We start from the raw sequence: 288,358 nt of genomic DNA on the forward strand, positions 1-288,358 counted from the left end.
AAAATGCTAAACCACTCCTAGTTTATACCACAGAAAGCAAACTTCAGAAGAAACATTTGCAGTACAGGTTCATGGATGCTTTTAAGAACTAATACTGTCCTTATCCATGAAAAAAAAAAATCAATTTTAAATTTACAGCCTTCACCTGACAATAAGTGTCCTGAATATGCTGTGCTTTTTAAAATGCACTGAATGCTCAGACTTCAGTAAAAAAAATTTATTTTCAATATAAAAGTGCCAAAATATTCACCAACATTGTAATCTATTCAGCAACCAGCTTACTCTAGTAATCAAAATTGCAAGCATCTTTATTCACATTTTTAAATCAAATTCCTTTCACACGTTTCCACAATAACCCGAGTCCCTCGAAAGAGGGAAATTTGCATTTCGATTGGCTGCTGTAGTCCATATGTCCAAGTTCATGTAGGCACGGAAAGGGTTAAACCTCGGATAGTATTCCTGCTTACACATAACTGCCTGGTTCTCCACATGGGTTGAATGTTGAGTCGTGGCACTGACGGGGCAGCAGCTTTCATAAACATCACTCTGAGGTGCCCAGATGGAACCAAAAAGTCCAGACATTGGAGACAAGCTTCGGGTGCTTGAGAGGTAGGGCTGTAGAGCAAGATAAAACAATCATGGGAAACTGCACAATGGACCATTTGCCAAAGAAAACTTGAAAACGTAGTACTAAATGGGAGGAAGCAGCACTTTTGCAGAAAATTTGAGAAACACTAGTAGAAAATTGCACAGGAGTTTACAAAGAAATATGGCTGCCGAAATTACAGCAGCATTGCGCGCCAGTGTGTGTTAAGGACCTTCACTGAATCAAGCCACATGAGCTCATCCCTGTAAGGCATAGGTATTACTGTAACAAGAATATACTGTAACAAGAATATACTGTAACAAGAATATACTGTAACAAGAATATACTGTAACAAGAATATACTGTAACAAGAATATACTGTAACCAGTATTCATTTCCGGTCAAGATGCTAAGGAAAATAAGGGAGAAATGGAAGGCACGTGAAGAACACCATCTGTCTTTTGAGAGTTAAAATTAAAACAGAAGGATGCCTAGAAATGACAAGAAAAAGGTTCAAGTATATGTCAGTACAGAAAGACTATGCATACTGGGAGCAGAAAGGGATATTCAGTATGAAAGAGAGACTATAATTGGGAGCTAGGGAATTTAGTTAGAAAATTTTGAAAGCTTATAAAGAACCTCCTGGAGGGTAAGATGTGTTAGTCTGCAAGGAAGTCTCTCAGTGAAGGTCATGGAAGTCTTGGGACTTTTAAAACTGAATGAAACACTGAAATGTATTGTGGAGAAAAGCTCACCAGGGAAATGAACTGAATTATCTAATGTATTTTCCAATCTCTACCTTCTGTGTTTCCTGGCATTCCTGAATAAAATATGAAATAAAGCCATGTTTGTTTTAGGCAAAAGTCTTCTACTAGTTTTCAACTTTTTAACACAGAAGAATTTTCACTTTTACAGTTAAAAATATTTCTTGCTTTATTTGGTTAGTTTTATTCAAAATAAACCTACTGTAAACGAAAAAAACCATCGAAATTCTGAAACAGAGGATCTTGAAATCTGAAGAGAGGAGAAGGTGATTACAATTAAAGACCACCTTGAACTGAAGTCACTACACTGCACTATGGGATGACACAAACATGGCTAGTATGGAATAAAACAGGTCAAAGTCAGCATTCAGAAAGGTGCACAAATCCAGCTTAAATCACTTGGATTTCCTAGCAAAGAAACACCTGTCAAAGTCACTGAGAGCAGCTGTCCATTCAGCTCTACAATTTCCAAATCTTTTGGGTTTTGCTGTCAGCCATTTCTGTGTTTTACCCTCAACTGGAAAAACTGATTTCGATAGGAAAAAGTTTCAGTAGACTACATAAGTCCAAAATGTTTTTCCACATGTAAGATGCTTTTAGTCAATTTTCAGGAAAAAGGATCTGTCTTAAAATTTCAGACAAGGTCACAGTAACATCCCTGACGAACAGCTGGGAAAAAGCCAGGCTACCAATGCCAATACATATGCCAATACCAAATACATATATCAGGCTACTTAAAAGATTAATGAAGAATGTGCAAGCAACAGAGAGGGAGAAGACAGAAATGCACTACGAAGGCTTTGAAGAAGCACGTGAGGGCAGTGCCTCACAGTGACAACACTCACTGTGGAGTTGACATAACTGGTGGGCTCCCAGGCAGGTGGCAAGTTGGGATGAGCATTCCAGGTTGAGGGACAGTTCTGGTCAATGAAGGCTGTATTCTGCACTGCTGCAGTACCTGGGAAGCCACTGGGATAGTTCATGTTTTCTGCAGTTTATAAAAACAGGAAGACAAAGTAAGGCTTTTGCAATATAAACACTACAAACATTTCTGTGGAGGAATGTTGAATCCTGTCAAGAGTGAGCCAGGCTGGAACTGACCTAATCCTTCAGTGACTTCAGGCAGCTTCAGGGTAGCACAGCAGCAAAGCCTAGCAATTTCTGTCAACAGGACAACCACTCTGTATTAGGGAGCCACTAACAAATTGTTATCAGGAGGATGGGATAAAGAGTTGGCAACTCCTCTACTGGAGAACAGTCTTTATTAGCCACAGAACACGCATGACAGAGCCTACCCAGGCCTCATTGCCAACATGTCTCAGCTCTAAGCACCCAAGGGAACACCGTCCTGCCTGTGATACTCTAGTCTGACCTTTAATTATTGCTTAGGTAGGTAAAGCTAAAGAATTCTAGATTGCTGCCAGTGTGCTCCCCAAGCCAAGAAACTCTAGCCTGGGAAGGTAATTGGTCACAAGAGGCCTTGTATTTCACACACTGGAAGGCAGGAGTCTGCCAGAGGGGAAACAAAGAAAATTGTACAAAAGGATTTCTGTAATACTGTAGTCACAAGCATTTCTCTCTATTCCCTCTGAGAGTCCTGCATACTGCCTTTTCAGGCTTAATAACTCCATACGAAGGCCAGTCTTCTCATCCACCACATGCTCACATTGTTTATTTCTACAGAGCACTCAGTCAGCTGGAAAACGTAAAGTCCACTTAAGCAACGAATGCCCAGATGCGTACAGACAAGCTCAGCCTTTTGTTTTATAAAAGGTGAGAGGAAAATAACCATGCTCTGTGATGATTCATAAGCTTACCTTCTGGGAAAGCACCATATTCATTCATCTCTAGTGGACAATACATGTTGGAAAACTGGCTGTCACAAGCTGCATTCCAGTCGATGAAGCTGTCCCAAGAAAAAAAATATGCTGTCAGAAACAATTTGCAGAACTTCTGAAAATTATTTAGAAATATTTATTTAATGTAAAGCTGTTGGATGCAAAATGCCTGTAACGATCATGAGGCTTTTCCCATTCCATTTGTCAATTTTGCCAGTATCTACTCTGTGCCACTACATAATCACAAAGATTCTCTCACTGAATTCTTTTTCATCTGGGAGAATGAACAACTTGTAATGACAGCTACCAGAGTCCTGCTATGCCCGAGTTCAACTTCTTCCTCCATAAAAATAAAGTTGTACTTCTTTCCCACAATCATCGATAATGCGATTTGAGGTAGAAGAAAACACATTCTCAAGCATTTGAATGCTTGAGAATAGCAATTAAAATCGAGATTTCTATTTTCCTCACAACATGTGCTAAAGTCCTGTTAAACAATATGTTTTCTAAACTACACATTAATTTGTAGGGATTATACTTCTTTTAGTTAAATTAATTTCAAAATTTCAAGAAGATTGTTCAAAAGCAATTCCTGAAGACATGTCAGTAGTGAAACAAGCCCTGCTATGCCAAAAGGTTGAAGTAGTCCAAGTCTGGATCCAGTCTGGACAAGGTAGACATATAAAAGGATTTCATGTGAAGCTGCACTAATTCAGTTTTACTATTCTGCCAAGAAGCTATCATAAGCTATCATTACTAAATATCAATAAATAATTACGTGCAAGTAGCATAATACGGAATCTGCCAGCAATCCCCATATATTTCATCTGACTTAAGAGTCTGACAGACCACTGGCCATTGCACCCATTCAACAGGACTGCAGTCTGTTGATATGACAGAATTGAGGTTAGCAGTCTGGTTGGGATCCCAAACCATCACTCAGAGATTTCTGCATTACCACTCTACCATGGAATCAGTCAAGTGACCACAGTGGAGTCATCTGGTCCAACCTCCCTAAGCACATCGCACGGAATTGCATCCAGACAGTTTCTGAATATCCCCAGTAAGGGAGACTCCATAAGCTCTGTGCAATCTGTTCCAGTGCATGGTCACTTGCACAGTAAAGAAATTCTTCCTCATGTTCCTTCACGTTTCTGCCCATTGCCTCCTGTTCTATCGGTTGGCACCACCAAGAAGAGCCTGGCTCCATCCTCTTGACACCCTACCTTCAGATACTTATAGACATTGATGAGGTTCCCTCTCAGTTGCCTCCTCTTGAGGCAGAACAGGCCCAGCTCCCTCAGCCTTTTGTCATAAGAGAGATGCTCCACTCCCTCGACCAACTTAGTAGGTCTCTGCTAGACCTGCTCAAGGAGTTCCATGTCTCTCTTGCACAGCACTCCACATGTGTGGCCTCACCAGGGCAGAGTAGAGGGGTGGGATAACCTCCCTCGACCTGCTGGCAATGCTCTTCCTACTGCATCCCAGGATACCAGTGGCCTTCTTGGCCAGGAGGGCACATTGCTGGCTCATGGACAGCCCGCTGTCCAGCAGGACCCCCAGGTCCTTCTCCTGTCATTTCAGATGACAGCATACGACTTGAAGAACTGGCCGTATTTCACTGCTATGCGGTGGCAGAACATTTCTGCATTTCTCTAGTTTGTGGTGCATCTTTCATTAGTAAAATTTGACATGTGAGTAATGTAAAACACAAGAATTAATCAAGTTCATTACTAGAGGAAGATCAACCCAAAGACACACAGAGCCTGAAATATACCAACTCATATGCCTAAACCACCTTCAAACTGGAATATTTGTCTTTTTATAATGATGTCTGCTCATGCCATTTAACACAAGTACACACTACATAACACATCCTGTGATATACAGAAGCTATGTATTTAGCAAGAGGATAACAAATTTAAAAGCCAGGCCCTCTGCCTGACAATGCAAAAGATGTGAAAGGAATTAATAGCTTTCCAAAATGTAACTAATTAAACTTGAAAGAAGTTATTCTAGAATATCTACATATGAATAGAAACAGCAGTGAATTTGTCTTAGTAAAATTAATCGTTGTGTATTAATGGAAGAGCATTAACAGCTAGAGCTAAGATTGAAGAGGCAGCAAGAATTTAACTACCATCTGCCTTACAAGTCAACTACAATAAGTCAACTACAATCCTCTGCATCACAGAAACCTGAACAAAGCATTAGCCATACTTTTTACATAAAATGTTAACTTGCCTGTTGTGAACAGAGGGGGTTTCCTGGATCATGCACGGTATATTATTCTCAAGGTTGTAGTTTAAACTGTTTGTCATGCAGACTGGCTGGGCAGGCCACAAGTCTCCTGTTGGGTAAAGACCTAAAAAAGGAAAGGGGAATGAAACGCAGAGCAACAGGAAGGAGACTCTGCAAACTCTGTCACAATGACACTTTATTCTCAGATCCACAATAAGGAATGTATGCTAGAGAAAAAATCCAGAGTTACTAACCTATTTTTTTTTTTGTGATAAATGTCCACCTTCAAATCTCAAAATTTCTATTTTTTATAAAAGATATATATAAAGGTTCAACTTGAGAAACAGGAATTCAACAAAACGGTAAGAAATTCCTACAGAGGAAGGTGGCACCCTTCCGCACAGCAGGACAGAAAGTAGGGATGTGATCCCCACTGGCCTCCTTACCCCTACACATCAGTCAGTAAGCACCTCTGAAGTCCAACTACACAAAAACAGTGGCAACAGAGTCAAATTTTTAAGAGACTGGAGCCATTTATAACCGAACAATTTGTGAACTCGTATTTAGCCCCTAGGGCAGATATTCATTGTGCTGCTCTTTATGGACTGAATGCCCTGACTACCCACAGATACCTGGTTCCCATCAACTCTGTGAAAACTGGCAGATGGAGAAAGGAAAAAATCCAAATCAGCAATTTCCATGAGAAAATGGTTGCAAAGTTAGCTGTACTGCATTATTTCATGTGACACATGTTAATACTATTACCATGGAAAAAGTTTAATCAGCATTTGTATCCTATCAGACACACGTTAAACCTACATGAGAAGGGATAGTGATGGGTAGGCAGTGCTGTTGTTTAAAGAACTAAGTGTCCTAACTAGCTTTCAAACTCCACCATGTAGCATGATGCTTTTATGAATCCCACTCAAAAAAAGCTAATATTAATTCCCTTTGAGACACAAGCAACGAAAACTCAAGAGTTTTAACAGCTCAACCCAAACTCACTCATTGCTTTCAAAGAAAGCAAGTCCCAGCTGTGGAAATTTAGAGAGAAAAATGGTCATGTTTGTTTTGAGTCATGTTTGAGCTTCACTTTAACACAGCAACTAATGCTCTTGATCTCCCAACTGCATTGCTTTTGGACATAAATCTGTGCAAAGCAAGAGGATAAAGAAAATAAAGAATTCCTAGAACATGAGTTGAAAGCTAAATGGAGTCTTCACACAGAGCAGATGCAGCAAAAATCGTCAAGGTTATAAGTAAAAATTATCAAGATTATAAGCCTTCATTTGCTAACTTTGGATCTAAGTCATTTAGAAGTTCTAGTAACAACATATCTATTGAGTTGGCGTACACAAATGTTATTAGCAACATCACTGAAACTGCTTGACAAAATGTGCAAAAATCAGCTTCAGGTTTTAATACTGACCTTTATTTTTGTCAGGATCTGCAGGTATGTCAGTGAAATTGGGACATAAGGTTTCAGGATACTGGGGGATGCTGTTCATGTCTCTGCTGAATGAAAATAAAATTTAATTTTTTAAGTCTAGACACTGTTATGTTTCATAACCCAAAGTATTTCAAAGGAAATATACAGAGATGTAAAAAATATTCTAATGAACATCATGATTGTTACTGCTTTCCCACTGTCCTGATCATTCTTATTTTTGAATTACCACTGTGCAATTTTTAAGGTTTTTTTTCCAATTAAAAGCCAGCTACTTATCACACATGCAGTATTAATAAAATTAATATGCCTTAATTATCCCACTTTTATTATCCAATATCAACCTATTGGAAATTAATTCAACAGCTTATCTCTAAAATTGAAAAACAGGCTATAGTTCATGAAGATCAGTAGGACCTCTCATAATGTTTCAACAAATCCCAGGTAAGTTTACTTTTATGTCCATGAAGACACACAAACACACACACTAGCATCAATTTGATATTCATCAAAACCCAACAAAGAAACTAGTAAAAATGAATGGAAAGGAAACATTTTCAAGCACCAGAATCCCAAAGGAAAAGGATTAAATTATTTCTCCTCATGAAAACACAAAGTGAAGAATGAGAAGTGAAATGAGGACTCACACTAATTGTAGATTCTATCTCTAATACAGTAAAGAGGTAGAAAAGAATGTGGGGGAGGGAGGAATCAATTTTCATGCTGTATATCCTAGGAGAACATTATTCCCATTAAAAGAATAGCATCAACTTGAAAGTCTCACTCCCACCTTTTTTCAAAAAACATTACTACTTTAATATAACTAAGTGGAAATATAGTAAGTTGCTTTTCATATACTGAAGATGATCTTCTTCCAACTAGTAAGTACAATCAGATGATCATAAAAAATGACAACAGGTAGGTATAATTTACCAAACTGAGACACAATTTCAAGTTGGTGGTGTTTCTTTAATGTCTTACAGGTGTAGATTCAAATTTTTTACCTGGTATTGCAGATGTTATGAGACAGATTTAAAGTGATAGGAGTTTCAGATGGAAAATCATTTTGTGAAATATTCTCTCCTAAAGAAAAGAATGACTGTGAAAATCAAAGGTCCTACAAAAAAGAAGTATGCATAGAATATACATACACACAAATAGATTCATCAATGGTGTTAATTAAGTTTTCTCTCAGACTGGATTATCACTAACTGCATTAATTTCAAAGCATGCTACCTAAGTCCATGTGGTTTAAAATGCATTTTATGACTCGGATGTGATTACCATACTCTTAATGGAGAGGTTCCCTGTTACTATCAAATCGATTTTGAATTTGTATTTACTTATTTTCCTTTTTTTTTAAGGGGCATTATAATTTGAACAAACAGAAAAGTCATATACACACAATTTGTTATCTTTTAGATCTCAAGTTCAGATACATCATGTCCTATCATTTAGTAATGCAAAGTTTTATACATACACAAATACACGTGTAAGTTCCTGAATATTTTTAAATCATTCAAATCATATTTTTTCATGTACTCAAAGCTGGGTTTGCTTGTGTCACTTCAACATTTTAAAATTATGGCAGTGACAGGGTCTACGCTTTCAACTATTTAATGACATTCAGGCATTCAAAAACTGCAGTAATGAATCACAGCTCCCATTTCTCATAATAGTCAACTGGCACAGGTCTCCTGTCTACTTATGCCTTGAATACGTCTATCTGAACCCCACATCCTCAGATCTGAACTGCTTTCACACATTCTTCATTTGTGCATTTCTTAAATAGCTATAACATTTTAAAAAGAATAATATGATGAAACATAAATTCAAAGGCAGAAATTGCTCTCAGTTCTCCCATCTTTCCATGAAAGCTAATTCAGATTCCACCAGCAAGGAGCCTGATGCTTTCTCTGGAGCCTGACAGGTCACCTTCATTTCCACAAAACTTATGGTATTTCTTGTCAAGTACAAAGTTATTTAAATCTCGCCCTCTGTTTCTGAGAGGTGCCCTATAAAAGGTAAGTTATGTGCCCCATGCTGTGGTAGCCCTTTCCATTCAGAAGGAAGGCAAAAACTTTGCCTGCCACTGTGAAGAGGGACTATTTGCAAAACTTACTGGATGGAAGAAAATGCCTGGCAGTAATCATTGGCTTTTTATCTCCGTCTGAACTGCTGGTACTGCTCCAGCTACCCCAGCTCCCACGACTGGCACGAACACTTCCTGATGAACTTCCACAATCAGAGCTTGAATCAGAACAAAACTTCTCCAAAGACTTCTTTTTGGACCGCTGATAAAAGCTTTCTAAAGAAGTTGGGAAAAAAAACCAACCAAAAAACCAACACAACATTTAAGAAAGCTTTGTCAGTGAAAAGTCATCTGAAACACAAATTTACACATATTCTCTGTATTTACTGACAGTAAGAGAGAAAATATTTACTGATAGCCTCTGTAAATACACCAGCCCCTACCACAAGGAGCTTATGTCCTACACAACATCCCAGTAAAATAAATGCAAGTCAGGATAAAGTGCAGCTACAGGCAATAGGTTGAAAGAGGAAGACATACTGTCCTTTGAAATATACAGTCAGCACTTTAAACGTGGAACATATCCTGGCTGTAGGATCATGCATACTAAGAGCAATGACAAAATGTTGCAAGTAATGAATTCATAAGTGATAGATTCTCCTTTCTTATTATCTCATCAGAGAGGCAAACGACTATTCTATAGACATTGATATCTTTCATCAGATCTCATCTTCCCAAAAGTCAGGGAAAACAGATGATTAAAATCCTGACAGAAAGGCAGGAAGTAGGTACCCAAGCTAGTGGGGTTTTTAAAAAATGACCTGCCTATTCTAAAACTGGTCTTTGCAATACAGTTGCTTCAGTTAACACCAGCTTTCATTTGAACACACAAGACTGTCAGTTCTACACCAAGAACAGATGGATTATGGCTTCAGACTGATTCGTTTTCTGATTTGCATCACCATCCAATCCCCTGGAGAAAGCATGCAGAGCCCATCAGAAATGAGTACGTATTATTTCAGGCACTGTCATCTTAGCATCAGGGTTCAAAAGTGAGAAAAGCACAGGTGTCTCAAGAAAGGAATACAGCTCTAATACCACAGAATCCATATTGTGTTTCTTTCCCCATTTAAGGCAATTAAGATTGCGTACCTGTTTCTCCCTGTATAGACAAGCTTCCAGCTTTTTGGTCTGCTTTACAATTTTCCCCGTTACTCTGAGGACACCAGGCTCTTATTCCAATATTCGCTCTCAGATCTGGCCTTTCAAATTCACCGCACATATGCTTCAACTCACTCTGCTCAGGGACCCTAATACAATCACACCCGAAGAAATATGTTTGCATTTTATATTTGCATTTTTCCTTTTCAGGTATTAAACACTTTAACTACAGAGCTATTGAGGCAGGATGCAGGGGAAGGAAAAGTTTTGGTAGTCTTATTCCCCATCTTTACAGAAACCTAAAAAACCTTTCTCAAAATACAATATCTCACTACACAGATGACTACTTTTCAGAGGGAGAGGTAAAACAACATGTGTATACTTAATGCCATTCTCTAATGCACTTGCAATCAGATGTTAGAGGAATAAGCACTAATGTGTAATAAGCACAGTCCGGTGCTGTACGAATATCCACATACATGGAAAAATGTGCCCTGTGTTCATTTCACTGGCATAATTATAACTAGAATAAAATCATAATCTGAAGCGATCCTAAGTTTTTGCTAGTAAAACTGAAGTATTTCCATCCAGTATTGTAATCATAGAGTATTAAGGAAAATGAATAAAAGCCAGCTGTCAAATTTCTATAGAAAGGGAATGGTTCCATCTTAACTCAGAAAGTAGCAAAGGCTGAACTGGTCCAAGGAACAGACACTGAACTTCAGTATTTCACTTCTGGTATTTTATCCACCCTACTTATAAAGGTGTGCATCCAGCAAAGATTTACACATGTGCTGACTTCCCACACAATGAATAGTAATTTGTGCATAATGAGTTATAACAGCCCCTTCAAATTTACAATCTCCTTGTTAAGTCCACTGACCTCAATAGGACCGCTTGCAATAAAAATTAAGTCTGTGAAGGCTTTGTAGGATTGTGACCTTAATTCAAAGTGCTGGGGGAGGGGAAGGAGGATGATTTTCTCCTCAGAAGTGTTTCTATTCTAGCAGCAGTTTGTAAATAGTATTTTTTAACAATCCAAAATAACTTAAATTTAAAATACATTAAAACAATATTTAAAAGTGATTTACAACTGACTTTAAAATGCATTTAAACAATCCTCATGGGGGAAAAAAGTAACTTTCCACTGTGCTCTCCATATTCTTTAGTCTAGTGCTGCTCTAGTCTTTTTAATCATTATGGCAAAAATGCAAGCCATCGTCTCCTCTCTACATATTTCTCTTCCAAAATTACTAGAAGACAACATTCCCCAGTTACTCAATATAGCAGATGATTCTCCTGAAGATGGAATCATTTCAACAATTTTATTTTCCTTTTTTCACTGAAGGGAATACACAACTGGAATTTCTCCACATAATACACAATGGAAAGGAAGCTAACCATCAAACTTCAGAGACAGCACATTCCAGACTATAACAGAGAGCTACCACTGTTATGCAGAATGGAGTGCATCTATATAAATACAGATTTGCAAGTGGAAATTTTATTTTTTTTTGCTGGTGATACTTAGTACTGCACATTCTTAAAAATAAAGCCTCAGGCAAGGATTGAAGTGTGTTTATTTAAATAGATAAAACAATCCTGCCTAATGTACTATTCAAAACCTGTGGAAACATGACAGTAACTCTGGATTTCTTCATGATTTGGTGAGGCAATACATACCTTGTAGATATATTAACATTCTTCTTCTTATTTTTTCTAGATGTTCTATTTCTATTCCAATTCATATTTGGTACATTTCCTTCCTTTTTCTCCTGAGGTTTCTTCTTCCTATATGCATCTTCTTGCTAAAGGTAAAAATATGAGCTGAGACAATACGTACATTATAAAATGATTTTAACTCAGTCAATGAACTTCACTGCATTTTTCTAGCTAAATTTCTTTGGACAAAATGACCCGACCCAAATGCATAGTTACTTCATGATTTAGTGCCTTTCCACAGCACATCTTCTTTCCAGCACTATGAATCTGATCAGCCTTTCCAAGACTCTGTCCATCAAGACAGCAAGAGATGACGAGAAAAATTTCTGAATTCCCAAACTTAGCATTTTCCCCTTCACAGCATTTAGCTCTGACTTCCAGGGAAATAAAAAAATGGAGGGAGAAAAAGTAAAGCAGTCAATAAAATTCCCAATGTGCTAAAAACAAAAAACATCTGCCAGATTTATGATCAGTTTGTGTACAAGTTCAGCAGCAATAAATCCTCCCTCTCCTCAGCAGCTGGGGGGGCAGGGGAAAGCCTTCATTTGAATTACAACTGAGAAAATTATGGAGTAAGTTACCAACAAATAATAGTAATTTTAAAAAAATGCAAGAAACAAACTGAGCACCATCAGCCACACATGGAAAGAAGTTTGTAACAACAGATCCCAAAATAAGACTAGACCTTTTCTGACATATTCCCCAAGCATGGTTAGCGATTCCTCCTTACACTTTTTTTGCCATGGTATTCCTATCCAGTAGACAGGATATATCCAAATTATTTGGTTTAATAAAGTTCTTTTAGTGTTTTAGGCTGCCTGCAACAAAGGTACAGTCTGATGTGTCTATCATACTCAGGAACTAGAGGTGAAATGATCCTTCTCAGCAACTCTGCAATCTCTTAAGGGGCTTCTGCCCGCTGTATTCTCAAATGCAAATTTCTGATGCAAAGCCCTGTATTTGGAGATCACCTCTGCAACTGAAGCCCAATATGCCCACCTCCCCTCCAGAGAATGTTCCCACATCATTAATGTGGCTGTTAGCTGGCACTAGATTCCAGTACACACGTGCTGCTCTGACAGTAACAATCTCTGGCTCTGATATGGCCAATATCACAATATAAGAGCTGTTTTAATTTTTACACAAACTGTTCATCATTCTATACAGCAGCATTAATACGCAATGGATGCGGGACAGCACATCTGCTTACTTCCTCAGTCATCTGATTTACAGTGTTTCAGATCTGTGACTGTATGTAATAGTCCCTACATACACATACATACCTATATGTGTATACATATATAAACAATAAAAAGATAATTTTAAATTTGAAAAGCAGAAAGATCACAATACAAACCTCAGAACAAGTGGTCTCCTCTTTTGCACAGCATGGAGGCTCTTCCTTAGGTCCCTTATTAATCTTTTTCTCTGTGGAAGGCTTTAGGTTGATCTGCCTTTTTAAATTCTCGCAGCTTTCTGCTTCATTCCTGAGAGGCACTTGCTGGCTATTCCCTACAATCAAACAGTAAAAACAGTTGGCTTGGCATCAGAATGGGTTCCTAATCATAACCACTACTTTTCTTTACAAACAGACTTGTGTTGCTTTCCAAAACATTAGGATACTAAGCTCTAGTCTGATGACACTGAAAATTTCAAAATCAAAAGCTAATGCAGTGTAAAAATTCTTAGAGCGGTTGCAAAAAGTAGCTTTGTGGTTGGTGTGGTGCTGGTTGGTTCATGCTCATGAGCACACCACTCCTAGCACATGCATAAATTACACAAGTCCCGCTCATCTTATCTGAATTTGAGCTATTTGGGTCTCAGCCATCAATCTGTAAGGTAGAATCTGAAGCTAGAGCATACTGGGCTAAAAAAAACAAAAAGAAAAAACCTGCAAGCTGAGTAGGGAGAAGACTTTTTAAGAATGGGTAAATCAAACTAAGGACAGTCTTTACTTGGTGCTTTACGCCTCTGAAGTGCCCTCTGTGTTCACTATGAAGACAAAGGGAAATCATCCTTTTTTAGGATGGGTTCCACATTACAAGTTCCTTTTCTTGAGAAACTTGTGAGGGAGAATTATTATTTTGGTGTAACAAAGTCCAAAAGGTGAAAGACTCAAGAGGAAGCCTGCCTCAAAAACTAGCTGAGTTGTCCAGTTGAGTCACAGTCCTTGCCTGGGCCCTGCCAATGCTGGACAGGACAGCATTAACTTCACCTCTAATCAGTTCCAGGTATCTCAGATATCTACAATACATATACAGTGATGTGCTACAAGACTCTTGACTGCTTTGCATGAGAAATGTCATCACTTATTGAACTGAACTGGTCTCAAATGGGAAAGGCACACCCAAACACTTTTGCCGTTTCCTACCAACCAACTACAACGAGTCAGACACTCTCTCCCCTCTGGAGCAGGCAGCCATGGTGACTGCAAAAGGAGTGCTTGTGAATGAAACATCAGGCAAGGGAGGCTGACAGAACTCTAAAGAACTCTCTGATGACCTCCAGCATACAAACCTGCAAGTACCCAAGGTCTTGAAGACTCCCTGTTTGCACAAAACCACATCTGTAACTATAATCAAGATACAAACACCGCAACATGGAACTTTTTAGACTTATTTATCCCATGAAACATCTTGAAACAATTTGAAATACTCACATCCCTGACAGCGCAGAAAACCACAACTGCTAATAGACAACAAGGGAGCTTACCTTTAGAGCTTTACCACTGAATACAAGTGACTGGTAACTGTGTCAGGACTCCTGAAACCCTCTCTCAAGGTGGAAGTTTTGTCAATGAAAGTAGGTCTATTATCTCCCAACTGGTTTATGTATAATCATGATTTCCACAGCCTATACTCAAAGCTACTTTCCTGTGCACACAAATACAGTTAAGACATAATTACTGACTCCCACATCCTCCCTCTCTCTCCCCCCATCTGATTTCCTAATTCAAAACAAACAATAAACAACACTGCAGTTTAGGAGCACAGGGTCAAAGTACTTTGTACGTATGAGTGAAACTATCCTGCCTCTACCTGAGACTGCACACTTGTACCTGCTGTATCTCACAGATGACAACACAACGAGAAGCAACGAGCCCGTGGTAACAACTACATGTGACAGCAGGGCCTGAAATCCTTCTGTGATCGCTCACTCACTCAACTCTGCCACAGCTACAGCAAATGCCAGTTTTCAGCATTCAGCTACTTTGCCGAGTGCCTCAGTAAAGCCAAGCTTCCAGAGGATACATTCTCCTACCCTGCTTTTGACTTCTCCCAGGTGTTCTTTTGCTGCTCTTAAAATTTTGAACTGTGAAGCTAAGAGAAAAGACTTCCCAGGCAGCTTATTTTCACACTTTTAAAAACAGAAAAACAAGATAAAAAATATAGTTATGCAATTACTAAGAGAAACACCGATCTGCAGATTCCTATAAAATGTAAGTTCATAGCATTCTGATGTCAGTTTTTTGTTATTTTAGGTAGTTTCATCAAAGGAGTTCTGCATATCCAGTTCTGAACATTCTTGTTGGTGACTATTAAGCATCATATCGTCCGTGGACTCGAAAATTGCAAACTGGGATGCTTCTAAATATCTGACAAGGGCAATTTGTGTCTTATAAGCAGATCTATGATATCAATTATTTTAACTGTTAAAATGCTACAGCACAAGATTGAAATCTGCAAATGAAGCAAATTTATAACTTATGAAACAACTTTCAATGCAAGCTACTTCCTTAGGAGTGTAAACAGATAAATCACAGCGAATGCATCAGAAGTATCACATCTCCTTGTCTGTCCCATACAAAAGACAAAATCCTGATCACAGTGAACTCCTCAGAAGATTTCACCTAGTAATTTAGAGTAATAGAATTTGAAAAAAATTACCACTAATTTTCCTAGAAATTTCCTGCAGTTCCGGTTGTTGTTGAGGTGAATTTCTGCACAAGTGACTTTCAGGTAGCTTCTTGGACATCTTCACAGGACAGAACTCCTGTTCTTTGAGCTCAGCTAGATTTTCTGAAGTTTTAAGGTTAGTTTCCTTAGGAAACATACATGTTTGAAGATCTTCCTTCAGATCACACTCTGAAGAAGTATTTTTAATGAGAACTGTATTTTTCAGTGTACTTTCTTCTTTACCCAGAAAGTCTTCTGGAAGAGTTAAATTCTTGTTAACGTTTATGCCATTTGTATACTTCAGAGTTACCCAGTTCTCACTGACAACATCAGTGCAAATGTCCTCTTTTGGTGCTGAGATTTGGGTCTCTGCAATCTGATTCTGTTTCTCATCAGTAGCTGCAATGGCACTGCCAGCTGCTGTGTTTGGTTTCTGCTTACTGTAGTAAACTGAACATTTGTGTTTCTTTTGAGAGTGGCTGTAGGTCGCAGGACTTCTCTTTGCTGCACTCTGACTTCGGCTGGAAGAAGCACCTACAGACAGGAAGCCCTTCCCTTTACCTTTATCTGAGGAACTATAGGAATCCATAAAGGTCTTGCAACTTCCCCTGGAGAAGAAATAAGTTATTTGGAGTTATTTTTCTTTATAAAGCTAACATGAATGGCATTATGAGATATTTTTGTAAGAAAAGAAAGGGGGGCATATTCTCAAGCCATGAAATTGCATTAAGTCTTCACTTTATCATACATCGAAGCACATTCTGATTCAGTGGGAGTTGAGCAAGACTAAGTATGTGCTTAGACTTCAAACACACTTATATGCTTCAGTGTAACTGACCACTCAAGAGGGTCAGATTTGTGAATCATCAGTGTATTTTCCATTCTTTCCATGGTTGCCACACATGGTGTATCCTTTACTTTCATCACATAATTTTTCCTTATGTACTATTGGCAATATACAAGATTAATAAACCCTTGAGTTCTTCAATTTCTTTTGTGTGGAGATAAATATACACCACAACACTGAAAGTTCTCTGAAAAGAGTTTGCTTAGAACACCATCTCCTCTAAACCAGCCCACAGCAATATCACAATACAAACAGACAAAAAGCATCACAGAAAGGTACAAAAGAAGAAAAAAAGTATTTTTACTTGTAGGAATCGGAGCTGATTACGTCAACAGAGTTGCTGTTCTGCTGTGGTGAAGAGTTAGGATTTGGCCTCTGTCTTGATTTCATGAACTCTGCTAGAATATACTGGGCTTGCTGGAAGGCTATCAGAATCACTCCAAGCAGGGACAAACTGCCAAAGAGAACAATAGATACTGATGTCTACAACTTCCAGAAATATTCAGTGAAAGAGTTAAAAAGCTTCTAACAAGATGCACTTTTGAAATATTTTGCTAGTAAATTCTAAGTAAAAAGACAGACAAGAAAACTCAACATAGTTTTGAAAAATAATACTTGCAATAGCCTTCCTTTTTTTCCTTATAGCCCTTACTAGTTATTAGGTCTATAAAATAACTCAGTCATGAGTTTTAAAAAAAACTAACAAAGAAAAAGTGCCTTCTAAAAAAGCTAGTCATTGATTTAGAGATAATTTAGAAGTCTTTCTACAAGTTAATGACTGTATATCGTAGAATGATACCTATCAGTCTTCTGAGTGCCTTCTATTCATTCATGATAGTCGTGTCATTATTTTGATATTTATTTAATACTGTCTCTTTCTTCTCCTAGAGAAAATGCTGGCATAAAATGAGCCACAAATGCTACCATATTTCTGAACTAAAAATGAAGCTGCAAAATATCCTCTTTACACATGGTGTATTAATTGCACCAAAAATAAATGGATCAGAACAAAAATCTTTATAATTCATCAAACCACCTTTCTCAGTTAGCAGGAAAACAGAATGAGAAATTCCCGATTTTTCAGATCCCTACAGTCCTTTTTTGTTGCATCTAGAACCACACAATGTGGTCACTGCTATTTCTTCATTTGTGCTCTGTTTTCCCTGTCAAAACAACGCAAGCAGCACCACAGTGTGCATCAAGATCTCGGGTATGCATCAGCACATGTATGTTACCATCGTGACATTCACAGTCACTGCTTCTTGCAGGAATTCAGGGTTGGTGTGATAAAAGCACTGAACATCACCTGTGCCCAACACAGCATTCACTTCACACTACTCAGTGTGAAAAGTCAGTAAAGGAAAACAAAAAAAGCAGTATGTGCAGAAGCAGAACCCTTCATTGTTTTACAAAGGTAGTCTTCTTCAAAGCAGTTTAGCATGTGCCAGCAAAGAGTCAGCTAACACAAGCCCCACCATCTTTCTGGGGTAGCCTGTTTTGCAGTGTGCCTAGCAAAAACTAACCATAAACACAAATAATTTTTGACATGAGAAAGGAGAAAAGAAGCAGAAGAAGCAAGTCCTCAAGTAGTTGTCTGAAACTATAAATAAAATTCACGTTAATTTTCCAGGAATACTTAAAAGAGAATCTTCAAGCCCACTCAACTCTATTTATAATGTTCAGATACTAACATGTTACATGTGTGTCTCTACTGTGGTGGGAGCAAGTCTTCTCGTATGCTGAGAATTCCCATGGGGATATCCGAACCCTTTTTCATTGCAGCCTTAACATGGAAGTTTATCAGGAGGAGCAGCAAGAAATGCTTGCCAACTCCATCACCAGCTACTGTTACCACACCTATGCTGTCACAGTCAGCTGGCAGGACTCTTGGGAGACAGATGCAGTAGAGATTTAAGATCCTATCATCACAAAAAATCTAACAGAAGGCAAAAGTGCTTCCTGATCTTTCTCTGGCAGGTCCCTTTCAAACTGTTGCAAGGGCCCTTAAAGCATTACCTTACAAAGAGGACAGTGAGCCTCCAGAAAGACTCTTCCCAGCTGGGGCCTGGCACCACATCTGCACATAGTGGTAATAGATGGTGAGGAAGAGTCACATTGAGTGTGAAGTGGAACTCCAAATCAGCAGCAGTCACCAGTGTAAGCTCACGAATTACCCAGGAAGATGTAAAGTCAGGAGTGAATCTATTAGGAAAAACAGACAGAACTAGTGTTACTTTTCCATTTTTGGGTTGAATTTAATTTTCTGAAGTCACATTGATACAAAAAATACAAAATAATTCCTGATTTAATAATATGGAAAAAAAAAAGGTAATTAAATAAATGTCCACTGTCTGCTTAAACTGTGCATGTGGCATTAGCACCTAACAGCAGTTAAGACTTCTAGGTCATCTTCAGTTGGTAATATACGTGGTTTTCTTGTGACTCTTCACAATACTCTCGTTACTGTGACTCGTTTTCCTTTTTTCAAGGAGGTGCACGTGAACAACTCAGGTTTTACAAAACTCTTTAACAAAAGCACAGTTGTCAAGAGTACAGGCAGCATAATTTCAGAATGGGCCAGGTACTAGGGTACAAAGCTGGAAAGATAAGGAAAGCAGAAGAAAACAACAGATTTATGTCTTCCTCCACTTCCCTGACCCACCTCATTACTCTATTTGACTGCCATGGGTACTGCTAGAAGGTATCACTTGCCTTTTTAATCAGTAGAGATGATACTTGTTGTATAGGAAACCGCAGTTACTTTAATATAGTAATATCAACTCTACTTATGCTTAAGTCACAGTATCTTTCACTCAAAAGGATTTTAAAAAGAATCAGTTTTAGACTATGTTCAGTGTTTGGAAAACATGACTAGATTACAGTCAGGCTACTCTGAACACGCTAGAGAATAACAATCAAATTAAAAATTGTGGCAACTCTTTTGTTTTAATTTATTACTTCATAATGTACTGATAAAAGTATGTATGCTGCTTTTTAGAAATTATGAGTCCTGTAAAGAGACACTATTATATTATCCATTTGTTACTATTACCCCTAAGGAAAGGTTTATGACATTTACATTCGCAAGTTTGAGTGTGGGTATGTTACTGCAGTATCATACCCACAAATTTCCACTAAAGTTATTTTGTCAGCAAATTTGTCAGCGCTTACACAATGCTGATCTCTCGTGATGAGTTCTGGGCCAGGAAAAATTCCTGACAGTCTAACACTTCAAATCCATATCCTTGGCAACTGTAACCATTGATTTTCATCGATGAAATTGTTATAGGAAGAGGCCCAATATTCTCTACTTTGAAGTTCTTCGTTATGGATAGAATTTGCTTGCTGTCTTTCAGTTCTTAAAGGAAAAAAAGAGAGCAATCATTTAACAGTGCATAAAAATTACTTTCTTACATTTACAAGTAAATAGCTATTTTATTTACAATCTAATAAAACATTTAATATAAACTGTTATGCAGTAGTGTAGTTCTAGAACTTTTAACCATTCTCAGTGAGTGTTTTGTAAAACAGAATCTACACCCTCATGACCAAGCTGTTCACCTTTTAACATTCTGTTTACTTAACATTAATGTACCATATCAGTATCACTACAGAGTAATGCAGCCAGCTACAAAACTTGAGACCTGTGTCTTCTTACTCACGTCGTCTGCAGTCCATTAGCGTAGCTTCTGGCACCTTAAATCGAAGAGATCCTCCTGCACCAGGTAGTCTTCCCCCTACTTTAAGCAATTCTTTGGCTCCAAAGCCTTCTACATTGACCACATCCAGAACAGTTAAGTTGTTTCTGCCATAATGTAAAAATCAAGCAATCAGTCACTAAAACACAAATTAAGTTTGCAAAATCACGGTTTTGCTCTCTAAGTGCCAAACCAACAACAGTGTTTCAGTAACAGAGTCAGTGGCCAAAACTGGTCAGGTTTTCCCTAAATAGAGATGGGATCACTCCAGAACCAGTCACTAGTGAATTTCACATAGTGAAGGAACAAGTTTTGTAACCACTGCCACCAGATAATTGTGCCACCTAGTAAAAATAGTTTCTTCTTCCATAAACTCTTTTCCTACAAAGATAACCAATGTTTGGCTGCACATAGACTCACTGGATCCATAAATCCTATCATTATGGAGTCAAGTTGAAAATAGCAAAGCCATGCAATGTGTTTCTCTCTTAACTCAAAATTACCTCAGTATATTCATATACATTTTATAACCCAATGACCACATATCAAGAAAATAAGACTGTATTTTTTAATGACTGAGACATAAGGCACAACACACTTTAAGCACTTTCTATAAAATCGGAGGTATTCTGGCTTTCAAATTCTGAGCATTTGCCCATGCTCCGCGATTTTGCAAATTCATTTTTACATGGAGTTGTTTGATTCTGACTTAAAACTGAAACGTGGCTTACCTGATTAAAATAAGGGAAGTTACTCTTTTGTAGTCAAGCGGTGTAAAAATTACACCAACTTTTCTGGTTTCCAGTGGCTGTAAACTTAACAAAAGCAGCTCAGAACTGCATTTCTTGCTGATGAAATCCTCTTGATGTGCATTCTGTTAAACAAAACGCACTTCTTATTCACAGAAAACATGTGTGTTAAAGATCTCAATAAAGAAAGCACCGTATCGTTACTTAGCACTACATAAGATATTTTGGCAAGGTGCAGAAACTGCTAACTTGTTATACAAAAGTCTTTCATTTTGACAGCATAAAACATCAGATAAGGTTGTTTATTTGAGCAAAAGTTCATATTACTGCACTTATTATGAGGAATGTATTACTTCATTTTTTTCAAAACAGTTTTTATTTGCTCAGATGGAAAAGAAATTATATAGTGTCTTTCATACTCAAAGAATCCTGAAACACTTCACAGCAAGAAACTGACAGTGTACTGATTGCATAGGGAAATGTGGCAACCATTATACCCTCAGCATATGACTTACAACTTGATTTAAGTGAGAAAGGGACTGTTGGCAAATATGCTGATCATTTGAGTCACTGGAAAGAAGCCAAAGTGAATTCCCTACTGTATTATTGAAAACCAGAACTACCAGAAGTTCACTTAGTCTGGAAATAATGTAAATTTTTGGTTTGTTTGGTTTTGATACCATTGCTTATTCTTTCTGCCACTATAGAAATGAAAATAGCCCTAAAACTTGCTCTTCCAGAACTGGGGTCTTTTCTTAGAAAGGGGTGATCAGATACCTATAGCAGTCAAAGCAACCACAAACATTCCAAAACAGGCTCTTGCTTGATTGTTTTTCATTTATGGTTGATTTATTAACAGCTTTTCTGATCTTTTTCAGTTCAAAATATTTTTATTCTTAGTCTATTTTATGAAAAATAACATAAAAAACCTTTCAGAACCTGCATTTAACAGGCAGTATTTATTAAAAGCAAGCCACATAGGACATTTGCAAACTTCACCATGTCACTCCCTAAAAAGAAATGCATGCACTCAAATGTGAACCTAACAATTCATTACACATAAAGTGACTAGGGAATTATAACAAATTGAAAAATTTGAATATTAAGAACTAGTGATTGTTTAACAAGCCAAGTACATCTCGTATGTGCTGAATACCTATCTAACCATAGATGTTCCCCATAGCTCTTCAAATCTAAAGAAAAAACATGTGTTGCACACACTAATGCAAAGACGTACCACTATTTTTCCATTTGGTCAAGAGTATGGTGCATGGGACTGTCGAAACTCAGTCCTACCCACATACTACCTTCTCTTTCTCAGAGTGTGCCTACAGGCAAGGGTTTATGAACTGCTGTCTCCTCTCTTTACAACAACTCTTACTCTGCTGCCAAAAACGAAAGGTCAGCTTTGATTAGTGCAGCAAACATACTCTTTTCTTTTTATAAGAAATTTCATTAAGGTCTTAAAGCATAATGTGCAGAAACATGTATCTACACAGGACATTAAAGATGAGTCTGGGAGGATGCCCAAACAGCAAGGAAAATACATGAATTCTGGGCTTTTTGCACAAACCATAAGTCTAAGAAGAAATTATCTGTGTACTCTGGATGGTACTCTGGTCACCAAAATATGCCAACATCCTGATACAGCATCTTCTCTGTTTCTGTCACCCACGACACATCATCTCAGGGTTTAACCACAGCTCAGCACTGGTGTGACATAGTCAAGTGTTATCACACATATGTAAAAATAGGCAATGGGAACCAGCAGAACCATGACATTCCAAACCTGAATCTGGGAGTTGCAATGACACAAAGCTGAAATGTAGAAATCCAGCCTTCTCCTTCACTGAACTACCGGACAGTATTTCCCTCTACCGAAAAGATAATCAGCTAGTTCCTGACATCACGACTCAAAAGCCTAACACTTCATGTTCAACCTGGAGCTAAAGTCTCAATGGAGGAATGCAAACAGTGGTCTCCTCAACACATACACACAGTGTCCAGGCACACATGCACTCCCTTCCTATAGCTTTTGAGTCTGTTTTCAAAACAGACTAAAACTCTGAAAAATAATTAACTGCAAAGATACACACCTAACAATCAAAAAAACACTATGCTTTAATAGCACTTCGGAATGACTGAAAAGTAGCATAGCTAGGAAAAGCTTTCTCTAGTGTGCCAGACCACTTCTTCTACCAAAAGTAGCCATCTTACCCTGTGAGAACATTCATCCATTAGCCTGAATTCGGTGGTTGTGAAATTAATAGCTTGCACATTTATGCCGAACCTAAATAAACCAAAAGAAAAAGTTAAGCACTTGAAACCCAGCCTGTCAGAACTGAACTGACTTATTTTTTACATGCTGGCATCCGTTCTAAAATAAAGATTATTTTTACAACTTCATTTTGGCAGATGTGAAATACGGGTCTGCATTTTAACAGAATACACTACAAATCAGTTTTTACATGAATTCCACACATTTGGAACACAGACAAATGGCTGGGCATTTTAGATATGTCAGTGTACAATACTGTAAATGCTCACAGTCAAGAAATAAAATTTTTAATGCCACACAAATACAAACACCCCAACGCTTTTTCTGCCCACATAACTGTTAAGAATAATAATCATTAAATCTCATTAATTTACTCAAATATCTCCCTTTCTACTCATGATTTGTTTGGGACAAATTTCTGTTTTCCATCACATAACTTGCAAATCAAATTCACGTAAGTAGTTGATTATTTACCTGAGCACAAATTATAACCATTTGACATGAAGGTATTAAAAACTGACGTAAGAGAACCAACAGGTAAAATTTAGGTTATAGAGGACTAATGGACCTCGAGCCACTAAACTGAAAACTCACTTGTCACAACTGTCAATGACATTAGCTTAAAAAGAATCAGTTAATGGATGTGATTTCTTGTAAACCTAGAAGACCTCCAGAAATTAAAATGTGAAAATATAGAGAAAATGTAATTTCAAACCACTAGAAAGAGTCTCTGTGGAAATCACATTTAGTATGCAAAGAGATGAGTTATTAATGTGCATATATATACATACACATATATATATGCACATACACATACCTATGTAAAGAAATGAGGTTAAGGAAGCAATTACACAGGAATCTGGACCCCCAAATATGCAAGTAACACTTCGGCACATGAGTAAAATCCCACTGTCTCGAACCAAGCAGTCCTACCAACTACATCATTTCTCAAAGTGTGACAGCCAGGGTTATTTTGGTGAACTTCAGCTCACCTCACTGCGCCCCTTTATTGCTCATCTAACTCTAATCTAGATTTCTCATTAGATCATCTCAGTTATAAAACAGGAAGTCCAAAACAATGCAGAAACATTTACTTAGCTGGCCCTAAACATTTATGGTGGGGTTCCTAACTCTGGACCTGAATTTTTCTTCCTGATTCCTGTGTCCTCTGTAACTTGGATTATTATCTAAGAAAAGGTTAAGAAGAAAATTTTTCCTCGTGGGACGGTTCAGATACCTTCTTCTCAGTGATCAGTCTACAGACCCTGTATAGATACCAACCAGCATTGTGGGGACATGCACATCCCCAATTCTGTAAGTTGTTCACCTCACCTGGGCAGCTTGCACTAAGCCTCATATCCTAAAAGATGACTAACTACAGTTTAGGTCTGGCAGAGAGAAACTTGCTTAAAACATATTCAATTTGTAATTCATCAATGATGAGGTACATTACAAAGTCAAGCACCATACTGGAAGCTGTTCTGAACATTATTATATCTTCTAAAACGAGTCAGAACATTGTCCCCACCTAAGTGACACTTTGAAAAATTAAAAAACTACAATAAGCAACAATCATAAGGCACAGCAAATAGATCTTTTAAAGGGAAAACAGTATCCTGAGATAGTTTTTACCATTTGTTCAGCAGACTCAGTGAAGCTTGGGGATCAGGGTAGTAAGAAAGAGGCAGAAGCTGCAACGTAACTGGGAAGGATGAAGGGTTTCTTAGTACGAAATATTTTACCTAAATAGTTTGGAGGGGAAAAGAAAAGTTAAAAACTACATATTTGAGAACTGGATGGTAAAACAGTTCAGCACTGGTAATATGATCTGCATTTTTAAGGGACTTCAATCTGGCTTCTGTCTTAATGCAGTATAATCATACATGCACAAGACTGCATGGAACAGCAGGACATGTCACCACAATGTCATAATTTGGAAAATCAGCTAAGAGCGCCCAAAGAACTGTGTGTATAAAAATACAGACTGCCCCCGCTCCCCCAACAATCCTTTCATTTGGAGTTTGATTTATGCAGGTAGACATGAACAAAGCTCTTGCACAGAAGAAAGTGCAGTTAGTGAAGTGCCACCCCTTCTCACAGAAGTCTGAGTGCTAGCAGGTTATTATACACATTACTGTAATGACTAACGATTAAATTGGACACATGGAATATTAAGGTAATTCACATTGTGCATATGAAAACTATTTCCATATGACTGGTTCTGGCATGGGGTAGGTTAGTGGAGACCTAAATCTGACAAACGAGAAAGACATAATTGTCAGTGTGGCTGGAAGAGTGCTCTGCAAGTGGTGTATCTCTCATAAATGTTTTACACACTTCTGTTACACAAGGCAGTGGCATGAGGAAGACTTTACTGTAACCACATGCATCATTAATAACAGTACACCCTATCCCTAGTCCTTTGCTCAATTATTTTACCACAAGCATGTAACTTATACAACGTGCAAGGAAAACTCTGACGACCACAAACAACTGTTGGATAAGACCTACGTTGCTTTACTCCTCTCCTTGTATTAAAACATTACAACTAGGTAGCTAGAAAACTACCAAAGAGCCAAAGGGATATAAATCTAGTATCTTAAATTGGATCAAAACACTGATTTACCAGCAGTATGAAAATGCTAAGCAACACCAAACACAAACTTTGTTATTTAAACAAGCTAAACATACACCACTCAGAAAACCGTAATAACAACCATCCTCACCATACTACTTTTAACGGCTGTGGCACTGAAGTTGAGAGTAAGGCTGGGCTCGGTAGTCAGTCGCGGCAAGAAAAAGGCAAAGGATTCCTCTTCAGACTTCTTCTGCTGAATAAAGTGAGGTGATCCTAAAATACTTCTCCTGCTTTATTGGAAAAACCAGAAAACTTTGTTAGTTGTTTTTTTTTTTATTTTCAGAAAAAGAAAAAAGATGATTTGCCAGGATTTATAATTACATCAACTTATCTTTCCTTGAAAATGCTCTTTACAAAATAAAGCCCATAAAGCTGTACCCTAGTAGCAGAGAGCCAGTGTAACTTATGTGTATGTACACCAGGGACTAAGTACCCTGGAAGCCATTCAAAGACCCTAATCCTGAAAGGACTGCTATGCAACCTGCAGATGAAGGAGTCATGCAACTCCATAAATGATCTGGTAAAACATGCTTTGACTGCTTTCATGCTAGGTAGCCATGGTGAGGTAACTACAGTCAGATCATTATCTACATTCTAAAGTTCAAGCATCTGAAAAGCTTACTTATGGCTGGTAGTGTCGGTTGACCTGAAAGTGGGTGTGTTTCTGGAGTGCTCTGAAACTCCAGGTGCTTCAAGACAACTAACTTAAGTGTAGGAAGGTCCAAAATATTTTCTTCTAATTAAGAATACTTCAGAACAGAAATATTCTTTCTTACAACACTGTACTGGCTTGAATCAAGAACTTCAACAGATTCTGTACAGACCTGCAGGCTTCCCCACGTCTTATTTTTTGCCATCTTCCATAAAGGTCACTTGCAAGCTCAGAATCCAGGTCCCAGGCAGAACGGTCCAGGAGAGACTCTTCTGCCAAAGCAGATTTGCTAAAACGATAACAGATTTTGCTCTTTCCATCAATCTACTTCTGAACATGAGTAATCAGTATCTGCAAAGGGTCCAGACCCAAAATAAAAACGGCAACCCACTTTTCCCCTTCAAAGTAAGCATATGTGAGGGTATATAAATTACTTTACACATCAGATTTGCTTAAGGAAATACATCTGCAAAATCACAGTAATTGTACATCCAAACAAGAGTATGTGTATTGCACAGGCTTATATGCTCTAGTAAGTCCTTTTTACTGCCACCATTTCTAATGGATGACATTGAAAAGTCATCATGTTATCATATTCTCATTACAAATCCTGCTACATAAAATAAATTTTCTACAATAAAACTACTGACAGATGCCAAAAGAAGCCTGAGATGAGCCTACCTGAATCAGACTTTCCCAAGTAGCACTGAATATCACAGTGGGCAATTGCTTCAAAATTAAGATCTCCCTGCTGGAAAACCAAAACAAAAACGATTGACCATATGACAAATAAGAAAACAAATTTCAGTTTCTCAGTGCATAATTTTAATGACTAAAAAAAAAAAAAGATTAAAAACAGAGAACCATAATTCCATCACTGCTCAACTTTGGGGACTTCTCAAGCTACAGAACTGTTTCAGAGTGGTCTGGTACTTAGCTTTTCTTTCAGGACTAAGGAACAGATTTCTGGCCTGAGAGAGGCACTGCTGTGGTTTGCAAGGCCTAATAATAAATCAACACAACTGAATACAATACCTTGGACACAGTCGCATATATCTGCAGAGGTATTTCAAATATGACTCCCACATTTGTGGCCAAACAAATACTAGAGAGCACATTCGTTACAGTGTCTTTCACACTGAGCTTCAAAGAAAATACATTCCAGCAGCCTGGAGGTAGAGTCAAAGGTTCATCAAGTTCAGAATCTAGAAAGAATCAAACAAAACTGAATTACAATTCATACACCATTTCTGGTGCAAGAGATATCTTGAAAAATGTAAAATTTCTCTTCCTTCATGTTTTTGCTGTTACATGCACATATGAGCCTATAACTGACCCACACAGTGCACATATGCAAATCTCCTATCAAAATACAAAAAGAGACATTTAGATGTATTCATAAACCAGATTTGCCTGCTTTGAATCAAGCAATTGCACGAGTAAATTATTGGCTTCGCCTTCTAAACTTCAAAGCTCATCTATGCACTAAAGACTTCTATTATGGCCTATGAAGAAATGCTGAATCCTGAAGAGCACAAACACACATGTAACAATTCTGAGAACAGAGCAAGAGTCTATAATTTGATGCATCTGTAGCTGTAACTCAATAAAAGAACAGTTGTTAATAAAACAATACAAAAGCAAGCTGGACAGTGAATAATACCTCCCGAGACAGTAAGATCTTCAGGACCTAACAGTTACAGATACCTTTATTTTTAACCGATTCCAACCAGCTCTGACAACACAAAGTTCTTCAGAGAGTCTATTTTCTATGTCAAAGGTCCATATCCTTAAATCAGAGACAAAACACTGTATGAAGAAGAAATAAAGCTTACCTTTACTATGTTCTTTGTTTCTCTGGCTATGAAGACTTCATTCAATTCAATGCTGAAGTAAAAATTATTTGTAAACCATATGGACCAAAATCCTGAAGTATTATGATGTGGTTCTATATGAAACAATGCTGCAGAAGGATCTACATCAAAATACCTGTAAGTAAATCCAGAAAACAAAATACATCTGCAATAGTCCTTGAGCACACATAAGTGGTCCATACAAGACAAGATACTCAGTATTCTTGCATAAAGAAGCTCTTTTAAGTTTTTACAGAGAAGAACAAAATTATGTCCTTTTTAATAATTACATAAGAGAGTAAAAATTTACAAAAACCATGTAAAAGAGATAGGCAAAACCTCTACCTTCTGGTTATGCTACAGTACAACATTGCTTACTGGTTTGTGAAACAGCAGGTTGGATGAAACTGGCAAAAGATGACTGAAGAAAGAAAAGACTTCATATTTTTTCTAAAACTACCCAGCTTCTGCATTACATTAACCAGGTTGCTGGAAATGTTGTCATAGACTAAGCAACATTTATATGATATGATTTGCTAAGGTGTATCCTTTTCTTCTTGGGATAAAATATGTAACTATTGCTTGACATGTCACAGGTCTGTATTGCCAAATGACACAGTAATAACAGGAAGAAGCCTCTTCACTGACCCTGGAATCATTCAGTGACAAAGCAAGTTAACTTCCTCTCTTAAAAGTACATTACAATTTTTATTATAATACCAGTGAACGTTAACAAACATACAAAAATCCACTGTCAACCTACCCTTCCATTACAGGACAGGAAAGACAGGCTTTTAGTGTTGTAGTGCCTTCCAATACATTGTTCTTCTTATTGTCAGAATGAAGACTTTCACTGTCACAGGATGCAGCTGGGCAAAGAGCAGACACACAGAATAGATCAGCCAGGACAAAGCATATCCACAATGATTTTCATGTGAAGATTTGCAAGAACACCATAAAGAGGAACATTTGCTGGTCCAACCCTCACAGAGATGAGCAAAGCATTTAATTGCTCGAGTCCTAATTTTCAGAGGTTTCAAGCCTTGCTTCAAGAAGAATTTACGAATGCTAAACACCTTCAAAAACACATACAACAAGGCTGCAAAGAGTAACCTGACCAATTTTAACCACATGTCACTGACACAGCATTCTTATGTAACAGTGCACACTGCCTCCTTTTAGTAAGTGAAAAACTGCTCTGAAAAAGAATCATTTAACATAATAGTCTCTTCTTTATTCTCATTTGCCCTTTTATTGCTAGGAAAAACATGTCTCAATGTCACTATGAAAGCAGCTTGTTTCATAAAAGTTTAAAAGTCTGTACACTGCAGTCTAGTGGTCAGAATGGAAAACAGGTTGGAGTCAGGAACACTGAAATGTCAACCTCTGCCACAAACACGTCTGGTCTCAGGCAAACCTCTTCAATGATCCTGCCAAGAAATGTCATAGAAAATGACCACCCAAACACAATAGCCTTTTAGCAAACGTATGTGACACAGAAAAAAATGCATATTATAAAAGGATGTTGAGAAAGCATATTCAATAATTATGCTAACATTTTAGCAAATGTTTTCTTCCCCTTCCTTAGAGCCTTTGATCAGCATAAGAGGAAGTATATATATACAAAAATGGTGGAAACAATTAGCAGAAAGAATTCATGCTCCTTCTCAATAAAGTCCAGACAAATTGATTTTGAGATCTTTGAGGGTCTCTGGTGAAAAAAGCTACCCTTTCATAATCAAATCCTGTTTAATCATATTATCTCTAAATATATGTATCCTGTACCTTTACAAGAAATAGAAGCAACTTTTGTAAAGTTAGTAGACGATGAAGATAGCAGTACTGGCTCAAACTCCACAGGTGGTGTGTCTTTTTGTGACAACTGCCGTATTTCCTGCAAGAGGACAAGACATGATCATCTTTGTAGCAGTACTACCATTAGTATAGCATCTCCTGTATTAGTCTATCTTCTTGTCAAATTTGCAACCTACCATTTGCCATTTTCTCATATCTTCTAAATCAACACATGAATTTTTATTCAGGTTAACAGCTCTTATGTCATTAAAAAAAAATCCATTACTGAATTACAACTCATCGTCTCAAGGATTTATTAGACATTTGGACATTTTAAAAATTTAGAAGTATGACATTTGCTATCAGCAAAATCAATCTGCTATTAGAGAAAGCCAGCGAGTTAATTCCCCAATCAAATTCAACACCCTAAATTATGACTTCCTGAAGACCACAATTACCTGTATATGCACAAGGTGTTGTTCCAGAATGCATGATATGCACATCTACTGATGAATGACCTGTCCAAAAGAACAAACATCAAGGTAAGTTCATCAAGGATGGAAGCAATCACTCATATGGAGAAGCAATCCTAATTTAAATTTAAAATCTTTGTGTGACAAGAGAAAGAAAGAAGGATGGTTGATGCTGAAGTAACTTTCTAAGGGCCAGATTATGAACAGCAGGAGAGAGATAAGTAAAAACTGTTCTGCATCGCACCAGCTACACGAGATCCTGGCTCGCTGCTTTAAATAGAAAGCATTCTAAAGAGACAATGTGAACCCAGATTCAGTGCTTTGGGATCAAACAGGAATGGTCCTATCACCTGGTAGGGTAGCAAACTATTGCCTAAAGTAAAAGACAAAAGATGTTCATTTTTAACAAGTATGTTAAAAAATATTATTTTAATCTGGATTCTTAAGCAGTTCCTTCTTCTCCAATCAGTAAATAAAACCGGCAGTCTAATACAAAGCTATTCTAACAGAGTGCAAAGTTCTATGATAATTTAAAATCCCCTGGATTTAGAGGATTTGCAGCATAAAGAAACTGCAAGGAGTTGATTGTTTTGCCTGTGGAATTCTAGTTTACAAGAAGAAATGACACGGACATCTGTATTACTTCATTAGCCTACTTTCCAAAACGGCCAATATTCCCAGTATTGTAAAAACCATTCTGCATCCACAGTCCCATTATGGTCAATTTAATTAATGGGAAATCAGAAATGCAGTTGTAGAAATCAAAGGACCATGTCATCTTTCCATACTACTTAAGCAGATGCATAAGCGTGGAGGATTGAAGAATGAAAATAGTATAAAAGATGAAACAGATAAAAGAAAAAAAATGATAAAAAACAGATACAAGAATGATAAAGATGAAACAGATAAAGGAATGAAACATATAGTTTACAACTTTGCAACTGTTACCTTCATGAAGAGAACTGTGTTTAAGGTAACTACACAATTCTCTGACAAGCTGTGTTTAACTGAACTGATTTGGTTTCCCTCACTCATGAAATTAAGCTGTAACTGAATTTTATTCAATTTAGCACATTTACAATTTAAGTATAAAACCAAGCTGTATTACAATTTAGAGACATATTTAGGACTTACCTGAGGTCTTTGTTTTTTCCATTGCTACATAAACAACAAAAAGATTCTCCAGTAAGTATTGTCTGTGCTCCATAAAATCTTGCTGGGCATTTTCCACTCTTACTGTTAAGCTCATTTCTAGCAGCATTGGATCATCAGACATAAAACAGCAACTCTGAAGTGAGACAAGAGATATGGGGGGTGTGTGATGGGGGATAGAACAGAAAAAGTTCATTACAGTAAGGTATCTTGAGAAATTAATCAAAGGTATTATCTAATATACAAGGTTTCCAGCACCAAAACGCTGGCAAAACAGGAGTAATTAGGCTCTCTGCTAAAATCTCAGAAGAACCAAACACAGTGCAAGTACAGACAGCACAGCAAAAACAAAGACAAAAACAACTAAAAAGGACACCGAACCTTGAGAGAATGCAAATTCATAAACTGCCTTAGTCAGTCTCACCTCAGGGACTGCAAAACAGTTTCCTTTGTTAAATCCTCTGCCTTCAATAAAATGTGCCATAAACAGACTGATGCATGTGTCTTAATGGTAGGAAGACAGTTCATGTTCACTGGTCTGTTTATAGTTAATTTTTCCAAATCCTGTTTATTGTCTCCATTTCTCACTGAAGTAATTTTAAAAAAACAAACATACATGTACATTTCTTAATAGAAAACACTGTCGTCTGGCTAGAATACTTCAGATAAATACAAGCAGGATCTTACTTCTATCTGTAAGAGTGGTTGCTGTTAACACAGTTGAGTCCTAGCAACTACAAAGACACAGACACCATTTCACACAAAAAATTAAAGCCAACAAAGCAAAACAAAACTAGACAATCAACAATGAATAACATAAATTGGTTCTGCATCACACCACAAAGGTTGCTAAACCCTAGTTCCAACGCCCTACCAAAAGGACTAATTTGCTCAGGACATGGAGGAGTAGAGAACTGGCACATGAAGTGCTCTCAGAAGTGCAGCAAAACACCTTCAGCTAATCTGAAGTGCAGCAAGGAAGTACAGCAGGAGCCAGGAAGTGCCTGGGAATGGGATGCCAGCTCACCGCTCACACAGCATCAAAGAAAACCTTAGCTCTTGAAATGGTTGCCAGGAGCAGGAGAGGAGGCTGCCATGGAGACTGGAGCACAGGCATGGTGTTGGGAATCTCAGATCAAAGAGCAGGCAGCTGCACTCCATGCAACCTCAAATGTTCAGGTGTACCTATGCACTATGCAATGCAAGAACCAAACATGAAGATGAACAGCATAGAACAGCTGCCACGTGCAATGTACAGAAATACAGCTACGGAGTCTGGGCCTCAGTGCTTTTGGAGGGGGCGTCTCTGCTAACATACTCGTCCCTCCTCATGGCCCAGGTCCATGGCCTCCTCCAGAGACCCCCAAGAACATGGACCAGCCAGCCCAGGCTTCAGCCCCTCAGTTCAGTGATCACTTCTCACTGTGAACCAGACATTCGTGAGACATTTCTGGAGAAAAGAAATTACAGGGATCTAATCAGTTTTGTGCCCCATGTAAGTAGTACAATACTCACACATTAGAACACTTAGCCTGTTGGATTGGTACTGGTTTGGTCTCTGGACGTTTATGGAGTGCTGGGTATCTTTTTTCATCTCCCTCTCTCCTAAAGATTTTAGTGTGACATGTGTCACATTTATTTGGTATCCCAGGATACAGTTTATAAAAGCACAATTCCCCTTTGAGACACTGAAAACTGCATTGTTGCTAAAACTTCTAGAGCTCTAGAAAGCATCCCTCTAAGCTTGGCTTAAAATAAGAAGACCTAAATAGATAAAATAATAATAAAACATACCTTAACTAACTGATATGTGTCATTAGGTAAACTGCATTCAAGGTGAACCCGTAAGAGAGTGGCATTCATAGTTTCTGCCTGTAAGAAAGAAAAGTGAAGAAAACATCAAGCACATTGCTTCAAATGATATCACATAAATCTGATTCATATACCATAAACTATAAAGATAACAGACTGCTTCCATGCATACATAACAAAGCAATGTAAGGAATTTTTAAAATGAATGTGACTACTCTATACAGTAGGCCATCAATCAGTCTCCAAATTTCAGGACTCTATCAGTATCTATTTACTTATCGAAGTATTATTACACATGATCATTCAATATTTATAGAGCATCTGCATGAGAATTCTAATAAACTTTCATATGTCAAAAAACTGTATTCAACAGACCCTTTTGTATAATACAAAAGCTCATTTCCTTGTTTTCTGTGTATTTTCTTTGTTGACTGGATACTGAAACACAGCTGCTAGGCCAAGAACATAATAATTCTTGGACATGGTCTGATACATAGGCTTCATGCCAAAATGGACAGATAGAAAATACTTGTTTCGCCTTTTTATTGATTGTGTTGCCTTTTATTGACTGGAATGGGAAAACAAAATAAAATAAAAGATGACATTGACTTTGCTACCTTGTAAAGCACTCATAAATCTAATGGGGCAACAGCACCAACAAAGCCAAGTATAGTTCATGAAAGCTATCTGGAAAATCTGCAGTGTCAAATTATTTGCAAAACTGCTCAGCCAGTATGTCTTGATTCTAAATCAAATAAAAAATTACAAAAACAAACAAACAAAAACCAGAATCAGAATGACAGATCTATCAGTGCCTTAATTACAGCAAAATTTCCATCTAATTTTGAAACCGATATGGAACCCCCGCCCTCTGTTTCTCTTGTGATACTGAACTAAATATCTCAATAGGTATCTGCAGGTTAAAATTTTTGGAGGTGTTGATGAAACTGATTTCTAAAGAATTTTAACAATTTGATGCTGAAAAGGAAAACCAAAGAAACTTTTGAAAGTTTCTAGTATCCTATTTCATAGTTCCCTAGGACAGGAAGAAGGGGGCAGACAGGGGGCACCTGAGCAGCAAAATTTACCACAAGTGTGGCATTTCACGGGGTCCAGTTTTATAAAAGCACTGGAAAAATGAAGCCCATACCTGCATTGCCTATTTAATAGGATTTCATACTAAAATGACTGAAGTTTCACACAAGAGGGCGATGTAACCCCTGCAAAGGTGGTCAGCAGCGACTCAAACCCTGTCCCCAGCAACTTGAACCCCTGCAACCTCCTTTCTTTTTTACAGATGCTTTTGTCTTCATCAAATTCTGAGAGCAGAAAAAACCCCCATTTGATTCCAAAACATGCACCACTTCCTAACCTCTCACAGTCACGGTTGCTAGTGGAGTTTTAACGAGGCAATAAGGTTACAACTTTGAGGGTCACCTCAGATAAACCTTTAAGCTCAGACTTCCATTATGAGTGCTTCTTGAGAGAATACTACTGCTTCCATTGTCCTAAATAACGATTTGTTAGTCCTTATTCAATGCCACTGTAGTTTAAAGTAGTTTAAGACCCCCATATCACCATCAAAAAAAAAAAAAATCAAGTACATTATATTTTTCCAGCCTTTGTTTTTCTTGACCTGGTATAGATCTAACATAGAAAGCTGCTAATGTAAAACGTACAGAGGGGAAAAAATGCTATTGGGGTATATTGATGCTGATCTGTTTTCTATGAGAAATTTTTACTTATTTGTGAAGTTATCTTCAGAAAAGGAAATGGGTTTGCATTTCTCTAAGGCAGACAATAGACATGTAACTGTCATGCCCACTATCTTACAACACCAACAGGATGGCTCTGAGTTAACCCTAAAGAGAAGATAAAGCATCTGAGAAGAAAACACTGTCAGAAGCAGAGTTTCCAAGAAGATAAACCCAGGACCACATCCACATCTCCCAGCAGTGCAAGCACTCTGTTTACACTGTAAATATCACTGCTAATGCATCAGAGCAGAGAGCTGAGTTATGCAGCGAATGCTTGTACCAGATGCAAATTGAAAAGGAGTGTCACAGCACGGAAAAGTTAAAGCGTTGCAAATCAGTACAACCTCTTCCACTTCATTACCTGGTGCCTCTATTATGTATCAGGTACGCAGGCACATACACTTGTATGTGCTCACAACTCAGCACCCACAAATACTATATGAACTGAACAGAGACAACTGATAGAAGCCACACAAATTAAATTCTTGCCAGTTTTGGTAAGTTCTCACGCTTAAATTTTAAAGAAACAGAGGCCTCTGTCAATAAAACCCTAAAAATCTGAACCATCCATCTGATTTACAAGGAGCCCTACTTCTGACAAAGGTCTAGGATTCTTGCTGGGGGAGAGTACAGCAGGCAGTTACTTAGGAAATAATTCATCCATCAAGGAGATGTCAATCAGATATGGCTCTATAAAAGATTTCTGGATATATTCCTGCATCATTATCAGGACTGTAAAGTTCAAGCCACTTCCTAGAGTTTGGCTACAGTATCGTTAAAAAACAACAAACACTGAACAAGCCTGTTCTTCCTCCTGTAGGTCAATCCTTCAAAGTTTCTGTGCTGGACAGTCACAGACCCTAAACTGGTATTTCCACTCTGAATGGTGTTAATAAATTGTCCCTGCAAAAATGATTCAGCAGAGTTTCATCAGTGTTTTGCAGGCAGTTATCAGGATGGCACACCAAGAAAACTCTACTGTCCAACTACATTCTTTCTCCACACCCAAGCACCACACTTCCACATGTTTGCTTCTCTGAGCCTCTGCGCACCAGCCCAAAACACAGCTTAACAAGTGTTCCATTCCTGGCCAGTACTTGCAGTATTTCCCAAGTTCATCAGTTCACAAACTTCGAACTCCTCTGGGAAGTCAGCAAAGAGACGCCTGTTGCCTCCTATGATAAGGCCCTCTACCCTGCATGTCACTCCTCCATTGACATTTACACCATTTGAACATACTGAGGCAGTGAGGTAGCTGCTGTTAGTGCCACCCAACTACTAAACAATGGCCAAAACCCAGGCAATTAGAGCAAAGACTACACCTCAGAAGCTGGAATAAACAAAGATGACCTATATGGGCTCCACCAATCTGTTAATGGCTTAGTGCTAACTAGCCCCTGCTGAATGGCCACGTGGACATACTAAAACATTCAGTGTTGACACAACTCTTCTTTCCTCCAACAAGTGAGCCAGGAGACCAGAAACCCTGGGATCAGGACCACAGCCAGAGCCTCAAGCAAGAGTAATTCCTCAATTACAGCACAGCACAGCAAAATTACACCCAGAGAACTGAGTCAATGCTTTCTCACAATCATGTCCTGCAACAAGACTAGTGCCAGGTGGTATCATGCTGCAAAACACGACCTCAAGCTTGTACTCCCCACAAAATAAAGCATGGGATAATGCTTGTACTCTACAGTAAGGAAAATGTCAAATGTTCCCCAGAACTTCACTACTCAGGGATTCAGACTGAACTGTAAAACAGCATGCCTACAACTTTCAGATACTACCTGACAAAAACCCATTGAGCTAGTTTTGTCAGCACAACTGAGAGAACAGCCCAGCACAGGAGCATGAACAAGAACAAGTGCAAATAGTTTAAATGTCAAAGACTGTCTCATAAAAGCAGCTGATCACAGAAACCAATTCTCTCTTGCAGCCACTGGTACTCAGATTTTTTTATTAATGTTCCTTGCATCCAACAACCTGGGGGTCAAAAATCTCCTATGGTTAAGCAGATTTAGGTTCCATCTCCACTCAAAATGTATACTGTACCAGTGTGTGTGATGCCTGGATGTTTTGAATGTGTGGAAGCAGTAAGTAGGCATTTGCTAGCTGCACTTTAGGTTCTTCTGGAGAAGACATCAGAGTTCCTGTTCCAAAAAACCTGGTGTTAAAAAAAAGTTCATTACATCAACATCTAGTATTTCACTTATAGCAGCAACTTACAAAATAATTTTGCTAATAATAACAATCTTCCCAAGAAACAGATCAGCTTTTCACATTAGGTTCTTTCAAAAGACTATTTATTGACATTAAAGTTCCAATGTAGAAAGTAACCATACACATAAATAGCACTTTAGAATCTTCACTCATTCAGGCACTATTACAAAGACACACACCAGCAGAGTATCAGGTTATCCCAAAAAGAAAGTTACCTAAATTCTCCTGTATTCTTCAGGCAATTACAATACAATATATCGCCATCTACCTTAAAAACTGAGTAAAATAATTTCTGATCATTTTGGTTTTCAAAGTCTGCAATTTTCAGAACATTGAAGTTGTATGGTTTTACTGCATTTATATTTTGCTCCACCAAGATTAGTTTATGAGAATGAGACGCACGATAACTGGGGGGGGTGCGTGTGGAGCCAGGAGACATTGAGGAGGGGGGCATCATCAGAGGTTAAGAAAAATTACTTGTGGTTTTCCACATGTATGCAAAGATTTATTATTTTTTAATAGAAAATCCACATCTTTTTAATTAAGAGGATAATAAAATGCATTCTGTGTTCACTGAAGATCTCTGACTACAGATAGAAAATACCAGATGAGAGGGAATATGGCTTTTTTTTAATGGAGGTATTTACAAAGTACATTTTACTATAATGGTAACTCATCTCCATGTGGATGATTCTTCTGTACATACTCTTGTATAAATGCTCTAGAGACATCAAACATTTCAAGACTTTGGGGCTCTCAAAAGCACTGTGCATCAAACACTTGAGTTTGCCTGATTTTGAAACTCTTAAACCTAATGCAAGTTGAAATCAACGCAGCTACTTCCTCTGTTTCAGGTCACTGGTGAAAATGTCCATGAAAACCAGTCTGCTACTGATTTTTGCCTCAGCCTAATAGGAAACAAACTGATTTTTTTAGGTGGCACTGACAACTGCTTCCCTACAACTTGTTGAAAAGGCCCTGGCTGAGCTGACTCGGGCAATAAATGCTCAGGAGTGAGCACAAGGAGAGGAGGGATGTCAAAAAGAAAAGGTCAATCACTTTATAATGCACTTTTTCCTCATCCTTAATGAAATGTTCCTGTCAAATGTGGCATTTCCTCTAATAAATACTAGACAAATGTAAAGTTTGTATTACAAAACATGTATTTCAGTTGAACTTACCTAAGCTTCAATTAAGGAGCTTTGTTTTCCAGCACAGTATCAAAGTATGAAGATGAAATAGCTAAATGATTGATTAAAGCTCATCTTGTTTTATAAATCACTGAATTTAGAGTTAAAATTTTTCTTTAACAAATTTTAAAAGTCAAGAATTTGGAGTATATAATGTCCCTCATAAAATTTTTAAAAAGCCAAAGATCTGCTGGAGTTCACTAGTTAATTAGAAAATAGACAGCTTTAATGCACAACCATTACTTCTACTTCATGTTTCAAGGGCCTAAATTTCTCACCCTGCACCACATCTCTAATGTGTTTACATAAAATCCTGTAGAGTAGCTGAAAAGCACCTAAAATATTTTCTAATGGGCTTTTCATAACAAATGCATTCCAGCACAGTGGCAGTCTAGACTGCAGTAGTATATGAAACCAACTAGACAATGATCTTGTAGGTATGCACATACACTTCTTTTTACAACCACAAGTAGCCCCACTAACAGTAGTAATTTTAACCATATACATGTATGTGATCAGGAGACTAGCGTGATCCGGTAAAAGAGACGTATAGTTGATATTACCCCACCTGATTTGTATCAGGAATTCAACAAATTTTGATAGTCTCCTAAAAATATGAAACTCACTTTATAAAACACAAGTAAATCCAAAACTCAAGCTAAAACAAGACTGGTTACCTGACATGAAAGTACTCCATGAGATGAGGTATTTATAAATATGAGCTTTCAATACTGCCTTCTTCTGTTGGCAGGAAGAGTACTCTGAAAGACACCTTTCCCATCGCTGGAATCACCTGCAGAGATCACAAAGAAGCTTGCTTGCTTGGTGCCAGTGATCACACACCCACCACTCAGCCCAGTGGCTATTTTCACACATACATCCCTATCTGTAGATCTCACTAAGCAGAACTTCAGTGTTGAGAAGTTTCACCTGTCCACAACTCTCAACTCTCACTACAGAGAAGAACTGACACCATGCAGTAGCTTGCCAAATAATGGCTGGAGTTTCTCAGCTAGCTCAGGCCTCATTGGTCAAGGCTTCTTTTTGTTGTTAACCATGCATCACCAACAGCCTCTGCATGCACAAAAACACTTCCCCACATATAGATGGCTATTACAAAGTGAATCAATCCCCCTGTGATACACAGTCAAGTGAGTTAAAGTTGAACTTAGGCAACACCATTAGTAACCAGATAGTCTTAACTGAAAGAACAATGACATTTATGTCTGCACAGTAATAACCACTCAGCCATAGTAAAAGCACAAATCAAATGAAAACCTAATAAAACCCCTTTGTGCATCAGCAGAGGATAAAATCTGGGCTTCATCAAATCGAGATCACAGCAATTCATTTTAAACATGCATTATATTGTTATACGTTGTTTAAAAAAATCAGTTGAAATAATGGTCTTAGATTATAAAGGCAATTATGGTCATAACTACAATATGAAATGCATAAAACATTTCACTGTAGGTTTTTCAGAAGAATATGCAAGACCATTCAAAAGACTGAAAATTCAAGGCTGTAGAACACCCACATGCCTGTGGATCACTGTATAATGCTGCTCAGAACAGAACGAGATTTAAACAGCCTCTCTAACACTGAAAAATTCTTCTCTTCTTCTGTTACTGTCAAACACATTTCCTACTGTAGGTTTTGGATGTCTCCTCCCATACCAGTCTAAGTAGAAGTGAGCAAAAAAAAAACCACTAGCAAACAGAGAAAGAGCTGGAGGTCCTACAAAAAAGCACGAAGAGGAAAACACAGAATGAAGAGCTTGTGCCAAGGAAGCACGAAGGCTTGGCACTTGGCCACTACATAGTTTCCAAAAGTACATCAACCACTCACCCGGCTATGAGCAGGAGACACATGAAACTGTCTAGTAGCTGTAAACACTGAATTGACTACAACATCTCTATCTCTACTAGGATTGTAGGCATGTAGCATTTTAGCTCTGGGTAACCCCAATAACCTAAAGTAGGGGGGGAAAAAAGATAAATAATTATTCACATTATAAGCACAGGCAATGTATGAAAAAAAGCAACAAATACAAACCACTCTAAAAGGTGTTCATCTGCAACAATTACCTAGCTGTAACTTATCTCTGGAAACATGCTGAACAAATTTTGCCTTTAGTGTACAAAGGCAAATATGTAACACTGGGACATGAGAGGTGCACTTAGATAAACTCATTGGAGTCACTGGGAGGTTTAAGAAAAATAACCCTTACGAAGCACAAAGTTTTGAATAAAAAGGTTTATATAACTAAGCCTTATTTTGTCAGCTAAAGCAATGATTCTCTTAAGGTTTTAGCTTAAGCTAGTACATCCTAAACCCAACATCTCAGACATTCCTCCAGTGCATCCTCTGAAACATTCCTTCAACTCACAGGGGACTGCGTTTCTTTTTGATTACCAACAGACCAAAAGCTGATTATCATTTAAGATAATTTTTTTAGTTTTCTTAAAAGAGACCTAAGAAAAAAATCTCATGTATTCCACCATTATGGTTTGCCCAGGACTTTCTGAATTTCATTTTTAGAAGTTAAAGGAAACAAGCTCTCTCTCCACTAGGAAGGCAATCTTTCAAAAATTAACAACCAGCATGAACTAATGATTTCACATCCATGCAGATTCCCCTGAAATATACCCAGAACACATTACAGTTCCCTACTACCTTTTCCTCCTTCTTAGAACTATGTTGATTTAACTTACAAAGCAGTGCGAAGCAAGAAAAGCAGTTCCAACTCCATGGCATACTTACTACTTCTCTTTTTTCAGAGGATGCATGATCTCAGCTAATGCTCTTTGTCCAAATGGAGCTCAGTATAGCTGTTCCTCCAACTTCATATTAACTAAAATAACAATAATATAAGATACTCACTGCATTCCAAAATGCAGAACTGATGGGTGAAATGTAAGGCCTTCCCACTTGGAGGCATCTTTGCTGGGAAGCTGAAAAGAAGGGAAAAGAAGCACAATTAATATTTAGTGAGTATGATGCTACACTTGCAGGGAAAGGAATATACAGTACAGACTCTTAACTCTTTATGTTCTGAACACAGTATTCCAAAACTTTTCATCCATTCCTCTCACTGTTGAAGACTGACCTTTTAATAAGGAAAGTGCATGCTAATCAAAAGTGCAGTTTGAGAAGTATCTCATTATAGAGGTAGCGATGGCTTGGACAACCTCCCTTCCTTGCACATACCTCCCTAGTCACAGTGATACACCTGTTTATGGGGCTGTGCAGTAAACTATGGAGGGAAACAACTAAAAAGAGCCCTGGGGAATGAAAACTACATCAGCATGGAGCAGATCCCCAGTCTGCTAATTCAACATCCGCGCAAGCACTATGGGCGCACACCTGAGAGACGCAGAGGTAGAGGAGTAAATACCAGCTTAGGCAAAGGCTGACATCAAAGAAATGCTGTGTAGCTGTGGTTTTAATGCAAAAGCCAACTCATTTCTTCTATGTAAAAAAGAGTAAGAAATACCATGAAACACATACACCATCAACCATCATCTTTCCTTTGCCCTAGGAAAATTCACAATAAAGTTTCCATCAGTTCTACCACATTTTAGCTTATTTCAACATCAGTTGACACCCTATAATACAGAAATCCCAGGACATCTTCACCATTTCATCAATTAAAACTTGTCCTCCGCAAGTCCCAACAACCACAGTGGTAAAAAAAGCCCTGCACTTGTTCATTACATCTACAGACCCAGTGCTACAGTGTTAAAAACTTCCCAGAAGCAGTCGGCACATTGCCTAGGCAGAGCCAGTTTCATCTTTACTGGATGATGCTAAATAAGCATTCTAGTAAGGATGAGTCTGGGAGGGAGAGGTGGACTATGGTCTCACTAGTCATCCTGTTGCTTTGCGTAATGTGTGGTAGTACAGTTAATTGGTTCCAAATTTTAAATGTCATTCTGTAACATTACACCTATAATATATATTAGTGCGTACACAATTCTGCTGCTATATTCCAAAGCAAAAGAGAAATCATAATTTATTACCAGTCAGGAAAATCATAATTTATTATTATGAAAGCCGACAGTTTCTATGAAATACAGACTCATACAAGGGAGAAAATTCCCTTGCTGCTGTAGCAGGAGGAATGCAATATCCAGGTAGCATTCCTGAGGAGCTGCTACTGAGAGTCTCCTTCCAACCACCTTGTCTCTGCTGCAGTCAGCTCTTGTTCCGTTCCTAGAAACACCGCAGCAATCAGCAACTCCTTCCCCTTCCAAAAATCAGCCTCAAGGACATACCCAGAAGGAAAGTCTGAGTACCGTTGTAAACACACACAAATTAAAATTACTACTATAGTAAAAGCCACAGACATTTGGGGAAGGCACATTTCTTAAAGGTCCTCAGAGAATTTTCATATATACACACACATATACAGCAGAATAAAAGTTAAGCCACCAATTTATGCACTACAGTACAATCTTGAACCCCACCACCACTTAATTTTCTAGCACCTTACAGGTTCTGCTAAAATACCTTTTCCCACCAGAAAAATCCTTGCTGAGAACAGCAAGAACCTGAGTGCCTCTCTTTGTCAATTCATGTAATTGGCAGAGGCTCTCCAAGACTTGCTAACCTTCCCTCTGGAGAGCTCTAGCAGCATCAACTCTTTTCCTCTCAACCCTCGCTCTCTGCAATAGGTACCAAATGGACCAACTGGGTGCAAAATCCAGCTGTGGGTGTAGGAAACTGCATTTCATTTGGTTTGGGTGAACACGGCCACGCTGTAGCACTAGGTCTCAAAAATGCACTGTATTACTGTTCAGTCAACCCCATACTAGTCAGAAAATGGCAAAAGCCTGTGAGAGCAGCAGAAGGAAGATCCCAAGGCTGCCATCCACGCCTGGACTTGGAATGGCTGAAGCTAAGCCTCAGCTAACAAATTCTGCAGGTTCTGAGCTGGCTCCTGAGCATGGAGATAACTTTGGAGCATCCCAGCACACTGCTTGCCCAGGAATAGTCCTGTGGTTGTAAGACATCCAGTTTCTGCTCTGCACCCCACAAAAGCTGCTAAATTGCTTCAAGCCCCAGCCTGGTCCCAAAAGCAGAACAGCCACATTCCTATGGCAGTGTGCCCATCACCCAGCCGCTGTCCAGCTCCAGGGCATATGCACTGCTTATCAGTGGCCCCAAAGCACTGCCAAAACATAACTCGAGAGCTGAGTTTCTTCAACAGCAGGACTAGTGGAAAGAGATCTACCACCGTTTTGGATTGGGGGTTTTTCCCTCAAGGGAGAAGATGACAGGTTGGAATGGTGGGAACGGGCAGGGGAACATTCTGCTCATCACACTTGAACAACTAGGATGCATTTTGAAAGCCATCACTATAGAAAAGGCAGGCCCATCTACATCAGAAGTGCACTTCTCCAGTGTGTTACTGCAAGTCTCTTTAAGGCAGATGGAAGCTGGCAGAACACCATTCCACATCCCTGCGCTCCAAACACAATTCAGCACATTAAGTTCTCTGTGGGGGATCTGACATAGAAATAAACTAAGGTAACTTATTAAGACATTTAAATTTTGAAGTCAGTTTTTAACAAAAAAATTATTTTTTTTTAAGGACCTCATTTCACCAACAGATTCATCTCAAGTTATGCCAAAAATTACTCTTTTGGCTACAGATGACATGTCCAAAAAAGTACACGGATTGTTTCATGAGAATGTTACAGGCCTGGGAATGACACAAATATCTGTTTAAGAATGGAAGTCTTGAACAACAAATGTGGAGAAACAGACCTCTTCCTAACAGAAAAAAACTGGTTTCCAACGATTCTTTCATTGCTATTAAAATCAGTTAACATTCCATTAAGCATGCCACTTCACAAAGCTGGACCTCCATATTCCATGGCTCTCTTTTTTTGGCAGACCAGTTGAACAACATCTTCTGAATGACAGATTTTGATAGAGCACTTCAATTCCAACCTTTCAGAGAACATTTTTAAGCACAAGTGAACTAGAGGGAAACAGGAGAAAGAAACAGAAGAGGGGAAGGAAATTTTTGGCAATTACTTTGATAACTCAGTGCTAATAGCTTTTGTATCAAAAACCTCATTTAACTGGTGCTGTTATCACTTGCCAGTCCAACAATTCAATGCCTTTCCTCCTCTCCATCCACATAACATATTTAAAAATCTGACCCATCCATTTCCAGGGAAAAAAAAAAGAGTAAGAACAACTGAAACACTGAGCTGTGAGAGAGGCACCACACGGTCACCTAGAGCACGAGGAAGATTTGGGGAAGGTTCTGGTAGGGAAGAGAGGATAAGCCATGAAACCTGCAGCTCCAGCTCATCACTCCAATTCACAGAAAACACCCAGCAGGGAGGGACAAATCTTGAGTGTGCACACAACCCAGCACCAGGAACACCTGCTGGGGAGAAAAGTGGATGTGGAGCAGAAAAAAGGGCTGGAGAGGAAGGTGAGATGAGGAAGAGGGGTGACACCAGGGGAGAAAAGCAGGATGGAGGAATGCAAGCACCCTCAACCACCTGTGGAAGCAGAGAAACATATAACTCCAGGGCAGCAATTTCAGAGGGTTTTGTTCTTGTTTTCTAAAAGGTACATGCGCCGTAAAATGTGAAGCCATCACGTTCCCTCCACTGAGAAGCTCAGAGGTGCTTATCTGTAGGGAAAAGGGCAGCTGAGAACATGGAGAGGTTCCAGCCTTTTACAATGTTTCCTGCTCCAGGAAAGAACATTTTGGTGTCCTGTTGATGCGGGACTAACAAAAGGGGATGCTAATACAGGGATGCTGAGAGCACTGTGAAATATACCACTGAAATTGTTTGCCCTTGCTTCTTTCAGATCCTTCAACGTGTTAAGTAAAAACAGGTAAACAACCAGGTCAGTATGATTTTATGTATTCATTTACAATCCGAAACTCTAAAATTTTTATGCAATGTATATTACAAACATTTGTTTGAAGTAAGCAAAATCCTTTTATTTCCCCAAAGTTCAACAAAAATAGGTCATCCTTCGTAGTAGATTTATTCATATTTTACTGGTCAAAATCACAAGACAAATATTTTTCCTAAAAATAAAAACAAAGACCAAATCTATTCTGAATAAATTGCTAGGGTTTGCATTGGCATATTTTTGTTTTGTTTTTTTTTTTAATGAAACTTTAAAACTGAGTTAATTAATCTAATTATATACATAAAACACTCAATCTGCAGAATAAACTGCATTTGACCAGGAGTGAAGGACATTTCCTCGAAGCAAGTTGATCCAAATATTCTTTTTTCTTCTATTAGCTCCTTTAAGTCTTCCTTCTATCTTTATTTCTTCACTTTAATTGATTACTTTATATTATCTTAGCATGCATATTATCCGATGATTCATATAGCAGCGTCCATAGTTGAGAATAATCATAATTGCTCCTTGGTGCTCTCTCTTCTTCCTTCCTTTCTGCACCCTTGTTCACAGCAGACGATGAAATAGCAAGCTGGGGGAAGGCATTTTATTGTCGAGTTTTTTGCTTTATGGCTGCAGGGTTTTCTTGGAAGCAGCAGGCAAAAAGGACTGAATTCTTAAACACACAAGAAGTCCTTTTTGAGCGAATCTGTTTAGGCAGTACTGTTTTATTTTTCAGTATATTGATAAAAGTAAAATGTGACTTATGCCGAGCATTTTGGCACTTCATACCACCAGTGTAGCAATGTTAATGAACCCACAAGATGAGGTTTTGAGATACAAAAGTGTGCACGTATTGTACAGGAAAGCACAATTCTTTTATGTAAACCGAAACAGAATAGGAAATTTAACCCCCCTAGTTTAAAGACTAATTTTAGATTCATTCCTCTAGACTACACCTGATTAAAAACCAAAGCAGAACGGAACATGTACAGAAACAACCAAATCCAAATACTTTTAATCATTCTGATTACAGCTGATGAAAAGAAATTATTTTGACAAATGAAAACATGCAATTAGAGGAAATTGACATAAAACAGAAAAAGCAGCTGAACCAAAGTCTTCTGCAGAACCGATGTAAAGTTTGTTTATCCCATGCCTAGTCCCTCTTCTCTCAACCTTCCCGTGACCAAAGGCAGTAAAAGACCCAAGCAGTATTACGAAGGTTAAACTGCAGCTCCTAAAGACATACAGTAGCTTTGAAAGAGATTATGAAATTGTTTGGAAATACAAAATTAAAACTTCAGTTTACCATCAAGGCAACTCTGCCAAAACCAGAAAAGGACTAGTTTCAAATTGTGATTTTTTTTGTAACCAAATTTATCTTCCTTCCTAGAGGCAGAAAGAGTTCTCAGAAACCAGAAACTAGTTCAGCTTGCAACAACCCTACAGACCTCATGGGCAAGCTATACATGGTGTGTCCCTGTAGGGCTCTGGCACTTGGGAGAAGTGCAGTCATGCTTGCCACCTCAGCTCGAGAGACCTGCAGGACTTCTCCTGCTGCCCCATACCGACCTGCGACAACACATGAACCACTCGGTCCTTCTAGATTTTTTTTATTTTTTAAAGAAAAAGAATGACCAGCAGGCAAAGAACACAAACATGAATTTCAAACACTGAAAAACTAGAAAGAAAAACCATCCTTATTTTTAGCACTGCATTGTTTAGGGAAGAGGGGGAGGACTGACTCACTGCTTCTGAATGCTTGGGATTCACAACCCATTGTGAGGAATTCTCTTACATGCTTTACCAGAGAGCTGTGCTGCTTCTGGAAGAAATTCTTTACTGTGAGGGTGGTGAGGCACTGGAACAGGTTGCCCACAGAAGTCGTGGATGCCCCACCCCTGGAAGTGCTCATGGCCAAGCTGGTTGGAGGCTCTGAGCAATCTGATCTAGTGGAAGCTGTCCGTGTCCATGGCAGGGGAGCTGGAACTGGACTGAGGTCCCTTCCAACCCAAACCACTCTATGATTCTGGAAGAAGGTTGGTCATCTTTATTTCCTCTGATCTACTACTACTATGTACATCAGGGACTGAATCCTAGACTCTGGAAAGCAGGAAAGGTCAAAACAGTGTTACCCATCAACGATCATGTTTTGGCTACAGGAAATAGGAAAGGAGAGCTAAATAAAAAAAAAAAAAAAACTAAAACAAAACAAAAAAACCCAAAACTAAAACAAAACAAAAAAACCCCAAAACCCAAACAAACAACCCCAACAGTGAAATGGATATGACAGCCTCTCTAAAAGTAATCCCGTGATTTCTGGCCAAAGTCACAATTTAAAGAGGAAGACAGTCTAACAATGTTATCATTTTCTTTCTTTTTTTAAACTATTATTTTTTAAACTTCTGAAGCAGCATATAGCCAAGACCTGCTCACAGGAGTTTCAATGAGCTTACTTAGTTTATTTCCCAGATAGTGAAATAAAGAGGTAGGTACGCCTAGCTCAATGTGTAAAGCACAAATCATTCTCCGTTACTTCAACCTGGCCCCTTGTGCATTGCTCTCCTCCAGCAACTCGAGTAGCCCCCTCTGCTCCATTACTCTAGCCCTGGTGTTTCCACTGCCATAAGTTGTCTTCCCGGGTAACCCTCTCTCCTCTCGCTGCCTGTGCTCCCTTTGCCTAATAAATTCTGCAATAACATTTACACAAACCATTGGCAGAATTCACAGAACCTAAGCCAGCAGTGCGTCAGTTTTATTTATTACAAAATGACAACAAAATGGCAATCATCAACCTTACAGTATCTCACAGTACAGCCCTTAAATCTCACATTTCTCAATGGGATGTAAATGGAAAGACACAGATTAAAAAACCTGATTTTTCTCCCTATCCTCACACCCAGTCTCCTTGAAAAATGTCCAAAGAAGTTAAATGCAGACCACAATAAAAATGAGATTAAGGCTTGTGAAGAAACCTAGTAGAGAAGATGAGCAGTGAGGCACAAAGTTCTACAGCAAGCATCTTGGTGAAAAGAAAAGGTTTTCTTGTCCAGCTGCACCTGTGGTTTGTATTTTAGTAGCACAAGCAGCACAGTAAAGCATGTTTAACAGCAGAACAGAATTATTCCCTCCCATAAATAAGTCCTCAACTTCTGAAATAACTGCAATCTGTAGTAAATTAAGACATTAATTCACAATGACTTGAGTTCATTTGGAATTCTTTTCTGAAACCTCTTATTTTGAAATTCTTTAGCCTCCCAAATTTCAAGCAATAACCAACACTCTCTAGAGATGGTCCAGGGGGAACATGTATATTGTGGGCATCTTGGGCAGACAGTACCTAAGTTATTTGTTTTGGATGAGTGTACAGGGCCTGCTAGATCAAAATGCACACCAAACATATTTTCCTCTGAAGCACCTCTACCACTGCCAGCAAATCCTGGCAAGAAGAACATCTACCTTCATTTTACTTTTGGCTTCATATAATTCAACAATTACCTTTTCATTCTGCAATATTCCATAGGTGAACTATAAGTACTTAGAGTAAAACCTTTAACTCACATTTCTCTTTTCAAGTTTCTTTACAACTTATTTTTTTAAGAAGTCAGCAATCTTCCGTTAAATTTGAAATTTCAGAAACAATACAGTTTACACTTTTCTTTTAAGTTCTTCCCAAGACAAATTAAAAGAGCCACTTGCCTAATAGAAACACACAGTTTTGGTTCCATCAGCAGTCTTGGTATTCTTGACATTTTATATTTAATTACCAGGTCCTGGACCTATGGGGTTGTGAGAAAATACTGCATTTCATGTCTTTTTAAAGAATGCTTCTAGCCCATGACTATGCAAATAAAACCCAAACCCCGAAGGCAGCTCATGCTGTTTCTTTTCCTTTCTAAACCTCAAAACTTTATAGCCAAATTCACTTTTTTAAGTAATTTACTTATCCTGTAGTTGCCAAACCCTCCAAAAAAAACCCCAAGAACATTTAAATTGCCTGCAAAACACAAGTTTGTTCTTCAAAAGCTGCCAGTAAGATCAGGAATAATTGCTGCAATGTTAATTTTTACCTATCTTACTCAATTCATTAGCATTAAGAAAGGCACTCAAACCTGAAGCACCCTGGCCTATTTAATACATGCAAATAAACGGCTGCTTTCTGAAGAACACTGCTCAACTTCCACAACTCAAAATCCCTTCAAGAGAAGCTATGAGACTCCATATCTCTGAAAGATCACACTGTCTAGCCCAACTCTGGCCCACAGTCTCTAAACCGAAACAAAACATTTTCTAGTGAGATGTGCTGCTCACAACCTTTTTCAGACACTTTGAAACATGAACCCTAGAGAAAGAGGACAAGGAGAAGGACCTAGAGAAAAGGTTTCCATGGTGTCAACATGCTGCCTTCTCCAGCTAAAAACAAAGCACTAACTGGAAGACTTATGCTGAAATACCATGAAATTTAAATCACCATTCCCTACCCACAGTTTTCAAAGCCTTTTATTGAACGCAGTTCAAAATTCATAGCATGGCCTCATGAAAGAGGCAGGATAAAAGAACCTTAAAAAAGTCAGAAGATAGGCCACAAAACCACCTGCCTTCTACCTAACAAGAACACAAGTATGTTTACTTACTAGGTAGCTAAGTCCGTATTTCTGTCCTTGCAATGGCAAAATGACAACAGAAAATTTTAGTGGCAAGGGCAGTTTTTAAGCATAGCCCTGTACTAACATAACTAGGTACTGAACAAAGGAAGAGGTAGATATTTCAGAAGAAACAAATACCAATTCTATCACACCTGCCTCAACTAAATTAATTCCCATAAAAGTAACAATGAACATGTTTGCTGTTCCTGCAGCATGTCTACAGGACAATTACCAGTATAAAAGGAAGACATCCAAGTGAAAACAGACTTCACCTTTTTAAAGCAGCAACTGCAATTCTATTTTCACCAATTAAAGTAAAAATTTATTTCATCAAGTACACCCAATTTTACTCAAAAACTGTCCCCATGACGAAGAGCAAAGGGTCAACTTCTGTCAAGTCAGCAGCAACCCTCCTTCAAGTGTTTCACATGTCAGAGAAACTAGTTCTTCTCTGGCTGGGGAAATCTGGCTCCTGCCTTGAGAAAAGAGGGAGGCACTGACAGGAAGCACTGTGGGGCTGCAAAGCTCATGGCAATAGGAAGTTACATTCTTGTCAAATATCATTGCACCCAACCATTTCCTTTTTCTCCTACCAGCCACAGTCAAAACTTCTATCTTGACAGAAACCATTTTAAGTTAGGGCAGTTCAGCAAAATGCATGAAACAGCTCTGTGGTCATTGATAAGCTTGACCTGCTTAATAATTAAGAGTGATCTTTCTACAGCAATGAAGAGTAATAATCTTCCCATGGGAGCTGCCTTTTTCTGTTTCTACATTAATCCAAGCCTTTCAGTTTCTTTTTATAATGAAAGAGTGAAGGCACGTATTTTCTTCATAGTTCTTAACAGCCCATAGGAAACCTTTACACTGAATCCATTAAGTACTAAAAAACCCCACTATCCTTCCTCGTGCCTCCCCACCACCACTACCATCCAGGAAAACTAAGAAGAACACTAACTAAAAAGAAGCTAAGCAAATATAAGAAACTCAGACCTAGAACTTTAAAAAGTAATAACTTCTGCTTTTAATTCATTCCTTAGGTGTGGACAGTCTGGACAGTGCACCTGATACCAGCTACAAAAAGTACATCTGACACAACACTGGAAAACATCAGTCTGGACTCTGCATTTTTTTCTGGTTTGTGAATTTCAGTCCAAATTTTTAAAACAAGTATAATCTTTGAGCATCAACCTTTATGAATAGTAATTTACCCATGAGGATCCAATACTATGCCTTGTTTAAGCCAGTCTATGAAAACAAGCAACCAATATAAGATCAGTATGGAAAACTGAACAAATTATTTCCACAGCACTTAACAGACAGCCTCAAATGTTACAAATGCAAAAAAGCAAACACTACAATATATAGTTTCAATGCATTGGGCAGTAATTTATTCTACAAAATGATAAGATGCTAGCAAAGTATGTCTCAAAAACTTAGAACCATGCACCACTTACAAATCCTTTTACCAAACATTTGCTTGAGTAACACACCAAGATCAGCTTTCTCACTGCTATGTTTCAGTTTATAAGGAGAAAAATTAGTGTCAAATTTATTGAAAACTTAATTATCTCCTCTAGCAAATGAAACTCATACAAGACTTTGTGATGCATGTCCAAACTACAACAAATAGATTTCTAAAAATACCTGATTTTTCATGTCATTGAAAAGCATTTTCATAAGCCATACCATATGAATGTGAAATTATGATGCCAATAAAAATATAAGGAGAAGAAGCAACGCTACACTTTTCTTAAAGGTACTTTAAGCATGGTGCTGCAAGGTGAAGCTATAGTTACACAGCTGTCCTGCATATAGCAGGGAAATAGAAGTTGCTCCCCCGTACCCCACGGGTCACTACCAAATCTTAAGGATGAAAAGTTAAAGATAAGTCACTAGCCAAATAGCAACACTGAAAAAGTAGCTTTGACCCCAAATCAACACCCCCATCTTACAGGAGCATCACTCTTGTTCTTGTTTTCCACCTCTCTCAGTTGGGATGTATTATAACCTCTTTAGTCCCCCTCAAATGTTTGGTGTCACTTGACAAAGCTTTTTGTTCTGGTGCTGTAACCTACTGGATCGATGTCATTTTACATATGTGATGAGTGGTATATTTTTTTAGACAGGACATAAAATACAGAAACTTTTTCTTATGAAGAACCTCTTAAAAACAGCAATAAAAAAATTGCAGACTACTTTTATTGTTCACTCACATTTTATTAACTGACAGCACTGTTCATTTCCAGCCTCATCTATATGCTTCAACAATCATATAAACCTACTCTCAAACTAAGAGCTTTTTTTCCCAGCTCCCCATACAAACTCCAGTTATACTTCAAAGTAGATCCCCTCCTGCAGGAAGAAAAAGAAAGGGAGAATCCTTCTCCACAGCATCAGATCATTTCCACATTTTCTCCTAGAGCCAGTAAACCCCCATGTGACAGGGCACCATGCAGACAGCCTTCAAATTCCCCCAGCTGCCCCTTTGAAAAGAACAGCTTGCTGAGCTCGCCTGTCTTGTGTCACTTGGTGCTCTGGGTTCTGGTGTGCAAAATGGAAAGACAGCTCCATGACTTAGTGCTATTAATAAAAGCAAGCACACTCAAAGTGTATATTTCTGACCTACTCCTAAGTACTACTGTATATTTATAATTTGCTAGATTATGTTGTTAAAGGAAACAGATATGAAAAAATTTATACCAGAAAATTCAAACTGGTAAAAATACAAAAAATTTAGCATTAGCAGGATTAGAAGTTACAACGCTTATCACAGAAATTACCGGGTCCTTACAAAACATCTGGGATCTGTTGAAGGCAATGCACAGCATATGCTCTAGCCAGTTTCTTCTGACATACAAAATGCTGCAATATTCTGCTATTATACAGTGCAGAACCATATGAAACACACCCTGTTTCACAGGTTTATTAACAAAATGTCTACCACCAAAGAAACCTCAGGTGTGTTATGGCTCTGAATTCCAGCAAGGAGAACCTAGAGCCCACAAGTTAATGTTTGCTTCCTTCAGCAGGATAGCTGGTGGGAAATGGAAGAGCAGGAAAATTAGCTGAAAAGAACAGCAGGAAGTCAGCTTTTGATTATTTTATATGAGTTTTAAAAAGTACTTGCAATCAAGTACAATTTTAAGAATCTAGCTCCCCTAGATTCTTGCATTTCCTCCTTTATTTCAAAGCTAACGTAATCAGAGTTCACCAACTTGAAATTTTCACCTGTGAAACCAAAGGTAAAGAATCAGTAATGCTATTTTTAGTTTCTTGACAAGCCTCAAACCAGACATCTGTTTCCACTGCAAGAAGGGGTGCACCCTGTTTCTGCATGCTCCACTTGGGGTTTCTCAAGCTGCCTACGAAAGGAAAAGCTCCTTCAGACAGGCCAAAGCTCTCTCCACAGCCCAAAACTGTACTTAACTGATCCTGGCCATACATCTCTCAACTTTTCTTCCTCTGCAAGATAAGCAAAGTAATGTCACTGTCCTGCATGGGAACCTGCACAAAGTCCCACTGAAGCCAGTGGGCCTCCTCATGGGCAGAGGGGCAGCTGGGGTGGGCCAAGGAGCAAGACCAACACAAACCACTTTGCCCCTTCTTAAGGGCACAGTTGGATATACGGACAGACAAGCGCATCTGACCTAAGAGCATGACAGAAAGCTTGGCGAGTGCATCCAGCCTCTGAACAGGCTGTCACTCCACAGCAATATTTTACACTAAAAAAGGAGCAATGAGGCTTTGTAAGGCAGATCTTCAATCATGTCAATATGGAAGATGTGGCTTTTGGAAGGAGTATGGCAAAAAGAGGGAATAAAGAAGCTTGAGAGGCTGCCCCAAACCACATCCAGCAGTAAGTAACACATGGATTTGCAGCTACCACAAGGTCACATTTTTGACACCTCATCATACCTTTCTACAGTTTGCAAGATTTCAGTGGGTAGAGGGAAAATACAAAAGGTGTGAGTGTTCCAACCAAGTGTCACTGTCCCCAACCTAGTACATGCACCCAAACAACCTAACCTCCAAACCAGGCCTCACAACAAAATCACAGAAGACATGGGGCAACTCGCAGTTCTCCAAGTCCCAAACAAACTCCCTCAATTTGGGAACAAAAGCAAAGGTTCCTATCTTAAAATTTGGAAGTGTACACTCTATATAGCTGGGCACTGTCCTGCCCTCCCTGCACAGCAAATGTTTCAGTAATTGTTCCAGGAACAAACCGTTGACCAAAACACAGCCCACCACTTCAACGATCAGAAAGCATGAATAATTGTTTTTATTTACAAGGAGAGAAAAAAAAATCCAAGCAAGACTGAAAGCATGAGGACCAGGACAGAAGTGCGTGTTTGTTTTAGAGCGACTACCCGCATCTGCGGGATCAGCCACATTATCCCAGCAACACTGAGAATGCTCACAATGGTCAGAAATGTCCCCTTTTCAAAAGGGCAGTTTAAACGCTGCAGAAACTGGGTCAGCAACAGGCCACAGAAATACCTAAGCAGGCACCAGGCACCTCGCAAGTTGTAGGCAGCAGGCTTGCAGCAAAGACCTCGAATAAAAGACAGAACACACCAAGACAGAAATCAGACAATAGCTATTGAAGAAAGGCAGTTAATAGCAACAAAGCACGTAAAGCACGGGTCAAGGAGTCGGTCAAGTACAGGCCCTTCAACTCCCTACCCTTCTCCAGTTGCCAGGAATCAAGATTTAGACACAAAGCAGAGACGCACATGGCACACAGCACCAGCAGGCAGGCACAAAAACTAAGCAGACATGTTACATCCACAAAACAGTAAGGGACTGCAAAACTTATTCTACAATATTACATTCTTCCCAAGGGCAGCACAGTGCTTCTTATTCTTCCAGTCTTATTAAAAAGAAGTTAAAACATGAATTACACAATGTATGCTTCTATATGGTTAGCATATTCATCATCTCTGTGTTCAAGTCTTTACTGTTTGTATGTTTATCGATGTGCGGACACCTTAATTTTAAAATGCCAACCCACAACTGCAATCAATAAGACAATGTAATTCCACCAAAATATATTATGTAGGCAAAATCTAAGAGGTGACCTACAACGTCACTAGTGAGGTCTGACTTGCTGACTGCTCAGTAGCCTGCATAATAGCTGACACCAAATGAGTGTGCAGCACATGTCTGACAGCCACAGTGGGGAGACTTGATTCTCTTGATTCTGTTTTGCATGGACCCTTAAAACCATTTGACATGAACGGAGGTGGTGGTTACCCAAGGCGCAAGCAGTTATGAATCAGTCACTCCCTCCTTTCTCTCATTTCACTTCCCTTTTGCTATTTTGTATCTTTCATGGTTAGACTGAAATCTGCTGTTGTCCCTTATCAGTTTGGTCAACCACTTGAAAGGAGCAAGCTCTCATTTGCTCCCTAGCTGCCAGTACCTTTGTTCCCTTTGTAGTTTTATTAGGAATCCTCATTTTTTGCTTTTTTTTAATCTCTTCACAACCTTTAATTTTTTCACTTGTTACCATACACTTTGACCACCCTCGCCTCTCTTGCAACTACACCCCATCCTTCCCCTGCTGACAAATTCTAGCCCAGACAGGTTCAGCATCTCATCCGAGCAGTTTCCTGCACCACATTAGGCAAGATGTCTCACCAGCATGATATGCAACTCACCGGCTGCCAGCCAGGCAACCATGCGTGCATGGCAGCGTCCCCTTTCAGTTGGGTTTTGCCTTATCCAACATGCTGCTCTGAGCTGTAGTAAGAGGCATGAGACTAAAGAGAAGAGCCCTGTGCACCAAAGCAGACACAATCTGTTAAGCAGCAGTTCCTGGAGAAAGGTCTGGTGGTTGCAGAGTACCCTTTGCTTCTGCAGCAGAAAGTCCTGAGGTATCAAAGATGCAGCCACAGCTTTTGCCCCAGAATAATACAAACTGAGGCTGGGTGTCTCAAGTCTCTGAACTTACGTGAAAACCTGAACAAAGAGGGCAAGGGGAGGCCAGGTACATCAGAAATGCTGGGGATTTGAAAAGGCTGCCACAGGTTCACGTGTCACCTTGCCCCCTTGCCCCCTGCAGCAAGGGGAAGGTGCACACACCACAGGAAGCAGTGGAGGCAGGAGAGCTTGGGGGGATATGAGCACTCCCTCACCCTGGACTCTGAAATTAGAAACCTATCATTCCCCTTTCCTGTGAAGGACTAGGAAAAACAGGCTGCTCAGGAGGGCAATTCAAAGCAACTAAATTAAACTCCTTGACCATTCTCTGATGAAACCTCTTTCTCACTGCACAAGGAGTGAAAGATGACCAGTCTTGCTTCCAGCATCTAAAGCACTGTCCTGAAATTGCTCCTCTTCCACCACCCAGTTGCCCCCATAGAAGAGATCAGATACTGGCAGTGGGAATGGATCCTGCCTATCATCATGGGCCAGCTCCAGGTCACGGTGCAGGTGAACCTTGCCTGGCTGCTGTAGTTACAGCTCTTCTGTTGCTTTGAAACACATTTTTTATCGTGACCGGTGCAATATGACCACTGCCATACCCTCCACATTCACCTGATTTCAGGCAAGTGATGGGCAACGCACAAATGCCATGATGGCATTGTAAGCATATGGGATACTTACAATACTGTAAAATAGTCTTTATAGCCTCAGTAACATTATTGGTTTCTCCACGTAGCCACTACCTTGCTCTCTCCTCAGATGCACAGCCACTCAGGGTGTGGCTGGGACAAAGGTTCAATGAGCCCAGAGGGGATGAAAAGGGGAACAAACAGCACTCAGCGCAACCTTGCAGTGTAGTTTGTTGTGAGACAAACACTGCTGAGCACCCAGCCAGACAGTGGGCACTTTATGAGGGGAAAGAAAACCACCTCTCCTCCTGCCACATCCCGCGGTAAAACCCCACTGCCCCTCCATCCAGAGATTTAATATCAAGGCACCAGTGTAACCACTGCACTGGGCAGCACTCGTTTATAGTGACAGCATCGCTACTCCAAAATGTCCAGGATTTGCAGCTACTGTGTGGTGCAGGAGCCGACCTGCTATGGCATTACTTCAGCCAGGATCTGGTGCCTGATGCCCAGACAGCACCAACACTGGAAGTGTCCAGCTCCGTGCATGATGACAGTCACTTGCCAATAACTTTGGTAGAGTCCAAAGGTGAAGAGACAAACGTTTTAAATTTTAGTTTTGAACACTTCTAATAATCCTTCATAGACTGTCCCTACTTTTCAAGTAGAGAGTAAACAACTTCACACAGTAACTTCTGCATTAACTACTGCAAAGGCAATCAAATCTTTCAGAATGACATCTAGTATCTACAACTCTAAAATTTCATGCAATGTACATCTTCATACTCTAAGCAGTGCCTCACTAGCAGCAGTCAAGAGTGTAATTACTTTAAACTTTACCTTTACCATTAGTTTTTATTTTTTACCAAATGTAACCAACCTTTTTATTAAAGAACCATTGCAATTTATTCTCCAAGAAAATAAAACTACTGTATTGTCAGATAATTCAGTAGAATTCAACTACTGAATTCTGCTGTTATCCTACAACCATCCCAGGATTCAGTTCTGTTGTGCAATGACAACAGCTAACACTACAGTGTATGTGAAGATGACGGGTTTTAAATGGGGGGAATGTCCCCATAGACCACACCTGTTTATGAAACAGCCAGCCTGTAACAGAGGAGTAATTGACAGCTTTTACATATTCTTACCCAGAAAAGCCTTGAGAACACCGTGCACTTTGGCACTCCAATAGAAGCAGTGAGGAAGTCTGAGAGCCTAAAAAATCCGGCACACGTGCGTTTTCAACTGCTTGTGGAAACTGTACCTCTCATCCAAGTGCACTACAGCCATGGAGATAAAAGGCAGTACAATACGCAGGAACGTCACGACCTTGGAAACCCTACAAAGGATCCTCCTCGCAAATAATACAAAAATAAGCATGCATCTGTTTTTTCTCTCTCCGGTGCTAAACACATCATACTGTCAACTCTGAAAGAAGTGTGCAGGAGGCAATAACAGCACTTGCAGTGCCTCAAAGCCAAGCCCTGGAGCTTCTAGAAATCTGAGAGTCTGTATGAAAATTTCCTTTTGGATCCTCTCCTGGGATCCACAAAAGCTTTTCAAGCATATACCCACCACACATGATTAGGAGAAGCCCTCCAGTTAATTCAGGAGGGAAAACAGGGCTGTAAGAACATGGTAGCATTCACAGGTCACAAAGTACAACAAAGAACAGTAAACAGAGAGATTATTAACTTTCCATTAGATCAGGTATCAGCATTCACACAATTAAAAAAGCTGGGAAATTTCCCCCAGGAGATAAATAGAAATGTGTTACCAACAAGGGAGACAGTAGCAGAAACCAAGATAAACAGATTAAAAACTGTTTCTTTACCTCTATTTACTTTGTAAAGCTGAGACTGCCTATTTAATTTGAAGTTAACTTTTTTTTTTGAGAGGTGGAGAGATATATAACAATGGAACTATGCTTCAGTCTCTCAAAGAAAACAACCAGGACCCAGAGAGAAACATTAAAATAAGGAATTGCAGTTTTAAAAACTGAAAAGCAATATGCAATGATCTATATATGCAAAAGAGTCAGCAAATATCTATGTCAGAACAATTTTGGCTTAAGGTCAGTTTCTTCTTTCATATATATATACACATATATATATGTGTGTATATATAAATTATCATCCTATTGATACAAGCATCTCCAAAGGTCAGACCAGTTTCAAATCTTAGTACTGCAAAGGAACTGAGTTCTTCCATAACGCAAGCTCAGTTACATGACTGCATTTGGCACCATCACATTGGCTGAAAGAAGTTTTAGGCTTAAAAAATATTGTTCTCTGCATTTCTCATGTCTCCTTACGGAGCATGCTATTCCAAGCAAACATTTTAACAGAACTTTTTCTTTCTCATAAAACCCAATTTCTATCTGAAACACAACAAAACCATAAACCAGAGTCAGCACGAACCATGTTTTCAACAGCACTGAACATGATACACCATCCTGACTTTCTCATTTTTACTTCCAAGTCCTTACAGCTTCTTCACGTGTCTTCACAAAGTTTTGAAGTAGAAGCTGGTTTTATCAGGCAGTAACTAAAAGCATTATTTTGCACTTCAATTTTCTTGATTTCACCATCAAGAATGTTCTGGTATGCAGGTGGGTGAGATGGTAAACCACTAACTACAGCTCACTGGGTACCGCAACAGTATCTTGAAACAGACATAATCTGAAGCAGCATCTCATCAGAACATGAGAACTTCAGCAAAAACAAGAAGAGAGGGCTACTTCTCACCCTCCTCTCGGAAAATATTTTTCCTTCTAACTTCTTTTCCTCATAATTCTGAGCAAAAAAGCTTCTTCACAGTGATTGCTTTTGACTGAGAAATTTCCGTGTTTAAAATTTATATAAAGTCCAATTGTTCTACAGAAAGCAAGGTCTGTTTCATACACACAAAATATCCTACGTTATCCTCATCTAATTATATTTCCATTGTTATTTCTAAAAGTTATTAAGACACACACATGCACACATACAAAAAACCCTCAGCTTTATTCGTACACCACTTTGGGGCCAGGTAGGGGAGAGGAAGATAAGGTGACTATCAACACCACCAGCTTTGCCCTCTATCTTCCTTATCTCAGTTGGCAGCCTGGACATAACAGAATGGTGGACCCCTGAGAGGACTAGCAGACACCTAAATTATTCATACTGCCCATGTGTTTCTCCCAGGTGATTAGCTTATTCGATGAAAGCAAACTCTTCTACAAATATAAAGCAAATATTTGCAGTGAGAATTCAGAACTCTGCAAAAGAGCTAATACACACTGTCCTCAAGTGCAAGTATAATATTTGATATATACTGTTCCCCTCCCTGAAATGGACAGGACCATTTTGTCCTGATGAAGACGGGAGTTGGTCATTTTGCAATAATCACCAAAATAAAAAAAATCTCTTCCCAAAGACAGTGGATACAGAATGGTATTTAAGACAATGTAACTAAGATGTTTTTTAAAACTCAGGCTTGAATTTATAACCAATATGGTACTGATGAGCTATTTGCTTTGTCTCCCTGTCCATGTTTTTACTTGTGTTACTATGGCAAACACCAAAACTACTGAAAAGGCTCCTTCACCTACTTGCCCACAAGTCATGCACTCAGAGCCACTGCAAGGGCATGAGCACAGCTTTCTCAGAGCACATTTCCTGGTCAAATAAAAATACAAAAGGCATTAAATGCTACATTTGTGTTACCTTTGAGCCTCTAGAAAGATAAGAGGCAGGTAACTGCATTGCCTATCAGTATTATTCTGCATGAGATAGCTTTCAGGTACATTTTACGCTGTGCTTATAATAATCAAACCAGAGTGCTGGGGTTGATCATTTGGAAGTGGACTCTATGCAAATTCCTAGAAGTGAGCAAACTGTCGTTTTGGTTTTTTTCTATTTTGTCACAATTCGCCAATCTGCAACACTGGAAAAACTATGAAGCTAAATTCTTACAGGGTGTCAATTTTCAGACTGTTGACATTGGATGTCTACCCTTTAACTGCATAATGGTAAAATTAAAATCGCTGCAAATTAAGTTCTCTTAAGGGCAACTAAGAAACAGTTATTATGGTGGTAAAAATAATTTATTAATAATAAATGTATAGACATAAAGCTAAATCTTTTGTGGTCCACTGCCCACAAATCAGAAGGAGATTAACAGACATCCGAAATCCATTATTAATGTATTAAAATGAAAAAGTATAAGAAGAAAGCTCCTATTCTGAACTTCTTATATTACAGAAGTAGCAAGTACAGGCTAAGGGTTTACAAATGGACATGGACAAACATGCCACAGCAGTTTACTTTTGTTTTACTTTCTTTTTTTTTTTTCCTCTTCTCTAAGCATACAAATGTGTCCCAAACACAATGCAGTTAAGTTTAACAAGAAAAATGCCATGTTCCAGAGCAGACTTGCACAGCCCTCACAGCATGCGACTGCCTGGCATTAAGAGCTCACCTTCCCCGTGTGTTTGCTGCATGACTATACCAACAGGTTGTGCCACCAGATCTGCCTCTGCTCCTGCACAGCTCTTTAAACAGGACTGAAACAAACACAGAATGGGAAGACATCATATGCCCCATCTCACTTGCTCAGATCAGGATTGTCCTGACTCTCAAGGCCATGCATTCTGGGTGGGCTCTGTCCCAAAGTACAGCCTATGGGGAATTTACCAAGAGCCTCCAAAAAATAAAATCATGCACAACAAATGATATATGTGTGCACGCACTGGCTTTCAATTTTCCACAGAGTGGCAGGTTGTGTGATTCACCATACCATCCACCCAAACCCCACCAACTGCCTCCACAGCTATCCATCACACCAGTGTAAATGCCTTACGCTCCTCCTACCCAACAGCCACCGACAAAGGCGTTACTCCTAACGTACAACAAGATGCTCTTCCTCTCAGTCCCACACTTTTGAGGGCTAACTTGCTCTTCTATCTCACCAACAGTGAGTAGAGCAGCAGATTTGGCTGGGCTCCTCCATAGCTCCTCCTGCACTGCAGTAGATAAGGGGGCAGAGTCAGACCCGGCACAAGTACCACCACGCAACCACCTCTCCAAAAGCAGGTGAAAAAAGGCAGGGACAGGAAGAGAGGGGACTGAGACACTGAGGAAAGAGCAAAAAGATGCCATGAGGTCTGGACAAGGTTGGGCCTCCCTGGGAGCAATTTGGGACAAGCAGAACAGAGATGACATCCTGCAGGTGACACAGGGCTCTGGTGTCTGGTCCAGCATCCATCCCACACAGTGGGACGTAGATACCCAAGGGAGCACTTCCATGTACATTTTCAGCTGATAACGCCACAGTTGCCAAAGAGGAAACTAATCAGAGAGAGATCACAGGTAAATGTTAACCTGGGGGGGAAAAAAAAAAAAAAAAAGAGGTGATTCTAATCCAGAGAACTGGTAGGGCTGCACAAGTCAGGGGACAGCACCAGACAACAGAGAAGGCAAGAGAGCCTCTTCCTCTTGCAATACAGAAACTACAACTATTCCAGGCATGGCCTGGGCAGAACTTAAAGTAGAGATGCCATAAAAAAGTACACAAGACATCTGCAGAAGATAGAGAGAACAGAGCGAAGAAATTATTAACAGAAGAAAAGAAAGATAGATACAGGACACCAGAATGTGAAGCAGAGTTTACTTGTCTATTTAAAACAAGTCACTACATGTGAGAAAGTTTTTTCCTGTAGTGCATATCCACAAACACAATTCACAAACACTAATCCTGGTGCAAACAATGACCTCACAGCCCCAGCTGGGAGGAGACAGCCACTGCCTGCTATTTTTACCAGTATAGGAATTGGTGTTTCCATAGAAGCCTGTGTGGCTTTTCAAGGCACCATGAGCCATATGAAAGCAAAGGCATCAATCTGCAACTACCACACCAAGATTGTCTTCATTTCTCAAAGTCAAATTGTCATCCTTAGATGGGAAAGTCCATTTTAGGTAGCATGAGTCCACAGACAAAGAGTCTCTGGTCCAACCATGAGCATCTTCCAGCCCCAGAGAGCTCACAACAGTGAGGAAAATAGATTCCAGCAGGGTTTGTTCAATACAAACAGACAAGATTGTGATGATGGGAAATCCAACAGTTACTAAATGTGGCCATGCATCACCTTTAAAACATTTCAGTCAAGGTCATGTAGGACCTATGCTGAGGACAGAAGTTTGACAGCTCTTTGCAAAACACTGCAGGACTGTCTCATTTGCCATTAACTCCTGATCACAGAAAGCCACAGCATCAGATCCTCAGTTTGGTGTGAAACACAGCACAGCTGACCTAGGCCACTGTTCTCATTTATTAAATGTCTGAAAGCAATTTAAAAATAAATAAACAATAGCTGAAACCTTTGTTAGCACACAGCACTGCCATGCAATGTCTCAGGGAAAAAAAAACAAAACGTTTTTTACCCCCTGTACCAGCAGGCAAGCAACATAATTTTGTAAAAGGACCAGTATTTTGGAAGAAGCACTGCACACAAAGGCACAGCTGTCCCTAACAACATTTAATACGAAGTTCAGCAAGGCAAAGTTCATCAGTGAATCAATTGCCACACACAAAACAGAGATAAACAATTAAAGCAGCAGGAGTTCAGCCTGGCACTCTGCCTGTGCCCGGCAGAAGTGTAAAAAAGGAGAGGAAGAGTGACACTGATAGCTCCTTCCAAAACAGTCGCTTTCTTCATCTACAAGAGAACCTCCAACTTTGCTGACCTCTTTGCAGTTCTCTTCAGCAAGCTTTTTTTACTGCGTTCCCTACAGGTGTTTCTTTAGGGATTTTTCACCCAAGCATAACAGGTAGGTATGTGCAACTCGTTTCCACTCACTTCTAAGATTATGTAAAGTAAATTTAATTTCTTTAGGCATCCAGGAAAAATTAAAATTAGTAGTCCCTTGGTGATCTAGTGAAATTGCAACTGGGACACAACAGCCATGATGTATCAACTAAAAACATAAGGTAACCAATATTGAAGAAGCTTTTGGTACAAACCACTAAAAACACATATTCTGTGCATACTGTAGAAATGTGTTACCTTATGCAAGTAAATGAATGGGGATTGAAAAGCTTTTTCCCAAGAAAAGCAGCTTTTTGTTTTCTTTTTTAATACACGTGGATTTCTGCTTTTTTCGTAAAACACAAAAAAATTAAAAACTATTAAAACCTTAATAAAAACAGCTTTCATTATTACAAGTTAGGATCAAGCATATATCCTTGGAAAAGTCCTCATGTAATTTTTAAAATGCTTTTGGGAATAAGCTTAATGACAATCTAAATGATCAACAGTACTCCATAAAAGCTTAGGCTGAAAATATTGTTTTAAGATGGTTCCTTTCAGACAGTTCAAGCACTCACTGACACTCACAAAACTACTTTTCAGCTTTTCATTTTGAAACACTTTGTCAATGAATACTCAGCTTGATTTTAAAAAAAGATTTTTTAAAAATAAACGCAACATAAAGCCATGATTTTTTAATATTCAGACATTTCTTCTTGCACAAAATCAATTTTTCTTTTTCTCAGTAAGAAAAAGCAGAAGGAAAAAGAAAATCTGACTGATCCTAACATATTTTTCAATCTTTCTTTTCCTGGTTTAGCCACCACCCAAGCTAGTTATCTAGTACATAGGCATACCACCAGTCCCATGCCATTACTTTCCAAGAATTGGACTGTCAAAAGTTATGGCACTAAGACCACAGGCTTTTTGGAAGGATGAGTCAGTTCTGAAGTGTCTTAATAGTCCATCCATGGTGCCAGGCCTCATTTGTGCCTCTTGACTGGAGATGAAGTTGTGGCCAGGGAGTAAATGCAATGTATGACCTCATAACACGAAGCAGGCTCATTCTCCCCCTGCCACACTGGATTTTTCCTGAAGCAAACATTATAACTACATCTCTTAAGTATCCAACTACATCTCGTAAGTACACACTAAACCCCTAGTAATTTTGCAGTCTGTGCACCTTAACTGCTTTGCTGTCTCTCAGGCAACTAGTAAGCTACTCCCTCGGCTACCTTTACCTTCAATTTCTCTTCCATGTCTGGAGCACTATTTCACAGACACAGTAAAAAAGACAGGATTAGGAGTAATTCCATCAGGCAATCAGAAGAGGTCAAAGTGCCAGGCATCAGTTGTCACTCCCAGGCTGCACTGACACCCCAGCAGGAACCCACTGGGAGCCGATACCATCTACTGCCCCAAGCAGCTCCAGTCCAGAGGGTCAAACGCTCTCCGGTGATCAAAGGCAAAGGCTCAACAGAAATGCTTGGCTGAGCTAACTGCATCACACTCATAATTTTCCTAGGAGTTGATACCTATCTTCTCAAAGCAAAACATGCCCTGTCACAGGCAAAGGCTGGAAAATGTTCTCTTACTGGCTAATTACATACCATACTCCTAGTATTCTATGGCTTTCCTTTCTCATAGACAACTACTGCGCATCACACAGTAAGAATATGTGCTCCCCACCTTGAGCACAGCAGTTTATTCTGATGCAAATGTTGTTTAATGTGTCAGCTGGGAAACTGGATCCTCAAAGGCCTTTCCCCAGAAGTCCTCAAAACCCAAATATTAACTATGTCATATATGTGAAATTATTTTTTTTTTAGTCCAGTGACTACTTCCTTGAAGAAGAAAGCTAAAAATTTTGATAGAATCATTTGTGCACATCACCTAACAGTAGAGTCTCTTCATTTGTGTCAGACTTCATTTGACTCATTATGGTGCTTTAGGAAGCATCCAAATCTTCAAAATTTGCTACTGCCAGTTGTGGCAAGCAAAGTCACCAGGATGAAGGGGGGAAAAAAAACCCAAAACAACAAAATTACAAACACAGCAACAAAACCTCTTCTTGTCAACACCTGTCATTGACAAAGCTGTTCTGGAAGGCATCTCTTTACTGTTGACTTTCAAATGTAACAAAAAGTTTTTTATGAAACTTGAAGCTTTTTAATAGGCTAGTCTAAATACACGTTCTGTCAAAGTCTGTGGCCTGAAACAGTATATCTACCAACTCAAGTATCTACTGTGCTGCATTTCTTATTTCAAAGTCTGATCCAGAGTGACACAAAACACAAGAAAGCAACATGTGGTAGCTTCCAAGCAATCAGAAAGGCAGGAGTCATAGGCTGGAAATTAAGGAGTTAATAATGATCTTTCTCTCACTCAGAAGTTGCAAACCCATGGACCTCCAAATCAATAATTTCTCATTCACCTCTCAAATAGCTCTTCACAGAAGTTGATATTTTGATAATGTCTTTTACCTCCATGCAAATTTCTCTATTTGTTAAAGCTAAACCTAAGGCAGAAATAATGAGACTATATCCATCTTCCCCGTGCACTTGCCACAAGGACAAGAGCAAACCAAGAAGCCCACCCCAAAAGGAAGATCTTGTGATGCCCATGCACAGGAAGTCAGTTAAAAGACTGTTGATACCTTACTGGTTTTGGGTTTTTTTCTTGAAGTAGGTTAGCAAGCTCCCAAGAGAGCCCACTAACCTAGAATTAAAAACTGAATAAAACAATGCTTTGGGAAGAGACTTTCTCTTTTATGCCTCAAGATTATGAACTCTCCATACTTCCTTCAGCTCTGGGGAAATTTCTGATTGCTCTATTGCCTTTAATTTCTGCTCATATCCTTACTTTAAGGTGCTTTGCTTCCAGGGACTTCAAATCAAATTACAGTAGCTTTAGCTGATTTCCCCATGGCATGCTGTCAGACAATGAGATGAAGATGCTGCAAGCTTCAGGTTTTGCTGCTACAGGAAAAGGAAATTCCCATGATTTCACCATGCAGTAATATAAGCCAAGGGAATGAAAGTTAATCTGGAAATAAACTAATAAATTCTACTTCTTCTAATGTACCTTTGTTGGGTCTTCTTCATGAAGTCTACACTCTAACATTCCTTCAGTATACAGAGCACACTCAGGTCGGTGTTTACATACAGCAGCAAACCAAAGCAGTTAAAAAGATGCACCCAAGCCAGTGTCTGTTTAGGCAAGTTTCCTGAAGCATTTCGGTATGACAATAGAAGGATGTTTCCATCCATGCAAGTGAACCTTATAAACGTTACCTTCAGAAAGAAAGTTCATTATTGAAAATGAATAATTACTGGAAAAATCTTTAAGCACCTGAATGACCAAAAAAAAAAAAAGAACAAAACAGTTAACCACTTTTTCCTATCTAACTCTCAAGAACTAATTATCTTTCAACAATATTTTTATTATTGCCATAGTAGCCAGTTACTCCATCCACCTCCAGAGAAAAACAGGCAAGTGGAGATTTTTTTTTCCCACCTAAATTACATCTCTCTGCCTACTAACAAAAATCTCAGAAACCACCTTAAGCACAACTTTAGAGACTGCTGCCTTCTGACTTCCTCTCAATAAAGAAAGCTTGCAGGTAATAAAGAAAGGTACAGAGTGAAAAATTTATGCCAAAATCATAGCAGTTTCCAGCTGAAAAAATTAGAAAGTTCTGCATTTGTGCAGGGAAATGCCAGCTTTCAATGGTTTACCCCTCTTTTCACAAGAGGAGGCAGAAAAAAACCCTATGCAGGTGGGAACTGGGAGACATAGGCAAGCACAAGTAATCAGCACCAGCTGTCAGAGACCACAGTAATTCTCACATCCTGTTTCTATACCATCCTTGCAATTCCCACGGAGATGAGGCACAGGAGCCTTAATGTGATGCAGGGTTCAGATGATAAGGCTCTCAATGGGGCAAAAAGGGGAAAAGCCACGCAAAGAAGCACTGCAATGCAGGACAGACCCATCATAACTAGCCCGTTCCCGCCCCCCAGGTTTACTCCTTCTGCCAGCTCTCAGCAAACCTTGTGTTTTATCAGATCTATTTGCTCTCAAACCTAAGCTAAGAGCAAAGACTGGAGATAAATGAGAAAAGCATTTCTGGCTAACTGCAGTCATCAGAGAACAGTGCTGTTACATGTGTTTATTTTAAGTCTTGTGATCTTTCTGGCTGGCATGGCACTGAAAGCTGTACCCACATTAACACATACCAAAGGAAGGAAGTGTTTCACTGGTAGATGTCCAAGCATTTTAACCTGGACGCTCAATGGCAACAAAATGTGTATTTAAAAAATAATCTGTGATGCTATTTACCAAACCCTTCAAAACAGAGAAGGCCTGACATTAACAGAAACAGCAGAGTTGAGGCTACAGTTCTTAAGAGCTTTATTATTTATCCGATTTCAAGACATAAGGTAGGATATTTATTGTTCCACAGCAACACATTAATAAGCCTTTGGCTTTAAGTCTCCTTTACCTCTTTCCCCGCCTCGGTACAAATTAACACTCCAAGACTATATACATTCACAAATTTTGTAATGGAAAACTGTCCCCTGCTTTAAAGAAATCAATTACAAAATATACAATAAAGCAGAATTAAACATATTTTTTTTAAGTGAAAGCAATGAGAAGCAAATTCATCTTAGGGACAGAATTAAGAGAAAGAGATGAAAGAGGGTATTTCGGTCTTGCATACACTGAGCACTATTTTTTGGTTTTGCTAACAAATCAATATTTACATTAAGTTGAGAAAATCAAAGGCCACAAGAAAAAAAAAATCTACTTAACATGCAGGAGAAAAAGTAATTTTTAGTAGTCTGCCCAATTACGCTTTGGTAATTCCTAAATCCAAAATCAAAATGAGCTTCAATACTCTTGTTTTCACTTGAGTTTTGCTTACCTTTGCTCTTGCGGATGCTCTTCCACATCCTCCTCCGAATCAGCCTGACAAACAGAGAAAATACTATGTAAGAATCTCAGAATTGTGGCATGCTACATTATCACTTTTAACTCCTTCAGAGAATGATTCTCATATGACTCACTTGCAAAACAAATTCAGAACGTAAAATTCCTACAGCGATTCTTTTATGATTCAAGTAGGGTGGTTGCTGGACATCCCATTTGAAGTTTCAGCTCATTTTGCCAAGATAAAAGGTGCCCCTAACATGGCTGTTCTGCTGGTTTTTTCCCAAATGCTGACTGAACAGACTCATTTTCCACTTATGCAAATGCATCTATACAAAATCTGCTCACATACACAATTTCAATCTAAAACCAACAAGTGTCCTCAAACTACAAGAAGCCTAGTTCCTCCACTTTCTAATTATCTGTCCCCATCAGTAAATTTCATTAGCCAGTATCTGAGGAAATAGGATGCAGAATGCCTTGAAACGCAGATCACCTGTTAATGCCAAAAGCAAAGGCAAAGTACCACATTCCAATGGGCACAGCAAGGTCCCAAAGCTAGATCTTATCACTGATTAGTAGCAACTGATAAGCAGCATATACAGAAATCATAAGAGAGCACAAGCTTTGAACACATCATCTTAGCTCAGTTGCTGGACTCAGGTAATTTTCAAGACATGCAGCTGAACTGTGCCAGCTTGCAGTTTACCATGAACCACTTTGAGCTGTCTACAGAAATGAACTCAAGTGTTGGTTCAATGAGCTCCCTGCAGGAAATCCATTTAAAACAAGGAGGTAGCTGCTCTGAACTGGCCAAGATCTCCAGGAAAGCTTTAGGTACAACTTGAAGTGTGTTACAGCAACTGAACCCCCACTGATGAAACCAGGGATAACTTTAAGGGAGATTAACATTTTTCAGGAAGAGGTCACAGTCATCCTGCCAGGAGCAGCTGGTGAGTTTTCCCAGCTTCTTCAGGTGATGGTTCCGCAAGACACAAGCTGCAGACCTCAGCAATTGAAAGGTAGGGGGAAAAAAAACCCTTTTAAAATTAAAAGAGTGTACTTTCCACCACCCTTCCTACATGTTTCCCACCAAAGCATTTCATGGAACAAGCCCCAAGTCACCAGCTTTGACTCCACCTCCTATTTTCACTACATACTGGAAAAAAAAATAACCTGTAAACAGTAAACATCTTTCTACAATCTTCAGAAAGCAGATCAGGTAGCCCTCCCTGTCTACTAAAAGGGACAGCCAGCAGGATTTCTGAAGACCAGAACTGCATGAGGGGGAGAAAAATTACAACCACACTAAGGCAGTAAATATGGTTAATATTAATATTAAAATTAACATTACTGTGGCTAAAAAAATGATCTTATGGCTAATATTAACACAGATCTTGCCAAAGGCTACCAAATGCATCTGTACTTCCATCTTTTGTCACAAGCAGCTCATAGAAGAGAAGCAGCACAGCCTCCACCATACCATAACCAAATCTGGAACAAGACTGACAGGGAAGTACAAGTTAATTTGAGGACTTGACAATCTCTCTGTATGCCTGCCCAGAGGTTGGAGACACCACATTAATTGTCCACGATCTGCAGCACATCACAACACTTCAGCACACACCTATCTAGAGGTCCTAGCACCTGGCCCTCGTGAAGACCTGGCCATCTCATCTGAAGACCTTGCTAAGCCTTGCTGTTAGACTCTACCAGTATGGCACAATACAAACCCAGCATGTCTTCCAGCTTCTCCAAGATCCTTTTGTACTTCTAGGATCTCAGTACAATACCAAGCAGAACTAGAGGACTCTCACCCACCTCTTCCAGAAACAGCTTCTCTGCCACAGCGGGCTGGCAAGCTATCCTCATTTTAAATGGCTTTACTCCTCCTTTAAATGGCTTACAATCTGCCAGGCATCAGAAACTTGGATCTGTGTCATTACACAGTGCTCACTCTTAACACTAGCCACCTTACCATTTCTCCTCTTTGCTTTTTCCCAAGCAACAATGAGGTAAACCTTCCTAATCTACAGTGTAGCCATGGAACAAAATCTCAATTGTGCCAGAAGAAAAAAATTTTTTAAATCACCCTCGACTCTGAGCACATAGAGACCTATGTCCAGCTTTCTCCTATCTTCACTCCTCTACATGCCACAGGCTATATGTATGTTCACACTGAGGATTAAAAAAAAAAAAACCAACAAAAAAAAACCCTAAAAAAAAGCAAGCTTTCTCAGACTACAGGGGGATACGAGGAAGGGACTACCTCCTGAAGACAGACTGCTGAGACCTACATTTTATCTATGACAGGAAAAAAATCCCCTTCCTCCAAGCCCCATCCTGAATACGGGCAGGTGCTTATCTTGTGCTAGAAAGCCCCTGCAAGCGCCCCTCTTGTGTCACACAAGTCACAAGTGCCTGGGCTGACAGCTTCTGCGTAATCTGCGTGGCCAACCAGCCCCAGGTCCTATCAGCACCATCCAGAAGCTCAGCTGGAAATCTGGAGGAGCCTTTTAACAGCCCAAAGAGGAACACAATTCCCACCCCAAGTTTGTCTCAGGCTTACACACAAATTGTGTGCCTTCAGACAAACCCCACTTTGAAGTAGGTGACTCTGTACATTTAATTTGTGCATAGCTGATGGGATGCACCTCCGTTAATGACATACTGCAGTGCCGCGTATCTCAGATGCACATGTAAGATCAAGGTCTTCATCAGCTTTCGAAACCAGTACAACAATTAACCTTATTAGCCCCTGAGCTGCACTGAAGAACAGGAACGGAAGACAAGTCGCTATGACTCGGAAGAAGGAAAAAAATAATAAAACAATCTTTCAGAATCAAGTAGAATCTTGAAAGTGAAAACCCAGGCAGCAGCTTGGTATTTGCCCAGTATCTATAACAAGTATGATACAGTAAATATTGCAGTATCTTTCTCCAAAATTCAAACACCTGAAACACTGTCACAGTAAACTGAAACAGTCATTGTAATCTCCTTAGTATCTGCAAGCAAACTGAAACATTCACAAGGTGTTCCTCTAATGAAAGATCTCTCTCATCTCCTACATGCAACAATGCAGGAGCAATACAAAACCCATCACATCAGTCAGACATGGCACTGACACCAAAATATATGTTGCTTTTGATGATGTTGCTTTTGATGACTTACTGTCATTTTCAATCTCGATAACGAGAACTACAACTTAACCTTCATTACCTCATTTTAAAGTAGTTCCTCCCTCGAAACTGAAGGGGCTGAAAGCACTGAATGTCCTGCTCTGCAGGTACTCAAACTGCCTGCCCCTGCCTTCAGATGCTCACAGTAACCACCTACATGGTTTCTGACAGACAGAAACACTCAACTATGACTCTCCAATACCTCTTTCAAGTGGTGTCCATCATGAACAACAAGTGGTATTTGTGCTTCTCCTGTCATACACTCATGGAGATGACAGGTCATCTCTTACCGTGCTTTTCCTTGTTCTCTTTCCTCTCCTTTTTGGAAAAAAATAAAATATAACTAACTGCCTTTCAGCTTTGCAGTGAAGTGCTACAACCTTAAATAGTGAAGGGCTTGGGTGTCAAGTCTCACATGAAGGAGCTTTTCTCCCAAACATTTAAGTAAGCACTAAAAAGTTACAAACAAACATGCAAAACCACAAAATTACAAGGAGTCTGAATAAAAACCACAACTGCTCTAATCAAGCCTCTCGCACTTGAGATTTTCCATGTCAAAATCCCACTCGTTTTCCATGCATCTCCCAACCATCAGAGCAGGCAAGTCTTTATATTTTTCCACACTAAAGACAAATGACAGGGGGAAAAGAAAAAAAAAAAAAAGAAAAATCCAGCTGCCCATCTCAGGGATGTTTGCTGTAAAAAGGAGGTTAAGGCGAAGGAGGAGAAGAGCAAGGTGAGTGGGTGCTCTGTGGTTACCCCATACTTCACACCACCTTCAACAAGAAAGAAGAACTGGGCACAAGGGAATACAGACAGCACATCTGACTGGGAAAACCAGCTGGTCTCAGAGCTAAAAAGGGAACCCAGGAAAAAACATTAAAATGCTGGAGGAAGCTGCAGACCAGTGGAAGACTGTCAGCAGGCTAGATACAGCCAGCTCCCCCTCAGCTCCAGCACACAAGCCCACGCACACCCTCACCAACTGCAATGCTCCAGGCACCCTTCGGGCTCGGCTGCGGAGCAAGAGCAGTAGGTGAGCCATCCCCAAACAGCTCTGCAGGCTTCAGAGGAAGCTGAAATCAAATGATCACAAGCCTGAGAGGGAAAAAAAAGAAAAAGCACAAATACACGTTAAGAGGGAAGCTGGGAGGGGGCATACGAGAAGCAGAAACAATGAAAGGGAAGCAAGAGGAAACAGAAGGTAGAACGACCAACCAGGGTGGAGGCGCGGGGGCCCTGGGCGGCTGCGCTCCAGCATGCAAATTCATGCAGCTCACGTAGACAAAGCGATGCTGTGAAAGGCCTAGAAAGCAACTACAAATATTAAAACGCTTTGTTTCCCTCCCTCGCCCCTTAACACGATGTCTTTATTCACTACATGCTCTTGGAACAAAAGCATGTGCAGGCAACCGGATGGCTGAACGGGTTACCAATCCATCCAACTTTCATCCCCAAATTCTGCAGGCAGCAAGGAATGCTCAAAAATGCTCTGTCACAGGCAGGCAGCTGATGATGCATGGAAAATAAGATAATAGTGTAAAGCCATGAGAGAAAGAGAAAAACATCCATCAGACAGCATTGGTAACCTGCCAGAAACAGGCAAAACGGCTGGCAGACAGGGCAACCTAATCCATATTCCTGCTGAGAGTGGTGGGAGGGAGGTGCTTTAGGAGGGGAATATGCATGGTTCCTTCGCTGAATTTTTCGCTTCTGCAGGCAAAATCCTCACTCACCTGTGCCAAACTCCTTCCGAAAGGGAATAAGAAGAACTAAATCAAGGGGTCAGGACATTTCCCATTCCCAGTCTTGCCCAAGACCTGTCTTCAAACACACGAATGAAGCAACCCTTGGATACTCCCTACCAAACAACATTTATTATCCACTCAAAAGCAAGGACGTTCTTCCTCTTACCAGACCCTCACCGTTGCATCACCATTGCTGTGATACATGAACACTGGGCAACAAGCCTCATCAAGGGTTTAACTAAGAAAGTCTACCCTTGCAAGGAAGAGGATAAGGACAACCTCCTTGTAGTAGTAAGTCAGACCATTTTTTTTAGTGGAACGTGGAGACCAACAAGCAATAAACCTCTTGCAAGTTTAAGCATCCCTCTAACAAAGAAAGGGCAATCAGAAGTTAACAGACGATGCGATTTTCCATATCTCAGGAGCTGATGCTGGCTTCTCTGCTGATGCCCCTCACTAACTCGGAACGGTGACTGAGGAGGACAAGGATGCTGAAGCGCCTTCAGGACCTCACAGGCACGGCAGGGGATCATGGCTGGGTGAACAGCCCTTGACTCCTCAGGCCCCCAGAGAACAGCCGTGACCAGTCACTGCAGATCAGTGCCACCACTCCATGAAAGCAGTGCTGAAAGGGTTCCTTGCCACATCTGCAGAGACAAAGGGAGGCCTCCTTTCCTCCTCCCCACAACAACTGGAAAAGGTGGTTTCAAATGTGGCCACAGGACCCATGTCCAACAAGCGCTGGGTAAAGCCCAAGCCCACGCGGTAACAGAAAATCAGGCATCAGGGTTGGGCCTGAAACCAAATTTTGATCTTAAAACCTGTTTGAGGAACCCAGGCCCTTCTGCTTCAGCTTGAGAAGCCACCGATGCATCAGATGCTGCTGCAGCCCTCAAGCTCAGAGGGGAAGCCCATGCAAAACAGACAATGCACCGCTAATACACAGAGACTGGCTTAAACGGCTTTTAACATCTACCTTTTATTTCAGCAAGCCTATCACAATTTTTACTTCTCACTCTGTCACAGCTGAAGCCAGAAGACCTGCTTTCTTTCCTGCACACCTAATGTAGCATCCACAGAAATGGTGGAGGAGCAGCAGTCTCAGCTTGGTCTTCGACTGCTGCAAGGACATAGCAAGACCATATGTTCAACCATGCCGAGCTAACAGGTCATTCATGCCTGGTTTTCCTTTAGCCGAGCTAAAGCTTATTTTTATGAGGATGCTCAAGAACAAAGTGTTTTCCAAGAGGACCTAATCTCCTCAGGAAGTAAACATCACGTCATCATCACTCAGTTGCAGCTTCACTATGAGAAGTGACTATAAATGACTACATTACACGGTTCTACATCTAATGCATCTTAATGTCTTCAAGGTAAAGGATGCAGAAGCAAAAGGTCAAGTTCCTTAAGCATCCCTAGGCACAGTGACTCTATACCTTCCTTTAGCTACTGCCACATCTGCACCAGGCAAATTCTGAACAGTGCAATATATGTATTTTATAAAATTATTGAGACATACAATAACTAATACTTTCATAACGCGACAGTATAAAATGCTGAGCCCTGGTAATTAGCATCAATTGTTAGCTAGCTGAGGAAAGAAACAGCACTTCTGCTATTTTTCCTTACATTTGCGGTTATCATCGGCTGAGCGCTAAACAGAGAATTATATATTGGCTTAAGACAAATAAATTACCCTCTTTTGCCCCTCATATAAGATGATGTCCCTAAGGACTGCTCCTTCCCGTTTACGAGCCTGGTGCCTTGAAGTCTAGAAGGCCCAGCTCAACATATGGCAGAGTCCGTCAGTGCGAGTTAAATGACTGCCTCAAATACCATTAACTCCAGACCCCGCTTCCAGCGCCACTCCTCGCTCACCAGCCCCGCCGGGCATTGTACTATATTTGTCCCTCTCGCCAACACAGAATTTATCAAATCTTGATAGTTTCCAAGGAAAACGACTAAAGAGAAAAAAAATGCGCTAGGGCGAGAGGAACGGCACCATAAATGATGTGTCATTTCAGGGGGGTAAAATGGCTTCACCTGAACAGGCCTAAGATATAAACATGTGCATATTCACGATAGTCACATCTAGTGCGTTCCGAGCACAAACGCCCTCGTTATTAAAAAAAAAAAAAAGATACAGAGGGGAAAAAAAACCCCCAAACCAAAACAGAAAATAAATGAAGCCGAACAACCACGCCGATGGCGCGGGGTGGGGGGGCCGCGGGGACGGGGCTGCGCTGTGACAGCAGCAGGCGAGGCCGCCCCCGCCCCGCCAGTCCCGTGCCCGCCCCCTGGGCCCCAACACCCCCTGCACAGCCCCGCACGGGCCCCCGGACCCACCACCGCCCCCACCCCCCGCGCCCCCTCACCTGGGCGGGCAGCAGGAGCTCCCCCTCCTCGGCCTGCCACAGCTCCACCACGCCGGGGATGGGCTCGATGGCTGCGGGGACAGAGAGACAGAAACCGCGGATGGGCGGGGGGCGAGCGGCCGGAGCCCGCAGGCGGCGGCTCGGGGCTCCCCGCGCCGGGGCGGGCCGGGCACCGCGGGGCCGGCAGGAAGGGAATTGAGGAGGGGGGGCAGGGGTGAGCCACGTCCCGGCTCCCTTTGTGTCCCCGGGCTGCCACCGCGGCAGCCGCCCGAGGGACGGCGGCGGGGGCGGCGGCCCCGCTCGCCAGCCCGGAGCGGGCAGCGCCGGCACCCCCCCGCCCCGCCTCACCCCGCCGGCGCCCTCACCTTGTCCCTGCGCCTCCCCGGGGCGAAAGCAGGGCAGGAGGACGTGGAAGACGCCGAGCAGGAGGTTCATGGCCGCGGCCGCGCGGCAGTAGCCGCCGTGCTGCGGGAAGCGCAGCCCCGCCATGCCGAGCCGCGCCGAGCTGCGGCTGGGGCGGGGCGGGCGGGCGGCGGGGGTGGCTCCGCGGGCACCGGGCACCGCCCCCGCCCGCAGCGCGGCTGCGCCCGCCCCGCCCCGCCCGCAGCGCCGCGCACATGGCGCGGCAGCATCATTCCCGCCCCTCCGACCCGCGCTCCCGGGGGCGCCCGAGCCACCCACACACACACACTCCTCGCAAAGCAAGAGGGGTATGCGGGAGGCGTCGTGGAAATGCGATGCCAAATCGCTCTTGTTACCGCGACCGTGCAGTCGGACCGCGAGCTCCCCAACCTCCCGCCCGCCGGCCCTTAGTGCCCGTGCCGGGTGTCACCTCGCCGGGGCTCGGCGCTCCCCGTGATTTTTAGGGGAGAAAAGCATGAAAAGAGAGAAGGGAGTAAACCGTGACGCGGCACGAAGGGGGGAGGGAGAGCGCAGCTGGGAAGAGAGGGGTGAGGGGAAAAAAGACAACCAAAGTCCCCCAGATCTGGTGACCCTAGTGCAGATGACACAGAACTGTTAGGGTTGGAAGGGCCTTCTGGAGATCATCTAAGGCAGGGTCAACTAGAGCAGGTGACACAGGAACGCATCCTGGTGGGTCTTAAATGTTTCGAGAGGGAGACTCCACAATCTCCCTGGGCAGCCTGTTCCAGTGCTCTGCCACCAGTAAGGTGTTAACCAAAGGGTTAATTTGTCTTTCCTTGGAGCGCTGTGTGTTGGAGGATAGCTGCTGCTGTTCAAATCCATTTTGGTTTTAAGAAACTGTTATGGTGCCTGTTGGGTCTCTCAGGGAATCACAGGGTGTTTATAAAACGGAAGTGTAGAATAGATCCCAGAGATAGCTGTGTGGGTCATGCAGTTTTAATGTGCATCTCACACAGCCTTCTAATCGTATTTTAAAGCACTTGTCCCTTTTGTTCAAAAAACATAAACCCTCAAATGCTTCAATTACAGCAAACAACAGTAGTTAAATTAGTTCTGCAAACCTTGAGGAGAAAAAAAAAGCAAATACTCTGCTAACAAGCTTTTCACAGCCCCAAAATGGTGTCTGGTTCTCTCCTTACCAATCACTCATAACTCACACAAACACTGGCAACATGGGGCTTGCTTACCAAAGGCTCGTAAATAAAGCCAAACAAATGACAAAACCCATTTTCAGCCCTGAACTGAGACAACACATGAGGCCATTTGGGACCTTGGTCCCCATTAGCAGTGGGTCAGCTGTGCAATGCCCTCTCTGCTCAGTGGTTGTAAAAGCTTTTCACACCCAGAGGCCATCCAGATTTGACTGTAGGCGTGGATGGGTCTCCACAATCATAGTGATGACCCCTTCCCTAAAGGAGAAGAATTTGGCACTCGATGTTGCACAACAGCCCACATATAGCAATGTAGCCTTGTCTCCTGCTCACATCCTCCTCTTGCTTTCTTCTCTTTTCTCCTTTTTTCTGCTCTCTGCCAGTTAGATGGGTCTTTTGTTTTCCACCCTGTCCCCCTGTCTCTAATCTCATTGCATGGGCTTTCCCACATGTGGGCAGAACACCATGGCACCCCTCTGCCTCTGCCCCAGAGCACCCTGGGACTTGCAGAGAAACAGAGCCTTTCAAAATGGGAATGGTTAGATCTTTCTCTGTCTACAAACATGCATCTATGCTTGGACAGGTGCTTGAATAGCTGCTTTAGAGAAAAAGAGGATTATAATGGCATAAACTCTGTATGACAACCCCACTCGAGGGAGCATAAACATGCTGTGCATTCAGTAGGGAACTGTTCTCATCACTGCTGCAACTGGTCCCAGTTCGAATACCATTAGAGCTGTAGACTGGCATTATTTTAACTTATTAGCTTTTTCTTGCCGAGTTTTTTAAAAGCAATACCAGCATGAGCTGATGGTTATTTGCCTGTGTGAGTCTAAAAGTCAACTGCATTTTAGGGTGTCTGGCGGGTCATAGGTAGCGGTTTAGAGGGAAACTCTCCTAGACGGTCTTGGTTTAGCTAAGCAGGTTTGAAAATGTTAGGCGAGAGAGGTGGTCTAAACTGCAGTCCAGGCTGGGACAAGGTTCACCTGGGAGACAGTTCCCCCTTCCCCATGGAAAGGGGCATGTTCGCAGCTTTGGAAGGGGCTGGGGAGCAGGGGGAATGAGGCGTTCTGCAGCCATGGTAGAGGCATCTCAACTAAACGGCACAGCTGAACACTTTACTTTCTGAAGGCTTTTACAGATGCAACAGGCAGGACTGGAAGGAAATCAGGGCCATAATGCAGACGTTGCAATCAGATGGGCAGATACATGTTGTGTAAGAGACATCAGATGGGAGCAGGCAACCTAATTACATTCCTGCTCTTGTGCCTCTGTGCATCTCTTTACCAGCAAAATATGCCTGGGACTGTTCTTTATATGTGAGATGAAATGAAACATACCTACTGCTATATACATGGAAATGCTCCTGAGCCAGCCCCAGGTAAACCTGGAGAGCTGTCGCCAACCACTGAAAGCACAGGGGAGAACAGGTCAGGGACGATGCTGGGTGGGCAGAACAGGAGGGAAGCAGAGGGTTAAGCTTTTCCTCCCAGGTAAGGCTCTATAATAATGAGAAAGGATATTTGGGTTCTTCCAGGCTTCTCTCGGCCTTGGTTGCTCAGGAGGATACCCGAGACCCCCGTGTCTCGCAGCACTCACTGCCCCATTCTTCTCTCGGCCACGCTCAGTGGGTGCCGGCCTCACACTCCCCCAGGCAGGCTTTGCCTCCCTCCGCAGCGTGGCAGGGGCTGTATTGCTCCTCCTCACCCACAGCACTGCCTGCAGTGAGCTCGCATGTGAAATGCAACCCTGCTCTCTGCTCACATCGTCTTTAAGCAGCTTGGGCATTCCTAACAACACATCCCTTGCCGTCTGGTTATGCACACATCAGCACCACCACCAACAGCTTTCCAACTGCATCTGACCTACATTTGCCATCTTCTCACTGCCACAGCTCCATTTTATTTAGAGCAACCTCACTCCTCTAATCTCACTGCAGACCTGTACTGGTGAGAAGGAGCTTGGTGCGCAGGGGGAAACAAAGTCTGTCAGCATGTCCCTGCTGGCCCTCTTTGATGGGCTACCACGGTAATCTTCTGTTCCTCAGAAATTACTGACTAGTCCAGAGCCCCACTCAACCTGGAAAAGCAAGCAACCGCTAAAATATTTGGATGAAGAACTTGTCAGATAATGTACTGGGAGGGCATGGTCCCGCACGTGAACCTGGTGTGGACTGTGCAGAACCCCTAGATACCTGCAAATATGCCAGTGGTCTTCCAAAGCTCACAGACCTATTGATGATGCTGTTTTCCAGCTAGAGAAGATTCTTTTGAGGCTGTACACATACTTACTATTCATGCAAAACAAATCCCTGTGCTGTCATACTTCAAAATCTTTGACTTGTTTTTTCAGTACTAGGATGTGCTGCTGAAATATTTATTTTTATTGTTTGCCTTGCCCTTGAACTACAAGGAAAAGGAGCTGAGTTTTACCTACAGCAGTCTGGAGATACTGCTGTAAACTTCTGCAAATCATAAAGCACACAGAAATTAATACAGCCCTAAATGCCATTACAAATCCCCATTACTTGCAGCATGGGAATAGCTATTTGCCTTTCAAAAAAGATGTGAGACTTCACAGAAACACTAGGCAAAATTAACTTCTGGGGGAACTGAGCCCAGCAGAAGCCTTCCTAGTTGAAATATGCAATCATTTCATTTGCAGTCATTGACTGCACCATATGCAGTCAATGCTTAATGTTAAGTCATCTATTTAGGTGTTTCTATTAGATGCAGTTTGAGAGATGGTCTGCACCAAAGGTGATATATTTTTTTAAAAGCCTCAGGGAAGTGGTCGGCTTGCTCTGGAGTGTTACCTTTGCTTTGCCATCCCCAGCTGGGAAATCAGCAGTGAAAAGCCCAGTTGGTATGAGCTGGAATGTGCCCATCCTGGGGTCTGCATCAGGCTCCAGTGGAGCTCAGGGCCTCTCCTCACCCTCCTCAGTGGCCTCCTTCCCTTGCCAGGTTCTGCTTTATCAGCCTCATGGCTGTACATACCCACACCCACCCCACACACCCGGGGCCAGCCTTATCAGCAAGTGCAGCTTGCTACAAATCCCAAAGAGAGATGGAAAGGGGATTAACACCTTCACTTGGGTCATCTCCTTGCCCAGCTAGCTCATTCTTCACCAAAGGGGCAGCCTTTCCTCAAATACCCACCACCAGGTGACCAGACAGATCACCAGGGACTCAGTCCCACCCAAGGCAAGCCAGGTCCTACCAGCCTCTGCCATAGGACTATGTGTTCCCCAAAGAGCAGCTCATGGGTGAAAAAAAGGGGAGGGGAAAAAAAAATTAGCGAGAGAGGACCTGGCAGGGTACAGCCATAAACGTCTGTGCTCAGTTCCCTGTGTGACGACTGAAGATAAGCAGCCCTCCCTTTTCTCCCTGTTGTTTGCTCCGCTGCCTTGCTTAACCAGACAGTGTTCCGGGAGCAGGGACTCTCCTTCCATCTCAATGTTTGTGTAACTCCTGGCGGAGCAGGGCTGCAGTCTCTGTTGGGGCCCCTCTGCATCATTAGAATAATAAAACATTTCGGGAACAAGAGTTTCTCTCTTCCTCTTGGTGACAATTACCGTCATGCACTCCCCCACTGCATCCCCCCATTGCTAGCAAAGATTTTTAGCAAAGACGGTGAGTGCAGCTCGAGCTGGGCTGAGCCTAATTCTTTAAAAGACTAATTCAGCCTGATAAGAGTGTCTGGGACAAAGCCTGCCCTGGCAGCGTAATTAAAGAAGTACAAATTGTTTCTAAAACCACACACTGGCAGAAATTTTACAATTAATGACCAGTTGTCACTGTTGGGGCTTGTCAGGGAGGAATCGCTCTTGTCTTAACACGCCCAATCTGGGTCAGCAGCCCATCCAACGCCTCTTTGAGGACGGGAAAGCGAACAGGCAGTGGCACTGCCCCAATAAGCTGTTAACGACACCGTACTCATTACCGCGGATAACAAACATCAAGCTCTTGTTTCCAAGCAGAATTTTTGCCAGCTCTCTTTGACTTTCTAGGCTGTGATTTAACACAGACAGAAAAATAGGGTACTTACCTGGCCTACTTTTTTCCTTTGCTGCCTTCTCATGCATTTTTCATTGAAAAAATCTGCATGGTAAAACAAGCATCTTTGCTTGTTTTATGATCACACAGAAGACCTGATGAATGTAGGACAATATTAAGTTATAATGATGCAGTTTATGAAAGATTGACAAGAAAAATAATATGGTTAGGCAATCTATTTAAAAAAAGCCACTTGCTCTGGAATCTCAAGTATACACATATATATATCCCAAACTCCGCTGTGTACTAAAGGAAGGATAGTAAACATTTTTATTTTAAAAAGCAATGTTACCATTGTGGTATCAATCAAATGCTAGGTAATTAAAAAAATATGCTGACATGCTCTGTCCTTTCCTTGCCCTGCTCTGCCTACATTTTTTAGCACATACAGTGCATCCACTTGAAAGCGTGGTGGATCCTTGCACACAGCGGGATTTTTGCAGTCTCCTGCGGGACCCACCATGTTACAATAGCGTTCAAAGCTTTATAAGCTTCATTTAGTTTCAGCAAGCCTGTTGGAGCATTGTCTGTGCTTAAAGAGGCATTTAAAACTAAAGCGAAGCTTTGAAAGCTTCAGAGACAATGATGCTGGACTCCCTAAACCCATGAGTTCACTGCACGGTTTGAAGTGATGGCATCATGTAGAAAACATGACACGCTGCTCTGAGAGCCTGGCAGCACCTAGGCATGAAAAAGTGGGGGAGCAGAAAATCTGGGGCACACATGGAGTTTCTATCGCTGAAGGTCATGCCTGGACCAAGAGGAAGAAAAGCATCCTTAATTTTTTCCTGCCTTTGAGATTTTTACCCATGCATATTTATTCTCTCGTTCTGGAATGATTTCTAAGCCATTGCTATGCGTGTTCCTAAGCTGTTATGAATAAAAGAAAACAACAGTAGGAACGTGCACAATAAAAACAAGGGGTGAGGCAGCAGCCATGCCTCCAGGAGAGGTCCAGCTTCTGCGACTCTCCCGTCCTGCGGCACCGCGCTGGTGTAAGTGGTTTACACATCCCTGGACTGAGCAAAAGGCAACATTTAATGCAGAACTACACTACCTACGAGCTAAGGGAAAGAGCAGCAAAACAGGCATCAGTAAAACTGTGCTTTCCCGACAGGTACTAATTTTTCAGTGTACAACCCCACTTGCCACTGTTTCTAGGCAAGGGCATGTAATTTGTAAAACTACAGTGTTAAACTGCATCAGTAAGTAAGATCTCAATGCAAGAGGAAAACATTCCCTTGACTCCCAAAAATAAGTGTCCACCCTACCCATGTCACCTCACTTGGGCAGTGAAGGGTCACATGCATCCTCCAGCTGCAGTGGCACAAATTCCTTCTCCTGCCTCATAGGGCTTCCCTGGCAAAACCCCTGGTGCTCAGCCACTGGCTGAGCAACCTCTCCATCACCATGGAGAATGACAAGGAGAGGAAGACCGACACAAAAATAAGAATGATCCATGTAAAACAGGACCCTATGGATCAAGTCAGGTACAGGATGCCCACAAGTAGATTGACAGGACAGTCTGTAGCAAACAGGTGTAATAGATACCAGCTTTGTAAAAAGCCATGGTGCCTGAACGGGTTTAGAAATAAAACAGTGAAATAGGATTTCACAGCATGACAAATGCTGTCCAGTAGAAGCTGGGCACACCTTGGCAGCACTTGGAGAGTCATGTCATGTCTCACAGGCTGCATCTCATTCATAAGACCACGGTATTTCATCAGGGCGCAGCTGCTGGCAAAGCTCAGTGGACTGGAAAAGGAGATGGCATGAGCCAGAGTTACCATGTGGCTTGATTTTCAACTTCAATAGCTATGGAAGGTTTTAATGGGGGTAAAATGTAGTCTTATTTAACCTCACTCCTCAGTCTGGTGGAGCCCTTTTTCACTGCAACTGAAAATAATGAAAATAAACTAGTTGGAGTCGGGTAATGAGTATGGGAAATTTTAGCCCAAAGGGTTAAAGCCTGGTCAAAGCAGAAAGCAACTAGAATCAGTTTAGTACCACAATATGTCAGAAGAAAGCTTGGCTTTCAAGGATGCAGTAGTTCCACATGTGTGCAGTTGTTCTTGAGGGAGGAAGATGCTCTGATAACATTGAAAAACACAGCATGGAAGTAAAAAAAATTTCAAAATATATCTAAATTGGAAACACTACTGTTAGAGGCTGACTAAAACACAGTAAAATATTGTTGTAGCTCTTTTTTTTAAGTCCTGCAGTGTTACTATAACAAAAATAAACATGCTGATAACATATTAGAGAACAGCAATGCCAAACTCCTGGAGAAGCAAATGGCAAATTTGCCCAAACCACGATTCCAAGCTGGCTGCGCAGCCCAGATCCAATGTTAATGGGTCACAGATGTTCTCCTGCAACAAAAAGAAGTTGAATGTGTTTATTTCTTTCATGGTACAGGCCAGAGGGCAGTTAGGGGAGCAATTGGAAACCTGCAAGTTGCAGTTACTTGATCAAATAACCCGTTTGAAAAAAAGATGTTGCTGTGCAAAATTATCCTTCCCCCCTCCCCGCCACCTCCCTGCCAGTTTTGACAGCATATAAGAGTTTCACTTCCATCCGAAACTGAGGGGAAAATTTAGGTAACCTAGAAAAACAACGTAATGTGCAGTTTGTGAAGTACCAGGGATTTTTCATGCCACAGCCTTAAGGCCACCTCTTTTTTTACACCCTCAAAGAACACAGGGGGCTGGCCAGTGCCCACCTCGGTACCAGGGCATCAAGATGCACAGGCAGGTCAGGCTCTCCAGCTGGAGCCAGGCTCCCTGGAGCTGCCAAGAGGAGGCATCACCCCTGGGCACAACCGTACTACTCACTCACCTCTTTGCAGAAAACCCGTGTGGCTGTAGCCATCAGTTTCTAACCAAATGCCCTTCCCCAGCACCTCGCTCTTCCAGCAAATAAGTGAGGGGGTAATCCTTTAGGGAAAAGCCACAGTATTACAAGGAAGAAAATAAATCCCTTCCTGAGGACAAGGAATGCTATTACAAGCTGCCTTGACTACCCCAAAGCATTGGCATTTGATAGTACTCATGGTTTTAATGGGGGAGGAGGAGGGGCACTGCCTTGCACCCAGGCTGCATGGGGAGCAGTGGTATGGGTGACAGGATAAGTTAGAGTAGTACAACTCATCTAACATGGAGACAAGAAGGATGATGGTTTCCAAGTTCAACTCAGAGCATCAACAACAGTCCTTTCTGGATACTTATACCACATAGAGCAGAAAAATCCTAGGCAAGAGTTGAGTATCTCAAGGCAGTCCTGCAGATACAGGGTCTCTCCAGGGCCACAGCTCCATCACCACTGAAGTAAAATATCATGTGTGAATATGGGACGCTTCTTCCAGAGGCGACAGGTATGGGTGCCCAGTTACAAACAAGCATTCCTCAAAGGACACAAAAACATATGGGAACTGCCCACTCCACTGACCTGAAAGTGAGTGGTACCCACAAACAGCTCAGCTAAGGAAGGGTGGGGAAGTAACACCTTGCCCTGGGACAGAAGCCACTTCACTGCCCTCAACTGAAATGGTCTGACTGCTGAAGGAGTCTCTGCAGAAGCCCTTGCCATGTGGCAGATCCCAGAGCACTGTGTGGAGCAGGGATGCCCAGGCTGCCCTGGGAAGAGCCCAAAGAGCAATTTTTTTCTTTTACTCCTATAGTCAGGGATCAGCCTTGATATTTACGACTTTCTAATCCACTTTCAAATGCTGCTTAGAAAAGCACTGCAGAGAAATCAGGTGATTTGGACATCTTGAAGACTTACTTCCCAGAAAGCAATTTTAGGCTTGTTCATTTCTTTTCACAGAACATCTGCAATTCCCTCCAACTGTAATTGCCATCATTGTCTTTTGAAAATGACAGACACTGTACAGCCTCCTTCCAAATAATTGCAGGTACTTTCAGTTCCTTAGGGGAGCATATTTTTGATGCACGAGTCTTCACCTCACAGCACCTTTGCCCTTTCCCCAGGGATGTGCATGCGTTCAGCTGCTGTACTGACATCCCAGGGGCTGTGGCCCTTTGCTCACCAGCTATTCCCAGTGGCATGGCACTCACAGCTGGACAGGAAGCGGTAGAGCTCCAGCACAGCCTGGATGAGAAGCTGTGCACATCGTCAGCCACAGGAGCCGGATGCCTAATTCTCTGCATGCTGTGCGAAAAATGTACTCTGCCAGGTGCCTGAAGGCTATGCAGGTTGCTTTTCCAAACCTATTGTATATGCTGAGTGGCACTCAAATGAAATGCAACTGTGGAGCTGTTCTAAAGGGCTTGATAAAATATCAGACAAGGGGACCTTTGAAAACAACACATCTGCCCTAGGAAATAGATTTTGGTTATTGTAATGAATTGCATTTTTACATCCAAAATCTGTTTAGTTTCCAGGAGGAAATCAGAAGATGGCTAACATGAAATACTTCCGTGGATTCTGCCAAAACAGCTATCTCGTGGGTGGATAAATGCAGAAGGATCTGGAATTTCTTTAGGATACTGGAAACAGCCCTACAAATAGGTTGAAAATAATAAGTTGTGTTTCCATGTAAAACTGTTAGCCTTTTAACATTCAACACTCCAGCTTTGCTCTTGGCTTTCTGAAGCTGAGATTATTCCTTATGCTGCTGACTACACACTTGCACTTACATGTTTTCTTATTTTTTGGCTCAGTGGAGCAAGCAGTCAGCTTTTCCCTCATTCCTGAGGGATATCAGGTTACAACGAATGTTGTTCTGCTATTATATACTTACCCAGTGGCGTATTAAAAATGCATATTTTCCATTTGATTTTTCTCCTTGCCAGAGTTGCGTTTAAGGCCACTTTTCTTCTCCTACTTGCTAGGTACTGTTAACAAGCTACGAGCTTATTCCCAGATGTAAAAAGGTAGGCAACAATACATGCCCTGTTTAACCCCAGCTGGGGATATAGTCCCTACACCAGTTCATTTAAACTAAGGAAATTCACAGTGCATCGCTGCAGCTAAACTATTTTTAAGCGTATTAATTTTTTGAGGAGTAGGAAAGAGACAGGCATATGGAGGCTGCCTGGTGATGCCACAGTGTCCTGCAGCTGTGTGCACTCCTGCACTGCCAAGGCACGGCACACGCTCCCCTTGCAAGTTCCAGAGGGTCTCAAGGTCCTGCTAGTGGGTGCTGTGTCTCTGCTCTGCCCTGCCCTTGGGCACATGGGATTCAGCTGCCATGTGTGAGGCCATGGACGAGTACCACTGCTGAAGCTCTGGGGGATGTTGAGGGTCCTGTCACTCTCAGTTTTGTTCCAACTGGGATATCTATTCAGTTATTAAATTAAGTAGCAAATTCAAAATAAAACCAGCCAGAAATGCAGTGCAAGCTTATTAGAGCTGTGTCCGGAGGTCTGTGGGGCCACCTGTCTTTTCCTTGCTCACCACTGACATTGCTCAGTTTAGCAGCTTCATCTCAGCCCCATAAAAAAAAAAACAAAACAGGATAGAATCCCACTGAATAGGCTCGATTCCCCACCAGCATTATCCAGCACTGCTCCAGCAGCCTGCCTGCAGCACCATGCAGCTGCCCAAAGCCCCGTATCTGACATAAGGAGAAGCCCAAAATGCCACAAGGCCAACATCTGCTCATGTTTTGTCTCTGGGTGCTTCATGCTATGGAGAGGTTGTTCATCAATCACACGGTCTCAGGTCAAGGTACTGCAAACCCATTTTCAAGCGCATGGGGGTAACCCTGGTACCTTGTTCTCAGTCTCCAAACTCTTCAGGTCCAGGAGCACATACGTGTGCACTCATCAGTACAATAAAAAAAAAACCCCAAAACCTACCAACTGACTTTTTTTCTTGTTTAGAATTAGGTTAAAGACTTTGAATCATAAAGTATAACTGATGCTAATAATATTCTTTTACAGATATGCTAGAAACTGTTAGTATAGGAATCTCGAGAGGCAATTTAATCACTACCATGATTCCCTGAAACACCAAGAACAGGGATGTAACTGTTTTTCCTACAGCAAAAAAGGGTGAAAGGTTCAGCCTGAAAATACATTTGTGGTTCGGTAATTGCCATGTGTAAAGAGAATGAACTAGAGGACTACACAGACAGACAGGGACAGTAAATCATACGGATGTAAACCCATGTTACCACTCCAGCTAAAAATACTGCTTAAAGGAATTATATTGTCTATTTGCTCTTAATTGAGCATATAAAGAAGCAAATCACTACTCAATGCAGATTTCTGAATTGGAGCCTCACTACTTGGATTTGTCTGTGGCTGTACTATTATGGATGATCAAAACCAATTAAATGTATTCATTAAGTAATCACCTCACCAAAAGAAAATACAAAAAAAAAAAAAAGAAAAAACTGATAAGTCAAAAAAGTCATAGAAGAAAATGTTCTGAAGTTTTTTATATGTTTATATCCTAGTATGATGTGCAATAGCAAGGAGAACAGGCTGATATTTCTAAAAGGTCAATTTTTTGTGCAACTAACCAGAAAAACATGAAGTAACATGAAAAAACCAGAATCATACAGCCCCCATGACTCAGAGTCCTAGGAACCAGAGGTAAGAGTTTGCATGGACATACTCTAAATCAATCTACAAAAGGATACATCTAGGTTTTATGCCAACTCATCAGTCTTCAGCAGGAGAGCTAGACTATCTTTCTTTGCTTTATCCAAATCTAAGCATTCAATTCCATCCATTTGGGAAAAATTCAGAAGATTTTCTTTATTATATTTAGCATGATGAGCATGTGAAAACAGAAGATGCTTCATTCAACTTTCTCAAGGAAAAGAATGCAAACTCACCTCTAACTCTCCTGGGAAACCCTCACATTCCAATCAAGAAAACAAGGGAAGAAAGCATAATGGACTAAACTTGAAACTTGATTTGTTTAATTTTCTGTTTTAAATTGTTGAAAATTATGCAGTCACCCTTCAAAAGCATTAAATGCGGATGAGACCAATTCTCAAACTGAAAAAAGGACATGAGACTTCTGTTAATTCCAAAAACAGTTATTCAGAAAAAAATAATCTGCTTTAAAGCCGGTCTCTGTTGAGACCTCAGATCCTATACAAGGTATTTTGGGCTCTGAAAACAGCAGTATGCAAAATGATATTCATCTAGTTTGAGTATTCCTGCTGTATCCAGAACCAGGCTCAATTGCTCCTACAGTAAAGGATGATTTACAATCCTGCTGTCTTTAACAGCAGAAACCTTAAGTGAAAAAAACCTCACAAAATCTCCCTTATTTACTTTAATTCATCCAATAACCACAGGGAAGAGACCTGAGACTAACTCAGACAGATTCTTAGGCTCCCAGTGATTTCAGAAGGACTTGAACTCTTGAAAAACTCTGAAGAGACACAGATGCCCCGATGCCTCACACGGCATTTAGCACGGCTGTACTCTAAACCCCTAGGGATGTCCAGGCAGATGTTGAAAAATGCTCAATAACCTGCCTGGGGGCCAGAAGCAAAAGAGACTTGTATTGTGCTTAAAGCACGCCAGGAAAACTTCTGTTGAGAAACTGCACTGTGGAGTAAGATCTTTCCCTTACTTTGCAGGTAAGACTGAAGTATAAGTAAAATGTAATTAATTTCCAGAAAAAAAATTAGCAATACTTTTTATGATGCTCACGGAAAGATATGCTCAGGCTGGTCCCTTCCAGAGGCTAGGCTGAAATGCAACTGTGCTTCAAGTAGCATTTGACTGAAGCACATTTTTCCACAAAAGCTCTTCAGTCTTGAAGCCGCCTGATGCTGCAGAGCGAGCTCCTTTTTTTCACAGCGGGCTAAAGCTGCATCTCGCGTCTTACTTTGACAGGCGACAGCTGTTTCTGCAGCAAGACATTACAAAATATGTAGAGTTCGAGGCTTGTTCGCAGAGTCTCTGCGTGACTAATCTCTGAGCAATCACTAGTTTTCCTCGAGAGAAGCTCCACACTGTACTACAGATTACTGGGCTCTGCCTTGGCATCAAGTGCTCTGGCTGAAACGCAGCCTGGGGCCCAGCTGTAAAATGAAATGAGCAGTGAGGGAAAGGCCAGAAGCATGATATCCAGCAGCATCTTGCATTGCACTGCCTCCCAGACCCGCTGCAAAGAGCACTCCAGCAAAGTTTTGATAAAAATCAGGTGCAATTCAAGAAGTTTTAGCCAAAAGATAAGATGGAAGCCACCCGCCAAGGAATTCTGGAGCATGAATCTCACAGATTTTTATCCCTGAAGTGAAAAGTAGTGATTTAAACTCAAAAGGCAGAAAGGAGAGGGAGAAGGAAATTGTGGGCGTGAAACCCTGGTCACACTTGGTGGAGATGAATGAAGATAAAAATCCTGATTCCCTAGAGTTGAGCAGGGTTCAAGCAAAAAGGGAATTTTACTAGGTTGAGCAGAGGGATTCCTAAAAAGGAAATGATTTTCCTCCTTCTCATCGAAAAAAGATTGTTCCAGTGACAGTTACCATGGAAACCGATTTTGAGAATAACAAGAAAGCATCTATGGTACAGAGCTTATTTTAAAAGACAGTGAACCATCAGCATCCCATTCCCCTAACTGGACTGATAACCTGACCAGATGACCCAAAGAACAAAAATAACACATTTTAAAGTGGCAAGGAGTGGCGATGCTAAATGGAACAGTCACAGCTTCCTATTGCTGTGCTTTTATGACCTTCAAAGCTATGGACATGGGACTCAAAAGCTTCTCCCAGGACACAGCTTTAGCCAGGCTGACTGGCACCGTATCTCTCAGCATGCAAAAGCCAGAGACAGGTGAGCACCTCTGCTTGAGTTAGTTCATTCAGGCTGTCATTTTCTTTTGTGTCATTCAGTTTTACTATGAAGGAGTTGGTTTTTCCCCTGGCAGTCTGAAAATTCACAGCTGTCAAATGCAAGGGAACATGTGACTGGCCAAAGTGAGGAGGGCAGCACTCCTGGTCATCATAGTGCCTTTGCACTCAGGTTATTTTGCTTCTTCCTGTGGTTGCCACACAGACAAGGGAAACAGAAATGCCTGCTGCTACCCCAAGGCAGCAGAGGTAGGAAGGACCCCTAGGATGTCTCTCAACACATAATGTTAAAATGTTCAGAGCAGAAGTCATGAGGTTTTTTCCTTCCACTCATCTTCAGTTTTTGCTCTGTTTTGCATTTACTTTCTAATTTTATTGCTTCTCCTTGAACTATGAAGGCTGAGGGATAGGAGGCTGCACACAGACTTCAAAAGAGAAATACACAGACACGGGCTCTAAAATAAAGGGAATAATGTTCTACTAGCACTGCCACAAATATTTTTCACACAAGGCTATCAAGACCTTTTCAGCTTTCCAGATACGAGGCTGTTCTCTGCACACCAGTAACGGAGGAGCAGTATCTCTGCTCACAGCCACCCACAGCACTGGAAAAAGAACCTCGCAGCCCAAACTCCCAGGGCCAGTCTCTAACGGCTCAAACCCAAGATAAGATGACACCTGTCAGGTGGAGCAAAGAGAAGTGGCAAACCCTGGGCTTTTGCAGGATGTGAGCACAGAAGTGGATGAGAAAATATATTAACTTAATCAGATTTGGATACTTTTTGAAGTACTCAGAAATCAAGCAAGCTGTAAGGACTTCACTGCAGAAATGTTTCTTTTTCAAGGAGATTGATTCTGCTCAGAAGGTTCTTTCTCTGCTGGCTTCTTGGCAAAATTTCTCTCATTTTAGTAAAAGCTAAGGCCCTGTGACCCTCCATTGTTGCTGTCATTCATACCAGAGGTGACAGAACTGTGCAATTAGCATTGGTGTGGTGAACAAAACTAAAGCTCCTGAAATATGAACCCTGAAAAACATCACATATCAAGTAGATAGCTTGACATCAAATGGTTTCTTTCAGTAACTCCATAGTACACCTGCAAGCCTAGTCCTCTGAATTTTAATTGTAAATTATTGTTTACACTACTGCATACTAATTTATGATGCAAAATCACTTGCATCAGAGTACAACTACTCACCACTCACTTGCAAAGATAAGCATTTGTCAGGGTAAATCTGTCAAAAATAAAGCTGTCTGGAAGAGCAGAGAGGGAAACTGCTATCAAAGGTGGATCTAAGCATAGGTCTTGCTTGTGCTTTTTAAGCAGTGAACTGTCCTCCCTCTGGCCTTAATTCAGGATGGAGACATACTAAGCAATAATAGTAACAATAAAAAGGCAAAAAATTTTACAAAAACCTGTCACTATTGTTTTCTATCTGGTTCCTACCAAAAGCTGGATGATGCAGCTGGTGGGTTGGTATAGGAAATATTTGCACAGCAAGTCAGGAATTAATGCTTTTCATTTACGGTTTTCTAATTTGGGAAGTTGGTTGAAACCAGAGGTTAGACAATTCCTACTCTGTTGGCTCAAGACTGACAAGGCAAAAGTCTAAAATGAACCAAAAATTTGAAATTAAATTCCCTTTTTTTCCATTTCCTCAAGTTGCTATCAAGTTATCAGTCAAGTCTGCCTATCAGTAAAGGCCCTCTAATAGAAAATTCTCTCCATTTTGGTTACTAGGATAAGCATTGAAGAAAGAGTAAGAATGAAAATATGCAATCCCAAAATGCAGATTTTAAATCATGCCTACTTGAAAGAGTGAAGACATATATCCTACTCAGACATGCATAGTTCCCCTAGGTTTGTACAATCTTCTAATGATTTAGATAGTTAATGACAAGGAAAGGCTCCTGCACTTTTTTTTTGGTGGTGGTATTGTTAAAGAAGAAGACAGCTTCAAGAAGATAGATGTGATATCCAATTTTGAACATAACACTTTAATTTGAAATTTTGATTTTGAATTATTTTAACTATTTTCACTTTTACCACCTCAAATCTAAGGGCAGAACAGCAAACCAGCAGTTTTATAACAGCTTAACTTGAAAAGACCATTAAAAGTTGATGGATTCCATCTTGAAGCTGCTTTGTTCAACGTAGCTGTTTGAAAAAAATCTACTCATTCACTGAATCTTTGATGGTATTTATACCAAAAATGGGACATATCATCCAGGCTTCTTGCCTTTCACCAGATGATAGAGACTGGTGTTTTGGAGTATAACTTTCTTGAGTGTTATTTCTTACATATCCTTTTCGAACAGGTACAATATTAATGACCATGGAATAACAAACAGATCTGCTGCAGAGCCTTGACTTTTGGTTGGTTTTGGGTTTTTTTTATGACTGATCTCAGAAATAGACTTACTTTTAAAAACATAGTGAAGAGCATATTGCCTAGAATATATTTCAGGAGAAAAGAAAGCCCACAGACGAATATAGTTTATTATGATGATTAACTGATGTCCGTGCAAAAATAAATCAAAAAGCATTTCTGCCAGCATAACACGGAAAAAAAATCTGATTCAATATATACTTAATTTTTTTTCTGAGAAACTGAAAACAAAGTATGAAAATTTGACTTTTATCTTCCTTCAAAAATCCTCCAGAATGCTAGGACCAGCAAGAGGCATTATTTTGCATGGTTAGTAATGGTAATGTAAGAAAATGATGTAATTGACTTTTTTGCTCTCCTTTTTTTCCTAAGCAGAAAGGGGAAGAGAGAAAACATTAATATTTTTCTTACTGTAGACTGCAAAAATGAGGAAAAAAATTATGTTTTTGCACCTCAACATAAAAATCTCATCTCCAGAATGCCACTGAGGTGCAGCCTTGAAGGAAGGTGACATGATCAAAGGTGTCCAGGAAAAGAGGTGGGTCCCTGTAAGACACTGCTTCAGCATGCAGGTGGTAACTCAGGCCCTTCTCACTTCAAACACAACTTCTTCCTCCACTGGCTTTCTCTAGAAGCCACAATTTTAAACAACTTTTCCTTTTGAGGTTCAGCTGCAGCACAGCTGAGGTTCATCATCTTACCTGAAAAAAGGTGCCCCTCGGACTGCTTACAGGATTTACATTAGCACTGGTTGCCAACAGATCAGTAGTTTTTTTGAAAGAGAAGGATGGAGTGTATTTTAAAATGAAGTTTTGCATGTAGAAAGGCTCATTGTTTCTCAGAATAACTTGGGTTTTCATCAAATACTGGAAACAGAAAATTACCCAGCAGGTTTTGCTTGAAAACTGTTCTTTATAAATACTTCAGCAGTTATTTTTTTTAATAAGTAAAATTTTTCTGATTAGGTTTGGTAGCAATTGAATGACCACATTATCCATAGCATAAAAACTGTTCATTCATTTCTGGGGCATTATAAAGCTTCTCAAGTGACCCTGAAAAGTTCAGTGGTGGTGTTCACAGATGTTTTTGCCCTCTAGTCTTCTTGATGTGCAACCTTCTGCACATACAGTTTAAACTTTTAACATAAAGATGCTCGCCTCCCTGTATGCCTGTGCACTGGAAGGTGAGTGTGCTGACAGGCATGTCAGCAAGAGGAGGAGTAAGACAGACAACCATCTGTACAGACTGTAGTGCGCTGCTTGTTCAGCCTACATAGTTTCTGTAAGCAGATCTGAAAAGAAAATGACAGTGGAGGGGTGGAAGACAAAATGCAAATGGGACAAGGAGAAAAAGAAGATGAAGAGAAAGGCTATCCCTGCTGTGAAGGCAGACCCCTTAAGCACAAGAATACTTAGGCACTGTGTCTAGATGGCAGCTAACTGCAAATGGAAGAACCCAGTCACATGTGTGACACTGAGGATTAGTTGAGGACTTCACTTGTTGAAGCCCCTATTTCCTTCCCACTGAAATGACACACACACCATTCCATCTCAGCTCCAGCAATGCTGCCTCACATGTACTCCATCACCAGCAGGCACCAAATGCTTCCTGGTCTTTTACAGTCATCTTTGACATCTTTCCTTCCTCTTCCTGCCCCCAGCATGCTCTGCCCCTTCTCAGGTCCCTAAACTGGCAGGTGGGAAAAGGAAAGCCTGTATTTATCAAGCAGCCAGCCAAGCAGAACAGATAAACTGTGAGCTCGTACCACAGGTCCTCAAGAGAAAATCTGGATGAAATCGCTGGGTAATTTAAGAACACTGGGAGGGAAAAGGAGATAAATGACAGAAAACATGACTGTACAGACCTCACCTCTGCAAGAAACAAGGTAAAGATAAGCACCAGTCACATCACCCAACTAGTGGATATATGCCTGGGTGACAGAAGGACTGTAAGTAGCTCTTGCATCAAAGTTCTTAATCACTATCACAAGCTGGGTTTCTTTTCCCCTTATTCTCCCAATAAGTTTCAGTTCCAGCTTTGCCACGTGATCACAACATCACTGTGACATTTGCATCAGAGCCTGGATTCTCCCTTTTAAAACACCCCCAACAGTAATGACATTTCAGATGATGCATTAATGAAAGGCTTAGCACCCGATTTATGTCAAAACGTAAACCTTTGTGACTGTTAACATTGAACACTCTGCAAGCACCAGAAAGGGAGTCCTAGAGTTCATGCTTGCTGTTGTATGGAGCATGCAGATGGCTGGTTAAAAGAAAAGCCAAGGAAGAATGGGCTGTTTCAGGGCAGACCTAGTCAGCAAAATTTCTTTAAACCAGTAATGTTTCCCAGTAGATCAAGTAGAAACAAATATTTTCTCTTGTGTCTAGGTTGCTTCACAGTGGCTAATCAGCATCAGTCCCAAAGAGCAGGCAACACTTCAGCCTGGTACTGTAGAGATAAACTCCTCAAGAGATTATTTTGAAAAGCTAGACCTGATACTGTTCCTGTCAGAGCTACAGACTCTGCTAAAAACAACTGCCTTTGATTTTCCCACATTGCACTAGTAGCTGCTTTAATTATAAAACTGAATTGTAGTAAGGGCCTGACCTCCTGACTTAGCTCTAACAGTTGAAAATATTTACCTTACATGGGCAAAAAACCCTATAGGGCAGAAGAAAAAAAAAAGAAAAAAGAGGAAGACATATACATAAAATAGCTGTGACATAACCACAAGAATAACAGTAGAAGCAAGCATTTAAACTCCATCATTTTCATGTTAGATTCTTTAGAAATATTCCAGATTCTACCTCAGGAAAACTCTGAAGAAACAAATTGGGACACAAGATCAGGTTGAGTGTTTTCATTTTTGCTGTAGGCTAATAGCCAAAAACATATCAGGAGAAGGAAAATAATTTTAACTGTTACTGACTTTTAACTCAGCAGAAAACAAAAGTCTCAGCTTCTCTTAAAAATTAAAGCGAACACACATCTCAAACCACACAATCCTACATGGTTTCATACTGCGGGATTTAGTAGTTTACTCCATATCTTTTTAAGAAGAAAAGCTTCCAAAAGTGGGCAGATGCAGCAGTCTGAAAGTGTCTTGGAATATTCAAGACATACAAATTGCCTCTTTTTGTCTCAGAAAGGATCTGGCTTTGCTTTTCATGTTGAAATTCATCTACACTAAAAATGCAGAATCATGAGAAAGGTAGCACAAAATAAATCTATTCCACTAGAGGAACAAAGCATCAGTTTCTGACAATGCACCACCTTTTCCCTTCCTCTCTATAGCTTAGAAATTTCGGTTCTGGCTGTTCCAAAACTGTGTCCTTACAGAAGCAGACATATTCTCTGCCGGGCCTGCTAACCAACACCAGCAGTAGGAAACAGGAGCAGAAAACAGAGTGCAACTGCATGTCTATATTCTATGGTGTACTTGTAAAACAAACCCAAAACTCTACAGAAAATTATATTATTAGAAATGCCTTGCACTTTAACTGCTTAATTTTTGTGTCCAAAGCAAAGGGACTGTGTTTGGCATTTTAAAGGTACTGCTCATGCTGGCTGAATGTACTATCTCTAAGCAAATCTATCTCAACTACAGTTACTTAAATGATATTTATTATATTTAATGGTTTTATTACAGTCCCATGCGGGCTGACTGTAGTATCTCTAAGCAAATCTATCTCAAGTACAGTTATTTAGATCATATTTAATGGTTTTATTATAGTCCACAATGCTTTTACCGTACAAACAGGAAGCCACAATATTGCAGCTAAACTTACATAGCTGGTCATCTTCATTTCCTTCTTGAATTTGCAAAGGAGCCAAAGCAGTAAAATCAGTAAGAAACCCTCCTCCCTACAGGTACCAGAGGAAGTCTTGATGTACTAGCCACTACAGGCCACAAATTACGTGAGGCTCCTTGACAAGTAGAAAGTCGGCCACATGAAAGTGATTCTAAGAAGCAAAAAACAGCAATAAGTTAATGTGCTCAATGTTCCTTCATACAAACAAGCCTTTTGAGTCATCATCACCTCCAGTGTATGGCAGTTATGTGCTCTCAAACACAGATGTGTCAAAGAGCTTCTGACACCTGTTAGGCGGTACAGAACAGTCACAGAAAAACCCAGGTGTTTAGCCAAACAAACAAAAAAAAACACCGGAGATATGCTACCAAAAAACCAAAAAAACCCTCGTTATTTGCTGTTTCCCAGCACAAAATCCAGGAGCAAGAACAACCACCCAAGCTGCACGTGCACTGATACTTTGGTTTGGCACTGCCACATAGCTTTGCTGCACAGCACCCCCTTCATGGGGCAGACACCAGGCCTGGCAAGGAGCACTGCACCCAGCTCAGCACCACTGCCTTGCATGACGCCTTTATCAGTCAGCAGGTGTATTAAGTGCCTAACACCCTGTATGTTAAATACTGGACTTATTAGGAATAAAATCTTTCCAAACACATAAAAGGAAACATCTCCTTTGCAATTTTAAGCACAGTGACATTTTACTATGTGCCAGGCATCACAGACATTTTCCTTAGGCAACAGATAACTTGCTACACTATCTCTTTGAGAGGAAGATCTTCCACTTGCTATCTTCCCAATAACTTTGCTGTCTTCATAGACATGAGATGACAATTGCCAGGGGCATAGCTGAAATCCTTGGATTTTAACATGCGCTGAGCTGAGCTGATAGGAAACTTTTTAATTGGAAAGGTCACAGGAGACAGATTTCTGGGCGTATCTCCAGCTAAATATCACCTTTTCAGCAATGCTCTCATCAGAGGTTACATAAAAGGCAGACAGACACTTTTCAGTGATACACACGTCTACCTTGCAGCAGGCCTGCCTGCCTCCTAAGGGTAAAGCTTATACCCTCCAGGGATGTACAGCAGAAATGCTGTCTTACAATCCACAGCTGTGGAAGGTAAAGACCAGTCTGTAGCCTCCACCTGTCTTTCTATAGCCACGTACTGACCAGAACTAGAAACCAGAAGTTGATACAAAGCGAGATGCCTGTGAAATTTCACCAAACAAAAACAAGGCGCTCTGAAATCTGTTATTATTTTGGTTAGCTGCTTTTTTAGCCTGAAATTGAAAAATGCGCATAAACCCAAAGGTGCTTGATTTTGAACAGCAAATTCAATTCAGTCTCTCCCATCGCAAATAAGCATCCTAAATCTCGCTGCACTGGTCTGAATAGATGGGTACTCTCCAGTCTCCCTTCTATGCAGTTATACTCTTGACCAGAGCTTTCTCAGTGTCAAATCCAATATATTTGCTGGAACAGATTCAGCTCTGATGATGCCCAACAACCAAAATTTTGTCACTAAACATACAAGTAGTTCTAGCAACACAATAAAAAACAACCTGAAATCAGACCTCAGCCTTTCTGCTCACAACCTTACTGCCTCTCGCTGTTTTTCATTAACTGATTATGTCTCTTTTCTATTTCATTGGTGCGATGAGGGAAAAATTCATTCTATTGCATATTGTCTCCTGCTGTTCTTTCTCCAAAGCCTTCAACATATTTAAACATAAATCCCTGGAGGTTCTAGCTTAAGCAAAGGAAGAGTTGAATCAGGATTCTATAATAATTATTCCCTATAACCTCTGTCCATTCTAAGTCTGTCTCACAGATGAAACCAAGATATTTACTATCTGCAGAGTACAAGACAAAAAATGCAACAAATATTTTTACAATTTTATTAACTTTAACAAAAACAGCAAATTAAAGGATGGTCAGTTTTTTGGAGAGGACTTAGATACACATTTAAATGCAAACTGCAAATATATAACAAATTATGTACAACTGTGTCAGTCATCAAGAGAACACTAATCAATGTAATCCAAATCTTCCGGGATTCCAAAACCTTTATCAATTCTGCTCTCTTCAAATCCAAATTTACGTTTGGCCCAGGACTTTATTGAAAAGATGTTATCTGTGAACAGAATGAAAACCATTCAGCCTTGAATATTTAGGAAAGCATGAATTATAGTCTTGGCTACAACAAAATCCTTCCATTTAAAATATCTCTTGTGTGTCTGAAAAAGGTACATAGTGGGAAACATCATTACTAAGTAGATTTAGAACAGAAAACAGAAGGCTTTTGTTAATAACATAATTTTACTCAGTTCTAAGTAAAATATTTCCTCTTTTTTGGATGTTTTCTTTATCTTTCCTTGCTCCTCTTTTATAAGGAGACTGAAAAGCATGATTACAGTGTAAGCCTGCTGTAGTGATGAGGTAAGTGTGAATATGCATAGTATTTTATAGGTTCTTCTTCAACTAGACACCTACTGACTGTCTACAACTGCAAAAATTAGATTTAAATTAGCTATAAAATCCTTTCTAGTCCCATGTGTTTGTTCAGACACTGTACATTTTTGAAAGTTAAATAAAAGACATTCAAGAAGCTTTATTTTAATCAGCACTTCTCTTTTAGCTTTAACATATACATTTTCTTCAATTTAACATAATTTTTCACTGCAGTATTGACTGAAACTCATTACATCATTTCTAAAACCCATTATGTCATTTCTAACACCCAAAAATTGCAGCATTCCTTAAGAGAGTAAGTGTTCTCTGTCTGCACACCTTAGAAATATTTTCTTTAACCATCACATCTTTGGTTTTAAAACTGTCTCTTCAAAAGAGAAATATGCTACAACATATAACCTAATTGTCTAATTAAATAGCAAAGTACTTTCTACAGGCTGAGGCATAGCTCCTTTACCTCACTCGAGGCTTTGAGAACAACAGCCTGTCATCAACAGCAGGAAGCCCTGACAACAGAATTCCCAGAAGTTATTTTCAAATCCATAATTTTATTTGCCCATATGCAGTAAACAACCCAGTGCAAATGAAGATGTAAAATAATAGTCAAAAGAATAAGAAAATTATATCCTGCTGCATTTGTCATAACCAATGATAGCGAACAGTGCATCAGTAGGTCAATTCTAGACAAAAAATTACAAACAACATTCTAAATAATTTAAAAAAAATAAGGACATACAAGTTGCTTGCTCTGCAAAATGGAAATGCAATATAGCAAACAACAGAAAATTGAGTTAAACTTCCACATGAATGTTATCACAATAATCTTCCTCAAAACTGTGCAGCATTTTTCTTGCATGTCAAAGCTGATGAATTAGTTTGAGAAATATCTAGTTTATATCAGCATCCATCACATGGTAGCAGCAATAAGGTTCCACACAGCATTCTTTAGAAACATTCAGATGAACATTCAGAATAGAATTAAACTTTCTGAATACCTGGGCACCACCATTGCCAGTCTCTATTGTTTTTCTGATTGTAAGAGATTTTAACTCTAACAAGGAAATGAGTTGCAGGTTTTAACACAGTGTGCAAGACAGCACCAGAAGGACAAATCTATTATGTCATATGAAGTACATTCAGTAACTAAACTCAGAAGATGTAGTCTTTATTTTGAATCATAATAGTTTATAAGCAAAATAAATTTCTCTATGTTTTTTTAAGTGAGGACTATCTAACATCAAATTTAAAAATTTAATCAAATTTAAAATTCTTAACAATGAGTAGGTCTTTTACTGAAATTGCTCAAGTGTGAAGTTATGTCACTGCAATACACACCGGTCCATCTATTGGCTGCCTCCTTGGCCACTTTGTTTGTTTGGCCTGAAACAGAGAAAAACACCAACAACAATAAAAGCATACATCACAGTAAAGTCATCCCATAGTTTCAAGACACAGAGATTAAATTTTTAGTGATGTCATTTTTAGGGAACCACACAATATAGAGAAATTATTCCACTGCTTCCAAATACTTCTTTTGTTTTACACTTTCAAGGCTTCAAGCAAGCACAAAGCTAGGTTAAAGAAAAACAGGATCAAGGAATATAAAAGATACCATATGAACAAATGTGAGTTTTAAAAGTGTATTTTAAAATAAAATAATCCTACTTTGGCTTCCCTGGGGCCTTAATTTTCTGCAGCAAGATTGGAACTAGATACATGCCCTGAAGATACTAGAGGCAATGGAGATGGAAAATATTTTGTAATTCTCTCTATACATAAGTAATCCATCACATGGGTATGCATGATTCCATATACATAAGGAAAATGACAAGGCATCAGTCTATCACATTAATCCAAAAGTTTATCATAGAGCTCTGGAAGGTCTCCCAGGCTTTAAGAATCCCCTCAATGAAATGAAGACAAAATAATGTTTCTGGTTATTAAATTTGGCTTAGCAACCTTACCACCACTCCAGAACTAAATACATAATAGTAATTTACCATTACTACAAATAGCTTTTGTATAGCTTCCATGAAGCAAAACTATCAAGAAAAATTCCTCCTAGATCACCTTGTTCCCATTAAAATAAGTACTGAATCAAATCAAGCAGGTTGGTTTGTAATGTGGGAATTTATCAGAATCATTATGGTTCTCACGCCTACACATAACTTAGTTATTCCCAGTTAGTCTTGTTAGTACTTGCATGATAATACTCATTTGAATGGTCAGCATGAAATTTGTCTCCGGGGGTGCTTGGAAGTGAATATATGATCAGATATCTATTGTTATACAGATTATATTTCAAGCAAAATTAAATTATGTTCAAAAATCACCTGCTAGCACACAGGAAGGTAAGCATTCATTATTCTAACCTTAACACTTCAGTAACTGATGTGAAAAATGTTTAAATTGGAGTAATATGACATTTCAAAACCAGTGTAGTTTCTAAAATGGTCTACAATTAGAAAGTTTGGGCAAAGCATGAAGAAAAGCAAAAAAGATGGGCAAAAAAAAAGAGTGGGTGAGAAGATGGCATTTCTGCTTGCCTGCATGCATCAGAAATTCAAGTTGTTCCTAGCTTGAGAGAGATATTCCTTTTTTTCCTTTGCTGACTGCTAGTTGCCACCTCCACTTGTTCAGTTCCATGACTGGCAGTGCTGACAACATATTTGCAGCTAATGGCATTTGGAACAGTACTGTACTTAACCTAACCCTACTTAAAACAAGTCTGCAGAGTAAGAGCTTTCGCTGGTCAAGATTTAAAATGTTAGTTGTGATACTTCCCTCAGCATTTTTCTGAAATTCTACAGTAAAAGTTGAAAGCAAAGTACTGTATTTGACTCCAAGTAATGAAGTTTGAAATGAAGTGGGGGAAAGTAGGATAGCATTAAACTCATGGATGGTGACAGCATTCTGATGGCAGGGGAGCCAACCTACTCCACAGCATTTGTAAGGTCTCAGCAGAAAGTTCTGCTTTGCTGGAAGCAGCTAACCAGCCTTGCTCTGTGCTTCTCCATCCCACAGCAGCTTTAAGTTCATGCAGCTTTCAGCACACAGCTCTGTGCTTAAAGCCCAGTGGCCATATAATACAGTACATTAAAAAACAAACAGTGGCAGCAAGGTGCATCGTCATCCTGCAAACATTGCTCATGTGTGTCAAAATATACATATGTGATCACGTGTTCTGAAAATGTGACTACATACCTCAGTCAGAGAAAAGGCTGAGGTGACCAACAGATATATAGGCTGGGCAACAGGGTGGTTAGAATGGCAGCTGCTGCCTATAACTGAGCTGTGGCTAGAAATGAAAACATGGCAGTGAGAGCAGAAAGCTATAGTGGGGAAATCCCACAGTGGGCATCAGTTTCAACGACTTCAATAGCAGAGAAAAAAAATAAAATAATAAAAACCAAACCAAACAAAAACTCCTGAGAGTAAAAGCTATACAAACAAAATGAAGAAATATTTTAACCATGGCATTCTTTCCATGCACCACCTGGGACTGATCACAGACTGGCAGCAAAGTGTCATGGTAGAAGCATGGAAGGACCCACAAGGCAGAACTTCAGGATGGTGAAGGTGACATTCAAACAATCTGTCTGAACATCACAGAAGAGGACTCAGTCCTTCAGAAATTGGGATGACATATCCCCCACATTACTTTGCTGCCAGAGGACTCAGAGTTGGGGAAAAGAAAGCCACTTGCAAAGCCTCAGGCACATTCACATGTCCCAGAAACACATTCACGAGAGGCTGAGGCAAATGTTTGCTGCTTGCTATTTCGCATTACCTCATGCCTATGATACATCCATGTATATGATAGCACCACAGGGATGCAGGTATGGATTTATTCTACCAAACTGAAAGTTGCCTATACTATCAGGCATATTTTATCAACAGCAATGTCAGCTATTTTGGCAAGTTGCAAGACACTCATGTTTTCCTCATGTCCAGCCTGAGCAAGCTCACACAAACAAGACAGACTGCATTGTCTGTTGACATCAAGTGAGACTGTCAGCGTCCCTGCTACAGGATGGCACTGCAGTCTACTTAACCACTACTTCCTTCACTTAAATTTTCCCTTCACATTTCTTTTTTTAATTTGGGGTGCAGAAAACATACCTCATCCATCTTCAGAACTACTATGTCATCTCACCTCAATTGCTGCCTCTTGGCTACAGGCAGAGCTTTTAGCTATCTCAAGGCAAGATGTAATCCTTTGGGATCAGGCTTAACCTTGCCTACAATTCCACTGTGTGATCTTGTGTGCCTGCTGTAACCAACACTATGCCTGAAAGAGGAACGAGACAGGCTTTGGTAGTCATGGACCTGCATCACATGAAGACAGCAGCCACATCTGCATCATCGCCAGCCATCTTCCAGAGGCCTCCAACTCTGTCACAAGAACTGACAGAAATAAAGGAGTCTGCACCTTGACTGCTTTCTGGAAGCCTTTTATAGTTGCTTGTTGGGACTTTCACTAGTTTCATCATCATCTTCTATTCCCATAGAAGAAAGCAATGGTAAGGAAAGAAAGGTCCGGGGGGGGGGGTATTTTGGAGCAGGCCAGGAGACAGAGCTGACAAAAGGACACATGGACACCTGTTGGAGATGCACCAAGGAACCTTATAAAGTAAATGAACTGCATCTGGTCAGGAGTGAAGGCCAGCAGCACAAAACATTTACACAGCAATGTTCCTGAACAAATCTGAACTAGCAATATATATTGACTCAAATCTTAGCACAGTAAGGCCACAATGTTTCTGATCTGGCTCAGGAAGCCCTACAGTCATTTTCAGCATAGTGTAGAACTACAGCTTCCTTTTTCCTTTCTTCTTTCTTCTTTTCTCCTTCCCCCAGATTCTTCCCTTTTTTTCATGGAATGGGAAGGTGGTAGGAATTAAAAAAGTCCTATTTGCATTCCAAAAATGAAGAGCCAAAAGCCATAGAATCTCAAGTATTTCCACAGGAAGGGAAAACCACTACATGCCTCCTTGACACAATATATATACTAAGTTAGTGTTGCTATGAGACTTTGGATACTTTCATGGGTGAAAAACAATTGTGATAGCAACAACCACCACCATCTCCTCACAAATATTTTCCAAATCCACTTGCAGGTTCTTCCTAAAAGCCTTTTTAAATCCTGCACATATCATTACAGAAACATTAAGGACTCAGTCATGGAATAGAATTCAGCTCTAAAGGCAACATAAAGTTCCAATAGCTATAGTAAAAAAAAAAATTTCAACAGCCAGAACCAGCTCACAACCACATATTATCTTGGAAATTCACAAGGAACTGTAGTGTTCTTTGATCTCCTAGATCCTACTGTGGCATTTTCAGGATAACTTTAAGGATTATTTTAAGTAACATTTTTATGTATAAAAAAAACCTTCAAGGTCCAGGAACCCCTATTTCCATAGAATAACTAAAGCTAAATGTATTTATACAGCTAGCACATTTTAGTGCCAGTTTGGACCTGCCACAACTAATGCCACAAGAAAATTTTATGGATTTCCTCACTTAAAAGGCACACAACTGCAGAGGAACCAGCACTTTATCAAGGAGACAGTCACCCATCAGCCTGTGGGACTGTTAGCAGACACATACAAAATGTAACTGCAGCCTTCAGCATGTGGGTGAGGGAGTAATTTTACAGTGTGAATCACAATTCTTCTGCATGAAATGCAGAGAACAGCTGCAACTGTTCTCAGGGACCAGTGAGGATTATTAGCCCAAAGGTTCTCAATCTATCTCATGAAACTGGTCAGGGTAAATTAATTGCATTAGGTGCATTTGAATTCCTGTAATAATTCTGCATTCACTTAGACTGAATTCAAAGATGAAAAAAGGCAACTGTCTCTGATGATTCTGATTGTCTGTTGCCTGCTGCAGAGAGTTATCTGTTCTCCTGCACACAGGCTGCCCTCACTTTTCCAGAATCATCACACTGGGACAGATCTATGTTTCCCTACCTCTCCCGGAGCAGCATCACTATAATATCATCCTGTGATGCATAGTTTTCAAAATTTTTCCTACTAATGAAAATATCTCATGCAAATAAAGGGCCCATCTCTAAAGGCCAGGATAGAAGGTGAACATAGAAATTATACATCTGTCATCCACAGAAAGTACAAAATGTAGTTGCCTAGTCAGTCCTGACATGCCCATTCACAAACTGACACCAGAGACTGATCAAGAGACTGTAGCTTGCCATTGGAGACTATTTATGGCAATTATGTGATGAAGTGGCTTCTTGGAAGTCCATATTCAAGTATCCTCAAGAATAAGTAGTCTGTGACACTGTCAACAGGGTGAATTGCAATGTGGCAAGAGCTTTAGAAGAATGTTTTGTAATCATGTATTAGGCAGAGACACATCCACAATACTGGAAATCTTTACCTTCCCCCAAGCTTTCCTCTTATAAGCAGAATAAAGAACTGCTGTGCAGAAAAGTGATAGCACATCACAATTCTGTCAACTTCTTTGAATCCGAAATAACACATCATTCTTTCCCCACACTCCAGTATCCCACACAACACTTATCCCCATGATATTAATCAACAAGTCACAATGCTTCAGGATTCATGACTACATTCAAGTCAATGCATAAATATGATTTCTCATTTAAATGACATCACAAATTCAACGGAATTATTTATACCGGCTTCTTTTAGATCTGAATAAAGTTTCAGAACTACAAGAAAAAGCATTGATGATTTTGAATGCTACCTACTAATCTACAACCATTTTGAAAGGCATAGGACACAATATAAGCTATTTGTGATAGAAAAATACTCAAGAAATGTTGATATACAAATGAATTAAATTAGCACTTCTGCTGCAACATGTGTGTGTGTATGCACATATATATATATGTTTACTTGAAAATAAACCTGAGTGAATACATACCATAGTGCCAGTCTGTAGTGCTTGTCTGTATGGTGAGACACAGCAGTGCACAGTAAAGCTACTAAAGACCTGATCCACATTGCTGGGAACACGGTTTTAAAGGGTCTGTGATCTTTGTCAGTGTGTTTGAAAAAAGTGTCAAGTCTCATCAGCAAAAACTCCTTCTGTCCCATATGAAAAGGTCACACTGTCAAATTTCATCAGGATGTACACAGGGTCTCCTTGAAAAATGTCGAACAGAATTTGTCAGAATTGCTACCAAAAAATTCTTCTATGCAAAAGACATGCTCTTGCACTTAAGTTTACTATATTCATGTGCCTACAGAAAAAGACCATTTCCCTTTTAAACAGTGTCCCTGAAAACCCACGCTGAAATCTTAGTGGCATAATTAAAATATATCTATTCTTATCCAAAGACCAGAGGGAAGCAGTATGCTTACAAAACAGAAACAAGCATACCAACTTGATTCAGGGCTGATTCAGGGCTCCCTGAATGGACGACAACTTCCTCCCCACTTCATTCACTAATAAACTCCATATGTTCAGCACAGCTAAAGTGAATTCACAAAATCACAGAATATGCCAAGTTGGAAGGGACCCACAAGGATCATTAAGTCCAACCCTTAGCCCTGCACAGGACCATCCCCTAGAATCACACCATGTGCCTGAGAATATCATCCAAATGCTTCTTGAACTCTGTCTGGCTTGTTGATGTGACCACTTCCTTGGGGAGCCCGTTCCTGTGCCCAGCCACCCTCTGGGTGAAGAAGCTTTTCCTAATATCCAGCCTAAACCTCCCCTGATACAACTTCAGGCCATTCCCTCGGGTTCTGTCACTGGTCACCACAGAGAAGAGATCAGTGCCTGCCCCTCCTTTTCCCCTCATGAGGAAGTTGTAGACTGCAATGAGGTCTCCCCTCAGTCTCCTCTTCTCCAGGCTCAAGTGACTTCAGCTGCTCCTCATACAGCTTCCCCTAAAGGCCCTTCACTATCTTTGTTGCCCTCCTTTGGACACACTACAATAGCTCTTATAGTATCTTTCTTATATCATGGCACCCAAAACTGCACACAATATTCAAGGTGAGGCCGCACCAGTGCGGAGCAGAGTGGGACAATCCCCTCCCTCAACCGGCTGGCGATGCTTTGCCTCATGTTCCCTAGGACACGGGTGGCCCTCCTGGCTGCCAAGGCACTGCTGACTCATATTCAACTTGCCATCAACTTGCAAATTTCTGTGCTGCTGAACTGCATTTTACAAGGAGGCCCATTCCAGAGCACCATGGTTTTTGTCCAGTTCTGGACTGCAATCTGCTGCATGCCTCATGTGTCACAGAAGTTGCAGAGAAGAGTGGAAGGCATTGCAGGAGGTCCTCCGGTCTCTGGACCCACAACTCAATGCATTTTCAACCTTACCTATGCCATTTCTGAGGTATTTGTAGCCTGTTTTTAAGGCTGCCAGTATTAGAGCTTTTACAACCTTCCCAGACAGTCTAATTTTGTGTTTGATTATTGCTACCATTAGTTTTTCATTTAATTTTTATTCCCTCTGCAATTTAAGGCTATTACTTATTGCCAACTTCTCCAGGAACCTGAGTAACAAGCTATTCCTTTCCTTTTTCTGAAGGAGATACAAATATGTAATATACACCAGAAGCAACCTTCTTTTGAGCCCTAATTTTATAAATCTTTTTTTCCTCTTAGAATGTGATTGTTCAATGTCTGGTCTTTTAGCTCTGCCCTGAACACTTAGTTATAAGAATATATGAATATTTTGAAATAAATTAGGTAGGTTATGCAGGTTGGATATCCAACACTGATAGTGTTACAGCTGAAGCCGCACTAATGCCAGCTTGAGCAGGAAGATTATTTCATACATCTCCGTGCTGGTTATACTTCTGCATCTTAATATGGTGACTTTGGTTTACACAACAAAAGATTTTACATTCAACCTGTAAACTACTATAACCCTGATATCTTTTTTCAAACCCTCCCCCCTTAACCAACTGCTCCAGATCATTTGTGTAACACCATATCCTTGAACGCATGTACACCCTTCCACTCACCACTACTGAATTTTATTCAGTGTTTTTTAGATTATCTTCGCAACTTGTCATGCTCATTTTGAAATCCCACTTTGTCCTTTGTCCGCACAGTCCCTCCTAGTTTCATCAGCTGCAAATGTAACAAAAGCATGTCTTCTCTTGTATTATCCAGCTCATCAATATAAATATTGAGCAGATGCAAGACACAACAGACCATATTATAGAGCTTCATCAATTCTACATCCCTTTCTGATACTGAATTGCTAACAAATTATAAAGTAGTTTGAGATTCACACTACTCCTGTTTCATCAGGATTGTATTTCTCTAGTTTCACGCAAAACTGAGTCAAAACACCAAAGACAAACTTCTCCCAATCTACAAAGGTCTCTTACAGTGGTAGAGAAAAAAACTGTGTTCTTCTTGGTGTTCTCAAATTGGTTCTCCATTCTGGATTTTTTCCTGATATCCTGCTCTTTTCAGTGAAACTAGCTCATAAGATATTAAAGTGAGAGGGGAAAAAACCATTAGAAATACTCTCAAATACACCACCAGCACCAAGATTAGTCTTGTACTCACACAACCTGCCCTGCAAAAACTCTGCAGTTAAACAGCACTGAAAAAGGTATCTATATTAGGAATATACCCTGATAATACAGTCCTAGTCTAGATAAACCCATAAAGAAAACATAACATACCTGAAAACATAAAATATGGAAGATATCTGAAGATATGAGGCTGCCAACACATTTTTTTAAGAAGGCCAGGGAAGACCTCATTTGACAGTTCTGCAACTTAGCACTGAAGACAATGAACTAAAATCTACAATACCTTTCCTGACCTAATTTTGCATTTAGATGTCATGAAAAGATATAAACCAGTATGTTCCTTTGAATATCACTACCATAATTTTATAGAAACAGTCTGAATGAATGCTACCATACACAATTAAACTAGTAGGTCTAACACTGGGAGACAGAAGAAGCAAAATACTCACTCCACAAAAGCCTTTCTGTTTCATATATAAATGATCTATTGATTAGTTCCATTTAATGCTTTCCTCAGGGCTTTAAAACATGGCCAAAATGGATTGCTACTGATGATTTCTAAATCAAGGAGTATCATAAATGTAGTCATAAGTAGCCATTTTCCACATCACAAATTTTATCAAGTGTCTACCATTCCTAAGCAGCTCAACAGCTTTTGCCATAAGGATTTACTGGCTCAGACAATAAACTATTCCCACACATTTCACCCATAACCCTCTAACTCTACATATTTTTTCTGTCATCCCAATATAAGCAAATAGGAAATAAAATAAACAGGAAGAACAAAAACAAGCCTTGTGAGTGTTTTCATTTGATTTCAATAAAGGATAACTTGCCAGAGTAGCAAATTTATTTAAGCATGGTGTCACATATGTTACCTATAGATTTGATCTTCCAAGTGGCTCTTTTCTGAGTGTCCAAGTAAAGCCCCAATGACAAAACACGAGCTGTGTTGTTTGCTTCGTTTTTTTTTTTTTTTTTGCTTAACCAGCTAAAATGCAGCTTCATTTTAAAGCAAGTTGGCTTAAGTTGACATCCTCTAAGAAAAATAGTCTTGCTAGAATGTGCTTGAGGTATAGAAACACATGTATGCATGTGTCTAAACATTTAGGGCAGTTTTTCGTTGCGGAGTAACCTCTTATCTGGAGTCCAAACACAGAGACAGAGAAATTCTCTGAAATGCAGAGAATAAGGGCCTTTTGCTGAAAGCCAAATGCCCCTTCTGAACTTAAGCTTCCCAGCTGCAGCCAAAAGCCCCACATTTCACTTTAAGCTTTGTGCCTTAGGTATATATGTACAGGTACATCCTGAGCTGCCCAGTTTTTCCTGGTCACCCTTCACTCATTATTCTTCATGGCTGTTGTATTCTCCTTTCTTTACAAGGGCCAGAAGCTGCTCACCCATTTACCTACTCCTGTTCCTCCCTCATTCAGTTTTTCCCAGATCCATTTTCTAACAGTTCAACTCATTGCAGAGCTCGCAAAGACGTCCTTTGAAAACTTGTCACCTGACGTGCTCCTAGTTGGTCTGAGGATCCCTGGTTGCTCTTCAGGGCAACTACCACAAAACAAACAATTCTGTGAGGTGCATGATAAATTACACATGTATGAAAGCATTCTGAAGGCAGCAAAAGACTCCATCAGACAGACCTGTCGGGGGGGAAAGAGAGATTTCAAAGACCTCAGGAGATTCCATCATGAAAGAAGGGTATCTATACCATCTGTTCCTACCTTGAGCTGACAACTTGCTTTTATCACTGGTGAACTGCAGCACAGGAATGATGGGCCAAGGTGAGGACTCTTTAATCTACTTTTGTCAGGGAAGGTCCTTAAACCACCACATTATGGTCTCTGGTAATCACAGCCAGATTATGCTTTGCAAGTGTTTGCTCTCTCAAAGGACCAGCATTTTCAATAACTGAAATGCAAACAAGTTTCCCTTGACTTTCAAGATAAAAAAAAATGGAAGGGCTGAAGATAAAGGAACACATATTCTGCTTAACCTTGAAATTCCGTCTCATTTGCTATGATTACCAAAGGAGCTTGGAGTATCAGTGATCCAAGTATACATTTGTAATTACACTCATCAATTTTACTTAACAGTTAAAATTTTACTGTTACTATATGTAACTATGTTTTCATGGAAGTACATTTATTATTCCTAATTCTTCCTAGAAATTAAGTTATGTTTAGTTTTGGGAAAACATTTTGATTTATCTTTTAATGTACCTTTTGAAAAGATAATTTAATTTGCCAACCTTCCAACTGAATGACAAACCATTCTAAGAACATTACAGGGAGCAAGGAAAACAAAATTCCTAGCTTGATGCAATTAGTTGAGTAAATGTGTTCTTTCCTTATTGCTGCACATCCATATATATTCTGCTACTCCATGATGAAGTAGGAAAAAGGGGTGGGCATATGGGCTGTGTGGTTTTGTTTTTATTAGTAGCAGATAGTCTACAAGTTACATACTGGAACATTCATTGTCTATTTCCTGTCATATCCTCATTCAGATCCTCGGGAGATGAATACACTAAATATACAATACCCTGAAAGATGAGACTAAGTAAAAAAATGAATGCTTGCTTTTAAAATTATTATTTTTCTACGCACTTTTAAGCAAGTGTCTGGTTCACTCCAAAGAAAGACTAGTTTAACCCTCTAAGGCTAACATAAATGTGAGTGAAGACACTAGTCTAACTTCAGCAGAATGACTAATTTCTGATTGCAGATCTTTGTTAATGATATTGTTGCATAAACTGTAAAAAGCACAGCTCGCCTCTCAGATGCCAGGTGCATATTTCATGGTCAGTAGCTAGGAAACATCCTTTTAATTGCAAACTGAACATACTGGATCTAGAGGTGATTAAAAAAACATTTTGTCTATAGGCTTCATCTGTATGCTATTGATCTTGGTGGCACTTAGACCAGGCTTATAATTATTTGTAGACATTCACTTTTCCAAGTGAATCATTACATTTTTAAAAACAGATACTTAATAGTTCAATAACTGATACTGCTGACAAGGCTTTTTTTTTAAGTAAACTTTCTGATACTTTTTCTGAACAATCATCTTTGCCACAAAATATAAAATAAAATCCATTAAACCCTTTTGTAAATTATCAGCGTTCTGACGAATTTTGAGTAAAACTGATGCAATTCATTTTAAAGCCTCTCCACTAATCTTCATTTAATTTCTTCACTAGTGTTTCCTTTCTGGGAACAGGGACTATTCCCAGTGTTAGTAAGAAATTCCCAAAAGAATCCAGCACTTGGTACTAAGTTTGTGTAACATGAAGTACATCTGCAAATGTAACAAAGTTTCTAATTTATCTGAGCGTAACAGAAGAGAATAGGGGGATGTATCAACCAACAAAAAAAAAAATCCCTCTCCTCCCCCAAAAAAAACCTAGAAAAACAACTCCCAAACTGTGCACCCCACAAAATCCAGCAGGTAAATCAACATTAACTTTTCAGCATTCACCCTTCAGATAATAAGATGAATGAAGAAACTGAAAAATTCAGAACTATTTTCTCATACTGTCTGTATATCCTGATATAATTCTTCACAACAGTTTGTCAGCTGAAATTTTCAGTGTTTAGAAACATCAGAATTAGAAATTTTGAAGCATCTACAATGAAAGACACTTTCAAGTACATACTACATATAACGTAACATTTCCACGGCATTTAGTAAAGTCTGGATGTTATCCCAGAATTTATTTTCACATATCCATTAGTTTTAGAAGATAATCTAACACTGAAATGGACTGGTAGTGATGCCTCTGAGACCACACATTCAGAGAGTCCAAAGGATATCTGTGGTTTGAAATCACATCCATTTGAATCACTTGCCTCTCTTGCTACAGGATAAAAATAAAGAGAGTCAAAGTAAAAAGGCTGACATCAAAATTGCTACATGAGTTGTATCTGGTAGTTTCCTAATTTTTGAGAATACGGCTTGTCTAGACATGTTAAGATCATTGTTTTAAAGGTAAAAGCCTAGATAAAAATTATCAGCAACTGGACACTCTAAAAACATGCTAAATTAAAGAGGAATTCTAACAGGCAACATCTAAGACAAGCCCCAAAAATATTAGCAATCATACCACACAGAAGTCACTTACTCCAGTCAGTAACTATTTCTGAGACAGCTGTCCTATGCAGAGGCACACAGTAACCAAAGTACGGCTATCATGAAAAAAAATAGCTAAGACCCAAAAATCTTTTAATAAAACTTAAATCAACACTCCTCTATTTACAGTCAAAGAACAAGAAGTTGGAAATTCTAGAAATGTTTATTTTACAGTGAACATTGAAAATGTTTAGCTGTTTCCAGTTACAAGCTGACAAACTCTAGGGTAAAGTCGCCATCATTTATACAGTTATGTCGTCAGACAAACTTTTCCATAAAATCAATTATGAGAAAAATGCTATTAGCTCCCTAACATCTCTCTCTGGCAGGCAGAAAGAATTAAACTTACGCAGCAGGTTAATCTTGATGTTACATGCAGCTTTTTCTGTCGACTTTATAAAAATCTGGAGAAATTATGAACTACTGTTTATATTATGAACATTATGAACCATGCCTTTGTCCTCTACCATAATCTTTAGAGAATCTAGCAGCATCACACGTATCCAACTGCATACATGCATGCTATGTCACATAAGCTTTTCTACTGGAGGAATCTCTCTACAATGGTCCCTTTCTCATGAGAATATCTTCCACCCTACATAAACATGCCTCAAAGCTGAGAAACAAGGGTTCCATCTTGAACCATCTGCAGCAGGATTATAAGTTTAATAGAGAAGTATAAAATGCCACTTTTTTTTTTTTTTTTTTAACTTCCAGGGACTGTTGTCAGTTTTACTGCCTTTAATGTTGAGAAATAATTTATTACTCAATCCTAACTCACACAAGATGTCTTAAAGATTGTTTCTAAGTGGCAAAGACAAACTTCAATCACTGAATCGCAGAGGTCATTAGAAAAAAAACCCCTCATATTTTGCTATTCTATTTTTACAATACCCTACCTGTAAAATGGAATTGTCCAAATATATCCACAAAACCAGACTATTACGTAGCTTCCTCTAGTGGTCTGGCCCTAAATCTTGTTTCTTTTGCTATTTACTCTAGTTAGTTGTTATATAAAAATACTGAAAGTCTGTGTTCAAATGCTGTAAATTCGGGTATGCGTTAAGAGTTTATACTTCAATGCACTTCTAACACAAAAGACATGGAAACTAAGCCAAACCATACAGCAAAACATTTGTAACTGATATGAAGAGAACAAGCAGTGAAGTCAGCAAAAAACAGAGTTAGTATTTTAGTATTCCAATCTGCCCCCTTGTGAATACGCATTATCGTATATTTAGTTACATGGTCAAACTTGACTTTCCCACCACAAGATTCAGGAAGCAAGACAGATGTTCTGTTTTTAGCTGAGTCTTCAGATATTTGCTATGAATCATCCAAATGTTGTTTTGACCCTGAAAATAATATGTGTGTGTGTGCGTGTGTTTTAATAAGGTTTACCACTGTGCAATAGGTTTGCTTCTGCAATACTTCTTTGAGGGAATGAGCAACTAAAAAGACACAGGAAAGCATTCATCAAATTTGAAGGCCACTGAAAACAGATGACAATTTGATACAGCCCTAAAATAGCACAAGAAGAACCAAAGCAGCTCTGTGATATGGGATGAGAAATTAATAGAGTGAAATTTTATATTAGACATCAGAAAGGTTTTCTCAGAGGTTGAAGTCATTAAGGAAGAAGAAGGAAAACCCAAATGTAGAATGTGACCACTGCCCACTACAAAACACACTGTATTGAACAATCCAACTCTTTTTAAGAGTGCGATTTTATAACGTAACAGCCATCTCTAATTTCTGACTCTAAAATAAGGTAATTTAGAGTTAGAAATCTGCTCAGGTGATCTACCTGAAAATAATCACAATTATCTAAATTGCACAGAAGTATAAAATCATATCACTCACTTGCAGTTCAAAAATACTTTAAAATCTGTGAATGAGTAACTTTTATTATAAGGTTTTTCTGCAAAGCAGCAGCCGTAACTTTTATGTCTAGCTGAATGCCTTCTATTGCCTGAGATTCTTTATTGCCTTCTTACACTAAAAACCATAACTTCCTGCAGCTTGTTCTGCCTTTGCATTTTTCCGCACTCTGAAAGAAGAGAAATACTCCCAACCCTTTTTTCCCCTTTCCCTCTATCCCTTAAAGCCTGTAAAATTCCATTCAGCTTTGACACAGACCTTAACTCCCCCAAATTGACATGACCATTTATTCACTCATACATTGCCAGCAACAATGTGCACTACTAGTTCAGTAATAACTGACAAAACATATAATGAAGCAGAAACAATTTTTAAATTAAAGGTCAAGGACAAATTAATTTTGAAACACTACTGCATATTGCCCCTGCAACAGCGCTAACCTCACCAACTCCCTTAATTGCTCATGCCTCCATCACAGAAGTTCACATGGACCTTCTACATACTTTAACAAAAAAATCCCCCAAGCAACCAAACAAAAAAACCCCAACAAACAAACAAAAGACAAGAGCATAAGTTAAGTAAATAGGTATTACATTTCTTTCTCCTTCCCTCTTTCCAGGCTATTAGTCTCCACGTTGCCAACTAATGCAGTTGCCCTAGCATTCAAGCTGTGATTTGCCCCCTTGTGCCTGCTATTCAGGAACGTGCTCACCATGACTGGCTCAAAAAAGAGGCTCCTCAAACCATTCAGTGCAGTGCTTACTGTAAGGGTACCTCAGCAGTTAAAATACCTGACATTACACATCCCTCTGCTGTCAGTATCTGCCTAATCTCGCTCATTTTTACAGCTGGAATCAGCTGGAATCTGTCTTGTCCTCAGGAGAGCAGGCAGCAAGGGATTTACAGCACAGTAACTAACCTCAGGTCTCAAGTTTGCTTATTCCCTGGCATACCATTACATCCTTAGGGAAAGATAACACAGCTGACAAAAAATGTCACAGCCCCTCAAAATAAATAATATCTGTCCAGATTTGGTGTGTGCTGCCAACTCTGTTCATGTTCCTGGCTTCCTCTCAGAACATTTCTAAAGCTGTGGACTTTGTTAGAAGAATAAGGAAAGAGGAAGGTTCAGCCACATATCTGTTCAGAAAAAGGACTGTGCCTGTTTCTCATCACTCTGTAGCAGCATGCTGGCATTACAGCAACATGCAATGGTGCTTGGGCAGCAATGTAAGAGCCTAAAAAATAAAACATGAAAGTCACAGTAGAGAAAATTCAATAAAATTTCATGCATGCTTTTCATTTTTCATGCTAAGGATCAGAATATTAAGTACATTTCAGTGCCCAATTTTATATTAAGTATTAAAGTCACTCATCATTCCTTGTATTCCATTAGAATCAGAAACTCCAGTCAAAGCCCAGCATGTCAGAGACAGTACAGTCAACAGTGTGATACCATACTTTCATATGTGATAATTAAGCATCTCTAATGAAATGCTTACGTTCTAAATAGATAAGTAAGTACCTGTTTTGCCAGCATGGAACTGAAGGTAAGTGGGAACCAGACACTACTCTTCCTACACACATTCTAGGGTTCAGCACAAGTTATAGAATTAATATGGTTCTAGAAGAATGATCCTGATATTAATTCTAAAGCATGAGTAATTATGGGATTGTTTATTAACTGCTCAGTTGTTGGCAGAGTAAATATCAACAAACCCCCTCATATATAATATAACAGAACATGAAAAGAAATGGTCTGTGTACTGTTTTTATTGCTCAGCTTTAAAAAGAAAAGCAGCTAGTTTTTTACTAACCTCTGCATACCAGATTTTAAGCTAAAGAAGTGCAGACTTCTTCACGCAAAAGATCACTTTAAACAATACACAACTTACGCATTTCTTCAACGACATCTGGATCACATTCTCTGTATTTGTCTATTTCTGCCTTTAGCTGCTCTTTTTTCTGCCGAAGGGCAGCAAGTTCCTCCATCAGAGCTGCACGTTCTGCCTGAGGATTCAAAGTATGTTGGGAGACACACAAAAAAAATACAAATGTTAAAAACAGTAATTATCACATAGAACATTTTTCAAGAAAACAATACATAAATTTAAAAGCTGCTTTCACTACTGCTTTCTGTCAATGAACCACTTGAGCATTTCATTTTATTACACAAAATTCTCAGTGACACTCAATGATATCAAGTACAAACTGGAAGGAAAAAAATTAAGGCCAAAATGGATAAACAAAAGAACAATTTTCTACAACCTTTGAACTCAATGAGATTTGACAAACTCCAAAGAGATCTCTTAATTACTGGGCTTAAAGGTTAAACAGTATTTAGGAGTTCTAGTCTTGTAATTAAAGACAGCATTACAGAAAAACCTACCATCCACCCTTCCACAAACTGATATGCTGTGTATGAACACCCTCTGAATTTATTTTTCTTATTTGCCCACACCACTTGAGAGCAGTGGTCTCAAAAATAAGCTCAGATATTTATGATATGGTAGTCTGCTGGGAGTGTACACAATATCAACCTCAAAGATTCTATTGATCAATAAGAATCTGCAGACACTGACTCAACATGAGCTCTCCCACAGCCAACTCAGCACATACTTCTAATTCAGTCTGTAGTTACAGACAAACACTGTAACTGGCTGATACTCAAATAACTCATGCCAGGGCACTGGGTAGCCTAAAAGATACCACAAGTTTGTAAACCATCAGGATTTTTACCAGTGGAAATCTCCATGGCAGCCCAGCAGTGTGAGGTGTTCATGGGGGTGGGGTTTTGTTTAGGTTTTGTTAGGTTTTTTTCCCCCAATATTCCATATTCCCAGTGCTTTTGCCAACAGTGTGGATTCAGCATGTTCTGAAAATGCAGAATGAATGGAAATCAAAAGTTTCCAGACGCTGAAGTATGGACGTAAGATACTCAGAGACCTACACTGTGATCTAGATTTTTCAGGACTTCTTCCTGATGTATAATCAGGAACCAAAATATTGGAAACATAAGCCGGAACAGGATTTCCAGGACCAATAGCTTTCTGTAGGGCAGGACACATGCTGGAGCAGACCAAATCTGGAACAGTTCATTTGGAAAGATGACAAGCACAACTGTGTGAGAAACCCACCCATGATTCCCCAATTACAGTTCACTGCGAGTGAGAGGATAAAGAATCACTGTTAAAGGTACCGGCAAAAAGCACGTTTTAATTAAATTTGTGAAAGTGAGACTTCAACAGAGTTTGATGGCAAGGTTCACTCTATTACTTACTAGATAAAGGAAGCATACATAGGAAAAACCTAGAGTGTTTCTATAAAACAGTTTGGATTCAAAGATTTGGCACTTTACTACAAAATTCAATTCCTCCTGAAAGCTTCTGGCTGTCCCTCTTTTATACATTTATTTATTGGACTTCAGACAGAGCACTGCAGTGCAAATCTGCAGCACAGAACACCGTATCAAGTATTTCTAACTAATATGTTGCTTCAGAAATATAGTAAACATAAAGCCTAAATATTATTTTGTAGTGTCAACAGCTTCAGCGTGCAAAGAGCACCAGGCTTACATGGCTGCTCAGAACAGTAATTTAGCAATCTATACTACAAATAAGTTTTAAAAAAACAACTCCAACATCTAAATTTGTTGTTACTAGATTTGGCACTTCAGCAACCACTGGCGACTTTGGTATACACCTCTGGGTAGTTCAAGTTTTAAGATATTTTTAAATCTGAAAGCACCTGGAAGGACTACACTAGTATTTACAAGAAATGCATACTTGTAGCCCTATTTCCTTGTAGGACTGCCTCCCCCTCAAAGCAACTTACAGTATCTTCACGTCCAATTTTTGATTTCTCAATGCTTTTTTGTAAAGCTTCTTTTTTCTGACTGCTTTCAGCAAACTGGTAAAGGAAACAAAGAACAAAATCAAACTTATTCAGTAACGTATATGAAATATACCTATAAAATGTGTATACATATTAATATATTTAAATAAACAGGTGGATATATCCTTTTAAGATACAGATATTTATAACTTATGTAATAAAAATAAACAGAAAATAAACACAAAAGCACCCAAATATAAATCCAAGGCTTTGAACCACAGAGAAGAATTACAGGAAGCAACTTAAAGTCTAAGAAATTTTTGCTACGGTGGCACATAATCTTGCATGTCCAGCATGGGACCAAAATCCTATTTTATACCATGATCTGGCATCGCTATGCAAAGGACTCCATAATATGGAGGCCTTGGATTAGATGATTTCCTTTGGTCCTTTTCCAGCTCTCCCTATTCAATGGAAGCAGTGACAAAAGCTGTAGCAGGTTCACCTGCTCAGCAGCTGACACTGGTATTCCCAAAGTCTGGTATGACACTGGCATGGCCCCAATCCCTTTTACATGCTGGTGAACAGAAGCCTCTACAGCTCAAAGGCCTGTAAAGCAATGGCCCCCTTTTACTGTGCTCCCTCACACTCCTAGACCTCACAGAGTTCTCCTCCTTCACGCCTGAGGTAGAGGAATCTCACAGAGGTCACATCTCACAGGGCTGGTGTGAATACTTCCATTTTCCTGTTATTCCAGGACAAATAAATTTGGAAAGAGAGATCTCTCTCCATTAACCTGCCACCCGTCTTGAACCAGGGCCTTCCAATTTAGCTGGCAGTTTTCCAGAGATACTTTGGAAACTTTTTTTTAGCTGAGCAGGACACATGACTTGACACATACACAGCATCGACCAAAGCCCCTTGAAATATTAAATGAGATGAATGAGAATTTAAAAAAAAACCAAACTAATAAAATATAGTTTGAAAACCAGTTACTGCATTTGAAATCAATACAAAAGGGAAAAAAAAAAAAGAAAAGAAAAAACAAAGGAGAAACAATAGCATGCTTTTTAAGTACTTTTTGGTTTAGTTTCAAGATACTTCGAGCACCGGTCAGGTAGAACATTAGTATATCAGACTAACTGTGAAAACAACAAGGATGGCTGTCAGAGCCCAGGTTTTATTCTGCCCTATGCCAAAACCCCTCACACGAAGCCTCCACTTCTACATTCCCTTTCTTACTGAGGATCCCACGGGGTGGAAAAGCATTTCTAGTCATTTCTTGCAATCCCCAGCCTTGATAATTTAACCATATCATTTATATCATGCAGCTGAAACACCAAGGCCCCATTCATACAAAGCAAACTGAATGGTTTTGGACCTACAGTCACTTCTCAATTTCTATTGAAATTAATGTTCAGTTCGTATTTTCAGAAATACATATTAAAAGTAAATGCATAATAAATATCAGGCAGAGCTTATTGCCAAGTCTTGGACATCAGCCAGAACAGAAAAGCCAGAAAAGAAACTCCATCCTGGTGGTCCAGATAGATTAGGACCCAGCCCAACTGCAGCTCACTGGGTTTAGTGGTTCCTTTTATAGTCCAATTTTTGAATATAATTACTCTTTCTGTGTTCACGCATGTGTAAGCATACATACAGACAAGAAAGTTTCCTTTCTAAAAGAAAGTTTTAGTTTTTCTTCACATAGAAAATATACTAATGGTAAGACATACATAATTTGAGGAAAAATATGTCCAGTTGTTTAATTATTGCTCTCAGTGAGAGTAACCACAGAGACAGTGTAGGTTTCAGTATGTGGCTTGAAGTACACCAACGTCTTAATTTTGGTGGATAGCTAAACAGTACTCCTGCTGGGCTTTCCAAATTCTTAAAAAATTAGGTGTGTTAGTCCCCACATTATGCCATACTAAACAGAGGGATTATAGAGTTCAGAAGAGGACAAGTACTCAGGTGCAGTTTGCAGTTCACAAAGCCCAGGGAAGACAAACGCCAGAGCACACATCATTTGGCACCTCTGAACAAAGAATTTTTCTGGAACAAAACTGGCAGAGGAGGTAGAGAAGACAAGGAGCTTATCTAGGCCTTTATACCACAAGTGCAAAGAAGAAGCTAACGCTCTCTGCAAGAGAGGCCATAAAGGTGTTGTTTTCCCTGTTTTTTCAAACTTACTAAGTTCTAAAGGAATTTTTCTGCATTCACTAAAACGGATGCACAGAAGGAGCTCTCAGGGCATTGCAAGTCATAAAAGCTGGTTTCCAGCTTGGAAGCACGTTTCACAGTATGGCATCTTATTATTTTCTTGATCCTCTATATTCTACATAATTTAATCATGAAAGAGACACTAATGACAAACTCTGGAGAGAAAGACATTTCTCAGATTCTCACCTAAATAACACGCAGGATTGTCGTGTCATGAGGTTCATCTGCCTAAAAGCAAAGATGATTTTTACACAATCTTATTTAAGATTTTGCTTTCTTCTCTCACAGATTTTAATTTTTTGGATGTTTTTCATTTTTTTAATTGTCCTCACAACCAAAGAATTTACAAAATAAAATGAAACCACAGCTCGTTGTGTATTATTTGGAAGTCACAGTGAGTATCCCCATGACAACAAACAAAAGATGAGAATAAGGAAAGGCATAGCTGAAGGCGGCAAGATATTGAAGAAAAGCTAACACAGGACAAGGATACAAAAGGTAGGAACAGATGGCCAAGGTCTGTGCAAGAAATCTATGACAAAGGGAGAAGCAGGAAGGCTTGGATACAGAGGTGGTAACACAGCTGAAAATGACTGTAATAAGAGAAGGAAAGACAATCAGCAAGGATAAAGGAATCTGAGGAAGGATGTATACAGATGATACAATACTTAACTGAAAGGTAAGGGCAAATGGCAGATGACAACTGACAGGTTATAGGGCGATAAGAGAAAAAGCAGAATTTGCAAGCGTTGTGTATGTATGATAGCAGAGGATGACATCCGGACAAATACGGTAACTTACTTTCCCACTCACCAGTTGTAGAAAAGCCTGATTGCAAAGAACAATAGAAGCAGATGGAATATTTCAATCTTTGGAGCAACCTTGGAACATTTTTCAAGGGAATTGGCAAACAATTTCTCAAGGGAGATTAACCACTCAGAGAAATGTGACTCCTGCCAATAGCAGTGAGACTGGTGAAGTGAAAAAGATATTGTCTCTCCTCTATGTCTCTTGAAGGAGATGACTGGTTTGACACATGAACAACTTTGTGCCACAAGTGTAAGTGACCAGGTATGGAAAAGAAGTACAGAAAGCTTCATGTCTCCAGTCTATCTGACTGCTCTGAATCAGCATATGATTAAGCAAGATGCAAGAAAGTGGCAAAAATATCATTTAGGTGAAAACTGTTCAAAGAATGAGGGGAGACTAAATAATTAAAAATTAAGAAGTTAAATAAAGATTCTTCACAAGAGCATTTTCAGTGTTTTCAAAACACAATGGGAGCCTGCAAGAAGATAGTTTAATGAAGAAAGTAACTAACATCTATAAAACAGGAGATTTGGGGAACAGTTTCTTTAATTTTACAGACCAGTGTGGTCTATTAAGTGACCATTGGCCTAGCTTAGACATTAATGCAATCCAAAGTCCCCCAAAGGGATGATTTTTCCTACTCTGCAAAGGCTTCACAATGTTTAGCCATACATTTGTGCAGCAGTTTGTGTGTGGAAAGTGCTATGTGCTGATGATAACCATCAGTTCTATCACAGGCCTTGGGGTCTGGTTTGTATCAAAGGATACAAAGATTAGACGTACACACATAATTTATAATATAGTATGAACACATTAATACCAGGGTTCCACTTCAGCAAGTCAGTGCTGTACATCTGGAAAAGGAACATTAACCCCAACACATAACAGCAGCAGTTTCAGTTCTATTCCTTCTGAAAACTTGCCTGATAGACTTTTATTCTAGAATAAAAAAACGATTTTTTTTTTCTCCAGCCCAAGTTTTTGTTGGTTCTATGCCTTCTGGTTCCTAGTTCTTAACCACTCTAACCACCAATATCCCACCAAACATGTAGCTTGTCTCACTAGCATATTAAAATATCTACAAACCTTGTGTAAGCCATGCAAACACATACCCTGAGTATGTTCAGTGGACAAGAATCAAACCAAGGTCTCATATGCTAACCACCAAGAGCACTCACAGCTGTTAGCCCACTGTCATTATGGTCTTAAAGAGAAATATCATACATTTGGTTTTCTTTCAGCCAAAACACTCAACCAAAAATGGTATTAAAAACTACCGCTATTGTGAGCATCACTCACTGTGGCACTACGAAAGAATAAAAACATCCATTTTTAAATTGTTTGTAACTTGCAAAGTTATTTACTTTAGGTTTGAAGCTCACTGTGCTTTATTTCAGGCTAAAGGCAAGGCTAGTTTTCTTTTGGCTTATACAAAAGCAGTTCAAGAGTTTTAGGGTGATATTTGCAGTAGGTATTTCTTTCCTACATTAAAACTAACCCACTACTGAAAAACTTAACTGGAATTGACAGACAGCATGGAGAGAAAGTACTTCAAAGCATTCCTCTAGATTCTAAAGATAGATAACAAAAAAATTGAAGCCAAAAAGCAGCCTAATAATATATAGAGAGCAAAAATGCAAAGATCAACAGCCAAAGAACAACATGGAAATATTGAAAACAGACCGGTTGTGTTAGAAGAAAGGCACAGAACGTTGCAAAAAAGAAACGACTCAGCAATTACTGTTGACTAAAACAATAAAACTTTCAAGAGGAAGAAAAGTTCCAAAGGGTAACAGATTGAAGTGCAGAACTGCTTTCTGAAGTACTACACTAAGTAAGCATACAGCTACTTCTTTTACATACACGGTCACAAATACGTACTTCCAAGGGCCTCCAAATAGACAGAAGCAAACTTTTCAGTCAGCTAGTTGTGGTCACAGCAGAGTAGAGAGCTCTACTGTGGCCTGCAATACTGCAGCTTCCGCTCTGCTCTCAGGATGCAGTGCACCACCTGTGAAATGTCATTTCTCCATATAACCCATCCAGTGAACTGAACTACAGCAGGAGCAGCTACCAGGTCCACTGGGACTTTAATCGGGGATGCGATGTACCCTTAGTGAGGCACAGACAGCAAACATACACTTGTTATGTAAATACAATTAAAAGGTCTATTTTTTTTTCTTTTAATGTTTGTGAAAGGAAGAGAAAAGCTGCTTGCAAGGTCTTACCCCAAGTCACTCGAAGTTATTTCAGCAGTATGAAGTAGTGATTTGTGTTTGCTGGGACTTAGAAGGAGCGACTAGGAAACTGAAATAGTTCCGGAAATACAGGTGAGAACAAGAGTAGAGATCAAAGTAATTTGGAATAAGAATTTGAACTCAGAAACTGAAAAATAAACAAGATTTTTTTCAGTAAGAGAACACCATAAAATGGATGAAAAACAGACTGTAGAAAAAGAGAAGAGTTAGGGCCCACCATATTTCTGTACTCATAAGAACTTTTTTTTCTTAAATACTGCATTATAGGTATACTGGAAAAATGTTCAATCCCAGAACACTCTTTATGTATACTACAAATTTTACCATGTAAAGATTACCTCATTTTAAATTAAATCTTTGAAAGAGTCAATTCAATAACCTGGGAGAAAGCAGGAAATAAACGTAACTTTCTGGAGAAAAAGGAGACCCATAACACATTATATTTGCTATTCAAAATGAAAGGCTGGTGCACTGTTTTTTTAAAGTGAATAATACCTGTTCCAAAATATCATACTGCTAATCCTGCCAGTGTGCAAGTTCTGTCTTTTTAATGAAGTACTGAAGAGATAACGAGTGGGTATTTTTTTTGGTTTACAACTGTAGCTTATGTCAGTGATTAAAAAAAGTATCAGACACACATACTAAATAAATGAAGGGGTTTTCAGGGAACTAATTGAATAAGTATCAGACTCTCCATACAATCGTCCTTACAACTAAGCACTACAGAGATTCTCAAAAAATAATAATTCCAAAGTTAGAACTTTGCACTCATAAGCAGTATTTATGTGTTTTGCTTGAGTATTCATGTGGGTAATACTGACTTACTTGCCCCTCCCACAAACACAATCAATTTTGTATTCCAAGAATAAATTTAATCCTATAACCCTGATTTACTTAGCACGCTAACACATAAGAGTGAGACTGAAGTATCACACAGTAAATTAGGCATGGCTCTATTCTCAGGTCATGTTGAATAGGAGATGAGTCATTTTTCTTTTTGTTAAATAAAATAGAACGTGGGTTATCTAGAAAAAAATAAGTGAGGAATTCCCCCTCTGTTGGAACCTTCATCTATCCGGGTACAAGCTTTATATTGCTAGTTTCAATTATTTTAAAGATTATTCCTATATAGTAAACCCCTTTACATTAAAAGTAGTTTTTAATTCAATTGTTTTCCATCTTTTTAGATTTGCCATAATAATTAAGTTAAAGTTTACTAAGAGAAGTCTTGTCATGAGCTTTTGTTTTTGCTTCATTCATTTTTAACACCATTTGATAAGTACTAGTTATGCAACAGAAAAAAAACACCCCAGGCCAACCTCCTTAATAGACAAAAGGTGAAAGAAACAGTTGTGCAGGCTGAATAAAAGAACTGAATTTCTGTGGCTGCTTTCAGAGTTGGCATAATTGGCACGACCTGAGGGACAGATGGCTGTCTACTCAGAAACAAATACCAAGTATGCCCCAATCAACCCCAAAAAACCCATCCCAAAACAACAGAAAAACAGCTGAAACACCTTTTCTCCAACATTGTTTCACAAATGCTAGTCTAATAAGGAAAGCTGAAGGAGCTTCAAAAGACATTCACATGACTGACAGAGCTATAGAAAATTTGAATACCTGGACATGAAGGATATGCTTGTTACTGCATATTAGTGTATTTACTAAACCCAGAAAGTCCAAGGTGATAGTTAACAGGTCTGTTCAAGGCAAAAAGAACATTGAAAAATATTTTCCGTTAAAAAGAAAGGGAGAGAAAGAAGAAAAGTTTTAATTTTTCCCTAAAGGGCTTTTAAAGATTGCTATCCCTAAGCAGCTGGGCTATACACTGACAATGCCTTCAGGGACTAAATACAGACAGTCCCAAGATAAAACACATTATTCATCTGATATTCCCTGAGCTCAAGTCCTGCTTAAATACTACAAAAAACAAATCAAACTTTATTCCACAGACTTTTAAAAATGCCCAAATTCTACACTGAGATATTATCAGTAAAATAAAAAGTGTCAGTAAAATACATCTATCAAATTTCAGAGTTTTGACAGCAGTCTTACAAATTCACTCTTTCTGCCAATTTCATCATTTTTAAGTAATGCTCAGACAGATAACCAAGTCATCAACAATTCCTGATACACAGAACAGTCTTTGATGGAATTACCATGTGTTCAAAAATAACGAGCTGTTTGGCTGTTATAAAGAAGACCTTTCCTCTAAAGTCTCCCTGTTCAAAATAACATCACACATTTTGGTTTTATACTCTGGTTTTTTTCTAAAATTTTTTTTTTTATTCCTTTCAAAAGAAGAAAATGCTATGAATGTAGACTTCTATAATTGCATGCTGGTAGTTTATTTCTGCATGTGTGCTAATTTTCTAAAATAAAATATGCTTTATTAATTGAATTACAAGATTTTAAGGTGAAAGTCAAAGTTCAAATTAAATAGGATTACGACTAACTGTGCCCATCAAATCCAGCTTTGAAAGTAGTACTGCCTCTGCCCTATCCCTAGGCTGGAAGCTCCTGGCCTTATAGCAGAGGAAACTTCCAGACAGCACAGAACACCTAACCCTTTAAACTTCCTTGGGATACTGGCTTTCTGTTGATATGCTGAACTGTCACTCACACCTGCCATGCCCACTGTGGGGCACAGGGAGACATGCAGGGCTGCATCTGTGCCAGCTCTGACCGGGCTTCCGGGGTGCAAGCCCCGTGTTTACTCCCAGTTTCTTTTCATTTCAGATTAACAATTTCATTGCAATGTCAGGGACTAAGTCAGCAGCCAGTACGCGAGCCTCTTCAAAAAGGTAAACTGTGAGATGATATCACCCAAAAAACTGACAGTTTCACAGAAAACACTGTTTGAAAAACCTGTTGTTCTTTCCTGCATTATATCAGGAGGAATATATAATATACAGTAGTAGGGGACGGTAATGATATATCCTTTTTAATATAACAGGAATCTTCTTCAAACCTATTTTATAGTCTTTAGAGTTCCTACAGAGACAGCGTTTTTAAAAAAAAATTGCTCTTAAATCATGCCAAATCATGCTCATCCAGAAGGAAGGAAAGGGAAATCTACACTTCACAGTTGCCATCAATCTAGTTACATATGAACAGCTAGTAAAAGGAAAAGCATGAAATTCAGCTAATGAACACCAAATTATGAAGTTGCTTAATTCTAACAGAAGCCTCCAGAGTATTTTTAGAAGTCTGCCATGACAGCAGTAACTAAGCATAGTCTCCAGGGCTTTGTAGCATGCCATAAAACATAATTCCAGAAGGCTCTAATAAGTTACAGCATTAGAAGAGTATTCTCTGCTGGACATTTTAGGACTTACTAAATTCAGAATCATTTCAAGGCATCACCATTTTTCACGTGCAAGATGCAAAGAGGTAACAAAAACCCTGGACTGTTCAAATAAAATGTTATTAGCATTTTCCAGGAGACTAATCCAGGGAATAAGCTTTGCAGGATCAACAAACAAACCAGCACAGATAAAATCAACGTATTTGCAATGTTTAAATGATGCAAATTCTCAGCCTCTTGTTTTAAAGGGAGCTCTTCACTGCTCCAGCTCCCTCTGGATGGTATGATGTTAACTAGTCATACCATACCAGCTTTGCAGTGGGCCTTTTCTTTATGAGTCTAGTCCTTTAGTTCAAATAAAGTGTACAGGTGAGTGAAAGCCTGCAGCGAGAGGGGTCACTAATTGCCTCTGTTGGGAGAGTCATGACTATGCGAGCAAAAAAAAAAAAGTGAGGCAGAATTAAATGGAATCGCCCAGCACACTGGGGCTGCAGACTATCAAAATGGCCAGGCTGACCCAAGGAAGAATAACTAAATAAATAAGTAAGGGGAAAGCTAAATGACACGCCCTCAAATAAGATGGAAAAACGGAGGCCCAGCGTGGATATGGGAAGACTGCTCTAACACGTTAGTCAACACACTGGGATCCTGCCTACATATTATAGAATCACAGAATGTTAAGGGTTGGAAGGGACCTTAAAGATCATCTGCCATGGACAGGGATGCCTCCCACTAGACCAGGCTGCTCAAGGCCTTATAATGGGCATTAAAAGAGAGACGTCTTTAGCAATTAGACTTTTATTTTTCCTGGAAAGGGATAATCTATTATATTTTCTTCAACCCAGTAAAATTAAATTGTAAGCATACATATGTCTAAATCAATGAATGAGAAAAACGCCTAAATAAATAATTCCTAACACAAGTCACAGGCATTAGTTGCAAAAGTTCTGATGTACATCTCTGGTTTTAGAGGGCAATTCTTTAACCACGCCACCTACTCCCTTATCATTAATAAAATATATACAAAAAGATAGCGCTAAGCTTTTCTAAAAGGTATTTCAGTAAAGCTTAAAATCATGATAAACCTTAAGACACTTTCTGCCTGCAAGTCCTTTATTTTCGATAAATGAAAAAAGTTGTTTAAAAACACACTGAATACTGCATTACTACAGCTTTTCAACTGATCATAACGTGAAAATCTTACATCCAAAAAAATAACCTGTTCTATCAAAAGCATTAGGTCATGGATTCTAAAGGTGTTGCACATGCACCTGTAAGAATAGCTCATCACTTCCATGAGGCAAAAAACCCCCACTGAGATCCTGAATTCAGAACCATCAGAGGCTGAAAATTGCAATAGAGACCTGAGGTATGCAAGGAGCTCTGTTAAGGGCCCATGGTGTACCATCTGCTGAGGTACAAAGCAATGCCAAAAGCTTGCTTCACAACAATAGGGCCTGCAGGCACTCCCTGCTGATTCAAAGCGGCAGCCAGGGCACACATCTTGTCCAGCAGCTTCAGCAACAGTCACCCGACTCCAAGCACCATCAGGCTTGTTACTCCTCACTGAACATGACATCTCCACGGATTTGTACCTCCATTCAGGGTTGCTTTTAGCCAGCCACCACTGAGCATTTGTACCTACTTGCAGTCCAGAAGCAATCAAACTGTGTGGAAATACCCCAACAACTGAGTGAATCAACTAGATCGAGGAAGAGGCTGCTCAGACTGAAACAGTTTGGGCAGCAGAAGTTTCCTGAACTTCAATCAGTGGTCTCAATCAGGCTCTGTTTAACAACTTCCCATGCAGTAACCCAGTCACAGTATTTAAGGAGGAAAAATACACCTAAAAGGTGTATTTTATAAAAGCCATTACAAAGCAAAATGCAAGCAAACCCAAGCTGCATCTTGAAAGAACTTTCTGATAGTTAAAACTCAAAATTTTCTGTGTGCATTCTAAACAAACATGGTTCTCTCCTTTTAGTTATGTTGTCAAATATGTTCAGGATGATTCAAGCCACATTACTCACAATATGGTTATTTTTTTCCATTAACTATTTTCAAACAATGTGCATTCCTAACATAAGCATTTCCTAATATAGCATTGCCTTAGGTTATTTTTTTACTAAAATAAATCCTTTTGCTTTTCATATTTCAATGCTCATAAGTACAATCAATTTGATACATATGAAGTCACTTTATTTCAACATGTTGGTTTTTCGGTAGGGTTTTTTGTTTTGTTTTGTTTTAAACTAGCTGCCAAATGAGAGTTAGGATGTATTGACTTCTAAATACTTCCCTTGGCTCAATATACGAGTCATGGGAAGTGAAAATCCCTCCTCTTACCAACCCTAGGGCAGGGATTTAAGGAATGAAACATCAACTAATCCTTTTTATCTTAACTAACACTGCCCCAGTGCAATGCTTGGTGGGAGAAAAAAAATTGCCAGAAACTCTCAAATCTCTGTTGCTCATGAGTATTTTGATGCAAGCACAGGAAACAGCACAAAAAGTCCATCCTGTATCCTGCTCGCAAAGATTCCGTTCAATCTTTTTTGCAGCGCAACATGACACCATCCTGCTCTCAGCTGGAACAGCAGCTCTAATACTGTTTGCTGTTAAACTTTCCCTTGCAAAGCCTAAGAATACAAAAGATTAACCCCCGGGAAAGCAACACCAGGAGAAATAAGGTGAGACAAACAACAATAACAGAGTGAAATGAACGGGTTTGAACTGAACAGTGAAATGAACTGTTACAACACCAGACTGAGGAAAGGAAGCAAACTGGTTGTTTCCCCAAGCTATTGGACTACAGTACTCCCAGTACTCTCAATAGTTACACTAACAACCACAATATCTTTGAAGTACTTGGTATTTCAGGTCCCTATCTGCTAAAAGTACTACATTATGCTATTGCAATCCTCTATAACCTTATGGTTCCAACATATATGCCTGTCATACTGAATGCCAGACACTCTTCAATGTCACCAAGGACCATTGAAATTGCTTCTGCCTCCCTTAGGCCCTGCCAAGTCAGTACTAAACCTGCCCTGTGCAACTCTAGCTGAGATGCCCTGGAGCCTGTCACACTGGCTATGGCAGAAAATGTGCTGGAGAGATGGGACACTCCTCATGGCTTCTGAGGATCAGGGTTTGCAGACTCATCAGCCCTTGTGAGACAAAGGCTCACTGTTACTAGTTACTTCAATTAATGCTTAATTGAAACCACTACAAAGCAAAATGCAAACCAGCATTAAATCACCTAAAACAGTTGCAAGTGTTTTACCCAAGACACGGATGAAAAAATGAAAGAAAATCTAAGCTGAATCTGTTTATACTAAGGCTACATCAGAAAGGTTTCTCTTTTCCTCACTCATTGATAGGCCATTACCTGACAACACTGTTGTCAAGTTTTTGGCTGCATATGTCTTCTCCTCTTTAGCAGGTAATAATATATCCTTCACATTCATGTCCCTTCTGCAACAACACATACAGCAGAATACAAAACCCCAAATACGCAAGGGAGCTAATTGTGTGAAACACATTAGCAGTTCTTACCCAAGATTGAACATGGCTGTCATTAATACGCTGGAGCTGCTCATCTCCAGTCTCCTCATTTTATGCAGGCTACACAATCAACAAAAACCAGTGGAATCACCAATAAATGATGATCTTTCTGTTACATGGTGTAAGTCAAATTCTTTGTTAGTTTAATAAAAACCCCAAGCATCCAATATTGTTATGCCGAGAATAAAATCTCATTTTATCTAACTATAACTGATCACAGGTTATTCAAAGCTTCAGAGTACAACAGGAAAATATTGATAAAGAATAAAACCATATCCTTTCACCTTTTCTTATTAAAGGAAAAAACTCACAACCTAAGCACCCTGTCAGTAAAGCTTCCGCAGTTCTCTGAACAGGTGAGGTTCCACTAAAAATTTCTTCGCTTATAAACATTGTTAAAACAGTATTTCTCAGTCCACACCCTTGGTATAGTTTCACCATCTTATAGCTGTATCCACCTAACTAAATGCAACTTCCACATGCAAACAAACCAAATGTGGGTATAAACCCATCTAACCACAATGCAACTTCCAACTTCTTTCACTTTTTCAGTGGTCCCCTTCACAGCTGCATAAGCATAACCAAGAGATTAAGAAAAAGCATCTGGTAGAAGGCATAAACTTTTAAGAGCAGCCATGTCACTGCAAAATAAACCAATACAAACTCCACAGGCACCTACTTAGCAATTCTCTTACTCTGTGAGCTACTGGAGAAAATAGCAGCAGAAGCATCTGCTGTCCTTGCTTTTCAGAAAAACAGGAAGAAGTCCAAACAGTAACTCTGGGTTAGAGGGCAGCACCAAGATCCTAAACCTAATTAGATCAGCACAAGTTCGCTACATACATAAGTTCAGGGGTTAGTGCCCCTCTCCAAACACCTGCCCCCACAAAAGCAAGCTGAAAGATGGGGTCAGGGAGGTGAGCTGTCAAGAAACTTTAGCATTATTTTTAATTGTCATATCGCTGCACAAAGGGATCACACTAATGATGTCATATATCCTTATAGAAAAAAATCTAGGGTATACCAGAAGCCCTGTGAAGTGCAACTTCAAACATCTGGACAAAACTGACTTGCTCTTCATCATGAATACTGAGTCAGACTTCTTTGCTACTGAGTAAATTGGGGTGTGGCTTATTAATCACTAAAAAATCTGAAACAAAAGAACTCTTTCAAGAACAGTTCCCAAACCAGCCACCCCATAATCGCAAGCTCTCTAAGATACAGAATGCTATGAGCAACTTGGCTAGAACGTGCTGAAGTACCTACCAATGTATGCAGGCAAAAGGTCCTGTAGCAGGCCCAACCTGTCAAACCTAAGCCTCAGAGACATGAATTAATAGAAGGATTTGCATCACAGAGAAGATTGTTCTGTTCCTCCAAATTATTTTCAAATGTCTTAGTTCAGCATTAGAGATCACTCCTTTCCCTTCACTATTTACCCTCAGCAAACAAAGATATTGTCTCCTGGTAAAAAGCCTTAACTGCAGTATGAACTGAACTGCTGGAATTTTAAACACGCTTTAAGTAAGGCGGCTTCATTCTGGCTTTTAACTGCTAAAGAAGGAGACCAACTCACACAGTTACCAATCAATCTGGACAATTTGATCAGGAATGATCAAAGACAGGCAACATGCAACAGAAATGGTAAAATAGCTGACTTTTTTCCTCTGCTTTACATGTTCTCACAGGAAGTTTTGTGATACTCGGTGACTGGGTTTAGAAACCCTTAAGAAAATCTGTATGTGTTCACATCAAGAAGACTACAAACAACAAAACAGCTAATTCGAACTCACAGACAGAATCTGTTATCATCCTGTAAAAATGTTCAGAGAGCTATTCATTGAAAATGCCACCCTTCCACTGTGTCAACAGGGAAGTTATGTTCAGCTAGCAAAAATGCTTTTCCCTGAAATGCTGAAACATTTCAAGTCTCATCAGAAAAGTGAGGTAATGAATAGAAGTGCTTTATAAGACTCATAACATGGTCTAAAGAGAGCTCTTATACCAATAAACCCACATGCAAGGAGCAGGACTTGGTTTGCAAATGAGGGTCTGGTAAAAAAATATTTCTTTTTAATAGTTTTATGTTGCAAAATTGTTCATATCAGCATGGTTTACTTCCTACACAGAAATAACCATAAAATGATGTTACAATACAGTAACTACATGCTTATTATAATTCCACAATAATAGATGGTTTTGTCTTTAATAATGTAACAGTACATTTAAAGCAGTACAGCATATTTTTGTAGATAACGCCAGGATATTTATGGTGGAACACATTAGCTGGATTCTGCAAGACATTCATCAGGGTATGCTAGAGACCTGCTTGACCAATTATCTTTGAAATTCATGATGGGACTAGGCCCAAGGCCAAAGAAAACCAACCAACTCCTTCATTCAGCTACTTGAGTATAACATGGAGTCTGAGCAACAACAGAAAATTCACAAGAGCAAATCATTTGCACTGAACAAGACAGTGGCACCAGACCATTTGGTGAACAGAGACAGAATTTTGGCATGTATTTGTTCAATTGCTCAGGTGGCATTTATGTTCTGGTAGAGTAAATAGCCTGATCTAAAACTTTCATGAATATATTAGTAAGTTGAGTAACTTTGCTAGGAAATTCAGTTCCAAGTCAGTGCAGAGTTAAACTAATCTCTTGTTTCAGACAGATGAAACTTCACTGGAGTAAGAATCAGTGCATTGTTACTACCAGTCCATAAAAATTAATTTAAGCTCAGTAGTGCCAGATTAAGTCCACCCTTGAAAACAGTGCAACTATATCCAGTTAAATCAAACTCCTTTTTCAATTCAAGCTGGGGAAAAAAACTTTTTTTTTAAATTATCTTGATATAATTGTATAAATATAATGAAGTAGCTGAAGTTGACAACACTGTACATAAGAAGGCGATGATGATACCAGAGCTATGCCTGAAGAAAATAAAGTCTGTAAAAATGTTCAGATGCTACCAATAATTTTGCATTAATTCAAATGATTCTTTGATGAAAGACTATAATGCTAAATAAGCACGGGAAAACTTGGCAGTGTTGTGGTGCAATCACACCACCTGGTCTCATAAATCTATTTTGTTGATCTTGTTATCGTATACTCCCGTTGCAAATAAACTGAAAAACAGATGCTTTCCCACTCCCATTAGAAGAAGCAAGAAAGACAGTTCCTAAGAAGTAGTTAAGAACCAGACCAACAGAACAGCAATGCTGCAACAAAAGACGCCTTGCTCTTCTGCAGAAGAGCCTATCCTTCCCCTCTACTCCACCCTGGTGAGGCTGCATCAGGAGTGCTCTGCCCAATTCAGGAAAGACAAGCAATTACTGGATAGGGTCAACAGAGAGCTACGGAGATGATGAGGGGACTGGAGCACTATTCTTACAAGGAAAGGCTGAGGGAGCTGGGCCTGTGCATCTGGAGAAGAGATGACTGTGAGGGTGCGTGTCTACAGGATGGAGCCAGACTCTTTTCAGTGGTGCCCAGTGAGAAGACAAGAGTCAACAGGCACAAATAGGAAGTTCCATGTAAGTAAGAGGAAAAACTTCTTTCCTTCGAGGGTGACAGAGCACTGGAACAGGCTACCCAGAGACGTTGTGGAGTCTCCTTCTCTTATAACCTGGATGTGATCATGTGCAACCTGCTCCAGGTGAACCTGCTCTAGCAGGGAATTGGACTAGATGGTCTCCAGAGGTCCCTTCCAACCTCAGCCATTCTTTGATTCTGTGATTCATGACCAATTTGCTCTTCTCTCCTACTAGAAGTACAATATGGGATTACAGAAGTGCTCACAAATTAAGCCATAGATAAAGCAGAGAGGAAAGCACAATGGCATGAGAAACCACTGCCACATTTACTCAGGTTATGCATTTCAGCACTCATGACTTTTACATTATCACCACAGGATGGCCTACATTATGTAAGAGACACAAAACCATACACTACCTAAATATTTTGAGTCCTTAAATGACACTTTGCATCATGAATAACACACTTTCAGCACCAAGTAGATAAAAAGTGTTCTCAAGCTCCAACAAGAACTTCCAACATTTTTCTGATGTGACAGTAAGATAATGAGAACATCCTACCATGTGTGACAGATAATTCCTATGGTAAAAATCTCTGTGTGTGGGCATGTACATTTGTACACAAGAGATATAAACGAGAATGATCAGGGGGTATAAGAAAAGCAAACTCATTCAGATAAACAAGTATTTTTCATAAAATAAATTTACCTGAGACTCCAACTCCTCCAATTTACGCTTCCTGGCATGAAGAGCTTTACTTGGAAAAGCCCAGAAATAATTGGAAGTTCCAATTCTATCAGTGTCCACCATGCCATCGTCAACCAGGCTTTGCAGAATCTCTTTCACTGACATCGAGGCTAACAAAAGCAAAAATATCAAATTAGAACTGCATAGCATCTAAACTATGGAGAATTATGAATACACAACCCATCATCTATAATCACCTGTATGAATATTTTACTCTAATATTAGTCAGCTAGCTAGAAGATTTCAAGACGACACCCACCATGCCAGAAGCTTCCCTTGAAAGGACGAATCTCTTTGAAATCAGCAGTTTGTTCCTAAAGACTGCTATTCTGCACATCTGCTAACAGTTATTTGCAAAACACCACTCATGAGTGTCATACAACATATATGCATAGCACAGTACAATACCATAACAAACCCATGAGAGGTACTTCAGAAATTGTCCTGCAACCTTAATATGGATTAATTTACAATTTCTTGATTAGGAATGTAATTACATTTCACTTTGTAATGCTTATCAAAGCATTTAATAGCAGCAGAGGTACTAAAGCCATCTGTCTACAGACTCAGGAGGGACAGATTCTACTCTTGATTTTGTTCCAGTACAGAACCTTACCTGCAGTTACAAGGACCCAAAGTGTTTCTGAACATAATTGATCATTTTTTAGCAATTCTGTGGTATAAGTCACCGTTTTAAAAAATGATGACTGTTAACAAAGCAAAATCGTTATAATATCCTCAAGTGTTGAAGATATAAAGACTTTTGAGCTCATTTATGGGTTTTGGTATTTGATGTTCAATTTCTAGTCTAAAAGGGATCCCAGATCAAAATCTATGTTTTGGAAGCCATAGGTTGGATGCCAGGATGAGGCCTTTCCACAGGCTAGTCATTTTTCTTTTCAGAGTAACTGGGGTTTGTGTTGTGTGGCTAAATGCCTTCATACACAGAGGCTGGACGAATTTGGATTATTCAAAGATGTTAATGGTTTTAGAAACTCTACAGTTGATTTTTAAATATTAAATTCTACTGCTTGTATTTACCACAAATTACAACTGAATATACGCATTTGCAAACCCATCAAGACAGCACCACGTCTCTTCAGAAGCCCATGAGTGCCTGTTAGCTGCTGACACAATTGCAAAACTCAGCTTTGTGATATTCACGTCTGCAGTTCTTTCAGCAAGTTCATTTACTCTTGCAATGCCACCAAGATATGGCAGTCAAGGACAGTGGTAACTACATGAACATTCTGCTTTGCCCCCCTTTTGTCAATGAACATAGAAGGAAGAAGAATGAGAACATATAAACCAACTCAATGGCATAAGATAAATCCTCTTGGACCTAATCCTAAACCAATGGATCTCATCAGGAAAGCTTTCATTGAAAAGAAAAACTCCTTCCATCTAGAGCTGTCCAGCCATTTTTGGAGGGGAAATAATGATTTCATACACTGAAAGTCACTGCAAGTCAGGCAACTTAGAGCCCAAGAAAGCCCCCATCCCATATCACTTTTAACACCACAGCCCTGCCATTGACCAGTCTCCCATTCTAGATATTTTTTCCATTATTACACCCACAAGCCTAAAATTGTAGCCAGGAAAATTTATGCTACTTGACCTGCCCCAAAAATGATTAATGGTTCAAGAGAAATAAGTTTTATAAACACTTACTAATCCCTTTTTCTTTTGGAGCAATCTTCTCTATATCCTTCAACTGGAACACATCTTTCTGTGCAAAACATGAAAGACAATTTAGTTCCAAATGACAGCATCATCTAAGCCTGAGTGTTTCTCATACTAAATCAATGCCAACAACAGCAAATAGAAAATACACTGTATGTTTTGGTTTTGCTAGGGAAATAGGCTGCATATTCCTCGACAGAACTGGAATGTTCTTGAGAATTAAATAATAAGAAAAATACTATTATTGTAACAAGCCCTGTTCTTTCCTTCGGTACTCTAAAGTCACCATATTTTGCCTAGTTAGACCATAAAGCCCTTAGGGCACACAGAGCCCAGGTCAGATTGCCAGCACCAGATGCACCACATTGCTCAAGTACTCGGGTCACAGTATTTTTTTTAATAGGTGAAACATGGTGGATTACATATGCCACCAATACAACTGAACATCTGCTTTTGTATCTCCAGGTCCCTTCCCCCTAGGAACCTCTTCTAGTCTGCTCTCATCTTTTCTAACACTCAGATTTTTTTCCTTCTCTCATAAAATGCAGTGAGATACCTCCTAATCTCCTACTGTCCCTCTTATGGCAACAGACTCAAAAAGAGACAATGTGCATTGGTAGCACATGAAGATTTTAACACATCTGTGCATGTTCATGCCTTGGCTCCACCAGGAGATGATTCATCTGATTAGAAGCTAAATGAAGGAAGGTTTGTGCCTGTAATTTATACACTGATGACACAGGGCATCAGTGAAATGCATACTGGGATACAGAGTTCATCTGCAGTTAAGCTCCTTTCAGGACATGTTTTCCCACCAATGTAAATGCAGGATAATTACAAGTTACTTACTGTTTCAAAAAAGATCTCCATCATGCGAGCTCTCTTCTCCTCAAAGCTCAGACCTTTTTTCTTGGACTAGAACAACGAAAAAAAAAATCAGCTATTTGAATAGTTAACAGCTGCTCAGAATTCAAATCTATTTACCTCTAAGTTATATTCTCCATCCTTTAAAATGCCATACCACTAACCCCAGGCTTTCTTTGCAAACTACTTCTTCTTGGTCACTACACCAAGCTCATTCACCTGCAACCTGTTAAATGGAGAAACCTACCTTCTAAGTTTAGAACTGACCTTTCACACAATCCAATCCACCTCCAGATTCAAGGTTTCTTGACAAATACCAATCCTAAAGTGTGTATTTATACCAAACGCATGCAAATGTTTAATAGTCCTTAGAAAAGAAGGAATATCTTTTGAAGTTTTTTTAATAATTGTTTTCTAGCTTTTAATATACACAAAGGTATATTAAAAGATGTGAGATGCAGGCCATTAAGGGGTTTTTTTAGGAGATAAAGAGCATTTTGAGGTAGATATTTCTTTGAATGTCCTACCAAACTGTATAATTTCAAGGTCATATTTTAAAAGCTCTGCTGCATTTATTTCTTGTCTCTGCATTTGTGTGACCAAACAGTAAATAACACAGGTTGAACTTGAAGCAAAAGGCAGAAATAGCTACTCACAAACTGCTACCAGCAATACCAAACTGAGAAATAGCCTCCTCTGATCACTTTCAGAAATGCTATTTTGACATGCCCCTTGTAAAATTCGGATATAAAATATTTCATAGCGATTTGGAGTTTTATTAATAGCATTTAGCATAGTCCACAACAACTTGAAAGCAACTACCATAATGTGAAGCCGAAAAGTTTCCCCTTGCCCCACTCCCTACCTCACAAGCTGTGCGTGGCTACAAGAAACTGAGAGAGGGATAGAAAGAACACCAGAGGTTGCTGGCAAAAAAGGTCTCATTTAAAAAAAGCCAAAAGACATATATATTGTCATCCTTGAGTCAATGGAAGTGGGCATTCTAATAACATGATGCTTTGAGAAAGACATGGTTATGTTTCCAAGTGTCGACAGAAGGGAGTCAATACCATTTCTACTTTTTAACAGCTGCTTCCTTCTTAAATAAATCACATAATAGGGCAGCACAACATTTAAAACGTGCACCAAGAGCAAACCGGCCAGACTGACTTAATTTTAAAAAATAAAAGGTAGCTTATGAAGCTACAATAACAGAAACAGGAAGAGAAGCAATCTAATACTATATTTAACAAAAGCACCATTACTTTTTTTTTTAAGTCTCCTCCCTTCTGCTTTAGCCAGTGATGCCCGATGCCAGCACTGACGTCACAACTGTCTCCTACGATGTCACTACATTGCAGGATTAAAGCCTGGAGCCGCCACATACATGCGAGTAGGAGCATGAACGGAAAGCAGATTGATTAACTTCCGTCTCCCTGCCTTCCCAAACAGCCCTGACACCGTCAGCAGCCAGAGGAATAAAACCTGTATGTGCATGATGCGAAATGGAAGCGGCCTTTCTGAGAGCACGTGCTCGGGCGCCAAGTTTCACATCCGCGCTCCAACAAACAGAGCAAAGCAACCAATCAAGGCGCGCTCCAGATAAATGTTATTAACTTTCACGTCGATTTCTCCCTCCTACCCCGCTGGCAGGTGCTCCCCACCACAAATACAGACCGCACCAGGCGCACCCCCTTTGCCGTCGCTCACGCTGCCGCAGGCAGAGGCGGGTGTGCAGTGCTGTGAGCGCACTGGAGCACATCTGCGATACACTCTCTGCCCGCTCCCACCTCCCCACAGCCGCAGCCAGAGGCTCAGCCTGCTCACACCTGGGCCCCCGAGTCCCAGGGGGATCAGCGGGCGCCGCGCCCACCCCGAGCCTCTGTCACGGGGCTATGGCTACTCCTCCAGGTGCCGCCTGACTCTCCATCGCCCTTCAACAAGCCAAAGGCACAGCCCACGCCGTGCTGACGCTGCGCCCCCCGACCCGGCGTCGTGGGAGCTTATCGGGAGCCGCGGTGCCTGCCCGGAGCGGGTGCCCCGCTCCCCTCAGCGGCCGCCGGGGCGGAGGGACAGCGGGGCGCGGGCCCCCGTCACACGCCCCCTGTCGCGGCCCCGAGTGGCAGCCCCCATGGCTGCGGCTCCCTCAGCAGCCGCCGCAGCCTCAGCGACCGCCCGGCCCGGGCGCGGCTGCGGCGGCGGCCGAGGAGCGCGGGAGGAGGAGGAGGAGGGCGGGCGGCCCCGCTTACCATGGCGCGGTTTGATTTCGGCGCCGCCGAGCGGGAAGAGGCCGTGGGTAGGCCGCGTGCGTAGCGCCGCCTGCCGCCCGCCCCTCTCTCCCGGCTGTCCCGGGGCGCCGAGCCGCGGGAGGTAGGCGGGCAGGCAGGCGGCCGTGAGGCGGCCGTCACAGGGCAGTTGTCACGGCCGCCGTCACAGGGCAGTTGTAGAACACAAATCGTTTTAAGGCCACCGCTAACGTGCTCGTGTTTTACCTTTTTTTTTTTTCTTTTACCAGCCGGATGGCGCCATAGAATAAAACCGAGGGGACAAAAAGAACGCGGTAACGGTGGTCTGAAACGACGTGTGTTGTACAGCTGGCCTGTCACAGGAACCGCAGGACATGGAGAAATAAAACCCTTGCTGACCGTGAAAGTGAAGGGCCTGGGCACATCTGGTGTTGCATGTAACAGTTGTTCATTGAGATGACTGTTCTAGCGGCCTTAATTACTTGCATCTTGGTTTAATTATCATTTGTGTTGTAAATCACTTTCCTTCAGCTACAGGATTTATGGGAAATTGCAACAGCATTGGGTTGATATCTGCCATACTAATTGTAGAGTTTAAATTTAAGTAAATGAAAACATGCAAGCTGAGATGTTCAGACAGTCTCTGTGAAGATTTTCTGTGCCTTTTGCAAGGTGCCCCATTCCCTGAAACCTGAGGTTCTTTTCCATGCAGACCTGGCTCATGATCCTGTTCCTCGTTGCGTGCACCAGTGTATCACTAAAAACGAAATGTGAGTTAGAAAGGATGTTATTAATACAAAGCTTAAGGTTCATACAAAACACAAAACTTCTTGTTTTTTCATTCTCTCCTGTGCAGCACATTTTCAACTCGCTAGCTTGCAATGAAATCTGTTGGTACGCCTCCTCATATGCTGTGAGGGCTCATATTCTGTCTCCTTGCTTTTCCCTTCCTTTGGCCAGCCCCTAAAGTATGTCCCCACACTCCCTGTGACAGTTCTTTTCCTCCTGTCACACTCACCTCTGCTGCCCGAGGGCGTGGGCCCCTTCCTGTTCCTTCACAGCCTGAAATAAAACTGAGCTCTGCTCTAATTTTTAACTGCTGCCAAACAAACGGTTGCTGCAACATTTTTGCCGTGTGGGTTTTCTCCAAGCGACACTTGAGCAGCAGAGTGGGTGTCAGAGCTGAACATGCAGAAGAGGAGGAGGAGAGGGAGGAGAGGTTTTCATAGGGTCATTCACTCTGCAGTGGGCTTGGGGCATGTACCTCGTGTATTGTGATCAGCATGTGTGAGACAGCAATGCTCCCATCTCCCCATTACACCTGAAAGTAGATTGTCAGCAAACACCTGGGTCACTCCCCCAGGTAGAGCCAGTACATGGCTGGAGCGCACACATGGAACCACAGCTGGAAGGCATTCCTTGTTTCAGCAGTGGTCGCAGCAACCAAGACAGCCCATTCGTCTCAGAAACATTAGGTCATGCTCTCAGGCAATGGTGGGTATCAGCAGGTTTTCTCTGTCCATGCCCCCTAGGGACAGCCACTCTCAGCTACCCTGACTGCACTGGCAGCTCTGAAGCCTTTTCATGGCCACACTACTGGGTCGAATTTGCTCTGTAATTAGAGATTCCCTAACACCTCCCACGTTTTGCAGTACCAGCTCAAAAGCACTTAGCTGAAAGACCATAGGGTGAAAGAAGTCTCAAACAGAAGGAGAACACACAGTAGTATCTCATGCTGTGTCATTTGAGGGTGGTGTTCTGTTACTGGGTAAAGTGGAATGAATGATTCCTAAAATACATAAAAGTCTGACATTTTTAATTGGCTTCAGAATGGCTAAATGTGGTATTTCACAAAACTGGCAGTCATATGCTATGATTCTAAAAACAAGACAATGGATGGAAACACTATGGAAGGTGGACTCATAACTGTACCTTTCTATTAGAAGATTGTTCTCATTTTCCTGCGATTTTCTTAAGCTATAACAGTTTGGGCTAAATTTTCTATGCTAGGTGTCTGACCAAGACGTTTAAGTACCAGTCAAAATAGTTTTTTACTGTTCCTGAGTTAGACAAAATACAGTGCTTCTTTGTCAGTGTTAAAATATGCTTGGATGAGATGAAATTTGTACCCTCCACTTTGCTCTTACAAATCCGTAGTTGAATGACACTCAGAAATTCTGTTTTGAAAGGACACTAAAGTGACAGTGGCAGGAAGGCTAGGAAGTAGGAGAACAAAAATTGTCCTACTTTAATTTTGTTCCTTCCATACCATATGTGCCATAGCGCAGTCTCTAAATTACATGAGCTATTTTTTTCAGCAGAAGGGAAGAATTCACGTTGAATAGCAGATCAGTTTATTTCTAGAAGTGTAACAGCAAGCCTTTTGAGTCCTGTGGCTGCCTCCCACAACACCCATATGACTGACAGCAGTAGAGCTTAACCATGGAGGACAAGGAGAGCTCTAAGAGATGCTCACCCATGGGAGGTCATACCAACTTCTCTGAGGTCCAAGTAGTCAGTCATGGGCTGTGACCATTTATCAGGAAACAGTATGATCCGTGAGTATCCCATACAGGCCAGTCTCTGCAGCATCTGCTGCCTCATTTCAGCCTCAAATGAGCATTTGGACTGTAAGCAGATGTTCTCCCTACAAACATCTAACCCAGTGAGAAACGCTAGCTGGCCCTCCTCCAAAACTGACAGCTTCCACAGCTTTGCTAGGCAGAGCTGCTGAAGTAAGCGTTACCAATATTAGCATTGAGATGAGTTGCTTAAATACTAGGTTTTTGGTAACTAGGCATTTCACTGAAAGAACAAGTCATTCACACGCCTAGCTCAGCCAACAGATCAGAGGGGCAGTGGTCTTCAACTGGACGTAGCAAATGAGTAGCAAGTGGTGGGTATCTATTCCACCAGCACAGCTGGGGCCTGCCTAGGGAGAACATCTGTCCACAGAAATTACATTGACTGTTCCAGTCACTGAGATACTTTTGGCTGGTCCAAATTAGGCAGCATTCACATTAACTGTCAGCAAACTGTGGGGATAGTTAACTGCAGAGCAGCACAGCTGGATGTGAGAGAAAACTTCAGCCTAAGGAACAAGGAATTGGTACATCTGAAGATTCTGTTTATCTTTGTGAGCAGGTTCCCAATCACACTGAGTTCTCAAATGATTCAGGTTTGGAGAGTTCACCAGTGACAAAGAAGACATAGGTACTATGTAAAATGAAAGTTAACATAAACTGAAAATTTGTTCTTAGAGGAACAGAGTCAGACTGAACTCCTAAGGCAAATTTTCTGTTCTTCCACAATAATTTATATTTGATTTTCTGCAGCAGACTCTTGAAAGATGATAGCATGGCATAGCTTAAAGGTACTGTATACTTCCGTGATGCAAATGGAAAAGTTTATGACTCATAATCTTACTGCCACCAGTGAAAATGTTAATTTTGATTATTGGACTGAAGAAGGAAAGAAAGAGATAAGGAAGCTCCAACTCTCCACCTTCTTCCCAAGAACAACTCAAGTCCCTCTCTCCTCTGTGTCTATGTAAAAGCCTAACACCCATGAAAAAAAAAGTCAGTTTTCTTGTGACCTGTGGCGTCAGGAAGAAAAACTGGAAAAAATTACCTGTCTTCCTGCATTATGGGGCTACTTTTACAGACAGTGAATATGAGACATATCAGAAATAAATCCTCAACCATGAAAATAACGGAGGAAACAAGCTTTATTTTTATTATTTGAAATTTTTGTGCGTGGTAAAGGTACACATTTGACTCTGATTTTCCTACATTTCCAAGACAGAGTAATTTTTTTTAATCGTTGGCTAAAGCATCAAGAATACTGTGGCACACAGGAAGCTAAAACTACACACACACACACACAAACACTTTGATACACATCTTTCATCCTTGACCTTAAGGAGAAAAAGTTTGTATTTAGCCTCATAGGGATTAAAAAAACCCAACCAAAACCAACAACAATAGAAAAAAAAAACAAGTGAGAAGAATATTTCATTATGAGTTTCAAGAGAGTGCAAGGCTTACATATACACAAAACATATGAGATTGACTTACAAAGATGGAATGTACAAAAACTTTAAAAAAAAAAAATGAAAAAAACCCACTCACTCCTAGAACTGGAAAGCTGCAGCATATCAACTGGTAGAGATTTCTAACAGGGGCTGCTGCACTATGCATCTGAGGGAACATTCCCACGTCATAAAGCCAAAGCAAAAGTGTTAGGGTTAAGGCTGTGTTGCTCACAAACATCAACTGAAGTGCTGTACATGTGTCAGAAATAACAGGACCTGTTAGGAATCTTCCCCCTCTTTAGCACAAATACCTTTTGCACACTTTTCCACAAACAATCACTGCTCACAATTCTTGAAGAAAATTTTCCATGTACATCATGATTTCATAACGAGCTGTCTCTCACAACTGAAAGTCATTTCTTTATAACAAACAGAACATATTGGGCACTTATAGTTCTCATGGCAACACTAGATCCTTAGTTATAAAAAATATCGACATAAAATGAAAAGCCCTCTAGCTTTTACAGAGCAGATGTGCATGTACTAATAAATAACTATCCACCTTCATTAGGCAAATGCATGCCTAAACCATTTTGCATTTCTTTTTCAGCTACATTGGTGCTGGTTTAGCCTATGTAAAAATCTCCTACTGCTTATATTGGATTTATCTGAACAGATCCTTTTATTTTATTCTATTTACAAAACAATGAAAATGCAGTTGGCTAGTTTGTCCTAAAATGCTCCAAATGACACAAGATCTAATAACCTTTTGAGATTACTTTTGAGTTGAAGATTAGTTAAATGAAGCACATACTTTCACCATTCATGCTGTGCTGCTAGTCAATTAGCATTCCAGGGAAAGCAAGGGAACATTTGGTTATACCTGAAGTCTGGCAGCAGCGTGCCTATAAAGCCTTTAATAAATGCTAACAACTCAGCAAATCACTTAGTGCAATTCTGACGTTCCCTTAATTAGATAAGAAAAAAATCTGCCAGCTTTTTAGTACAGAATTTCTGCTTTGGTTGCTCTTTGTAAGGTTTGTAAGCCAAGCATTATAGTGAAATTGGCTTCAGAAGCACACTGTAAAAGCAATGTGTTTCTCAGTGTCCCAGTGCCAGGCAGATAAGGTCAGACCTTGGAAGGGAATGCCACTGAATTTGAAATCGTAATTGGCCGCATTTGCTATCAGAAGGAACTTGAAATTAGTGACATTTTTCAGGTGCTTCTCTGGTGATAATATCTAAAAGTCCTGAAAAGGGACTACTCAATTTTAAGAAAAAATCCACAAAATCCGTAATAGCTTTTAGCTGGGTTGTAATGGGGTTGTGTGCAGAATTCCGTATTTCATCAGGATGGACTGGGTTGAAAAGGGTTATATAAAATCATAGTAAACAATGCTGGACCAAAGGGACTGAAAAGCTTTTGAAGAAAAGTGTGTACATGAAATAGTATAGTATTAAGTATATGTTTTGATATATAGGTTAGGATCTGATTTCTATGCTTCTCAAAGTTCCTGAAAGCAGAGGATTTGGTGATGTTTTCTGAGGGGTAAGCATGCAAGTTTAGTAACACTGTATTATAAAAATCCATATTTGGAACAAGATACAATAACTGACAGCAACAGCACATTTTTCATTTTCTCTTAAAGTTTTTATCTCATAGAATCTGTGCAACCCCTTCTCTTTGCTAATAAATAAAGTTAAAATGCTACGCACCTTGTCTTCATTAATAAATGTGCCATTTAAAGACCTTCCAATATCAGAAACTGTTTGCTTACCAGAAGGTTGCTTATAAGGACACTTAGAATGAAAATCTGATCTACAACTTTGTTAAATTTTGATAGGACAGTTTATTGTGTAATGACTGAGATACCATCTTCAGAATTTTAGGACAAACTCAGTTCAAGCAGAGGATATTTCGTTCTCTTGGTAATAACAAACTTGAGTTTTAATATTCCATAAATGTTACCATCAGTTTCTCAGCTGCATTATACAGTCCAACCTTAAGCTTCATGCACAAAATATTTATTCCAATGAAATAAGGAAACTTATATTTGCATGAAAATTCATACATTGGCTCTATGTGCAAAAAATAAACAAGGGAAAGAAAAGGAAATATCTTTAAGAAAAAGTAATTAAAAACCAGACAAGTTCCCCATTTAAGAACCTTGGGGTCTGCATTTTTACCAGTCAAATGCAACTTTACAAAAAAACCATTACTCTTCTGAAATTGAGTGAAACAACAACCTTAACCTTTTAGAAATAAGACAAATACTTTTAACAAGTAATTTTATCAAAGATTTCTTTGCATTTTGAAGACATGCTTAAAATACTCCCTCATTTCAAGGCCTAAAAATGAGAAAAGAAAGACAGCACTTCCCAGGCCATTGTAGGCATTGGCAGCAAGCTCACCAGCTTCTCAAATGAGATTTAAGAGGGAGCACCACTCTATCTACATTAGGCTACAGTAGCAATTTATCCCTTGACCATTGGATTTAGAAATAATAAAGCAAATGCTACTTTAAAAAGGACAAGTTCACACTTAAAAAACTCCAACAAACCAAACATTAAAAACAGAACTATGACTGTAAGCATTTCCAGTTAAATTAATACTTTAACGAAGAACACAGAAGAGAGATCTGGCAGAAGAAGGAGGGACATTTTTCAGAGTACTGCCATTGTCAAATGTCATACATACGTTCCAGTTTGCTGAAATAACGCACATTTACTTTTTTTTCATTTTTATGTCAATCAGTCATACATACATACGTACATACATACATACATACAAACAAATTGGAACAAATCTCCCAGTCCTTATTTTGTCCTCTAACAAAATTCCCTTTAATGAAGGACTTCAGGAATTGGTTCAAATTTATTCTTATTTGTATTTTTTCTCACATAAAAACAAATAGCTTTGGTAACCCTTGGCTTTCCTATACAACCTCTGTTTTCCACAGTTCCTTTGGTTGTACAATGTAGGTCCTCCACAGGGGTACCTCTCTGGCTTTCTGTCCTGTGTGATGCTGCATTTTATTTTATTGGTTAATACAATGAGTTGCCGCAAGGAAACTTGGCAATGAACACATACGAAAGAGTGGCACATATGAGGTTAATTGAGTTGACATTGTAATAACCCTGATCCTAATGAACTAGTTTGGTGTCAAAAGGTCTGTCATTATACAGAAATTCCATTCCCACTAATGTATCGCTACAATTAAGTTTTTCCAGAGCTTTAGAAATGTCCGGTCTCTGCAAAGTCCTTCCTGCACATTGAGCAAGAGGAAGAGCGAAAAACAAGCATACGAAACAATCCTTCATTAATTCCACGTGAGTAGGGAATTTGCATTGATCCTCATAGTGCTAAACGTTGAGCTGTGTTAGGTCTGACAGTTAGAGCTAGACGGATTTTGTGAGACTTAACCTTATACTAAAAAGACCTACTTGTTATAGATAGTAAGACTGAAGAATGTTAAAAGTGTAATACCTACCATGATAATGAGATCTAGAAGATTCCCAGGATCACCTCTGGGTTAAATAATGCATAAGAATGATACTTCTTTAAATTTGGAAGGTCTGAGCAGGAGCTACCCTTCGCAGTCGTCAAAAAGCTTTGGGGACTTTTCCCAAACTTTTCTAATTTTTGCCTAATTAGTTAATTCCAGTTCCATAGCTTGCAGTTTGTGTTTAATTTCACATTGTCTTTATGAATTCAGTGAAAGAAGACTTTTTTTATTAACCTTGCAACAAAAAGTCCAGTGAGAAACATAAGAGGTGCAAGTCCTATGTAAACAAGGTAAGTTTGGAAATTATCACAGGAAGTCCGTAAGAGACTCCTTCATTATTAAAAATGAACTCAAAGTAGGAGATATCTTGCATTGGATCTCTAGGACCAGTCTTTTCTTAAGGGTGGGTGATTATCCAGCTCCAGAGCTCATTGCTACTGTAAGTATCGATAGACCTTGAAGCAGTGATTTCCAGAGTCTGCAACTACGACGTGGCCATCTGAAGTAAGGGCCAGACCTTGGGGACCATAAAGTGGGTCAGCAGAGGTGTTAATGTAGGACAAAAACGATCCGCTTCCATCAAAAACCTTAGAGGGTGAGAAAGCACAGAATAAATGTTATGAATAAAAAAGAAAAATAGCGGACACAAGTCTGCTCTCAATTATACTGTTATACTTCTCATCTCTGAAACAGTTGACATACACTAGAACAAACAAGGGCAAAATCTGGTCTGTTATCTCATAATATGCAAGTTTATATACAAATGTATTTTCTTGTTAAAAAGAGCTAATTAAAGCTGTCAGGATCTTTGGCAAGAATTAAACACACAATGAAATAATAATAATAATAAAAAGCACCTTGGCTGTTCCTTGTTCTAAAAATAGGCAACTACAATAAATCAAACTCAATCAGGAACTCAACCAACCTGTTGTTTTCCTAAAAAATATTACTGTCATGGCTAGCCTGACTCTTAGGTTCCCACACAGAAAAAAACAGGAATTTGTTTACCCTGTTGATAGTGCTTCCTGAGAACAACTCATAGGCAGATCCCTCATTTTTGTATTCAGTGGAAATAATACATACACTTAGTTATTTACTGGGTATTCTTTGGCAAATAAGAAGACCTTGTGATTAGCACTTGAAAGATAAAAAGAGTGCAACTCTCATAACTTAAAAGCAGAATAGTTTCTCAATATTTAAAAAGATGATAAAAATCTGCTGCATTTGCCTCAGGTCATTTGCTTTTTCATATTTTCCACCATGTCTCCAATCTTCTGTTATGGTGATTATAAATTACTATAATCTCAGCAATGCTTGCAAGTTGCATAAGTCATCAAATGCTTTTGGGGAACTACTTGCAGACAAAAGCCTTGGTCACAGTGACCATCAGAATTGCTAGCAGTCACATTGGAAAGCCTATCATCTGACACCACCAATTTTAAAAGTGGACAGGCCAGGAATGAGGCATATAAAGGGTGAGAAACCACATCACTTCTAATTTTTGCCATCATGTTTCTTAGGCAGTCTGAAGACTTCAGTGGCCAGAGTTATCAATCCATTAGTTTTCTTAATCAAGCACCTTTGAAATATGGAAATTTCTACCTGTATTCGGCTGTTTCCCCAATCTGCTACAATAATATTTCCATTAGAATCTACAGCTACTCCAGTTGGTGCATTAAACTGTCCATTTCCTTCTCCATTTGATCCAAACTTCAGCATGAATTCTCCCTCCTGGTTAAATACCTGTATGGGTTAAAACAAAAACCTGAATATGGCATCGCATCAATATTAGTATTCTACTAGTACCAGTTCACCTGCCAATGAAAGTAGGAATTGAAGACTCCCCAGGAACACACACACACACACACACACAGAAGACGGAAGAAAAGGTATCCATCTCTCCCTCCAGCTCCATTACACTGTACAGTCTTTCCTTTCCCACTTAACATCTGATTCAGCTCAAACACAGAGGCGAAGAGCCCCAGAACCCTTCTACAGCTTGCCCATCTTGAATTAAAAAGAGCTGAGGGCAGATGCAGCACTGGGTTCTGTGTTTCTGTAGAACTGAAACACAGCGAAGCAGATACACCCTTCTCTGACTTCCATAATCTAACACACACTGAGAATCATGACATGCTGCTCTCTGTATGGACAGTTCAGCAACTGAATTCTCTGTGATGGTAACAGGTTTAGACAGTAGAAAGATGGAACTGGTCAGTGACTATTGTGTCAGTGACCTGAATGCACCAAGGGACTAACTGAGATACAGAATTTGTCACTTACATAATACCACAGCCATTTCTAAAATATTTTGGTCCACTTTGGACTCAGGCCCAGCTATAGCACAAGGCCCAACTGTGTTCTTAGGGACTGACTGTGGCTTCCACAAGAAAATGCAAAGACCTGACAAGTGCCAAGTGCTAATAAGGTGGAAGATGCGAGGAAATCATCCTGTTCTTGAACACCCACAGTGAACAGAGAAGAAGCATTTGGGAAAGGAAATTAATGAAGTACTTGGTTGGTGCCTCAGGTGATTAAAGAAAATAGAAAAAAAGTCAACTAATGAAAAAACCAGGCAAAGATGTATTGCTCTCTCCTTGGGTTAAAGTGACCAAATGAGAGAGAAGCCTACATTGTGCAGGATTTTCCACAGAAGATGCCTGAGGGAAGGAACATGCTTGGAGGTTAATAGGGGAGGGAGAATAATGTTGCTGAGTGAGCATGTTTAATTCAAAACACTGGTGGCAGGAAGAGGCTTTGGGACCCAGAAGAGTGAAATTAATTTATTCAGTTATTTATAAATTAATTTATTATTTAAAACAAGATGTACTCTGCTCCCAGATTATACACTCTGCTCTCTAGAGTGTCAACAGTTATCTGTACCAATTTAGACAGCACTACAAAAATAAGAATCTTCTCCAGTTAGCACCCAGTTGTAACAAATAACATGTTTATCCCACTGAGTCATGCCAGAGACAGATGGGAACACTCTGTTCTCATTAGAAATGTAATAATTATAAATTCCCTAAGATGCCACACTTCTTACATGTCTTCACTTGCTTTTTTTTCATTTTAGTTTGCCCTTGTTGTTAAGCCTCTCCAGGCAAGCCATGCTTGTGGAGGGGTAATTTATGGAATCATAGGCATCCTGCTGCTAAACAGGCTGCTTTAAGGCTCCTGCGGCAGTCTTGATTTCTGTGTTGTAATCCAAACCACGAGTTGCTACTTCCTCACAAATTCCAAAACGATACGCAAGCAAGGTTGCTCTTCAAAAGGTAGATGATTCAGCACTGCTCAGGACATGAAAGTGTCTATGTTTAGGCAGCAACTTCCTATTTCAGGTGAATATGTAAGATTTATCATTGCAGTTATGAACAGGGAAGAACTAGACTGAGGGTCCATATTTGTGTTCAAGCAAAATAGGCATCCATTAGGTGAAATCTCAGGCATTTCATTGGTGCATGGGACTTGATGCATGTGGCCTGAGAACCCAGATAGGACAGCATTCTGCCTGTGTCCACCTGATGCTACTTCATGTTGAGGGAGGGAAAAAGAGCACACATGCAAAGCGTCTGAAAGGGAATGCCTGAGAACAAACGTGCACAGGTGAGTAATTTCTGAAATGGCCTTTATCTCCTTCATATACACTTTCCAACACATGACCTCTCCACACATGTATCCTTGTTTTGGTTTATTATTGGGACAAACGAATATACTTCTCTATCTTACCATGACTGTTTTAACAGGCCATGAGTCAGGACTTCCCGTGGGTGTAAGGACTAGTGGCCAGTTCTGCCCAATGCAGGAGGTACTGAATGAAAACCAATGGTTACACAGTTTTTAAGAGATCTGATTGTAAATGGATCCGGTAATCTTCAAGCTTACAGGTGTGGAATTTGAAGACTGTCACGTATCTTTACTTTGTTATAACTTTGTTCAGCTAGAAATGTGGAAAGCTCTTACTGGGAAATTCAAAAGCAGTTATCAGACTCTTAAAATAGGACAGAACATAGGGACAATAACAGGTTTGGTAAAGTGCTGGTAAAGTGCTAATAAAATGCTAATAACTAAGTCAAAATTATTTATATCAGGTACAGCTTATGTTTGAGCAGTTGAATTAGAGGCCATTATAGCGACATTAAAGGCAAGGGACTATATCTTCACTAAGCAATGCACTGCATGCAAAGTTCTCTGAACATGCTGTCGGGGCCAGAATTTATTTCCCCATAGCATCCTTCACAGTGCCGTGCTCTGCATTGGTAGCTAGAGGAGTGTTGATAACACGCCCATGTTTGGGCTACTGCTGAGCACAGCATCAGCACTGTAACATTCTTTCTTCAGTAGAGGGCAAGATCCTGGGAGGGGACCCAAGCAGGCCAGCTGACCCAGACTGACCAAGGGGATATTCCAGACCATATGACGTCAACCCAGATATAAAAGCTGAAGCAAGGAGCAGGACCGGAGGCACACACTGTCTCTGACGGCTGCCTGCTGACAACCATACACGTGCTGGAGCCCTGCTTCTCAGAGAAGTGGCCGACCATGGCTGCTTATGGGAAGTAGAGATTAACTGCTGGCTTCTGCTTTGTGCGCACGCACGCTGCTTTTGCTTTCTTTTTCTGCATGAATATAAACTGCCTTATTGCAACCCATGATTTATGTTGTTTTCTTTTCCCACCTTACTCTCTCCCCTGTCTGGCTGGGAAGGGGAGGGATAGAGCAGCTGGGTGGGCACCTGGTGTTCAGCCAAGGTGAACCCACCACATGTCCTTATATCAAAGCTCATATATATGGAGTCTGATCTCTTTGGCTTTAACAGTACTTAATATTCCCCAAGAAAGTACCATAATAAAATAAAAATGGCAACTTTCCAATTTGCCATTAATTGACAGTACCTTGACAGAATGGTTATGAAAATCTGTAATGATGATTTCATTGTTGCTGTTTACAGCTGCAAAATGAGGACCTGCAATGCAGAAGAAGAAAAAAAATAAAAAAAATAACAGTAGCATTAAAACAAAAAGTATTGTTAAATTAAAAAAAAAATAAATTCAGCCTGCCAGGATATTATGTTTGGCTTCTGAGCAATACTAGTCTAATTGGGAATACCAGTTTCAAAGTAGGAGTAGTTTTATTTCATGGGGTTTTTTTTAAAAGCTCAGGATGATTTTTGTAAACACAGTTTCTTTTGCAACCAGTTGTCAGCTATTGTTACCAAAAGCATTGTTCATTTCTCCCTCTCTTGTATACATATGACTATACAGAGATTTATGTGCTTATTAACAACTCAAAACATGTAGTGCTTAGGCATAAAATGGTGTATACACTGAAAATAGTTCTCAAAAATGTTAATGTAAAGTCTTAATTGAAATATTCTATGCTCTTTGTGCTCATATCTTACAAGCATTTCAGATAACAAGTTTTAGGATAAATACAAAAGTTACATAGAAGATCATTGTCATGGAAAAATGTGCATTTTTGGTTTACATTGTGTATCGAACTATGTGTGCAAATGACTAATAAACAAATGGTAGCTTGAAAACAGGCAAGTCCCCGAATCAAAATACTTTATTCCATTTTGAGTTATTAAACAGATCAGAACTCAGTTTCAATTTTCAGAGTGTATCAGGGTAAACTATAAAACAGATGAAAGCCTTTACAATGAAAAGATCTGAGTTTGGAGAATTGACGTGTTTTCTGTTGCATACAAGCAAGGAGAGGTGATACATTTCTCAAATGCATTGTTAGGAAGTATTTGCACACATATTCAGGAGGTGTTCTTATAGATTTTAAAATGAAAGAAATTCAAGATACCCAGAAAATCTAGCTGTGTTAGAGCCAAAGTGCTCATAAATTATATATATTATGCCATAAGACATTGCAAGAGATATGAAGATAGAAACAGTTATACCACTGCTATATGCCTCTCTTATACTGTGAACCAGTCAGAACATCCGACCAATCAGACTACATACTCAGTGACCCAACACCTGCAAAGTGACCTGCACATGTAATTTGGCATCTTCATTTCAAATTTTGAAAGAACAGCTTCTCACTTAAAATACATCAGTTGGGTTTCTTTTTAAACTTAATTGCATGTTCTACTCGAAAGACACCATGTGCAAGCAGTCAGTTAAGCGGCAATTTCCCTGAAGTCACATCGGCCATTGCATAACTGTGTCTTCCTGATCTCAATCTTAACACTGTCCCATTACACTCATTTTCTAATGAGTGGGAAACTACCACTTGGGGCATTGGTTTATGTGTATCTGATCACTGGAAATACAAAGCACAGGGTTTGAGCTGATTATCATGAACAGCTTAGTGTGGGCATTACTAAGCACTTATAAAATGCTAGTTAAGATCAGTCTTTCTTGGATCACTGATCTGAAATGCTTCCAGGCACAGAGAGGTAGATAAAACAATCTGGTTACAGCTGCATTTGCAGAACAGATGTTGCAGTCTTCCTAACTAATTAAACGAATGGTGAAGTGAATAGGAGCTGTATGTTTAGCAGAACCTCTCCCCAGAGGATAAATGAGTAGGATATAGCATCTTCAACATGCTCAAACATCATGCAAATGTGAGCAGAAGAGGCAAGAAAAGGGGATTTACATATTACCATCAAGTGTACCTGCAAACTGCTTGTCACCATTTCCTCGACTACCAAACCTGGTGACTATTTTCCCATTTGGCTGGAAGATGAAGACACAGCATGCTTTATTGTCCACTACAATGATGTGTCCATTACGATCCACTGAAACACCTTTAGGGCCCATGAGCTTTCCAGACCCAATTTTGGCCTACAAGGGAAAATACAAAACAGGAGAATATGTTGGCATAGTAGAAATTAGTTAGTACATTTTGAAGATTGTATTACAGGCACATAGCAGGATGGAGAGGCATTTTTGTCATTAACAGTTGGAAGCAATTGTTTTTATCAGTTCTTACTGTGTACTTCATAATTTTTTCTTCAGCTGAATAAAGACTGCTTTATATATGTCTTTTCTAGAGTGAAAAATCTGCCACCTCAGCAACTGAGTCCAAACATACAACTCAAAAGAAACACAATCATGTGTGTCTTGACAAACTACAGCATCTGTCAAGAAATGTCTGTATATCCAGCATTAGGGTACCAGCAGGATAGGCAGACAATCCGAAAAGACTTCTGCCTCCTATTGCATTCTGTTCCTGAGTCCAACAACCACCTGATTATGGACAGGGAAATATGCCTCCATCATTGCCTGCATTCAAAACAGTCAGAGTTCACTCTTAGAGCATCAGAGGTGGGTGGGATGTAGGCTATGATGTCCTCTCTTCCCTTTCTTGGGTTCATGAGACACCAGCATCTTCTAAGTGCTCTTGGAAAGAATTTGAGCAGAGCTAAATCTCAGGCTAACCTCTCTATCTTCCACCAGATCCACATCAGATTGCTTCACTTTCTGCTTAGACACATGAAGTGTCAGCTGAAAACTGCAAAGGAGAGAGGATCATGCTGCCAAACAGCAAATGAATTCATCTTTGAAACGCTAAACAAATCAAAGCTTGCTCTTGTCATAGGTAAATAAAATAATTTCCATCATTGTAAATAGGCCTTGTGACTACCAAAACCATCTGCCAGCATAACCAGCAACAAATACTGTATACAATATTTCAGTGGAAAAACATTCAGTGGAGATGAGATGGATCTCACACAGAGTAAATTATTTGGAAAGGTTAGAGAGCTGTCAAATCAGAAAATGTTAGAACCAATTTTCAGGAGGATCAAAAAGAAGGGGATCTAAGAAGAGGATCTAAACAACAGAGCAAACAGAAATTGAGACAAGGCCTTCAAAGAATCCACAATCTGGGCATATACCCAAGAAGATTCTAGGATCACCTCACAACCCATTCCACATTTTTCACCATTCTGCTCTTTTTTTAGGCAGTGGTTCTATAAACTATTCTAATCTACATAAAATCAGTTGAGCTTTGACCTTTCAGTTAAAAAAGGTCGTTTGGGTTGGAATGGAGCAACTTGTGTCCTGCTTTTGGTTGGTTTTTTTTTTTAATTGATACACAGATTTGGAAATCTGTGGTTGGTTTCAAAAATCTGGTCTCTTGCCAGCATCTTTACTGTACTGGACAGACAATCCACCAAACAGGCTGTGCTGAAATTATGGATTCCAGAACTTTCAGATCCTGTAGTAATTTGTGAGAGACACGACCTACAAAGAGAGGTCCATATCTTGGTGAAGAGTATACTTTTCTGTTTCTATTGGAATTTAAATTACATAGATACTAAAATACTCATCTTGTTTATGAAACAAGGCCATTTTTCACCTCATTGCCTTTGCAGAGTGGGACAGATCACCACATAGAACAAGCAATGCTTAGAATTATAGAATCACTTAGGTTGGAAAGAACCTCTGAGTCGAAGCATTAACCTAACACTGCAATATTCACCATTAAACCACATCCACAACTACCACATCTACTTCTGACTTCTCTGCCCCTCTCCTCTACCTCCTGCAAGTCATGAGTAGTAGTGGAACCTATCAAGGTGGGAGAGATTGCAAAGCATGAAGAATATCTATTACCTAACTCATTTCTCTGATGTCCCTAATATTTTCAAAGCAAACAGAAGGAGCTCTACTACCCTTAGTAAGTCCCATGCTCCTACTCCATGGTACATTCTCATACATGGGATTGCAGGTAAAAATAGGAACTGTCCTAAAATAAAACCATCTGGGCTCCCTGAGGATGTCTGGTACCAAGTCACTACACAACCTCTTTCAGTCTCAAATAAAGAAAACTCCAGGGAGTAAATCTTGCAGCTTCAAGACTATGATTAGCCAACAATGGCATCATGAGTCTGTTTTATGTTCAAGTATATACATGGTTATAAATTGCTAAATATTTAGGCAAAATCCACCTAGTTGAATCATGCTAAAATATTCCCAGGAGAAACTATTAAAAATTACTTTGTGTTCACCAGGGGAAAGATACCAGCAGACCTACCAAATGTATTCAGGTTTGCATAACAATGAAGTAGCAAAAACATAAATCAAATGCAAATCAGTAGATTTATTTCCTTTGGGGTGATTAAGTCATATTCCCTTCTTTCCTCTAGGATGCCCGTGTGTTTGTCTGCTTGTACATTGCACCACCTCCTTACCATCTTTCCAGGATTCCTATGGAAAAATAACTCAGACTCGTGAGTACAGTGACTTCCTGCCCATATAAACACATATGGAAAAATAAAATGAATAAATCACATACTACATTAATGGGCACTCAGTGCTGAGAAGAGTAATAAAAATCACTGGCCTTGGACCAGGATTTAAAATATAAGTTGCAGGCAGCAATAAAGTATATCCAGCTAGAGTTTGCAGTGCCTTTTACTAAAAATCTCTGTTTCCAGTTTAGATCAAAAAATGCTGACGACACATTACTGGGTCTGGCTGAACATATTCTTTGTATATTTTTATTTCAGAAGGTTTCTTAGAATTATAGGTTTGATTATTTAGAACAGAACATTATGAAACCCAGTCACTCCTGTTAACTGTATGAATGGAAGTATTTTCAGACTTTTCTGCCATTAGAAATGAATACAGTATAATGAATCATGTGAACCCGTAATACAAATAATGTGTTTAATTGAATTCAGTCAAGGACATTATGTCCCTTCTTTTATAGGCTCTTAGGAATTTAGACTGTTTTTCAAATATGTGTTTATAAAGTCACCCTACCAGGCTGGAAAATATTCTAGTGTGGGATATTCCTAGAGGTAAAAAAAATAAATCAGCCAGCCTATGTAAAATTTATAAGGACTTTTCCACTGTAGAAGTAAGTGTGCTTGGGCTTTAAGGTTAACTCTACCAATCTTCTTGCTGTCTGAAAGGTTCACAATTATCAGGAATTAATTATAGACTTTCAACATACCATCTTTCCCTGTTTGAGAACTTTCCTAATAAGGATATAGAGCTTTGTTACACACTGCAGTATCGCACAATACATGAATTTATCATTCACGTAACCACCATAATTCAACTGTGACCATTTAACCACACTACCTGTTGCTATCTGAACATGCAACCAGCTTCAAATAGCTCTTTCTTTAATTCTTCTAATGAAACAAGAAAAAAAAAGTCTGACATATAAAATGTTTCATTTTTTTCTACTCATCTAAACTTGATCTTGACTTGCAGCCCTGATTGGTTGATACAAGCTATCTTATACATAACTCTTCAAGACTAGGAGACAAATAATTCTCTTCTCGAAGGACTAGAAGTCATTCTCTTGGCTCTGTTGTCCAGTTCCTTCACTAGGTTTGAACACTACACTGGTAAGAAGCTACTGCTTCACTTAGCCTAGAGATATGTCTGCTGTAACAGTTTTCTTAAGTGATTTCAGAGTATTTGACAGAGGAAGCCAGCACTGCTATATGCCTTCTAGAGATGAGGAAAACAAAGCACTGAGAAGTGAAATGGAAGATCACTAGTCACCTGTGAGATCTGTGGCATAGCCAGAAATAGAAGCCCCAAATCCTAAGACCCTATCTGAGTCTTTACCACGATAATACAGCCTCTCATTTTAAAAGGCTTGTGTCTTGGTGCAACCTTAGATTAGAGTTTGTCCACCTCTGCATTATGCAAGTTAAAACAGCCTTGAGAAAACAGAGCTCTGTCTCTGTTGCTGCCAGCAGCTGAGGAAGGTGACACTTTTCTGCCTGGCAGTGGAGGTTGCCGGGGTGAGTCATGCCAGTGCTGTAAGCAGGGAGATGCCTGGGCCTGGCTCCAGGGAAATTTGCCTTCTGGCTCACATGACTATTAAAATGCCACTGAGAGAGTAAGTGTAAGTAAATACAGAGGGAAGGGGACAACATCAGAAATGGTTAGATTAAGTTCAAAAGAGACCTCTGCTAATGCTGAGTTAACAACTAGCAGGCCACCTGCAGAGGTCTTATATAATGACTTGCATGGCACCGTCCTTTGAAGGGAAATGCCATTCTCTCTCTCTCTTTCTCTGTTATCTCAGCAAGTGCTGCCCAATTTAATCTGACAAAGCCTCTGTAAGAAATACCATTGCCAACACACAAGACATTACAAGGCTTTGCCCAGTTCCCAAAGGCTAGATCTGTTATACCTCTTTTTACTGTGTTTCAAATATATTTTATATAACCTCATCATAAAATATCCTGAGTTTGAAGGGACCCACAAGGACCATTGAGTCCAATTCCTGGCCCTGCACCATCATGCCCAGTACAAGCCCCATCCCTTCCAAGCACCATCTTACAGCCTTATCCTTGGTGGGCACAACCTCCCAACCCTGTGTGTGTGTCCCCAGGGCTCCCCCAGGCCCTGTGCTCCCCCCGTCCCTGTTCCCCAGCACAGCTCACCAATTACACAGCGTGCAGTACAGCATCCCCCTCAACCAGTGCTGCACCAATACAGGATCCACTTCTCCCAGAACAGCTCCCCAGAGTGTGGACCTGGTCCTGGTGCCCATCCTTGTCTCCATCCTGGTGCTCCCCTTGCCCTGCTCCTGCTCTCCCCACACACATGCTCTGCCACCTGCCCTGCACCCAGCTCCTGCATAGATATGATTATGCCTATCCTCCATATAGAAAATACTTCTGCAAACATTTATTTTTTTCTCTCATAAATATGGCTTATTGCATTCAATCTAAAAATAGTGTTTTACAACACTGATGTTTCATCTCTCACTTAATCAGTCCAATTCCAAGAACTATGAAGTCCAATGCATTAACTTGTATAAACCATACAGATATTGCCAATATTGCATAGCTTTTGTAATCCAACAAATATACTGACTAAAAATAAAGCTAGGCTTCACATCAGAGGAACAACATTAATAATTAATTTTTTATTCAATACTTCTGTCCCTGCTGGTAGTATATCGCACATAGGGTCCTGGCTTCTCCAGAGCTTTTTCCTCCAGAGCTGGCACCATCCTAAATGCTGGATTTACAGCATATCTTGAGAAGGAAGAAAAACAAGCCCTCCACGCTCTGTGTTCAGATCAAGCCAGTTTCACATTAAAGATGTTAATAATTATTTAAAACACACTTAGGATATTCAGCGTATTTGGATTCTTAACTAAATTACATCTTTCTTTGGGTTTGTTTTGGTGTTTCCATTTCATTCAAGGACTTCAACCAAACCCAAGATTTTCCTCTGTAGCTGCACATTTTCAAAATTAGTTGACAAGGAAAATGACATACTCTCTGCAAATGCAAGTGATTTGTACTTTTTTAACACTTGCATTGCATATTAGTATTGTTTTAGTTTTGTTTCAAGTCTATACATGGTCTGGATACTTTTAAAAGCATAGACATCAGTTTCTCAGATGGAGGTCACTGAGGATTATACAAGCACTATCTCCTATTTGCTATAGCATTTGTCACTTTGCAAAGACTTTTCAAAGGCAGGCCATTTCTTGGTGCACACGTGAGCAGCTCAGGACCCAAGTTTTTGCTCATTAGACTGCCAGAAAATTAGCCAAATAGACCATTTCTCTCCAAAGTAGGACTCTAGAACTAAGAACTTATGGTAGAAATTTCCCTGCAGATCCAGAATCCCAATGACCAGTGAGTACTGCTAACTGCTGCTATAGGTGGCTCTTTCTAGCATCACCACCAGTCTTGGTAACATGCATTCAGAGAACAGCATCAAATACAGGCAACGTTTAATTGTCTCTGGAATTACACCTGAACCAAGCAAAATAAATACTGCAAGTTGACAATCATAAATACAGCGCAGTAGCTGCCATCTTAATTTACTCTCATTAAAGGGATCAGAGGTGATATGAAAATAAGAGGTGTGCTTTCCTCAGAATTTCTGATTTCTGAAACCTAAGACATTATTACGGTATTTCAGTTTTTCCAGTCACCGCACAATCACACAACCTAAACCGCTCCTGTCTGTGCTGTAGAACTGGAACAACATCCTGAGCTGCCCTTCCTTGCTTTGATTACCAACAGGATCCTACATGAATTAAACACTTTATTTGCTGATACACATGGAGTGGAGGAATGCATCATCAATCTGCTACCTTCTTTTTCTGCTCCATATGTCAGTGCAGAGCTTCACATACTCCTCATAAGATTTTGTGTTTGTCTGTGTGTGTACACATATATCTGCACATACCTTTCGGTACAATCAGAGTACTAATGACATGAAGGTTGTTGAGCTAGTCCAACTAGACTTGATGGCACTAGCTATCCTCGACCATAAGTTATAGAAAGGAATCCAAGCACCTAGTATGCAGACCTGTAAAGTGGAACATATTGTCTCTACTTGGTATAAGATTAGCATCACAACTGTGATCTCCTCCTATTAATTATATAACATGGCTGTGTCATGGGTTTCCACATCACAGCAATGGAATTTAGACTAAGTTACATGCAGTCTCTTGAAAAACAATGTTACTTTGCATTCCTTTGGAAGACAGAGAAAGCTCAGGAGAGTTCACATGGTAACTCATACCTTAAATTTTCCATCTGATGAGAATATGCTAACCCATTTGTTATCATAGTCTGCAATAATGATGTCACCACTGGGATGCACAGCCACTCCTGTTGGCCGCTGCAGCTGGCCAGGAGACCTTCCTCGTATGCCAAAACGGCTTTTGAACTGACCATCATTGGAAAATATCTGTAATAGAAAACATAAGTTTTAAAATTAAGTCTCCATATTACCGTCACCTATTTCTTGGAGCTTAGATTTTAGAAGAAAAATATAAACCCAAGATCAAGTGGTTAGGATGCGGCGCTTTCACCGCCGCGGCCCGGGTTCGAGTCCCGGTCAGAGGAGTCCCCCGGGCAGATGGAGCTCGTTAGCCCTGTAAGGCCATCCATCTAAGAGAAGGTCACTCTAAACAAACCTACGTCCTGAGGACCTCACTGCCACCGTCCAAGCTTGCTCGGCCCCGGCAGATGAACCTTAGGATTAAAGGGTGGGCTCAGCTCAGCGCACACTGTGTCTCACCTAAAAAATCCACTGCGCAGGCTCGAAGGGCAAAGACCCTTCCCAAATCTTCGTTCGCGAAGACTGGCCATACTATACTAGATTTTAGAAGTCACTAATGAACTAATGACTATAGTCAGGAAGAGATCTGGTAACTTGAAGCACTTTTACACAGTCCATATTTGAAAGTGATATGTCTAATTTAAGAAGAAGCTTGCACTTGAACCCTAATTTCAAAATAAAGAAATTCTCTGCACTTACATTGCACTGTTTCTTCAGTGACCTCAAAGTACTTTACAAACAGGCTTAGTAAATTAAGCTTCACAATGTCTCTCTCAGCTGGTAGAAGTGGTATTATTCCCATATTAGAAATGAGGAAACTGAGGCACTGAGTGACTCGGCCACAGTCAAACACTAAGTCTGTAGAAAACATAGGAATAAGTTCACTGGTTGTGCCCCCAAGCCAGGTAACTAGACACTGAAATTCCTCTGAAGTGGCTCCAAATTATGAAGCGTGAGGGTGCTGATGAATATTTGTCTCCTTGAAAAGGTCTGGAAATGAGTTCTTACAGCATGTGGCTTGCTGGATCTCACATACTGAAGAACAAGCCACACGCTGCTGCCGTGTTCATTGCTACCACATGGGCAGCCTGAAGAGCGATGACAAATTGTTAATGGTAAAAAAGATACATGGCAAGCAAAAAAAGAAAAAACAGCTTGATTTTCACACAGGTTACAGAAGCCAAGAAATTATGGGTGTTAGAAGTGCTACCACAGAAAAGAGCTGATCATGATAGCAGACAGAAAAGTCAATTAAGTACACTAAAAGCCATTTGAAAATTACATCTATATGTTTATTCTTCTATTTGTATTTCCTTAAGAAATTATATTTGTCACACCTTACCCTAGATTTATGTCTGAAAGCATGGGGGAAAAAATTTACAATGTAAAATTATATTTACAAAAAAGCGTTTTTCCAGATTATTGCATGACTTTTTTTTTCATTCATTGCCAAACATCATAAGGAGAGGAAATAAACTCTGATATACATACTAGATATAGTATACATCTGAAAAAGATAGCTGCAGGTCAAGAAGATAGAATGATAATGGATGATAAACAAATTGAGCTTCCCTTGTATTTTCTATATCTGCTTGAATTGTAGAAAATGTGTCTTTCTGGGACTACAAAAACGGCAGAGGTGTGGGGGCAGGGAGAAAAAGAAAAACACTGAAAGTGGCATATCCTCATACCTGCACACACTGGTTGTTACTATCTGCTATTAATATTTTTCCATTTGTAGATGCAGCTACACCTTGAAGATTTGTAAATTCCCCTTTGTTTCTTCCTTTGGTGCCTAAAATTGAACACAAAGCACATAAGAAATCAGGTTAGACAGGACTAATCAGTTAGGACCTAAACGTCAACACATGCAATTATTACATTCCTGATCTAAAGATTTCTAATTTGAAGAGTTCTTATCACTGCTACAACTTCAAAGAACCATCTCAGTAACAGATCCACAGTTCTACCTACAAGAAGGGATTATTCATATTCTTCAGCGTGTATGCCATCAACATAATTACTTCTTTGGCTTTCATAAATCAGTGTTCACAAATTGTCTCTTGCATGAGGGAAGTAGTAAAAGTTTTTTCCTAAGTGATGGACTTTTTTAAAACTGTGGATTTTTATTCAACTGAGAAGGCAATTAAAGGGGTACTACTGTGGGAAAATATAGACAGAGGCTAAAATAAGAACTTGCACAGATTACACAGTTTTAGTACAATTAGCTAAGTCTCTAAAACATATCACTTTGGATGGGGCCACTGCAAGACAGGGAAGTTTCCTATTTACGCATAAACATTAACAGTTTTCAATCACAGGCTTTAAAAATTCCCTTAGCAGGGAAACTCAGATGAAGAATTAGCTTTGAATGACTGGGACATGTGGGCCAATGAAGACCATCACCTGAAGACTGAGTGCTTCTGCAAAGACCTTAGATCGTTTCATAAAGCAGTGTCCACACACAGAGGTCTCATTTTAACTCAGGACAAATGCAATAGTGATTTACATAGAACTGTATGTTGTTTCTCCAATGGCTTAAGGTGATAAGGAGTTGTAAAATGTAACTTTTCATGAAAGTTCAGTAAGTTTAGGTGGCTTATTACTTAGATGTCTGTTCTGAGATGTTCCAAGGAGCATCACAGAGCAAACTGGTATCTTTAAAAAATGGCTGGTTCAAAATACACCTGGAATACAGGATATCCAAATTCCTGATTTGTTCGTAAAAGAGGCTCAGGCATCTTTAGAAAAGACTGCAGTTATGATCTTAGACTCTAAGGTTACTCATAATGAATTAATGAATTTTGAAACAAACAAAAAACCACAAACCAACAACCAACTCTATAAGCTGTTCTTTCCAAGACTTGGATGCAGTGCTGATTTTCCTGGTAAAATATTTTTACAAGCATTCACTGGCTGTGTATTAACTGAAAAGCTTGTATTTTATTTTAGTCAGTCCAAAATATCCTGGAGCTCAATGATTAAAACTGTTCTGACTGTGATGCCTAATATAAGACATATATATTAGGTCTAATTTGTATTTGGCTTTCATTAGGGATGTGTATGCTCATAACAACTCTTCTTTCTTCTGGGGTGATGGCTGTGGGATTCATATTTCCTGACACTGGCTAACAAGTAACATTTAATTTCTCTGTACTTGCTGCTGCAGGAATGTCCCTTTGTTTCTAGACTTATTTTCTTCAACTCCATCTGCTCCATCCTCTAAACAAGGCAAATGCTTCTCAATTTTCGCACTGCAAGGAGAAACTATGTATTCAGGGAATAGTGAGTTACATACCAAATACATTACCCATTCTTGAGCCATTTCTGTATATTCTTTTAATAAGCAGTGCCAGAGGGATACATGCAGTATTTTTTTTCCACCATATGCTAATGATAAGTTTCTTTTTTGCCTTTTAGCCAAAGAGAATGGAAGAAAAGGGAGAAACATTCCTTTTACTACTGAGAGTAAAGGGAAAACATTTGTTAAAAAAGAGGATGCATAAGCTAGAGCATCTGGAACCAACTAGCACAACCTTTATGGAATGTATGGTCCTTAGCCTTAGAAAAATGTTCTTGAAAGTCCAGGAATTTCATTTTTAAAGATAAGAGAGACCTATATAAAGAGTTACTGAGTGTTCTTCAGTGGGACCTTGTAAATATACATCAAAGGAAAAACTAAAGAAATTACCCAGGAATGCCACAGTCACATTTCATAGTAAGCTTAAGAAATTTAGCAATTTACTAGCATAGTGTGTAGATGAAATTCAGCTTCATGAAATGTTCTTGTACCTAGCACTTTGCAGCTATTAAACCTATCACATAGGTCCTAATTTGCACACAGGTCTTTATACAGTCCCCTCTGCAGTGGCACAAATTTCTCTGCATAAGAAAGCTGAGGTTAGTGAAACACAGCTTATTTCCTAATGTATGTTCAAGAGGAAAACAGATAACTTTGAACTTTCTGTTTTGAATAATTCACTATGTCAGCAAAGATCTGAAGCCAAGCACAGGCACTTCAGATGATGAGAGGAAAGCTTGTAGTAAAGTATGTCAGCCTCTGGAAAAGCAGGCTCCTGCAACTGACTCTGCAATACCAAAGGATGATAGCTCCCCTCTGTAAGCAGAATTTCCTTCCTTATGAACATAACTGCTTGAGAGAGAGTCTTCAGAAAATCTTTTACTGCAAGATACTACCCCTCTATATCAAGGCACCCCATGCTTTGTCTTCTCTCTGGCATGGGCAGTCAGCCATCTCTCCTTAGCCTAGGGAGGCACTAACATTTCAATGGCACAGGGCTGGAACCGGTGGAATCCTCATTCCAGTGTTTCCCAAGCAGCCTTGTTAGGAGATGAAAGCGTGCATCTTTCATACCAGTCATTGCCCAGCCTTATCTCCCTCCTGTTCTGAGCTACTGCAGAGCACAAAGGAGGAAAAGACAGATATTTTACTGCAACTGCTGTGGCAAGCTACTGGGGATTGGGAGCGGACAGCAGAGTTTTCAAAGGGGGAAGGCTGAACAGAGTTATTAGGAAGCAGGCCTGTGGCCTGTGGAATAGCTCCTTTTATAGCATTTTTGTATACAGATAATAACCAGATTTGTCTTAGTCCTATCTAACTCCTTCTGGTATTACTGAGCATAGCCTATACAAACCAATTAATTTAGCTTTCAACAAAGTATGTATGCAACCTAGCACACATAAAAAGTTTTATATTTTCAATCTTTTATTCTTGCACACTAGAGACCATATTGAATGTCACCAGAAAGAAGGGAAAAAATAATCTAAAAGCCCATTAGCATCACAGGAGATGTTAAAAATTACATCATGTAACTGCAATAAGATTCTGCTCTGTGAGTGCTGGGAATCTGAACAAACTTGTACAGTGTATATTTTTGATGTGCACAGTAAGAGAAGGAATGGTTTTTGCTTTCTAAGTTTTACTAATATGAATAATAACCTCCTTGCTTACCTAGATTCTTCAGGTTCCTAAAACACAAAGAAAAAACATATCACTGCCTCCAGCAGGAAGAGAATAGATTCAGAGAGACAAAATAAAACTGCAGAAATATTACAGATTATTGGGAAGACTTTAGAGGTTGTGAGTGACCATAACCTGTTGTGTACATACCATTTCTTTCCTGCCTACAACACTTCAAATACTTCTTTGACTCTTCCCTATGTGGTACTGAAAAAAAAGGATAAAACTAAACAGCATGGAAAGACCTACACACATACTGCATGACAGGTGTCAAGGAGTTGTTTTGTTGTTTCCTAGCTTCCTTTATTTTTTCCTCAGAGTGCCAAAAGATATTTAGTCAAATCTTACATATTACAAGGATGTGATGCTCCATCACATAATACATACAGCTGAAAACCAAAAGGCTCTGTTTTAAAACTGCACTGAATTGTTAAGGCTATGTGCTTGCTGTAAAACAAATGTCAGTGTTTCTAATCCAAGTTCCCACATAACTGCAAGTTTTAAAATCAATCAGTCTGTTGGTTGAAGGCACACAGTGTTTGTAACCTTTAAAGAGGAATGAATAATTCAATAGGAACTCTGGCAGATATACCCACACACTATTGGTAGTGAAGATGGTCTGATTTGTATTAATTTGCTTTACACAGCACCTGTCCCTAAAAGCTTGGCCAAGGCCACTTCCAAGACTTGCTTGTGCAGCAGAGCCCCTGTCAGCACAGATTAGGTATTCACAAACCCAGGGTAGGTGCACCTCAGAAACAGTTTTTTGCTGGTACAGCAGCCAAACCTTGAATAATAAGAGTAGAATCCAGGCCAGGTCTCTGTTGTCAGGACATCAGACCCATGCTGGGGATTTTGCCAGCAACTGATGTCAGAGTTGTTCCCCCCCTGTCCAGTACAGGTAATCACTGCAATGTAATGCAATGTAGGCCTGGCCAATCTTCACAGTGGCCACTACAAGTTTATAAAGAGTTCATGGCAAGCATCAGAGGGATTTGAGCTAATAAACTGGAAAAGGAAATCCTATTTTCCCTTTACCAGGCATTTCTATTTCTACAGAAATATAAATTCTGTATAGAAACATCTTGCTATTTCATACTAATTATTAATGGTTTTGTTCCAGAGTTCTGAAACATAGAATGAAGAATAACTGATTAAAGTGTGTCAGAGGGGCCTCTGCACTTCATATATCATACTTCTGTACTACATGGAATGACTCTACATACACATCCCTTTCTTCTCCAATGCCCTTAGCCAGGCTGTAATTTGGCCAGGACAGGACCTTGCTGGAAAGGTAGAGAAGGGATGGGGAAAGAGGAGGAAGCTGCTTGCTACGGGGAGAAGGTTCCTCTGAACCATCCACCCAAGGGGGCTAACTGCAGTTGGAAAAATCCATATTTTTTTCAAGGAGATGCGTATCCCTATCTGTCCCCTTATGTATCTTTGTAAAAATGCAACAAGTATATACTTAGAGCCAGCCCTGTTCCCTTCAAAAAGAACAATCCAATATGGAGTTTCAGGCAGAAGCCTTCAGAGACAATTAAAGAAATGTGTCATGATCAGTGGCACAGAGTCCAGTTGGAGGATTATATCTAGCAGTGTCCTCCAGTATTAACTTATTCATCAGTTGACTTGGATGAAGCAGTAGAGGCTTCCTCAGCAAGTCTGCTGATGAAACAAAGCTAGTAGGAGTGGCTGATATCCCAGAGTGCTGTGCAGCCTTCCAGAAGGACCTTGACAGGCTTGAGAGATGGGGAGAGAGGAACCATCTGAAATTCAACAAAGGCAAATGCAGGGTCCTGCACCTGGGGAGGAATAACCCCAGGCACCAGTATAGCCTGGGGGCTGACCTGATGGAAAGCAGCTCTGCAGAGAAGGACTTGGGAATCCTGGTGAACAACAGGCTGTCCATGAGGTAGCAGTGTACCCTTGTGGCCAAGAAGGCCAATGGTATGCTGGACTGCATTAGGAAGAGCACTGTCACCACTGTGAGGTGATCTTGCCAGTCTACTGAGCCCCGGCGATGCCACATCTGCAGTGCCCTGTCCAGTCCTCCTCAGTACAAGAGAAACATGGAGCTCCTGGAGCAGGTCCAGTAGAGGGCTGCAGAGATGATTAAGGGACTAGACCATCTTTCTTACAAGGAAAGGCTTAAAGAGTTGGTCCTGTTTGGCCTCAAGAAGAGACAACTGAGAGAGGACCTCATCAATGTCTATCAGTATCTAAGGAAGGGTGTCAAGAGGATGGAGTCAGGCTCTTCTTGGTGGTGCCAAGCAACAGGACAAGAGGCGATGGGCAGAAACTGATGCACAGGAATGCCTTATGCACCTGAACATGAGGAAGAACTACTTTACTGTGCAGGTGACCAACCACTGCAACAGGTTGCCCAGAGAGGTTATGCAGTCTCCCTCACTAGAGATATTCAAGAGCCATCTGGACACAATCCTGTGCCGTGTGCTCTAGGATTACCCTGATGATCAGGGAGGTTGGACCAGATGACCCACTGTGGTCCCTTCCAACCTTCCCCCTTTTGTAATTCTGTGAAACACCTGATCAAGAATCCCTTTGCTCCCCCTAAGCCTACTTTCTAAACTGCACTAAAGCTATTATTACACAGGCCTTGTTTTTGAGGTTTTATGTGGAGTAGATTCACAGTAAAGCTCTTATTTGCCTTTAGCATTGATAACAGACCAGATGACGTTCATGCCTAGTAGGGAGGCTGACAGAAGGTACTGTTAAAGGCACTTCTTTTTTTTTTACACATTAAATGTACCAGCTAAACTTAGATGCTCAGTTACATGACTGAACAGACAAGTAAACACAGTCTGAGGAAAAGGAAAATGGTACTTTCTAGCAAAGGGCCAACTCTCCATCTGGCTGTATCTGATGCTAATCCCACATATAAATACATGAAGGGAAAAAAGCAGTTAAAGTGGGAAATAGCACCACTGCTGCTAAACAGTGTCAAAGAACCCAGTCATGAAAAGTGCCAGAAGAGAAAAAGTACCAAGGCACACAGCACAGCAGAGCTAGAACACAAAATGGAGTCCTGGACAGAGCAGCTGATGCCAACCATGTCTCTTAACCCTCCTTTGGAGGACATGGGAGAGACTTACCAGGGAAGGTGGAAGTGGGTGACACTGTGAACATCCCTCACCTCTGCTCAGCATGGGTCTAAGGCACAAAAGCAGGGTAATGAAGAAGAGACTTCTCTCTCACTTTAGTGCTTCCTACCACTTGTAGAGGTAGCAAAAAACCACTGAGCAACAACTATTTTCTAGGCATCATAAGAACATTCTTGTTTTCATTTGTATAGAATAAGGATATGCTGCACAGATATTGCATGGACACACCCTTAGAGATCGCATCTGTTTAAAAAAAAATAGGTCGAGGATATAAATTATTGAGACAGAAAAAGAGGATGCAGGAAATGCTCTGTTGTCATAAATAATGAGTTACACAAATCTATGAATGTGAAGTCAATAACGTGACCTTAAAATGTCTGAAGAGAACCACATGCCACTTTAAAAGCCATGAATAGCACAGAATTGGCAGAAGATACAATGCACACTTCCCCATGAAGGAAATGTACTAATGTTGTGTTAATGCTATCTCTTGCTAATACTAGCAGGACAACAATCTCCTACTAGAAGCTGATCAATTTACTTGTGCATAAAAGCCCATATATCAGTGCACATACCATAGCATACTCCATATACTTGGATGACCAGAGGAATATTACAGGGTGGTTCTCCAACACAGCTGTATGAGCTTCTGGCAGCCCCAATATAAGATTTATCTTGCCCAGTTTAAAATACAGATCCAGATTTGGCCAGGACCATCAGAGGAATTCAACAATGGGTTCAAAATAGAAATAGTTGTGTTGGAAAAGAGTGATAAACTTTACATTACCTCATCAACAAATGAACCAAACCTTAACTTTTCAAAGTGAGCTGAACCAAACAAACTCTTAAATCCATGAAGGAAATCCTTGTGAAAATGTCAGAAGTCTTACCTGTCTCAATAATTTTGCATATTGTGGAAGAGTATAAAACACTAGAGAATTACAGCTGCAATGGCTCGAGACCTTTCAGATGATGCATACATAAGCCCACAGAAGCCCAGAGGAACATCTCTATCTATGTAGGGTCATTGTGTGAAATGAGTGGCTGAAAGCTGAACATGTAATAGGATGAAATATTACTCTCAGCTCAGATTTTCTAAAAAATAGCAATCCATATATCTCAAATGTCAGCACTCTGAGAGGTTTAATCGGGAAAAACTCTGAGACATGCATAGCTCTTGTTCTAATTATTTCATCTTCCTTTTTCGACTAGTGAAGAAAGGGAGGAGGTACAATTCAAAAATAAAGCACATGGTCATGACTGCATCCCAAGAGAAAAAAAAGGGCACTGCACTTTTTGGAAAATGTTGAAGACTTCTAGAGTTTGTAGTATATTGGAGAAAATAGCTAAAAAATAAATCTAACAAACAACACCACTACCAACAAAAGCCAAACCAGAACCATACCGCTATTTAGCCAGAAACTGCTCACTAGAACCAAGGGATACATAAGCAGAAATTACAAGCTGAAATTACTTTAATCCATACCAAAAGCTTTGTAATAAGTATATTACCAGTTTTTAAAATATCCCAAATCAAATGTATGCATTGCTAAATCCAAATCCCAATTACATATTTGCTGCAAACATAATTTCAGAAGTGTGGGCTTTCAAAATTTACAAAAGTCAAGAGGCCTAAAGATATCATCAGGTTGCTCTACTTACACCTTTAACTTTACAATAATTTAACTTTTTCATCCAGTTTCCCTAACTATTTTTAAGTATGTCACAGGCAGCAAAATCACCTACCTACTCTGAAGATCAAATCATCTTCAATGGGATTCTCTTTTCTTTTGCCAGTGCTGTACATGCTTGCAGGTCTTTTCACAGCTTTCTGCTTCACATGACCACTGCCAGGAGATTTAACACGCCTCTTAACCCCTTCAGTGGTAGGGGACACATCTGCTGATCTGACCACTTTAAGTTTGAATGGGCTGCCCTTGATATGTTGATCATAAAGTCTCAGAGACAAAGTGAAGTCCCCTTCTTTCTGAACAGTATACAAAAATTCGTAAGTGCCATTTTTGTTGTCAAGTATTTCTCCATCCGCTACACTCCCATCAGGCGTGCTCAGTTCAGCAGTGAGGTAAGCATTCCCGGATTTACAGAGTTCCCCATCTTTGTCCTTGGTTGTGATGGTGACGGACATGGGCTGTCCAATCACTGTCTGCCTCAGTCCCTCGCCTGTGGCAACTGTTTCAGAAGCAACAGCATTGGTGGTTAAAATAGTACCCAGATTGTGAATGGACTTCTTCAGGCCTTCTGTTTCCACTATGAAGTCCAACTGATCATTTTCACGGGGCTGCAGTGGGAAGTCCCGCTCAGCCAGTTCATTCAGCTTGTCACTCATTTGCTTCTTCACCAGCAGCACTTCGGTTTCAGTGCCATGGTTGAGGGCTTGGGCTGTGAAGTTGCTGCAACTTTTAATGCTTTCTTGCCCTTCAAGTAAGGTATCCAGCTGTGTCTGGAGGACCTGTGTGCATTACCAAACACCAGATTAGCATCATGTTACAAGAACTGTCCTATGAAGATGTAGCATACTTTATATCTGAAGGCCTTTGTAGAACCCAAATTTATAGTGCATTAATTTAGAGTTTAATTTGAACTTCTTAGAAAAAGTACCCAGTAATCCCCAACACACATTTAGAATATAATGCTGCAATACAAAAAATGTACCCTGGTTTGGGTCTTCAGGGCTTCAGAGATCCACTGTCACACTAGATTGAATTATTGCCCCACCTGTCTTCTTTTTTTTTTAAGAAAAAACCCCAACAACAAATGTAAAAGCTTGAACCCTGCTCCATCTAACTCTCAGCAGTCACAGTTAATGAGATAGTTATAGAAAATTGAGCTGTGTGCACAGAGGCAGAGATATTTTGGATTCATCAGGCCCATTAATAAGACAGGCTGAAAGAAACTTCTTGAAACCATTTCTTCAGAGCCAAAGGAAACTGGGTTACTCCTCTACAGAGATGGACAAGAAGGCACTCTCCAGACCTGTATGTACATCCATTCTGAGGAAAAGTGTGACTCGTGGACTAAATAAGTGAAGAAAGGAAAATTCTCCCCAGCAGAAGCAGGGAAGTTGGTTTCCTAGTTCCAGCAGGCTGGAAAGCAAAACATACAGAATGGGTTGTGGATATTGGAAAGAGCTGGATTGAGTAGCCTGAAATTTTGGTGGGCAGCAAGTAGTTACTCTATATTTAAGACTATGAAGGAGTTTCTTTTATAGGGTTAGTTCTGGCCCTTAGTCTAAAATCCTTAAAACAGTATTGACCTCAAAATTGTTAGGTGTGGGCTGGGAACAAGGTTAACCCTTTTTTTTAAACCATTCTTGCAATGATTTGGAAAAAGGATATCTGAATTATAACAACCTAGCAGAAAAATTCCTGACAGTCAGGAAAACATTCCAGCTGCCCCCCACACTCTCCACTGATAAAATACTCAAACTAAAGTACCCAGTCACACACATGGTATGTTTTTCCTACAGAGAACAACTGCACAGACATTATCGTGGATTAGAGAAGTTATTTGGTTGACCATCAATGTAAAGGAAATATTTTTTAAATATTTCAATTGATTTTAAAGTAAACTTAGAGACTGGGTGTATTTATTGTTATGAAATACTTTTCCCTCGCTGAGACACACTATGTAATGATACTGCACGATAAGGGCACTTTTTCCTAAGTTTTACAAAGCTTTCAGCTTTTCATCCACTGGAGAAAATCCAAGATCATGTGTTATTGATATGGAAAAGTGATAACAACACAAAATGTTTTGCAATCAAAACAGAATGAACAAATGTCAAGACTACACTGAAATTTCAAGTTATCTGTTTTTCTAGGCATCCATAAACCTCTCAGGATTCAATACAAGGCATTTCTAATCTGCTTTGTCTTTATTCAAGGACATAAGTAGTTAAAGAGAGTGCATAGCTAATAATTTCCCAATATGACAAAACCCCATATGCTTGGGATAAGAAATCACAAACTTATGAGAAAGACAACTTGCAGCTATGTTTTAAAACCAGTATTTTCTCAAGATAGTTTTCTTTCATTACAAAGATGGAAAATATTAAATCTTAACATAAATACTATTTAAAATGTACTTTGAGTATTTTACACGAGGCCTCTTTCAGTCCATTGGAAACTGAACCGCCAACTCTCTTTTAGTAAAGTGTCAATCTTTCATTTTTCATTTTTGAAAAGTATGATCAGAATGATTGAAGATTTGGGTTTGAATTATTTTGTGGGACTGCTATTCATTCAAAAGTAAAATCCAATTTCAACTGTTTTTTTAAAATACAAAGAGGGGAGATGCCTCTTTTACTGCTTATGTGCAACTTTGCAAAAATTTGATTCTCTAATGTTCAAAATAGTTACTAAACTATTTTCAATCCCTTTCAGCAACAATAAGATAATTTAACATCATATTCTATCTAGTGTAAACTTTGTACACATCCAACGTGTATTTGTTTGCTAAGAAAGTACGTTTGTGTGATATCTTGAATACATTTAGATGAACCTGAGATCTGAGTCCAAATTATTGATGCTAAAACTTCTCAGCTGCTGCTTAGCTCTGGAGATGACCAACTTCTGTGCCCCAGTGGTGTTGGGTTCCCTCTGTTTCTAAAAGTACACATCTTGTGCACATGCTAGAATTCCTCCATTTTCACAGGTTTAGCAGTTCAAGACCATCCTAATGATCAAGCCTGTTCCAGATCCAGGAATGCAACATTCCTCCACTTCAGACATCTGGAGATGATCAAGCTGCTCAGTAATGGCAGAGAGTGATCAAAGATGCCAATACTATCAGGCACTCTTGAAACTCCAGTTGTTGATATTATTTTCTTTTCAAGACTACTTTGAGGGAAGAAATTTTTCTTTTATATAAAACAGACAACTGATGCCCAGGAAGATAAGGACTAAATAATTTCATTTTCCTGATTCAGACTTAATAATCCTCAAAAAAAACCCTACCCACCAGGCTACAGGCTTCTTTTTGTAAAAATGTACAGGTTTCTGTTTTCCTCCTCTGCAGCTTAGTCTACAATACAGGCGGTAAACCCCAAAATTCAATCATCCAGATAGGAAGTAAAAGTATGAATACACCTCTGGAATATATTGCTCTCGGCATTCCCCTGAGAAAGTGAGATGTCCCTCCAATCTTAAAGTGTTCCAACTGATGACATCTAACATGCAATACATTACCAAGTACTGGAAAGGAAAGCAGAGCTTTGAAGCATAACAGGAAGCCCTACTCAGTTATTCAGGACAAACTGTTTGGCCTGTATCTTCATGGAGGGGTTCATACGAATGCAGCCCAAGAATTCAGACTTTCCCCTGGTGTTCCCCTACTGTCATTTGCACATCAGCATGTTGGCTTTAAGTAGATGCCTGCTTAGTGTGTTGGCCATTTTAGATCCTCCTCACACACCGTTCACAAAGGGCTACCTGCCCAGGCAGAGTCTGCATTTCACTTATAAGGCTGAGCACCAACAAGCGAGGTTCTGCAGCACTTGATTTCCCGAAAAAGTTATTCTCTAGATCTCAGACACAATTTGTCAGAGTGGCATCCTGCATCATTTGTAAAAACTGGATGATTAAATTAACAGCTTTTCATTGAAACAAAACATGCATCTTACTTTGTGTTTAAGGCCATAATTCACTTCCAGTTCCATGAGCAGCACGCTCTTTCGCACATTTAAAGTCTTCTGGAGTTCATCAAAAGTGGAATGAATGTCATCTACAATGCTAGCCTTTTGGTTGGTTAACTGGTGTATGATTTCAGATATAAAATGAAGTGCTGAGTCGATCTCTGGAAGCCTGAGGGAGGAATTACATTACAAAGATTGCTGTTTCAAAAGTCATTAAACATTGGCCCTTGCCCTGGTATCTTTTAATGAAACTCTCTAATCAGCAGGCTGTCTTTAAACTCAGTCATTTCCCAGAAGTAAGTTCATTTCTTTTATAACTAGATAGTGGGTCTGGTCTCATAAAATAAGGGTAAGTCACAGCCCTCCCTTATGCAAATCTATTAGACTTTAGGCACTACCAACAATGAAGCCTTGGATCCTCCATCCTTTATGCTACATGATATCTACTCCAGAAGATATAACTAGATCTACCTCACTTTTTCATGGCTTTTTTAGCTTTTTTGGCACCAGAGTGTTTGTACTAGTCTTTTTAGCACCCCATGTTATTTATTTAGCAATCATTAAATTCATAACTGGATCGTAGTTTTCTCCTTAACATTTTATGCCCCTTCTTTGGAGGACACTTGCATTTCTAAGGGCCTCTGTTTTGCAAAAGACACATAGGAATCTTTTGCTCTTTTCTCTAACATCACACTCAATGGACTTTTTTTTTTATGCTAGCCTCACTATGGCACCAGCACACTGAAACATCTACCCAAGTTAACACAGGAAGCCAGCAACAGAACTGAAAATGGAAAATAATCAGTGGAGTCTCCCTACCTTTTGTTGACAGCATCCAACTGGACTTGGAGGGAAGCCTTGTGTTGCTCCACCACATCCTTGAGTGGTACCGTGGGATGCTCTGCGTGTTCTCCCTCTGTGCACTCCCGGCACATGGCTGTCTCACAGGACTGGCAGTAAAACTCCATCACCTGGAAAAGTGCACAACTCTACATTCAAACATGGCAGCAGTAACACAATTCAAAGCACATCTTACTGGGTCTTGAACTCCAACCTCTGAGACAAAGCTTCTCTTTTTTAGACACTAATAATTTACTGCCTAAAAGATGGTTGTTATTCTTACATATTTCATATTAAAATGCTAGTTTAAATGAATTTTATTCTATCAGAAGAGCAGCCTGTGAACAATGCTGGACTTCAGTGCTGGTCCTAACATCATCTTTATACTGTGTAAGAGTAAGTTTTGGTGTCTGTCTTAAGTGCTCTGTGAAACAACTCAAATAAGCAGGGCATTCAAGTACCCTCACTAACTTGATCCTTAGTCTTCCCAGAGGTTCTGCCAAAGGAAGTGTAAACTTAGGCTGTTTTTTGTAACAGAACCTCTGGTGGAACATAAACTTGATGGGACTCACCAAACAGCATGTTTATTTGCTAGAGGAAAGCACCCTAAATGAACCAACCTCCTGCAGGGGAAAATCTCCATATCCCTTACTAATCCCTTAAAACCATCAAAACTTCATATCTGAGATTATAATAGGAATGCTGATCTACACTTGAAAGAGGAGGAGATTGTTTGAACCTGTTATGTTCTCAGTAAGATGCTGTCTAGAGATAAAAATAGATCTTTACATGTAATAGATACCCCAAATTCTGAATATATTCATGAAGGGAAAGAAAGAGAGAAATGCTGTGCCCAAAATCATAAGTTAGTCAAAATAATGCACATATATGCAAATACAGCATGAGACTTCCTTTTACAGCTAAGAAGTCCTTGGGCACAAAGCATTTTAGGCTTATTAAAAGGATACAAAGAAGCCTGTAGTATATGCTTCAAAGGAAGACCTTGGCAGCTCTTTTGCATTCAGAACGCAGCATCAGAATCTTGAATAATTTGGCTGCTGCTCTTCTAGCACTCAGACATCTCACACAAGAGGGTTGTGCTGGAGATGTTGGTTGACAGTGAGATGGTTGTGTAGAATCAGCTGTTTACAGGTGAGCAGAGGAAACTGTAACAGTACCATGCAAAGTAGCTGGCTGCTCCAGGGCATCTTGAGAATTAAGGAGGGGGAAGCAAGAACCATGATTTGCACGTGGCTATTAGCATTAATAGGGATTTGCCTCTGATAAGCTCCTTTCGGTCTTATTCCCATTCTTCCCTCTTATCTCAATTCACAAGATATGGGATTCACATGCAATGAGGGTTTAGTCATTTGTCGGCCATTTGTGTAAGCCCCTTCAGAGAAAAGTTAAAAGTTGCTCCAAATAACCTGTGTAACATCAAATATATCAGCGGGGGGGGGGGGGGGGGGGGGGGGGGGGGAAAGTAGACCTTTTAAACAATTACAATCCTCATCAACACTACTCTAGTCACTGTGAATTTAGCACTTTCATGGTAATAGATCCCTCGAGGCCTGGTAGTTACTTTGGTAGGCACTATGATGTGATGCGTTCTTACAGTGCATAGAGGAAATTAGTTAAGCAGAGTTTAGGATTTAAATCCTTTTCAAAGGCTTCAAGAACTTGCAAGCAGAAACAACCAAAAGGAAGAATATTTTATTAGGAAACTCTGAAGTCTTTTTATACAGACAAAAAAATGTCATTTATTTTGAATGAGTGTCCAACTGTGTTCATCTTTATGCCTCCTCATAATATAATGCTTAGGCTCAGGATATTTTAACAAGCCCTTTATTTATTCAATATTTTTATCTTTGGATACAGCGATTAGAATAATTTAATATTTTTGTTTCCTACTGAACACCCTAAAATAAACATCATTATATTTGCAGCCACATATATCACAAAGAAAGCATTTCATTAGCATATTGAAGTTTAGCCCAAACAACCTTCTTCCTCTTTATTCATGCACCAGAGAAACACATGTGGTAATACAGTAACATGAATGGTAATAGCAAGCAGACCACAAAGACCTAATGTGTATGTCTGCACAGAAATAGTTGTCAAATTCAAAATGTTTTGAGAGAGACAGTTTTCATTTTCCACTAAAATTTTTTGATTGTGCCATAGCTGAAGGAGAAGGAAAACCTAATATTAATACAATTCAGGCTTCAAGTGTCTAGATAAGCTGATTTGCTAAGATTTTTTCTAGCATTTCTTAATCTGGTAAGACTAATGTCTAACTACAGACAGACATGTATTACTGGCTTTTCATCTCTCCCCTCCATGCCCAACATGGGTATCACAGTTTGTGGCCTTCCCAGAAAGCTTTTCATTATAACAGGTTTGCTTTACAAAATAACTCAAAAAATGACATTTGCCTGAATCTCTCCTTTCCAAATTGAAGAGAGCTCTTGGTCAGGATATACTATGGCATCCAATACCAGCTTCAGCTGTATTTCCACTGAATTTAATGAGAACATTCCCATCAGCTGTAAAGACGTGATATAATACCCACTGGTTCTGAAATCCCATCCACTAACTCCCACCTTAAACCAGACCAGCATATTTCAGCACAGTGATGTAACTGGAGACCCATGCATATCTTCACTACAGTAATTTAACTGAATTTACAGAAACTTTTAAATTTGCATAATCAAGGATGCAAGCACTTCTGAATTAGATTACACGAAGTCAAGACACACTAATTCCAGCCCTTAAAAGTTCAGGTCTTGAGGAGAAGGCTCTCACCAATCACAAGCCCCACTTCTCTAAAATCACATTGCTCATCCTGTGCTTTCTATTTGTTTGAATTAAAAGAGCAGCCTAGAGAAACAGGCTCTGTGCTTCCCACCTTCCTCATCTCACACACACATGCTTAATTCCTCTGTCCCAGGGCTAGCATGTACCTTAGCTTTTAGAAGAATATAAGTTTGAATCACCTTGAGATATCTGATAAAATTTAGAATGTGGGGGTTTGCTCTGCCTAGTCATAGCTTTTGCCTTACCCATACTGTAAACTTGAAAACTTTAAGCAAATTTTTAGAATATTTTTGTAAGACTGTCATGACTTAAACAATATGCTTACATAGAAGTGAACCACCCAAACCCCTTGTATGACTTTCCAGTTCAGATATGATTGTATCGGTCACACTATTGCTTCCTACCTATATTAAACGTTCCCTGTGAGGCAGAACAAAATTTTGCCAGCAGTGAGCTCAGTTTATTATTTCTAATGCTCATCAAGAGTCTAACCATGATATTCTGCATTTTTTATTTGGCCTCAATGACACACTGAATATTGAAGAGTACAGAATAGAATTAGATTACACTTTAATGGGATACACGAGTAAGTGACATGGTGGGAAGTACAGAGGTGATGAGAAAAAACAAGGGTTTAAAAGGTATGGTATGAAGTCAATTCATCGGAATATCAAGGATAGGTGCTTTTTTATTTTTCCAAGAGAAGCATACAGGTAGTAAGCAACACCTGCACAAGTTCAGGAAATGTTTTTTAAACAAAATCTTATGCCTGTCAAGTTGCCAAGCTATACTGTGATCTTCTGAGAAAAAGCTAGGCAGAGCTAAGGCATGCTCTCTTGCTATGAGCATTTAATTAATATTGTATATCCTCTCTTCTTACACTCCATAGACAGAAAATACGTTGTTCCTGTAAAAGCGTGGATCCTCAGCTCTGGGCTGGTTTTCACTTCAAATTCAAATAAAACCCAATCATGGACTTTTCAGGATGGGTGACTGCAGAGAGTCCACACCACACATTACACATGGAGCTAGAATTTCATAGCCTTCCCTGTCCTGGCTGCTGTAGTTGCCCTATGATCATGGATCAATGTTAGGATCCAGGATGCTTATACACAACAGGAGCTGCACATGTTTAGCAGCTGAGAATAAAGCCAATCTTATTTTAATGTGTAGGTAGAAGGTAAAAATCTTCTGGTAGGTTCAAAAGTTCCATATGTGCCCTATTACCCCGACTTACAAGAACATATATTTGTGCTCTGTGTTGGGTCAATATGAGGAAGCATTTGTTTATACTTCAAGCACAGGAAACCATCTCTCATGTTAAGATACTACAAGCTAAGTTTCATTTTTCATAAGAACACACAGAACAGATTCCACAGTGGAGGATGAGAGGATGTGCACAGAAGGCATAGAATACACACACACACATATGGAAAATATGAGTGACAGGAATAAGAGACCAACTGAAAGGGAAAATATCTAACCTACATGGCCTGAGGAAGGCTAAATTACAAGCAGGCAGGTAAGTTAATAAGAAAGTATCTGTGCATCAGTTTCTATGTGTTTTTAATCAAAGAGGTTTAAATCCAGCATGGCTCAGATGACTGAAAAAACTTGTTTAAACAGAACCTTATTTCCAAGCTAATACGAAGAAAATCTGGTAATATTTAAAAGAAATATACTTCATGCAAATGGTAAAAATACAGTGGGTCTGACCCTACCCCAAGCAATATCTAAAAATTAATGGAGGGAGGATTCAATGCATAATGACTGCTGGTTCTGTGAAGGCACTCTTCAGCTACCAGCTCAATCCTCTTTCACTTCCTAAATCCCCCTGAAGAGCTACCAGCAGCCAGGCATTTAGAATCACAGAATCATAGAATACTCGAAGTTGGAAGGGACCAACAAGGAACATTGAAGTCCAGCTCCGGGGCCTGCACAGGACAGCCCCAGGAATCACACCACATGCCTGACAGCATTTTTCAAACGCTTCTTGAATTCTGTCAGGCTTGGTGCTGTGACCCCTTCCCCAGGGAGCTTGTTCCAGTGCCCAACCACCCTCTGTGTGAAGAACCATTTCCTAATAGCTAACTTACTTGCCATGCAGTGCCCTCATGTTCTGTACCTATGAAGCCATCAAAATCCATTCCTCAGTGCCCAGCACCTTGGCCTGTGCACCCTGCCCTTCAGCCAGACCCACCTGGCCAGCCTCAAGCAGCTCTCCCCAAAGCTTACCTCAGCTCCTCCCATCACAAGGACTAATGTGTGCCATTTAGCTTTTCATTTCCTAGTTCCACAAAACTTTAAATTGGAGTAATCCTCAGCCTATCCCCAACTCCTATCTCCCAGATACTTACTGAAGCGAGAAGATATTCCCATCACACACTATCAGCATCCTAAAAGGCATGCTGTGCTTCAAGGCAAGCCAAGTCAGTTTGGTTTAGAGGACTTACAAATCTCCCTTTCCCTAAGAAAGGAGTTCTCAAGAGGTATAAGGTGGCATATTTTTAATTGTAGGCAAACCATTTCTTTCTAAGTGCACCTTAAGAATAATCAGCTGATAATTTAAAATGCAAAACAAGTAATACCTTCATTTTGATTTTTCTTCTGCATTTCACAATCAGATGGCTCCTATCACAGTGGCTATGTCAAAAAAGAACTATGATTCACTTTAAAGAGAGGAAATAGAATGCAAATAAAAACTAGGAATTTATTAATCAGTAACCACTACACAAACAGGTATAGTACACATTAAAAAAGTTACACCAGTTATTCATTAACCAGAGTGTACAGCAAATTAGTTCTACAAGTCCACCTAATTCCCACAGGTCAGCAAAGGAGAGGAAACTGAGCTATTCCTCTGTTACAGTAATCACTACCTATCAGCCGAATTATTCCTATACAATATACATACACTGAGTATCAAATAAAACAGTCCCCAGAAAGTTGTCTTAAACTACTAGTGCATATTTCTTGACTTGCATAGAAGCACAGCAGTCAGTATGCAACACAGTATTGCTGAGCTTTGTAATGTGGTTTACTTACATGCTTGCATAAGCCTAGCTATAAATCGGGAGCTCATATGCCTATCATGAAGTCACACAGGTTAACACTGAAAATTGTGAAGTAAGCAGAGTTAGAGCTGTTCCTGCATCAATCTGTGAACACTTACTCAGTTGGGGGTACTTGCCAATGAATTCACTGATATGATTTGAGGATGTATGTGGGGACATGTTTGGTTAAAAGAGTAGGTGAAGGGAAAAAAAGGCAGCCTCAAAAGACTAATACACGAGATGCACAAAACACTGCAGATAAATAGAAGTTCTCCATTACTAGCCTGTGCTGACCCAAAGCATCCTCAGCTAGAGATCGCTCTTATTTGGCTCCATGTTAATATGTTCACATACCTTTTGGTACTGCCTAAATGTGCAGGTGAGTTAAGCTTATAAGTTCCCTGTCACATATTGTCTAAACAAACACACAGGTCCCCACAGCAATATTTGATGCTACAAGCAAGAGAGCTACGGAAACCCAACCCAGAGAGGTAAAGGCACAAGGTTCAGTGCTTGCAGGACAACAGTTGTTACCAAATGTGATGACAGTATCATCCCAGATGACTGGTAGGATGCAATAATATCCTGACAACTCTAAGAGGTTCCACTAAGAACATCTGTGTTAATTTGAAAAATCACTTGTCTTTTGTTGACATATCATAAAATCAAAGAATTAGTGTGATTCCACTTCCTCTGCTATCTTTTTAGATCAAAATATCCATGAAACCCAGACAAATCAGCACATATCAGTACCTGTACATATCACAGGAGGTCGTCTCACTTACATTTCCATCATGATTGGGGCAGGAGAGTGGTTTGCCTGCAGCAACAGCAGTGACAGTCTCCAAGATGGAGGACTCTTCAATGCTGTTGTCCGGCGTTCGTTGCAGGACATCCATCAGGTTGGTAATAAAGAAGTTGTTCTGGAGTGCAGAAACCCCTTTCTCTGGCAGAATGGAGGTCTGGCGGCACACAGGGCAAGAAAGGGTTAAGCTATGGGCTGGAATGTAATTCTGTAAACACCTATGGGAAAGGGAGGTGGAAGGGGAGAGAAAGAAAAAGTATCATCAGAGAGGAAAAAGAACACTTCCTTCAGTTAAAGAACTAGTTTGAAATAGTGCTACCCCTAATTATAAAAGGAAAGGTACATCTACAGGCTTCAGAAGTAAAAGTGGTTATGGGGTATATTTTTTTCCTCTAAACCTTTTTTCCTCTGCCACATGAGAAGAAGTTCAATAAGCTGATATTATTCCAAGAGTTCTATGCCTTTTTTAGAGATTTTTGTGCAGTTGATTCATGCTGCCAGACATCTACAGCACCCTGCTCACAGGACAGTAAAAATTATGAACAATCAGATAAAGTTTGACAGACATGAAGTTGCCTCAAGTGTTTGAGCCTGTGTCTTTAACTGACTAACCAGTGTTTGATCCTTGTCTTTTCAACAGAATCTCCTTTATTAACTTGTATTTGTGGGTATAGTATTTCAGAGGTAAAACATGGTCCCAATGAAACCAAGGGACATTTTTTCATTTATTTCAATTAGGAAAGTTATTTGGCAGCTAGCCAGAACCAACAGAGCTTTCTTTACTACATAGAGAAGTACATCCTAAGTTATCACTGTTTATGTTAAGAGGAGTTTTGGAGGAGATTTTTGTTTGTGTTCAACTGGGGGGAGGTGGGACTGGTGTCGGGATTTTTTTGAAAAAATAAATTTCACAGAATATAAATCCGACACAAAAGTTCTGTGAACAACAATATGCAGCAGATTGGCCTAGGTGACAGTTAATGCCACTTTGGGCCTTGAAAATGAACTTAACACCTGCTGGGCATGCAACATATAGTTGCAATATACTCTATTCAGTATAGTCCTATAAGCAGAGGAAGCTTTGCAGAATGCAGTTCTCAAGGGAAGCAGTGCTACACAAAATTTCTCATGAGATGCCAACTGAGAGAGTGTGACCTCACACAGCTCCACAGCTCTTATCCATTTCCAAGGACTTCAGTTGCACTGTTCTTCATCTTCCTTGGCAGTTCTCCTCCTGACCCTCTGGTAAAGGCTCTCTGAAAGGAGAGCTTAGGCTTTGCACCTCAGCAGTACACTGGAAGAGTTCTTCCAGCCTCTCTCCATAACTAGATCAACATAAGAGGATTACGGTGAAAACCAGAAGCTGACCTTAGGTTTCACGCATGAACTGAAGTCATGAAACTTAACACATGATGGTGAAAATCTTGTCTCCAATAACTTCAGCAAGGGTTTCACTGCTGCCTTCTGTAATGCCAGGATATCCTACTCTTCTATAAAAGACCAGTTCATCTGACACACTCAGATATCCACAGTTTTTCTTGCACTCTGTGCAAAGTTAGATATTCACACCACAATTCTAACTAAGAGGTGAAAATCTCCTAAATTAAATAAGTGTTCACACCACACACCATTTATTAAAATTCTCCTGCCATTCAATATATAATCCACAGAGTTGCATCTCATCATCAGATAAAGAACTCTAACTACTAATTCTTCAGGATAACTTTTCTGCAGAAGCTGTATTTTCCCCACCATTTGATGGATAATACAACACTGAAGCATCATTATGCATATTCAGTTCATTCAGCTGAACACAGTAAAAGGCAGGTTGCTGTTTTATCACATCTCTTTTCATAGTTTTTCCACTTCAGTCAACCAAGCTGCAGAATAATGAAGGCATTTAATCATAGGTTATTAATAATGTATATATCATGTCTAAGGCTTGGACATTAAAGGATCAGATAATTATTTCTTGGCTTAGTAAATCAACAAAGAACGTTCTTTATTGTTTCCAATTATAAGCTAATCGGGATAAATATGAGACCATTAACTTGAGGTCCAAATTCTGGCTGTCATCACCTTTCACATTGTTGTAACTGTATTCATTAGTTTAATTGGATTTACTTTTTGTTTACTCTTGCATAAAAGGAATGTATTCCAAATATTTCACTGCTGTCTCTTCTTCCTGCCTGACACAAATTTCTTTTCCTACAGCCCTGCCTCTCCAGCCTTCCCAGACTTTATCATGCCTTAACATGTCCTTTACAAGTAAAGAGAAAAGTCTCCCTCCACTAAAGGATGCCTTGTTCCATGCTTGGCGCACAACACAAATACCAAGAGACTACATGAGGAAAGGACTTACCTCTCACAGAAAGTATGCAGGCAGGGAAGTACTTTGGGGTTCTTGTAGCGGTCCAGGCATATGCTGCAAATCAGAAACTGCTTGTCAATCTGACGGACCACAGGACTTGGGATGTTGGAGCCTTCACTGGCCATCCTAGACCACTGACATATGGGTCCTGTTCCCTTCTACCCTGCACACTGCTGGATCAGGGTGGGGAAAAGAAGAGAAGAAGAAAAATAGCTTATAAACTCCATGAAATAAAAAAATCAATTACTGATTCACTTATGTTTCATCCTTATGCAGGAATTCATATTTCCATATAAAACCAAAACAGTGAAGAATTAAACTTCTAAAATGGTTTATCACTGATAAGAGCCTGGGAAACAGTCCGGCAAGTCTACACCACCTCAGTGTGAGAAGAAATAGTGAAAGGCATGCTGCCTCTGGACTGAAAGAGTTACAGGGATGTCTGGTTTTAAAGAAATCCCACGATAAAAATGTTCTTGGACCAGTAGGCTCAGTCAGTGCTAACAAACATCGGATTTCTTACATCTACAGTACTGCTGGAAAAATGCTTAAACTGGAACTGCACCAGCCAGTCAAATGGCTGCATCACAGTTTGAAAATGGTTCACCTAACAATTTTTTTTCACTTATCAATGCTGGTATTGCCAAAAATATGGTAGATTTGGACTCCAAGAAGCCCCCAGGAAGGAAGCTCCAGAACCAGCCAGCCCCTGGGAAGGGAATGCTCAAATTCTGCATCAGCAACAAGGGTGAGATAGGTGAAATGAAAATCTTCACGATAAAAGAAACAAAACAAAGAAGAGGCAACTGATAGCTGCTGAGATTCAGCAAAGTTAGGGGGAATGATACATGAAGCACATCCAAATTATAAATGCAAGAAAAATGGCGTTATAGGCAGAAGTTGTAGTAAGAATCACGTTTCTAGGACTAAAGATTCTTCATAACCTGGCATAAAAAGCATGAAATAAAAGGGTAAGAAAGAAGTCTAGTGACTGACAGAATTAAAACTGCAGGCTTGGAACACCTTCTGTCCTGGCACAAGGCACCAGAGAGAAAAACTTAATTTCTTTTCAGTTGGAGGTACAGATTATAGCCAACAGAATTAATACGTGGAAAGAGAAGACAGGAGGAAAAGGAAGGAAACACCCTTAGAGAACTGCCTGCTAAAATAATTTAGGAAAACCTGGCATGCAGAGGCCCTGGCAGGGTGGCCCAGCTAGAACTCCTCTCCATCAGCGTTTCCAGCAGTCTGGAGTGCTGGGAGGCACAGGCTCGCTCCCCGGGGAGCTGATCGCAGCGACTCTGTCACAGCACCGAGTTCTGACAGTCCTCCCGCCCCCCCAGCTGACAGGGGCTCCTCTTCTCTGTGAGCAGCAAGCCCAGCTGGACTGCTTCACTTCAGGTACACTCCTAAAGGGTCTGACTTCTTCCCTAAATAATTTCTACCATTTTTAGCCACCCATTTCAGGCAATTTGAGATCTAGCTTGAGGGCAGTTCGGGCTTTCCAAGACAGAATTAATAACCCCTCTGCCTCTGTGCTGATCATGCTCATTCAAAGGTCACTGAATTCCACAATGATTTGCATGACCTGGGTAGCATTTTATCATCAGTTTTACATCAGATCTTCTTCCTTGTGCTTGAATGCATGGCACACTAATCTGTCAGACCGGAGCCATGTTGAGCTGTGTATTTAGCCATACTGGGATGGTTTACTTACTACATTGAGCAAGTGGCTATTTCTAGCATAATAACAGTGATTATGGATCATGCTATACTGATTTTCCTGATAACAGGTTCCTGGGTCATTGCTTTTATGCTAGCAAATACAGCAGCATAAAGTTACTCACAACCCAACAGTGGTAACTGACTTTTAATTCAATGGAATTAAATTCCACTGAATTCCAGGGCCTTTCCTTTCCTTTTTTTTTCCCAATAAAGGGGAAACTGCAATGGTAAAAATTGTTTTAATGTTCATAAAATATGAATTCATGACCCCAAAATGCATGATTTCAGGATTGATAATATTTTCATGTCTTTTTAAATAATTTTTAATAATTTTTTAAATTTCTTTCCCCATAGTAAGGTAAAATGTGAATAAACCCAAATTAATTTTTCCTATTTAAATGTCATAAATCACACACAATAATCCTCAGGAGATCAATTAGGAAACCATGTTACAAGCTCGTGTTAAAGATGGTTTTACAAGGCGTGGAACCAAAATATATAGCTTTTACAAAACGGAGTAGAAAGAGCAGACAATCAAATACACATTAACATATTCATACACTTGGCAGCATAACATGCAGAACATCAGTGATGTGTTTCAGAAGAAAATTCATTTCACCACTGACACAGCTGTGTTTGCCTCCCACTTTCCCTCCCCAAATGTTAGGGGCAGCAACCCATACAAAACAGGGAAGATAATCAGAAGCAGGATGACTTCTTATCGCAAGCACGATTTCCATATCGGACTCACAAACGGTATAATTTTTTTGTTATAGACTGAACACAGACTACTGGGAAAAAAACTGTACTTAAGATATGAAAGAATAGGTCTCTGGTGAATGCTGCCTATCATTCAACAGAAGAAAGTTCTCTAGCAACCAGGTATTTTTGCTTATCAAGTAGAGCTATACCAGAAAATAGCAGTTACACAAGAAAAATTTCTGCTGCCTGAAAATATTAACATTGACTTAATCTGATCTTCATCTTAGTTTTTTTACGTTCCCCTAAACTCACTGCAAGATCAAGTAATTCTTAGCTCATGCCAGCCACTTTATTTTTCAAATGTTCATGCTTTAAGCTTTGTCAGTGAAAGAAACCATTAAAGACTCAGAAATAAAGTGCTTTTAATATTCTGTGTTTTGTCTGAAACGCAGGAGGCCATGATTGTCATTTATTCACTTTGCTCACATAAATCAGGTTTAAAACATGCACCTGGAAATAGAATTTCATCAGTACATTAGTGGCTTTGGCCATTACCTGGTACAACTTCTTAAGTGGTTCATTTAAAAAAAATTTTTGAGTATGGGATTTGCAGGATTCTGCAGCTTCTTTGAGCCAACTCCACCTTTGATGCAATTTTGATTATGTAGTTATGAGAAGGATGATTTTGCGTATTTACTCAATGAAAGTAACTGTACAATCAGACTATTTGAGGAAAAGCTGAACATTTTGGACAATGCCTTTGAATTTCACCACAGTATTTTTTCTGATTTACTGCTATGCTTGCAGCAGTTCCTCAAAACAGCAGCCTAAGTTTCAAATGTATTAGCAGTGGGGGATTTTGCAAAGAAACACTAGTTTTACAAGAAAAATGTTCTTTTTTCTAGTAGCATCTTCTGAGCTGAGAAACTGATGCTTTTCAGAGGTTCATAATGTCTCAAAGCTAATAAAGAGTAGCTGAAGCACGAGCTTTGAAAATAAGTGTATCAGTTCTCAATATAGTTACACTTCATAATTTAAACATGCAAAGCCAAAGGTTTATAAAATTTTGCACCAAAAATGATATAACCTCCCACCCATTTATCTACAAGACACACACATCCAGTTCAGGTTTGCTAAATCAAGTGCAGGAAATGTACCCCTTTGTCATTCCTCTGATGTTCAAGGATTGCTATCTTCCCAGTCACCCCAAAAATAACATTGTTCTTTTTCCTTCTGCTTGGAGATATGACTGTCATTTTTCATTCAAAATACACTATACAGCAAAGAAAGGAGAACACAATGGCTCTCTAAGCTAGTGGAAATCCTTGCCCCGCTATGCATGCATGCTTTCAGGGTGCGGCCCCACCCATATGAAAGGAACTTCCTCTAGTATTAGAAAAGGGTGAAAAGAAAAAACGCAAATAACAGTTCCAGAATAGTTGTTTCAGGTAGGTAGAAACATATAATAATGAAAGTGCACCCTTCCTACAGGTATCTTCAAATGAGCTCTGGAATTCCTGAACAGTTATCAAATCCTGTATTAGTTTCCATGGCCTGGCCAACAAAAAGACATTGGGGAAACTTATAATTGTTCGGTTCTCAGGATTTTATTCCTGAAAGAGTAGAATTCTGTGTTGCTGATACACTGTTATCACTGAAATCCACCCAGCCAGAGGTGCAACTAGCCTGAAAGTACAGCCTGAGGAGAACAAATTGCTTGCAGCTTGTTCGTCCTCTTCTTATCAATGGTGTTCACAACCCAGAGGGTCTATTCATGTATTATGAATGAATAGGTTTCCAATAGCAACCTTTCCAAAGGAACAGTTAGGCCTCAAGAGCCGTAAGAAAGGGTGGGGAACCTCAAGTATTCCTTCAAGGACTGGGAGAGCTAGGGCTTAAAAGTCCTTAAAACAGATAGATCACCTGTCCACAGTCTTTAGGAATAAACAGATTCAAGCCATTTCTAGCAGCAGCCCCAAAATTAGCCAATACAGAACACACTGAACAAATTAATAATCATAACCACCACACAGTCCACTTGTGTAAAAGGCTTGATAAGCTAAATTTGCATTCCTCTCTCTCCCACTCTTGCAATCAGCTTAGTGCCTTGTTTAAAACACAGCAACCCTCTTCATTCTTACAGCATGCAGAAGTGCAGTGAACGATCAGGGGCCAAAACAGAAGGAACAACCCAGCAGCAACCACCAGGAATAATACTGAGCAAACTTGAGCATTTCAGACCTACCCATCTTTGTAGAAAAATAGCTTAATCAGTGCAGTGCTGAGGATAAAATCCTTGCAGGGACGGAGCTGCAGTTCCGCAGTAATCCAAACGAACAAACCATCATCTGTTAATATTTCAAGCCTCACGCGTAAAACTGTTTAAGAATCCCTATCACAGCATAGTCATTATTAGATGCACAACAGATTTTGTGCTCTAAGAAATGACGCTCCATTCCACGAAGAGGACAGGTGGAAAGAAAAATGGAAGAATAAGAGGAGGCCCAGTGAAGTCGTCATGAATTTTTTTTTCCCTGGGGTCATTTACAAGTGGGAGACCCCTTCAGGATTCAAACCAATCAATCTTTATTTAGCACATCTTTTTCTCACTCAGCCTGTGTAGAAAGACTGCAGCAAATGGTGCAAGGGATTGTGGGATGGGGATGCAGCAGAGAGCTGCAACCAGATTCGCTGGGTTATTTTTTTTTCCTCCCTACTCAGCAATCAGCTGTTCCGAGACTCCGCGCAGGGCCATTGAATTTGGTCACCAGAATGTTATTACAGGATTAGCAGGCGGAGACAGCTACCACTGTGCATCTGGCATGTCAATGCAGCTAAGAAATACATATGCAAATATTACTCACAAATCGGAAAAAGGATTTAACTCTGAAGTGGAGAGTAAATATTACATAACATCCATTACCAGGGGAGCCATCACAGATGAAACGAAAGCACTTTCGTTTATAAAGAAGATAAAGCTTAATACTTAATTATTCCACCCTGATTTTTCCAGATTCAGACTATTTCTTGGAATGTAATTCTTCCCCGCTCCAACTTTCAGCAGCAACAAAAGACCCCACAAACGCTCTTTGTCTCCCCAGATGTTTAAAGCAGAAGCAAAGAGCCTCTTCAGAAAGCTGTGCTACTGACACACAAACCAGCAGCAGCTTTTTCTACTACAGAGCCACATATTTAACCTGACTCAGACTCAAGTCAAATATTCAAGTCAGCAATTAGTAAACTCATATTCAAGGAATGTGAGAATCAAAGCTAACACTGTTCAACCTTTCTACAAACATTAATAAAAAGGTATATTCTCACAGTCAATATATTTGCTTGCCTAAATTTTTCTTAAAATCACGGATCAACTCTGATTTTACTAGGCTGTTACCAAAGGAATCAAATAGAAATTTGGTCCCTGCTATTTTTCAGCTATGCAGAGAAGGTTGTTAAAAAGCTGCTTGTGAATACACAGACACTACTGAAGTAAAGCAACACAGAATTAGCTTTGTCTTCCAGTATAACAGCTGGTGGGTTTTGCAGACAAGGTAGTATTTGCATCTCTAAATACAGTGTATCTTTTCTTTTGAAAAACACAAATCATATACAAGTATTTCAGCTAACTGAGGCTAACAAAGCTTCCCACAAATAAAAGGACACAAAGCTCCATTTGCATCAAGAAGAAAACATGTGCAGCCTAAATACTGTCTGTGCTATCCTGACTTAATTAGGGCAGATATAGTTATTTGAGAAGTTTTAAATGTTGCCATAAGATATTTAAGCACAGTTTCCAGAATATAATATTTATTCCATTCTTGAATTGATGAGGTAAATAGTATTAATAATCATTTAACATGACTGAAATGTAATCTAAATTCCTGTTAAAAATTCAAATTCTGCATACATTCTTTACTTTCCACTTGGTGATCATTTAGCCAGATTTCTTTTATGCATCAGACAGATCCAGCCTGGTTTCCCTGGACAATGCCCACAGGGTGAAAGCATGTTGTAATCCAGTTTATAACCTGAAATGAAACATCAGGCAGCGTGTGTACATGTGTTAAGATTTGGGGTGCTTGTGCCAAAATACGGCTCCTCTGATTCCCTTAACATGTGCTGAACTTGTTCAAAGAGAGAGAACAAGGTATGCTTCATTTTAGCTCCAACATTCAGGAGCAGCAAGCATCTGCACAGCAGGATTCACAGTTTAAAAAAGGCCAGAGATTTCAGGCATGTTTTTAGAGAGGTGGGTTTTTATGTTTAGTTGGAGTTTGTTTTCTTTTTAAACTGTCTAGAGAATCCCTATTGCGAAGAGCAAGCAACATATTTCACTCCCACAACAAGGAGATCCAAGGAGTGGGTTTTTTCCAACACTGGAACAAAAACACACTTAAAACAAAAATCAAGAGAGAAAATTCAAGAGTGGCATCCCCAGAACCGAAGCGGAAGACTCTACAACAAAAGCATGCAGATATCACTTAGCTGCTTGCTTTCCCTGGCTCATTTCACACATCAAATTTACGTACACTAACCCAAAATGACAAGTATTACTCAAATTACTATTTCCATATGTGGTCAGTAGTAAGGACTACACAGGTCTCAAAACAGAACTGATCCCGTAACATACCTCATGGTCAGAGGAGATTGCAGGAGTCACAGCTGCAGCCACTCTCACAGGGATCTACACCTCCAAATGTGAGATTGCTTCAAAGTGCTGTTCTCTTATAATTAACTCTGAGAATTGCCTGCTGACAATGAGCTGATACTCCACAAATAATCCTACTTCTTCAATAAAACAAAAACGTGCTTGGAAAATGACAAGGAAAATGAGACAAAATGCATAACATTTCTCCTGAGATTTTTCTTGTTACATGTTGATATGTGGGTTTCTTCTCCCTAGTGAAGAGGAAATGGATTCACAGCTCAGTGAACAATCTTGCACTTTACCCCCATAGCCGTTACAACCAGACTCTTTCAGATAGGTTTATTGTATGTGTATGTCTTTTCTGTTGGGAGATGGGAGTGGGGCTGGTCATTATGTACTTGGTTTTGTTTGTTGTTGGTTTTTTTGTGTTCTTTTTTTTTAAAAAAAGGCTACTTTCCCTCATAAATTTGCTGCATTCATCGTTGCTGCTGACTTATCTGTGTCACTGCTGACTAGTGAGGTAAGTTCTGGAGAAAACAGTACATAGTACATGCCATTTTCATAGTGCCATGAAAGAGTGATCTAGCTCCTGTTGTCATCACCTGTAAATGTCCAAGTTTTTGAATAATTTATTCTTTTCCTTGTTCAAAACACAACCTGATTCATATTCTTAGGGGAGCCCATAAATAGTAAGCTACCAAAAAACCTCACAGTTTTATTTACAGTTCATAGGTAGATATTGATATGACCTTCCCTAAATAAGTCATCCAATCACTCCAAGTTAAGATTAATGGTCTGCACTAAACTCTGTACTACAGATTCACTGAAGGGAGAGTAGTCTAACTCAGCCTGCTGTATAAAAGAGATTTTAATGTCGGCAGAAAAAGAAATTATTTGGTTAGCTCCAACTAAATGACCAGCTAATACAGTCCTGGCAATTAAGTCTGACTGAAAAGTCAGAGGTGGGAGAGACCAGAAATCAATTACCCAAAGCCAACATGCTGGAAATGAGGATTCGTTTAGGAACACAAATACAGGAGAGGATGGGCTTTTACAGTCATCGCCCATCCTTAATTTGACCCTGGTGCCAGAAAAGCAAGTGGGGTGAAACAGCTAAGCTCTGTCATTGTAGGACCATGCCCATACCAGGAACCAAGGGGCCTTAGTCATCTTCATGAACTAGTGGCCTTTACCTTTCCCTAGCGTGGCAGTGCATCCACGCAGATCCAGCAACCTCCAGCCCTCACTCCACATTCTCCAATAGTCCAGTCTGTAGCTTATATTAGCTGGGAAGAGCCAAAGCTTCCTCCCACTGTGGGTTTGTAGCTACAGGGCACATCTGCCGCAAAAGGAGCCGTGCTAGGTCCTGGTTCCTCCCCACCAGCCACAGCCTTGAGCTGTGGTCACTCCCCCATCTTGTGATCCAGTGGAGCAGATGCTTTTTCCCAAAGCTTGTGATCCAACACATGGCTTTGTCATAGCCTGGGAGGCAAAGAACTTGAAAGGTTTGCCTGGGATGTCACGCTGGGCTGCTGGAAACCTTCTCAGCACCCCCAGCACCCATCCTCCTATGCCTTTGCCACCTTCTTCTATTTCCTTCTACTTTCTGCTTACACCTACTTTAGCTTGCCAAGGTTGAAGCTGTTGTAGCACAACTGCAGCCCAGCTGGGACAGCCTGGCCTCCCTGCTCAGCCAGCCTAAGCTTGGCTGATGTGACTGTGCTTCCTGCCTCTCTCCACCACTGAAGTTGCAAGTCAGGCAGCACCTGACACAAACTGTTTCTCTACCCTCCATGTTATTCTTTCTCTTTCCCCTTTTGGATATTTGCCATTGAGGTGGCACTGTGGTCATCAGAAATATGCACTCTGTCATTCCTTCTGCACGGCAATGGGCTCACCTTCAGTACCACTGTCAGATGCAAATGTGATGAATTAAGTTCCTTTTAAAAGCTTTCAGCTTCTAAAGGCACAGGAATAACAGGAATAGAAACACTGCTATAAATTAAAGCCTTGCTTAATAGCTTTACATGTTTAATGATTTGTTCCTTTTTCCTCCTTCCTTTCCTCAGTCTGTAATCAAAGCTTTTAAGAGGGTGAGCACCTGAAATACATGCGGTGGACCTCTTAAGACATCAACGTACTAATGCTGTATACTCCAGTGTGTAGAGACAGGGTTATGGCTGGCATCTAACGCCCACTTTTCTTCTCTCTGCCCATCCCCTCAACTTGTGCCTACCTCTTCAGTACCCCTTCTCCACTACCCTTAGGAGGTGAATAGTCCTGCTTCCATCCACACAGACCCCATCTCCCAGCTGTCTTGTTCTTGGATGGAGAGGGGGCCTCTGCTGGGGGCTGCCCTGCACATGCCAAGGAACAAGACTGACAGGTTAGAGCTCGTGTGATCACGCAGTCATCTCCAGCTGAGATATGATACCTACTTCCGGGCTATTTGTCTGTCTGAGCTTTTCAGGACCTCATTTTGGGTCAGGGCCTTGCACAATAAATTCCAACACAGTTGGAGCACGCTGAATTTACTGCACATGCAAGGACAATGCTTGCATTGCAGTGAACATCCACAAATCCCCAGTCAAATACCCAAAATTCCCAATCAAATGAGATTTCAGAGAGAAAGGGTAGGAAATGAAGGGAAAAGGACATGCCAAGGGAAATGATAGGATAAAACTGTCACATATAAGATTAAATTACAGCCTCAGAGCAGTCATTTAGGGCCTTTTCCATGTTTAATAAAATGTCATATTCTCAGGTGATCTCCTAGAAAAAAATCTGCAGTGAGGTAGGCCCTAGTAATTATTTCGGAGGCTAGATGTTGTGCAGTCATAAGTAAAAAGATTTTAAATTGTACACTTGCCATCCAAAGCAGTGAGTCAGAGCATCTATAGTAAAAAAAACACCCTACCCCAACTAACTACCCAGTGCTGTTAACATCAGCAATGTCAACTGCACATTTTTGACTCTCCAGGCCTACCTGTTTTGTTAACACTGACAGATCTTTGTTCAGCCTTTATAGGTATGCAGGCTCAAATAAAACCAAGCTGAACTGACAAATAATTAAAACTGCACATCAAAACACTGCTGCTTTCCATAAACATCTGCTGTGAAATGCTACTTGAAATAAAAGTGCTCCATGGAGACTCCATACTAATTACTGATAACCCCTCCAGGTGCAGGAAAACAGGCAGCAGAGGAAAAAAGCAGGAGGTTGGGCAGGAATCTACTTGGAAACAGGTCCCTGGTCTTTTCTACATACTCTTAGAAATAAGGTACATTTAAAAATGCTCTAGGCATTTTCTTCAGTGCTTTTGGTACTGAACTGTGTGGTGAAGGTTGAACTGCTTAGAGACCATCCCCTCCACTACCTCCTGAGACACTCCTCTGGATCTGCCCCACACTGCACCTCCACTGCAACTCTCCCTTTAGGGGAGCTGAAGCTTAGTCATATATTCTCTGTTGACCACTAAAAAGTTCCTCTGCTTCTGTTTCCATTGACTTCAGTAGGATTTTGTTGAAGTGGCACAAAATCAGCAAGGGAGAAGGCAGCACCCAGCAATCGCCACATGCAGTGTAACTTCACAAAATTAACTTAGAGACTGCCAGCCCTTGAGAATTTTTTTCTTGCAGCCTTCAAAAATCCCACTTCTCATCAGATACAGCATACGGAACATAAGCTGGAGAAAAAAAAAACAAACAACTTAGGTGTCTAACAGCAAGAAACAGCAGATGGAATCTAAGCATTAAAAAAGCAAACAATAGAGGCACAAAGTGAAAGACATATTAGTGCAAAAACACATATTGGGAGAGGGATCAAGAAGGAGGGAGAAAGAAGAGCCCCGTTCCAGCATGTGAGTGGGCTGAAATCAGGTTCACATCCTGTGCAGCACTTACATTGTTTAAAATATGAAAAATTGGCTGCTGCACCTCCATATTTGCCTTAGCTGTTGTACAGTACTCACCTCATTTTCTTATCCAGAGCCCAGCAGCAATGTCACCTTCTGTGTCTGCCAAGTCTTCTTCTGAACCAAAATATCTTTCAAAAATACAGCAACATGTCTAAAAATTTATATTGCCCATGGGTTCTGAGAAGACCTTGCTCAAGCGTTAAGTGGCAGGCAGAGGTTTACCCAGGCAGGCTCTTTATGTTGGCAAAAGTACAATACTGAACTTTCACAGCAAGACGGTAAACACGTAGCTGTGTGCAGCAGGTAGTCTGGCAGCACATGCGCTACTGAGAAACAATGTCAGGACAACCTTGGCAAAAGGAGCTCTGTGGGTTTTAACAATGGTTGTAGGCACAGGAGCTGAACAGACCAAACAACCATAGCAAAAGCCATCTACAGCTCCCGGGGGGAGCTCGAAGTGCTCAGAGCCCGAGTGTGCCAGCTGTGACGCTGTGTCCTCCACCTCCACACTCACAGGGTCACTCCATTTGACTTCCCAGTAGTCAGACCCAGTATTTCAAAACTTGGAAACACCCAATGGCTGAACTTCACCCAGTAAACACGTCTTTCCAGTCCTCAGCAAGGACACTAGTTTGCTGATTGCACACTAACACTCCTATTTAAAGAACTGTTATTGGAAAAAGCTGAAACCTTTCTACAGCAGAGATGAAGAGCTCTCCACATCTCGTGCCTTGCCTGCAGAAATGAATCAATTCCCAGCATATGCTTCCACAGCAGTTTCACCACAGCCACAGCAAGATGTGCCATCTGCCTGCAAAGCCACCGAACCCCTCAGCGGGCAGGATCTCCAGACAGTCCTAGTGGCCCTTTCTCAGGGCCTACCAAGCAGCTACTCTGGCTCAGCCCAGGTTTTCCTTGCAGGACAAGGTTTTATATCTGACACAAAGCTGTCTTCGTTCATCCTTCATCTTCAAAAACAACTCTTCTAAGCTTTCTCTTAGACATCTCTTCCAGGTTCTCACCACACAGGGCAGGTTCAAGCCAGATGCCCAAGGGTGCCAAGAGCCAGGCTGCTCGTAAGCAAATGCCCAGCACTGATGCAGGTCAGACTCTACAAAAATTACATTCTCAGAGGACCCTTGTACATATATTCCTGCATGAATATCAGTCTTTTTTACTGACATCACAACTTACAAAACAACAGCTAATGAAAGAGGAGGAAAGCAGAACCCCTCATACACAATTTTAAGACACTCCCAGGATGAACTGGGATACACAGGAAATTAATTTCTATATGAAAATGCATCCATTTTACTTTACAGGAAAACCAGTACATTTCTATGTACGTGAAAAGCAAATTAGGAGACATTATAGAAAACACTAACCATATGGATGCGTCTTTTTAAATAAAAAAAGCACGTGGAAAAAAACACTGGTATCAGGATAGCTAAGAACAATATTGTCTTACATCAGCCACAATTTCATTTGGATTTTGATAGCACCTAGAAATCTCTTTCAAGTACCAGAATTCCACTGTGAAAGGCACCAGTTACACAGAACAGTGCAAAGTCCTGTGCAAACATAGGTAGCCCACGTCTTAATGCCTCACACAATTCGTCTGTTGCCGTCTAACTGTATCTGTGACACCAAGTACCTTTCTAAACTATGAAATAAGTTTTCATAGCCAGCCATTAATTTAGATAAGGACTATTTCTGTATAGAAAGAGGTGCAAGACAGCAGCTTACATAGCATGACATCTCCTACAGTCAGAGAACAGGAGCAGATCTTACCATCCTCTTCCCTTTGCCAGCTCCTTGAGTGGATATAAGAACTGCCTGAGACTTTAGACATAAGTCCTTGTGGTGACTGTGACAAGATGCACCGTGTTGTTACTGAAACATTATATGTAGTAAACTATAAAACCCATTAGAGGTGTATGTAAAATAACCAGCTGTGAGCACAGCTGTTACAAAGTAATTGAGAAATCCTAGTGGAAAACCAGTTACAAAGAGGATATGGAGGCTGCACTACCTCAGGTACTGAACTTCTTTACTCAGATACCACAGTAAGCAGTTGTTAGGATGTATTTCAAATAATTTAAATGCTTCTGGAAGCCTGATGAAAGGTTTTTGGTAGGTGGAGCCTGCTGTTGAGTTAAATTTTATTCACAATTTATTTTTTATTCACAATTTATATCTATTGTTTTTTACTATTCCTTTTTATTGACCACAGAGGAGAAACCCCTTTTATGGATACCAATAATATACTGGATAATTCTTCACCCTGTGAGCTGTGAAACCCATTGCCCAGGATGCTACAGTTGTTAATATTTTACAGACGTTCCAGGAGAACGGGACAAATTCATGGTGAATAGATTGATTAAAGACACCACCTCTACCAGAAGCAGAACTGGAAGCACAAATCATCGAATATGTAAGAGCATTCTGAAGAGTACCGTGATATGTCTGATCTATTCTTATGCCCCTCTGTAAGCATGTGCTGTCAGCAACCATCCATATTATAAGGCTAGACTAGATTTACTTTCGATTTGACCCAGACAAACCTTCAAATTACTCAGAGTAGACTTCACAGGAGCTGACATAGTAGACAGTCCCTTTTGGCAGAGTTAATGGACATTAGTGGCTCTGCAGGGCTGTTTCTATCACTTTGCAGAGCCCTCCCATTTAGGGATATCAGGTGAAATGAATCCATCAGACATCTGCCTTAATGCACCACCGTTGCATGAAGAATGCCACTCAGGGCCACAGAGTACCTTTAGCATGTACACCTGTTTTGACATCATACAAGAAGAGTTGCAACAATGGTGACTCATTAATAATCACCCCAAGCAGAGAACCATTTCATAGACAATACAACAGTAACCTAGCACTTCTTCTCTCCGCTTCCTCCAACCTTTTCAAATTTACTTTATCCTTAAGACAAAAAAATACTTCTAGTGATATTTCCTTAAGAGTCAAGTTAGTCTTGTTTCTCTGCAGAGGTACTCTGTATTATTCTAAAAGCAATGCCATAAAGCTTGGGGAAATCATGCCTTCGTCACTATCCTGGTTCTCCTCATTTAAAAGTTGCCCACCTTCATCATCAGAGGTCCCGGTCCCTCCAGAGGGTGCATATCTTCAGAACAGGCCTTCTTGCAAGAGCACATCTCAGAGGGCAAACAATGATGGTTGTTCAGAGGGTAAAGGCTACCATTCAGGAGCACAGATAAAAATTCATCCCAAAGGTCAGATATGGGAAGAAGCCTTCCTGCTCTTACGCTTGTTTGTATTCAAGACTGTGCAATGTATCAGCTTCTGATAACAAACAAAAATTTGGGACTGTGCAAACACAGAAAATAGAACTACTCACTTTTTTTGTTTTGCAAATCCACCTTAATATATACAAACCTTTTTGCATGCCCTAGTGTAGTCTGGATTATTATTATTTTTTGTAGAAAGGAATAGTAAAAAACTAATTAGAATGCGGAAGCAAAGGTATGAGTTCTGCCTACACAGAACATGTAGTACAGTTCTTATAAAGCAGTCCTCCAATACTGTCCTCTCTTTTCTGCGTAATAAAAGATTGTACTTATCTCCACTGAGAGATTTTAAGTAAAGGATTACTTTTGTAAATGAATGAAAAATTATTTGTCTTTAATTAGGAATTAAGTATCTCAGAACATTTTTGTATTTCACAATCAAAATTTATTTCCAGCTATTTTAATACAAGACAAAAAATTATCACTGCATATTTGATAAACAGGATGAAATCTTCATGGTGTAACACTTAATTTTATCTCTGTTATAAAATGTTTCCTGAACCGAGATGCAGAAAGATCATTTGTTCCCAAAAATACACAAAGCAGACTAAGAATTAGGTAATAATAAAAGAGCCAGTTCTTTGCAGAGGGTCCAGTAAGACTTACAAACACTTTGAAAGACCACATACTAACCCATATCATAGTACTGTGCCAGAGGAACACACATGACAAAAACAACCCAACCCTCAGATACTATGAAATTAAGATGTGGCTCTACATGATTTTTTGGCCCTAGGTTTCCTAACTCCAGTACAGTGCAATTACTTAAGCTCTAAATATCAAATTAGATCTGCTTTCAAGATAGAAAAAACTCCCACAAAACCAAACCAAAACCAAACCAACACTTGCAGAAGCTTATCTTGCAGGAGTTAATCCCTGAAGGTTTACATTAACACTCCCACCAATATAGGGATTACAGGAGACAAAGTTGTAGAAGGATATTTCATGAATACTGTTTCCTCACTGGAAAAGGAAAAATAACCAAAAACCAAAAAGCTGTGCTAATGCAGATAAATCATGGCAGTTTTTCCTCTTCAAGAGTTTATGTATGCTGTAAAAGGCTTGTTCCTCAGTCATGCTTTTTCATTCCTGGGGGTCATTGTAGTTCCTGAGGAATTTGAAAGTAGTGGGATTTACAGGATTTGCAACTTATAGATGTTCTCAGAAGAACAAGAGTGGCCTTGAAGACACCTGACATCACTGAACCTGCTGGCATCTGCTCTTTGGAAGTCCTGTTTCTCCCAGAGTGTGCAAATTCTCTAATAATACAGATCATCGTACAAATATGGCTGGGGCTAAATATGGTACACATACTAAGTCTCTTCAAAGACCACTACAGAGATTAATGCATCCAGAGGAACAAAAAACCCACAATTGTTGGGATCTTTTCAAGAGCATTTCCAAGTTCAGCAAAATAGTTTGAATGCAATCTTTTCTGTTGTTGTGGTACTGTAAGTAATTGTTTCAAGTGCATTTGCTGAAGATTCTGTCTGCTTTGGAGGGGTTTTGTTCTGTACAAAGTGCAGGAGTATTTTGCACATTTATATTTTCATACTTGTCAGAGTTTTATCATTCAGAATAATCTGGACACTGCTCTTTCCTTGATAAATCAATCCTGAGTAATTCACAAACCACACAGGTAGACAGCACACAACTTCAAGCTCAGAAATAATCAAGTTCTACTAAACTTCAGTGTAGAAGGAGGCAAGCAGAGTATAAATCTTTGCAGAGACTAAACCTTTCCCTTTTTCTTTAAGCCATCAGTCCAGAAATAACAATATTCCAAATTGCAAGTTCAATGAAGGGGTATTCTCAAACCTAGCATTAAAAACTCATTAAAAAAATAACAGAGAAAGAGGGAATTGTCACTCTATGTTTCCAGAACTAAAAGAAAAAGAAATTAAGAACAGAATCCCATGGTAGCACAAAACAAATAGCTTTCAATGACAAAAAACCAGAAAGTCACCCATAAATAAACTGATCATACACATGTTTAGGCAGACTAATAACACTAAGACAAATAAATCCATATGGATTAAGGAGCAAGCAAATTGCTGAACATTCACCTCATGCATTTAAAACCTGATCAAAAGTAATTGCACCTACTCTAATCTTTTTGACTCTTTCACAAAGGGCATCCACCTTGGCATAAAGACTGAAGATCACCATCCTCCTAATTAACCACTTCTAAAATGCATCCAAAACTGATAATATGCAGATGGTTTTGAAGTGAGAGAGAATGAATAATACTTTTACACATGAGCAAAAGTGCTGACCATAAAAGCAGAGTTGTTCAGAGTTCTTCCAGGGGAACATTTAGTATATATGTGACTAGAGTAAATTTTTAAGTTATTTGTCTTCTCCTAGTGGCAGGGCATATTCTTAAAGTTATTACAGCCTAGATTTAATATTTAACAGTAAACCATCGTAGCCATTCTGGCACCAGTTTCTTTTGATGCTTGTGTTAACAGGGTCACCATGTAACGTAAGAAGTGCCAGAATACATGCTGCTAACATTTTTCACATGGCTGTGATTAGTATCCTTCTTAATTTAGCTGTGCCTCTTTTAACCCTCCTGCAACTAGCTAGTGGCAGTAGATAGTGGCTGGATAGAGCCAGCCAACATCTACATCCTACATCTGCCTGTTTAGCACCAGAAGAACTATATTGCATTTGCTATTTCAAGTCTTCCTTTTGTATAGGATTTTCCTCTGAGTTATTGCCCTAAAGTCCAGCTAGCAAGTAAGAAGGCTCCCTGGTTGCCAGCAGACATCTCAGCTGACTAGATCCTTGGCTGTCCCCACACAGTGCATTAGTGACATGTTATGTCATTTATTTCACTGTATGGTATTCTAGTCACAAACTGCTATTCCTGTGATCAAAGTAAATTACTGACTTCCAGCTAAAATCACCTCTTTAAATAAGCAGTGCCCAATCCAAATATAGCTAGACAGCCCAATTATTAGAAGGAATGACATGCAATGCCAAGATGTGTTTACAGGTTGTGGACAGAAAATGTCTAGAGATTCGGTGGTAGAAAACAAAGACAAATGCCTTTAATGCTACAATTTATGCAGTAAATATTTAGCTATTTAAACCACAGAAATAAAACATGATCTTTATAGAAATAAAACAGTTCAGAAAATTTGACATGAAATGCCATTTTCATTTCTCCAAAGGTCAGCCTGAATTTTGTTCAGTGGGAGGTGGTCTTTATTCCAGTTGATCAAAAATAAAGGCGAAGAAAAAGAAATCTTGTCCACAAAACAAGAATTCTTCCAAATTGATCTTAAGTGTTTGCAACCAAGCAGCTCTTTCCTTTACAGACACGTTAACATAAACCTTACAGCACACCAAGGGACTGCCTCCAATCCATTCATGTCACCTAACAAATAGAAGAGCAAACCAAATTCTAACAGAAGCAGCGTGTCTTGAAAGTTAACCTATCAAAAATGGAGGTATAGAGAGATAAAGTCCATTTCTGTGACTGCTAAGCCCTGTTCTCTTCCCTCCAGTATTTTAGAAACCTCTAAATAAAAATTATTTCCTTTTCAGTATCGATTCCTTTCAACAAATATTGATTTTTTTCCAGAGTCTTGTTTTTTTAACAGCTCATGCAACGCATTTCACATGTTAGTTCACCTTTGTTTTTTTGCCAGGAAACATCAGCGGAAAACGTAATCATAACCTGCGCTCTCTGGAAATAGAATATCTAATTTTGGTTGAAGGTGTCTGCCAAGTGTAGCATCTGCAATAGCGGATTTCAATCTGACAGTCACTGGTCTGCTTCAACAACTGAAAAGAGCAAGTTCATATATGTTACCCTGCAAAATATCGATTTTTAGGGCTTTGGAATTAATGGCTCTTTGTAATACAGAATATTGCATTGTCCTTAAAACAACTAATTAAATCTAAAGAGCTATTCCCTTATATAATGCAACTGTATTAAGGAACATACTTTATAAACTGAATTTATTATTTGGAGTAATATATATGTTTGCTGCTGTGTATAAAAAAATAGTTCAAACTATCTACACCCATATCCTCACACACATTTAATTTCAATGAAACAATATGCTTGCCAAGAGATAAATCAAATTCTTTTACATTTGGCTCAAGGATTTATCCTAACCTACTGTACATTGTGCCCTTGTTTTTATATAAATAGTTCATGTATCTAGACACAGTATTATATGTTTCAGCAAAACTGCGTATATTTAACACTTTATGCAGATGATTAAATTTCAGCTTCAGTATAGTAATGCACAACACTTAGTTCTCTGCATTAGGACACTCAGAACCTTTTCAGTTAATTTAATTCCTCATATTTCCTCAAAGGAATCAGGAGCATCACTGTGTTTATATAAGCTGTCCAAATCCTACTTTTTTTAAGAATTAATGAAATTCCATTATCAGGCAAAGACAGACCCAGCATGTTTTCACGCTGGCTTCAAGCACCAATTATCTGGGATTTTCCAGTAAACAACTTGACCTCCAAGCTAAAACTGGGACTGCCTGAGAAATACAGGCTGGGGAAATTCCCCAGCAGTATTGTCATCTTTGTCCAGGTAAGGTCTAATTTTCCAAACACTGTGCTTGCTGCCGGACATGGCAGGATTCAGACAGCCCTTGCATGTGGCCATGGAGACTGCTTGTCTCAAATCTAGATTTCATAAAAAATCAATGCTGCAAAAAAGATCAACTTATAAGACACACCCCCACACCCACACCCCCCACCTCCCCCAAGGCATTAAGCATATATATACTTCTAATTTTTATTCTGTGTCTGGAAAGATACATTTGCTGTCTCCCTTTATGAATTACACAAAGAAATCAAAAGATTTTTCCCAGATAACTGAAATAATTGTTTCCATTTTTCCCTCTTCCCAGAAACCCTATAATCAAATCTAGCATTGGTTCTGTCATAAAACCCACTTCATGTTTCCTTCTGGCCCTCAAGCGGCATGTCTTAGTGATGCTCCTTGAAGCAAAGTTCTGTTTAGCCTTCTCCCTGAGGAAAGACATCGTGTATTAAAGGCATATCAAAGCCATTTCTCATGAAAAAGGATGAATCTAAAGGACTGAATTGAACCCTCCATGGAGAAAACCCCAAGCTGTTCTTTATAGCCAAACTCTGGGCATTGCAGGTCCGGGTCAGACCAGGGAGTTTCTTCACCATTCAAGTTTGTCAAATCCTTTGCTGAGAAGTTTGAGGAAACCTTTTGTTTATGGTAAGCAGTTTTGGATGAGGGCCAAAGCACAGAAGCCTTATTGCATTTTGTCAGCAGCTAACGGATTGATTCCCCCCAAGAAAACTCTCTGGAAACAGAGAACTCCTCTTTCTGGTAGCTTTGTTTTCTAGCAGGATGATGCAGTCCCAAAAATCAGTAGCTTTCTGGTACCTTCTTTCTATAACCACTCCAGGCTTTAGATATCTTCCAGAAAATTATGGGACTAGCTTGAAAATAAATAAGTTTATATAGATTTTAACAAACTAAACCTTTTAATATGCTTTTTAAGCCCTACGGTTTATATTCTCAAGTTTATTAAAAATATTTACATTGTCTAGAAGCTTTCATTAGTATTGCTAGTCAATTTAATTTCAGTTCTCACACAAGCAGGAATGTGGAATTTTAAGAAAAAAACCTTCTGATTATTAAAGCACAATAGTTGGCCACAAACTATTATCCAGGTAGTAAATCCATTGTCCTCAAAATCAAAAAAATCCAAGGCTGGAACAGAAAGCAACTTTTCTTAAGTAAGAAATATTTATTTAGTCATTGTAGTTTCACAACAATTTTCTCATTTGTCCCCATATAAATGAACAGTTATTTAATTGTTTTGGTCTAATGAATGTTTGAGTTCAGGGCGATTTTCTTGGTCTATTTCTTGTCCTAGTATAGTACCTGGTACATTATCTCTAATTATAACCCCTTATTTTTACTTAAACCTATCAATCTGCCTGACAGTCTGCCTAGACTGCATTTTGAAAATAGTAAAATAAATTAGAAGGGAGTAAATCAACCTACCTAAATAACCTATGGAGAGCTATTCACCAGCTAATGGCTCAAGTTACTCTTCACAAAAAGCACAACAACAGAATATGGCAACATTAATGTCAACTGCCAGAATAAAAAAAATTAACAACTGTGAAAAGTAGTGTCTCTCCTAATTAGACTTTGGCATTGTCCTCTCACATTTACAGTCATTATTTTGCTTTGAATAAACATCACTATATCTCTCCTAGGCAAACTCCTTGGCTCTGTTTCAATTATTTCTTTTAAATATTAAAGAGCAGGAAACATTTGTTTTCCCTTGTCACATCCTGTCCTCTTTACATAGCATCACACAGTCCCCTTTGAAACGCCTGCTCTTACAGCAAGCCTGACACGCACAGTTCAATCAAAACATCTGCAATTGTCTTTTGCCAACTACAAACAAATTTCTGCACAAACACTGAAAAGGTTTAAAGGTTTCGACAGCCATTAAAGCCGAGCTAGCACGACTGTCAAAGAAAGGTGGTGTCAAACTCGGCTTCCCCACTACCACCCTGACTTAAAGAAGAAAAAGAAAGACAAAGCAATTCACTCATTCACACAGCGGAGCTTCTGGCAAGAGCTCACCCGCTGTAAAACCACTGCTCTCACAAAATACCTGAAAGCGGAAAAAACACACGAACAGTTAGAGATGAGTGTGAAAGGGTAACTTACATTATTTAGAAAGACAGTGGGAAAGGACTGCTGCAGTTTCTTCGTTATTTTACACTGCTGTTGGCAGAGTAGACAACCAAAAAAGTTCACCTAAAGAAATCCCTCCTTTTAATTCTCTCTCTCCCAGTTAATTTACTCTGGAGTCTCTCAGCCTGAAGAGATCCGACAGTCAAAAGTTTATCCCCTTGTATTTCCCAATGATATGGCCGACTTTCCTTGGACACATACCAGTGATGCAGTAAAAATAGACAAAAGAGGGGGGGAGGGAAGAAGCAATCTAGCTTGAGCCTGAATCTTCTTAACTCAGTGTTTTCTGTAAAAGCTGCTCTTATGTCAGAAGATCCCATTCCTACTCTAACTTGCAGAGCACTGAGTCATCCATCTGGTTTTCATAAACTGGAAATTACAGGCAAACCAGGGAATATACACAGTCCAGTTTTAGCAGAACTCCCCAGGCACCAGCCTTACAAGTAACCTGAGGTACAAAGGCTTTGAAAATAAACAACCAGCCCCATGCCGGGATGGTCTCCCGTCTGCAGATGCCTGACTGCTCCCCCAGGCAGCCCCCAGCAGCCCAGAGCACGACACACCACTCAAGAAAGTGGCAGCCGGGTCCTCCCCCGCCGCTGTGGAAACAAACAGACGCTACAGCCCTCCCTCCCAGCCTCTCTGGAAGGGGGGCAGGGAAATCCAGTCCATTACTTGAAATCGTTTAACAGTTTAGCAAGTCATTTAGAACAACATGTTTTCTATAAACAGGGAAGTGGATGCTGATCCACTTACATCCTCTAAAGCTTCCAGGTGAGAAGCAAATCTATTGTGTTGATAGGTTTTGTTTCGTTTAGGTGAGTTTTTTCTCTAATAAAGAGTCAGTGGACAGTTGCTTAATAGAGAACTTCTGGGGTGATCCAAGCTATTCATTACAAGAATGAACATTTTACCAAAAGTATCAGAAGTAAAATTTTGATAAGCAGCCCATGAAAGTCCATGACTCCAAACTCCCGAGTCACTTTCAGTCCCTATTTTCAGCTATTTAAAGGTCTAGAGCCCCGATTAAATTCAATATACCAAAGGCTTTAGGAGTCACCTATATTTTTGGATACTTCATGGCTTTTTGGTCACTACTGAAGAATAATGTTTTCTCAATAAAAAATCAGAAAACCAATTTTAAACAATTTTATGGTGGATAAAAAAAGTTTTGCCATTGCTTAAAACTAAGGTTGTTATCTGCATGTTCTTTACTTTAAAATAACAAGTTTTATTCAGTCTTTAGTTTTCCCAGAGGACTTTTTTAAGCTTTTCTATTGGGAATAATCTTACCCTGTTTGAACAGTGAGACTCTCTAAACAAGGCAGCTTTCACTAAAGCATGGGTGAATCAGTACAGTGAGTCATTAACAAAATAAAAACACCATTGTAAACACTCTGCCTAAAAGTCCTGAGCCTTGTCACTTGCTCAGCTTTTCATTTTTGCACAATTAGGATTGTGCTGATTGTCTACTCATCTTGTACCTGGATCCAGGATTGACATGACTGGACTGTTAAAGTCAAAAGCAGTTGAATTATTTAAAAGTCAAACCAAAACAACAACAACAACCAAAAAAAAAAAAACAACCAAAAAACCCCCCAAAAAACCAAAAAGCAACTAGACTCTAATCAGTAGAAGCAAAGGAGGAAAATATAAATTCATTTTCTTTCTTTTTTTTTTTCCTGTGCTGTCACAAATCCTTCCAACAGTTGTACAACCCATTGAATAATGGTAGAGATCAGGTAGAGATCTCAAAGGTATTATATTCCTACAGCTATTGTGAAAAAAGGCAGCCCTCCAGATGAGTGAAATACAATACAACCTAGTGATCCAATGTAAAAGGCTACAGATGAGCTCAGTTTTATTATTAGACACCAGAGCACATCACACAAACAAGAGGTACGTGAGAACAGATTTCATGTGCCCTACTGCTCAGCTGCTACCACAGTTGTGTACCTTTGACCTGCATTCTAGCATTTTTCCCCTCCTCTCCCATCCAGGTAGTAAGCAGCAAAACACTTGAAATGCACAGACATCAGCTAAAGCAAATAATATTACTTTTTGAAACAGTAGTAAGCAGGGTTCGTTAACAGTTGAGTTATTCTCTCACTTAGTAATCAAGTGGGGTGAACTGACTACATCACATTTTTACCAGGACTGATACTTTCCATGAAACCAAAGGACCTGATACTGGTAGAGCAGACTTCTGAGTCTGGTGACAGAAATTATTTCACTGGATACAGCAGAGCAGCCCTTGTGTGGTTTGCTAAGCATGTAGGCTCTCTCCTCACTGTACTGTCACAGTACAAGTTGAATGACTATTATTTTTGGAATAAGAATGCATTTTTTGGTGAGACATGGTGTTAAAGTGGAGAGTAGGTGGGAGTAACCATTTTTTGATACTTGTGCTGACAGATATTTTTTCCCTCCAAGGAGTGAATGCATTAATTCACACTGATCTCTCAGGTGCTTTTCAATATGTCTGTCAATTTACATCAAAGGCAGCTTTCACAAATAACAACTCTGTAAGAAAACTTCAAGAAAATTCAAGATTCAAAAATAGATTTTAAATGACCCTTCATTTCCCTGACTGTTATTCACCGTCTTTTTCCTCTCTTTTTTTATATTCAAAATTGATTTCCTCTTTCATATCATCCATATTGGGGTACCAGCACCCTACTGTCCATAGATAGCTCCTGCCTCCAGACAGGCTAGCTGTGTGTCCCTTCAATGCTGCCTGGATATTACTAGGACATCATTTGATGCTCACTTTCTCACACTCTTGTCTCCATGACCTTTGAGGCAGTCAAGCACCGTGTTGTTATATCGAACAGGGATGCTAGTTTTCTGGAAAACTGGAGATGGAAGATATTCAACAGTTTAACAGTGAGAAAATTTACTCTAGAAAGCTTCGTATAGGAAAGACTACAACAAAGAACTGATCAGATAGGGAAAACAGCCACCTAGGAGCAATCTGTCTTCTCGGAAAAAAAGATGCTTCCATTTAGGATGTTTTCAAATGCCAGATACAGAACCACTCTGTTATTTTCCATATTGATTTTTCACAGAAATCAACTGTGTTAGCAATATAAGCAGGACAAGAGTGGAGTAGGATGCAGCTTAGATATTGATTATGTGGCTTTGTATGTAGATTCTTGAAAGGTTTTTTCAAACCTCATTGCATGTTCCTTAAAGCAAGGAAAAAGTGACTCTCCTCAGTCAGTGATGGACAGGTTGTAATGCACAGTAGGTGGCAGAGTATGTATCTCTCTTGGCCTGAATTCTGCTCCCATCTAGTCTAGTGTGGTTGTATTGTGAGTGCTGAACTGCAAAGGTATAGATGAAAGCATCCTGGTTTTCAACCTGTTCTTTGCAGCTTAAATACTGAGAAAGTGACAGGTGAAAGGTCTGGGTTTGGTAGAGGATGCACCTTGCCATTTGATTTGAATCTGTGAAATTACCTAAATGATAGAAGCTCAGGATAGTAGATTAACAAGCCAGGGTTTCACTACAACTATGTGTTCACCTTTGATTTTAGCACTAGACCACCTGGTGTAGGATTTCAAATATGTTTATGCAGATTTCTAGTCAGTCATAGTTAAAGTCCTAGATAATTCTTCTGATGCAAACAAGCTGGCAGGCTTTGTACAGACTGAAAAACCTCAAGTCTGATAAACTGAGAAAAATCTACCCTTGGAGGAGTCCAAGGAGAAGCTTCAGTTCACTCACTGTCAATGACATAAAATAAGGTAGATTTTGGCACTGACAATAACACATTTTTTAAAGACAAAGTAGCTGTGACATTATAAATCATCTTATCACCAGCATCTTTAAATCCAGCACAGGGAACAGCCATCTTGGGTCTGGGCTCAGATGCTAAGCTTGTATTCAGTCTGGACTCATTACGTATTTTATTGTAGTACTTCAGCTTGGCGCCCAGTAACTTGAGTTTGGCAAAAGCCTGTCCCTCTCCAGAAAGGCACGTAATTGTCAGCTGATCTCTCAAAGAGATAATATCGTGTGATAATCCTTTGCTGCCTGCTCCAACTGTTAGATGAGAAATGGGCTGTTTCAGTGCTTTTGGTATTTTGCTTTATAATGCATGTATTTTGCTTTATAATGTATCACTTGTTTTCACAGAAAGAAATATGCAGCTCAGACAAAAACATAATGCATTATAACCTTGATGTCATCGTTGGAGAAGCCCTGTGGCTGCTGCTGTTTTCACTACAGCCTGCAGTAGCCCCTAGCTGTTCCCAGAAAAAAAGGGAGAATAAGCATAACAGTAAGCCACTTTTTCTCATCAAGTCTCACTAACATCTGTGACTGCAGGGATTGGGGCTTGCCTGGGGCACATGAGCTCATTCTGAGAGCACTGGTGACAGAGAAAAACGCAGCCTTTTCCCTTCTAAGTGTGCTGGAATCATGATCCCTTTTTCGTACCCTGAAGCCCATAGGACAGGAGTTAACGGCTGTATACTTTGTATTCTTTAAGTAACAAGTCAGCAAACAGCGTGCAATGCATATGTCATAGTGGTTTTCATCAGGGAAGGTCAAATATCAGAAGAACATAATTTCAAAAGACAAACATTAGACTGTTTTCAAAGGTTCCCTTTTCCCCTCTGGTTGCACACTCACAGGTCTTACCTTGCACTGAGAGCTTGTTGAACTGCCACTGAACAGATACAGTTGATTGATTACCTGACAGAAAACTGCCCTATAATAAAACGCATAAATTTTCTGCAAGCTATGAGAGGTGAATTAGCTCACAGGGGTCCGCTGAATGCTGCAGCGGACACACACTTGGGATGTTATGGACCAGAGCAGGGGAAGAAAGACAACTGTGAGCCAAATGCTCAAGCTTCTTATGGAAATATACTATGAAACAGCAGGTAAGCCCACACTCCTCCTGACTGTAATTCTACTTCAAGCTCTAAGTTTCTTCTGTGGCAACCATGTCCCTTAAACACAGGCATACAGTTTGTGCCATGCTCATGCTTCTGCTCTGTACTGCCCTAAGTCATAGTTTGCTACTGTGAGAAATAACCACCAGCCCTGGCTCCTATAAAATTGTACTGTCTCAGTATCACTGTTTTTCAAAACTTTCATTCACATAAGTAAGCTTCCTTTCAAAAGCAAGTATCCAGGAAACACTGATGTAAGACATTTTCATATGTCTGCATTCATGAAAAGTTCTGAACCAAAAGTAATGTGTCCAAATCCCTCTTTTTGTTTGAAAACATCATTCATCCAAGAATCAGAAATGTTACCATGTGATTGGTAACACAAAGAAATGAGCACATGAAGAATCACAGTGAACAGTTCAAAAGCACTTCTGGGCCTGAAGTTGGTTCACAAGATACTTGTTGAATACTGGACACTTTGTTGGCCAAGATAAATAGAAAGGGCTATGTTTTCTTAAAAAAAAAAAAAATACCATGCTTATATATTTCTTGGCTTAGTCTTTCTCTTTCTCTGACCTTGCCTGGATCTATCCACTCTTACAGCAGACAAAGGACTAAGTGCCTGGTTTATCCTGGACCTGTCCTGCCTTCCTGCCTTCAAGTAGAAGAAAGAGGTAAAAGAAGGTATGTTGAGGCTTTTGCACTGAAGAACCTGAGACTCCTGGGGAGAACAAACAGCCCCTGTCTCTCAGACTGCACTCTCTCTGGGCTGTAGTGAGGAAGACAGAGAGTAGGAGGAGAATAAGGCAAGGAGTAAAGAGCTCTGGGGAAGTTTTTAAGGACTGCGAGGCAGGGAGGACAAGCATCTTAAATGGTATTGAACACAGAGGTTCAGGAGGATGGGATAAGGGAGGCCTGGGAAAAAAGGTGGCGCTAGGATGGGAGGAGAGGAGTTGTAGCAGAAAGATGAAGAGGCTGTGAACTTTGTGGTTGAGGTGGGGGGCACGGATGACAGAGCAGCTAGATGCCCTCCCTATACAGGCATGAGCTGCAAACTTGGTCTAATAATGAGGGGCCTCAGGCTAGGAGACACTAAAAGCCAGAGTGAAAGTCTGAGAGGGTTGAGGCTGTGCAGGGCTTTGAGGCAGATGGGAAAAAAGATTTTCTCTACTGAAAATCTCCTGATCTACATACCTCCTCTGCATATAAAAGATGCTGCCCCATCTCTTTCTATCCATAAGATCATCTCTTCCCACCCCTATATCCTCTCTTGTGCCCTGGCTCGCATTTTTCCACCTGTGTATTGGAGTGTGACAGCATAACATTTTCCATAGCCATTACGACCCAAGAAAATGCTTTGATGTAGCTCTGGATCACAAAGCATGAGTATCAAGCATAGATTACAAAGTTAGAGAGATGAGGAGGTATCAGGAGAAAGTGATAGGAAAATGGAGAGAAGGAGGCAGATTTCTTTAGACAGGTGGTCTCATGAAGGCATGCAAATGAAAACTGTAATATGCAGAAAGTTCAGCCACTGCAATGCTGGAGTTGATATTAACATCATCAAATACCTATCAGCTTGCTCTTACCCATTCAAAAACTAATAGAAAAAAGACCAAGGGTACCATTCTAAAGTTAAGCAACCTAATCAGAAGCAGAAATTAAACCGCACATATGAGAAAAGATTGTAATTCTCACAGTCCCATTTCAGCCCTTAAGTAACCAGCCTTTCTATTGCCATTAGTGAGAGTTTTGCCAGAATAAGACCAGAAGAATTCCATGCCAGAATATTACTATACCAAACATTAACATTTGACAGTTAAGGTACATTAGGGGTTACAGCATACCTTAGGGAGCATTAGGTAAAGTGTCAACTGAGGATGCTGCATAAGAAGAAAGATGTCAAGAAGAAAGCAAGCCCCAGTATGATTTCATTTCAGGAGGGGAACTGCAGTGCAATTCTTGAATCCTAATGGATACTATGCTTCTCAGTTTCACATGCTGATGACAGCCATGATAATTTTTTTTAGACAGCAGCAACCAGAACAGAACACAGCAAGCTACCCTCTTAATTAGGGACATTTTATGCTATGAGCTTAAATTGCTGCTTTCTTAGACCTCTGGCAAAGGCAAAAAGGAAGGAAAATGAAATATTTAAAAGCTTCTTCATGGATGAAGAAGCAGTGGCATCTATAATATTTCCTGCCTACTTGAGCACATACTGGGATACAATTTGCTTTCTGGGCCTGAGAGAGGTGAGCTAGAGAGGCATCAGGGTGGACCATCTGGAGGCTGCAACTAATATTATACAATATACAATATCTTGTATGTACCCTAAAAGAAGGTAGTTTGTAAGACTCTGCCTTTTACACACTATCAAAGCAAAGCAGCAATGCAGACAGCCTGTTCTGTAAGCCAGTGATTCCAGTAAGAAGAAAGTTTAGGGCTTGCCTATGGAGTCCAAGGGAACGTCTTCCCAGCATAAGAGCAGAGCAGAGCCATAATACACTGCTGCTTGTTTCTCTCAGCATTGCTGGCTAGCAGGGAGGCCAGGCATATCAATCAGACAGGAGGGAGAGAAAGAAACCAGTGGACACTGGTAGATAAAGATGATTTAAGGCACTACAGACCTGAAGACCACTTAGCCACTGCAATTCACTGTCTGCCACGAGCAAGGAAGATAGGAAGTGATCCCTTTTGTGTCTGTCTTGGCCCAAGTTTTCCATTATATGTCAGGCCACCCTGCAGAATGGGCCCTGTGGCAAATCCCTGGTTGAGGAACTTCCTCTTTTCTCCTGGGGTGAATTTTGCACCTATAACCTGCCCAGCAATCCTTTTCTTTCCTAAGTGCAGTGCCTTCTCCAAGTAACAGCATCAAAATTAAATGCACATATGAGAAGAAGACTCTTTGCTCTTGATGTATGAGTGAGATCTGGGTACTACAGCCCTGCTGCTCTTTCTTTTTTAATAGAAAAGGCTGCATGCTTAGCATTTTTCATTTTTTTAGAACCAACTATGTTCCACTTTAGTGGCAACAATATCCCTTACCTAGAAAAGGATCTAATAACTAGGAAAAGGGACCTGGAAAAGAAAAACTCAAACCACAAATGAAAGATTTTAAAAGCTTTCATACGTATGGGTAAAAATTGAGGATATTAGCATGGAGGATAGTAGTCAGAGGGTTTAGATTTAACAGAGAGGGCAACTTACCCAAGGAGGCTGAGGAGGGGTTGTTTGCAAATCTCAACCTTTATCCTTATGGAGACCTGAGTTCTATTGATAGTGAACGATTTTATAAGGAATTCTATTCAAACCTGGCAGAAAGCTGCCATTGCTTCTTTCAGTCCTGCTACCTGACAGTTCAGTTTCCTGGTCAGACTCAAAAAGCTGATGGGAGGGGGGCACGTGGTATTTCACTCACAGGCTCTCCCTTATCATAACCTTAATTCATGTGTGTCAAGCACATAGGACACAGCAGCAGAGCACCTGCTAAAAGTCCAAAACCCTGAGATGAAAATAACCCTTGAAGCCTTCTGCTTTCACTAAAAATTCAAATGCCCAGTGTCATGAATTACAGCTCTAGTAACTCAAAACTCTTATTAATCCAAAGTTGTTCTTTCCCAAGAAATCGATCCACTTTGAGAGCCTGGCCTGACATTCTCAAGGGCAATGAAGGGGAAATCTGGTAGTCTTAGTAATCTGGTAACCATAAGTATATTTGGGAAATACTGCTCAGGGTTTCAGTCAACTCCAAATTAATACCTTCCATTGAGTGCTGAACAACTGAACAATAGCTATATTACAAATGTGCCTGCATTTTCCTCAACCACAGGAAAATGTTGGCAAGTGATCCTGCAGTCAACATACAGTGCACCTATAGAGCCAGAGGAAGAGAATGAATCACAGTAAAAACACAGCCCTGGAAGCAGATTTTAGTTCTATTTCCAGCTTTCTTGCAGATTTCATTTCCCTCTTTTGTAGATTGAGGACAATATGCTTATCTCCTTCCCAGGCTATCTGAATGCTCTATTAATGAGTACAAGTAAATAATTTTGTTTTCACAAACTGCCTACCATCTCAGAATCAAAAATTGCAATTATAGCTTATGCAGTTCAGAGCATTTTTTTTAAATGAAGAATGTTGATTCAGCACCTTGTTTTAGCAAGCCCTATGAATACATCTTCAAAATGAGCTCTCTAGGAGGAAAAAAATCAATTTTAATCTTCTGCCTGTTTACCCTGATGCAAATCAAACAGGCACAGTCTGCCCCTACAGAGCCAGCCATGTTGTGCTGAGCTCGTGATGCACAAGGGAGTTCTTTCTTTAGTCAAGAGAGAGACAATGTGGTAAGCATATTGATTACTCCTAAGTATGTACTGAGAGAGCACAGCAAAAACTCCTAGGTGTGTATCTCATGGCTTTCACTTTTACTTAAGTACTGAGATCCTGCTTTCTTAATCTAGACAAAAACCAATTTCATTTCCATCTTTACTAATCAAGGGTTAGTATCTATCTGGTACTTAGAGCGAATGAAACACTGAAACACTCTGGCTTGTGCTCACAGCCTGGCACAGAAGCAGCTTATTGCTGTAATTAGCTTTAGTTCATACACTACCACACATGCACTGTATTGCTGTAGAGGAGGCTCAGTCTCAGAGCTGAACAACCATCAGCATCAAGACCCACCTAGTTAAAATGCACCAAGTACAATAGCTGCCTATAATCTGACCAATTTTATTTGAAATTTTTGTCTGTCTTCTAGCCACTGCTTCCACACATAATATTGCTTGACTGGCCCTCTGCAATTCACAACTCATTGATGCAGTCCTTGAGATCCTATAGATGAGTAGGAGAGTTGAGCCAAAGCTCTCCAGACTGCATCTGTCTGCAGAAGCTGTGGCACGCCCCAAAACACAAGCAGCACAACAGAGATGAGGGCACAACCCCCAGGGCATCCCCCTATTGCGTACATCCATAGGGGGCAAGTTAAACAAGGGGAAAGAAATATAGTATCAGGCCCAGCTTCGGATTTGCTTTTTTTTTTTTTTTTTTTTTTTTTTTTTTTGGCATGAATCAAGGCTATTGAAGATCTGATTGAAACTTACTTTCCTGTATTTTAAAAAGAGGAATAATGAACACACTTATTTACAGTGACTGCTACTTTTTTCCCCCAGGTGTCTTCTAGTCTGAGCCTCACTGACCACATGAAACTTAGACATAGACTTGCCAAAACTTCAGGAGCAGACCAGTTCTAAGATTCTGCATAGTGGTCAGCTCTAACAGGGCCATTAAGATTTTCTTTGCTGGTATAAATGGTAAAAGAAAAAATATAAATGTCCATCAATATATGCTATGCAGGACCAAGTTGAAGAATACTGTCCAAGCAGGTAATATTTTATTTCAAATTCTGAAAATTACAAAGGGCATATTAAAGATGCAAGAAGTCAAGCTCATTCCATCTTTGCAGTCTTTTGCTCTGTGGAGCTGTGAACATTTCCCAATAGCACTCAACAAAGAGGACTGAAATCTCTGAACTTAACTTTGCTTTTCTACTGCTAGGCATATATCTTTGAATATGACAGCACATATCAGCATTTTGGGGAGCATTCATTTTATAGTATCTAATTTCTAGCCATTTCACACTTTTCTAAACCACGCTACTCATGACCTTGCAAAAACTACTGGTGTTTGAAATACGACTGGATGATCAAATACGGGAAATGTAGCTAAAAATAATAACTAGATGCAGATTAAATAAATTAATACATATATATGCACATATAAAAAAATAACCTAGTAAGTTGAAATGGGTTGAATACTATTAACTTCTTCTCTTTTGCCTCCCAGGAAAAGAGATTGTCTCATTTGAGATTGAAATCGTGTGGTCCTTGTAGTCATGACACTGCATACAAAGTAGCTGCTCTTTTACTTTACACAGAGGAAAATACTTTAATAGCTGCCTCTCTGAATGACAGCGCCTACCTGCCTTGCTAAAACACGCCCTTAGTCTTATGAGAAAAGCCAGAAGACGACAGAAAGCTACTTACTAGTGTTCCATAGAGTCCACACAGGAGTATTAGAGGCTGAAATTCGCTGTGCCTCTGATCAGAAGATTTAGCTCCCTGCATTCAGCCAGTTGGTCCCATTACGGCCATCGGGCGGCTGAGTTAAAGGGTGGCCTTGCACAAACATAAACAGCTTGTCAGCACAAGCCAAAGAGGCGGGTCTGCCCTGCCAGCCACAATGCGAGCCAATGATTAGCTTCTTCGCATTCTGGGTGTTCAAGATATTGCATTTCATTCTTAAGCAGGGGAACAAGGGGGACTGACTGGGAAGGGCCAGTGCTCCACGGTTTGCTGCTAGGCATTAAAAGGCTTAAGGTGGAAGGAAAAAAAAATCAATAGGTCACTTCAGGAAAAGCACATATTTGCTGTATATTCATACAAACACTTTTAGAGAGCCCACAGGCATCTCCAATGCATTGTTTCTTTTAGGTCAATCAAACATACAGACAAGTGAACAAAAAATATGTAAATTAAGTTTAGCTCATATTCACTGTAAAGAAGTTTTACTTGCAAAGTCTCTGATTTTTCTTCTCTTCACTCTTTTTCTTACTCTCATCCTTCCTAACATGCTTTATTTGCTGACACTGGCATTTCTCACTTCTCTGTCACAAATGTCTTACCCTGACCTTCTTGATCTGACCCTCCAACCTTCATTGATCCTCCTATGCCTGCTTCTCTTCACCTCCATCTTAACTGCTTGTTCTTTTGGTCCTGATCGCCCCGAATGAGCAGAGTCACAACAGAGGCACCTTAGGGTAAGGTTCTGTGAGAGAACCAAGTTGATGTAGCAACTTACTGCTGTTAAAAGTGGAGGTGTTGAGTCTCTCCTCTCTTCAGCACTACACCGTGGCCCCCCATCGTTCAAGGAAAGGTAATGTAGCACAGAAGCAAATATTTCTCCGTCAGTTTACTGATCTAACACAGAGACAAAAGAGTACTGCATGGAGTGAATACTCCCTGAAATACAAGCTCCTGCTAATCTTGCCTCAGCCCATCTATGATCCCACCTGTCTCCCCAAGTCCTCTCGTCCTTTGTTGAACTGAATTGTTCCTAGTTAATTGAATACTCCTGCTTACAGCTGCTGATCCCATTTCATCCCAGCTCTGTCCTACTTTCTTATGCCTCTAGTTGGCTGTGAGGCCTGTCTGCCACCGAAATCACTCTCATCAAGTGTTTTATAATAACTCCCTGCATAAATATCATGCTTTGTGCTTCAAGCCTCAGGGTCTTTGAGCTCTTTTTTGCTTTGGAAATAACTAAAATCCTCCTTAAAACCCATGCCATCGTTTTGGCTTTAACCATTTTTTCTCTGACCATTTCTGATAAATTCTTCTCTCAGCATCTACCCCTTCCTCCCTCACATCCCAAAGGCACCCTACTCTTGTTATAGTCTGTCCAGCTTTACTATTTGCTTGTGCAGGCTCCTGTACCACTTTATGTAGTGATTACAAGCATCCATATGTATTTTTCAGCTTTCGATTAATCTTCTTCTCCAGTCCCATATTTCACCCTGTGTTTTAGGCTATTGTATTAATGCCTTGACAGCTCCTAATTTTAAGATCCTTTTCTGGGGTCAAATTAAAGCAGTGCAATCACACTACATTCATTTCTGTGTAGCCTTGGCAAAAGTATTTCTCTCCCCCTCTGCTTTGGTAATGGAGTTGAACACCCCACAGAAGCAGATGCTGGAGTTAGCACACCTCGTTCAGATGGGAAGGCATATCACAGCTCTCGGGCTTCTGCTGACAGGCTGCACGAGGAGTTCTGGCATATAGTGCTGCATCACAATGTATCGGGGTCACATTTGCAAGTTTTCTTCACAGTGAGACATCCTAGGCACGTTCCTCAATGATATCTGAGATTCTGGTGCATTGCACAGCTCCATCAGCTGCCAACCAAGATAGAACCTACCACTGCCTTTACTTTTACCCAGATTTCTACTTAGTGAACTCTGTCTACCCACACTAACCATATTATTTTACCAGAGCTTTTTTCTAATACTTTTAACATGAAACTCTCTGCTGAGATCCCGTGTGTGATCACAGTATTGATTACTTATTATTGTGATTAGTGAGCCTGAGCTTATTCCCAATGCACCTGCATGTTTTTCCACAAAAATTCAGCAATTGAGGTTATCTTTTGTTCCATACCAACAGCCAAATTGCCTACACCCCCTATGAACCATGCTTTCTTGTCCTGAACTTCAAGGCCTTTTTCAGAGTTTCTCTTTTCTTATGGATCCACTCCGACAGCCTCTTCATCACAAGGCCTGTCTTTCAGCTTTCTCTCTTCCTACAAAGCTCTCTTTCTTACCTTGTCCTCTATGAAGAGAATGCCCTGCTTCATCAAATCAATTACCTATTCTTCTTTCTTTCTACAACCACTGTCACAAAATATAGAAATAATGTATCATACGAGAGTGAGGAATAACTAAATAGTCAACAAGTCACTCCAGAAGGAGGGATGTTTCATCTGTGGTATTAAATAATATGTGCTAGAAATCTTCTACCATCAACCATATATCATATGGTATGCACCTTACACTGTTATATTTTAAGGAACAGGACAGGCATGAAAAGCCCTTGATGGATATGCATTAAGTGCCCAAACACTGTCCATGAGATTGTGAAAAGACTGCTATGAAAAGACTGTTTGTAGATGCACAAGAGAAAGCAAGCTAGCTATTGCATCTCTGATTCCCATGGCAATTTATTTAAGATGCTAATTCAGTGTAGCCACAAAGAAAGAAACAAAAGAGAGAGCAAGAATGAGCTGATTTAGTGGACTATGTTGAAAAGGCACACTTTAGACAAAGTCACCCTGGGTACAAGTCCTGCGACTCCACTAACAGAATTATGCCAAGGATGAAGCTGCCTCTTTGTCCTTAAGTCTTGTATGACGTAGGAAAATTGTTATCAGCAGTGCCAATGATACCAACTCAGGCACCAGCTAAGTGTAATGGCCAAGCTGATTTAACAACTTACTTTTACCAAAAGGGTCATTCTACCCCCTTTCTTCACCACCATTCCCAGCTGCACAGGCCTGCCCCTCTCTCATGCATGTTCCTGGAATGGTGTGAAAGCTCACAGACCAAATTTGTTTTGCTGGGTATGTTTTTCAGACAGGTTAATGATCTGACTCATCTCCCTGCTATGTTAAGCAGCCCAAGAGCCAGCGGAGGTAAATAGTAAGCACATGCAGCTGAAAAAGGAGAGAGAAAAAGGTGGAGACCAGAATCACCACCTTTTTCATAAGCAAAAAACTGACTGTCATCCCTAGAAGCTACTATCTATTCTGGGGTGAAAATTAAAACTCTGACCCCCAAAACCATGTCATCCTTAAACACAAGGTCACAAAAGCTCCTGGAACCCCTTGCTTGATTTCAAGCAAGAACTAAAATGTTTTACTGAAATGTATTTTCTAAAGGAAGGTGTGGTTTTATTTTATTAAAATGCAAGTTTCTGAAAACATAGTAATAATTTGTTTTCCTATGGAAAAATTTGGATAGGAGATATATTTTGACAGGCAAAAAAAATGAAATATTTAAGTTTTCTGCATCTGAAAACAAAATTTTTGGGTTCTCTTCAACATCTTCATTAGTGACTTGTATGCAGGACTCAAAGGAATACTAAGTAAGGTTGCTGATGACACTACATTGGGAGGAGCTGTTGACTCCCTTTAAGGCAAGGAGGCCCTGCAGAGAGACCTCAACAAATTAAGAGGACTGGGCAATCACCAACCATATGAACTTCAACAAGGGGAAGTGCCAGATTCTGTACCTGGAATGGGGCAACCCTGGCTGTACATCCAGACTGGGGAATGAGATGCTGGAAAGCAGTGCTGTGAAAAGGGACCCAGGGGTCCTGGTCGACAGCCAGTTGAATATGAGGCAGCAGTGCCCTGGCAGCCAGGAGGGCCAACTGTGTCCTCAGGGGCATCAGGCAAAGCATCATCAGCCAGTTGGGGAAGGAGATTTCCTGCTCTGCTTTGCACTGGTGCGGCCTCACCTTGAATATTGTGTGAAGTTTGGGCACCTCAGTATGAGAAAGACATTAAGCTTTTAGAGAGCATCCAAAGGAGAGCAATGAAGATGGTGAAGGGCCTTGAGGGGAAGCTGTATGAGGAGCGGCTGAGGGCACTTGGTCTGTTCAGCCTGGAGGAAACTGAAGGGAGACCTCACTGCAGGCTACAACTTCCTTGTGAGGGAAAGGGGAAGGGCAGGCACCGATCTCTTCACTCTCATGACCAATGACAGGACTCAAAGAAACAGCATGAAGCTGAGTCAGGGGAGATTTAGGTGAGATATCAGGAAAAAGGTTTTCACCCACAGGGTGGTTGGGCACTGAACAGGCTCCCCAGGGAAGTGGTCACAGCACTATCACTCAGACCAAGTCTGTCTGAGTTCAAGACGCATTTGGACAATGCTCTCAGGCACATGGTGTGATTCTTGGGGTAGCCTGCATAGGGCCAAGATTTGGACTTGATGATCCTAATGGGTCTCTTCCAACTCAGCATATTCTATGATTCTATTATATGATTCAGCAGAACTTTGTCCACTCTCTAGATTGCAGGCTCCATGCCTAACATTTTGACTCTGTCCCCTTTCATATTACTATCCATGCAACTGGCTTCTACTTTTTATTGTTTGCTTGCTAAAACTGCTTTTTTTAACTTTTCCCATTTTGTGGCCTCAGCCCAGCCTCACTCTGCCCTTTCTTCTCAAAACACAAGTTCAGCTGGATGCTATTTTGCCTGTCCTTTATGTCTCCTTTTGGGGGCCAACAAGGAACCTCAGGTCCCCTGAGGCTCAGCCTGACCAGTTCATATCTATTCCGATGCTGGGAGTAGACTTGTCCTGCTTCTCCAGCAGTAGCCACAGATGCTGCAGAATGGACCTGACTGAGAAGATTTTTGTCATGCTTTACTGGCCCGCTGTCAATTATAAAGTGAGTCACAAATTATTCCCAGAAAGCACACAAGCTCAAGCAATGGAAGACTTGAGACAGTGACAAAAGAAGTGAAACTTTGTAGCTGAATGGTTTCATTTTCATATTAAAAAGGAAAACAAATGTCAGAAATGGCAATGGGAAGAGACCATGTGCAGATGCAGCACACTAACATATGAGGCTGCAATCAATGGGAACTTGGGCTCAGTCCCAGCTCAGACCATGTGCATTTTGAACTTTGAGCTCTTGGACCACTTCCTAATTAGAGAGCCAGCAACACACTGTGGAACTATTTAACCCTTTGCTGGTGCCTCCTGAGGTCTAGCAAGTGCCAGAAAAGACTCTGGGGATGTATCTACCTCTGGAGGCCACATATACTATAGGAAGTATCCCCGTGCCCAAATGGCTTAACTGAAACAACTCCTGTCAGTACCTCTCTCTTCGTGCCTCTCTACATAGAAAGGTCAGGTTTACAACTGTTCCTTCCTGCACTGCTGAACAATCGCTGGAATCTCCCCCTAATGTGCCAGCTTCCTATCCAGAATCTGCCTGTCTTCAAGGCTTGTCATGGTTCCTTCACCCTCATCAGCAATGCTACACGAAGGATCAGATCAAACAGAGATACGCGCCAGAACTTAATAGTGTAAATAATGCCACACTGCACATGGAGGCTTGTGTCTCTACTCCACAGGAGTGGAAAAGCAGCAGAGTACTATGAAATGGTAACTGTACCCAAAAATACAATTATAGCATTAGAAGCTGTGTGGAAAGAAAACAAGGGCTATACAGCTGATGTACATCAGCAGTTGTGACGTCTGACTATCAGTGGTGTTCTAGTTAGAGCTGCACTAGTGATTTTATTTTTTATATCCCTCTGTAAAGTGGTAATATTATGTCTTACCTATTTCACAGGATAACTACATCAGCAGGGTTTTTTACAAAATTTCCTACCACCTCTGAGGTCACTTATTCCAAACATAACACAAATGCACTAATAAAAGGATGCACCTCCAAAAATATATGTACTGTGGGCAAAGATTAACTTTGGGGTTGTAGAACATAGTAAACCTGGTTAGACAAGAAGTGAAGCAAATCAGCCTGTCTTGGGCACCATGCTGCCATAACTGGCTTCTATACCCAAGCTGGCTATAAGCTACTTTGAGCCTTGCTATACTACACTACAGGAATTTCTCTATTAAATTATGTGAATGAATCTAGAGACAACATTTAATTCCACTGTTGTTTGGGGGCGATTCATGCACTTCTAGAGGGATTTTTCAAAGAGTGCTGAAACACCTTTGGCTCCGATTAGCTTCAGAGTCCATAAAAATATTTCAGAAGGACAAATGTTTTGGCTTTGAAGCAGACCTACATTCTGAGTGTCAGGTACTCTGACAAAAAGCCAAAAAAGAGCTACAGACACTAGTAGCACACACATCCACCCTAACTTCAAAACACAAGATGACTTGTCTCCAAGGAGGAATGCTTTTCTATATAACAGCATAAACATTTCCAACAGTATCTCTGGAACTGACAAATTCCTTATTAGGTACGGCCTTTGCAATGTGAGCTTGTTTACAAAGAAAAAAGATCACCCCTCCAGTTCCTCGCAATTCTCTGTGAGCTGAGATGTTCCTGCTCACACAGAAGAACTCAAGGGAGATATTCAAAAGAACTCTTTTGCAAAGACCTTGCTGTTACACAACAAACAGATACAATTAACTAGAAGACTGCCTTCAAGATAGCCATGGTTCATGCTCCCATTAGAAACCCTATTCATCTTGAACTCAGCAGTAAATATCCCACTTGCTTCCTTGGCACAGAACCAAACTTCTGTATCAACAAGAGCAAAGGATGCTCACAGACCAAGAGGTATTTGCCCATCACAGGAAAAATGCCCAGATTAGCAATGCAGTGACCTTGGTTCAAAGAAAGCACTTTAATACGTGCCTTCCTGCCAAGCATATGAGAACTCCCGCTGATTTCGCTGTCACATCAATGAGGTCAGCCATGGATTTATCCAGGAACTGAAAGGAATTAACTCCCTTCACACATACACACCCCATTGAATAACGGCCAGAGTGGTCTGCGCCTAATGGTGCAGATGCGACTTGTCCCTCCCCTCTCCCAGTGCGGATCAGGAGTTTACCTCTCCTCGAATGAGACTACCCATGCATTTTATTCCTACTTGCTGAATTGGAGGGAGGGGGATATCAAGAAAAATGCTATACTCAACTTACTTTTCCATACCCTTGCTACCGAGCAAGCCTAGAGAAAATGTGCTAGTTACCTAGCATGCAGAAATACTTAAATAATTTAAATGCTTGAAACTGCAGAGACACAACAAAGGTCAGAATCATTCACTTGGATAAAGAAATACTTTTAAAAGATAGTGGTGCGTACTGATAGAAGCCTGTAAGCAAACACAGCAGTCCAAGTTTTCAATATCCTCATATAACAGGCTAGTAAGAGGGAATTTTGATGAATTCCAGGTGTTCTCAAGTCAAGTTCCTAGTGATTACCTATCCCCTATAAAAACAGGGACACACTAGTTCTCAAGTAAAGCTCTGTTATAAAGGTATTCTGAGCATTAGGAGAGGGAAAGAAGACCTTAATGTTAGAAGATACTACACGCTTTAGCAATACAGGAGAACTCAAAATATAAAAGTCCTCCTGATCCAAGTAGCACATGGCTAAACCTGTCATGTAATCAGAACCAAACCACCCCCACATCTGGATTTAATTATGTCATGCCATTTTATAGCAGTCTAAGAAAAGTGAACTGGGGGTAAAAATAATCCCAGAGTAATTCTTGAGTCAATCACACGTATAAGAACCTGAGTGAAAATGGATAACAGACAACATCAGCAGACTGAGCATACAAAGGTTCTTATTAAAGGCAAGAACAACGAAAAAGTGTACAGACAAATGGCTCACTTCAGAATGAAAGCACCTCCCACAAATTTCTGTATGGTCTATAAAATTCAAGCAAACCTATGAAACATGCATACTTGAAAGAATGGAGTTCTGTTCAATATGCTCTCACTGACTTGAAAAGAAATGGAATTCATGGAATGCTAAAATGCTTCAGAAATACATATACATATTTGAAACAAATTCTCCATAAGAAGTATTTGTATGACTGTGTGTATACACAGCAACTGTAAGTTACAGGGAGAAATCTACATAAGAATTTGTAATTAATTTTAATACTTGTAATTAATACACAAGTAGCATGAATTAAGAATTAAACATGACATTTAATTATTTATTCAGTGTGAGTCTAAAATCAACTAAATTATATATTTTCATTTGAAAACAAAAAAGTCTAGATAGGTTTCTTGGAAATGTTAACTGAAGGGAAGGAACTTAAAGTCTTTTGAAATATTACCTAGCCAGCAAACAAGCTTGGAGATGCTGTATATTCTATCTCAAGCAAATAAATAAATTTTTAAAAAACATATATGCAAAAGCAATACCAATGCTATCTAAATTAGTAGGGGTTTTCTGAAGGTATGCAGCATGAAATAAAATTATAATCTCTATAACCTGGATCCAGCATCACTATGGCATTTTTACATTAATATGAAATCAGTTCCATCTCAGTCTGCTTTTTGTTCTATTTAACAGACACTTATATTAAAAAAAAAAACCTTTCTTCCAGCCTTCATTCTTCTTATTGCTTTAAAAGTAATGAACATTCTGCCTCATTCCTTGAGCGAGGACCCTCTGATGCTGTTAAAACAGTCACAGCTGCCCTACTGCATCACAGTGCTCTACCAGGGCCTTTGTGTTGACCCAGGCTACAATATGTATTAAATTATAGCTCACACACTGTGATTCTGTTTGCATGCAAGGAAAAAAATCTGTGTGAGGTAATACTGCAGTGTTTGGTTGAACAGCAGGCCTTGAAAATTCGTGTGCATTCACTTGTGCTTTTCTGCATGCTCGTCAAGGTCAGCAACGTGGCACATTTAAAGGATTGTTGTTTGCTCTTGGTTGCTTTCTGACTCAAGTTCAAGCTGAAAGAGACCGCACAGAAGGCGGCCGTGATAATTGCAATGTAATTGCTAAAATTCAGCAATTAGTTGGATTAATGCAGTTACTTTAAAGCCATATTTCTTGGTCATTTTAAGGACAGGTTAAAGACAGCAAAAAGCACAAGTCAGCCAGAAAGAAAGCTTATATTGTAGTCCATTCCACTGGCATCCCTAGATATGATGATGCCTAAAATACCTTGATACTCCAGAGGATTCAGGAACATTAATGTCCACAATACAAAATAACAGGACACAGGCACTCGGGAGGAAAATATTCTGCAGATTGAAAAACCTATTTAACTTGGGAATGAGGGAAAAAATCAAGTTTTCGCAGTAGCATTTCAAAAAATGAAACTGAAGATGGTCCAGTCTTTTTGCCTTTCACTTCCTTCCTCATCCACAGTAATCTCAGACTCTACAGCAAGTTCCAATATCACTTTTTGGAAGGGGAAGAACCCACAGAGGTATTTAATATGATCCTCAACAGAATAAATTACCATTCAGATTTTTTTTCTAACAAATCTTGTTACAGCTTTACTTAGGAACCTCCTTGCCACACAGAGGTACTGAATGCCATGATAATTGCCCAAAGCAGCAGTTTGTTGTCAACTGTGCATTTTTAGTGCATTTTGGTAGGATGATCTGTAAGCATAGTAATTTTATATTTCTCCATTAAGTGACCATGCTTCAGCATTTAATAGATTGACAGTATTTAGGGGCTAGGGTGAAATCTTTCATGCTAGATGTTTGTCTCATTAAAAACTTCAGCCAAAATCATTGAGTTTTTTTCTGAGAGCAAGACTAAGAAAAATCAGATTGCTTTGCATGACAAAAATTCATGTCTTTATTTCAGAACCACTAAAATCCCCTGTTTTGCAGTAGAAGCCTAAATATTAAACAATAGGGAGTGGTTTTATTCCAGAAAATGAATTTTTTAACATCTCGTGAATATGTACACTAACCTCACTGTGTCCTGATGCATACTCACTTGGGAGACAAATTTTTTATGTGATATAGGCATGTTGCTTTCTCTCCTTTCCTAGTGTTTGTGTAGCATACCTTAAATATAAACCTTGCAGCAGAGAACGATATTAAACAAGGCACATCACACCCAGTTCAATGGAAGAGGACAGTTTAAGTTCACAAGGCACTGAAGAAAACTCCCTGGTATGAGAAGTATTCCCATGGGCAGCTCTCTCAGAAGAAATATTGTCTTACAAAAATTCCCCAATATGGAATATTGCTCTTTTTATTGCATACTGTACTAACACTATTTCCTCACTGTCAGGGCTGTTCCTTCCCTAATTACAACTATATTAGCCAGCTCAAGACCTCATAGTGGTCAAGGAGTGCGCTTTGCAGGGGAGCAATAGTGGAAGGTCTTGGTCCAGACAGAACCAGTGGAATCTGTTCAGTGAATGAAGCCAAGTGAATGGGAAAAAGAGACTCCTCTGACACCGTATTTTTCCAGGTTGGCTCTCCGTGGGATCATACTTTTGCTATAGCAAGTAAAATGGCCAACAATTGTTAGTAGCAACAATTAAGCCATACATTGTGCCTTTTGGAAAACGATGGATGGAGTTTCTTGTACCATCCTCAGCCCAGCTGCACTCTTTGTCAATTCCTCCTTCATGAAAGTTGTGCTATTTGAGCTTCTGTTCTGAATCAGTAGATAAACAAACTACTATGGACTTCTTTGTACACATACCCATTGACAAATAGTCCTGTAAGAGATAGCAATCCACTGACCTAGAGAATTGCACTGCCAGTGTGATAGGCAGCCCTACACTTACTTTTAGTCCCATCCTTGATTAAAGCAATCAGCTGAAGAGCTCTCTTACACTCTCTTTACAAACACTTTTATTTAAACAGTTCATCTGTGGAAGCACAGATGATGACATACTGATGTTCAGCCACTTCTTGCTCTGACAACACTAACTTTCCTCAGTGACAAAGAGAGGGGAAATATATTTACAGGAAAAAGCTTTCCACATGATAGGGCCAGAGTAGTGTGGGTTTGCTGCTCCTGCAGGATCTAAGCCATTTTTTCCCAAATCAGGGTTTCATAACATCAGCTCTGATTTCTCCAAGGGCTAGCTGGCTGAGCACCAAGGAGCATCAAAGAACGTTCTTCTTTCTGCTCTCCATAGCACTTGCAATCAGGTGAAGTCCTCTCTATGTCTATTTGCTCTCACCCCTTCAAGAATAAAGCCAAGCAAAACCTTTCAGAAAACATTTTAAGGACAGAATAATTTTTTAAAAGCATTACCTTAAGCCAATGATGTAACCTTTTGTTGCCCCAAAAGGATAAACTCACACTTCCCAAGAAACAGAAGTGTTTTGCATGGTGGTCCTCCCTTACCTACATTCTGTGATGCCGACCAAGAAATGAATATTTATGGAAAAAAAGGAATTAGCTGCAATTATTATTTTAGTGCATCAACAACCAAGGTCAGAACCAAAGCAAACCATCACGTCTCCTAATAGTTACAGTGAAAATAATGACCTATTTTCTCATCAATAATTATTGATTTCTAGAAGACCTTTGATGTCATAGCATGGTGTTCATTATAAGCACTATACAATGGTATCTATGCTACAAGCACCACTCTGTTAACTCTCAACATGTTCTCAAAAACAAAAGAAAAGCTGAATAATTTCTCTGTTTCTCATTTTGAAGAACAGAATCTTAATTTTATAGAGAAAAAGAGTACTTTGGCTATTCCACTTGGTAGAAACAGTGGTGGTTGGAAGCCCATTTGGAGTAAAAATCTGCCATGAGAATATGCAGTATGAGTTATGTTCACTTGTAGGATGGCTATGTCTTGGCCAAAGGTTAATAAGTATATTGTCCTGGGAACTCCAAACATGCTAAAATAATTTGGCTGTTAGTTATCTAATTCTTTAATCCATTTTCAGCCTCATTGCTTTACTTTTACATAGCAATTACCTAATGTCTCAGCATTATCTAAGGACTAATTTAAAACCTGAGGGCCACACATACTCTAACACAGGTAGAGCAACCTACAGATTCAGGTATGTCAGAGGGCAACACTCAGAATGTCAAGGGAGTTGATGTCAACCTCCTCTTTCAAAAACCTAGCCCTGACAAGACTAGTAGTTCCAGCAGGAACTACTTTTCTGCTAAGACAGAGCCGAAGACACCAATTTCAGTGAACCTATTTCCACAGAAGAGTGGAAACTGGTTCATTACAAGGCATTCAAACAGAAGTAGCTCAATATTAGTCTGCAAACACTCTCATTATTTAAAAATGCCCCTTGTGTCAGTGAATTCCCACTGAACTGAAGGAGAGGGGGAACAGAAGAGAAAAGGTGTTTAACTTTTTTCAGTTACTCCTCTAGACAGGTAAAGGAGACTTAAAAGTATTGAAGCCTTTAAATTAAGACTACCTATCTTTCTAAAAGACAAACAAGCTGCAGTGATTTGGTTATTTCTAATCTACTGTCTTTAAAATTAGGTCATTACTTTTAAGAATGCTTTGAAATAAATGAATGATAGGACAGGATTTCAGAATGTTCTTAACACTAATCCATACCACCATGGGGATAAATTGCTTTGCTTTTAACCTTCTAGTTAATCCATTTGGGAATCACATTATTGTCTCATAAAAAAAGAGGCACCCATCTTAATATTCCTGAACTAATGAGTTCTGCAAAATCCTTCCAAAGTACTAGCTAACCAGATTGATAAACCACTGCTTTATCCATCCAGATCAAGCTGGATTTATGATTAATTGCATGCTTGCAAATAATCTTTCAGACTTCTACTCATTGTTCCCTGTATGAAAAAAAGACAGACATTTTATGAGTACAACAGCCCTTCATGTTTGTTTGCTTCCATTCATATAGATCCTTTCAACTGCTTTCTGGAAGGGTCAAGCAACGCTGTCAGAATATATATTTAAATTTAGTGTTTAATATGTCACTAAAGTGATACAAGTTGCAGTGTCAATGTAAAAAGAGATATTATTGCAAAGTATAGTTTCAAACGGAAATTTAAAAAATCCTTGGAACTTCAAGGTACTGCATCTTTTCAACTACAACTTGGCCCTCTGAGATCCTTTAGAGTTTTTTATTCCTCCATATACAACTAGGTTTATCACTTCAAAATAAAAATGGCAATTAGAAATCCTAGTGGTTTATGCAATATACATTTCCAGAAAGAATAATTACAAGCTTGGCTCAGTTATATAGGTTACCTTGCTCAGTTAAGTTATAGCTTGTATTCACATGCTACAGCTTTGCCTCATGAGAAATGATCTGAAGAGTGTACAAACTGAAAAAATTAAATACCTTCAGCATGGAATAGTGCATTATAATGTGGCTTTGTACACTAGAGAGTTGTCTTGATTTATTTCAGATGGCAGATTCAGTCCTAGTTTACGGGTATAAAAACTACTGTGTACCTTACACCATATTATTCAAACAAAAGGTAGCAGAAAAGGTGATTTTAACAGATGTGGGACTGCTCCTGAAATCTACTTGTAAGCTGGATAAGGAGCACAGCGATGGGAAAAATCAGTCTTGCAGAAAATACAGATGAAGGCTCTCATCCCATGTTGTGATCCCCACTGTTCACCTGCCTGAATCACAGCACATGGTCCATGACGAGTCAGTTACTGTCTGATGGCCATGTGTCGTGCTGCTGCTACTTCATGCCAATAATGAACATTGACATTTAGAATCTGTAAATAACTAAAGGTAAACATGCTTCATTAAACTTAATCATTAATATTATTACCTTAGTAATTAAGTTTATCATGAACCTTAATAACTTAGTAATTGACAATAATGTCTTAATGATTTTAAGGGGAATCTTCATTGGTGGCCCACAACTATTTTGTAATTATAGTCATGTTTTGGTCAGTTGAGTTACTTTCAATTAATATACTTCATTAACTTAATAACTAAACACTAACAGCCTAAGGGAGACACTCCAAGTGAATCAGTAAGACAGCTCTGAAATAAGGTCACAGCAAGTGTATGTCATTTTCTAATTTTAATTACATGCATTTTCAAGGCCATGTCTAAGAAAACTCTGTTATCCTGACAACCAATTCAGATGTAACATACTACTGACATCTGTGTTCTGAATTCAGATGAAGAGCCAAACAAGAATGGTGCTAAGTGTGTGCTAAGGAGGTTTTTGTAGTACAGCTTGTATGCAGTATGGGGACAAGTCAGAATTTCATATCAGGTATAATGACTGATATTTAATGAAACGATCTGACACTGCACAACTTCTTAGGAAATAATCAAGTCCTGAATAATCTGATTTAAAAGAAATTACTGCTCATGCAGTTATTTTTCTCAGATTTTTTCTTCATGCAGAGCCCACAGAAAACAGCAGCCATTATCAGGGATGATTAAATAGATTGAGCCTACATGTGGTTTGATGTTTGAAGATCAAAATCCAAAACTCAGCCTAGGTATCTGTGCTGTGGTAAGTTACATTAATTGGTACTCTAGTTACCTTTATATTCCTCAACTAGATGAGCATAATGGTTTTCTTCCACACACATTTTTTCATCTTAATAAGTCTCAAATCACAGAAGTGTTTGTGTCAAAGCAGATAGAAATTTGAAGGTGGAGGAAAGGTAAAGGAAGGGAAGGAAGGATAAATTTCTCTAAGATGTTTATGAGAATTTGTCCTTACCTATCTCATTTGTCTCAAAATTCTTTGTAGGGAATTAGGAGAAAGGAGGAGCGATCGTAGAACACTAACTAGAAAGAAAAGACCAACATGGAGACTTAGTCTTTCCTATGACTACAGTAGAGAGAAGGTGGTCATGGAATACAGGATTCCCAGTTTTAAAGGACAGATGGGGAGGGACACACTTCTTCTATGAGTAGCAGTGAAGAACACTAAAACACAGTTACAAAAAGTTGCTTGCTTGTAGTAAGAAAGCAAACTTGGAATGACACAGAACTATCTTCAAAGGGAAGGAAAAAGGGAAAGAAATACTGGAAAGGACTATATTCCTTTTCAGCATGTTGGTAAGTTACAATGGATTTGGCACTACTAAATCTGAACATTGAATACTTTGCAGGGGTTGCCTGTGTTGGCAGCTCACCCTGTGCTTTGCATGGAGAATACTGAGAATTCTCTTGAACAGTGGGCAGCTGCAAACCGGCTGGACAAGACTGGTCCAGTGCAGTCACTGGTGTACCGCTTCTTATTGTCTAAGAGAGGTCAATCACAAGGTGAACAGGTTTGTTCCCTCATCAACTGCCTGGCTTTTCTATAGGCTAAGGTAAAGGATCAAGCAGTTTCACACCTCCCAAAAATATTCATGCGGCAGCCTATCACAGTGTCACTGATCTGTTACCAGGGGGTAAAGGTATCTGAGCGAGCATGGGAATGCTCACACCTCAGTGCCTTCAAAGAAAGTTACAAAGCATCGATGCACGTAATAGCAAATGAGGTTTCAGCTCAGGGCTGCAGCACCAAGAACTGCAGGGGATTGTTTAGTATTCAGTGAGCATATGCCTAAAAAGTCAGTGCACATGCTATCAGAATTTCAGCATCCTGCTGCGCATTGATGAACTTTGCTTAGGCTTCATCAGGAGCTATTTACATTCTGGATAAGAGATTTGGGAGGAAAACTGGTATACAATGCAAAGGGCAAGATTAAAGGCCAAAATCTGCCTTTCTGGATATCTGTCAGGAAGCTGTCTGAGCAGATTTTAAATAAAACATCTCTGAAATGTTCCATCCATGTCCCAAATCTTCCCAGAAGAACTTCTGAAATTATTCAGGATACATATGAATAATTTCTCTATATTTTAGAGACTTAGGCAGGGGCTTTCAATGTTTAATCCAAGCAAGCAGTGGATTAACTGTCTTCAGCTGAAAGACTGCCAGCTGACTACTCTTCCCCACACACATGGCATTTGATGTCTGCCATTTTAATATTTTGACATTTTTGTGAGAGACATTGTCCTGAAAGGTCACCACTTGTCTCAGCAGTTGGCTGACTGCCACTCAAGCTTGGGAAGCTTAGCTCCACAGCTGTCATCAAAAATGACCATTTTCAGTGCTAAGTTTCAGAGAAGCTATGAATTTCTGACTGTCTATAAGGAAAAAAGGAGACAAGAGGAAGGAAAGAGAAGCTTCAAAATTACCTTTTACTTTCCAAAATGAAGATAGGCATTTATACACATATGTAAGATGAGCCTGAAGTATTTCAAGAGAAGCTTATAAACAACAGATTGATCAAACATACCTGTGTTACAGCAGCATTATCAAGGGGTTATACCATTAATATGTTTGGCCCTCTCTTGCAGCGAACAACATAACACACATACTCTACTCTCTCCCTAGTCACTTAATGGCAGTCACCTGTTAACTGTGAAAATGACATTTTCACATGGCTCACGAGAAGTTTACAGTACCGCAGTGGTCCCCAAGAAATAACAAAACCTTTAAATAAAGCAAGAAACATGACGCAGCAACAGAAGCAAACTGACTGCAACCTGCATTTCTTGTGCAATTATCTGATATTTATACTTGGTACTGACCACAAGCTGTTTTCAATAAGCAGAATTCATTCACAGCACAGTAAGAATTCACTAGCCATAAACTTGAAAGAACAATTACACTACAGAATCTTTGAATTAGAAAGGAGAATAAAAACCAAGATGCTGTTTCTTCAGTGCTACGAGACCAAAAACCACTGAAAAATACCAATTCTCTTCCTTACAGTATCACCAAGAAACCTTCAACTCCACTGCTTCCCAACCACCTTACTATCCTGTCGTCATGCCACACAGCAGATAAAGATCATCTTCATGTATAGACAGAGTGAGATTGGTGAAAAACATGCATTGCTCACCGTGCTATGTTCATTGTTCTTATCAGGTCAGCTGCAGACTTACTGGTGCCCCTTATGATGGCTATTTGTTTGCGTTTCTTATAATAAGGTACTGTCGAGTTTCCTAATCAGAAGTCCAGGTCTGCATTTATGGATTTTTAAAGAAAAGACTCACAGTGAAAAATACCAGGGGAGATTTCTCCCCTATGTGTTCACAAGCTGTCTATTACAGCTGAAGTATCTTTCTTGCTGTATATCTAATACTATCTAATCTAAGCAGAAAAACATCTCTCTATAAGTAACTCCTGCATTTGCTTGACTTCTCCCCTCACAGACAAAATGGCAAGCAGATATCCCCAAAATCAACAAACACAACCACAAACTACTTGCTCTGGAAAGCTTTCATGCATCCGTTTCCCTCGGCAGCTCTTCCACTGAAAGCCAGAACAATACTGCAGAGAAGATTTCCCTGTCAGGATGTTTTCAGCTTTCATCTCTCTGCTTTTTCAAGCAGAAGACTGAGGTAGAAACCTTAATTAGCAATCTGAAAGCACCACACAGGCCAGGAATACTTACATTTGCAACTCTATTTGTGATATTTGCGCACTGATCCAGCGACTGGTGATTACAAAGAAGAGAAAGAGCTTTTTAGGCTGCCTTTCAAGTCTTGCAGCAGTGAAACGAAGGTTGTTATCTGAAAGCTACTCATTTTCTATATGCTGTGCTCTACTTGCTTCCCATGTGCATACAACACAGCTGCCAGATTTAATAACCATGTCAGCCTGCTTTCCCCATAAAGCAGCAGAGAGATGACAGGATGAAGATGAAGTAGCCAGTGCGTTAATCTGTAGTTATGGCTGCACTAAGCCTTGAATGAATGTCACGGTTTTATTGCCCTTTAAAAAAAAATAAAACAAATCAACACTATTTGTGAAAAAAAAGCGCAAAAGGATTTCAGAAATGTCAATCCATACTTGCCTCAGTGACATTAAAGTACATTAAAGAAATTTCTCCTTTTTTTCCTCAGTTAACAAATCCTAGGATTTGTGTTAATTTCTTTTTCCTACATCCCAATCTTTCAGAATACATTTTTCCTAGCAGAGTATGCCTTCTACCCCAAAAGAACAAAACCATTGACTGGCAAATTAATTGAGCTTCCCTCCTCTCCGGTTCCTCTCTGGAAGGAAATATTTCCATACCTGTTTGTCTTTGCTGACTTCTTTCAGGAAAAAAAAAAAAATTAATAAAAAAGGGGTAAAATTCTCTTTTACCATTTAAATTCTCCCACGCACAGTGGTTCCTAGAGCACTGGACTTTAGTATCTGATGTGGTCAGTTCACTGCCAAGGTGGAGCATCGCCGTACCTCCAGCTGCAAAACCAGTTCCATGTGAGGGAAGGGTGGCCAGATTTTACAAGACCAGAGAAGGTGCCACTCATGCAATCAAGAACAACAAACTAAAAATAAACAAAGAAGTGTTCAGTTGAATTTGCAACAGTGCAGGGATGCCGCAGAGGTCATATGACATCTGTGCGTGTCTTTTTCTCTCTCTCATTTATATTCCCTTCACTTCCCTTGGAGGCACCTGTCTCAGCGGGGAGTGGTTTCTGTGGAAACTACGGACAGTCGGTTTTCCCCTCAGAGAAACTGTTACTATGGAAACCTTACATAATGTATATGGCCTAGATTCTTTTTAAAAATAATCTGACCCTGAAATTCTCAGTATAAAATAAGAACTGATCTGTCTGGGGGGCAAGAAATATAGTTATTTAATAACTGCATTAGAAATATAGGATTAAAAAAATCCAAACGGTGTTATGAATTAAATGAGAGTGTAGGGGGCATGTCATTGCATCAGTCACAAAGACAAAATAATTTGTAAATGCCAGTAAACAAGGTCCATTATTTAGCACTTGTGGGAAGCAAGGAGGAAGGGAAGCATATACTTGACATCATGGCTCAGTGTAGCAATCAATACTACATCTTGCAGAGTTGAGCTTTTCCCTGTGTGTTTATTTTACCAGCAACCAGGACCTCAGTTAAAGATGTGAGCCCAAATACCTCTTACATCTACCCCATTCACAACCGAAAGATCAGCTTCAAAGTCACTTACCCTACACTATGAAATCATGCTGTGTTAAAACTCGAGGAAGTGCCTGAAAGGAGCTGCATGAGTCAGTGAGGCATAGCATGCAGCGGAGCAGAAGCATAAAAGGCACACTGCTGTTTATATGACTTTCCTGTCAGCTCAGAGGAGACAAACCTGCCCATGGTCATGGTGAGCAGGGCAGGTCTGTCAGATTGCATTGGGGACATTGGGATGTAAGGGCCCCAGTAATGGGGCTGGGCAGGGTGAGGGATTTTTGCATTCTAAGAAGACCTGGTGGGTCGGGAATGACATGGAGTGGTAGTCATGTCACAGATGTTGTGAAACGGGTAGGTAGATGTCTCCCTTCTCTCCCCTATCTGCAGCTACCCTTGCAGATAACCCTTTTACTGGTAATACAAATCAAATCATTAAGAGGGTACAGCTACCTGTTTACACAAAATTGGTGATTTCAGTTGGAACAATACTGTTAGGGAAGCTTTACTAAAACCCTGCCTCTGAGATATCTGTGTTGTGACTCAGTGGACTGATATCTCTCCTGATCTGTCAACCTAGCAACCCTTATTAACAAGAAGCACATTATTATATATGGGGACTGATTTTTCTTCTCCACTCCTATTCAGAAGATGAATAAGAGAGGACACTCGGTCTACAGAATATTTCCCCAAAACTTTAGTGAGGTCTTGCTACACTCCCCTGTGCAAAGGGGCTCTCCCGATGGGACAAAGAAGGCATGAAGCATTGCTTCAAACCCCACAGCATTTATCTTCCTTTCTTGTGTAGTGGAGACACTCTAACAAACGACATTCTTGATGCCTGAGGATGAGGTGTTGTTTGGGATCTGGCTTCTCCAAGCAGGTGTTCAAGACCAGGGTTTCACAAAAAACTTGCTGGTGCCACAAGTCATGAGACATTCTCTAATACAAAATCCCTCGAAGGGGTTTCTCTGTACTGGGCAAAAGTCCCTGGACTTTTAAATTAAAGAAGAAAACTGCTCCATAAATCACATTGAATACAATGCAATACAGAAGATCTACTCTGATAATCACAGAGCAGTATTTTGTCAGAAGCTGTGCACACACACCTTTTTGTATGTGAAAATCAAATGTTGTATGAAGATGTGAAAGCATTAATATTCTCTCTCTTTTACACAGAAAAACAAAGGAGATTTGATGCATGGTGTTAAATTGGTTTTGAGAAAGTTCAGCATCAGCGGGATACAGTCTAAAACTTAAATGACTGAAACTTTTATGATTTATCAAATATCACATTCCTAGGCAAACATTACACAGGAGTCAGGCCCCTCTAACTTTTGAACCCCAGGGCTCTCATGTTCTATCCACAGGACATACAGCCACAATGTGTTACAATCAATCTTTTGCCTTCTAAAATTAAAAAAAATTAAAAAGTAGAAATATTTTCAACAAGACATCCTACATTCACTTCTGAATTAATCTTATATGCAAAATTACAGAATAATTAGACAATGTCTAGTGAAATATGTATTTATTGGCCCTAGGAAAGACAATATATTCAAAAAGAAAACCAATAAAAGGAAAAGATTTCATAAGCAGATTAGAAAGAGCTAAGCTGTCACTTAAACTCATGTAGTTCTGACATTTTGCTATGTAAAACCTTGAACTTCAAAGAGTACATTGCACAAAGACAGCAACAGGGACAAATTGAGAAATGAATATTGTAACAAGGTAAAGCGATGAAGCTAACAGCTTATTTTTAAAAAAAGAAACAAACATATGACATAGAATGAGAAGGCTCAACTATTTTTCATAGCTGTGCCAAGTCTCTCAACACAGAAAGACCTATCACAGCAAAAGCCAACATGGTTACATGACTTCTGGACTGAGCTAAATAGCATCTAGCCAGCTCAGAGTGGAAGCAGCATAAACTTGGATCCCTCTCCATTTATCTACATAGATATTCTGTGTGTTTCCAATTCATGGACACCTGTGGCTTCCTCAAGCAAAGGACAGGGTGTTTGGGCACCAACCTCAGGAGTGGACATTTCACTAGTACCAGTGTGCTTCCAGTAATTTAACACACAGCACTTACATTTCTTACCTCAAACTCTGATCATGCTGTAAGAGACCGGGCTGAGATACTGCTGAGAAGGCAGTTACACTAACCAAAGAAAGATTTGCATTCACAGCAGGACTCAGGCATACAGAGATGCAGCTGTAACCTGTGAACTTGCTGTTACTTTCTTTCCAGCAGGGAGTTAGCTCACTATAGGAGTCCAAGCTTCTCTTGACAGCCCAAGATCTGCAATAATGGCCTCTCGGTGAATAGATTCAGAAAAAATGTAATTGAGCTGTTATGACCTGCACATTGTTTGGCTCACATCATGGAACATTACAGCAACTCTACAGCCTACCATACAGAAGACTTTCAGTGGTTATTTAAAATGTCTTCCACCCATTCCATCAGTATTTATTATATGTTTTCCACCTCTTCCCACACCATTACATCAGTTCTATGAAAAAATATATTAGCAACGCAATATTACATATGGCTTTACTCAGAGATAGACAGAGGTGTCAATGGAAATCCTTTGTACAATATTGCATCACTTATTCCAAAAGAAATCTCTAGTTGTCACACCACCTCACTTAACTCCTTTTTACTTTACTCCTGCTTTTACATAGACAAGCTACTTGTTCAAGGGTACTGACTGCTCATCAAATTTATATTGCTTTTGATACTGTAGTCTCTTTTCTCTCATAGTCCTATTATAGAAAAACGTCCTACTTCCTATCTACTTGGATTGCCATGCTTTGGATGAGGAAAAGAAATCTTAGTAGTAAATAAAGGGAGAGACAGATTCACAAAGAGGCACAGGCAGGGGTGTCAGCTCCTAACCACAAGGTGCCTTGCAGTCTGCAGATCCTCCTGCCAAGAGTTCTGTGCTTAAGCAACCCACAGGAATGACACCCACAAAAGCCAGCACATTAGCACAGAGCTGCCCAGCTTATCTACTGTGAATGCTAAGAACTCTCTCCATGAACTCGGTATCCTCATCTGGACCACAGGAAAATGCCTATCTCCAGCTGGATTCATACATACCCATTCTCTTGAGTTAAATTCCCTTTCTTAAAAAAGCTGACTAGGGAAGAGATGAGAGCCAATTACAGTACTCAAGAGATGATAGATTTGGGGTCAAATCTACTAAAAGCTTAACCAACATTCCCTTATTTAATCATATCTTTGTAGGGTATTCCAAGGCAGGAATCCTTCCAAAGCTGCTGTCCTCATATTAGTAAATAACAAAGGGAGTGAGGGAGAGAACAAAGACGACTGTGTAGCTTTTGTCAGACTGTTGTTTAAGGCACTAACCTTGAAAGTCCAATCTCTGCCTCAGTAATTGGCTGTTCATTAGCTGTAGAATCAGTTTTCTGTGCCCCTGATGACAGGAGCTATTTTGCTGGGGTTCAACAGGTGCTTTCTGAGCTCTGCCAGGTTAACTACTTCAGAGAGCATAGGCACAGAGTGTCTTCTGTGATGGTCCTGACATGCCAAGGTATGAGGGAGATGCCCAGCTGTTCAAGCCTTGCTGCTGCTTACATCTCCAGACACCTGGGCTAAATGGTAGGTTTTGAAGGCTGACATTCCTGCCTGAACAATTTAAGGTGGCCATTAGGTATTTAAGGCCACGTCTACAAATGTGGGAGCAGGGCCACCTGAGCTGGCAGGGATCTGCATACTGACTCATAAACCAGAAATGCTGGGCAGTTCAGTGCAGAAACACACAATCTGGCTCTGGGCATGGTCACTAACAAGCCATAGTTCTGTGTGCAAGCCTGCACTCCATTGTGACTTTGTTCCAGATTGAGGGTTCCTGAACTCTCGTCTACCCCAGAGAGTAGGCAGGCCCTACATCTGGCCTCAGTCCATGGATGGATCTTGCCTTGGAGTTCAGCCAAGAAAATAGTCGTTATGGGGATTAAAACTAAACTGATTTCACCCAGCCTAGAACACACAGGAAACAGATCAAAGGTGGATTTCTGCCTGGGTTTCTCATGGATTTCAATTTTAGTTAACATTCACAACTGTAGGCCTGCCTATTTCTTTCCTTGTTTTAGAAGCACAAATCATTGCCAAGGCTCTGGCAGTCAGGCCAGAAAATAGTGACAAATAGTGTAAGCTGATCTGGCAGGCTTCATTAAGGGCAGATTAAACATTGACAGTCCCCAAGGTTTTTGTGATATGATTGCATGACATGGCCAATGAACTAGTCACTCCCTAGGGTGAGAAGCAGAGATGATGTTCAACTGCCTGGAGAGTGGAACATAGACTATTCTGTAAAATTACATGTTATGACAATGTAAGATGCAAAGCACCATCTCTAAACAAGGTGCTTCACCTCAAATAAACCTTGTGACTAGCTAAATAAAAGTCTGTCTGTTTCAAAGAGGGCTGAGCGATGTAGAAAAGGAATCAACAGACCTGAAAAAGGCCAACACAGGACTTCAATAGTCTGTCCCAGTAAGGATGTCTTGCCTTTTTTCCTAGAAAAAGTCCAGTCCTCATCATTTAAGATTTTTTTTCAGAAATATTTGAGAACGGTCCCCAATTTACTGAGTAAAACATTATTATATCAGAATGTCATGAACCCTCTGAGTTGTCTATGCTCATGTCAAGGTTGTGTGGAATCTAAAATAGTCTCCTTGTTCCACTATCTGCTTGTAACCTGATGATTCTCCTTGCTCTACAAGAGTGGTTGGTCTGTAAGTTTCTAATCACAAAGACTGCATGATACAATGATAGCATTTCCCTTTTCAATCCAGAACACTTCAAATGCTTTCAGATTTTCTGTTACATCACCAGACCAAATAAACTGATCTTATTTGAAAAGTTGCCACTTAACATCAAAAGAAGGATGTTATCCAGCAATCTTGATCTGCTTTATAGGTCCAGAATAAAGAGAGTAGAAAGAAGCTTCACTGGGTCTATACCACTACAGCAAGGAGGCTGCATTAAAGTAATGACACAGAAGAGTAAAATTTGTCACTGACCATCTGAAATTAAAGAGTTCTAACAATACAGAAATCAGAGAATCATTAAGGTTGGAAAAGACCTCCAAGATCTCAAGTCTAACCTTTTGACCGAATACCACCAAGCCCACTAAACTATAGCACTAAGTGCCACATCTACTTGTTTTTTAAACACTTCCAGACAGGGTAACTCTGCTACTTCCCTGGGGAGCCTGTTCCAATGCTTAAACACTCTTCCAGTGAAGAAATTTTCTCTTATGCCAACTTAACCTCTCATCACACAACTTCAGATCATTTCCTCTTGTCCTGTTGCTGGTTGCCTGAGAGAAGAGATTAACCTCCACCTTGCCACAGCCTCCTTTCAGGCAGTTGCAGAGAGCAATAAGATCCCCTCTGGGCTTCCTTTTCTCTGGGCTAAACAACTGCAGCTCCTGCAGCCATTTCTCATGAGACTTGTGCTCCAGACCCTTCACCAGCTCTGTTGCCCTTCTATGGATATATTCCAACACTTCAATGTCCTTCTTGTAATGAGGGGCCCAGAACTGGACATAGGATTCAAGGTGTGGCTTCACCAGTACTGAGTAGAGAGGGACAATCACTGCCCTGGTCCTGCTGGTCACACTATTCCTAATATAGGACAGGATGCCACTGGCCTTCTTGGCCACCTGGGCATGCTGCTGGCTCATGTTCAGCTGGCTATCTACCAGCACCCCCAGGTCCTTTTCTGCTGAGCCACTTTACAACTACTTTTCCCCTAGCCTGTGGTGCTGCATGTGGTTGTTGTGACTGAAGTGCAGAACACAGTACTTTGCCTTATTGAATCTCTTAAAATTGGCCTCAATCCATTGAAATGAAAGGTGATAGCCTCATCTGTGCCTCACTACTTTATCCAGAAAGGCAGGAAATTCACATACACAATCACTAACATTATAATCGAAAAGTGGACACAATTCTGCAAGCTTCCACAGAACAGGGGGTTTCTAATTCAGGCAGAAAATTATCTGAAATTCCATATTTCTCTGCTAAGACCTGGATTGTATCTATTGACATAATTTTGGAAGAGAGAAAAAGTGCCGTTGAATGTGTCTCATGGCCAGAGAGCACTGTATCTGAGAGGCATAGCATGGCTTCTTAGCTATGTCATGGGTTTAGTCACATGAAAAACCTGTTCTTCAGTGCTGCAGGTTCTGCCTTGAACAGCCATTAGGTATTTCAACCACATTTGGACAAATTTTAATGCCAATATATCTAGCAAAAGCTTCTTGAACATAGTACATGCAGTGTCCTGTTTGAAGTGGTCTACCCTGCATTTATTATTAAATAAAATTGTTTGGTTTGCTTACAGTTACTACAGGACTACAGGTAAGAGACAGCAGGTGAAACTGAGCTGTTGGTATACACAGGGGAAGATGTATCTTGAAAAGGGAAGTCAAACGTCACTTATTTGCAAAACAAATGAACAGCTGATGGGTGGAACATTTTGGACCTTGCTTTGTCCACCTTCCCTATTCTTCCTGCATTTTAGTACTTTGACACCATCACCATAACTAGCATTCACAACTTCTCCACTTAGCCCTTTTAGACCATGAAGACCATAAAAGAACAAGAAATAACTACCTTTAACTCTCCTGAGTCATCAAGTCAGCATGGAGACATTTTGTTGCCTGCTCTGACACCATTTGTGCCCTAGAAGTTCTGAACTGAAGTGGATGTCTCCAGACTCCAGGAACATCCAGAGGGAACTTTCTACAGCACTACTTACTTGGAATGTCTTTATACTTGTTAAATACAAGGAAACAAGTTAAAACACACAAACCAAAATTATCTACCAAGAGAATTATATTCCGATGTGACTGATGCATTCAGCTAGTTAGGCCTCTTTATGGCTTTACCTCCAATTTAAACTGAATTCAGTAACTTTCTGGGCATGTGGGGGTCCAAGTGGACTGGAAATGATGAAAGCACTCATTCGAAACATTTGTCAGCAATCTTTTCCAGCACTCCAGTCCACATCAGATATTTGAGTGGATTACTTGTAATTTAGGAACCACACACTATGACATGCCTGAAAAAATAAATTCCCAGAGACAACTGGAATGCTGCAGAAACCACTATGAATTAAGACAAAGATCACTGGAAAAGGGAAAAAATAGCTATTAGGATGTATGTTATCAATATCTTTTCTTTCCTTCAGGTTTTGCAGAAGCCCTTTTTCATGCACAGAGCTTTCCTGATTTCTAGAGGTGAATATGCTCTGGCTTGGTGGAAAGGAACCAAAGATCAGTCTGCTCCAACAACAATTTTTCCTACATAATACAGAGAATTATTTAGACAGATCTCAGATAATCCGAGTGCCCAGAACTAATATTTTGACTCTTAAAAGTTGCAAACTTCCTCCTGCTCCCAGGCTGAGCCTGAAATCAGAGAACAGAAAACAAACCCTTGGTTTTGCAGGATAATGCTCTCATATCTACTCCAGAGATGGGCTTCTGCCTTATCTGCACAGTTTTTTTGGCAATATCTCTCTTTATATTCTTCACTCTGAAGCCAGAGAATTGAAAAATACCACTACTTGTTTTGTCTTCTCCAAATACAATCCTGCTGCAGTAGATGGCATCCACGAGGGACTCCCTGGTAGGCAAATGTGATAATGTGGGGCTTTCGACTGCACCTTGGTTCCTGAAAGGAAGAAAATTTGGACAAACTCCTGCACTCACTGTTTTCTTATGGCTACTTCTATACTGAGCCTTAAAGGCTCTTCATTGACTCTATACAGTGCCTAATTCTGGTGCCTAAGCTTAATCTGTTAGGACCAAGTACAATTTTTACAGGCACTGCAGTGCAGAACTGGAATTCTTGAAGCAGATATTACACATCTAAAAGCAGAGCACTTGTATTTGGGCACTTGTCTCAAATTATCAGTCTTGTTTCTAAGCAGATACACAGTAGCATTTCAATGTGTACAGAGAGACTCACTATACTAATCAAGGATACAAACGTTCATCTCAATCTCCTCACAGGCTGCATGCAACCACATTTCCCGCTTTCTCAGCTGAGATATAGCACCATATGCATCTAAATATCTATGTGCTGGGAATATTAGATCCTTACTGATCCTACTTTGCTGAAGAACATCATGTATCCCTTGTGTAAAATAAGTTTTTCAGGTTCTGCTGCAATCAGCAGTATGCCTGAGCAAACAACTGCTGTAATAGGATTCATTACAGACAAAATGGAATTGAAATCCCATTGTTGACTACTGAAAAAACAGATAAATATTTTATTTTCTTTAGCATCAGCATCTTATTTGCTTAGTATTCCTAGAAAATAAAATGTGATAGGAAGAGCATTCATTTCTCAGGGAACAGCCTGTCTTAAATCTCTGAGCAGATCACAGCAACTTTTAAATTAAGGAAATTCTAGTACTATTTTCCACAGAAGCATCATTTTCTTGCTATGAACTATCTGCACCTCACTATAAAATACTTTGAGATTAACATTATACTAATCAATAGTTAGGTCTAATTAAACTTGCTATTTTAATTACATCAGTTGTTGCTTCTAGTGACCTTTATGAAAACATCAGAGATGATGAGAAGGGTATTTTCATTTCATGCTCTTTAAACCCCCTAAGCCTTTCAGTAAGCCCTTCACTACAGATGCCCATTCTGGCACCAGGTGTCTTGATGGCTGTGCTAGTCAATTAAACCTGGCCATCTTGGCCTCATTCAGAATTACTGACTACCAGAGAAGATATGGTCATAACCACAGACTGACAAACAACTGGCTGTTGTGATCTCATCTACAGAGCCTCGCCCTTCTTTTCTTGCTGTATCCCTTCCTGTAAGTGCAAACAATGGATGCACAGCTATTGCTCTGTGTTGCTGGGCCGCTTGGAATAGAAATCGTACTACCATCTTTTGACTGTAAGGAGAACTACACCTTTAGGGAGCCTCCCTCTACATTAAGTCACTGCAGGGAGTAATCTCTAATTCAGTGATTGAAACATACAAATCCATTTAAATGTGGACACACAAGATGAACAACGTAGTCTGTGAGCTGAGTCCTTTACAAAAAGCAATTTAGTTTGAAAATATCTTTAAGAAGGCCTGTAATTTTTGGCAATCAAAGTATACCCAAGAAAAAAACCAAAACATTAACAGTCTTAAATGTGTCAGCCACAGTGCATCTACAACCATTTCACATGTCCTGTCAAACTGTTTGGAAGTAGCTCCATTATGACAGCTCCATGTTTCCTCTGGGATTTCCAGTCTGCAGCTGCAATGGTGCTCAGCTCTTGGGCAGATCAATACCAATTAAAGATGGTATTAAATACAGTCTCTTTAATTTTCATTGAGCAGTTTATATCAACAGTGATTCAGAAGTGATGGACAATACCACTTTCTGTAATGTACAGTGATCTATACAAAATTATTTCAGTTCCTAGAGAGGTTTCATAACTTATAACCAGAATTAGTTAACTGTCCTTACTGAAAGTCTTAGAACCAAGAATTCTTACACTTCTATGCCTAGAAAGTTCTACTGAAACAAATCAGAAACACTTTGGAGAAGCGCATAACAGATCTTCAGAGGCTGGTTATCCTATACTGTTCTGATACACAAAATCTGGATATTTTGAAACCAAGTGAAAAGACAATACTGACATTTTTAGGCAATTGCAGATGAATCTCATGTATTCATAAAAGCTAAATTCCAAAGCACTGTGGATAGGCAAATATATTTAAACCCCAAAGTAGCATCTCAAAAGGTACACTTCCCATTTGACATTAAGAATGGCTTTGGGAGTGGAGTGTTTAATAACATTCCTCTGCATAGCAACAATGGTTCTGCTGGATATCTGACAACAGAAACACTGGTTTAATAGCCCGTGACCTAGCAACAGCATTTTTGCCAATCCCTAAGAAGAAACCACTGGCATTTTGGGTGTGCATTATGGCATGTGTGGTTTAGTAATGCTTAGCCACTTTATAAATTTGGGGAAAATTTTGGTTTCAATGAAGTCAATGGGATATTTGCTATAGGCCTCAGTGGAGTTGGGCTTTCATACATAACACTTAAGAAGTGGGTCTATGGTCTGAAGAAGAGTAAAGGAGAAAGTAAAGGTTTTTTTCCATTGCAAACAAAAAGGTTACAATAAACACTAATGGGCAAAATCCAAGTTTTTCATAAGATTCTTTTATCTATCATTTATGCTGTGCTGTACACAGTTTTTAAGCAACTCTCAATCAATTGTATATGCATTTACATATGCAAAAAACCTGGAAAACAGTACATACGTATACATAGGCTAAAAAGTCAAGATAGTTGTTGTTTTTCATTTTCTTCTCTCATTAGCATAGTTCCACTGATATTCAGTCCCTTGGGTGTAGCTGGAATTACATACGGTAATAAAGAACAGAGTAGAGCTACTAATGCAAAGAAATCTTTTTGTTCTCACATGTAACATTATTAAGTTGAGCCATTAGAAAGTAGTGGTCAAGGGTCTTCACATTTCATTCTGACCTTTGATCTACACCCTCTCTGTAAAAGACCATCATATACCACACTACTACAATATGCAACTCCTCCACACTGGAAAACTAGGGCACAGTCTTATCGTTAGCCTGCCGGATGGAGAGAACGCTTTACTGCTGAATAATTCAGCAAAATCACCTTTTATCCAAAAAAACACCTTACATATTCCCTTCTCCTCAGCAGCAATGAAAGCACTCCTTCCCTGCCCCCGACTTCCTTAAATTATGTAGAATCTGCTTTTATCCTGGGCATGCATAAATAGAGCATGAAAAACAGTTTTCCTGTCAGTGGCAACAATGTTTCTGTAGTTGTACACAGCACCTAAAAAGTTGATCGCAATAGTAAATCCTTTCCATCCTTTTTTGTCTGCTGGTTCAGAAAATAACTTGTCATTGGATCTCTCAAGGCCTGGGAACCCTCTAATCTCAAATCCACTGTCTCACCAAAGATGCTCATTATTGGTATGATGAGCCTCAAGAATTGGTAATGTACTAACTTCTGATCTCTTTTACATATCTCTACCCTGTATCACTGTTGGTATAAGGTTATGGCTTTGTGAAAAGCTATGTACTGAGGTTTGAGTATCATCAGTCAGATGAAAAAATGCTTATCTCACAACGGGATAATGATTTGTTTGTAGTCCAGTGAAGCAAACAGCCTGTATTTCATCTAGAAATGAGAATGCTGTCTAGCTAACATCTGAAACACATCAGCATTTCTACAGCAAGGTGAAATGTTACTTGTCCTGCATGAGAATATTTAAACTGAGCCCTAAGAAAGTGATGAATTACAAAAAAGGAGGAAGAGGAAGGGAAAGAGAGGGAATGCTTGAATCTGAACAGAATTCCAAGACAAGTTTGGCCAGTTTATCACATACAAGTAACCCCTAAATACAGGAGTTTTTTAAGTGACATTTGAATCCAAAGTAGTGGGCCTTGTCCAAGAACTGGACCCCAGCCATAAAGCATCAAAGTATTCTGACTGCTTGCTAGCTGAATCTGAGCTAAAATAAAGGTAGATATCAAGATTTGCTTTTATTTCTTTTGGCCTGCCTCTGCACCTACTAACTTTGCTGTCTACATTTGGCTTATGTAAATATATTATCCTTCCGCTTTTATCTTATAAGGGATTTTAGGTCAGCTGGCAATAAATAAAACATCCTGCTTTGATGGGTGTGGATTATCATTAAGACGGGGCTACTGGACCCATTCTCAAGTGTCCAGACCCTGCCACAATTAATCATACAGAATAAAAAAAAAGTTAGGAAGACCTCCTTTTTCTAAGCTGTTCTGCCTGCTGGGAAGCTGGCAGTCAAGTGTCAGTGGGGAGGAAATGTCATTCCCACTGATTAGCATCAGCTGGAGATATCCTGGCATGCAAGAGACCTATAAGGGAGAATGCCAGGACCGTGGTTATCACCCACACCTCTTCAATGATGCATGACATAGTGCTCCACCTGGGCCAGGCAGCACTAAGCAAGAACCTGATATGTACATGTATATTCCTAAACTGCATCAGAAATGTTTTGAACATCCCCTGGTATTGAATGTTCCTCAGCAATGGCAAGAGTTACTTCTCCCTCTGAAAAAGTAGTCATCAACCTCAAGTCCAATGTAAACAAGACTGCAATGCAGCAAAAATTTCCCATGCATCACCTCTTTAGGGGCATTTTTAGCTTGCTTACCATCACTGCTCTTTCCCAAGATTATCAATACAACACAAATATCCAGGCAAATGGAAAAACAAAGGTTTGTAAGGTTATGTATTATAGGGCTCATGAGTTGCAGCTATGTACTCTGCATCGTGTTTGATTAGAGAAGCATTTTTTAACTATTTTGGACTTTACAGTACTCAACAGAACTATTTGTGGTGACATTCCAAATGCTCAGAATGTGGATTCCTTCCTGTTTCACTGGGAACTCTGAATTAGACCAATGCAAACAAAATAAAAACCATTTGCGTAGAAAACTGATCCACAAAATGGCAGTGTTCACTGCATGGACAGCAATATTTCACGATTTTTGATTTTCACAGAAGCAATTCCCATGTGCTAAATTACTGGGTACAAGTGAATTCCAAGATTTCTCTACACGCCACGGCATGAAACTGATGATCCACATTTGATCCTAAATGCCCAGCAGCTCTGTGTTTTGATATGGCTTTGTTTCTCATCCCATTTTTCTTTAAAAACTCAGACTTCTTTTTGAAATGTGCCCACTTTATGAATATGTTTTCAAGCTTTTATTCTATACCAAAAATACCTGGGCAACAAGATGACAGCACAAGGAAAAAAAAATCTACAGTTATTTTAAAAAGTCAGGGTTGGCAGCATATTCTGGAAAATGCCAAAGGGTTTGTGGAATAAATTCATTTGCCAAGTTTAGAGATAAAAGAATCCAGCTGCTTTCAAACACCAAATGCACCACTAAAAAGTCTCTAAAATTCCCGAAACATCTTAAATCAACAAAACATACCATTCTCCCACACAAAACAAGAACAACAGCAACAAAAGAACCTCAAAACATTCCTATTTAGATAGACTTCAATGCTAGCTGAAGTATGTCTGTTCCAGGCAGTTTGTCAAAGAATATGCTTATACGCAACAGAGGGCATGGGGTTGAAGGATTTTATGATGCTTTGGGATATTGCAAAGCAAGGCAAAGAGATGAAAGCAGTCATGCTGATGAGGGACCCAGGACAAGGAACCGGGCTGAGCCATATGATGATTGGTATCCTTTGCAAAAGTGGTTCTGTCCACTTGATTAGAGTCTTTCAGTGCCTGTATCGTTGAACAGGAGTTACGGGTTTGGGACTTGATTCAGTGTTCACGGAAGTCAGTCATGACTTTCTACTACATTTAAAAGGTACATAAAACATACTTTTAGCAAAACTGGAATTACCTACAACAGGGACTATCTCCTTCATTGTAATAGGAGAAAATACTCAGAAGACTCCCTGCAGAAATGGCATGAATACTGCCCTTTTAACTCTAAAGAGAATTTGTATTTTCAGGCCATTGTTCCTTGTCATTGTTCCTTCAACAGAATGTCCTAGTTCTGCTCCTCACAGCCACAGCCCCTTGGCAGAAGTTTATACCCTGTACAATGAAACAACTTGTGTGACTGCACTCCAAAACAGACTTGCAAAATGTGTTGGCCTTACTGAAGTACAAACATATTTTATTTCTTTTTTAAATGGACCATTTCACAGATCTAGGTTTGAAGTCAGTCACACTAGCACAGATGAGGGTAAGGTAGCTTCTGGTAAACAAAGACAAGTGAGCCACAGGAAGTTACTGATGGAATGCTATCCTGGGAAACAGTCTGATGTCCAAAAAGCTAGCATGGAGTCCTTATGGAAACAGTCGTCCTTGTAGGTAACTAATATTCAAAGGTAAGAAGCAAAATTAATAACTACCCTTGAAAGTTCCTTTCATCTCTCCTTATCTCCTGATAATTCTACAGTATCAGTTATGAAGAGCTTTGAAACTCATGCTTCAAGCTGGTAATTTCCAGCTAGTCTTTAAAAAGATATCAAATCTAAGCAAAAGCAGTTCAGTAGTATGAAAAATAAACACAAACTTTTCCATTTCTAAACATACACACACAAAGAACATAAAAGAGACTTGTGCTGAAATGGCTGGAGATAGAAGGTATGAATTTGGCAGGCAAGATGGCTAAATAAGAAGAAATGCCTCCACATTTTCCAATTAAAATGGAATTTGCTTTGACCGATCTGCTGCAAATCAGACTTTTTGTCCTCTATCAAGTGTTTTCCCTTAGCTTGAAAGGAAGCAGCTAAGGAACATCACGCTGTGCTTGTGTAAATTAACTTAGCCAAGCAATGAAACATTCAAAGAAGAAACAGAACAGCCCTGTCTGGGATATGCAGATTTTTATACTGTGCTTACACAGTGCTGAACATCCAGTATGGTAAAAGCGCTGTAGCTCCCAAGATCTGTGTACTTAATTATATCCTACTAACAGGTCACCTCGACAGTCTCTGTACAAAAAAGTGAGTTAATTGCAAAAGCCATAACATCACAGAAAGTTTTTTTCTCTTTGGTAATGAATATAAGCACGGGAGCTTCAATCTGCAAATGGATGCCTTCATGTGCCTACGGAAAAACTGTTTATAATTAGGCTAAGAATCATCCCACTATTCAGGCTTTATGTCATTTCTTGCACATTACCTCAGCCCCATGATTTCAGATGTCTGAAGAACTCCAACTTTGTCTATTAGAGATTTCATCTTATACCCCCTCCTGCACATGACATGCCTTTTTCCAACACTCTACTTGGCCTTTAATTTGCAGCAATTACATTGTCAGGAAGAAAACAAACAAACAAACAAACAGAAAACCTCTTGCTTTTATCACTTTTCCTGAATGGAGAAGGGCAATAAAGCTGGTGAAGGGTCTAGAGAGTAAGTCATGTAAGGAGCAGCTGAGGGAGCTGAGGTTGTTTAACTTTGAAAAAGGAGGCTCAGGGGAAATCTTATCACTCTCTACAACTATCTGAAAGGAGGTTGTGGTGAGGTGAGGGTTGGCCTCTTCTGCCATGTCTCAAGTGAAAGGACAAGAGCACACAGCCTCAAGTTGAGCCCAAGAAAGTTCAGATTAGATAACAGAAAAAATATTTCACTGAAAGACTGGTTAGGTATTGAAATAAATTGCCCAGAGAGGTGGTGGAATCACTGTCTCTGGAAGTGTCCAAGAGGCATCTGGATATGGCACTTGGGGATGTGACTTAGGAGTGATTATGGTGGTGCTGGGTTGATGGTTGGACTAGATGATCTTGAACCTTGAAGATTCTGTGATTCTGTTACACCTCACTGCTGAAACATTACACTGATTCAACATCAAACTGACATGAAGCACCTTGTAATCACACTGAAGTAGCTTTAATGTTTTCCCCCACAGATTCCTTCAGGAGATAGTGAGGTTTACTTTTGACGTTCCAGTCTCACAGTGCTGGACATTTGTCTGCAAGTGGACAAGCTGCACAGCAGCAGAAAATGAGACTTTATCTTCTGATGTTGGTTGGACTGAATGTTCTTAGCATGTCTATGTAAGGTTGACTAAAAAGAGGCATTATTTTTATGTCAGACATGTGCCCTAGAGGCAGACTAATTTCCACACTTCCAGGAACTTAGCTCCTTTGAGATTTTAATTGCCAATGTTGGAGCTGGCTGAATACTATTTGCCAGTTGACACCAGTTTTGATCTTCTCCAATTCACAGTCATTCACAAATATTTCTCACTGTCAAGGAACACATGTTGTCCCCGGATGCTTTTGCCAAACAATTTGGTGGCCCATTTTGCAGATGCTGGATGCTCATGAATATACCAGCCTGAGTTACGTGTATGCTTTTCAACCATTCCCTTTTTTTGCTGAGTGGGTGGCTGAAACTTTCATGGAAAATAATCAATAGCAAACAATAGAGAATGGATTTCCATGACTATTTTTTTAGGACCTGCAAACATCTCCATGACTGTTACACTACTGTACAAATATTACAGACTAGCAAATAACAGAGCCATCATAGTCTTCAAGAATGTTGAATTAAAATTAGGGTTCCCTTTTCTGATATCCTGCCAGCCTTAATCACTACATCCTATACCAATGGTGGCTAAAAGACAGCAGCAGATCCATGCTAATGGCCTGCAGAAAAAGTACTGAGAAACAAGTTTTCTTCCATCTTCAGTGCATATGCAACCTGGAGGCTGTATCCATATTCCTCATAGATGGGGGGGATCACAATTTGCATCTTTAGGCATCTCCAGTCTGGCCTACTGCAAATGGCCAGATTCCTGCTACTTGCCCTCCAAGCAGGCTGTGTGTTAAAGCTGCTTTTAGTAGTAGGAGTCTCACAGTATGAACACTTGCTACTATCAGGCTCTAGACAAAGCACCTATTCAGACACTTTCACTCATTCATTTTAAAGGGGTTTACAAAGGTGGCTGGTAAAAACTGGTTGCACTTCACTACTGAAGGCAACTAAGGTGCTACAGAAATAAGACTCTTTTTTCTTTTTCTTTTTGTCTAAAATGGCTTCTTTGACTGCCCTAATGTTTTTGTTCCAGAGTTAAGCTATTGAAAAGACTGAGTATTAGAGGTAGTGGTGTTCCCCTGAACAATCCTGTCATCACAGCAGGCATTTAGCATTTCTGAAAATGAGCCTGAAGATTAACACTTCTAGCTAAATATTCTGATCTGACAAACACTTTTGAATACATAGTCCTGTGTCTCTAAGACCAATCACACAAAGGCAGTGGTAGGGTCAAACTCAGTATCTCTTAGAGATGTTTCTCCTTCAGAGCATGCGTAAGTATGAGTAAATGAAACAAAGCTATACCACAGGGCTTGTTTGTTCAACAAAAGGAGCAAGAATAATTTGTATGTGGAAATCTTCTCAATAGAAAGGAGTAAGTTGGCATGACAATACATTAAAGAGCTATTTTGTAGAAATACAAGAGTAATACATAAGGGGATTATTATGAGGACAGTAGTCCACAGGCTTATAAAATGTGGTTTCTCAGAAATAGGAACAAATAACCCTTTCTCTAACTTGGTTGAAATTCCAGCAATGACCCTTAGAGGTAACAATCAGATTTTCCAAAGACCTGAAAAAAAATTAGCTTCTGTTGTATTCCTCTTCGTAACTTTCCAGTAGTGTTTTGGACCTAGCAAATGTACCAGTTTCAATTGACAGAGTTTATTCTGCCTGCATTAGGACAAAATACTCTAAGAAACTTACTTTAAAAACATAAAACACCACTTGCTATATTAATGAAGGACTAAACTGGAGTTTTACCCCTTTTACTTGAAACAGTATTAAGTTATATTCCAAGTCTTGTTCTGAACAGATATTTTTTAGAACCAATTATGCTAGAGGTTTGAGCTACCTGAAAATAAATCTTTTGGTCTCAAGAAAAACCTAGTTGAATAAAGCAACTCCTTTTCTAAAGAAAAGTCATTCTTCAGATAGAGACAGAGGAAGTAATTTTCAAACCCATTCTTTTTATGACCTTCACTGCACTGGAGAATAAGATGATCATCTTACTATATTCTTTTTTTCTGCCAACAACAATTAGACTGCCCAGATTATGAGTTCCATTTAAAGTGAATGAAGGCTTTCAGGAGCTCAGGTTTCCCTCCATAGTCAGCCCTGCTGAAATGGCATGTTTTCCTCTGGCATATAGTTTCCTAGCAGTAAGCAGGACTAGTGAGACACAAAGCTGTATCAGTGGGTAGAAAAGCAGAAGCAAGTACATAGAACATTAAATGTTCTTAATTATGAATTAATGCATTTCTATAAATGTTGACATCATTTTCACATCTACGAAATTCAGACCTGATACATCTGCACTATAGTCCTGCACCTGATGTACACATGAAAAAAGAGCAATGACAACAGCATAGGTTTCAGCTCTCAAACATTACTTAGACATATGCAGGACAGACTGAGGCTTGTGCTGTTTCAGTCACAGTGAAACAATAACTACAGTCAGCCTGCCTTAAGCTGTCTGGGACATCTTTCCTCTGTACTGCAGGCACACCCTTATCAAGGAAGCCAGACTTGCTGAAAATTCAAGTTCTTGGGTGGTAGATGTGGATCATTCACTGTACCATCCAGAGGTGGTAATAAAAACATGAGACCTTGTAGAAAAAGCTATTAAAAAATTGGAGTACTTTAAACTTCTGTTATTTTTCTACCCAAGAAAAGATAAGTATTTAGCATAACATCTGATCAACTGACTTTCAATAGAATAAGACTTAAAATTAACTCTAAATGTATGTAGTTTGTATTCTATTTGAAAAGCTACTTTTTCCTTCTTCCAAAGAGCTTCATTTCCCCTGTTGCCAGGCTTTGTACTTTGCCTCAAGCTACTCACAATATCCGATTCCTTACAGTTTTGCATTCCTCTCCTCCAGGGGTATTCTTTTGTCAGCTCAGCAAGACCTTTTTCATTATATATTCTCTTTTTTGCTTTATTTTCCTCTCAGGCCCTCTTGCTTCTATGCACATATTTACTACATACAAGCACATTTTACATTTTCTCACTATTACTTTCCTAGGATTTCTTTAATCCCATCTATCTCATTTCATAAGGAATAAATCCATATTGTTTATTTCTCTCCTCATCTCCATGCAGCTGTCAAGTTGTTCTGTCTCTTTTTTTCTTTCACTCATTTTCCTCTTCAGCCTTATATCACCTTCCTCTGCTCCTAACACTATCAAACTGATAAATTGTTTCTTGTGTCCACAGGCTGTGGACAGTTGGGCAGTACTTGTTTCTTCAAAGTTCGCATCCATTCAGGAAATGGGATATCACAAGTGATAACTGACTCAAATTAAAGCCCAAGAATTGCCACCTCACAGCTGTTTGAGACTAAGGAGATACCACTGCGGACACAACCTGCTCTTAGGAGATTTAAGAAATTGTGGATGGCAACATTTCATCAATACTAATCCTGTACTGACCTTTAGAACAACTGCAGTAAAATTTTCCATTCTGATCGATGTAACTTGGGTCACTGCAAATTTCATTTGTTTCAAAAGTGTCATCTCAGTCCTGTGAGGAGTCCTTGGCTATGGTAGTGTGACAGCAGTCATATCCAGACTAATTTCAAAACAGGTGAGGGAGCAGCAGGTGTAAAATCCAGCAGGTCTCACTTGGCAGAACAACATCAAGAGCTCAGTACTCCTAACCAGTAAAGGAGAAAAACTGGAAAATCAGCTTCTGCAGATAGAGCTTACTTAAATATTATTGGGACATAAGATATATATTGGTCCCACAGATTTCAAGAACTAGAAGGTGCCATAAATTGTAATTACTAACCCTAATGACAGGCATACATATGTTTTCCTCTACCTATGTTTATCCTAACAAATCAGCACATAAGCCATAAGCACACATTATATGGGAAATTATCTCAAGAGCATGAAAGAAGGTTTACAAACTCTGATTTTCCAGGCCAGGGCAGGTGCAGAGAGCAGAGTCACCATTAGGTGAGAGCTACTGGTCTCAGCTTGGCTGGAGAGGAAAGAGAGATGCTTTCAAGCAGAGGCAGAGCAGCTCTTCAGACAACAGTAACCAGCAGAAGAAACAGTTTTGAAAAGACAGTTCAGGAGCTGGCTGTGATCTTAACAATTGGTTCTAATGAGCTAGAGTGAACTTTCTCCAGCACAGTTGTGCTTAAAGCTCTTTTTCTGGACAGAGGGCTGATGTCTTGGTCTAATTGAAATAATTCCACATTCCCTGCCTTGTGTAATTAACTTGGGTTTGGGGTTTTGCAGAGAAGACCGCTATTAAAATCAAGCTGGTTAGTGGTAGCAGTATTGTTTGTGTTACTAGAGCACCTCTAAAACCTAGTCATGGCTTAAGATTCTAGTGTCCTGAGGCTGTACTGACAATGAAGAAAAATAATGGAGTACACGCTATATGTCACAAGATGGAAGCACTAAATCTTTCTCCAGCTTGGCAACATGGCTCAGTATTTCAAATTTGGTTCTTTGTGGACACGTGATTTCCTGTTGCCCACTGAACACTAGCCTGGGAACCAACTCACAGTACTGAAATACTACTCATCATCTATATGAAGCCACCTTCCTTGGGGCAGGTCCTGCTGCAGGGAAAGGGGGTGACTGTTGTAGGTACTCACATGGTTCCCACCAGAGCAATCCTGAGGCAGTTCACTGTCATGAACTGCCTCATTATGTACTCATCATTACAATGCCTCCTGTGTAATGAGGCAGCCTAGGTCTTGAGGGACCTTATTGTCAAAGTAGCTTGCCCAAGATAATAAAAAAAAGTCAACAAACCACCTGTGGCAAAGCAGGAACTGAATCTAAATTTTCCTGGTGACCACAGAGCTTAGAGTCTACTATTCTCTGAATGACCTTTCCTTACATCACACTATGTTTGCACGCCATATCCAAAGCCAAGATGCAAATGTTTACACAGCACATCTCATTCCTTCCTTTTTAAAAAGACAAGCGTACGGTAGTAGTATGCTAGGAAAAAAATAGCGTAATTTCCCTTTTGTTTTAAAATAAGTCAAGAAGTTTAAGCACCTGGGGAAGAAAAATTAAAATTCCAAGGCCTTGAACACTACAGGGTTTCATAACTTTAGAAAATGATTGAAAACTATCCTAAGACCTTTCTATCTTCTTTATCATGTTTCATCTAAAATAGTCACAGCATTTCACAAGTAGCTGCTGTATAGTCATATTTGCACTCGCACTGCATTTCCTCCACATGTTTTATATAGCAAGCAAAACTTTATTACCTCATTTGAGGAGAAGCTGAAGCCCAAAGAGAACAAATGAAATGCCATGCAGTAAGTGATCTGAGTCTGCAAGAAAGCAACCTAGCATTACAGAAACAACATATAAGCCCTCTGGCTCCTGCATCATGTTTTGTGCTTGGCATGACAGCAGTAGGGACCTTGTGCATGGTCTGCTGGGCTGGGAGATCATCATAAACAGGCAGCAGGTCTGTCAGTGAACACACCATGAAGCAGAGTTTCAAGCAGCCAGAAAAATATAGTTTGAAAACCAGAAAGGGATGAGTTGGTTTGAAAGCCAGCAAAATATTCCATTCACAATGATGAGCCCATAATCTGCATTTTCAATGCAGTCTATGAGCTGAGACTGTCCACAGAGGAATACGTACTAGGTGAGGACAGAGGACTCAATAGTAGCGAGTTGGTCTATTTAGGTCTTTATTTAAGGGAGGGCTTAGTTAAAACCAAAGTTTGGTTTTAATCTGGGTGCCTCTCAGATTTTTTTTTTACATGGTTCTCTCCCTACACATAGTTAGTTGTTCCATTCAACTCAAATAATTATTTTCTCTTACTTTTCAATTCAATGATCAAACACTTAACCTCTCTCCTTTGTCCAGTTGCACTCATCTTTGCTTTCTCGTTTTGGCTCCACCTACCACTTTTGTTTGCAATTTCTAGAAAAGAAACACTGTAAACTAAACTTTTGGTGAAGACTTCATTCTGTGATTCAAGGAAATAACAGTTCTGGATTAAACAATCTGACACCTTAGATATAGTGAGCCCTGATCTGAATGCTAGCCCATTCATCTAACTGTTCATTCCAAAAGATAACCACACTGATCATATCAGAAAATATAGCTCTGCAAACATGCTGTGGCTGCATATTTACTAGGAAGCACTTGAAAAAGTTACTTGCACAATCATGCATCATTGGGTATGTGTTCAAGATAAATCACTGTTTATACCTGTCAGTTTATATCCTGTTATCTTTGTCTGCATACTAAGAAGATTTAAAATCTCCAGACCATCCTTTGAATCTAATAACAGGTTAGCAAAAAAACCTGTGAGGTTATGAGAAAAATATTTAACAGATACATTAACATGAATCCTCCATGCAGTAAAACATAATGAAACTATAAGAATATAAATTACTATTCAAAATATTTTAGTATCTATATATTGTAGATTTCAAACACAAATATTTTAAAAATATCTGCTCCTTAAAAATGAAATACATCATAACTTAGGCGCTATCTTACTTTTTGTATATTTTCTGCATATAATACTCCAGTGCTTTTGTAAATGAATCCCAGTGATAATGAATCAAACACCATGAAAATAAACACAAAGTAGCTTATAAGGCAAAGTAAGAAGTCATTACTGAGCTAAGCCATTTAATTGGTGAGCATTTCAAAACAAAAGATAAAAGTATTATTTTGTACGTCCAAAAGTTTAAGTTACTTAAAGTAACTCTCCTTTGGAACTGCAGACAAGGAGAGCTCACAGACCATGAATTCTCTCATCAATTTATGAACTTTCTCCAATGCTGTTTCTTAGCTTTCAGACCAAGAGGAGCAGGCAGTTTTACAGACCACATTCCACTGCAGACAAGAGGTAAATAAGCTTTATTAACAAGAAAGAAAGAACTTGTTAAGTGCCTACCTTCTCCTCATTTTCTCGGTTCCAGGTCCTCTGCAGTCTTCAGCTTTGCAAAACTCCCCCAGCCTGTGTGACCCCACAACAGACTCTTGAGTGATTCATTGTGGCAAACTTCCTTCTGTTCAGCTTCAGACTTGCTGAGGTGGAAAAAATAGAACAAAGGAAAAAATAAAGAGTGGAGGCACTGACAGGAGAAACTCAAATCATCTTAAGAAACGGTGGATCTGGTTAAGGCACGCTGTTCTTTCACCATGACAGAGAGCTAGTTTACTGACTATTGACTTTGTAGGTCAGTAGGGTGCTAATGCCAGGCAAGGCAAAAGGCATTCTGTCCCTTGATAGGATTTAAAGGTAATCTTCAGGAGAAAGGGTGAACAGTTATTAGCATTTGGGGGTGTGATTGCTAATCCAGTAATGATGCATGATCGATTTATTAACTGTTTCACTTGTAGAAACAAATGGAAAAAAGTTCTGCCAAGAATCTGCCATTCTTTGATAGAGACCACAATGTCTGAATCCCTTTCTTAGAGCAAAGCCATGGCAAATGCTGAGCCTGTGTGTTTCGCAATGAGGGATTAATTCTGTCTTAATGCATAATCCTGTAAGCTCACAGAGGAGAGAGTGCTGCAGAGAATTTTAAAAAAGCAGGCAGAAATATATCTTGTGCGTTATATACATTTATAGACAAAGAGGAAGAAATATTTCTTCATGCATTTTTTCCCTTGTTATCACATCATCAGTAGCTAAAGTAGGTACATGTAAAAAGTTAAGCCACTAGTGCTTCCCCTACTTCTCCTCCTCCACCACCACATCCTAATTCCATGTGTGTCATTGCCACAAAAGTGAGCAACTTGCATGTGGTAGGTTACACACTGTAGGTTACTCTTCAACAGGATTATGGGGCCTTGAAGAACACTGGAGCCTCTTACACAAGAAAACATCCTCTGCTGCAAAAAGCTTACAGTCCAACCAGTTTCCTCACTGAAACAGCTGCATTAGCAGCTCAGACAAAAATCATTCATTCAAAGTATTCTGTAAATTCCCATCCTATAGGTACCTATTTTCATTTTGCAATGATACATCCAGGAACAGACTTACTGATTTAGAGTGACCTAAGTACAAGGATCAGAGGCAGAAGTTTCCCCCCTGAAAGGTCAGGTGTGCAACGTCTAGGTGTCACATACAGGTCCCTGATCACATACAGTATTGAGCCTTTTAAGTTGAATTCATGTCTTACTTTCAGAATTCTTCCCCACTCAGGTATCCTAAATGACATCTATCCCCTGTTATGGCTTTAAGACAACACTGTTTTTGAAATAAGAACTATTAACACTTGCATTATGTCTTCACGCCAGGAGGTCTTCTCTATTTGAATTGTCAGTTTAATTGTTAATTACTTTTTGAACTAGGTATCTCATAGAACTAGTCGAGATGCAGATCTTGGTTCAAACAATCTGCATTCAGCATATATAGCAAGTGAGACTTCTTAGCTGGCAATAAACAAAATAAGAGAGACTGAAACAGAAGGAGTGAGGAGGGGAACACAGCCTATATGAAAGGCCAAAAGTTGTCTAGGCCTTTAGCCTGATCTATACAGTCAGAACTCTGATCCTGTATGAATCCTGCAGCAGCTAAACAACATTGCTGAGCCTTCTACCACATTTTTTCCTCTTCAACTCCTGCCTTCAAACTTAACAGAACATGTGATTAACACTCAAATGCAACCCTCTGCTCTTTACAGAGCAAAAAAAAAAAAAATCTCCATTCAGCAGTCCATTTCCTGGATAATGTGAACAGTCAAAGTTGGCCTGAAAGTAGGTGGAGTTGGCCATATGTCATGAGCTGCACAAAGCGTGCAACCAGTGTGCCATTATAAGAGATCTGCATAGAAACAACTCCTGCAAGCAAGTGAAAAAAGGCTAAAGATTAAGATCCCTCCCAAAGCTAGGTCAAACTATTTTTCTTTTAAATGAATGTCCTAGAAAAGCATTGAGTAAGAAGTTGCAAATTGTGTGCAAGAAGAAATGGCACTTGCACACTGCTGCTTTCTCAGCAAGTGCTCTCACTTGCACTGTGGGCAGTTTCACTGCTGATGTAAGAGCCCTGCCTAACTCTCTGCACCTCACCTTGCTTTGGCTTGTACTGTGTAATAATTGTGCTTCATCTTCCAAATTAATCTCAATGACTTTTTCAGACAGATTTGGACCTGTCCTCTAATAACTTATGAATCCTGCAAGCTGATCTGGGTGTCAGAACATCTACTCAATTAACATATTGGTTTATCTTGGTTAAGTAGCAACCTTAAAAAGCAGGACAGAAATGACAAAATGTCTCAAGACAGCCATGTATCATTAAAAACTACGATAATGGCATAACATCAGGAAGTTTTCCCTCCACTTTGGTCAACTTTACAAACCTGTTTTTGTCTAAAAAAGGGAAAGGTCTGCAAATAAAGAGCTATAGGATATCTTGGCAGAGGGAGGCACAGGAGCAGGGCACATTTCAGGTGGAAAAAGATGGCAACTCAGCAAGGGAGCCTGGCATACCACAGTCTAATGACAGGAGCTTCACAGGGTAACAAGTTAAGCCAAGTTGAAAAATTTATCCTAATAGCCTGGTTTCCCACAAAGTTTATAACCTCCAAACCTGATTACAACCCCACTACATTTTCTTTAGTACAACATTATCTGTCACAAATTAAAGTGATTTACTAGGTATGTAACTACTTTGTAGAAATTCACTAAATTTAAAGAGTGGCTTGATTTTCTTCTTCAGTACAGATAATATCTTTTCCCTTACTCAACTGGTACATATTCAGCATCAGACTAATTTAAAACACTGAGATCTGACAGTGTTTCTGTCAGTTTTCTGTTCAGAAACAACTGAAACTGTGTTTCTCTCTAGTATCGTAAAAATACAGACTCTTCTCCTTTTTTTTCCCCATGCTCATAGAAAGTAAAACAGCCTTTCACTTTATTACCTTTTATTTGAAGGCTTCCCACAAATTGCTCCTTCAAGGCCTTTAGTACCTTCAGAGGAAGAAAGTCATAAAAATCCCTTAGCTGTAGTGCCTGATACTTCAAAGTTCATGCTGACTATTGGTATCTTTAGACTGGTAACAGAGTCTCTGGTAGTGCTACCAGGAATCTCAAATACCTAAACACAAAGCATCAAATTAACCAACACAAGCACTGTAATTGCTCAACATCACAATATCTAAATGGTGTATCCCAGGACTCATGTCATATATATTGTACATGATGATATTATCTTCCTGTATCAGTCCAGTCATAGACTTGGACATGTTATTTCTAACAAAAAAAATCCCATAGAAAGAAAACTGTCGCAGTCTACTGCCCCAAGAACTGTACCACCGACAAACTGCAGCTGGGTAATTTGCAGTTCACTCTTAGGTCCGAAACCACCTTACAGTGACAGGAAGAGAAATTGAGGTTATCTCCCACTGACCTGTCCATTTCTTCCTTACAGAAAATACTGCATCTTCAGGGTTGAACAGCCTTCACACATAAATCTTAACAGCTCTGTAAACATCTGCACGATGGTTCATCAATTACCCTTCCTTGCCTTCTGTCACTAGCAAAGTTTGGGAAGAATTTGTTTGTCTTGCTGGAGAATGACTTTTTCTGGAATAAAAGTCTATGCCATTTCTTTGTTCTGCCTCTAGAAAGAGAATGAAGAAACATGGCTAGGTTACCTTACAAGAGACTTTTTTTTTTACTCCATTTTTAGTGAACTTTGCTGAATTTCACTAGCTCCCTTAAGTCTTTTGTGTTTGTTATTTCTCAGTGCTTTGAAGCTGTAGCACAATGCAAGACAGGGCAGAGATATTAGAGACACCGCAGCATGAACTGATTCTACAACCAGTCTAGGTCAGTACCCAGGATGGCTTTTCTTAGCAGCTGGGTATACTGATGTTCTCGGGACAAACCCTACCTTTTTTCCAAAGGGCAACTTTGAGTCTGATTGTCATGTCAAGTCTGTCCCTATAAATGAGAAATTATTTCCATTAGCACTAAAGAATAACTGAATTGGAGGCTAGATTTTGTGAGATTCACACAAATCACTCCTCAGCCCTTTCAGGAAGGACTCTTTTTATCCTGATTCTGTACAGCAGTTAAGCAGCCAGCTCACATCACCATGACCTGCAACAAGGGTTTCTAAGCATAAGAGAAGGGAGGGGTAGGGGGAGAAGGGAGAAACAGAATTATGCACAGAGAACCCTACCTGCTAGTCAGGAAGAAGAGACAAATGGAATGAAAAAGATCCATGACCTAGAGAAGGTTCTCACATTACGATTTGCAAAATGTTACAGCTTTGATCTATAATCCCTGTTCTCTTATTCCTCCTCCTCCTCCTTTTACATCCATGAGCAACTGTTATCTTTTATCTTACTTGGAGCTAGAGCTTCAAGTCTGGGGAGATCAGATCTTTGCAAAGTGCTTTGCTCTTTCATGGCAGCATTAAAAAGGCAGCTTTCCATAACTGCATTTTTCTGTGGGAGCAGGATTCCTCTCCCGAAGCAGCAGCAGTAACTCTATTATTATGGAGCACTTCGAGAGTCTGGACTGAAAACAAATGCAGAGTATCAGTACATATATTTTAAAACCCAAGAGACACTCTTATTTTAATGTAACTGATAGAGTTTCAAAAGCTTTTCAAGAATAACTCAAAATCTCTGATCAGTGCTTTTTGTTTTAAAGTTATCAGTGACTCAAAAAGCAAAAAAAACCCCCCAAAACAACAAAAACCCAACAACCCCATGCCTGCAACTGAAATATCACATAGAAATTAACCATTTTTTCCTTAGAATTCACAGAGCCAAATTCTGCTTAATGACTCAACCCAGGCAAACACTAAGAATCAGCAAGTTTGACCCATGGCATTTTATTCTCTGCAACAAACCAGCTAAAGGTCATGCTTACAAAGACACGCTCATTTCATCTGTGATATGGATACACACCCAAGTATGGGAGAGTGGATGGAAAGATGTAAAGAGAAAAAAAATTTCTGAGAATCTAGCTGAAATTCAGGAAAGAGAGGAGAGTTTTTGTCTGAAGAGGGGCTAAACAAGGTCTCATTTCAAATAAGAAGTAGTAAGATGTTTGATTTCCCTGCTGATTCCTTAATGTTGTGACAGTGCAAGTAAGAGGAGAGGTATGCAATGGAAAGGGGCAGCATTTCCTCTCCTATTACACAGGAGCTATTGAAGAAAGGAGAGAAAGTGAGCTCACATCTATGCTTCACGGCTCATAGCATTTGCTGACTGGCAAAGAGATACTGAGTGAAAAGGTTTAGAGATATGACATCCATTGGCAAGGAGGAAGTTCATCATCTGCATCCCTTGCAGCTGCTGATACTTGGGCAACACACTCCTATTCTGATGTCAGTGGTCTAAATGAGGGCCGTACTCTTAATCCCAGGAAATCTCCACGGAATTATTAGCAAGGCTCTGACTTCCACAGCAACTGTACACTGTTCCTCAAGCACAGACAAGATTCACTAGCTTCCTATTCAGGCAGTGGAGAGTCTGCTAAAATCCTGGTGCAAACTTACTTTTAAGACAGATCTGTTTACATCTGATCACCACTACCATGAGCTTTCACTGAACAGAAAAATATTGTCCAGTTCCTCAAGTGATTAGAGCTGGGCTACTGTCAGTAATAATCATTAAGTGCAGCAAAATGCCACCTTGGTACCGAATAAAAATACTCAGAATACATGACAATGCTGCAACAGCATTTCATCTTCTCTTCTACTGGCTGGAAAGCTAACATCTGTTCAGCTTTCCGAGTCTCTTGTGGATATAATAATTTTATAAACTGGAAAATTTGTTCATGACTCATCTGCCTGTATTACCAAGTGAATTTTTTAGTCCAACAGCCAGACATCCATTATGTGGGCTGCTAACTGATTTACACTGATTGAACATGCATGGTATGCAGTTCTCACAAATTTTATATGCTAGCTGTATGGAAAATGAATGCTTGCTGATTATGCTCCAAATAGCAATGAACCCAATTACCTAAGCCACTAACTCCCAGCATGGAAACCAGAAAAGCAGCTGTTGCTTAGGTACCTTAAAGAAATGTTTACTGTTTCTAATTTAACAATTGTAATTTGAAGTAAATGGGAGATTCACATTAGTGAAGAACATATTCGTTCAAAATCACCTCTTTTAATAGCTGGTTTCAATTCCTTATGCTCCATAGCTTGCATTCCGGCGTAAGGCCTTACCCCACACCTGGGGAAGCAGACAAGAATCCAGCTACTGAGCAACTTCTGAGATGGAGCCACCGAGATGAGAAGCCTGAAAAAAAAAAGGTAAATTTCATCAGGGAGAAACATAAGGACACTTCTGAATCATCTTGGGGTGAAAAACTGACTTGTATCATCCAGATAGCCAAAATGAACTTTGTTATGAGGAACGGGTACCAATGACTGCAGAAGAATCACTAAAAAAAAAAAAAAAAATATTTTGGCTGAAAGCAACATGTGGAGATCACTTAGTCCAAATGCTTTTTCACATAGGGCCAACTTCACAGTAGATATTGAGATCTTGGGCCTTGTCCACTTGAGGTTCAGTGTGGATTGAGTGATCATGTCTCTGGCTCTGTTTCCAGTGTTCTGCCACCCTCATAGGGAGGACTTTTTTCCCCATGTCAAAATGGAATTCCTCTCCTTGCAACATTTCACTGTCGCCCCTTATCCCTTCATTACACATCTCTGGGCACACCAGCTTTGTACCTGCTGACAGAGCAGAACCACCACCATAGGTGCTCCATGCAGAGTAGTGACAGCAGCACGCCTGGGGTACAGGTACAAGCCCAAAGGGACATCACCACCAGAGAAAGCAGCTGCAGTTCTATAGATTGGAAGCAGCTACAAATTTAGCCAAGAGCCTCATTTAATAGCTTATATTGCATTTCTGAGCTCTGACGCACATGCAATTAATTGACTGACGTCACCACACAGCTCTGCATCCACAATGGTGCTGAGTCTGTGCTTCAGGGATGGACTTAAAGCTAGGACTGGAATAACAGGAAAATCAGGGGAGGATGAAGAACAGTTTTATTCCTTTGAGTTCAAAAAGCACCTGTCATACAAAACACTTCTTTCTTTTCAGGAGCACAAAAGTCACACCGTGTATCACAGAATTAAATGAAAAAGCCAGAAATTACCAGTGTGACTGAAATCAGAGCCCTCTCCTCTTGTTCACCAAGCACGTTATGAAGACCAATGGTTAAGTGGATTTCCATTCCAATCAATAATTAAATTGCTGTCTATAGTCAGTAAGGTTTCAGCTCCTGTACCAGACTCCTAGGTATACCCACAAGTACATTTACCATGAAAAACCATGAGGAGGGAGGCACCGCCTCGCTCATCACACTGGTACATGGCTCAGGAGACTCAGTACGGGTGTAATCTCATCAGTTTAGCAATACAACTGATCCAAATTTAAAAATAATAATAATAATACATCTCTATTTAAATAAACTTTTGCATGTGTGGATCTTTTGTCTTCCAAAACTCTTGAATAATTTTTTAGATATTAATGGATATGGCTTAACCATACTGTGACATCTAAGATGGCTGCCTGTATCTATCTGTAGGGTTGGGGAATGACAAATTCAAGTTTCCCAGTTAGCAAAAGTTACAGCTCCAACTGCATAGAATTAGACAAAACAGAAAAAAAATAATTATAAAACTCCTCTTCACAAATGCAATTTGAGGATTCAATTCATATCCCTTTCTCACTGGAAAGAAAGATAAGATTCTTTGGAGGATCATTCTGGAGACCAGTTTATCTGCCCATTCTCTTTCCTGCTCTGCATTTTTCAGACTACTTTGTACAGTGGCTAAAAGGGAGGATATGAACAGATGGCTGTTTGCACTGATAACTGTGTCTGCTCTTAGTCAGATTAATTGGTTACAACCCAGTTAAAGATTACAGTCTGGTAAAATAATACAGACAGTCCTTCAATTACTCTTCACAAAAAATAAAATAAATTGCTAAGAATGAAAATGGAGTTTCAATACATGCTAGGGATTGTGCAAAACACTGCTGTACAGTATTCACCCTTCCACACTACAGCTTTAAAGAGTATAAAATTTACAGGAACATGAAGGTCAAATGGAGGTTTAAAGACATATTCTGGAGGATCAACAAATCCTAGGATCTTTGACAGAACAGTATCAGTGTCATGATTACTTTTTATTTATCCAGGCCTCTGGCATCAAGCTGCTCATGAGACTTAGGCACTGAGTAGTATCTAATTTCATACCTCTTCCGATTATGCTGAAAAGAGATTCCCCTTCAAACAACTGGGAATGTGCCAGAAGACTGCAGCATTGTACTGATACTCACTGAAGAAGAGATTGGGTTGACCTCAGTAATTATAACCCTCAATGTGTGGTAAGATAATGGCAAAAAACATGCAATGCAATCAATAAAGGATGAAAAGATGGAAACATAAGTAGGGCTGGCCTATCCGCTTATATGGAAAATAGACACCAACTCACAAACCTGATTGCACTCTCTGAGCCTGTGAGATTGACTATTAATGATTATCATGAAAGTGTAAAAACTTCCATAGATTACTTGACACAGTGCTGCAGGGTACTCCACTTTAAAAGGCAGCTCTTATCCAACACCAGTGAAAGCACAACATATGGATTAAAAATTGGCTAACTGTCAAACTCACAAAGATAGTGGGGAAACTTGATCAATTGAGTTTAGTTTCTAGCAGGGTTCTGCAAGGTTTCATTCTGGGTACACAGACCATAAAAATAGGGTTTTTTCCGCCCTCTTCTGTGAAACAGAACTGTACGTAACACACGTACATGTTTGTATGTGCGATACATACACATGTGTATCATACTGAGACTGACAAAGGGTAGAAGAACTTGATAATAACTAAATTCAACCCAAGTAACACGTAGCACTCAAGCAAACACAATGCAATGTAAGAACAGCAAACACAAGTCTCACAGGACAAGTGTATTCTAGAAAACAAAGAACTTGAAAAAATTTGGGTTTACACAAAAATAAGACACTATATACATATCTGAGGAAGTAAAATGAGCACGTACAGTCTGTATTTTTGCACTGTGCTGTAGGGGAGTGGAACAGGAGAAGAGAAGCTCGTTTCTCAAGTCTTTGATTAAGAACTTGGGAGGAGATAGAAAGAGCCACAAAGAAAAGGTGAGAGCTCAAGAAAACACTTTTCAGGAGAGGCCTATGGAGCTTCAGCTGCTTGGGCTACCAAAAGGAAGACAGAGAGATTACTCGGCTACAGGATATAAATCCTCCAAAAGGAGAAAATAAAAATTATTAGAGAGATGATTAACATGGCAAACAAACACACACACAACCCCCCAGTGGTTCAAGCTAAGAAAATTAATTTGTGAAATCAGACAAAATTGCAATCTACAAGGTGATTAACCAGAGAAGCAAAGTACCCTGGGGGAAGACTTTTAATCTTTGCTTGGTGTTTCCAAACCAAGACTGGATGTCTTCATGGGGAACAGAAGCTTTAGTCTGATTCTTCAGATCAAGGGGAAAACAAAATTGAAATTCTGCCAAAAGCACCAGTTTTCAGCCTGTGGTGCACACCTGTAGTTTACTTCAGATGTTACAGGATCTTGCTCACCGTGCCGAGATCCAGGTCTTTTATCAGTCACCAATACTCCCTAACATTCATCTTCTCTCACCACCAAGTCTCGGGTTTCTTTATATCTTCTCCTTTAAGCAGGTTGGTGAGTAGGCATGACCACTTTTTAATGCATATAATGAGAGAAAAAAGTAACATTTTCAAGCAGAAAACTAAAACCCCAGGGAAAGGCACATGAACCACGTGACGAATAGCTGTAACACGGATTCTTATCAGCGCTCAATCCCAGCCTCTTCTCTTACTCTGCTATTAAAAGACACGCAGCCCGTGCCATGCCAACCCGTGTGCCCCACACTCGCTGCCTCTCGAGTGAAACCCATGCACTCAGCTGCCCTCACACGGCCCTGCCGCGGGCAGCGTCGAAATGGCCCCCGGGCACCGCCGCGGCCCTTGGCCCGCCAGAGGCCTCTGGCGCCACCCAGCGGCGCCCTGGGGCCGCCGCCGCCCCGGGCCGTGAGGGGGGTCCTCGGGCTTTCCCCCCACCCCACCACAAACAAACAGCGTTTTCTTCGCAGTACCTTCCCAACAGCCGACTAAATCCCCTTTGGACGCATTTATACCGCAGCGGCAAAGCCCCACTCGCTGCCCAAGGCCAGCGGGGATAGAGCTCAGCTGCATCCCTGCAGCCCCCTGCCACCCCCACCCTTCTCCGGGTGGGTTAATTAACCCTTCTCCGGGCTCCCCTCTCCCCTTAACGAGCAAGAGTAGAAAAAGCTCTAGAGTGTTCTCTAAAGAGCTCCGTAAATGCAGTCTGCTAGCGGGAAGCGATGCGAAATGGCCGCCTTTGCTGGCTTTTCGTGACCTTTCTCATTGCCCAGGCTACAGTCGCCCATCGCGGCTCGTCAGGGCATCGGTGCCAGGGCGGCTAACGGGGTTGTGTTTGCGGGATGCAGGTTGCAAAGTTTGCGTGTTGCTAAGCCTAAAGCAACCAACCCGGTTTTTGTTTTTGTTTTTTTTTGTTTGTTTGTTTGGTTGGTTGGTTGGTTGGTTTGTTTGGGTTTTTGTTTTGGTTGAGGAGGGGTTGTTTTTTTTGTGTGTGGGTTTGGGGTTTTTTTCCCAGATTCCCCCTTCTGTCAAATCAATCCACAGAGCAAATATTCATTGAGGGAAAACATTTTTAGTTCTAGCCCGCAATCTGACTTTGACAAAAAAGTCAAAAGCAGCCCCTCCTCTGCCCCCAGCTGTGAGATCTAGACCTGCAAATTTGCTACTAATTAAAAAAAAAAAAAGTGCAATTTTATTCTAAGAATTGCTGCCAAAGCTTAGTGGTAGGACCACACTGAAGTGGGTGCACTAAAGAGACACAATAGTATCTTCAGATGTCCTTGGATGCATTGCCTCCTTTAACCACTTAACTGATATAATGAGCTAAATGAAAGCATATGTGGGGGTTTTATATCAGAGAGCTGCTGCTCACAGTAGGTGAACTAACTCAGTTTTTAATGCAATGTCTCAACCCTTTGAATCTCAACACCTGAAGGAACTAAGCTATAAAATCTAAGATGGCTAACCTGCAGGCTTCAATCTTGGTCTAAATGGACTCCTGTTCTCTGTCTTTTCCACTCAAAAAGTGCACCATTCCCCCTGTCCCTTGCTGGAGCATTCTCAGTCCCCATGCTGCTCCCCACCTGCAGCACCAGTAAGTCAAACCCTTACTTCCTCCTCTTATTTCTCCCCACCACTACATACTTCTACCATCTTATGCTACATCACTTTGGCATAGTTTTGTTTATGTCTTGTTTTGATAGCAATGAACTGATAGTTATTCACATGGAAAACAGCATCTCAGTGTTTACCAGTTCTTTTGTTTCATATGTCCTGTAAATTTTTTATGACAAGGTTTTTTTTTTTGGTTACCTGCAAAACAATCTGATAATTTAATTGTATTATTTTCCTCAGACCTTCTCAAAGCCTTTGGCTTTTTAGAATCCTCTTTCTAAATCCTGAAAATAGTATTTTTCTTAGCATTTCTATTTACTACTTGTCTTTTGAACTCTGCAAGTATTTTCCCTTTGAAGAGGGGAATGAAAATACATGTTCCAGAATAGTCTTCTTTTGTCCATCTCCAGGGACACCACCAGGGGTATCTGTGAAGCAGTTTTTGAACAGCTATTTTTCTATTAGCTTTTTTACGTCAGTGACCCAACAACAACTGGCAAAGGAGCAATCAGGTCTCTCCCTTGCAAATTGCTGTTAATGGGCACACATACCTTATACCCACATGAAATATTGCTTGGTGGGCTGTGTGGGTGGACCTGAGCTTGTATTCCTGCAAATACCTGAGGGCACAACCTAGTCACATCCTTACACTTAGGTGTTGTATTAAGACACACTTGAGATAAGCGTACATTTCAGCTGATTTTTTCGTCTCAGTTTTACACCCCTTAAAGAGTATTGACCACTCATTCAGTGGTTGTCACTTTGGTGCTGGAGGGTTCTGCTGGATACTGTCTCAGTACACATTAAGCAACAGTAAGTAATAAATTTAGGCATGGAAGCCTGACGGGTAAGGTTTCACTGGAGGTAGGACACAAAATATCGTGTCCTACATACATAAGAGAAAGGGTGAAAAGATAAGGCTTGAAAAGGTGTTTTTCAGTTATGATTGTGGAAAACAATGGTGGGTTTGAGCTTTATACATGTCTGATTTTCAGAATTCCTAAGTGTAGCCAGAGGAAGCTGAGACTCCTACATATCTGCAAGCCCGTCTGCAAGAGCAGTAGCACTGTGTTCCAGCGCTGAACTTGTTGTTCTTAATGCTGGTTTAGAGATGGAGATCGGGATCTTGATTTCACTTAATACATGACTGACAGTGCCATTTTAACATGAAAATCCTCCATCCACATGCTTTTAAGGAATGAGGAGCCAGAGCCTGTCAGGTGGATTAGCCATATGTCAACTCCCCAGTGCACTACAGCAGAGCCATCATTAATCTGAAAACTTGATCTTGAGCCAAAGGGAACAATTATATAACCCAGATATCTGAAAGGTGAATGGTACAAAAACAAGCAAGAAAGAACAATCATTCTTACTTACACATGTGTACGTTTTACTAGAACTCTTAGGCAATCAAGATTGTCATATAATTGGCTTTTTTAAAATTACAAAAATGATGGAAGGGTTGCAGTAATTAAAAAGTGCAGGCAAGACGTTGAAAGGTGATAAATTACATAAAGGCAAAGTGCAAATGAAGCAAAATCTTTACAAGTATTTATTTGCTTCTCCAGAATTTAGATAATTCGTGTATTTGCTGTTTGTCTGTTCCTGACTGCCATTGACAAGCCAGTGTGACAGACAGTCAGAGGGACAGATAGCTTTCAGAATGACCTGAGTTACCAGAGCAGAAGATTGCTTTTAAAATTGGTGTCATGCCCCAGAAAAGCCACAGGAGTGAAGCTCTTCACCAAGATAGATTGCATGGGCAAGTTCTATGGCACATGCCTCAATTATCATGAACGTCCAAAGCAAACTTTGGAAAAGTGACAACAGAAGAAAAAGGTCCACTAGCATTATTCCTCCCACACGGTTAAAGGAGATGAATGTGCAATTAATTCAAGGTTATTTATTAGGACAGCGCCTAGGGCCCCTCAAGGTGGGGCCTTATTATGTTAGGCAGGTAAAAGCAGAACAAGCCTCTGCCCCAAAAAGACTTATACAAGTATATTTCCTTGTACAAGGATAAAATATAAGCTCAATGAACTAGCTGTCAAAGGAACTTTAAGATAATACTCCAAAACATGCTGGAAATTATTCTAGGAGGAAAGTGTCTGCCTAGGTAGTTCAAAATGCCAACCTTTTCATACTGCCCCAGAGCCATCCTCCAGAGATCTGCCACAGAAGTAGTAGTCAGTGTCAAATCCCACAGGAAGGTCTGCAGTCTGTAGTAAACCCTTAGGACCTGCCTGATTCTCAGGGTTGATTTTCCACAGAATTACTTGGGAAGGTAATGGTCCCCTTTCTTCAAGGGTCCTGGTAGCAAGTCTCCAAACCTGTATGCAGTTTAATACTCAACATCTGGACATACGCTTTTATACCTGTTGACTCCTGAGTATTATTTGCAACATATGGTTTGCAACCAATTTATTTGTATTTTGCAGCTTCCTTAGATTTTCTTTTCTCTCTGTGCCTTTTTTTTTTTTATTTTTGTCCTCCAATGATGCCCCAGGTTGCACAGCCTTCTAGTATTTTACATGCACATTTCTGAATTTACTGGTGCATGGGACTGCTCCTCACTGGCATGGGCAAATTCTTTAAGTAATGCTAGTAAAAATGTTTGCTATTTTTCTGTTCTTTTCTATCTTCAAAATGTTAAATTAACTATCTAAGCTGCTAGAAAAGCTTTTCTGTAGCAGTATTTCAGATTTCACAAACCCACCCACTTGCTCCGTGCCCAAACTCTCAAGACTGCAGTGCAGATGCAATGGTAGCCTATAGCAGAGAAATGTCAGACCTGACAACCTCCACTTCAGCACGTGTGTGTATACACAGCCCTTTAAGGTAGATGTGTGAGTCGTCCAGCTGAGGTCACAAACAGTGGACACTATAACTGGGGGGGAGCAGTTATATGTAATGTGTAAAGAGTGCTTTCAATAAGACTAACCTTTAGTTTGGATTAAGAGACCACAAGGAAACAACCCAAGCAAAAGAGTAGTTGAGAGAGTGTCACACACAACTTTGTATTAGCCTGTTCGGATCTGGAGGCAAAATGGCTGTCAGGCTTTCTTGCCAACTTTGACATTAACAGGAGGCAGGGAAGCCAAGGGATTGCGTGCTGGTCTTGAAGTGAGAAAGCCTGAGCCCTGCGAGCTGCTGGTTGATTGACACAAGACGTACTTCACTTCCCCGTGCCTCTCTCTCCTTTCCCATCCATTGCCACTCTTTTAGATCATGAGCTCATACAGAGAGAAGCTGTTTTCTTATTCCGTCTATGAACAGCAGAGCCCTGAGCTCAGTTGGGCCTCTAGGCACCAGGTTAATATGTATAATAATAGTGTGGTACAAAAAAACAAAGGCATAACAGTTTCATGACGGAACGCATCTCAGATGAGTTAATGTGTGCAAAGCACTTTGAAGTTGAAAGGTTCTGCAGTGTGTAAAAGCTGAGCATTGCTTTCATATGGATTTGTTGATCTTGAGGACTCACGAAGCTACTCAAAACATGCCTCTACTCAGCGAAGTGCAGAGTGCGAATCCCTGCTATGCACTCCGATCTCCAAATGGAGTAGTATGTCCAAGAAATTCCTATTTGAGGATGTCATTAAGAAAAGCCATGTCATTATAAGCAAATATCTTTAGTTTTAGCACCTCTCTATATTAAAAACAAGCATCCCTAGGGAAAAATGCAAATAGGCTTTTCACAATCCTGCTGATTTTGGCATTATCCCTTCTCCATTGCTTTGAGTCACTCTCACTTTCTGGTTCTCTTACATTAAGTTGCCATGGGAAATACAAAAATTCAAAGAAAAAGTGTTACAACCTGCCAACAGCTTGACATGAATCTTAGCCATTCTGGCTCCTGAAGCTGAATTGACTTTCCAAGATTCCCTGAAGCCCAACCCATCCCTGGCTGGGAATAAATGGCATTTTGTGACTCCATATCCAGCGTTTCTGGGATCGAAGCTGAGACCCAGCCCAAACATTCCCCAACAGATTCCAGATCCTAACTGCTACTTAGGATCATGCTTGCTTTAGTTGCTTTCATACCTTACCACCCCTTTTGGATTATTATTTACTGCCTTTCAGGGGAAGGGAGCACCCTAGCTCAGGATCTAGGACCTGTCTCGTGAGGTGACACCCAGGCACACCCAGTGGTGGTCCCAGAGCTCATCTTCTGGCTGAGACAAGATGCAGCAACTGCGCAAAACATCCTCTAAAGAAAACAGAAGAGTTACGGGAGAACAAGGAGTTACATAGAGCGGCTTTGTGCATAATTTTGGTGATTCTGCATAATTTGAACTCTTCTGCACCGTTTTGTGTATGTATTACAATAGAGATCCACAGCGATATGCACGCTTACACATGCATCTACCCAAAGGGAGAAAAGCTGTAATTAAATCCGCCTGACGGACTCCCACCATCCCCACGGGCCGTGTCCCCTCCCACGGCCACCGCCGTCCTTCCCAAGCCAGTGCCACTAGATGGAGCTGAGCAACAAAATTCCTCCCAGGCCATGTGCACAGCTGCAGCATCAGCGGCATTGCCCAAGTCGCAGGTTGCGACTTGTTTCTTGCTTACTGGGCACTAATATTTCCCTGGCCAGTTGATACAGGGACAAGCTGTGGCGAATTGTCATTAAGAGATTGCAAAACCGTGCTTCCCAACCACGCTGATTCACCCTTAGCAGAGGATGATGTCAGTCCGTGTAGATTTGGCAGCCAGAAATGAGTTTGGGAAATGAAAGAAAATGAAAGGAAAGGCTTCTGCACGCTCCACAGTTTATGGTGGAAAAACCTCCTCTGTAATGCCTTCTCTTGATTATCTAGGGAACAGAGAGTCTGGCAGCTCTTGGCCTTTTAGTGAAACACTTTTGCTCATCAACAGCCTCCTGAGAGCCTGGGAGACAGGTGGGAAGCATCTCTGCTTTCCCTGTGGTTGCCTCTCCAGCCTTTCAAATGATCCAATAACAGCAAACTGGACACGAAACTGCCTGTCTTCCTTGGTGAGGGGTAGTGCAACAGAGAGAAAGAAATACAGGGAAAAGCAATAATAAAATAAACCCTCAGCCTTATGGTCCAGACAGAGCAGAAATTTCAGGGAAACAATCATAATGCAGGCAAAACAACTGTCACTCTCATCTTGCATGGGTAGTGGTGCTCAGAGGCTGAAAACTGGCTCAGTGGAAACACAGCCCTGGCACACCCCATTTGAGAGAAGTGACACTGCCAGGTCTTGTTTACAAAATGCTTCCATAGCTAAACAAATATGGTGGCAGGAAATCTGCTTCTAATTTTTTAAAGATGCTACAAGCAGAGGAGATAAAAAAAAAAAAGGGGGAGAAAGGTAAAAATAAAATATATTAGCAAATCAGGTAATTACAATATCTAAAAAAATTTTAGGATGCATATTGTCAAACTGAATTTTCATTTTATCCGTTGACAAATACAGTGGACTGCAATGAGCTGGGAGCAGAATGCAAACACAACCATAGCTTGTAATATAATGTTATTTAGGTTATATGTTGAAATGGGAATAGGGGTTAGCTAAATCTGCATTAGAGTGGGTCCAATATAAACTTTGGAGAAATCAGTGTAAAAACAGAATAAAATCTTAACCTTTGCAATGCACTCATACAAATTACATGGGCATGTGAGAAAAAAAGTCATTAACAAATCACGGAATGAATCTGCAAATATACTGTTTCTGTTCAAGTCTAAATGTATTATCCAAAATAAGCCTATTTTTGTATTTACCTAATCAAGTGGATATATTTACAGAGATAGAGATACAGCAATCTCTTAATTTCTTTATTCCATGAGTGTGTCATATTATGGGAACCTCAGTTTAAGACTATTACAAAATGAATGCTTTCTGCATCCCAGCTCTGTAAGGTGGCAAATGTCTGCAGGCAGACACTATTGAGATGTTGTAGCGGTACATTATGCAAAGCAGATGCTACACTAGTAGGTTCCTATAATGGTAGCCAAGTGGCTAACCAGTTGGAGGACCACTTTTTTCAAGCCAACAGTACTAAGATGCTTTGCAGTCAAGGAGTGTTAAAGCCTGCAAGAAAGGGTGTGGTACACTCACAAAAGCATGTCTGTGGCCAAGGTGTTCCCAGGAATGTGGGATGACTCACCAGTGTCACATTGCTTAATTGCTTGTGACAGGTGACCTTTGGTAGCCATATTATTAATAAACAGAAGTATGAGTGAGCCTTGCTACATGCAGGCACCAAAGTTTGATGTGACCATCTAATGCTTTACAGAAAGCCTCAAGGAGCACACAGGACTGAAAATGTAGTAGTATAGCCTGATTAAAAAAATGGGCCCTCTGTGCCTGGTGAGCAGTTGTGAGGAGATTGATAACTTTCAGGAGTTTAGCCATATATTATTCCACTGTAATGAACAGAGATAGCTTTTTAATTATTTCTAATCTAATTTGATAGTTAAATTCAGAAAGCAAATCAGTATCTACTGTAGCTGATATATGATGTTGGGGAAGCTGGAAAATAAAACTTTTTTTTCCCCTACCTTATTGGGCTTTAGGTGAAGTTAGATGGCATCCTTAGACAAAGGTAATTCATCATTTAACTTCAGCTGTGCTACCTGACTTAAGCAAATGGGAGCTCTGGTGTGGCACTGTCACATTACAGCCTCCTTGGCAGAAGTACTCCGTTTCCCAGGCCCCACATTGCACCATTGCCTGTGCCACCAAGGAGGTTTGCCTCCAGACCTGCCGAGGCTCGTCGGCCACCCAGCACGCTCGTGCACCAGCTTCTGGTCAGGACTCCCACTTCTGCTGGAGCACCTTTTGGAGTGGGAAAACTCAGGTACCTTCATGCAAGTCCAGACCATTGTGCCTACAGTGCTCAGGGAGCTGGACACAGATGGCACTGAGCCCGTGCGCCCCGGCCGGGCAGCCGGCAGCCCAGGTGACTCTCTGCAAGAGCATGCAGGTGGCAGGGCTAAGCATGCCAAAGCCTGCCCTGAGCACAGACGTGGCCCGAGGGGTTTGCAAGATTTGCCTCTGCCCTGTAAGAAACACATGGTCACCTTGCACTTTTGGGGGCCCTTGGGCTGCTGCAGTCCCCAAGTTTATGGAGCAGCCAGCACATTGCCCTAAAGCTCAGTTCAACCTCGGTTTATGGTGCATATGAAGAAGATCCTCTCTCATTCTCACAGACAAGGTGATGGTGGCAGCATGGCATTGACCCAGAGGCAAAGCCATATGAGTGTCCAGTCTGGGGATCTCCAGCTCCCAGCCCCACAAGACTGATGTTATCTCCTGCACATCCAGGCTGCTAGTGGTGACAAGGAGCACTTTCAGCTGCTGTTGGCCTGCCTGCTTTCCAGTACCATGGACCCCATGCCTCTTGACATAAATCCGAGCTGAATATAGCCTCAGGCTTCAACTCACATTAATCCTACTACAAGTTCATACAGTGTGGTGCAGCCAAGGAACTCAGTGCAAGAAATGAAAGAAGAAAGCAGAGAGAGAAATAAAAAGGGAGCAGGAGGGGTTTGGCACCTGTGCTAGAGACATGGCAGAGAGCAATTGGAGTATTTCTCACAGCCAGTTTCAGATCACCTTCCATTTCAGAGGCAATCCTGCCTATGAGTTGCAACACCTTACCCTGAGACCCTGCATAAAAAAAAAAGCAAGCATAAATTAGTTTTGCTGCTCAGGGGTTTTGCACAAGGGGAGCTGGTATCTCTGTTTCCACCCAGAGCCCCTCACTAACAGAGCACAGCTGAGTACAGGGTTTACTGATACAGAAAGCTGAATGGAAGGTACTTTTTTCACTGAAAGGCATGGTTTGTACTGGAGAAGGTGGAAGAGAGGCTCTTTCAGCAGGGGCAAGACAGCTAACACTACCAAATCTTTGTCATATGGCCACAGTTAGCGGCATCTTCCAGTTAGCTGGGGAATTGGGCAAACTGCTCTTTCTTGCTAACAGAAAGGCTGAAATTGCCCACTAGGTGATGTGGGGAAAAAAGAGACTAATAAATCCCTTGTCCTCTGACAGGCTTACACTGGTCCACACTGATGCCTAGGCTCAGGTGGCATCTCTTGAGTCTACACACTGATGGGGATAACTGGGGCACAGTGACCCTACAACCACTACCTACACACAGACTCCCAGCACAGGCAGCTGGACAGGGAGCTGTAAAAACAGCCTCTGCCCCATGGTAGTCGCTTGCCAAAACTGTGAGCCCAGCCAGGCACACGGGTAGCTGTGCTGCCAGGCCAGTGCTCTTGGATACCAGGGCTCAGATAGGAAAAGCATTGCTCCCTGTCTGGGGGAGAGGAAAATCTGTCTAAAAACTGCCGTCACATCAGAAGATTCACCAGGACGAAATGTCAAAGTTTTGTTTCGACTCTGCTGATGAGCTTACAGGTGACACTGAGGAGAGCTGAATAGCCTGGAGACAGAATGACCCCTTGGTTTTTGGGTCTGCCAGAAACATTTTTTTGTCTCAGGTTTTCTCTTCATCCACCAAAATCCAAAATCAATTCTTCAGCCAGCTCTAACAATGATTTTAACATCTAGCTAAGAAAGATGTGTGTTCTCTGTATGTATATTACCATTGACACTGCTCACCACAGGTTTAGCACTAAACATGGTGATGATGTTTTTTCCTCCCTGCCTCTTCTTCTCTGCTTGTAACCCCCAGGACCGGTTCCTGCACTTACCAAGATGTTGCGTGTCCTCTTAGGACAGACAACAGATTGTTTTGAAGTCCAGCATCTGTTAGTTGTTGTTTACAGTGAAAGTTTCAGCTTTGAGCTGAGATCAATGCAATGGTTTTAAGTATTGGAGAAAGTGTAGAATTAATATAAATCTTCCTGTTGTTTCCTCATGTTTGTCTACTGTGCATACAGGCTCCAGGCCACAAGCTCCAGTGAAGCCTCCAGAGACAGACTGCGAGGGGAGACATGAAAGACATACACCTAGTTTTGTCAAACTGCTAAAATTAAAGCTGGTCAGAGCAGTGTGAGGTGCCCTGCAGGTAGCAACATGGCGTCTCTTTCCTAGGACCCTTTCATGAGGTAATGATGAAAGTACAACAACTGTCAGGGAGGCCTCTTGCTGCTCTGCCTTCACATGCAAAAGCCTTATTTGGTTTGCCAAAATGAAGCTGGTGCCTCTCAACAGTAGAAATACTCATGCCTACAAGTGGCCTGTCTGGCCTCTCCCAGGTTATCTGTTGTGGTCACGTCCAAAGACCCCAAATCAAGATCAGAGATGAGGCTGTGGTAGATGTTGCGGAAGTCCCACACCCTGCCACAATTTCCATGCTGGTGTGGAATGGGATCGAGGAGCCCACAACTGGCTGTGGGGATGGTCATGGCTAATGGCAACTCAGCCTGGAAAGCATGTTCTGGGAACAATCTGATCCTTCAGACTCACTCATAAAGGAAACCAAACAAACTCTTGTATAAACTCTTTGAAAGCTATCCCAGCCAGCTCTTGGTGTCCCTCACATGCTGACGCAGACTGTCACAGCCTTTGTGGCCCCACTTTGCAATGTCAGGGTGGCACAGAATCCTTCAAGCAGCCGGGAGGGGTGTGAGAGTGGAGCAGGCAACACTGTAGGGATGCTCCATCCCCTGCCACAGAGCACATGCCTGCTGATACCTCACGGAGGGCTGTGAGCGAGAGCCAGGGCTCCTTACACCCTCAGTAAGTCTGCCCCTGTCAAAAATTGGGTGGAGGGAGCCTAACCGCACACAGCTGCAAGGCAGTTACAATGGGAACGCAAATTAAAGCCACCCATTTATGTAAACTACCTCAAAGTACTGAATACAAAAGCAGATGCATGGAAACAAAATTGCAATACCAGTTTCAGGCAGGATCCACTGGAGCACAAGATGAATTATATACGTATAGGATTTCAAAGGGGATCATTAAGACAGGCTGAGTTCTACCCACGTCTTAATGACCTGAATAGATTAGCCTCTCCCTCCTTGCTGCCTTGTGCTATCTGGCTAGGGATTGACACTGCAGAGATTTTAGCTTCGCTTCAGGCCTTAAAGCACAGCTTCAGCTTCAGGGAGAGGGCAGGGGGGGAGTGATGTGCTGCTGCATCCCAAGAAGCTCCCACCACCCTTCCGAGAGTGGCTTGTTTGCAGAGACAAACCCCGTGGCCAGCCTCAAAGCAGAAAACGGGCAAAATGGAAGGAGAGGAATCTAGCTGAGTGCACTTGGACTGGGCAAGGAAGAATAAGGGGGAAGAGTGCCTGAAATGAGCCTTTCTGTGGTGTTTCTCAAGCATCACTAAAGGAAAGAGAGAGAAAAAAACCAGAATAAACAGAGGACAACGAAGGAAGAAGTATGATATTAACAAGATGGAGAGTTTAAAAAACAACAACAACAACAACAAAAAACCAAAACAAAGAGATGCATGACGATCATAAGAGATGCCCGTGCACCTTGCAGATCCCTCCTTACAACCACTGCTCTCCGTTCTGTGAAGTAAGTGCTTGTTGTCCAATGGGAGAAAGGCTGAGCATGGTCTCCTCACAGCCTTCGCAGGGTTTCCCTGCAGGGCGCGCACTGCCCATCCCTGTGCGGAGCAGCTCTGCCCTTCCGGAGCACGGGTAAATAATCCCACGCGCGCACACCTTGGGGCGAGTACATTTTTCCTGGGTGAATACAGCTTTTCCAAGTGACTGAGATAGGATAATCAGGGGTAAGAGACCAGATTATACAGCAGGGCTCAGAAATTTTCGTGGAAGCCCAGGAATGCAGTGCCACAAGTAAGCCCTGCTGTCACCTCTGTTATTTTTCAAGACCAGTTTCCAAAGGTAATTTTTTGTTTGCGACAGCCTTGGTGTCACTCTGGATTTATTCTCTGTAGATCACATACACTGACTGTCCCCGTATCAGGGCAGTTGGTGTCCTTATGACCTGTAGCCCCTGAGGGAGCCCTGCTGCAGCCACAACAAACACCCCATCAGGTTTCCCATGTGCTGCATGCAGCAGAGGGTCTGGATGGCCACATACAAGAGCCGTCCCAAAGCTGTGACTCCTTGCAAAGCAGCAGGAGACCTTGGGGTAGGGCAGACCTAGGGCCAGTGTTAGCATCTCTTAGCCTCAGGCAGGCGGGTTCACATGAGGAAACCTGACACAATCCATGTTCTACCTCTCTCTGTGCCAGGCAAAAAGTGCTGCTGTTTGGGTTCCCATGGCATTTATTTTATACCCTTTTATCCTAAAGCTCTGTGTTCTTTAATGTAATAAACAAATCACAGGTTTTGTTTTACATATCTCTTTTCGGTACTTTTTATGCTTGTCTAAAAAATGCCTAGCAAACTGCTGCATTAAACAAAAATGAAGTCGAGCTTGGGGCTCCTGTACCCGGAGCCCTGAGGTTTCACAGAGCCTTCTTTGTACAGCTTCTATTTCTGTCTGATTAAGCTATCTAATTCTCAGAGGTTAAGCTATCTAAACTGACTGGGTACTGAAGCATTTAAAATGTAAATGCACTGAGCTTTAATCACAGCCTGCAGACTATCCCTCACTCTCTCTCCAACTGTGTATACATGGTAGCTGTTTCCTTGCAATTTCTTGATGTTACACCTGCATCTAGTGTCACTCTCACATGCCACAATGAACCAGAGCATGCTGGGGGGAAGGACAAAGTGTCCAGGTGTAAGAAAGCAAAGCTGAAGGTGCAGCTAGGGCAGCTAATATGTCCCTGTTTTCCCTCTCTGTCCTGCTGCCCCCCATAGCCTCGCATTCTCTGTGTCAGTACTTACACTATTGGCTCAGCTTGCCCTTCGTCAGGCAACACCGCTGCCCATATGAAAGTCAGGAAGGGGGAGGAAGGCAAAAACACAGCTCTCCAAACAGGGACAATTTATGCTCCCACAGTAATGCACTTCAGACAAGTGAGTGCTGCCAAGCTCTCCTCCCTCCCAGTACCTCACAATGATATTCAGAACTCCTTTGATTTTTTACATTTGAGAAAAATCCTTACAGAAGGAGTATTTCCAGTCTGGCACGGCGTGCCCTGGGAAAAGAAGACACACTACAGGTGCAGTTGTTCTGCAGCTCTGGCCCGTAGGGGTTATGGGGGGAAGAGTGGGGTGAGCCTGATGCAACCCTGCAAATCCCAGGACTAGGCAGCTCAGGGACTTCCCAAGCTACAGGCTGCATCTGCAGCAGCAGCTCTAACAGGCCTCCATAGCCTGTTTCCCATTAATTTGCCTAATTGCTTTTTGAACCGATGTATAGTTTCAGCACTTGAAGCATCCCATGGCAATGAGTTCCACCAATTAATTATGGTTGTGTGAAAAAAAGACTTCCTCTTCTATGCCTTAAAAAATATCTGCCCAATGATTTCATTTAACATCCCTTGGCTCTCGCCTTATGAGCAACTGCTTCCATTCCTCCTGTTGTTCATCACGTTGCAGACTCTGCAACCTGCAGCTTCAAATTCTCCCTTTTCTAGGCTGAAGTTGACTGATTCAGCCTCCTCTCATACAAATAGCATTGCACGTCTCTGATCATTCCTGTCATACGTCTCTCTGCCTTTTCCCATTCAAGTACAGCCTGAATTTCAGGAGTGCCGCACACCCACAACCCTGAGGTTGCTCGGTAGGAACTGGAGACATTGGGTCCTGCATCCTTTAAGAAATCGAACTTGCTGCTGTGGTTTATGCCCCAAAACTGGCTGCAGCGATCTCAGCAGGTGTGCTGGGGACATTGGCACTAACCCTGCCTTTGGTGTAGGGGTGGTAGCACCATGCCTGGCTCCCACAGCTTCTGCAGACAGTGGCTCTGAAGTGGCAGCCATGGCCAGCTCTGGCACTTGCTTCTTGACACCTCTGTCACTAAGCCCACAAACAATTGGTGACTGCCACAACATTTGTATTTGAGATCATGTGGACAATAGAGGTAATATGTTCATTGAGTAACTGTAAGCATTACCTCAATGAAACATTTATAGGCTCTTGCAATAGAAATATTGCAGATAGGAGAAGAAATGACCTCAGACAGGATCAAATAGGCAAAGCTAACTGTGGCCAAAGACTTCTCCCACAAGATAAACAAGTGGCTCAGCCCTCAAGGGGAACAGCAGGAAAGGGGAATCCCGGCAAGCTGTTCTCGTGCCAGGTTGTTTTTTTTCTGCAGGGCTTTAGTAGGAACTGTGTCTGGGAATCCCAGGATGGCCTCAATCCTTGCTTGCCTGCAGCAGCCCTGCCTGAGGGCAATGCTGCTGGACCCCAACTTCACCGGAGCCCTTCACCCCAAGCCCTGCACACCACAGGGGGAGCAGGCTTGTGCCTACTCTGTGCCATCAGTTTCTCTGAAACTGAACAGGACACAAATATAGGCATGGGTTTTGAAAGGAGGCAGGGAATATTTACAAGGGCTGGGCACATAAGGTGACTTTCTCTCGCTCCTGAGATGCAGAGGTGATTACAGTACTCCACCCTTTCCAAGACAACTTCAAGGAGGAGAGTCAAAATGCAGGGCAGAGAAAAAGCCATGACTCAAAGCACTATGCCCACCTCCCTTTATCTCGTGGGATAACAACGCACCAGCCACTTCTCCAGTCACTGCGAATTCCGTGGGGCTGCTGTGTGCCATCTTGGAGATTATCTTTGTCATCTCTGGCATTTTTCTAGCTCAGCTTATAATCCATCTTTCTTTAAGTACTCTGTTTTTCTTAAACAGCGTTGCTATTCTCTTCAAAACATAGCTCTGTTTATTCAAAACAAGCAAGGGTTGGTATCACACCATGCCAAATGGCAGCCGTGTTGCTGCTGGGTGGCGCTTGACAGCGCCAAGCTGCAGGTGACAACTCCTTTTTCCGGTAGGTGAAACAGGCAAGGGCCAACAAGGATATGCCCACAATATCTGTCGTGGCAGAGATTTTTAATCTGGTTGCCAGCATGGATTACAGTCTGAATCTTCCTTTTCTTTAGGAGAAAGCATTTGCAGACATTTCCAGCATTCCTTCTCTAAAGTTATTCCGCAAAAGATGAGTGAAACAAATTGTTGGCTTAGCAGGAGTGAGGCAGGTCTTCTTTTAAACAGAGGATTTTGATTGTGCCCTGTTATTTTATCTCTTTGGAATATTCAGTAGACAAAGTAATTTTCCTGTCTCTGAGCAGTGCTAAGTTGTCAGACTCCTTTTCTCTGAGCAAAAGGTAGTGCAGCATCTTCTCCCCACACAAGTGCTTTTTTTGGAAAATAAAAAAGAAAAGGAGAAAGAAAACCACCCCCACTCCCCCCACCCCAGTTGCTTAGAGGCATATGGTTTTCCAGAGACAGCAAGAATAAAACTGTGCCTGATCATATAAAACCCCAGCACCCAGGAATTAGTCCTAGCAAGATTGCCACCACAGGAGAGCCAGGCCCACCTGGGAGCATAATACCAGGAGGCTCATTTAGCAGCTAAAATAACCCACCCTGCAAACATCCTTCCATTTAGTTTTAAACAGCAGCGGGTCTGAAATTCAGCTGGATTCAAACAGGATGGGGGGAGGTGGGAGGTGAAGGATTGGGGCAGGGCAAAAAGAGATTACCCAGAGCCCTCCCTTGCAACCAGTGCAGACACTGCCCGTGTTGTTTCTTTAATTGGGGAAACAATGTGCTCTTTCAGGGGCTGCAGGTGGCTTGGGGCATTGCAGAAAAGGGACATTATGACTTTCCATGATAGCGTGGTTGAAAGGTTTGGAGCCCTATGTACAAAAAAGCCTTTGCTGAGGGTATTGCTGCTGCATCAAGTATCAATGAAAGCTGCATCTCTGCTGTTATGAATCCAATCGCCACCGAAAATGAATGGGAAGCATTAAGAGTAGCAAAATAGTATTTCAAGCTGCAATGAACAGCATCCAATTCATCAGTGAATAACAGGCCTCGGTCAGTGAAAGAATGGCTCTGATTGAAAGAAATATGGAAGAGCCTTGAGCAGTCTGCAGGAGCAGATGTGCAAAAGAAGTAACCAAAACTGCAGGCTCTTCTCATATACAGCCAGCTCCAAGCAAGGCAGTCTGGCTGGGTGTAGGGTCTGCAGCTCCCCATGTGAACCAGTTTACAGAGCCTTTAATATCCTGCCACTCCCTTGTCTTTGGAAATAAGCTTCTCTGAAGAGGAAAAACAACCTGTACGTGCAACAGCATTATAACACAGCGGTTTACCTCCAAACATCATGGTCTACCCTTCAGAAACCAAACTGGCATGAAAAGCATAAAGGCGTTATCAGCATTTCTACAGTTAGGGAAAGTAAGGGTATGTAGTAAAGCCAGAAGCAGAATTTGACCTGACCCTGTTTCTCCATCAGTCCCTGTTCCTCTGATTTCTGGGATGCTGCAGTGATGAGAGCTGCAAAACCTAAAAGCAAGCCCTGCTCTCTCCACCACCACAGCAGGACAGCCCAGCCTCAGGATGTTATCAGTGGGTGCCAGGGACCACTTGTAGCATCAAACAGCTGCTTGCCCACAGCCTCAGCCCAACTTGCCCCGTTGCCAGGACTTGGCAGGCTCTGCATAGGTTTTTCCCTGGGTGTGTGGGATCCACTTGATGCTGGTAAACCCTGCTGATGGTACCTACTGATGGTACCACAGAGAGTTAGCTGAGACTTGGGCTCTTGGCCCGATGGCTGCTAGTCCCTGAGCTGCTGGGGTGCCGTGGGGCTGAGCCAATGCCAGGACATGTCCCCCTAGTTCTGAGCTGCTTTGGGCTGCACACTGGGCTTTTACTCAGAGATTTCTCCGGCTAACCTCTCCATGGCAGATGCTGTCTTCAAAGAGCGGTGACACAGGAATAGCAAGACAGCTGATGAGGTTTGATGGCTCTTTATTTAGGGGAAATCCTCCTGACTATTGCCCAGGGCAAATAAGACTCAGAGGCTTGAATTCCCAGAGGAGGCATTGATGCACCAGATCAAAGCCTGCTCCCCAGCTGTCACTGCAGAGGCATCACCTCCAGCCATAACAGGAGGTTATAAAAACAAGGTCTCTCCCTGACACATCCCAGGCTCCACTAAGAAATCAGCTCCAAAGACGGGAAGGTGAGAGAGACCCAGCTATAAGTCCACTGTGGACTTTTTGTGCAAGAGGCAGGCTCCCAGAAAATGCTGTGGGATCAGGGCTCTAGCCTCAGGGATGTGCCAGAACCATGCAGGAGCCGGGGCAGGGGAGCATTGTGTTGCTCGGCTCTGCCTATTTCTTGTATTAACTCCTATAGTCAGGGATCCATCTGTTTGCTTCCATTGTTACACTCTCACACAAGGGAACCGAAGTCCAGAGCACTGTGAGACTCTTGAGTTATTAGAAGTTCTGGGGTATAGTTTTTAAACCAACAGGGGCATAGGGTCCTGCCACTGGCAGTGTGATTTCTCTCAGGTGGAGGCTTTCCAAAAAGTCTCACCGCTGCTGGCACCTCATAAGGAGCCTGACTACAAGTTGGCACAGGCTATATCAGCCTGCTTGTTCTACAGCTGCAGGATTCTCTTGCAGGACACCATGTGTTCTCACGATGGTGGCTGCCCACTGGGGCTGGGCTGCCAGCACTGCTGGCACAGACCGTGCCAAGCCGGTGTCAGGAGCAGCTGGCAGCCCCACGGAAAGCTCACCTGGTGCAGAAAAGGCCAAAGAGTTGAGCTGTGTTAGTTGACATTGCTTCAATAATTTATATCACATTTTGTAGCTGTTGATGTTACAACTCCTTCAAGGTACTTCAGTGTGAAAGATAGCAAGGTCCCTGCCTTGGAGACCTTACAGTCTAGTACAGGCAGGTAAACATAACAAGTAGAAACATTAAACTTTAGGTAGGGAGTGGGGACAGGTTGAGGGAGTATGTACAGAAATTATCTTTGGCACATCAAAGAGCTGGAAGAAGTCCATCAGAGGAACCTTTAGGCTATTTATGTATTTCAGGTAGCAAGATAAAATCATGAATAATGAGTTCCTGCAGCCTCTTTGCAGAACCAGCACTGAAGCAAGGCTTACAGAGACTCTTCCCTGCTAACATATGTCCTTCGGATGGGGAATGCTGAATCCTCCCCAGATTTACATTGCTGTCTTTTAACCAGTACAGAGAAAAGAAATAACAGACAGCACAAGCACACCAGCATCCTTCCAGGTGTTAGTCCCTGTCCATAGCTATATGATCACATTGTCTATCAGCCCAGCACCATTCTCAGCATCCTTTTCTTTTCTTCTTTCTTTTCACCACAGACTGCTTTTTCTGAACTCCCGAGCTACCTACCTCCCCAAAACACCCTATTTTGAAGTCAAAGTTCCCAGTCTTTAACCCTGCTCTCCCACACCATACCCAATCCACGCTGTCTTCATAGAAATGTTGCTGAAAGAGGGGAGTTACACATCAAAGAGAGGAACAACTAGACCTAGCTTCAACAGAGCTTGCTGTCCCCTCAGCTCCTGCAGCCAGACGGTCAGTGTCCACCAAGGTACAGCACGGGGGCTGTCCTGTCAGTGCCTGCCTGCAAAGCTTCTCTGGACAGGGGCAAAGGATTCAGACACTTCCCTTACAGGCTTTCAAAATTTCAAACTATTGCAGAAATCAGAATTTCCTGGGTGAAGCAGAGAGGTAGATAACCCGCCTTTGCTATGCTGTCAGGTGGTGGAAGGTTCAGGCCTCCAAGCACCAGATACAGCTTGGGCACAGACCAGGAGGTGTTTCTAGGTTCATCTCTTGTGTCAGTCTGTTTAAGAAAGCCCTAACAAACAAGAATAAACTCCTTCCATTACAATGCAAAAATACGTCACCCAAAAAAAGACAAGCATAAGTGGCAGCACTGTAGTCATTTTACTGCCAAACAGATCAAGCCAACTCATTTGATCAAATCACAAAGGAATCCTGTGCATAGAGAGGCTGGAGATCTTTTTCGTCAGGCTGACGCGGGTTCTGCCAGCCAAAGCCCCATAGCTGTGGTGTGGACTGCAGTTACAGAGAAAAAAAGCAGCTCCTGCCCACCCTGCTGCTCCCATCTCCTGTGCTGCCTCTCCCGCCCCACTAGCCCCAGCACCACTGCAAAGAGCTGAGTGAATCAAAGTGTTAACTGTTTTAAAAAAAAGTTTTTTAAAAAAAGTGTTAAGCTGAAAAAACAACCTGGTGAAAAGCATTATTTCTCTGACAGATAAAATCTGCAATCCAGTTCATCCTATAACAGGTCCTATGAGCAACTTGTCAGGCTCCATCCTTAATCAGCCCCTGGGCAACTGTTAGGACTCTTCTACTTGATGGCAAATAATTGCAAGAGATTGCCATTGTATTATTATTGGTTTTTTTCTCATGCTGTTTCAGCCTCAGTTTGCTGGTCACCATCTCACTTGTCGTTGCTGTGGGTCAAGGAGCTTGGTGGCATTACAGTGTTTTCAACTGGAGAGGGCTCTCCCCAGACAACTCAAACTGCTTCCCTGTAGCCTGGCCTCAGGGCACACAGAGAGACCTAGGCAGGGCCATGCAGCCCAACAGCAATGGCAGCCACAATACAGCTTGGGTGGTGAAGTGAGTGGCAGGCAGGTCATTTGTCTTCGCATGGCTGGGGTCACACAGGGCTAGTGAGAGGCTGCCTCTGCCTTAGCCACCTGATAAAATCAGAGATAACTCTTAAATTTCTTTTTCCCTCCTTTTTCTACTTGTTCTCCCTCCAACCAGCACTGCCAGAGACGTGCCCTCCCAAATCAGCCAGAGGGGACCTCTCTGTCCTTGCAGCTCTCCTCACACCTCTCCCCGCCATGGTACCACCCACTGGTTACACAAGCCAGGATACAGCTCCCTGCCTATCCCTTCACCTCACCTACACACCCCCTTGTTTCCCTTCTGTTTTGACGACCCTATCAAACAGCTGTGGCAAAGTGGAGGTAGATCTCCAACATCTCCTCCTCAGGTGTGTGGATAACAGACACAGCAGCAGGGACAAGGCACAGCCTCCTCAGCCCCTGTGAGCAGCCGCTTATCTCTACAGAGGGCATACAGATTCCAAGACACAAAGTACTCCACAGTATATCTCACAAGGAGTTACAAAAGGCTTTTACGTTACCAAACTTTCTCTTTCCCACTTATTTGGCAGTGGACACCGTAAATCCGTGGTACACTGTAGATTGCAGCTCTCTGAGGATGGGGTCATCTACTTGCCCTGGGGCACAGAGCCCAGCACTTTGTGCACAGCCCTTCTCATCCATTCCAGGCTCCTCTGCTACAAAATAAAAATTTTTTTAAAAAAGCACCATGTAAGTGAGAGGAATC

At 40.3% G+C, this 288,358-nt stretch overlaps 3 protein-coding genes across 22 annotated transcripts; all 3 read right to left on the minus strand.

Annotated features, from left to right (window-relative positions):
* Nucleotides 1–202: 202 nt before the first annotated feature.
* On the minus strand, nt 203–76,426 carry TMEM131L (transmembrane 131 like). Its single transcript, XM_032686681.1, is given in 39 exon segments — nt 203–615; nt 2,196–2,338; nt 3,168–3,256; nt 5,433–5,553; nt 6,859–6,941; nt 7,881–7,959; nt 8,999–9,184; nt 10,061–10,218; nt 11,753–11,877; nt 13,149–13,303; nt 15,679–16,295; nt 16,839–16,988; nt 18,551–18,736; nt 19,706–19,892; nt 20,197–20,339; nt 20,964–21,106; nt 23,199–23,271; nt 24,892–25,001; nt 25,986–26,124; nt 26,722–26,816; nt 27,196–27,300; nt 27,585–27,739; nt 27,742–27,754; nt 28,385–28,538; nt 29,166–29,271; nt 30,188–30,355; nt 31,804–31,957; nt 33,616–33,693; nt 37,446–37,557; nt 38,795–38,799; nt 39,481–39,521; nt 39,524–39,596; nt 40,652–40,775; nt 41,687–41,726; nt 43,316–43,335; nt 50,769–50,780; nt 68,621–68,664; nt 75,928–75,998; nt 76,293–76,426. Coding segments are annotated over 39 exon segments (4,860 nt in total). The 5' UTR covers nt 76,417–76,426; the 3' UTR covers nt 203–336.
* A 22,001-nt stretch (nt 76,427–98,427) lies between these two features.
* MND1 (meiotic nuclear divisions 1) lies at nt 98,428–139,721 on the minus strand. 4 transcript variants are annotated; one of them, XM_032686836.1, is made up of 8 exons: nt 139,626–139,721; nt 137,362–137,427; nt 136,501–136,558; nt 134,791–134,939; nt 118,380–118,454; nt 116,441–116,555; nt 100,360–100,404; nt 98,428–98,686 (listed from the first exon to the last, which is right to left on the minus strand). In XM_032686836.1, the coding sequence occupies exons 1-8, from the start codon at nt 139,626–139,628 to the stop codon at nt 98,580–98,582; spliced, it is 618 nt and encodes a 205-aa protein (XP_032542727.1). In that variant the 5' UTR covers nt 139,629–139,721; the 3' UTR covers nt 98,428–98,579. The 4 variants fall into 4 exon arrangements, with proteins under 4 accessions (XP_032542727.1, XP_032542729.1, XP_032542731.1 ...); XM_032686838.1 differs by lacking the exon at nt 139,626–139,721 and adding an exon at nt 139,206–139,408; XM_032686840.1 differs by lacking the exon at nt 139,626–139,721 and adding an exon at nt 139,000–139,124.
* A 3,610-nt stretch (nt 139,722–143,331) lies between these two features.
* TRIM2 (tripartite motif containing 2) lies at nt 143,332–234,811 on the minus strand. 17 transcript variants are annotated; one of them, XM_032685494.1, is made up of 13 exons: nt 234,447–234,746; nt 233,752–234,071; nt 184,330–184,508; nt 181,948–182,185; nt 175,272–175,423; nt 174,441–174,621; nt 170,546–171,269; nt 162,385–162,488; nt 160,652–160,819; nt 153,784–153,964; nt 152,057–152,127; nt 148,764–148,904; nt 143,332–147,748 (listed from the first exon to the last, which is right to left on the minus strand). In XM_032685494.1, the coding sequence occupies exons 3-13, from the start codon at nt 184,461–184,463 to the stop codon at nt 147,596–147,598; spliced, it is 2,247 nt and encodes a 748-aa protein (XP_032541385.1). In that variant the 5' UTR covers nt 184,464–184,508; nt 233,752–234,071; nt 234,447–234,746; the 3' UTR covers nt 143,332–147,595. The 17 variants fall into 17 exon arrangements, with proteins under 17 accessions (XP_032541385.1, XP_032541398.1, XP_032541384.1 ...); XM_032685507.1 differs by having other exon boundaries at nt 153,796–153,964; nt 184,330–184,511; XM_032685493.1 differs by having other exon boundaries at nt 184,330–184,511.
* Between the last annotated feature and the right edge of the window lie 53,547 nt (nt 234,812–288,358).

This window comes from Chiroxiphia lanceolata, chromosome 4, assembly GCF_009829145.1.
Source record: "Chiroxiphia lanceolata isolate bChiLan1 chromosome 4, bChiLan1.pri, whole genome shotgun sequence".
NCBI lineage: Eukaryota > Metazoa > Chordata > Aves > Passeriformes > Pipridae > Chiroxiphia > Chiroxiphia lanceolata.

Bases quoted from the DNA above. Each gene is read 5' to 3' on its own strand.
- TRIM2 (XM_032685492.1), bottom strand. From the start codon at position 184,463: ATGGCCAGTGAAGGCTCCAACATCCCAAGTCCTGTGGTCCGTCAGATT. The intron at 148,905-152,056 runs GTACTGTCAATT...TAACCCATACAG, and splicing joins TTCATAACCATTCTGTCAAG to GTATTTAACCAGGAGGGAGA. The intron at 147,749-148,763 runs GTAGAAATTTCC...TCACCCTCTAAG, and splicing joins GGGGAAACAGCCGAATACAG to GTTTTTGATGGAAGCGGATC.
- MND1 (XM_032686836.1), bottom strand. The intron at 116,556-118,379 runs GTAAGTTGCTTT...TTGAATCCTCAG, and splicing joins AAATTGGACGTGAAGATACT to GCAGAACGTGCAGCTCTGAT. The intron at 98,687-100,359 runs GTGTGTATTGCA...TTCTGTTCACAG, and splicing joins GGCAGCCAATAGATGGACCG to ATAACATCTTTTCAATAAAG.